The sequence below is a fragment of the Camelus bactrianus genome, chromosome 17 (assembly GCF_048773025.1).
Source record: "Camelus bactrianus isolate YW-2024 breed Bactrian camel chromosome 17, ASM4877302v1, whole genome shotgun sequence".
Taxonomy (NCBI): Eukaryota; Metazoa; Chordata; class Mammalia; order Artiodactyla; family Camelidae; genus Camelus; species Camelus bactrianus.
In genome coordinates this window covers 10,203,046-10,491,403 of record NC_133555.1, presented here as the reverse complement: position 1 = coordinate 10,491,403, position 288,358 = coordinate 10,203,046, and the positions used below count along the sequence as shown (strand labels likewise).

Sequence of the window (288,358 nt, the reverse complement as noted above, 5' to 3'; positions counted from 1 at the left end):
GTTTCTGATCCCAGTTCTGTCATGTAGTTGTATCTCCTTAAGCAAGTGACTTAATTTCTCTGAGCCTCTAAATTTCCTCATGTATAAAATAGCAATATAAGAACGCCCATCTCAGGGATAAATTGGGAACTCGCCACTACAGATACTAACTAGTATATAAAATAGATAAGCGAAAAAGTCCTACTGTATAGCACAGGGAACTATATTCAATATCTTGTAATAGCACACACACACACACACACACACACACACACACACACACACACACACACGTATGACTGAATCACTGTGCTATACACCAGAAATTAACACAACACTGTAAAATGGTCATACTTCAATAAAAAAAAAGAATGCCTATCTCAGAAGGTTGTTATGAGGATTAAATTATACAAAATTAGACAAGGCAATACCTAGCTCATAGCAAGCATTAAATAAATGTTAATCATATTGATATCACTGTAAATTAATATTTATCAAGAACTTATTGTATACTAATCACTGTCGAGCCCAAGAGATACAAAAAAGCCCCTGACCCCCCAAAACTCTCTATCTGAAAAAGAAAGACTAGTCAATAATTCACTGCGATACATATTGTATTACAGCTATGAAAATGAAAGCACAGACATTGAGTGCCTGACAGTGCTTGGGGAGTAGGAAAGAATGAAGGAAAAAAGAAGGTAAAAATTATGAAAACTCTAAAAGAATGAGCATGAATATATAAGCTATAAGCAAGAGAAGTTTCCCTAGACAGAATAAACATTGTTTGAAATGGCATCAATGTGTAAATAATCTGAGAACTGCAAACAGTTTGGTGGTGGATAGAGTTCAGGGTATGGAGGAGAAAACAGCGAGGCACAAAACTGGAAAACTCATAGAGAACCAGATTCGAACTTACTCTTTCAGACAAAGTAACCAGAGGATGAGGACTAAGAATTCTAGAAAGAGGAATCAAAAATTCCAAAGGCAAGGTTGAATGTGTAAATTATACCCAGCTAATGAAGAGCTTTAAATGCTAGTCTGAGTTTGAATTTTAGTCTCCAGGCTGTTGGAAAGACTTCTTAGTTCAAAAATAGGGGAGAAATACTGAAATTCTATTGTAGGTAGATTAGACTGATTTATGTACAAAATAGGAATTAAGAAGAAATTCAGAACAAGATAACTAGCTAGGAGGCTGAGCATACATTCAAGAATAATATAATAATAAGGCCCTGGACCTAGATTTTGAAAGTGGGAATGAAGGAAAACAAATCCAAGGGATACCAAACAGACCTGAATGTAGCAAATAAGTAAGCGGGAGAGTCAACATTGCCTGGAGGAAGTAAAATGTGCGAAGGATGGGTGGTGATAAAACACACGGACGGTAGGCCATTTATTTTAAGAGGAGAAAAAGATAACAGTTGGGAAGACTATCAGACTCTGGTGTTAAGCTCACTTATTCATTCTTTCACGCACTCATTCAAAACTATTTATTAATATTCATTAAGACAGAGCAATATGAATAGGCACTGGAGATAGAAAGATGGTATAAATATAGATAGGGGAGATATGAAACATACCTAGGTAACTATTAAGAGAAGATTCAAATTGACACATTTAATAAAAGAGGGATTTCAGTGTAGTGAAAAATTGCTTCCAATTGAGGAAACCAGAAGAGTCATATGGAGAGGTTAGGATGTGAGCTAGGCTTTGAAGATAAGTTAAGTTCATCAAACACAGGGTGACCATATATCCCAGTTTACCCAACACAGTCCCAGTTATGCCTTTTGTCAAGCATAATTCTTAACTGTGTGCCTCTATTGATTCTCTAAAGTATCTTAGTTTAGATGATACATTATGTGATCATCCTGGTCATGGTGAATGGGTGCCAACCTGTGCTCATAATCAATGTCAGTAAGAAGTTTGAATGGTGAAGCCCAAAGGCTGCTAATAATATAATTTCTGTAGCTAAGGAGGTAATAATAGTGCTCTTCTCAGTCAGAAAATCATCTACTCATTTCTGGGCACCAAATACCACAAGAAGGATAGAGATCTATGTTCAAAGGAGAGGGACTAAGATGTAAGCTGACCCCAAACCATGTTAACACTGATTTCACGACTGAATTCAGCTTTGAGGAATCATCTCATGGAACCAGTGTTCTACAAAACATACTTCAAGAAACACAGGACCATATGACCAATTGGCAGCAATATTAAAAGAGAAAAGATATTGAATGGGGTATTGATCCTAAGTAAGGTATTTCTAAATCTGGAAGTCTAAGATAATTCTATGTCACCTACAGTGTAATTTGAAAGTATTTACATAGGAGCAATTTGTCTAAAACACAAGTCTTAATGATTTCTTGGCTTCTTCAAAGACATAATTATTGAATTTAAAAAGAAATAACTTTGTAGAAGCTACAGTGTATCCATAGGTCCTAGACTCCAAATTTTAAGCTTTACAATGGCTTTTAAAATGCTGACTGTAGAACACCATGAGTAATAGAACAAATGGTGTTCTGCTTTCTTGTTAGAAAGGATTCTTGTGCAAGCCATCTCTATGAATGTAAATGTCAGAAGTCTCCTTAGCTGCAGAAAATCTAGTGCCTTTCAAAGTTTTCTTTTCAAAGCTCTGAAGAATGAGATTGATGATAGAATGCCTAATGTCTGTTTTCTTTGTAACCCACACCACACAAGATTTAAGAGCTAAACCAGAAAACATCAAACGACTTGTTCAGAATTGTTCAAGGAGAAACACTGATGTTTTCTGCCACCAACGAGAAACATTAAAATTTCTATAAAAGGTAAAACAAGATATAACCAGCAGCATGTCTGCTACAAGATGCCATTACACTAGCTATCATAAGCAGATCAATATAAAACAAATTCATATTTCTGACTGCCTGAAAGGAAAAAGACCCTCACAAATTCACAGTGCATGAAAGAAAAATGGTGTTAGCAAATAATGAATATAAAGCTGGGTCCCAGTGACCTCCAAGTCTATAAAAATCAAATACATTTTTATTTAACTTTATTATTTCTTCTCTGGAGCTAGTGGTAAATAACTCTGGTATTCATTGAAAAAGGGATAGCAAGACCTTCTTTTATCATTTTAAGGTCTTCCTTGGTCAATAAAGATACATCTTATTGTAACTGAATTTTCTCTTTAGTCTTTAAAAATGGAAGTTACATTACCATCAGGAAATACAACTACCTGAACTGAGGATTATATTGGTCAAAGAGAATCATCTAGACAACCCACCAATTTAGGATTTCATATGAACATGATGCCTAAATTTGTAAAGATTTTATGTTCTTCTAAGCTGGTTTATTTGCCTTATTACATTTAAGATTCTCAAGGAACTTGTAAATTAGAAAAGGCAGGTGATACAATACAAACCAGAGGACGAAGCCGAGCATCACCAACTGAGCCACCACGCCTGAAAATGTACGGTAAGAGCAGAGTTGGGATTGCAGCCCAAGGACTCTCCCTATCTAAAGGTCTTTCTCCAACAGCATAGTTGACAAGTTTCTCTATATTTTTTCCTTCACACCAAAATTGACATGTCTCTTTCACATTAAGTTTTAAAATAAATGACGACAACTTAAATAGTTATATTTACCTAGTCAAAAAATGGGTGAAATGTGGGGATGAATGGTTTTTCTAGGTCCCTACCAAGGTAGCAGACACCATGTGCTCAGTCTTTATACTGCATTGCTCACAGCAGTTTGTATGTATACACTTAATATCCATATTTAAGTAAGCACAAGTCCTCAGAACGCAAAAGAATCTAGCTCTCTTTAAAGATTACCATGATAACCACCATCTAGAGGAAGGCACATGACCAAAGTGAGGAGAAAGGATGAATCCTTCCACAGGAGGCCACAAGAAAAACCCCAGTGGTGTCTTGGCTGAAGAACAGTCACAAATGGAAATGTCTACAGAGATCAGGCATACAGCAGTGAGAGAACTGGGCTGGGTGGGAACCCGGATGAGCTGGAAGCACACTGTTTGCAGGGAGCTGCACTATTTAGCTCTAGTTGAGTATTACAATGCAAGCGACCATGCTCAGTGCTGCCAAACCATCTCTGTTATTTAAAGATAAACTGAATTGTTATGAGAAATTTTGTTTATAAATTCTAGCAACTAACTGAAAAAATTAACACTGCACGGATCAAACTAAACATGCCTATTGATTAAATTTGACTTGCATGTCAGAATCAGCCTGTAGACTAACAATTTTCAACATCAAATTTCAATTTAAAACTTCCAGTTTAAGGAACAGGAAGTCCTTTATCCTTTCTGTTCAACATGAATTGTATCTAACTGCTCAAAGATGCCAAACACAGGGACACTTCAAAGTAGAGTGTTCATATATCCACTGGGATGAGTGCAGAGGAAGTGGTCAGAATCTAACCTACTATAAGCTTATTATTCCCTTACAATCTCTAGTTTTATCTTTAAATTTATGTAATTTTTGTCTTCACGAAATTTTTGATTCACAATACATCTGTGTTGTTCCTTTTAATATCAAAAAGATGATTTGCACTCCAAATCCTCTAGTGAAATTGACCTTCCAAGAAAACATACCTGTTTTTATACCTACATTCATCCTGTAGCTTCCAAAACCTCTGAATATCCTTTTCAAGAAGCACAGCCCTAGATTAGCCAGAGTTCCCTCAGGAGTGTCACCCTTTCCTACTCCAGCTCTCCTTGCACCTAAAGCTTTAGCTCCAGCTATCCATCAGATTGACAACAGCTAAGGGTCAGGGGCTGGTGTGGCATAGACAAAGAGAGACATACTCTTCCAAGAATTCTCAGGGCTCGCTCAAAATGCAGCCTGCTGGTCTTACTTAATCTGATCAACACCCCAACTGCTGTCAGAAACAATGGCCATGATTTTTCAGGCCTTCTCTGGCCTCTTGCCTTTCAAAACAGTGCCTCTGCCAAAGTGCCTAGAAGAATAATTTATCTTCCCCTCGGGGTTGAGACTACAAAGCTTCCTTTCTCCAAAATTGCTTCATACCACTTTCATCTTTAAAGCTAAAGTTCACAGAGAAGTGAACACCAGAATAGTTCAGTAGGAGAGCCTCAGATGGAAAACGAGGGTCCCATAGTAGTAGTACTCATTGCAGACACTGAGACAGTTCACTTACTTGGGCCGTTCTTAGAGACAACCTCTTCAGAGCAGCAACAGAATTAGGAAATGTCCCAATACTTAGAAGCATGCTTGCTTCTAAGTCATTGATATCTCTAGTAAGGCAGATAAAGGATCAACAAACATACATTTCAAGGGTACAGAAATACACAGACACACACCATTACGTATTAAAATGCAGGAGAGCCTGAAAAATTATTTGTTTCTTTGTTATTTGTTTCTTCCACTTAAGTTTTATTTTTAATTTTCTATTTCACTTCAAAGAGGACTCTTAAATGTATTTCTCTTGTATTCTATCTCCAGATACCAGGAATACCCTTTGTGTGGCAATGACTGATGGCTCTCAAAAGCAAAGGAAGCTGTTTCCTCTGAAATATTTTCTGGGACTCTAAATGTACACTATTTTTTCTGTAATAAATATTTCCATATTTTTATACACAGTATTTTTCCCCCTGGCAATTGCACGAAGAGGATCACATTAGCTAAATTTTGGTATAGGATTTTACTTTGAGGTCTTCAGAATATTTCCATTCACCAAAAATCATTCTGCAGATTTTTCATTCTCCATGGTTTCAAACAAAAACAAACAAACAAAAAAATTTTAAAGACTGAAAATGCCAGAGAACCATAGAGTTGACTTACCTTCATTCACAGGCCTCAGAGGAAGCCACAAAGGAATTTCTGACAATTGCAATTTGTCTTAAATATGCCAATACACTTTTCACATTCAAGACTCATTAAGCAGATTTGTAGCATACAGTTCTGATGTACTAGATCTTCAGAAAATGGATTTTTTTTAACTCATTGGTGACAGAGAAACAGACTGGCCACTGGAGTCTTCAGCAAAAACAAAATCAAGCCTATTCTCCATAAGTCATGAGATGACATAGGAAAAGATCAGAATCTGCCACAATATAATGCTCAATTAATAGTGACTTGAGTAGAATCTACTGTGCTTCCAAATCAGGAACTGGATAAAAATACAGTTGCGGACTTTAAACCACTCCCTTACTTACTATACACTTGTCCACCCCCTCCCCCAGCAACATATTACAAGATGCAGTGGTGGCTGATAATCAGGGCTGTGGATTTAAAGACTAAATTCAATTTTAGTAGCAGTATATCCTTGGGGAAGTTTCTTTACTTCTCTGAGCTTAACTTTCTTTATCTTTAAAATGGAGATAATAACATTATATACTTCATAGCATTGTTGTGAAGATAAAATAAGATGATGTGTAGAAAGCTTCAGATTAGGACTTGACACAGGGTTAAGTGACCTATAAATATTTTTGCTGCTGTTGTTATTTACCGAAGGCCTTCTGAGCTTAGAACACTTTACAGTGACTATAAAACATGAAAATAGAATGAAGATGACTTTTTCCTTGACCTCATTCTGATTCAGGGCTCCTAGGAACAACAGCCTTCCCTCAGAAGTCCAGCATGGAATCTACAGGTTCCACGCTTTCCTGATTTAAGGGAATGGTGTTGTCAGCTGGACAAAGAAGATCTACCGCTCTGGAAGTGAATACACCAGCATGAAATTCCTTTACTGACTCTGCTATATTTGTCGGGTCATATAAACTCTCTGCGCATCTGTCTGCCCAGATGAAAAGTGGAAGAAAGAATTTTACACAATTTCATTGGCAACTTTCTCCTTCTACCGCTTCTGTCTTCTTTTCACAGCTGAGTATCACTAAGGGGCTGCTCATGTTCTCCACTTCCCTCTCATTTCTCAACCAACTTCAGCCTAAAGTTGCATTGTCTCAATAATTAATTAAATGCTGTTATATATGTAAAAAGTGCTGTTATATGTGTTGGCTAACAGTGGCCAACACATATTAGATACTCCAGAAACGTCAGCTATTAATATCATTAATAGGCATTATCTAATAAACTGCTTAATAAAGATCGGTAACAGCACAAAGCATCATCTCTTTTTCCATGGTTGCATGCATATTTTATGTTGCATACTATACGCTATAATTGGAGGAGGTCTCAGGTTGTTTATCTAGAAAGTCAATTATCTGAGTTTCCTCCTCTGTTCTGTTTTCATTTAATAGTAGAGATCTGGTTAATTATTTTCTAGCTATAATTATCATATAATTAATTAGCAGCACATAAACCATGTGACCCCCCTCCTGTCATTTTAGCTCCATACATTCTGATATAAATTTTTTTCAGAAAGAGGCAGAGAATGTGAATTTTACTTAAAATGTGATACTTGCATATAATAATTTCTGGGCTGTGCTCCTTGAAGTCATTAAATCCATACAAACACTTCCACTGGTATCAACTCATCACTCCAAAATTGACTCTGAAAAATCAGGATTTTTGTCAGAAAAAAATCCATAAGCACGGTCAGAAACAGCTTAATACTAGAAGATGTTCATCTGGGAAGCTTCGGTGAACAGGTCAGTGCCACAGAGAAAACTTTAGCTGGAATACAAGCTCCTCTAGGCTAAGCTTACTGTAGCAAATATCCTGGGAACCCTACAGCAGTAATTGTACGGGGAAGCCATGAATTACTTTTATGGCCCATTCCCTACTTAGCCAGCAGTGAGGGTATCCTCTTATCTTAATTTCTGACCATTCATCAACTCTTTTCTTGATGAAGTGTTCATATTTTTCAAAGCTTATCTTTCTATAATGTAAATATGCAGAGACTTAAATTGTGATTTTTCTAAAAGTTCTTACTATTTTCTACATTGGATAGTATTATACATGGAATAATTATGACTATAGTTAATATAGTCATGTACCTTATCTCTTCAACTATATCTTAAGCCCTATAAAGGCAGAGTCCATGTCTTTTCCATCCATGTGCATCCCCACAGCAATAAACATAGTACCTGGTAGGTCCTCAATAAATTAATACAGCTTAACTGATAGGGTGAAGGAAAGAGTGGGGCAGAAGAGAAGGAAGGAAGAGAAGAAGGGAGGGAGAAAGGAAAGATGGATAGATTAATAAGTACTTATAAAAATTTTTAAATTATGTCTGTCTTCAAAAAGTTTCTGATATAGCTGGTTAGACAGAAACACAGATTTTTGTACAGCAAGAAGTCTGTATAAGGTGGTCTATAACCACACAATCTAGTATTTGGTTTCTGAAAGAAATGCTATAGATTCAAGGATGAAGGTCTGTGGGACTCAGAACTCAGAGAAGGCTTTATAAAGAGGTGCTTTTTTGTGCTAGAACTTGAAATGGAGAACTGGATAAGCAAAAACAAAGAGGACAGGCAGGCCTAGAACACTTCTTGATACTCTACCTCACTTCTTATATTTGCCATTAGAAATTAGTGACTTCTGATATGAATAACACAGTGATTGCAGCTTGACTTTCTTAGGCTTGAGAATAGTTTTCATCACAAGAGAAAATAAACCCTAATATTTAATGGGTATAGTTATTATGTACCAGGCCCTGTGCTGGAAGCTGAACACAAATTCTCTAATCTAATTTCTAGAAAAACCATTATGATAATAGCCACTCTACAGATAAGAAAACTGAAATAGAGAGGTGAGGCATTTGCTCAAGATGCCACAGTTAGAAAGCAGCTGATGTTAAGAATCAGCAGCTAATACTTTAAAAACTTGGAAAAGCAGAAACACATCCTTCAATTCCCTTACTCATTTTTCATTTTCGTGATGACACACAGAGTTTATCTGGCAACAGAGTTTGCTTTGGCTAATAAGTTTTTGTCTATACACCCTATGTCTGTGTTTTCAAAATTCTAGACATGAGAAGATGAGATGGCATTCTGGGTATTTCCACGTATCCTTCCAGATCCACTCCCCACTCCTCTCCACCCTGCTCTGTGTCTCAGCTGCTGACCTGTAGGACCTGCAGCAATGCATCTGCTCTGTCTCCCCACGGATGTTATCCAGAGGAAGACAGGAACAGAATCAGAAAAGAGAAAAGTTGAGGTCTATATTCCCCAGAAATCTTATTGCTGGGCCCCCTCAGATTGATTGTGTCCTCTACTAAAGGTAGGTGATTCCTGGTGATCCTCAATCAAGTTCTCTCCGTCACTCTCACTTCCGCTTTCACTCTCTCTCTTACTGTAATAGCTTTCTCCTCTTAACCTTTCAGCTTTAAAGGTGGTGCATGTATGATATTCCTGTTACTGGTCTCTACCAGCCCTTGTTGCCTTTTCTACGATCATGCATTTGTAAAATGTCCCTTTATGAAACTTTCCTCAGTTACCCAACTTAAAGTGTGCCATCTGTTTCCTGCAGAGAGCCTGACTGATACAGGTGATAAGTTTAATGGTGATAATAAAAACGTAAGAAAAGGTCCAATTCTGAGGTATACTCTAAAAGAAGTAACACACCTGGAAGAAAGACTGATGCAGATAATAAAACAGAAAAGTATCAGGAAACATTCTTAGATTTCTGAGCCCAGGTAATCTAGAAAATGATAATACTTATAGAAATGAGGACATTAAAAAGGAAGTTAGGAGCTTTTATGTTACCATGACTATTTGTCTCTTCATTTGAAAGTCTGTTTGAGGGACTACAAGTCTTTTTCTGTTCAAAAGAAATTAAATAATACAGATGAAATTGAAGTACCCTCCATTCCACACTCCAGTTTTGTTCTGCTAGCCCCTTCTCCAAGAGAAATCTCTATCATGAATTTAATATACACACTTAGAAACTATCTTTATACTTTATATACTCATTATTATTTATAATGATACAAAAATAAAATTTTGCATGGTACATTTTACTATTTCTATAATTTAGTAACTTGAGATTTTCATTTAAAATTATATTTTGGAGATCCATCTATGCTGACATAGATAGATCTGTCATTTACCAGTTAAGTAATAATCCGTCATATGAATATGTCACATTTTCTTTAGCTGTTCCTCTATTGACAGACTTTTCACTACAACACATGATGGTTAGGTGAATCTCCTTGTAAAAATCTCCTTAGGCAAATTTATGTAGGATTCTTGTGGCATCGATGGACCAAAAGAAAAATGAGTCTAGATACCTTGACTTTGAGATACTATGCTATCGGGTACCAAAATGGAATTTTTACAACAGTCATAGGGAAAATAAGAAAGAAGAAATGAAGATAAAGATATTTCTGTTTGCAGCAGCAAGATTTCTATTTTTTTCTTCAACTAGGGGATGATAATAGCACTGTTCACCAGGCTCTAAATCAAACATCTTGTAATCATTATCTCCTTTAATCCTCAAACCTACCCTTCAGGTGATAACTGAAATTCACAAATGCCTCATTTTAGGTAATAGTTTCAATCTCTATGACAGCTACATTTTTAAAAAGATTTTTTAAAGAGCAGTTTTAGATTCACAGCAAAATTGAGAGAAGGATAAAAAGATTTCCCTCATACCCTCTCCCACTACACACGCACAACCTCCCACATTATCAACGTCTTCCACCAGAGTGGTACATTTGTTACAAGTGATGAACCTACACTGACACATCATAATCACCCGAAGTCCATCATTTACATTATGGTTCACTGTTGGTGTTGTACATTCTATGGCTTTGGGCAAATATACATATATCTATCAGTATAGTACCATAACACAGTATTTTGATGCCCTCCAACTGCCTTACAACTACATTTCTTATGAGAATAATTTAACAAATAGAAAATTCCAACTGTTTCATGTATCCTTTTTTAAAATCAGTTTTTCAATGCAAACAAAAGGTAAAGTCACTAACAAATAAATAACAAGCACCTTGCAGGAGGTGGGAAAAATAGAAGCTGGATAATCTACAAACTAGTCAACCCCAGGAGAAATCAGGAATTGACTCTACTTGAACTTGTAAAATTAATTTATCCTCCCAATGAGGGTTCCCTGATTGGAGGCAAAAAGATCTATTCTTCAATTAACTGTAGATGTCAAACTTGCCTCAGAAGCCCTTCAGGAGGTGAAATAAATTGGGATTCACCCTAGGTAAACATGGGTCATATCTATTAGAATCTTAAAAATAAAGCTACACCATTAGATAAATAAACTATATTTTTCCATGGTGATTTTAGAACAAAGGCAAAATATGGTAAAGAAAAAATTCTGCATGTCCCACTCGCCCATTCAGAAAGGAAGGACAAAATTACCCAGGGAGCTTTGTGGGTTTCCTTTTGTTTTCTGTTCTATTATCTCTTCAATTTCATCCTTCTGTCAGCTTCAGATCAATACCCCAATGGGGATAAAAGGAGCTTCAGGGACAAGTAGCAGAAGCTAGTACCTCTGGTGTCACTAAAATCTGATTTGAGGTCACCCTCATTCTGTAGACAAGCAATAAGCTGTCCAGGAAGTATGATTTGCCAGATTTTCTGCCCCTCTCTGTATGAGGCCACCCAGTTTCTAGCCAGGTCAGCAATTAAGAATCTGCTGATGCCCCAAACGATTAAATGCAGAATAGAGTTTTCCTTATGAGAGCCATTACAGAGTTAGCCTTAGAAATAGAGGTAGTAATAATAACACAGTAACATTGTGCAGTAGTGAACTATCTTATTTACTCCTCATGACAGCCCACAGAGGTAGCTATCACTGAAGATCAGAGAACTGACAAAACTGTCAAATGACAACACTGAGAGGCCCAGGGCCTCTGACTCTGATCCTTTCCCCACAAGATTATGGTGCCTAGGTCTTAACAGGTGTTTAATGTATATTTGTAAATAAATATCTCTTTATGTTGTATATCCCACCTGTCTCCTAGTCACCTGTCAGAACTGCCTGGCATTCTATGACTAGATATTTATCTCTTTATTCTCTATTAAAGTGCAAATCACTTATCTGTGGGATCTAAAACAATGGTAGAAATTAACTTATTTACAAAACAGAAATACACCCACAGACACAGAAAACAAATTTATGATTACCAAAGGGGAAAGTACGGGGAGGGATAGATTAGGAGTTGGGGATTAAGATACACACTACTATATATAAAAAATAGATACACAAAAAGGACCTACTGTATAGCACAGGGAACTAACTATATTCAGTATCTTGCAATAACCTATAATGGAAAAGAATCTGAAAAAATATATATAATATGTATAATCACTTTGCTGTACACCTGAAACTAATGCAACATTGTAAATCACCTATACTTCAATAAAAATAAATAAATAAATAAATAAATAAATAAATAAATAAATAAATTTTAATTTAATAAATTTAAAAAATAAAGTACAAATATAAAACCATACTTTAAAAAATCTTTTTCCTAGTAATTCCATTTTGGGGAATAATTCAACAAAAGCAAATTATTAAATACATAAGCTATTTGGTACAGTATGTTCTGTGATAACAAAAAGAAAAGGAAAGAAAAAGAGAGGAAGCCAGGAAAGAAGAGGAAAAAACTTCTAGAAAGAATCCAAATGCCCAACAACAGGAGAGTAAATGGTAGTATGTCAATCCATAGGGAGTCATGAAAATATTCTACTTGGTCATGAAATGGGTTAAAAAGAGAAAATAGAATGAAATGTAATAAAATGGAATGGATAATATCAGAGTGCATCACCCCTGGTGACGGTAAGTACTGTCTCATGAAAACTTTATTTCTATGTAAATATGTATGTGTACAGGTATATACGTACATGTACGTACGTTTGCCAAATACAATGTAAAATATATTTCTTAGAGTGGGGCGTGTCAGAAAAATTTGAAATGTACTAGCCTAGGTTATTATTCATTCATTAAAATTTACTTGCAAAAAATCCTAGAAAATATTTACAATAATGTTCAGGGAAAAGTAGGTCACTAAGTGGTATGGATATTATGGTAGCAATTATAGAAACCATGAATGTATACTGGTAAATGACAGAAAGGACATGAGCAAAAAAGAAAACAGTAGCTCTTTGAGGGAAACGTATATCATTAATACTCTCAGTTTATTTTTCCATTCTAATGTAAGACAAAGAGAGCTAGCTGACAATTAACTCTAGTTCATGCTTGCCTTAGACTCTGACAGTAATTCAAGTAAATAAAACAAATCAAAATGCACGCCAAGCAAACAAGGAACCAATCTACTAAGGGATCTTACAAATGGAACTAGAACACCAGGTACATAACATGCGCCTATAACATGCGCCTGGTGAATGGAACAAGTGCCTGATTTCTAGGACTGAGAATGACCGTGCACACACGCAAATGACGGGTGGTATAGCAGATTAAATGATCTGTTGTTCGTTTACACCTTAGCATTAGTGTACCTGGTCCCTTCCAATAAAAAAGTTAGCAAGTGTCAAGAAGAGATGAAACTGCTGATGATTACTAAAAAGGTGAGAAGAAATTGTCAAAGGGGCATTATAAAGTGCTGAGTGATTTTTCTTCAGCACCTTCTAGTATCTCTTTTTATTTTATAATTTTCTTTCTTGATTTTGCTTAAAATTGTACTTTATAGAGAAATACCTTAAGTGACCAAAATAAAGATTAATGAGACCTGTATTAAATTAAGCTGCTTCATAAAGCTTCCTTAATGAGTCTGGAGTTACTTTGGGTCAGAAAAGGCTATAGTCAGGGACTAGATAGGGAAAGGAAAAGGAGAGGGGGACAGGAGGTGGAAGGGCTGTAATCAGCATGAGTAGAAAGAGCTGGAGAAAGCGGAACAGAGAACTCCAGATGTCTTATTACCCACTCCACTCTGACTCATTAAAGTGAAAACAATTTGTGCTTTCACACATTAAAAGCTACAGATGTTCACCAATGCACCCAAGTAATGTTTAAGGCTATTGTGGTGCCTGCTAGCCCACAGAATCTGGATTGATCTTGCCCGTCAATAATCAAATATTAATTGAATGCCAGTATGCATACAAATTTGTAATTTCTAATGCTTCTAGCAGCATGGGATCTTTCACCCCACACCCATTTATTTCCTTTTGGTTCTCATCAATAATTGAAAAGGTGTGTTTGGTAAAGCTAACAAGAGAGGATTTTTAAATTAACAATACTAAAAGAAGTGGTCAATACTAAGAGAATGTTTTGTTTGAAAGATGTACTACTCTTAAAAAAAAAAACAGTCTCTCTTTATGTGGGAAAATTAAGATCCATCACCACTTGCAGATCAGGATCAGGAAGAAGGTCATTATGACCTTGACTTGGAGTAGGAGAGTGAGAACAAACCACTGAAAGTTATCCCGCAGATCCAAATGTCTCCCCTAAAAGGTGAAGTAATGGACAAAGTGTACTTGCCTTCCCTAAATTTCCTTTAGATGTTTGAAATATAGACATTTATAAAATGTCCTCTATAGCACAGTGACAACAGATTGAAAGTTATTCATTCTCTGAAAGCTGCTATCAAAAGATGCTAAATGACTTTCCCCAGATTCAACGTTATCTGTTGATTCTTGGTGGAAACTTTTTAAGTTAATTTGTTAGGTGAGGGCTGGGAAATATTCCACAATTAAACTGAAGGACCAAAAGCCTAAAATAAAAATCAAGCTTCCCCATCATACCACTGAACTTTTTGATCTAGGACAGATACTACTAACGAATAAAGAGAAAATTACTTACATTGGGGAAGGACATTTAGTCTTTCGGGTGACTTAGGTGCCATGCAGAGCTCTCAAGGGATAAACCAAGGTTTTCATGTTCTCTATCACACCCCTGTGTGACCTACAGTACAAACTTCTAGGACAAGAGAAATGAAAAAAGAATCTAGACTCCCATGTAATGAAAGTACCTTTGAATTCTAAGTGTAATTTCTCCAATTAGGAATGATGCTAGAAAAACCCAGTTCTATCAAAGGTAAAGCATATGTGTTCACATGATTTCAGAGTCCTTAATGTGCTGCTCTCATTGACCAAGCCATTGAAGGACATCAGTCAATGTGAACTACTGTTTGCACTGTATAATATCTTACATTTTATACCTAACTTAAGTGGCCAAGATAAAGATTAATGAGACCTATAGTGATTTAACCACTTTATGAAGACACCCCAGCTGGTCTGAAGTTACTTTGAGTAAGAAGAGGCTAACTAGAGTGCTTTACTCTTGTTAAAAGTACAAGACATACTAATAAATGGGAAGGCAGTTAAGTAATAAAATTTTGGTGTAAGACATTAATATAGCTTTCAAGAATTTCAGAAGTTGAAAACGTCATGGAACTATATGTCCATGAGCATGAGACACACACATACACACACACAGAGGACACACATATGGAAAAAGAAACAGAGAGTTCAATTCACACACAAGAACAATTGCCTCTAAAATTCTTTCCACTTATTTTAAATATGTAGCCCTTTTTGTGGGGAGAAATAATCTAGTCCTTAGACTGGAAGAGGAGGGTTTTTTTATTTGTGTCCTTGCTGAGTTTTGTTTTAGCTAATGACATTCTTTTCATATTTGAGTCTAATTTTGAATAAAATAATCTTGTGTTTTAGACTACATGCCTTGGTGCAGATTTTCTAGACATGAAATTACATTTAAAAATACACAACTAAAAAAATCTATCTTGTAAAAGATAAATGCTGGAGAGGGTGTGGAGAAAGGGGAACCCTCCTATACTGTTGGTGGGAATGTAGTTTGGTTCAGGCATTGTGAAAAACAGTATGGATATTCCTCAAAAAACTAAAAATAGACTTATCATATGATCCAGCAGTCCCACTCCTGAGCACATATACAGATGGAACTCTAATTTGGAAAGATACATGTACCCCAATGTTCGTAACAGCACTATATACAATAGCCAAAACATGAAAATAAATATCTATTGATCGATGACAGATAAAGAAGCTGTGGTATATTTGTATGGTGGAATACTACTCAGCCATAAAAAAGAATACAATAATGCCATTTGTAGCAACATGGATAGACCTGGAGATCATCATTCTAAGTCAAGTAAGCCAGAAAGAGAAAGAAAAATACCATATGATATCACTCATATGCAAAATCTTAAAAAAAAGAAGGCACAAATGAAACAGACTCACAGACATAGTAAACAAACTTTTGGTTACCAGGGGTAAAGGGGGTGGGAAGGGATAAATTGGGAGTTCGAGATTTGCAAATACTTACTACTACGTATAAAATAGAGGAACAACAAGTTTATTCTGTATAGCAAGGGAACTACATTCAATATCTGGTAGTAACCGATAATGAAAAAGAATATGAAAATGAATATATGTACAAATATATATGACTGAAACATTATGCTATACACCAGAAATTGACACACTGTAAACTGATTATACTTCAATGGAAAAAAAAAATAATGCCTAACTCTGGGAAGATTAATTATCTGAGCTGATAGTTCTTCTACTGAGGCTCTCTTGAAGGAAACAGTTCTGATGTTTAAAAAATTATATTCTGGGAACAAGAAAACCAGGCACTTGATTGAACACAAATAAATGAAAGTTGTTCTTATTTTTCATGAACCTTTAATCTGCAGAGCTTTGTCCTTTTCAAAGTGTCTCCAAACTCATTGTATCATTATGTCATTTGATTCCCATGATGTCTGTGAGGTGGATCAGACCAGGGTTAAAACCATCCCCAAATCTGTAGATGAACGTACTGAGATACAAAAAGGTCAAGTGACTCATACAAAAACTTAATGCAGAAACAGGGATCAACCCAGATCTCCTGGTTGCTAATTTAATTTAATTTGATATATCACTTCATTTCTGCAACATCAGGGCCCACATCGCCCACATCTCCTAGATGTCTTCAAGAAATGCAGAAACACTCATTATTATTCCCCTGGATTTGGCTTTCTCCTTTGCTCAGAATAAGCAATTTCCAGCCACTAACTCATGTAGCTGGTTTCCTGCAAAGTTTTCCCATGACCTGAAGTTTTCAAAAGAGATAGCAACTGCTACATGGAGGTGTGAAGAACCTTCTGGTTTTATCTTCTCATATCCCAGTTTGATCTATCAAATTTTGAACTCAGTGATTCTCTGAAGGTGTTTAAGATTCAGCGCTCAAATCCCAAATTTCAAGGGTCAACAAGTCAAAATTCATCTACGCTTTGTCCCTGATTTTTTTTTCCCCTTTTGATTCCCTATTCTATATGAAAAGCAATAAAGCAGTGACCCTTGCTTTTCACTCTGAGCCTCTGTAGTCTGTACTGTAATCACTTCTTATCTGGTGTCTTCACTTAAGGCCTCATTCTGAAAACACGTACTACATAACTATTTACTTCTCATGGACAATTCCGGCAATTTCTATCCAGTCAGTTTAGTGTCTAGTGAGACTGACAGTTATACTATCATAAGCCTAAATCTGCCACTACCTGGTAAGCAAATAAGTTCAGGGACACGGAATGGCAAAAGACAAAATTAATATATTTGGAAGTTTGTATACAACAAAGCTTATGAACAGGCAATGAATGCTAAGTGAACAAAACAAAGATTTACTCACAATTATACAATGGAAAATTCTTTAATCATTAAATCAACACATGTAGACATATTTACTGACATGAGATGTACACAACAGTTTATGGAATATATATATATATAATATATATTAGATATGGCTCCACTCTTAAATTTTATCAATGAATAAAGAAAGTCTGGAAATTTTGATTTTTCTCTAAGCAGAGGAATTACAGATTATTTTTAAATTTTTACATTTTTATTTATACTTCCAGCTTTACTACAATGAATTTATCTTTCTTACCTTATAATAAAGGAAAAGTCAAACCCTATTAGTGGAAAGCTAACTAAAGAAAAGGTTAACAGATCTCCAGTCCACTCTTTCCCATCTTACAAACATGGAAATTAAAGAGTAAAATAAGTGTAAAGGAAAAGATTGCATGGGGCCAAATAACAATTCCTGGGGAGAAGTTAAAATTCTGATACCTGCTAACAAATACTCAAGAAATTATATACAGATGAGCAGGAAGTTAAGGGCAGCTCCTTCCTCATCTTTTCTGCAACTTATTTTCTTGGTTCTTTTCTTTATACACATAGGAAACAAACAGGTGGTTTAGTTGATAAAAAGGACTCTGGACTTGGAGTCAGAAGGCCTTGGTTAACCTGTTAGTCTCTCTTAATTGGGTAAGATTCACTACCTCTCTGAGTTTCAGTTTCTTTATCAAGAATGAAACAGTAATACTTAATTCATGATGGTATTGTGAGAACTCCCTGAGAAAATGTGTATGAAAATTTGGAGCATCTGAGTTAGAACTCCAAAAATTTAACTTTAACATGAGTTTCGGCCCTACTTTCACTTTGGTTTTCTGCTCTGCCTGACGTACAAGTAGATATATTAAGTAACAAGTTTCTTGAATCTCACTCCTTTGGGCTACTTGGTTCTGAATGATACTCAAATTAGGATCTGACAATAGTTATGCTTTCTAATCAGTCATCTCACTGGGCCTAAGTAGACATGATTTCCACCAAGTCTGGTGCGGGTCTGAATTTTGTTCAGCATTCAAAACAGAGCCTGCATATGTGTCTTTGTAGCAGAATTCTTGGCTTGAACCTAAGATGTGTCAACTCTTAATATTCAACCATGTCAGGACAAATCTGTTTCCCTGGTAGGATGGGCCCATGAGAATTCTATTTGCATGAGTGAATAAGACTCTCCTCTTCCAACAACACATAGAAATGTCCTACTTTGGATTCTTTGGAATTCTGAGCATCATTACTTCTAGCTTCATCTCTCCTTCCTCAGAAAGATAAAAGAAGATAGCATACACATGAAACAAAAACAGGGCACTATGAAAAAGAAACCATCAGAGAACAAACAGCCTGTATAATAATTTGTCCACATTTAAAATGCAATAGAATATTTTAATGATTTAGTCAAGAAAAATTATAGAAAATAGTTCAAGAGAAAAATTTTAATGGAAATAAAAGAGAAAAGTTAAGAAAATCTTCCTAATAAGCCTTTTAGTATTACTTGAATTTTCTTAATGTGCACATATATTGCCTTGATAAAAACAAAAATTAAATTTAAAATATTATTCACACTTACTGTATCCACTTTGTCATTTCTGATTTATTCCTTAACACTCCATAGTGACTACACTTATTGGTCAACACTGATCTCCTAAATGCCAAATCTAATGGGTTACTTTCAATACTCATACTATTGGAGAACTGCAGCACTTGCCATGACCACTCCCCAGTCTCCTCTTAATTTCTGGGATGGCAATCTCCCCTAGTTCTCCTGCTTTTAGGTCAATATCACCATTGTTGATTTTTCTTCTATAGTACATTAAACTTTGATGTCCCATAGGGTTCCATATTTAGGTTTCTACTCTTAATCAATCCATGCACTCATGCTGGATGACCTTACTCTCAAGTTTCTTTTTTTTCAAGTTTCAATTACCAATCTATAAGCTAATGACTCCCAAATCTCTATCTCATGAGCTATATTTCCAACTATTCTACATCTTCCCTTGATGTCCTTAAAAACACCACAAACTTAGCATGTGCACAATAGACCTCATTATTTTCCCATTTCTACCCCCACCTCCAAAACTTATATCCACTCTGCTGTATTTTCCATCCAGCTTAATGGTCTGACCAAGTTAGAAACCATGGTATCATTCTCAATACCTCCCCAAACCTTCAGATCAGAAAGATTTCTCACATTCAGCCTTTCCTCATCATCCAGACGGCCACCACCTTAACTCAGGCCTACTGTTTCTCTTCAGATGCCATTCTCTTCCCACGCTAAACCATCCATTATACTACTGCCTGTTATCTTCCTAAAAACCAAATCTGACCACATCCTGATCCTGTCTAAAATCTTTCAACGATTCATTATCAGTACAATTTTCTAATTCCTGGCATCAGAGTTTTTCACAGTCTGGCTACAACCCACACTCCAGTCATTCTTACCTTAATACACACACAACCTCTGCCACACACACACACAGTGGACTCCCCACTGGTCCCTGAATGCCTCAGGTCCTTTTATCACTTTCATCAGACTCTGTTCCCACTGCCTGGCATTCCCTCCTCAACTTCATCAACTGGAAAACTCACATAATTTTCAAGACCTTGCTTAAATGTTCCCTTTTCTGTGAAGCCATGCAAACTAGATTCTTCTTCCACACTGTTCCCATAGCCCTGTGTTCTTATCTCCTGCAGCACTGCAGGTCAGCCTCTGGATCTGCAGGAAGACACACACACATACACACACACCACTAAGTTTTCAATGTATTTCACTAATGGCTAAATACAGAACCTAACAGAAGTGGCTGCGCAGAGTGGCACGTACAGCTTATCCTTGAGCAGCTTTTTCCTTGTTCTTTGGTGCCCCACAGGTTGTACAGCTGCCCCTGACACTCTCCTTCTGGTAGGATACAGCCATATTTGAGAAAGAAGCTGAAATCTTGCTACACCACCATCCTTTTATACTTGGGCTTATATAATGATTCCAGAAGAATTTATACTAACAAGCTATGGTCTTTCTTTTTAGGAAATGTTAACAAACAACAGTACCTCCCGGTTATGAAACCAAACTCAGCACCAGCACAACTCTGAGGCACAACCTCACAGAGGGGAGAAAGCTGAGTCAGGACACAGTGTCCCTAAATAATGTCTCTTCCCGCAGGTTTCCAGATACAGAAAGTCTGCCTTCCCACACCACTAAGATAAAAGTTGTGAGCTTGTATTATAATTTATATATTTATGCTTCCACCTCTACCACTGGACTGTGAGCTTTATGAAACCAAAGGTCATGTATTGTCCATATTTTTATACTCAGGGACAAGACCAGCATTGGTCACCTACTAGGACACTCAATAAATTTTGTTGGATGAGCAACCCTAATACACCTTTCAAAAATTAGGCTCCCTGAAAAAAATTTTCAGGTCTCAGAATCTGTTTGTAATTCTAGGCTTCTATAATTTGCCATACAATGTACACTTTAGAAACAGGTATTTCAAAGAAATAATCTAGGGCAGCTAAAATGACAGGGTGTTTGTGGTATCCTTGCACAGATCTGACCCAGAATACTATCTTCTGTTTCCCCTGTGGGGAAAATAATCATGATACTGCCTGGCCACCTGGAGTCACAATTATACCTGTGAGAAATTCAAGGCCAAATGGCAGGCCAAAAGAGGGAGAGGGTTCCTCTCTCACCACAGCTTTCAGATAGAGATACCTGGAAGAGGGAATTTCTAGAATATTTGGGCAAGGCAACTTCTACATAGATCACTTCTCAGTTGGGCTGAGAAGGCTGCTGGTTCTATACTCTACTCCCTTCAGCAAGGCCCCCAACTTGTGGTGTCAGGAAAGTTTCAGCCCAGTGTCAGACACACCACATTGCCAATTTTGATTCTGCCGTTCACTAATTCTGTGACCATGGGTAAACTGCCCCAACTTCACGAACTCCTGTTTCCTCATTGGTAAAATGCAGGATTATTATGAGGACACAAGGTAAAATATCTTGGATGTCAAGCCCAGCTCCCAGCTTGTACTGGGTAATCAACTGCTGGAAGCAAAGAGGAAATAAGTGAACCAGAACTTCCTTTATGGGATGGAAAACACTGAACAAGACTACAGATCAGGGTAATAAACTCGGTAACAACAAGCACCGTGACCCTGGGCTAGTCACATAACCATTCAAAAATACAGCTTCCTGAACTGTATTTTCAGAAACTTGAACTTGATTATTAAGATGTTTTTTCTAGCCATCAGTAGGTTTCTAACTTCCATTTATCTAGTTTTTTCCCCAGGCCCCCAATTTCATGAATAAGATTAATTTTCACAATGAAACAACTGAGGCCAGGATGATTAAATGACCTCTCGAAGATCAAGTGACTAATAAATTACAAAAGATGGGAATTAATATATATTATTCCTTATTATATATTGGTTTCCATCATGATTCTCAGATCTCAGTCTTCTCATAACAAGCATTGCAGCTGTCTGGGGAACAGTGGTGGAGGGTTGGGGTTTTTTGTTTTGTTTTGTTTTTTGGCAAGGGTAACCACCTTTAACAATGATAATAGTTTTTCACTGGTGGAGTTTGAGATGTCAACTTAAGGTAGACCTTTTTCTCTGCCAAAAACCACCTGGGAGGCTCCTTGTAGCCAATAGACATAGTTTAAAAAGTAAATATTAAGTTCCTCAAATTTTAAATATAGAGTTACGATACTACCTGGCAATTCCACCTCTAGGTATGTACCCAGAAGAACTGAAAACAGGGACTCAAATGGATGCCTGTACACGTATGTTCAAAGCAGCATTACTTAAAATAGCCAAAAGGTGAAAACAACTCAAATGTTCACAAACAGATAAATGGATAAACTAATTGTGAAATATCCATACAGTGCAGTAATATTTAACCATTAAAAAAATAAGTACTAATATATGCTAAAATATGAATGAACTTCAAAAACATGTTAGGTTAACAAGCCAGACACAAAGGCCATACATTGTATGATTCCATTTACATGAAATGTCCAGAATAGGCAAATCCATACTAAAAGAAAGCAGATTGGTGGTTGTTAGGGGCTGGGGAATGTAGGGAATGGGAAATAGCTGCTTAATGAATACATGGTTTTATTTTGGGTGATGAAAATGTTTTGGGACTATACAGAGATGGTGGCTATATGATGTGCTGAATGCCACTGATTTGCTGATTTTTAAATGATCAATTTTGTTATGTGAATCTCATCTTATATTTTAAAGAACTACATGCTTACTGGTACGAGGAAAAGGAAAAACTGGACATGAGAATGAAGGAAAACTAGTATTAGGTATACGAAGTCCTTATCAAGACTTGAGTTCACAGTTACTGAAACCTACAGAGAGAGACTAAAATGGTTATGACAGTGATTAACTAGGAGGAAAGGACTCCAGGGGCTGGAAGAGAAAACTGCCTTTAACAGAGGCGAGAATCTCAGGACTGTGACCCTCATTCAACAGCAGGATCTCAGTTGCTATTAGAGGAGACCTAGCCTCAGTGCAGCTGATGCTACTGCTGCACCAACCACCCAAGCATCAGAAGGAAGTGGACATGTGCCCATGCGACAGCAAATTGATTCACTCCATAAATATGTGTTGAGTATCTCCTTAGTACTAGGCATTACTCTGTACTTTGGGTAAGACAGAGGGGATTTTTGTTTCATGGACCTTACATTACATCGAGGAAAATGCACAAAAGATGAGAACAGAAAGAGGGTAAATTCAGACAGCATCATAGCAATGAAGAAAAGAAGGTAAAGTAAAACAGACGTGAGTAGAGGGGATGCGAGGTGCAGCATCAGATAAGGTGGGCAAGGAAGCATCTTTGAAGAAGTGGTATTTCAAATGAGTCATCTTCAGAGTGAAACCTGGGGCTAAAGAGTGATCCCAGAGAATAAGAAACTAGCTTTACCGATACAGATACTTTATCTCATGACCTAACATCTTACAGAGCTGAGGCCCATATTCTGCCTACACTTGACAAATACTGTTGTAACTCAAAATGAGAAGAGGTTAAATGGCAGCCAACCATGTTTTTTGTTGGGGAGGGAGGGGTTGTTTTGTTTTGTTTTGAGTTTTGTCTGTGAGAAGCAAATCAATGGCCTAAAGCATTGTTTATTCTACTCATATGCAACTTAGGACAAAGCTCAGAATGAAATACATGTGTTATACTCGCTATGTTAATTAAATGGTTGAGGAAAAATTAAGACACTTGCCAACTTCTACAGAAGCTGAACTAGAAGAGTAGCACAGTAGAAAGAAAGTAATGCTGAACTGGGAACTATGAGACCCCAACTCTATCTTAACATTCTGTGCAAACGTAGGAAAGTCACTTAACTATTTGCACCTCAGTTTCCTCTGCACAGTGGGAAAATTAGACTATGTAATCTGTGAGGTCTTTTTCTGGCTTATGGTTTGTCTCGGGGCAGAGGACAGTAGGGATCAGAGAGAGGTATAGCCAGGGTACTGCAGACATCGACCAGATGTGGGGACTCAACAAACAGCTAACCCACATGGATAATGATTTCTCCAGGGAGTAAACTGTGTTCCCCATCTTCACCTTCACCCTGATACTTTAAAGATTCAGTGCCTTTTCTAAAATCTCTCCCTCCCTCCCTTTACTTCCCAGAATAGCTGAGACTCCTATGTGGTAAATAAAATGGGAGGATTGAAATATACGAATAACCAATGTTTTAAAACACGTCAGTTTCTTTTAGGGTTTTTTTCCTCTCAGAAAAATAAAAATCCCACTTATGACAAACTAGCTCTACACATCACCTCCCTGCACTTGAGGAGACAGAATAAACAGATTTTTCTCTAAAATGGTGTCAAGATAATCCATCTCTACTCTTAGGAAAATTATATAAGCATGCATATCTCCATTCAATTCGATATTAAAAGGAGTTGTCTTATATCTTGGGCAGCGAAAGAAGATAATGAGTTAAGTTTGGTACAAATAATGTTTGAATTCAGTTTTGTTCTCCTTCCTATAAATACAGACTATAAACCTTATTAATCAAACTTCATTTCCTCCCTTTGTGAATGTAAGATTTTAATTGTTCTAATCCCTTCCCTGTTGATTTCTTGCTACAATTTCACACAGCAGCAGGTCACCTCTTTCTTACATTAGCACAGTGCCATAGTCCTAAATAATATATTTTTTTAATTGAGTGGAGAAAAAAAAAGGCAGTCAATTCTGAAGTTCAGGGACCTAAAAATAGTCTTTCCAAGAGGATACACATTTACTCATTGGAAGCTAACGTTAATTAGCTTTGGCCTTCACAACTGGGAAAAAAAAATCTCAACATTCCATTTTTAGGAATCCTTATCTACAGAGAATCAACGTATTGACTTAAGAATATTATTTATCTTTACCTAATATCAAAAAAAATCAGAAGGAAAACTGTTACTGCTTGGCCACTCAAAGTCAATATCTAATACAAACTTATATACTTATAATGGACTATTTTCTACAATATGGTACATGTGAAAAAGGCGTTGACTGAGATGCAAAGAACCTTATTTTGAGTCCCTGTTCAGCTGATAATTGTGTGATTCTGAATAAATCATTTAAGTCCTTTGGACCTCATTTTTCTCATCTGTAAACACCTGTACAATAGTTGAGAAATCTCTTAGTAAAATCAATTTTCAAATGAATTAGTAAAAAACATACTTTGTATGTGTTTCATTAAAAATCTGGAGATAATGTAAAGCTGTGCTGTACAATATAGTAGCCACTGGCCAAACAGGGTTATTTTAATTTATGATGATTAAATATAAAATAATATAAATTCAATACCTTAGCTGCACTAGGCACATTTCAGATGCTCAGAAAGCTGTATGTAGCCAGTGGTTACTGTACTGGACAGCATAAATATAGAATATTTCCATCATCATAGAAAGTTATATTGGACTGTGCTGGGAAAGTCATCAAATTGTATTACATCTCTGAATGATGGGGTAGGGAGACAGTAATTAAGCATTATTCTTTATGTTGTCCCATAATCCCTAATACCAGCATAAATAAAATCCATCGACTGACCAAGAGAAAAAAAGAAAACACTGGGCTGTATCATCTTTATGCAGTCCTAAAAGAAATGTTTCTTTCATTCTTTCAACTGGTTATTCCAATAGATACCAATCTGTACATCAACACTCAAGAGTATAGTTTCTAACCAGTTATAAATCTGCCTGCTTTTTGCCAATAACCAACTAACTTCCTTCTTATTATTCCTAAGAATGTCATGAGAGATATTTTCAAATGCCTTGCTGAAATCCAAGTGCCCAACAGACATCCATAAGTCTGTTGAAGAAAATAAATAGAGGATAGAAGGTTCTTCTGCCATGGTCACTTATTATTAAACCCATGCCAGTCCCCCGTGCCACCTTTTCTAAGCATGAACAAACCATTGCTAGAATTACATCTTTTACAGTCTCACCTACAATCAGTGCCCTGCCGATCAATCTCCTTTCAATTAAAAGAAATCAGAACTATGGGTGCTTTTCTTCCATTTCTAATGTCTCTCTTGTGTCCAGGATTCCATAAAGATCACTGACAGTAGTACAGTCTTTTCTTTGTACCCATGGACATGATTTGTACATCCTAGATAATTTTAAACTCAGTTAAAATGAAGTGTTCCCTGTGGATTTCAGCCTTCTTCTCCACGAATGTTCTACTTATTCAAATTTGAAAATAATATTCCCTGACAGCTTTTTCTCTTTTCTCTGTTAGTTTAGACTTTTCTATTTTTTTCTGTTACTGTTACATCAGTAGAACACCCTTCCTTACTCTTCTTTTTCTAAACAAACTATAAATAGAACTTTTTCATCTTATCCTTAGAACCTTTTAAAATAGATTTCAGTAAACCGTATCCTCTCACCTATCTGCCAGACTCATTATAGTCATCCTTAGTTAACTAACATGTATTTGTTAGGACCTTTGGTTTCAAGAAGCAAAAGCTCACTTGAGCTACCTCTAGCAGCAGGAGTTTAACAATAGAGGGTTATGACGCCCAAACAGGGGTATGAATACAACCACTTCTCAGGAAGGACTAAAACTGGCAGGTGAAAGGATGTGACATTTCAAAGAGGGCAAAATTAATAGTGGTTGATAAAAATCATAACATAACCAAAGTAGGAAACAACCATAAGTTAAACTGAAAGAATGTGTTTGAACTTATAATCCTAAAAATGTTCAGTCCTGTTACTATCACAAATGATTTAATAAAAGTAGCAGTTGTCTTTCCCACCTCCAATCTCATGTGCACTCAGAATTTGATCTCTAATATTCCTCCCTAGGATGTCACCAACACTTAATGGAGGGTAACTGATTCCAAATCGTGAGAAGAACAAAGTGTAAATGGGTTTAGAAATCTGCTGTTTCCAAAAAGTAAGGATTGCTTCCAAGAATTACAGAGGACAAACAAGACACTTTAGATATCTCTCACTGCCAATATATAATAATAATTCATTGAAACAAGTTCATGTATAACTTATTATATTAAAAGCCATGAATATGTAAAAGGCCATGATGCTCAAAAGAGAAAAATTAATGTAAAGAATAAAAAAGTATAGGGATAAAAATCCAGAATGAATATAATAGATTGTTGAATTTTTATTGATTTTAACAAATAGGAAAGAAATAATACATATGGATATTTATTCTTCTGCTAAGCATATATCTGTCTAAAAAGTATAAGTATGGACCAGTTTCTCTCTGTATCAGCAGGAAAGAGTGAACTAACACACGTGAGCCACAAAGCACCACAAAAAGTAGGATCCACGCAAGAAAAGGAAAAACAAACCCACAGGGTTTATTATTATAACCAGGAAGAGTGAAAGCCCTACAGTTGATTAGCTCTGGCAAAAGTATATCTTCCGAGATGATTAATTAGCCAAATGTCCTAAAGAAGCAAAAACGGACACATAATCACACCTTTAGCGTCCAAGAAACAAAATCCGAATTATAATAAATTGTACTAATTATAAAAATTATAATAAGAAATATATATTTAATATTTAATAATATATCATGCCTATATGATGAGTTATAAACTTCATGCCATACAAAATAAAGAGTAGATAATTTGTCTAAAAAAATGTATTGGATCTCAAAAAATCAAAACCTGTAGGAGAAACAAAGATAAAAGAGTTCTATAATTAATAAGTGGCACTTTTTTGATAAAGGTTTCCCCATCTATACTTCTATTTCTAAGTTGGGTGTAGCTGGTCATGTCAGGCCAACACTCCTGCTCACAACAAGGAATAAAAAGCCAGATAAGTCACAAGAAACTACACGGAAACTTCATGACACTATACAGACAGTAAGGATTAGAGGGACTAAAATTCCAGGTAGAAGAAAACTATTTAGAGGTAAATTTTAAAATGTGGCAGATATTTTTTCCCCTGGAGGTAGTTACTGATTCTGAGCACCAACTGAGTATCTAGGTTTGGTCTAAATAGAGTTGCTATTGGGGTAAAAGAAATAAACTTTTTTTTTTGGAGTTGCACAGGGCTAAAGTGAAAAATTGGAGAATTAAGGGGCTCAAATGCATCTGAATAATATTCATTGAATTTTGGTGTTTATGTGGAAAGCTAAAAAGCAAGAACAAAGTCTTCCAAAAGGCAGAGTGAAATCCTGCAGTGCTTAAGAAATGAAAAACCTCCAGGAGTAGGGAGATTGCAAATCAAAACAGGCAAAAGATGAAATCCCCAGAGAGAGTGGTAAATTGAACTTGACCTCCACAGCCACTCCATATAGAGGCATTTATCAATTCTGGGCTCACGTAGAAGCTGAAAACCCAGGCCTGGTCCATGACTGAAGACCACTGTTGGGAAAAGAGAAATCAGCAGAGAATCTGGTATATCTGTTGAGCTAGAGTGATAAAATTGGACACTTGGGAGTCCTAAAGCTGATGGTCAATCTCTCCCTTAAGACATTTGCAAAATTTTGAAGGTGCATGGGGGCAGGAAGCTAAAGAGTTAAGCTAAAAATTGAATTTTTCACAGTATTTCAGGGTTGAAGGAAAAAAGACCTGAAGGCACTCAGTTGAAGTCCTCCCCAGAAACATTGGAGAACCAGCAGTGGATCTGGTATTACAAAATGGATCTGAGTCTTATAAAGCTGTTGCCTAGGCCAGACTCAGAGGAAACACTGACTGGATTGAGGAGATCAGCCTTCTGCCTTGTGAGCCTAATAGAGGAAAGAAGTATCATCTCTGGTGGACAATAATATCATCTAGAGCCTTTTTGGTTCTATTATGCATAATATTCACAGTATCATCAGTGGTATAGTAAAAAATATATTTTATCTTGCATACTGCCCCATTCTAGCACAGAGCTCCTAAAACCTCTGGAACTTCCTAAGGAATGGAGTGTCTTTTGAGCATGAATTTATACATGATTTCATGCTAATGAAATGACTCTAGGTATACTCCCTAGATAGCTTCAGGTTGAGGGCTAGTCACCAGAGGGACCAACCATATGATTAGAGAGTTGGAAATTTTAGCAGATGCCCTGACATCCAAGGAGGGGACCCAGCAGGAGGTTGAGTTCAGTCCCCAGTGGCCAGTGATTTAATCAATCATGCCTGTATAACAAAACCTCAATAAAATTTTTTTAAAAAAACTTGGAACAAGGAGGTTTGGGAGAGTTTCTAGGTTGGTAAACACATTGATATACTAGAGGATGTTACATTCAAAGAATGGAAGCTCTGCATGCCCCATACCTTGCCCAGTGTACCTTTTCTATTCATTTGTATCTAGTATAAAAAACCATAATCGTAAGTATATTTTCCTGAGTTCTGTGAATCAATGTAACATTGTCAGACTTGGAGTCATGGGAACCCCCAATGTTGGAGTCATCTGGGAAGAAGTATAGGTAGCCTAGGGACCTCATTTGCAACTAGCATCTGAAGTGGAGGCAGTCTTGCAGGAGTGAGCCCTTAACATTGTGGAGTCTGCACTAATTTCAGGTTAGTGTCAAATTTGAATTGAACTGTAGAACACTCAACTGGTTTCAGAGAATTGGAGAAGTGGTATTTGATCACTGGACCATCAAAAATTACTAGATGTGAAAAAGGCAAGATCATAGACGGCTAAGTAAAGAAAACATAGATAATGAAAGAAGACCCATAGGTGAATGAGATACTGAAATTAGCAGACTTTAAAATAACTATACTTGGAGCTGTAACTGGTACAGGGAACTTCTAGGGGTGCTTCTTGCATTGTTCCTTGATGTGGGTGCTGGTTTCCCAAGTGTGTTCAACTGTGAAAAGTGATTAGGCTGTGCACTTATGATTTGTGTAATTTTCTGAATATATCTCACATTTCAATGAAAAAGTTTGAAAGCTAAAATTGCTTGACCTAATGACCAAGGCTTAGTTCTGAATGACATTTGTCTATAAGATTTAATCCATTAAAATTGCAAAACCTGTATCTCAGTTTATCTGAGATATTCTTTAACTTTTGCTCTGGTAGTATAGTAAGATAACAAAAGACAACTGGAGAAAGATATAAAAATTATCTGATTTGAACTTCTGAAACCCTAAAAAACTGTAGTTGTTGAAACCATAAAAAAAAAAGAGATGAGGCCAAAAAATAAGAATCAAAGTTGATTAGAAGGTATTAGTATTTTTTAAACTACCCTTGGTAAAGGCCTATTCACATGATCTGTAATCATAATATGACATATGTTTCATCTGCTATTTAAGGAATTTGAAGTAAAGAAAAGAATCAAATATGTATAACTTTAGTTTAAATTATTTAAAGGACTTTAGTCAAAATTTGTAATCAATATCTAAATATGCCTTCAAGAAAAATAGTTTTTTGTATGAAAAAGATTAATAACTGAGCATTAAACGAACCACAAAGATTAATGAGTGTTTCTTCTCATGCTCAAAACCCCTTTGGACATTTCAAACAGCATATATTTTTCTATCTTGTCTCACTGTCTTTTTGCATGTGTATCTGTTTCATTCCTTCCAACTGGTTTTCTATGCCCCTCAGTAAACAAGGCAGTAAGAAGGTAGCTGCCCAGAACCCCCATGTTCTTGTGTTATAGTTCCAGATACATAGAGAGACATTCATAAATCAATGTCTAGGGAAAAGGATTCTAATAATGGTTGGGTCAGATTTCCTTCCCACCTACAACTTGCTGTTCCCAGGAGGTACAATCACATTGCATGAAGACGGCTGCCAGGAAGCTATGCTCACAGATATGAGAAAAATCTAAAAATATTGTTGTTAGATGGAAAGACACCCTCAAATACATCTACTTTATCCTAATAAGCCTAAACTTAGCTTATTAAGAGAGCACTTTCTGAGTTGGTGCCTTTTCTTTAGATTCTAATGCCTTTTCTTGTTCACACTGGTATAATTAGAAGCTTTTTTTTTTTTTTTTTTTTGAGAATTGTCAACCCTCTTGACCCATCTTTTAGCTCAAAATGCTTTAACTGAGGATTTTTTACATGTGACTTCTTAAATTCTGGGGTTCATATCTGACTCTGACCAAACTTCTCTTCTCTATTGCAAACTCTAAGAAGGATCAATAAAAATTCCCCCACAAGGGCCCTGCTATGTGCTAAAGAAGGTGACTTAGTTTCAATAAGAACACAAAAGACAGCTGCTAACATCTCAATACTTGAACATTCAAAGGCTAGATCATGTGCCTTTATCTAAAAAATTCACATCATCAAATTCATGGTATAATAAAATCTAGCAATAGAAAACAATGATTAAGTATAAGTAAAGACCATAAATGATAAATTCTGACTACACTGATGCCATTTTTTTCCTATTTCCATGGAAATAATAGCATGTATAAACCACCAATACACTTTCAGGCAGAGTTTCATATTCAAATTTACTTCCTCTGTAAATTTCTTAAATTAAACTTCTTAAAGGTAACTGGGATAAAAGAGAGCAGAAAACTTTTTTCTCATTGTTTACTCCTTAATTGCACATATAATGAGGCAAAACCAAAACAGAGTACCTTGAAATGTGTGTTTTAATGAGGCATTTTCCATGGTTATAGTACTAATGCTCTTGTTATTACTGAGTATTGCTTTGTGGTCAATATTTTCACAACCACAGAAAATTTCCTGATCAAAACAAACATGATGTTCACTGATAGCATCTTTTGTAAATTAAACTTGAGTTAAGACAGCCAAGCAACTAAATAATAGATTAGAAAATGTTCATTTTATACAGTAATCATCTCACTAAATTATATAAATGAATATACTGGGTACTTGAAAAATTTTACTCTCAAAGCAAGCTACTTATTTAATATGATATATATTTTGCATTTTCAAAAAAGTATGTGGTAACTCATTTTTATGATGGAAATTAATGGTTTTTATTTAATCCTTTTTTGAAGGCCTTTGTTAGCATTATAACCATGTTAGCACTTAATTCAATTAGCATGTGGGAGACCTCGTTTGCTATAGTTGGAGATAGCATGTTAAAGTAAGTAAAAGGATCAACTTTACAGTAATATACTAGAGCTGGCTTGTATTGGCTGAAGAGTGCCAATCATTACATTATAAAGAACTTTGTAATCTGGTTGCTAAACACAACCATTATTAAAAGTTAAAGTATGGAAAATACTCAACAAAGGAGGCATAGTAGGAAACTTCGTCAACCTGATCAAGGGCATCTATGAAAATTCGATAACTAACATCAAACTTAACGATGACCACTGAAGCTTTTCTCCTAAGATCAAGAACAAGACAAAGATGTTTGCTCTCATCACTTCTATTCAATACTGTACTGAAGGTTCTAGTCAGGGCAATTTGGCAAGAAAAAGAAATAAAAGGATCCAAATTGGAAAAGAAGGAAAATGATCCCCATTTGCAGACGACATAGTATCATATATAAAAAAAATCTTAAAGAACCATACATACACAATTAGAACAAATAAACAAGTTATGACACATTGCCGGATACAAATAACATATAAAAATCAATTGTATTTTTATACACTAAGCAATAAACAATCCTAAATTAAAGAAAATTTTCCATTTATAATAGCATCAAAAAGAATAAAATACTTAGGAATAAATTTAACAAAAGAAGTCTAAGAGTTGTGCAATGAAAGCTATAAAACATGGTAGAAAAATATTAAAGACCTACGTGAATGGATAGATACTTTGTGTTTACGGTTTGGAAGACATAAAATTTTTAAGATGACAGTACTACCCAAACTGATCTACAGTTTCAACATAGTCCCTATCAAAATCTGTACAGTGAAAAATTAACTTTATCCAAAAATAGGTCTGGTTTCTGCTCTCAGCTACTAGAAGATGATCTCTAGGTCTTTGGAATGCCTTGCTGATAGGAGTGCATTTGGTTGTCTGGGGCTTTAACCAGTGAATAATCTAACACTGTGATTTAGGATGGGAACTTTGGGATATGCCATATTGGTTCTAACCTCTGGGGGAAATGGATACTTAAGTTATAGTCTGCATCTCCAAGAGGGAATAGAGACTAAAGGTCAGCCATGTGAGCAGTAAGTGATCAAGCCTCAATAAAAACTCTAGACACCTAAAGCTCAGCCAAGTTAGGAATTTTGAGGGTTTTGAGTGTTGTCACACATCATAGCTGGGAGGAGGTAATGCTATCCAAGACTCCACCAGGGAAAAACCAGAAGCTTCATGTTTGGATGCTCCCAACCTCACCTTATGGATTTCCTTTGGCTCATTCTAATTTGTACCCTTTGCTATAATACAACTGTAATCATAAGAATTACACTTTCCTGAATTCTGTGAGTTGTTCTAGTGAATTATAAAACTTGAGGGTAGATGTAGAATCTGTCAAGTTTGTAGCCAGATGGTCTGATGCTTGTGAAGGTATTTATGTTTATGTTTATTTTATATGTATTCTGGATTTATTATATCATGGTGTAGTAATAAACATCTCCTCCCAAAACCATGTGCCATGATTCACACTGGTACCTTGAAACTGACCATGAGAGTATTTATACCACAGAAATCAGCAAAAGCCATGAATCAGGGCTTAATTTATTATTTTGTTGATAGTGAAACTAACTATTAATAATACAGATTAAACACAGAAGTTTATTGTATCTGTACTGGTCACTAAATTGTGAATAGGACAAAAAGTTGAGAAAATATTCTGCCAGTATTTGAAAATTATTATATATTCAGCAAAGAAATTGCTGACGTTACTGACAAAAATTTCCAGCGTATGTCCTCACTGTTCTACTTTCATATAACTTCTTATTGTAAATTTTAAAAATCAACCAATATTCATGTCAGAACCACATTCATTTATCAACAGTGACCATAACTTGGCTATAGATACAAGAATTTGGAAAAAAGATCAACAACAGCATTTTGTGAGAATCAGTTGGCTGTATGGAATTTACAATAAAAAGTATTGTATAATTTTTATTAATTATAAATTGTGTGCTACACATCTTTTATGTCAGTAAAATATGTAATAAACTTGAGTACATATGACATATGTATATACACACCTTTTTTAGAGATCAAGTTGTTAATTCATTCATCATCACACCACTGATTTTAGTGTCACTATCCTCAAGGAAACAGGTCTAGTCATTTGACAAATAATTGTACAGTAAATCTAATAGCACAGTTGGCTTTAAAAAATTCTAGGCATAGAAGTGAAGTTGACAAGTAAAACATAATCTCTTTCAAACTCCAAGGTCATCATTATTTATTAAAAAATTATATGGGCCAGTTCTGCAGTGACTCCAGCCTACTATTTATAGACTGACTGCAGAGTTTATTTGGGCTATTTAAACATGTGCACTTCTCTTGTGTGTTTCAATCACAAAAACTCTTCTACCTCTTTTAGACACCCAGACACTCCAAAGGACCACATATCCTTTATAGGAATCCAAGATCAGTGAGTCATAAATACCATAGGGCATTTTTGAAATCTCTTGACTCATTTCTCTCAACTCTTTCTCACTATTCCCACCTAACTCAAAACTCTTGGCTCCACCACCCACCAGCAGACCAAAATCAGCCATGGGACCCCTATCCCATGCAGTCAGCTACTCCAGAACCTCTCAGGCCTACCCACCAGCATGTAAGTACAAGGCCTGAATCACAGATCCCCAGAGCCAGCCATCCTGGGACATGGCCCTGCCTATGAGCAAGCTGGCAGCAGCCCCAGGACTTCCTAGATCATGCAGGAAGCCACACAAAGACCTAGCAGTGGCTGGCCACTTCCACAGGAGGCATAATATGGCAGGTAAACAGATCAAAGACCAGCCTTACCTACCAGCATGCCCACAGTTGTGGGCCCCAAAACAACAAAATGGTCCTGAATGGCCACATAGGGGCATCCCTAGATCATATAGCTCTGGTGACAAAAAGAAAGTGTGCTGTTGGGCCCATATGACATCTCCTGAATAATGCCACTTCTCCAAGATGGGAAATGTAACCAACCTACCTCTCACATACAAATAAGCATAAAGAATTAGGCAAAATGAGGCAACAAAGGAATATTTTTCCAAAAAAAAGGAACAAGATAAAATCCTAGAAGAACTAAGCAAAATGGAGATAACCAATCTACCTGGAAAAGAATTCAAGGTAATGATCATAAAGATGTACAACAAGCTAAGGAGGAGAATAGGTGAACATACTAAGAAGTTTAACAAGGAGTTAGAAAATATAAAGAAGAACCAAACAGAGCTGAATAATATAATAATGGAAATAAAAAATACACTAGAAGGCATAAACAGTAGATTAGATGATACAGAGGAATAAATCAGTGAACTACAAGACAGAGTAGTGGAAATCCCCCAGGCAGAACAGAAAAAAGAATGTTTTTAAATGAGGACAGTTTAAGAGACCTTTGGGACAACATTAAGTACGTTAACATTTGCATTAGGGTTCCCAGAGAAGAAGAGACAAAAAAGAGGCAATAATAGCTGAAAACTTCCCTAACCTAGGAAAAGAAACAGACATCCAGGTCCAGGAAGCACAGAGAGTCCAAAACAGGATCAACACAAAGAGATTCACACCAAGATTGTAATTAAAATGGCAAAGCATAATGAGAGAATATTAAAAGCATTAAGAGAAAAGCAACTAGTTATGTAGAGCAGAACTTCCAAAGGACTGTCAGCTGACTTTTCATCAGAAATTTGCAGGCAAGAAGGGAGTGGCACATCATTCAAAGTGATGAAAGGAAAAAACCCACAACCAAGATACTACTTATCAAGGCTATCATTTAGATCTGAAAGAGAAATAATGTGTTACAGACAAGCAAAAGCTAAAAGAGTGCAGCACTACTAACTGGCTTTACACAAAATGGTTAAAGGGACTTCTCTAAGCAGAAAAGAAAAGACTACAATTACAAATATGAAAATTACAAAAGGAAAAATCTCACTGGTTGGCACAAATATACAGTAAAGGTAGTAAATCACTCACTTACAAAGCCAGTTAAAATATAGGAAAGTTAAAATATAAAAGTAGTAAAATCATCCATATCCATAATAAGTTGTTAAGGGATACACAAAACAAAAAGATGTAAAATATGATCAAAAACATTAAATGTTGGCAGAAGACAGAGTAAAATGCAGGGGTGTTAGAATGCATTTGAATTTAAGAGATCATCAACTTAAAGTAATTATATATACATATATACATACATTTAAACATACATACATGCACTCACACCTCATGGTAACCACAAAACAATGGTTATATGGAACATTTGATCCAAAACTAGCAGAATACACATTTTTTTCACATGTACATGGAACATTCTCCAGGTCAGATCACATGCTAGGCCACAAAACAAATCTCAGTAAATTTAAGAAGACAGAAATCATATCAAGCATCATTTCCAATAACAACATTGTGAGACAGAAATCAACCGTAAGAAAAAAATTTTTCAAAGAACACAAACACAGAAAGGCTGAACAATATGCTATTAAAGAACCAATGAATCACTGAAGAAATCAAAGATAAAATTTAAAAATACTTGGAAACAAATGAAAATGGAAATGTAATGATCCCAAATCTATGGGATGCAGTAAGAGCAGTTCCAAGAGGAGAGATTATAGCATTACATGCCTACCTCAGGAAACAAGAAAAATCCCAAATAAATGACCTAAGCTTACATCTAAGTAATTAGAAAATAATTAGAACAACCAAAACCTAGGGCTAGTAGAAGGAAATAAATAATAAAGATAAGATTAGAAAAAAAAAATGAAATAGAGACTTAAAAAATAGAAACGATCGATGAACTAAGAGCTGATTGTTTGAAAGACAAATAAAATTGATAAAACTTTTGCCAGACTCATCAAGAAATAGAAAGGGAGGGCCCAAACTTTTTTTAAAAATCAGAAATGAAAAAAGTTACAGTCAACACCACAGAAATACAAAGGATCATAAGAGATGACAATGAACAATTATAGCCCAACAAATTGGACAACCTATAAGATAAATTCTTAAATACATATAATCTCCCAATACTGAATCAGGGAGGAACAGAAAACCTGAATGAACCAATTACCATGAATAAATTAAATCAGTAATTCAAAAAACTCCCAATAAATAGAAGTCTATGACCAGAGAGCTTCACAGGTGAATTCTACAAACATTTAAAGAAGAGTTAATGCCTATTCTTCTTAAACTATTCCCCCCAAAAGTGGGGGAAAGTTTCCAAACTCATTCTCAAGGCCAGCATCAGCCTGATACAAAAACATCAAGAGAAAATACAGGCCAATATCCCTGATGAACATAGTACATAAATCCTCAATAAAATATTAACAAACCAAATTCAAAAATACATTAAAAAGACCATACATCATGGTAGAGTGGGATTTATCTCAGGGATGCAAGGATGGTTCAATGTTCATCAATTAGTCAATGTGGTACACCACATTAACAAACTGAAGAATAAAAATCATCTGATCATCTCAAAAGATGTTGGAAAAGCTTTTGACAAAATTCAACATTGATTCATGTAAAAACTGTCAACAAAAGTGGATACAGAGGGAACATACCTCAATATAATAAAGCCCATATATGATAAACCTACAACTAACATCACAATGAACAGTGAAAAGTTGAAAGCATTTCCTCTAAGATCAAGAACAAGACAAGGGTGCCCACTCTTGTCACTTTTATTCAACATAGTATTGGAAGTCCCTAGCCACAGGAGACAAGAAAAGAAATACAAGGAATCCAAATGGAAAAGAAGTTAAACCGTCACTGTTTGCAGATGACCCCATACTACATATAGAAAATTCTAAAGATACAACCAAAAAGCAATTAGAACTAATATGTGAATTCACAAAGTTGCAGGAAACAAAAATAAAAATTTACAGAAATCTGTTGCATTTTTATACAATAACAATGAACTATCAAAAAGAGAAATTAAGAAAAATTCCCATTTACAATTGCACCAAAAAGAATAAAATATCCAGGAATAAATCTAACTAAGGAGGTAAAAGACTTGTACTTGGAAAACTGTAAGACGTTTTTGAAATGTCTTGAAATGAAAGAAATTAAAGATAACACAAACAATGGAAAGACATACCATGTTCATGGATTTGAAGAATTAATATTGTTAGAATGACCATACTACTACCTACAGCAATCTATGGATTCACTGCAAACCCTGTCAAAATACCAATGGCATTTTTCAAAGAACTAAAACAAATAATTCTAAAATTTGTATAGAACCATAAAAGACTGCAAATAGCCAAAACAAACTTAAGAATGAAGAACAAAGATGAAGGTATCATGTTTCCTTCAAACTATACTACCAATCTACAGTAATCAAAATAATATGGTACTGGCATAAAAAACAGACACATAGATCAATGGAACAGAATAGAGGGCCCAGAAATGAACCCACACTTATATAGGCAATTAATCTACAACAAAGGTGACAAAAATATACAATGGGGAAAATAAAGCCTCTTCAATAAATGGTATTGGGAAAACTGGATAGCAACACGCAAAAGAATCTAACTGGACTACTCTCTCATACAATATTCAAAAAATAAACTCAAAATGGATTAAAGACTTAAACGTAAGTCCTGAAACCATAAAACTTTCAGAAGAAAACACAGTATGCTCTTTGACATTGGTCTTAGTAATATGTTTTTGGCTCTGTCATTGAGGCAAGGGAAACAAAAGCAAAAATAAACAAACTGGACTACATCAAACTAAAAAGCTTTTGCACAGTGAAGGAAACTATCAAAAAAATGAAAAGGCCACCTACTGAATGGGGGAAGATATTTGCAAATGATATATATGATAAGGGGTTACTATCCTAAATATATAAAGAATTCATACAACTCAAACATCAAAAGCACAAACAACCAGATTAAAAAAATGGGCAGAGGACCTGAACAGACATTTTTCCAAAGAATACATACAAATGGCCAACAGGCACATGAAAAGATGCTCAACATTGCTACAAATCAAAACCACATGAGATATCACCTCACATCTTTCAGACTGGTTATTATCAAAAATACAGCAAATAACAAGTATTGGGGAGGATATGATGAAAAGCAAACTCTCATGCGCTGTTGGTAGGAATGTAAATTGGTGCAATCACTATGGGTAACAGTATGGATGATACTCAAAAATTAAAAATAGAATTACCATACAATCCAGCAATTTCACTTCTCAGTATTTTTCCAAAAAACAAAAACACTAATTCAAAAACATATATTCACCCCTATGTTCATGGCAGCATTATTCACAATAGCCAAACTATAGGAGCAACCTAAGTGTCCATTAGTACGTGAGTGGATAAAGAAGATGTAGTGTGTGTGTGTGTGTGTGTGTGTGTGTGTAAAATAAAACAAATGAACAAAGTAACAAAACAGAAACTGAGTCACAGATACAGTGAACAAACAGGTGGTTGCCAGAGGAGAGAGGGGTGGGGGGAAATGAGTGAAATAGGTGAGGGAGATTAAGAGGTACAAACTTCCAGTAACAAAATAAATGAGTCACAGGGATAAAATGTACAGAGTGGAGAATATAGTCAATAACAATGTAATATCTTTATATGGTGACAGATGGTAACAAGACTTATCCTGGTGATAATTTTGTAATGTATAGAAATAACAAACCACTATATTGTACACCAGGAAATATCATGGTGTTGTAGGTCATTTATAATTCAAAAAAAAATCAAAGAAACAAACACACTCATGGAAAAAGAGATTAGATTTGTAGTTACCAGAGACCAGGGGAGAAGATAGGGGAATTGGAACAAGGTGTTCAAAAGGTACAAACTCCCACTTCTAAAATAAATAAATACTAGGGATATAATGTACAACATGATTAATATAATTTACAATGCTGAATGTTGTACATGAAAGTTGTTAAGAGAGTAAGTCCTAAGAGTTCTCATCACAAGGGAAAAATACTTTTTTTCTTTTTCGTTTTGTTTCTATATGAGATGATGGATGTTCATTAAACTTATTGTGGTAATCATTTCAAAATGTACGTACATCGAATCATTATGGTGTACACGTTAAACTTACACAGTGCTGCGTGTCAATTATATCTCAATAAAACTAAAGAAGAAAATTTAAAATAAATAAATAAAATATAGTTAAAACAAACTCGTGGCTCTACATCCTATCATTAATCCTAATCCTAAGCGTCGGACTGGCATATATCCTAATTTCCATCACAATTGACTTAATTCTTACAGGACACCTGAGCATGAACTTGCCTTCTGGCTTTCCCCTTCTAGAATTAACACCTGTCAGCTTCTTCCAAAATCTAAACCCTAACTTGAATATAGTATAAAACAGAGGTTCTGTTTATACATCTGATGTATTTGTACGCATTCCCAAGGCCTGAGGTTTTTCTCTCTTTTCCTCCAGCCAAAATTTATTTGAACATTATTTTTAAAAGGATTCAGAAAACTGCCTCTTACTCTGTACTTATGTAACCCCCGGCTCACCCAACCTAGAATACCATCATTTGTCTATTTCAGTTTTCAAAGAAGAGCTTAGCTCTTTGTCAAGTATGACAAATCACTGCACTTTGGAATCATCTGTTCTTTGCGTTCTTTCCTACTTAACAGAGGAAACATATTTTGTTCTCCTGTAGTTGATGAACTATTTCTTATTTTTCTATTCCTATATTCCTTATACTATTTCTTGACTTTACCTGACTCTTGCACTCATTTCTACTGAAAAAAACCTGACACTTCTTTAGACAGTACATTTCTCCCATAGATTTCAAATTATTTTATTATTAATACAATAGTTACTTTTCTTGTCCCTTCAGCAAAGAATAGTTCAGGTTGTCCTCAAAGTAGAGGGACACCCTTAGAAAAGGAAAAACTCCAGCTATAAACAAAAAAAAAAAAAAGAATTTGTTTTGTTGAAGATCATAGATCTTTCAAGGAACTGAGATTACTAGTAATCTGTAAAGATTAAGGCCAAAGAAACAATAGAAACAAGAAAGAGGAAAAAAACCAAAGTCTCTAGAAAAAAGAAAAAGCCTGTATTTCTTGGATTTTCACCTGAGAAGCAAATGAGCAACCGTTTTAATACATTCACTTATGGACCTTTAGAAGCATCCATCCTCATGCGTGACATCAGAAGCACATAATGAGATTAGTACTTAGAAATTGACATGTGAGTAGGTCAAGTTAGTCACAAGTATATTTTCATTTTGGTTCTCTATTTTTTACCACAGCATTTTACAAGGCAATGTGGATAGGTCTCAAGAAAAGGCGGCAGTGAGGGTACTGCCTTGACCTTTTATCTCATTTTCCACCTCCTCTGGAGGTAACCATCGATAAACATGGTGCACATTGCAGTTAGGCATACAAGTAAACAGAAATTCTATTGGAATAGTAGAGAGAGAGAAGAAATTGAAATCCATCTCAATTTCTAGAATTTTCAGAAGATCTTTCAAGAGGTTTTCTTAAAAACCTTGCCAGAGTTGCAACATATGTTATAACCACGCCGCTGCCCTGAGGATAACTTGACCAGCAAAGAAAACCAGGCTTTCAGGAAAAGAAGAGCAGGATATGCCTCAAAATCTGGCCTATTCATCAAGGGTCACTTTAATGCCACCTCATTCAGGAAGCTGACCCTGATGATGGCTGCTGATATGATCTCTCCTTCCTTAGAACACGTCTGTAGCACTTTTATGACACTTTAACCACAGGCACCAAAAGCCTAAAGTGTTTGGGTACGTAGAAAGGTCCAAAGTCAAGTGATTCAAATCAGCCAGTCTGGACAAGCCCATAGGGAACTTTTGGAACTGTGCTGCCCCATTATAACATAAAGGCTTGGGACCTTTCCCACTCATCCAAACAATGAAAAGATCCTTAGACCTAGGTAGCCTGTGTGTTTTTAAAAGCTGCTCAAGCAAGACTAGGGGATGAAAATTATTGAAGCAGGGGCTACTATTTTTCATCACAATCAATACTCGACAACTATTTGATATTTATAACTGTTTGCATGAGTTACTTTGATTAAAGAACAAAAACCTCCCCAGGGCTTTCTAATGTATAGCCAAATTTGAAAACTATTCAAATTTGGATATGGTCATTGCCCACAACCCTGGGATACTGCTAACTCTTTCCCAAACTTTCCCAGGGAATAGTTGGTCTGCTTTTATATTCTTTTAATGAGGAACAAATGTTTTTTGTACTGCTGAAGACTAAACAGAATGTCACTTAGGTTTCCCAGTTCATGTAGCCGACTCCATGTACTTTTGACAGTTCTATCATGTGTCCTACAGTTCCTCTGGGAAGTTGGGTGACATAAAACACATTGATGTTTACCACATATGGCTGTAGTGTAACAGGTCTTTATCTACACTGAAATTTTACTAAGAGCAGGATTAATGTCTTTTATCCCTGTATCCCCAGTCTGAAAAGGAGATGCCATGTCATTTTTAATCCTTAATTATTTGATGGGCAAATGAATAATATAAGTTAAGATATAGGAAAGCAGTGATCATTCATTGTATTTCCTTGCATGCTACACAGTACCTAACACAACCAATTTGTTGCTTGTTTAAGGACTATAAGGTACAGATAAAGGCTACTTATTATTTTATATATTTGAAAGGTGACTTAGGAAAGAGGGAGCCCTGCTTAGATCAGAAGTTCTTAAAAAATTTTTGGAATATAGACTGTTTAGGAATCTGATGAAAAAGACATAAGCACCCCAATGTTCACAGCAGCACTATTTACAATATCCACAGCAAAGGAAACCATCAACAAAACATAAAGACAACCTACAGAATGGGAGAAAATATTTGCAAGTGATGTGACCATCAAGGAGTTAATTTGCAAAATATACAAACAACTCATACAACTCAATATTTAAAAAACAAACAACTCAATTAAAAATGGGCATAAGATCTAAACAGACATTTCTCTAAAGAAAACATACATATGGCCAACAGGCACATGAAAAGATGCTCAACATTGCTAATAATTAGAGAATTGCAAATCAAAACCACAATGAGGTATCACCTCACAGCAATCAGAATGACTATAACCAAAAAGCATACAAATAATAAATGCTGGAGAGGGTATGGAGAAAAGGGTACCCTCCTATACTGTTGGTAGGAATGTAAATTGGTGTACCTGCTATGGAAAACAGTATGGAGGTTCCCTAAATAAATAAAAATAGAACTACCAAATAATCCAGCAATCCCACTCCTGGATATAAATCTGGAAAAAATGAAAACTAATTCAAAAAGATACATGCACCCCAATATTCATAGTAGCACTATTTGTAATAGCAAAGACATGGAAACAACCCAAGTGCCCATCAACAGATGACTGGCTTGAGAAAATGTGGTAGATAATATATATAATGGAATGTTACGCAGCCATAAAAAGAATGAAATAATGCCATTTGCAGCTACATGGATGGACCTAGAGAATATAATACTTAGTGAAGTAAATCAGGAAGAGAAAAACAAATACTATATGATATCACTCATATGTGGGAATCTAAAAAATGATACCAGTGAATCCATGTACAAAACAGAAATAGACTCACAGACATCGAAAACAAACCTATGATTATCAAAGGGTAGAGGGAGGGAGGGAGGGACAAATTAGGAGTCTGAGATTAACAGACACAAACTACTATACATAAAATAGATAAGAAACAGGATTTACTATATAGCACAAGGAATTAATTACATTCAATATCTTATAATAACCTATAATGAAATATAATCTGAATAAAAGAACTGAATTGCTATGCTGTACCCCTGAAACTAACACAACATTGTAGATCAACTATAACTGAATTAAAAAAAAAAAAAAGCACTAGATCAGGTCATCTCAAAGAATTTCTACCTCTAAAAAGATCCACAATCCCAAACAAAGGATGGCCATGCTTGCCAATATCAAGACCCAAGAGGAACTCACAGGCTTGACCAATAGAAACGCGAAAGGCAGTCGCTCCCAAGATAAAGACTTCTCTGACAAAGTTTGGGACTCTCTGGAGGTAAGTGTCTCTGCAGAAAGGTTATTTATGTCCCCGAGCCTAGATCAGCTGTTTGTGCAAGGCTGGTAGAGGAGAAGCATGTTTGCCTCAGGAGTTTATTGCAGGCAAATTATCCCTGGAAAATACTGCTGGGGAAAGTGCTGACCAAACAACATCTATATTTACACAGTTAGATATTCATTAAAGCAGAAAATGCCCACTAAATTTAGCGAGATGCTAAGTACCAGATTCAGGGACAGACCAAGGCAGAAAAGTTGGTTCAAATTTGCCCCCAGTTTGTCCCAGGGCTAAGTTGGGTTCCTTAGCAATAATTTTTCCCAGGTGACCCTTACTGCAAGAATGTCAAAGGTACCTCACAAAAAGCAAATTTTGTTTTTTCCTGTGGAACATAATGAGAAGGTCAGATGGTAGGATTCTGATCAACAACAGTAACCATTACGTCTGAACAGTGAGTTCACTCCTGATAATCCAATGCACTCCAAAGACGACAATCGTTTAATAGCTTGCAGTCTGCATTATTTTGGCATAAAATGTGACTAAATGGCATTCACAAGCCCACTTTGTGAAACAGGAAGTAGTTTTCTTTGTATGAAAAATAGTTGAACTTAGATTGGAGGAAACGCAGAGAAAAGGGAGGCTGGTTTATCTCTAGCATTATAAAAGATAAATTAGGCCCAGGGAGGTAGGTAACTTTGCCAAGGTCATAAAATTAAGTGAGAAAGTTCCAAAACCTAATCTATCAAACCCTTGTTACTCATAATGTGATTCGCAGGGCAGCTGCAGCCACAGCATCTGGTTGCTTGTTGGAAATGCAGAATTTCAGGCCCAAGCCAGAGCTGCTGAAGCTTATTCCAAATTCTAACAAGAGCCACCATGATGTGTATTAATCTATATGATGTGTATGCTTGAAAAGCATTGCACCAAACAAGGTGGCCTCCTCCACGCAGTCATGTTCTTATTGTTATGATGACAGCTTGGGAAGCAGGATCAAGGAAAAGAATATTTATTTGAGAGGAGAAGTGATAGAAATGTATGATTTGGAAAGCTCTAGACACTTTTGGAAGGGTACTGAAAGATAGGAGACAAAATGAATTATGGGAACCTTGGGCAATGAAAGCACCACTATTTTTGAAGCAAACAAGAGAAGATTCTGGAGCTGGGAGAGGAAAAGCAAAAATTGAAGGGAGGGACTAACAGTAAATTTCCCCTTCTTTTCAGGTTCCTCTACAGACCTATCATTAGGAATACAAATGCATTTCAATACTAGCATTCAAGAAAAACTTGTAAGAGAGGTAAATGCCTACTTATTCATAATCCCAGTCATCCCAGAGCACAAATGATCAGCTTTTTCCCAGGACTTGTAACTGATATTTGGAATGATGGTCCTATACCTCTTAAAAGAGACTAATTCATCTGCTCTTTGTGTTTAGTGCAATTTCAGTTCTAAATAAGTTTTACTTCATTCCAATTCTTGAAAAACAGATAGTTGATATGCGATGGCTTCATTTGTTTTTAACTAATTAAGATCCTAAAAGCTCAACAAACCCCAGGATTATCCTCAAGGTATGAGGGATCTTAAAGATACAGATGTAATGTCTGAATCCCCCAGATACCTGTTCATTACTGGGTCTGAGAACCAAGAGTGCTTGATACTGGATAGGTACCCTGTAAATATCTGCTGAATGAATGAATAAATCCCTTGCAAGGTATTTTCCTTCCAGCTTCTCCTGAACTGGAAACTCAGAGACCTGTTACTTAGTCAGAAGATATGCTTATTAGATATTCTTTCCTTACACTCTACCAAATCCTACCATCCTGCAATTCATATCCAATCACTTTGGTTCAGAAGGGAACAAATCTGCTTCCTTTTCTACATGACTGCCCTTCGGCTATATGCAATTACAATGCCTTTCCAATCCACACATGTATTACTTTGGAATTATTTTCATCTCTGAACATAATGCATTTGACTCATGATAGATATGAAGTTCATGGTCAATTTTAGCCACAAGTCTTCTATGCCTTCTTCATAACTGCATCAAAAATTGATGGAATTCATATTCAAATCACAATCGAGGAGTTTGGGGGGCTTTGGGTTTCATGATAAACAGTTTCTAGTTGTTCTGTCCACAAGACAATAAGAGCAGAGGGCAAGCATAAATCATCAATGGAAAGTATTCTAAGATACTTATAAAAGGCTGCCCAGCCCATTCACGTCTCCCTTATTCCTCTCCTACTCCTTCAGGCACAGTTATAAAGAACCTCACTGATTCTAATTCCCTGAGTTCAGTTTTCAGAGAGGCATATTATGATTGATTTCACCATGGACTAACAGAAGAGAAAAATCCACTGGGTCTTCCCATTGTGTCAACTTGGTCTCAGTGTGAGGCTTCGTTTATTCTAGCAGACAGGTATTTGACCTTCACAGGTCCTTAAAGCACTTAGCATTCTGCCTAACAACTCCAGCAAAGGCATTTTGCCTGAGGGACCTCAACACTGTGAGAGAAAACAGAATCACAAGTGTGCTCTAGGGGGATTTCAAAACAAGCCTGTGAAAAAGCAGGAGAGGATGAAGGAAGAGAGAGAAAAAGGGCAGGGAGAGTGGGCAGTGGTGAAATCAGGCAGTAATAAAGAGATATGTTGAGAATGAAGGAGGGAGCAAAAGTGGGGAGCTTTTAGAGACTAAGGAAATGGTGAAGGAAAAAGAGGAAAATGGGGAGCTTCAGTCTGAGGACAGATGGAGAGCAATGGTGGCTCCAGCAGAGAGAGGGGAAGGGGGTAGGTGAGTGGAGAAGTCTGTACCATTTCCCAACATGTAATCAATACTGTCAGCATATGAAGAAGTGGAAAAGAAAAACTTTTTAGTCCTAAACAGCATTGACTCTTGGAAGATCAGAAGTCAAGACCCATATAAATCATCTATCTCAGCTTTCATTTGACATGTGAGGAATCAAAGACTTAGAGAATGGAAGTTTCTTATTCAGCTAGCAGCTGGTTGGAACTGGAGCTGAAATAATAAATGCCTCACCCAAAAAGTTCTTTGTTGACAGAATTTATAGTCTTTTACTAGCCTTTTTGAAAATGACAAAAGCTATATGCCAAGCTTTCATAAAAATTCTTTTAGAAAATAAACCATGCCATATGAGTAACTTACTGCTGTTTGGAACCAGATGCTTACCTATAAGTTGTGATAGAGTATGTAGATAAAAAGAACTAGCACCACCATCCCCTTTTCCTATGTCCCTAAGCCTGCAGAATTATCACATCAAATAAGGACTGAAATCAGAGGTGGAAATAGTCCTATAATAAGCAATAATTTCCCCTTCCCTGATCTGAAGTTAGCCAGCTAACCATTAGGCCTTCTAAATATGATGCCTCAGCAGGAATCAGCTAAGGACACTTTTTTTTTTTTCCACCTCAAGATTAGCAGCTCTGCACTATGCTAGGAAATCTCACTCAGTTCTACTCAGTGAAATTGAGGTCGGATGAAATATAAACCTCCTTTCACATATCAAAAAAAAAAAGCATTTTTTAACTAAGTTTAATCACAAGGTTTGATATCAGCATTTCCACACTTAGGTATAGCTCCTGCCCAACTCCTCTGAACAAACACTTCTTTTAATCTAATCTGAAATCTTCAAATGCAGAAATTAAATTCTTCTCTAGCTAGTCAGGCAGAGAAAGGTTGCTGTTGAGACAAGGGGTGAGATAAATATCTTTCTCTTAAGCCATAATCATTTGCAGAATTTCTCACCGAAGAGTTGGGGGTTGGTTTTTATTGACAATGTTGATATAGTGATAAGTAGTGTTTCATGGATTGTTTTTGTAGAAGTTCTTTGCTTCAGTTTAGTGAGTGGAAAGACAAGCACTAATAATCTTCTGGGCCAGAGTGCTGAGACAGGTAAGTAATTTCCCAGAATTGTTAGAACGTTCTAGCCTTACAGGAAGCCATTTTATGTGCAAGGGGATAAATATATGCATGTTTTCTTATGGAAAAAAAGAAAGAAAGAAAGAAAGAAAAGGCTAGAGCAGGCGTGAGCAAACTGTTTCCTGTAACAGGCCACAGGCCGCATAGTAGCTTAGCCTTGAGGTCCCTATACTTGTTATCGCAACTATTTAACTCTGCCATAGTAGCCTGAAAGCAGCCACAATGTATTAACAGATAGGCCTGGCTATGTTCTAATAAAAAATTATTTATAAACACAGACAATGAGCCATCAGTTTGCCTACCCTAGGATGAAGAGTTAGCAACTTCTCAAACTAGATCTCTAGAGACCCACTAGGTAGAAATCATAAAATCTCATGTTTGGAAGGACCTTCACATAAAAATCATATCAACTCTGCATTTACTTACCCAAAGTCAACTTTACATGCTTTAAGTTCAGAAAGAGAGAGAGAGAGAGAGAGAGAGAAAGCAATTTACTACAGACAATTAACCTACCAATCCACTTAGTTTAACCTATGACTAGTGAGGAAGAAAGACCTGAGGTAAGAGGAAAGAAATCACGTTTCCTTAATCATTCACCGTTCCCGATTCTAGCCCCTCTGAAGTTCCTCAGGAATTCCAAAACTCTCCAGAACTTTCATCACATGAGCACCTTGCCCTACAGAGTGATGTTCTAGTTGTAGTGTTTAAAGATACTATTTTACTTTCTTACTACAACTCACAAATTACTTAATCTGGAGCCCAACTAAACAAACAGCAATCATCTCCACAGCTGGAGGGGAAAGGGGAAGCAGTGAACCGGCAGAAGGAGTCTGTGGCTCTCTATAATGGTGTCTTTATGATGGATTTCCAAGGGTTATTGTGACTAATGACCTCAAAATCTATCTCAGCATAAGATAAAATGCCAGTACACCCAGCCCAGCTCTAGTTAATGCTGGAAACCCCTCTGCCACATCCCTACACAGTTCACTGAGCCTATGATGAAATATCTACTACAGTAGGAAGCTAATGACGCCTGGAGGTGACACACTCCTTCTCTGAACCACTCCATTAAGAATTTCTTACTGTATAGCACAGGAAAATATATTTAAGATCTTGTAGTAGCTCACAGTGAAAAAGAACATGAAAATGAATATATGTATATTTATGTATGACTGAAACATTGTGCTGTATGTCAGAAATTGACACAACATTGTAAACTGACTATAACTCAATAAAAAAAAAAAAAAAGAATTTCTTCCTCAGATTGAGCTGAAATATCTATCTCCCCAAAGCTTTGCAGATACTATAGATAATTCCCAAACAGAAAGCAACCGTCCCCACTTGGCACCACTGAGATCTATGGCCAGATACAACCACTTTGAAATTTTACTAGTATTATAATGTGGGGTGAGGAAGACTGGGTGGTCCCCACATATGGGGTTGCTCCCTTACCTGTAGGTTTGCAGTACTACTTGGTGCCAAGGGGTAAAGCAAAATGGTGATAGGCAGAGGCTAAAAGAGTTCTGCTTGCTTCAGCTGATGCTATGTCTGAACCATTTATCTATTTGTGCTGCTTGTGAGAACGCACCAATTCAATAGGCTCATATTTGTAACAGGGGATTTCATTTGGATGTCTTAGACATTTAAAATTTAGCCTCTGGAGATCTGGTGTACCGATTTATACAGTAAAACAAAAACTGCTGTGCATTCCACTACTGAATATATGTAGATAAGGAATTGCTCATAATTACCTCAACTTTATTTTTAATAAGAAAAGGAAGCAACAGTGATACCAGTCCCTATGGTATCTATGAAAAGTCCCCTATGCCCTATGAAAAGATGCACTGAGACCAGAATGTGACAACTCTAAGCATAACTAACCTTCCCATGAAGCAAGGTTCTATCATCTTTCACCCTCAAAATTCTCCTCAACTTGCTAGGTATTTTCTGACATCCTGCTGATGGGAAACAGTATCTTTTGTTCCCTAATTCAATTCAAGGATTAGTATGATTAAAATGCAAGCATTCGTAATCCAAGTTCAAATAAGCATTTAAATAGCTGATATGATTCCTGAGACCAGCCTACGGGCCATTAAGGTGAGTAAAGATTAAGATCATACAGGAGCACTCAAATGCATTAGGATAACACAGACGCACTAAATTGGGGCAGTGCAAAGAACACAGAACTGGAAGCATTTTAATGTTTCAAATAAACTTAGACTCATTTACAAACTTGCCTAGGACAAATCGGTAAGAGATGGAAAAGGAAGAAAGGACTTGATCCAGGAAGGGCATTTGGTCACTTGCTGCATGGTCTGGAAAGGTAGCCCAGTTTCTAAAACAGAAGGGACAGTATATGGATCCATTCCACAACCCATCTCAGAGGTGGGTTTCAACACAGACCACTTTGATACCTGTATCAAACCAAACTGCTTACACCTGGCTGGACCAGTGCTTTCTGTGGCCCACAGCTATCCTGAAGCCAGTAACAACAATCATTGATTCTGCCTGGCCACCACTCCTTCAAACAAAACCTCAGAAACTGAACTCCAAAAGTACTGCTGAGTAATGTCACTGTTGAGTAATGTCATGGTTACTCATGGATTCGTGGATAGACAGAAGAAACATTTCTAGAAATCTCTCTAAATCCCTAATCTCTCTCCCTGTCAATTGGTCCAGTTCTGCAGTTTACCTTTTCCCTAAAGACACTTAAAATCCTGTTAATTTGTAATCCCCATCTAACACAATAAAAGCTAGTATATATGGCATGAGCTAAGCAAGAAAAGATCACCAAATCTTCTGCATACCCCAGACAATCTCTCAGGGCCCTATTAGGTTACATCCATAATCAGAGGTAATCCTCAAAACTCTTGTGGGAGGCAGAGAAGTCCAGATCCATCCTCATCTTACAACCAACGAAATTAGAGCTTAGGTTAAGACACTTGCCCAAGGAATCAGATCTGACTTACAATCTAGACAATCCATTCCTTCATTTATTCAACTTGCAAAGAATCAGGCACTGCAGAGGGTGGTAGTGACACAAGTCTAGTTGAGCACTATGACAAGGGCTATGGCGGAAGAAAACATGGAATGGCATGGTACCCAACCTAGACTGAGGAGTCAAAGGATATTTCTCAGAGGCATTGGTGACTCCTGAGCTGGATGTTGTAGAATGTGTGGAAGTATTCAGGTGAAGAAATGGGAAACGGATATTCTAGAGAGAACTGGCAGCATGTGAGAAGGCATGGTATTAGATTCTGGACCTAAATTTAAGTGTTTCTATTCTCCTTCATAAGCTTCACGTAAGATTATCCTAATCCCTGGGAACCTCACCCCACCAAGAACTAGGAAGCTCTCCATCCATCAGTGGAATTTCTCATGACATCCATTCATTTCTTCATTCATCAACATTTAATGAATTATCACTCTATCATGAATAATAAAATAGATACCATTTATTGAGCACCTACTATATGCCAGTCACTTTATATATATACGTTACCTCATTTGATCCTGGCAACACACCTTCAAGACGAGGATCATTATCTCCATTTTACAATCAATAAATAAGGTTCATTGCCATGAAATGAGTTGTTGAAGGTCACACATCTATGAAGTAGCTGAAAGAGAATTCAATCTCTCAGTCTACCTGCCCCTAAACCCTGGATTCTTTTCAGGAATCTACACTACTTCAGTCATCTATTCAAAAAATACTTATCGATTGCCTACTATCTTACTCGTTATCTTGTTAACTGCTTTGGAAAACAGGTCTACAGACTAGAGTTTAAATACAGGAGTTTTTCTAAGAACTGCACTGTGGAAAGGAAAGACAAGGATGCTCATCAAACAACAGCTGGGCAACCACACATTTCTATTCCAGAACACATCAAAAAGACACTCTCCTTTAAACATGGATACAACTTAAGTAAGATCCCCTCTGATAACTGCCTTGGGGTCAGCAAAGAAGGAAGGTCATTGTGAGCTCAGGAAGGGGAAAGAAAACCTATGACATTCAGCAAAGAAGGGGAGATGGACATTTCAGTTTTATGTCGGCAAACTTCAAAAAGGCAATTTTGAAAAGAATACAGGTGACATTCATTCAAAGGGGTGACAGTGTTTTTCTAGGAAAATATTAGGGACCCATCCTCTTCTTCAGACTTTAACTTTCTTCTGTAACTGCTGATATGAAGCATGCTTTTGTGATGAACTTCTTCCTTACTTCTGACAGCTGCTGCCTATGCTGTGTAAGGCACTGTGCTCAGGCTCACAGACAGAGAAGATCCTGCACTATTAATGACATGGGACAAATGTGGTAGGTGCTCACAGTTTCTTCAAGTTGCCCAGCTTCGGAACCCCTTTATGTGTTTGGAGAAATTCCACTTTACAGAGGGGAGGGAGCAAAAGTTCCTCTTCCATAAGAGTTTTTTTTAAAAAATGCTAGAAACTTGCTTTTCCCTACTCCCTTGTCAAAGGCATGTGACCTTCCGAAGGCAAACACTTGACTTAGGAGCTTTTGACGCAAAAGGGAATAAATTAGGGACCACACTTTCCCTCCTGGCAGCAGTAAGTTATAGAAAAATGAAGTTCACACTGAAGAAATATCAACAGCACAGACTGTGACTTCCAAGATTTAGTGGGTGGTGGCAACAGTTTTCTCCTCAGACCAGTTTGAGGGCAAGATTTGGGAATCAGCTTCAAATGTGGTTCCCAGCCTTCACAACAAATCTGTGTGTTCCCCAACATTAATGTAATAAACTCTTTCATGCCTAACCAGCCAGGGTCAGCCACCATTACTTGCAGTTAGGAACTCAAACTAATACCATGGACATTTGCTGGTGTGGTCTGACCAGCATCCCTTAGCCTTTTCTTCTAGGAATATTGAAACATTTAGTTAGGATAACTGACCCCAAATTAAACACAGGATCAAAATCAGTTTGCTCATCACAGAGATTCTCCCCTTCCTTCCCCTTCACAGGTACCCTTTTATAGTTGAACACAAGCTAATCATGGTATACCGTTCCCCTGAATACAGTAATTAGTCCAGGTATGACACACGATTCAAGTAGCTGGGTCCAACAGTTTGACCCAGATTATTTTTTATCTGCAACTAAGAAAGAAAACTTGTACACTGAATACAAGAGTCATCTGGCTTATGAAACATAGAATGTAAAATGGCAATGTGCCACTGCCTTCTTATCAGCATAAAGTAACTTGGTTCTGTACATCTGACATGAGTTCCTGCAGAAGGTAGACTGTCTCTCTCACTTAACAAATAAAGAACTTTTGGCTCAAAGAGGGGGAGAGATATGCACAAAGCTCCACAGCTTTTAGAAACAAGAAGGCAGATTCCCTCTACCTCCTGCCCACCCTCTCTTTCTACCCTCCATCTTACTTTAATTTCACAGTACTAGTTAGTACCTAATCTAATGTTATATGTATTTACTAGAGAAGGCTCAGTGAGGGTGGGAGTTTTCTATTTTGTTCTCCAATGCATCTACAGTACGAAGAACAGTGTCTAGCACTGAGTAGATGCTCAATAAATAGTTTTAAATAAATTAATAAATTGGTTTTTATTAGTTCCCAGTTAACTAAGTGCAAACTTGAGGGATTAATGCTGCTGATTACAAAATGCATGTGTCTTCACATGCAAATATATGCCATCATCACTGAAACATGTTCCAGGCCTTTTATGTCTTTCAAAATTAATCTAGAAAAAAAAGCCCTAGACCCAGTGTAGCCACATCTGAGTATATGAAGCATCCTCCAGTGTCTGGAGACCAACTTCTTACCATTCATCCTACTTGCTATGAAATTAATCAATAATCCCCTTACCCTCAGGTATGCCCACCCCATTTAAGCTCTTGGCTTTCCATTTTATCATGGGGTGTTCAGAGAACATGAGTAGGTCATTTAGCATCGCAGACGTCCCAACCTAGTATCCTCCCTCCCCTAGTGCACCACTAGGCCAGTTTCTCGGGTGTGGTCGTCATGTTCTTTGAGCTGTAGCCCTTCAGGGGAGGGCCCTCTGTCTCTCCTCGCACTCCACAGAGAATCGGCCCTCGACAGTCAGTTGAGGCTGCTTTCAAACTGGCTATTTATCATCCATGAGCTTATGATGGAGTATTTATCAACACTCTGGTCATTTCATGCCATAAGAAGTGATTTGCTCTTTCCCCAAAGTGTTTTTAAATCAATAGTTCTTTTCATAGCTTTATATCGTGGTATTTTACCCTCAGGGTCTCTTTCTCAGAATCATTTTCATCACTGGCAAAGTATGAATTGGAGAACAAGCACTGACTTCTGGAACATCCTGCTGTAACTGGCTCATGGACCCTCTCTCCCTAGATTTCTACCCTCTAATTACCAGGAGGATTTATATTCTGTTTCCTTTATCACCCTGCTTATCTCTCTATACATCTCTATTTATTCCCTTTTCCAGTATGAGGCAATCAGGATTTTAAGTCCCGGCTACACAAGTGAGACAGAGAGGCATCTATTAGTAGTTGCTTCTATCACAACAGATCTAAGCTCTAGAATTGACCACTTCTACCCTGTCACCAAGCTAAAAACTATTTAGCTTTCTGGGCACTAAACCTATAAGGATGATAGTTCTATACTTAGGTCATGCATCCAATACTGTATTCTGCATTTGCACTTTCTGTGTCTGATAGCCCTGCCCAATACCTGGAGCAGAGAAGTTGAACAGATTACAGGAAAGCACTGATTTTACATAAGCTAGTGTTTATGTAAATTATGCTAATTGTTAGACAGCCCATGGGAATTCAATCCAATTGAGTTCAACTCAAGGAGCATCTGCTCTGTGCCAGGCGTTGCACAAGGCATCCTTCACAATTACCAAGAGGCCAAAAACACAATCTCTGCCTTCAAGTAGCTTATTATGATCTTAGGTGCTTACATAAATAATCATAAAGATACAAGGAAAAATGTGGTAAGTTACAGTGAAGGAATACATAAAGGTTTTGAAAGACAGTGAAGAAAAACTGGAAAATGTGGAATGTTTCACAAAGCTGCAAACTCATCATCTTGGACCCCACTGCTGGCACTCTAAAAAAAAAAGTGAAGTTATTGTTTAGCCCAAGTGGGTGAGCTGAAGGGAAAGAATGCCCAATATGGATCAAAAACTTATAAATGTCTGATATAAAGTCACTGGGTATTGAACTAAACAGCAGCCTGGAAAACTCTGTGTACCTCTATGCCAAGGAAATAAGCCACCACCTTCCTCCCAGTAGATTTGCCAGGATTTCCAGGTCACTGCACATAGCTCACTGAACAGAAGAGGAACAAAAACACTCAAGCAATACATTCTTTTCTTTTTTTTTTTGGATTTGGCTGAGAGCAAGATGTCTATTTTTTAATTGAAGTATAGTCAGTTACAATGTGTCAGTCTCTGATGTAGAGCATAACCTCCCAGTCATACATAGACATACATACATTTGTTTTCATATTCTTTTTCATTAAAGGTTATTACAAGATACTGAATACAGTTCCCTGGCAAGCAACCACTTCTTTCTCCTTGTTTTCATCATACCAGAAAGCAATGTCAGTCTTCTTCCTGTCTTTTTTAGTATTCCTTTTCATGCAAAGTCTCATTATGAGAAAGAAAAAGGGAGGGAGGGAGAGAAGGATGGAGGAGAAAGGAAAGAAAGAAGTTTATAAAGAGTTAAGAAAATGTATCTGGTGACCTATGTATCTCTGGAATATCTATTACATCATCTTCCTTCAAGTTCTTTGGTGACATTTTGGTTTTCCTGTTTTGGCATCCTGGGACACGTTTCTTGGACCCACTTTCTCAGACATTTTTGTAGTCTTTCAGCTGCTTTGTAAGGAAGGAAATTGAGGCCTATGGAACTTATGTATCCTGCTTGAGGTCTAAATTGAAGCAGAGTTGAAACAAGAACCTAGGTTTCCTAACTCCCACCCCATGCTCTTCCAACTCTTCTACTGCACATCATAAATCGGAATCAATATGTATACTTGGGTTTAATCTTATTTCTTAATTTCTAGTATCAGTCTTTCAATAAAAAGCCATCATCCTATATTTTTTCTATGAATTGCCTTCTAAAGAGATGAATGGCCTATATTTTTTCCACGTCTCAGACAATTCTGCCACGAAACACAAACAAGCCAGTACTGAGAATCACCTGTGGGAAGCCAGACAAAAAGTCGGAAAACTGTCAAAATCACTACTTGTTTGATGGATAGCTTGATGGTGGCAGTGACAAGTCAGACAATACACTCTTCCTCATTTCTTCCGCCAGAAGCACAGCAGAAAGGTCAAAGAAGCACGTCGTGGGATTTGGCTTGCACTTTGCTGAGAATTTTGAGGCAGTGAGTCTCTCGGTAAGTACTTTTCAGACACAGGGAAGAGGCCAAGCAGGCATCTGCTCATCACTCGCTTCTCTGAAAGCCCAGCATGAAGTCCAGAACTCCAACAATGGAGAACCATAGTCTCGCCCCGTTCTGCCCACAGCCTTTCACAGAAGTATTTAATGTGCTCACAGAGGTTTAAAACTACCTTGGGCACTTAGCAGTGACCATTACCCAACACACAGAGCCTCTACTTTCAAGAAGCTTACAGTGTAGCAGACTATATCCTTTCCCTCAGAACAAGGTGATTTAAGGGAGAGAGGACAGGGAAGGACAGTTGATTTTAAAATGTGCCTGATTTTGTAAAAGAAGAAGACAGTTGGAGGACTTACACTACCTGATTTCATACTTACTATAAAGCGAGTAATCAAGACAGTGTGGCATTGTCATAATGACAGACTATAGGTCAACGGAACAGAACAGAGAATCCAGCAGTAAGCCATCACACATACAGTCAACTGATTTTTGACAAAAGTGAAAATGTGTTTCAATGAAGAAAGGATTGTCTTTTCAACAAATGGTGCTGGAACTGTAGGATATCCACAAGTTAAAAAATGAACCTGAATCCATTCCTCACACTCATACGCAAACAGAACAGCAGCTTTTTCTTCATGGTTTGTAGAAATGATAAGCCCAGAAGCAGACTAGGTCTGACACTGGTTGCAGGGACAACACCTCAATGTTTTTATAAGAGATAAAATAGAAAAGAAGTTTGACAAATCTGAGAAGTATGTGTTCTAAGCCAGTAGCCCAAACTCTGCATTAGCCTCATGAGGATATTTCCGAAGCTCTAACATGAAGATTACTTAGTCCTAAAATGAAAAAACAGAATCTTTACCTCAAGTTCATACTTTAATAAAAGAATTACCCAAACATCCTTAAGGAGAAAAGACACTCTATTTTTAAGTATTGCTGAATGAACACCTTGCTCCATGTGACCCAGTCCCCACCCCCACCACCACTACCATGCAGAATTTTGCTGACTCCTATGGATTTTGCCACCATCAGCAGCAAGAAGTATTTGCAGAAGCTCTGCAATCTATTCTGGGATTCTCTAATACACAGGGAAATCCCCTCAACATACAGTTAACATAATGTTGATCAGCACACAGGAGCGGATAAGAAACAGGTCCCCAGAACAGGCAATAAAGCTAAAAGTGAAGGGTAAATTGACTTCAAGGTGTTGGTTAGGTGATAGTTAGATGTGAATTTCATAAATGTACCCAAATGTGCCAAAAAATCCAAGAATCATCTGAATAATGCAGGCTACATGATTTTATCTAAATTAGACCAGACAATTGTGTCAAAAATAAATTAGCAAATTGTTTACTTGCCTGGGCTAAGGAGAATCAAAACATAGATGGGAAAATAGATAACCCAGCCACGTGAGAACTCAAAAAGCAGCACCCTGTTCTGCCTGTGCCAAAGGAGGCTTCACACTTGAACTGAGTCTTTAAAAATGACTGGTGTTGCAGGTAGATGGTCTTGTGACAGGGGAAAGAAACAGAGCTGTGCGCTGGGAAGAACATGCTAAACACATGAAACAGCCTGTTGGAAGGTGAGAGAAGACACAAAGTAAGCTCAGGAGTAAGCATGTTCTTTTGTATATGTGAAACATGAGGTGCCAGATGATGTGACGATAAAGGAGACTGTGGTCAGACCATGCTGTCCTTTTATGCCAGGCTGATGAAAGCACACTTTACCCTTGGAAGCACCTTCAACTGGAGGAGTGATGTTATCAAATGTGTTTTTTAGAAAGATCCTGTCAAAAGCAATATAATGTGTTGCACAGCAAGAATGGAGGCAGGGAGATCAGATAGAAATTTACCTTAAGAAACAGACTTTAAATAGGACAGTGGCAATGCAAGAAAGAGGGAAAGAATGGAAAGCACCTAAATTTAAATCTTGACTTGATCTGAAGTATTTGAAAGACTCAATCCACAATGTTTAGTAATTGATTAGACTTAAGGGACAGAGAAAGAAGAGTTGTCTAAGATGATTCCCAAATTTCTGGCTTGGGGAAACTGAGTGAATGGTGGTGTCAGTACCAAGATTAGAAACACAAGAGGGATGAAGATTCCTCAAAAATACTAAAAACTGACTTACCATATGATCCAGCCATCCCACTCCTCGGCATATATCCAGGGGGAACTCAAATTCAAAAAGATATATGCCCCTCAATGTTCATAGCAGCACTATATACAATAGCCAAAACATAGAAACAATCTAAATGTCCATCGACAGACAACTGAATAAAGAAGTTATGGTATATTTATACAATGCAATATGACCCAGTCATAATAAACAATAAAATAATGTCATTTGCAGGAACATGGGTGGACCTGGAGAATGTCTTTCTAAGTGAAGAAAGCCAGAAAGAAAAATAAAAGTACCATATGATATCATTCATATGTGGAATCTAAAACACACACACACACACACACACACACAAATAAACATATTTACAAAATAGAAACAGACTCATAGACGTAGAAAACAAACTTACAGTTACCAGGCAAGTAAGGAGGTGGGAAGGGATAAATTGGGAGTTCAAGATTTGCAGATACCATTACATATAAAATAGATAAATAACAAGTCTCTACTGTATAGCACAGAGAACTATATTCAATATCTTGTAGTAACCTATAATGAAAGAAAATATGAAAAGAAATATATGTATGTATATGTATGACTGAAACATTATGCTGTACACCAGAAATTGACACAACATTGTAAACTGACTATACTTCAATGAAAAAAAAAAAAACGGGAGAAGAGGGTTTTAGAAGAAAGATGATAGGCTTGATTTTGGGCACATGGAATCTGTAAAATCTGTAGTATTTACATGTATGTTTTCTAGGTATACAATCAAAAACAGGACCTAAAAGCCAACCAAGAAGAATGAATAGCAAACTGTACTGAATTGTAGATATTCTTTCAAGCACTTTCCTTATACAATTTATTTAATCCGCCTATAACTCTATAAGATCCGTGCTATTATTATCTGTTTTGCAGATGAGAAAAGTGAGGTGCAGAAAGGGTAAGTGACTTGCCTAAGGTCAGAGCTAAGAGTGGTTTTCACAGATCACTTTCTATCTCAAAAATATCTAGCCAAACTTTTACTCTACAAATGAGAAATTGTTATTTATTCAAACTCACATAACTATCCATTATTAGCCAGGATTAGATCATAGTTGCCCAATCTGGAAATTAAACTTTGGTTCCCTATGTGGTTGGTAAGAATTCTACTACCAGAACATACTTCTCTCTGTGCATTCAAGGAAAAATGAGCTTACTGTTAATTCATTTCTTCATCATCATCATCATCATCATCATCATCATCATCATCATCATCATCAATAAAATTTTGTTCACTTTAAAGGTTAGAGAATAAAGTTAGAAGAATGAAAATACATTTTATGTAACTGCTGTCCATACCAGAAGGTGTCTTGGGAATTTCTCCACAGAGAAAAATGGTGGAAAACACTGGTGCATCTCCTATTGTGCCTCCATGTAGAGGTGGTCCTCTGACTTAGGCTTGGTAAAAGGATCAGTTTTTAACTTGTGTTTTCCTTATTTTATTTCTATTTTTCATTGGAGATTTTGCTCAAAGGAGCCCCAATTTCCCCACTTCCACTCCCTTCTTCCTTCTTGGTTAGTGCAATTCCACTGCCACGAAGGCTCCCAGCATAAGTACTAGTTACCCTGGGGAACATGGTTATTTAAAAGACTGCTTGAACAACATTCTCAAACTGAAGAAGCAAGAGAAAATACACCCACCTGGGGATTCCACTATATATGAAAATGTTGGATAGAGAGGAAAGGGTGAAAGAAGACATGAGCTAGGTGGTCTGAGTTCCACCATTAGTTTCGGTGTGACCCTGGGCTAGTCATATCAACTCTGCATCCCAGTTGCTTTGTTTGCAAAATGAAGGCATTGGATCAAATGATCTCCAAGTTCCTTACCAGTTTGATAACTCCAAGGTTTTCCAAGAATCCTAGAATCTACCTTATACCTAGGCAAGAAGGGCCCCTGTCGTTGGACCCATATTTTAACGAGTTCCTAGGACTAAAGGAATGAGCATACCCTTGGACCCAGTGCCAAGCATCCAGGAAACTAGAATTCTCTGCTCAAATGACCTTGAGCCCATTCCAGAGAGGCTGCTGTCTGCAGAGGGTGTGAGCTGAGCTTGATCATGCAAACTAAAGTATCCACATGCATGGATGGACACAGAGCTGGTGGAAGGCAGCCCAGGCCACTGACTGGCTGCCTCTGCTACCATATTCTGGCATCAAACTTTGAGGAGTCCAGAACCTAGCCTTCCAAGTCATTACAATATTAATTTATTAGTGTAGGAGGAGAGAATATATTTAATAGCTTGTTAGCCTGATTTACAACTTTTAAATATTTAGACACATAGTGACTGGGCTATCATTTGCATTCTTGCCCTGGCCCTGAATGTGTGAAAGGTTCCTCTAGAGATTCATATGTAAGAGTCCAGGTTTTCAGAGTTCTGTAAGTTTCAGCTAAAACAAGATGTACATAATGACGCAAGATGTGGGTGAGCATGGAATAGATGGGATATGTACACAATAATTTGGAGTCTCCTATGAACTGCCATTTTTCTTCTCTCAAAAATAAAAAATTATACCTATTCTTAACTGCTTTAAGCCCATAGATTGTTCTATAGGCATTTACAAGGCACCAAAAAGCAATTATTTATACATCATAAATCTAACTTTCAAGTACTATCCATTACTAAAGTGTAGAAACAAATCTGGTTATATGATTTTCCCTTTTGTTGCCCCTTTAGCCAGAAGGCAAAGAGAAATTGAGTTCAGAGAATGAAATCTGGGACTTCATATGCTTCCATTAAACCATAAGGAAATCTTAAAGATCCCAGGGAGCTAGAGCAAATTTAATGGGCTTTGTTCTGCCGTGTATCCACCCAGACACTCAGGTTCATATCCTCTCTCCCTCTCCCTCTCTCTCTCATGCTTACTCTCATTCTCTCACTCCTATTCTTGGTGTCACTTTCGCTTTTATAATCTTTTCATGCCTCATATATCAACTCCTAAGTAGAGACAGCTTCTCTTTGAAACTTGGCCTCCATGCCCAACCCTCGCTCTCTAAAGACTCTAACTACTCAAGGATGCTTCCTTTAGTAACTCTTGCTCTCCCCACCTTCTTGCCCATCCCTCTACTCCCAGATTTTCTGTTTTGACTTTTCCTGGCCCATCTCCTATTCCCTGTAAATTTAAATATTTTAAAATATTAATTCATGTTAAAATGTTTATGGCTAATAATGCTGACCCATATCACCCTTTCAAAGTATTGATATTTTAACAGAGGTTTCAATGCCTCACTGGGGGCTTCTCAACTTTAGTATGCCTAAGTCATCGAGAAAGCTTGTTAAAATTCAGATTCCTGAGTCCCAGCCCAGCTTCTAATTCTCCCATGTGGCCAGGGGTCAAGTCCAGGAGTCTGAATGTTCTAAATAACACCTGAAGAGGTCTACAAATGACACATTGAGAAATAGTCACTTATTTCAAAGGAATTATTTTGTAGTGCAAATTTTAGTTACAATGACAGGACAGTGGGAAGATTTTGAGGGGGACCTCAGGTATGCTTTCAGAACACTTCAGTTTACACTAGTAGATAGTAATCATAGTCAACGTTAGTGTCATGCTCCATAGTGAGCAAAACAGACCCAAATCCTTAATATGAGACATTCCTCACAACGCTACAGGTTGATTATATTATCTCCATTCTACACGAGGAAACTGAGGCTCAGAGAGGGTAACTTAGCAACTAATACATTCAGCCGTAGTCATGAGTCTTCAAGTATTCCTTCCGTTACTCCTACTCAGCATTCATTATTCCTCAGGCGACTCTAGGCTTATCCTAGACTGAGGGCTGCAGTAGACAATGGTATTTGCTTGAGGGCTTAACTGTGTGACCTAACACCTTTTTACTATTGGCCAACTGGGAGTAAGGGATTTTTTTGGCCTGGAAATTTGCCTAAACTGCTGTGGAGAATTTCTCCATTCCAGGTACTAGAAGGAATTGTGCTTACATTTAAGGAAACAATTAGAAACTGAAAGCTTGATGTCAGATAACAAAGACAGTTAAATTCACTACAACCCCAATGTATGAAAGTAAGAATGCTTAGTAACATTTAGTGGTATTTTGAAATCTGCACATCCAGATTAAAATAAAACAGTATCACAGCTAAAACAAAAGTAAGTTCATTAAAATCTAATCATGTCCTTCTCCTTTATGTATTAAAATGGAAGCTGTGAGTGATGCCTTTAATTATAGTCCTTATGTTTTAGTTGCTGAGCAGTTTGTTTAAAGTGACAGTATCATTTTCTTATTACATAATTACTCCTACTGAATTTGCAATGTAAACAAATAAGAGACTAATAATTCAGAGACAGAAGTAAAATTGATAGCACTCGTAAGATAATAATCTTAATGTACTCATTGCCAGATTGCTGATTCAGACTTCATTTAGTTTCAGAGTTAATTAATTAGAGTAAAAAGTGTCACAGGCTTACTTCTTTGGCAGGATCTGCACCTAAATAACCCATGGTGTTAAACACACACAAAAAAAAAAAAAGACGCAGGGAAAAAAAATCAGTGCCCATGCTGAAAATCAGTATCAGTATGATCTTCCTATTCTCCTGAAGTCTGCCAATATGATTCAGGATGTCCAAGGCCAATGGGAGGAAGTCAAATGGAAATAGGATTCTCATTAATTAAATAATTGGGAGTTGGTCCACAAAGTAAGAGGCTACCTTATAAGCAGCAAATACCCCATAAAAGGGGCATTAAGGAAAAAATGCAAGAAAGAGTTGATTTCAAGATGATTTTGAAGGTCACTTCAACTTTAATGTTCTGTGATCTCAGATTCAGGTCATAATTAATTAAATTCAATCTCACCTCTCTAGGTATTTACCAAAAAAATTTTCCCCGGTTCAAAATATGCTGGACATTTTCCCATATGCTTTTAAAAACACATTAAAAGCGTTCTGTAAACTTCTCTATGATTTAAAATAAGGAATTTTTTTTTTGGTAAAATTTTGTTAGGAACAGACCTATGAAGCAGTCTTATAAAGAAAGAAGTTAAGAGTTTTACATATAATGCTCCTTTTATGTCTATGAATTTCCCTAGAGAAATCATATTGTATGCAGACTTCAGGAGGTAAGGTCCTTGCTTACTGAACAATCCACAGTTGAAGCTTCAAAGAGAACATCTGAGCTTCATATGTACCCCATCTTACTATAAAGACAGATTTTTATATGTTCAAAATGTTCATATGTACACTCAACAACCAATAATGGGTGAATAATGACTTCTAGCTGCAGAAGATGATGGTGGGCTTATTTTATTTTTCATTGTTTCTTTGAATTTAATGACAACTAAAGATGCTGGTGAATTACTTAATGCAAGATACATTATCCTATTCCAGTCCAATAATCACCATGAGAGCTTCCATGTCTTCTGTGCTCAAAAGATAATCTACTGAGAGTCTACAATGTTCCAAGCCTCAGGCCTAGCAGACAGAAATGCCTCTCTTTTACAAACTGGGATAGCACACACAGAAGGTAAATTCCAAAGCCAGTAATAATAAGAATTGGAGCAGTTGAAATTTAACATTTGGAACCAAAACCAACAATAATAATAAGGAATGCCACAAATAATAATGGCAATAAGGATTACAGTGATCATAAATTAATACATCTATCGTAATAAATGCTGCAGTTGTGGAGTTAAAGCATAACTTTATGATAAAATATTAATAAGGAAAGGGAAGGAAAAGTATTTGTACATATACAGATAACCACAAACACGTGCTAAATGCCTTATAATTATGCTGACTTAAATAGGATTTTTCTCGTTCTTATTTATTTAGGAATGTTTTTCCACGAAGAAAGTTGTTCATGGTAGGTGGGACTGAAATGAGGAAGTCTCAAATTCAATTAGGACGGAGCCACACTGGACACACCAGAAGCAGGTATCTTGCCCTAGATGACCAAACTTCCACCTTGACCTCAGATACTTCACTCTTTCTCTTTCCCTTTGGATAGTACCTTTAAGATGACCAAATGTGTCAACATTTGTGATAGGGTAATTTTAAATACACTCAAGATGTTGCAAGTTCTATGTTTGACAAACACTGAGGGAATTTATATCCTTGGCACCAAGACATTAGGACAGTCTGGATCAACCTGGAAGCGCAAGCCTATGGGCATATGTTGTATGTCACAAAATACCGAGATCCCACAAGATGATGATAAGAACCTGAAGATCAACACCTCCAAATGGGGTCAAGGTTGTGTTCAGAGGCTCAGTCCGTACATTGTTTCCTACTCACGTGGGTTGTTACAGTAATGGGGGATAGCTGAACTGGAAGAGAACTATATTATAATAAGCAGGGACACAACCAATATAGTTGATTACATCATATGTTCTTGAAGCCTAGACAAATTCAAATATATGTTGCTCAGCAAAAAATAATTAAAATGATGCGAGCAATTCTATCCACCATTTCATTCAATAAATATATGGCCAAGAGTAAGTGGGAAGTGAAATACATTGATCTACTGTTTCTTAACCAATCTCACTTACTTTGTGCTGAAAAATAAGAATGTCCCTATGATTAAGACCAATTTTATTGAGTATTCAGAAGTATTATTTATTATATCCAAGTTTTGTCTTACACACTGAATACAGAAGGTAATTTCTGTGTAAAATGCAAATTAACTATTTAAATTTAACTAAAATTTTCTCCTTGGAGAAAATGCGAGACATTAATTTGTCTGTTCCCATGATGCCAGGAATTCATGAAGTTAGCAAAGTTTCTGAAAATGTAGTGAGCCAAAATCTTCTCTTTCTTCTCTATATTACATTGGTATAATTTTACCTGATTCCAGTAAAAGTTGAGATCAACTCCGAAATTAGACATCTACTGCAAATCACCTTGAAGGTAACAGATGCAAACTAGTATGTTACTGTTACCTTCCAGCAGGACCTGAAGTGTCTACAATGGGATGGTAGACCATGGATCTTCTGAGTTAAGAGTTAAGATTTTGGGTTGTTTGCTTTTTATTTAAGTATAATCAGTTACAATGTGTCAACTTCTGGTGTACAGCATAATGTTTCAATCATGCATATACATACATACATACATTCATTTTCATATTCCTTTTCATTATAGGTTACTACAAGATATTGAATATAGTTCCTTATGCTATACAGAAGAAATTTGTTTTTATTTATGTTATATATAATAGTTAGTATTTGCACATCTTGAACTCCCAATTTATCCCTTCCCACTCCCTTTCCCCTCTGGTAACCATAAGTTTGTTTTCTATGTCTGTGAGTCTGTTTCTGTTTCATAGATAAGTTCATTAGTGTCTTCTTTTTTTTTTTCTTTTTTAGATTCCACATGAGGGATATCATACGGTATTCTTTTTTCTCTTTCTGGCTTACTTCATTTAGAATGACAATCTCCAGGTCTATCCATGTTGCTGCAAGTTGCATTATTGTATAATTTTTTTCTGGCTGAGTCAAATTCCATTGTATAAAGGTACCACAGCTTCTTTATCCAGTCCTCTGTCGATGGACATTTAGGTTGCCTCCATGTTTTGGCTATTGTATATAGTGCTACTATGAATATTGGAACACGTATATCTTTTTGAATTTGAGTTCCCTCCAGGTACATGCCCAGGAGTGGGATGGCTGGGTCATATGGCAAGTCTATTTTTAGTCTTTTGTGGATTCTCCATATTGTTTTCCGTAATGGCTGCACCAAACTGCATTCCCACCAACAGTGTAAGAGGGTTCCTTTTTCTCCACACCCTCTCCAGCAGTTATCATTTTGTGGATTCTTTAATTATGGCCATTCTGACTGGTGTGAGGTGATACCTCATTATAGTTTTGATTTGCATTTATCTGATAATTAGCGATATTGAGCATTTTTTTAAGTGCCTATTAGCCATTTATATGTCTTAATTGGAAAATTGCTTGTTTAGGTCCAAAAAAGTTAAGTTTTAATGAAACACAGACTATATACCTTTATATCAGGAATCAGCTGAATAAACGTTTGTTAATTCTAAGCCTTATGCTGCAGTGAAACATTGATTTTCCTCTTCAGACCTTTGATTTTTTTTTTCATTCAGAAGACTGTGAGCTTTTTAAGGCCAAGGACTATGTCTTGTTTACTGGTATATAATTTCCAGTGTCTGGTACATTATAGATGCTCAGTGAGTTTTTAATGAATGAATAAATAGAACTGTAGATTTTAAATTAAAGAGGACATAATTTGAAGGAGGTGCTTAATAAATGAAAATCAAAGTTACATTCAACGCAGCAAATGTCAATAATCCCACATCCATACTCACAAACCACCGGTACTATAGCATACGTACATGGAGGAGATAGTGTTTGAGTACGTGTGTCGACAATAATTGAAACTTACTGATTTATTAATAAGAGAGAATGATAGAAATCAATTATTTATTTCTTCTAGTTTTGAATTCAATGTCTACTGGTAGTTTGTCTTAAACTGCCTCTGGACCTCACATTGGCAAAATAATGCTTTAATGTAACAGTATTTTCTGACCACACTTAGACCTTAACATGCACCTCCCTGTGAAATCCCAATGTTGCTATCTTGTACTGACATTGGTCTTGATCCCAAATAATAAAAATTTTTTATGCACATATTTTATCTCTCCAGAAAACCTCACCCAAGGCAGAACTCTGGGCAGTAGGCTTTCAATAAAACATTTGTTTAATCAAAGTACAGTAGGCATACAGTAGGCAGCTGAGATTATGTGTGTAATGGTTAAGAGAGCAGGCTGGGAGACAAACTGCTCAGATCAGATCCTGGACCACCTCTTAGTGTTATTTCGCCATGGGTAATTTGCTTAACCTCTTTGAGCCTCATTTTCTTCATATATAAAACAGGGTTAACAAGGACCAAACCTCAAAAAGTATCTGTGAGGATTAAGTGGGGTCATCCATGTAACGCACTGAGAATAAAACACATGGTATGACCCTATTCTACCAGGAGCTCCTGAAAGTGCTCTGCTTGTGTTAATCTGACGAAACATCACAATTAATATGTTACATATAATTAATGTTATCCATTATTAGTGACTTTTTTTATGTTTGACTGTATGAATTACCATTATTTCACCATTTTAACTTACAAAAACAGCAATTTCAATGATCTGATATTCTATGAGCTTAAGACACATAGGTAATTTGTTCAAGTTAGTTCTATTAAATCAGAAAATGGGAGAATGAGGTAAACCAACTGCACAATCAAATCCAAAACATCAATCCATTAGTAATAGTCTCTGAATTCAATACGCTGAGGTTATATTGTATTTGTATCCCTGGTCTCAGGACAGAGAAAGTCAACTTAAGAGGACTGAAATTGGGAGAGGGAGGAACCCAAGTACCCCCAACTCGCACATTTCTACACTTCTCTGATTATCACCTACAGCCAACTACCCACTAGTCCAGCACAAGGTCAGTTTTGTCCATTTGGGCAGAGTTGATGATATCTATGGGAAGTGATTCCTGGGAAAATTCGAGAAGATAGGTATCTTAGAATAAAATGCATAAATTTCCAAACTAGCCGTCATCATCATCTTGGGGTCAGGAATGATATTCCTGTAGGATTCCTGACAAATATGCAAACATGTTACCTGAACAACTCATGCTATGCTCATTTAGTACCCACTAAATAGGGCCTGGGCTTAGCTAACAGACTGCTGATGGGATAGGTGAGTGGTTGCATATGTTGTGATGAAGCAAGTGATGGAAAAGGTTAAATTATACAAGGTAGTAGAAAGAGAACAGGAAGCCTGCATTAAAAACAGGATGTCTAAAAATTAAAGTTGGGAGAATATTAAAAATAAATTACCCAAACTTACCTGGCCTGACACTATGTTCCCAAGCTCTCCTTAATCCTCTATACCCTTTGGGTCAGTGATAACATCTTCCACACTTTCAGCCCTCCCACTTTGCCCCTATTCTTCGGCTGGTCTAAAAATCACACTTCCCTTATACTGAGATTATCTCAAACTGCCTTTTTCTGCCTCATGTAAAGAGACTGCTTTCATCTGAGCAAAATCAATTTTCTTCACCCCTCACTTTGGAATACCTTTTCAAATATATCTCCAGTGGCTGTTGTGCTTAACAACATCAGTGAATTGCACTCCCGTTTAACTATTCCAAACAATCATTGATATCCATTAAGATTCTTAGTCCCACCCTAAAAAAAAGTCCCTGAACTGATTACTTTTTTTAAATAAAAACCAAATATTCTCTGAGCTTTAAACAGTTTTTAAATGAACTAAGAATCCTTATTGGGAGTTTTTTTTTTTTTAATGAACTGAACACAAGCATTAACACAGGAACAGTTGGACGCTAATCATTTAGCTGGAGAAAACTATATTACATGGCTAATGGAAACACTAGGGAAGCACGGAGGAAATAAGAATTACATGTTGGCAAAAGCAATGTGTCTGCAGGCGGCTCCAAGTTACCAAGTAGGCTTGCAGTACTATAAAGACAACAGAAGCAAAAGGGTTATTATGACATCCTTCCAGCCTCTTAAGGATTTACCATATGAAGCATCTCAGGCCTATGGAGACCAGTAAGGAATAGCTTTGGCATTACTAAGGAAGGCACTGTTAATATAAGCCCCGTTGGCATGTTTAGCAAAAAAGTGACCGATGACAGTAGTAGAAAATCCCCTACATTTATTTGTAGAATACCATACCCATTGACCTCCTTTATTCTTGACAACAACCCTAAGAAATGGGCATTATAAATGAGGTTAAAAGAAGTTAAGGGACTTGCCCATGGTCACATAGATAATAAATGATAAAAGCCAAGTTTTATTCAATATTGCTCAGTGAACTTTTACTGGTTTCTCATCCTATGCAACTCTCTGTGCTAAGCACTGGGGATACCAGAAAATAAGTCAGAGTGCCTGCCTTCAGGGGGTGCACAGCCTGCTACAGACAACAAGGGGTATTCATTCACTCAGCAACTTTTCATTTTTGAGGGTCTTCAATGTGCCCAGTGTGCCTGGGAAATAAGCAAGGTACAAAATGGACATGGTTCCTGCCACCCTGGAACATGCATTCTAGTGAGGTCAGACAACAAGCAATTTAAAGTAAGACAATAAAACAAGGTGATATCATAGAGTTGGGAGGATGGAGGAAACTGTAATGGATCGAGGAAGGCCCCTCTGAACAGATGACATTTTAACCAAGGCTTGACAAGAAACATACCTAAAGATCTTGGCAGCAATATGATGGGAAGGGTGAGACCAGGGAATTAGTTTTTCATCCTAAGGCTACATTTGTATAGCAAGCCAACTCTTCCTTGGAGTGGTTTTGGGGAAAGTTAATAGAGATTATGGGAGAGGGAAAGCAAGCCAAATCCTCCTTCCCACCATACACACACAACAAGCCATACCTTAGTGCAACCTTGAGAAAGAAACAAACCCAGTATGTTTGAGAAACAGAAAGAAATTTACAGAGGCCAGCACCTAGCCAGTGAGAGAGCCTGGTGAAAATGAAGGAGAAATGGACTCTATCACGTAGGTCCTTGCCAGGCAGAATAAGAAGTCTGAATGTTATTTCACTGAAAGTAGAAGCCAGAGGAGGGTTTTAAGCTGGAAGTGGCATGATGTGTTTTACATTGGGAAAGAACTCTGGCCACAGTATGGAGAATGGATTGAAAGACAGCAAGAGTGGAGGCAGTCAGACAAGTTTTGAGGTGAGAGGTGAAAGCTCTGGGACATGTTTAGGCTGCAGGACAAAGGACTTTCTGTTAATTAGATGTGCAAGATGAGGACAAGAGGGAAATCAAGGTGACTTGTAGATTTTTGGATGGAGCAGCTGAGTCACTGATGATGTTATATCAGGATTGGGAAAACAGAGAGAGTAAGTTTAGTGGCAACAAGGGTGAAATCAATAATTCTGTTAAGGTCTGAGATATGGAAAAAGAATTTAAAATACAACGTGATAACTTCCACTGAGATAAAGGCATATGCTAAATAATGTAAAAAAGAAGAGAGAGATTAACTCTGTAAGAGGAGAGAAGGTCAGGGAAGCCTTCACAGAGGAAGTGAGATTTAGCTTGTACATTTAAAACAATTAAGAAATGAAAAAGATTATGAAAACAAATATATATATATGCTCATGTATGACTGACGCATTGTGATGTACACCAGAAATTTACACATTGTAAACTGACTATACATATATATATATATATATATATATATATATATATATATATATACACACACACACACACACAAAATAAATAAAACAATTAAGAAATAACCAGTAAGTGAGAATGGCATTTGAGGCAGAAGGAACATCACATGTGCAAAGGAAGGTACAAAAATAGAGTTGTGCTGAGCTTCACCGATTACACCAGAGCTGTCTCCTGAGGGCAGACTGAGGTTTCTGGGCACAGCAAGGTGGTGATAAAAGTATGAGGTGATAAGTACATGACTAATGTAAAGGAGAAGGCTGAGATTATGAAGACAGAAAGAGTTTTAAATGTAAGATTAAAAGCCCTAAATTCCTGTCCCAGCTCTGCCACTAAATGGCTAGGCAAGCAACTTCACTCCTCTGGGCTTATTTCTTCAAAACAATAAGAGTGTAAAACTAAGTTAATTCTAAGGCAACCTGTAGATATGGAAATCTACAAAACTGTGGTTAAGAAGATTGAAATGAAGTGGAGGATTTATGTATGTGTGTGAGAGTATAAATAAAAACATAAACATTTTATGTATACATGTAAAAATATATATTTTTAACATAGGTGCAAGAGAACTAGTAACCATAGTTTTGTAGATTTCTAGAACAAACGAACAGACATAACAAAACAAATAGATTCGTAGATACACAGAAAAAACTAGCGGTTTCCAGATGAGAGCAGGGTAGAGGGATGGGTGGGTGAAACAGGTGACGGGAATTAAGAGGTTCAATTTCCAATTATAAAACAGGTACGTCACAGGGATGTAACATACAACATAGTGAATATAGTCAATAATACTGTAATAATTTTGTGTGGTGACAGATTGTAGCTAGACTCAAAGCGGTGATCATTTTATACTGTATAAAAATATTGAATCACTATCCTGTACACCTGAAGGTAATATAATGTTGTAAGTTAACTATACTTCAATAAAAAAAGAAAAATATATATACTCTATTGTACAATAGAGAACTTATCTGGTCTTGGTTCCTTGCTCCTGAGAGATAACCTCTAAATTCTTGGAATATCCTGAGTGATAGGAGTGACTTGTTTATTTGCATCATACCTGGTTTACACCAATGAGATAACTCAGGATGGGGGCTAGTCAACAGAAACACCAACCATAAGATTAGGGGGCTGAGACTTTGAGCCAGCCTAACCTCCAGAGAGAAGAGAGGGTGCTAAAGTTTGAGTTCAAGCACATGGCCAATGTTTCAATTAATCATGCCTCTGTAATAAAACCCCAATAAAAACTCTGAACACTAACTCTCAGGTAAGCTTCCTGGTTGGTGAACATATCAGTATGTAGGAAGGGTGATGCATTCTGCTTCCCTCCCAGATCTCATCCTAATTGTCTCTTCATTTGCCTGGTTCTGACTGATAGCCTTGATAATAAAACTATAATCCTAAGTATAGTGCTTTCCTGAATTCTGTGAGTCATTCTAGCAAATTATCAGACCTGAGAGAGTTACAGCAACCCCCAAATTTGTAGCCAGTTGGTCAGAAGTGCAAGTGGTCTGAGGACTTCTGAAATTGTGGCTGGTAGTAGAAGCAAGGGTAGTCTTTTGTGGAATTGTGCCCTTAACTTGTGGAGTACGTGCTAACTCCAGGTAGTTGGCATCAGAATTGCATGGCAGCATTGTAATAACAGAAATTAAATGAGTAAGAGCTACAGTCACGAGGAATAGGGATGCAAAAATAATGTGATAAAAGCAATGGGGTTACTATCCTGAGAAAGAAATCCAAGGCAGCTTTATAAGGATCTCAGAGGCAGCATGGTGTAGTGGTTCAGAACAAAGATTTGAGCCAGATTTGCAGGACTCAAATTCCACCTCCACTCTTTGCCTGCAAGACCATAAGCAAACCACTTAACTATCTGAGCCTCTATTTCCTTATCTGTAAAATGGGGACATCACAAAACCATTATAAGAACTAAGTGAGTTAATTCATAAAAAGTGTTTAAAACAGTATCTGACATATAAGAACACTCAATACGCATCATTAAAATGGACCACATTGCACGCATCTGTCAACACATCAAAGCACAATTCAATGAAAATAGCTTTTTTTTAAAAGATGCTGTCCAGATGTGAAACTCTCTACTAGTTTATCACACACAGCACTCCAATAAAACTTTCTGCGAAGATCATAATGTTCTATATCTGTGCTGTCTAGAATGAAAATCTCTAGGCACATGTGGTTAGTGAGCACTTGAAATATGGGTATTTTGACTGAGGAAATGAATTTTTATTTTATTTAATTTATCTAAATTTAAATAGCCATATGGGACTAGTGGCTACCATATATTGGACAGTGAGGGGTATATTAAACAGCCCACATGCCCTTTAGATGCTCTTTCATCAACAGTATTCCTCACAGCCAAGCTTCTGTCAAGGACAGTGCAAATAAGAATTCAAGTTCACTTAACTCTAAGCCACTTGTTAAAGGCAGAATCATATGTTCAGTGTGCACCCAAGCAAAGAGCAGGTTTAATATTTTGTCAAGAAGCCTACCAGTCAGGCATGAGCCTAGAGAAAAGCCCACTGACTGGGACATAGAGATGGGCCAAGGTAGTATCTGTGGATAAGGATGAGGTTTTCCTCAGAAAACAACCCAGAATTTACTACAATTTATAATGAGAAGAAGCCCCAAAGTTCTACCTATTTTATCAGATTGTAGTGAGAATTAGAAGAGAAAAGACACGTAACTGGTTGGCACATTGCCTTGTACAAAAAAACATTCAATCAATTTTAGCTCTTCTATCATCATTATCAGAATTATTCTTGCTATAAAATATGCCTCTAATAAGTACAGTTGGAGACATTAATAATCTCAATACACTGCCCACGTAATATTGAATTGCATAGTGTGTTATTTACTGATGAACCCTTCAGGATAAGCTAGTGGTAAGTAAATGAGTTGACTTTCTATATAGGGTTTTTAGCTCTTGACCAAGTAAATGCTGGAAGAACTCTGCCAAAACTGATGACTTGGATTTTGAAGTATCTGATTTAAAGTGAAGTAATAAGATTGAAGGGCCATTGTTTGTGGAAGCTACTTTATATCTGAGAAAATAAAACTGTTTCATCAGCATTTAGGCAAACGCTTATCTGTCTGTTCCCTACAGCAGCGAAGCATGAATTTGGCTCATCCATCATCCAGGAGTAATATCAGGTCATTAAGATACACGTTAAGGAGGAGAATCTGAAACATATTGTATTTCGTCTCCCATAAAATTATCTAATCTGTCAAGGAACTTATTCTAATGACCTGGAATCCAGGCAGTTGTGTGACAAGCCTTACATAAGTATCAATAGCTAACAGTCTATATCTAGGGCTTAATCCTTTCCTGTACATAAGCCAAGAGCCAACAGAATGGCAATAAAATCAACATTTTCAAGGTTCCTAAGAACCTTCTGAAATTGGCCTACATCTAGATAGAATCATTCAGGGGTATGAGAAAGCATTTTTGACTAGAATAGTCCTACATATGACTCCGGGTGTTTGTTCACTCCTAGGCAACAGGAGTAACAAGCAGACGAGGATCTAAGCCCATCGTGGAGAGCCGTGCCGAATATTCCAAAGGCAAATGACTTTTACCACTTGCTTTATTTAAACAGAAACTATTACTGGGACTCAGACTCAGGCCTTCAATTTCAAGGCAGTTGATGCTGGGAGTTTTCATCAGCGTTACTTTTTTATGAGCACTAACAAACTAAGAATCCTATGGTTTTCATCTCTGGTGACTTGACTACAAAAAAAGAAACAATGGCAGCTTCAAAGTACAGTTACCACCAGCTCTGAATTGTAATAAGATTAAAAGAAAATAGCACAGTAGCAGAGAGTGGCTGAGAGTGTTCCTTAAGGGTACCACAAACTATACAAAATAATTTCGATCAGTATGAGTTCTATAACAGTAAAAAAAATAAAAAAAAACCTGCATGATCAAATGATGCATAAAATAGAAATATTTTAGGCTACAAGCAGCAGAAGTCATGACTATATTGGCTTAAATAGTAGAAACTTATTTGCCCCCACATAAGGGGAAGTCCAGATGCATACAGTTGTTGGTTTTGGGTTGGTTAACTCCAGAGCCTCTGAATTCCCTTGATATTTCCCTCATGGACCCAGGTTGGCTGCTACATTTTCAACCATTAGGTCACATTCTAGCTTAAAGAAAATAAAAATGAGAAGCAGTGGAATCTATTGAAGGGTCCATTTCTAGACCAAAAGCCTATGACCATAGGCAATTGCAAGGCTTTGCCTGACAGGCCTCATGGTGGAAAGCTGCCCTCCTCACAGCGGACTTGGTTACAGCACAGTTTTCTGGAGAGAGTTATAGTCAAGAACGCAGCCCCCTCCACCCCACCCCACCTGAGCCAGCCGCGCCCATCTGCGTGTCAGTACACACACATCCAGCTGAGGCATCTCCATGCAGAGGCTTGACTGAGGCATTTTCTCCACCTGGAGTCATTACTTCTCTTCTCCTTACCTTTCCCCCTTTCCCTCTGCCAGACCCTCCAGATCAAAAAAAGGCAAGAGCCTTCTGTTCCAGGCTCCTCAGCGATAAAACATTTCCCCGTCTGTACTGAATCCACCTGATCCTTGGCCATTGTTGTTCCATGGGGGAAAGATCGAACACTAAGGAGCCAGTGCCACTTTTTGCCTCTTGCTTGCAGTGTCACAATAAATTAATAAATACTTGACTGTTTAGTTTGGCTCATTGTCCTAAATGACCACCTCAACACCTGGCAGCTTGACACCTGTATCAGAAAAACAAATCTTTCCAGAGACTCTACAGCAGACTTACATCTTACTGGCCTAAACTGAGATACATGTGGGCATTCTAGGTCAACAGTGTCTACAAAGAGAAAAGGGTTGGTCAACCAGCCATCAGTGCCTATCGTAATTTGTAAACAAGTTCTATAGGGAAAATACAGGCTCAAGAGTTCAGAAGAGAGAGAGGTCTGTTCTGGGCTATAAGGAGATGATTTCATAAAGGAGGTTAAACTTTAAACTGTGCTCTAAAAGACAGATAAGGTTTGGAGAGGTGAGGGTATGACAGATGGACAAGACTACAGAAAGTTTTGAGGAAGGAATGAGCTCCTGGGACAGAGAAAGGAACATCCTGCTCTTCTGAAATCAGGAGAAAGAATGTTTTGATTCAGGAAATAGAACAAAGTTGCCCATTAAACGGATGGGGAAGCCGCTTTTACAGGAGAACGTTTACAAAGTCTAGTGCTGGCAAGTAAACCAAAAAATGCCTATAAAACGTACACTATTGTCCAGCCAAACACGTCAGTAAACATTTATGCCAAACAAGTGGCCTTAATACATGCAGAGTACACTCTTCTGAAAAAGCAAGTGAAAAATGTCTTGTGCAACAAAAGGAAGAAAGCACTATCCTGCAACAAGCTCTGCTTTAACTCCCACTGAGATCCACAGGGTATCCATTCATGGAACCAAAGCAGCATATGGCACTGAAAACATAAACCTCTGATTTTATAATGAACAAAGTAATCTTTAAATTAAAACATCAAATCAAAATGCTTCTGAATAACAACCAGTTTAGGCTGATGGTTTCTTTATTTTTGTGGGTTTTGGGTTTTTTTAATGTGGAAAGAGAGGGGCACTAGTCAAAGGGTCAAAGGGAAAATATATTCAATAACCACAGCAGATAAGATCAAAGCAAAATTTCTCTACATCCTCTAAAAGGCATGTTTCTCCTTTTCTTTATTAATGGGTGGTGAACGTCTAAACAAATATTGGAAATAAAACCAGTGAATAGGGCTCCTTCATGTGCCTTGTTATACCGGCTATGGAGTAACAGGCAGGTGGACACCAAAACCCCAAGGACCAAGATCTTCCCTGCTATGTCCACGTGAGCAAAACCAGAAGGAAATCTACAGTGAAAGTTCCCCTTCAAGATAGTTCCCAAAAGTCTCATTCTGAAAGTAGATCCTTTTTCTTACGTGACCTCAATTGGTAATTAGATATTTCTGCTTATTAATCTATCCAAGTGACTGCTTCTGAATATTAAAATGTGGGATTCTTTCATCATGCAATCATGCTGGAGACGGAAGGAAATAACAAACTGTAAACGTACAACTGTAACCTCCTAAAAGTGATGAGAACCACAATGGCCTACTGAAAAAGGAGACATTTTAATTAATATGCCTCCCCATGGCTTTGCATTTCTTCGTGTATGCTCAGCTGGAGTAATTAGAGGAAAACCTGAGGGAAGCCTACCCCAGAAGCCTCCCTCGGCCCTCTCCAGCTGAGTCTCACTCTTTGTTGGCAAATGTCTCCACTGAGGAAGAGACTCAGCATGAGCTATAATGTACATCTGCTCTGGGGAATAACCCCTCTCGAGAGCCACCAGGAAGGAGCTTGTTCAAAAAGCAAAGAAATAAAAAAATTAAAACCTTACTCACTTTAGAAGAAGAAACAAGAAGCAACCATTTAAGAAAGACACCTTCCAAGCTGCTATCATCTGATAAAACTTCCGCTTTAGAGAGTTCTCCTTCTTTAACAGCTTTTTAAAGTGTAATTTATAAAAGCATAAATTTCACCCACTTGGAGAATACAGATCAAATGAGTTTTAGTAAATTTACACGATTGTATAACCACCATCCTACTTAAGCTTTGGAACACTCTCATTGACCCTCAAAATTCCCTTGTGTCCATTTGCCACCAACCCCTGCTCCCACTCCCAGCTCCAGGCAACCTGCTTTCTGTCTCTATAGTTTTGCCTTTTCTAGCAATTTCACATAAAGGCAATCATACAGTATATATTCTTCTGTTTGTGCTGCTTCTTTCACTTATGTTTTAAAAGTTCATCCATGTTGTTACATGTATAAGTAGTTCTCCTTTTTATTGCTACATGGTACTGCACTGCCTAAACATACCACATTTTGTTTCTCTATTCCCCAGTTAATGGACATCTAGATTGTTTCCAAATATTTGGAGATACTGTGACTAACATAAACATCTGGATACAAGTCTTTGTGTGAATATACAATTTCATTTCACTAGGACAGATATCTAGAAAAGAAATTTCTGGGTCATGTGGTAAATATATGTTCAACTTTTTAGGAAACTGCTGGCAATTTTTCAAAGTGGACTATATAATTTTCCACTTCCATCAGCAACATATGAAAGTTTTTGTCTCTTTATAACCTCATTAACACTTAGTATTCTCAATCTTTTTTTCTGATTTTATATATTTTAGAGGTGTGTAGTAGATTCTCAATAGGGTTTTAATTTGCATTTCCTAATGACTAATGATGCTGCACACCTTTTACTGTGCTTATTTGCTATTCATAGATCTTTTTTGGTAAAGTATCTATTCAAATTTGCACCCATTTTTTAATTGTGTTGTATGGCTTCAGGTTTTTTATTGTAAGAGATTTTTTTTTCATGATCTAGACACAAGTTCTTTATCAGATACACAATTTGCAAGTATTTTCTCATTCTTTTTACTTGTCTTTGTCTTTTCATTTTCTTAATGCTATCTTTTGCAAACAAATGTTTTATCTTTTGCTGTTCATGTTTTTTGTGTCCTAAGAAATCCAAAGTCACAAATATTTTCTCCCCTGTTTAATGCTAGATGTATGATACCTTTAGCTCTTCTATTTAGTTCTATGATCCATTTTGAGTAAAATTTTGGGTATGATATAAAGTAAAGGCCCAGCGGTTCTTTTGGTTTGGTTTGGTTTGGTTTGGTTTGGTTTGGTTTGGTTCGGTTTTGCATAGAGACACCAAATTGTTCTAGCACCATTTGTTGAATAGACTGTCTTACCTCACTGAATTACTTGCAAGTCTGTCAAAATCAAGTGACCATGTGTGGGTTTATTTCTGAACTCTTTATTTTGCTCCATTGATCTATAGTCTATGATGCTATTACCACACTGTCTTGATTATTGTTGCTTCACAGTAAGCTTTGAAAATTAGGTTGGACAAGTACTTCGATATTGTCTTTCTTTTCAAAATTGTTTCAATTATTCTAGGTACTTCAAACTCCCATTTAAATTTTAGGATCAACTTGTCAATTTATACTAAAAAGCCTGCTGGGAATTTGATAGGGATTCTGTTGAATCTATAGATTAATTTGAGAAGGGAATTGCCATTTTAACTAAACTGAGTCTTCCAATCCATGAACATAGTATATCTATCCACTTATTTAGCTCTTCATTAGTTTCTTTCAGCAATGTTTTGTAGTTTTCAGCATACAGCTTTTGCTCTTTTTTGTTAAATTTATGCTTGAGTATTTTATTCTTTTTGATTCCATAGTAAACAATATTATTTTCTTAATTTTATTTTTGGATTGTGAATTGCTAATATGTAGAAAAATAATAATTGATTTTTAGATGTTGATCTTGTAACTTGTGACCTTCCTAAACTTGCTTATTACATATAGTAGCTTGTTGACAGATTCTCTATTATAAAACATTGTCTATGAATAAAGATAATTTTATTTCTTACTTTACAATCTGTATGTCTTTAACTTCTTATTCTTGCCTTCTTGCACTGAATAGAACCCCCAGTACAATAGTGAATAAAAGAGGCAAGCACAAACATTCTTATCTCTTTTTAAGTCTTAAGGAGAGAAAGCATTCAAGCTTTTAAGCATGGTGTTAGCCATAGCCATTTACTAGGATGAGTACATTCTCATCTATTCCTAATCTGTTGAGAATTTTTATCATGAATGCATGTTGCATATTTTCAAAATATTTTTTGTCTATTGAGATAATCATATGGTTTTTGTCCTTTTTTCTATTAGCATGATTACAACACAAATTGAAGAAAACATAAGAGACCATCTTCATGACCTTTGGATAAGTGAATATTTCTTAAACAGACTACAGAAAACACCAATCATTAAAAAAAAATTGAAAAGTTCAACTTCACTTAAATTAAGACCTTCAGTTCTCCAAAAGACAGTATTAAGAGAATGAAAAGACAACATATAAACTAGAAGGTATTTGTAATATAGATTGTAAATTCTTTATACTCATATATAAAAAATATGATACATGGAGTCATATCCAGAATATATAACAAATTCCTACAAATCAATAAGAAAAGGATAACCCAATTTTTAAAATGAGCAAAAGGTTCGAAAGACAATTCATAAAAGAAAATACCCAAAAGACCAATAAACATATAAACAGGTACTCAATATTATTAGTCATGAGGAAAATACAAATTAAAACCACAATTAAATACCAGTACACCTTCACCAGAATGGCTAAAATTATCAAGACTGATAACACACCAAGTCTTAGTGGGGATGTGGAGCAACTTAAATTCCCATACGTTGCCATTACCAATTGTTACGTAAGTGATATAACCACTTTGGAAAAACTGTTGTATCTACTAAAGTTAAACATGCACCACCATCTCCAGTCTTGGGTTTATACCCAAGGTAAAAAATGAATACTTATGTCTTCTAAAATACATGTCAAAAATGTTGAGAGCAGCTTTAATCATTATAGCAAAATCGTGAAACGACAAAAATGTTTATCTTCTAGAATACTGATATTAATAAATTGTACATTAATATAAAGAAATATACAGCAACAAAAAAGTATGAACTAATGTTTACATTCAAGAGCATGAACAAATCTCACAGACATAACGTCTAATGAAAAAGCCAGACACAAATGAGCATATACTACGTGATTCCAATTATATGAAGTTCAAGTACTAATCTATGTTATAGGATTCAGTATGATGGTTAATATTGAGTAGGAAGGGGCATGAGAAAATTTTCCAGGAGGCTAGAAGTATTTTTGTTGCTGTTTTTGTTTTGGAAATGTTTTGCAGCATATCTAGGTGGTGATTATATGGGTGTCTATACTCAAAGTTTAACAAGATACAAAATTATCATGTGTGTACTTTACTGTATGTATATTTTACTTCAAAAATATTTAATGATGTTCAACACCACTTATGATAAATGTAAATTAAAACTACCTTGAGATGCCATTTCTCACCTATTAGATGGGGGGAAAAAACTCCAAAAGTTATTTATTATGCTCTCTTGGCAAAGCTATGAGGAAGCACAAACTAACATTGTTATTGGGAGTGCAAAATGCTGCAACCCATAGGAAGAACTGCATCTAGCCTTTGACTATCTCACTTCTAGAATTTCATAGACTTACCTGCACAAATACGAAGAGCCATATGTACAAGGTTAATTTTCATGACATTACTTGAAATGGAAAAAGTGTTAGATGACCTAAGTGTCCAGCAATAGAGGACCAGTTGAAAAAATATTTTATATCCATGCAAAGGAATACTTTGAAACTGTAAAAATAAAGTCTTATGTATCAATATGCTCTGAGTGAGATATTATGCAACTGTAAAAAATATAAATGGTTAAAAGGAGAGAGAGAGGAATGCTGGTGTAGTGGTATGAAAAGATCTCCAGAATACATTATTAAGTGCAAAATACAATGTAAAACAATGAATACAGAATACAGTGTTTTGAGTAAAAAAGTAGTAAAATAAGAATAGGTACTTATATTTTCTTCCAAGTATATAATAAAACACTGGAAGTCAATAAAAACAAGCAGCTAACAAAGCTTGTTGACCACAAGGTTGGGTGGCAAGGAAACAAAGTACATGAGAAAAAACTTCAATATATACATATTTGGAAATAATTCTGAATTTTGAACCATGAACTATTTTTTAAAAATCATGAAAAAACTGAGGTTCATTCACAAGTACTGTTATTAAAATTCAGCAGGGAAAAAATGAAGATTTATACCAGTTGAGAAATTATTTACAGGAGAAATAGAACGTCATATGATTTTCATATGGCCTGATTTGGGGCACCTACTTTCAACTTTACTTTGAAATATTATTTGATCAGAACATTCAGTTGAACATCATGTTGCTTGCTTCATTCAGCATAAAGGTCACTTCTAAGTAAAGAGGGAAAGAAAGAGGGATGGAGTGGGGAGGATTTCATAAGGGCTTGAACTACATCTACATTTTATTTCTTTCAAAAGAAAGCAATACAGGGAAGAATAAACATGTTTGAAGCCAAAATTGCAGAAGACTTTGGCTCATCAAGAAGTAACAATAAAGCCACCTAAGATCACTAAGCTGTGAGTGTTCAGAACAGAGCAAAACCCAGCCTGCATGAGTGCCCTGCTGCTGTGAGTGGGGCCAAGGCCAGGTCATCAAATGTCAGAATTCATGTGAGGGCATCAATTCATAAACAGCCAGAAGCCTATTGTTCTTGTAATTCCTGCAGGCAATGAGCAGTTTCCAAATTGAAAACTAGACCAAGCAACCATGAAGCCTTCAGAGACAACATTTTGTACATATTTCATGATTTCTTTTTAGAGAAATGCACACGGACTAATTACACAAGCTGTTTATTCTCCTCATTAGCCTTTTGGGTTTCAGCATGTGTGGGTTTTCTTAAGCTCTTCTCACTACTAAACTCAGCCAAATTCGTACTCACAGAGGAAGTCAGATTCCAGCTCTACAGCAGATCTCCAAGCTACCAAAATCCATGGAGTAATCAAAAACAGTCTGTTGGCTTCTATATGACTTTTTCTTTACTCCTGCAAATAGCTGTAGCAGGATTAATGTCGACAACACACACTCTCCCTACAAGGCTTAGCCTGTTTAGCTGCAGTTACTCTCCTGAGCAAGACCCTTTTTGTCATTTGGTAAAGGTGAAGGGAACAGAGGGTGGACAGAACAGACTATTAATATAAATAAATAACTTATATTATTCAACAATTTCCAAATTTCAAAGCATTGTCACATACTTGATCCTTATAACTTAATGAGGAGGCAGGGCGTTTTACATTCCCATCTCACAGATGGGGAAAGCTGAGGCTTAGGGAAGTCAAGCGGCTAGCTAAAAAGTTATACAGCTCCTAAACAGGTGGAACCTATGGTCGTATCTTTTGACCTTATTCCAGAGTCCCACTATGCCAGATGCCTGGCTCAAGCTAAAAAATTGGTGGCGTGAATTTTGCAAATTCCTTTCCATCCATAAGATGCAAATTCTCCCATCATCATGGTTGCCAATTTATCTACTTCCTATAAATATCCTGGAGACCAGTATCCCCAAACCTCTCTTTGGCTCTCTTCACCTGCACTAGATCTGAATTTCCACCATTAAAGGACACTCCTCTGGCTATAGAGCTAGACTGTACCAGATAAGCAAATTTTTCTCAGTATTGTTCCTGAGGGTACCTGCATCAAAAATACATGAAAAAATATAAATTCTTGGGCATCATACTAAATCCATGGAATCAGATTTTCTTGGGGGTTTGTTTAGGAATTTGAATTTTTATCAAGCTCCCCCATGTGCTGTTAAGAGCTTTAAAGTTGAGAGCCTCTGCTTTCAGCAATGAAAAGCCTAAGATGTTCTGAGCCAGAGACTAGAATTCTCAAAGGATTATTTTAAGAAGATAACCTCGGAAGCAATGTTTAGCATGTGCTAGAGTGAAAAGAGACTGGAGTCTAGGAGTCTAAGATTACTGCAGTAGACCACTTTGAGGAGCAGGATGGGAGGGAAGGGTAAATATGGGAACAGAAAGAAAAATTGTAAGGAATGTCACAAAAGTCACTATAATTTCCTCTCTTTGTCTTCTACAAAACATCTATTTTGTAGAAGAGCTCCATTGCCCATTACTAAGGGGCCACATTGATTGTGTGAGCATATTCCATTGTGCCACAGTTCAGCTTCTCTCCCTCTGTTTGCTACACTTCATACAAGGGGATTTAGTTACAGTTCATGCAAGATGGCTTTACTGCTCTCCTGTGACTAAAACTGAGCTCCTTTGCTAAATTCATTTAGATTTGAAGAAAAGGCAGTGACCTTCCATTATTGATGCCCAAAGCATTTCAAATTCATTTTTAAAACTACAACCCTCCGCACTTTTCGTGTAGGCTGAAGACTTTCAAGAGCATATCGCTTTACAAATCATTTTGTGTGACTCACAATTTATTTTGTTCCCTAGGAGTTGAAACCACAGAATGCATTACCTAGGAAGACTCTCATTTCCATTTGTTTCTTTTATCCTTTGTCCTCACCTACGCTTTCCTCTCTCTTGCCATCTTTCTATCTCTATATAAAACACATGCAAATGGTGGTCACGACCTATTCTTGGATTTTTTAAGTTTTTGCCTTTCTCATAGCAGATAGAAACCACATGAGCCTGGAACTCAAAACACCTTCTAGTTCCAGTTTTCCCACTGACTTGCTATAGGACCTTGAGTAATTTAACTCACCCTTCTAGAGCTCAGCTTCTTCACCTGTAAAATGAGAAGACTGCACTAGTGGGTGTCCAAGGTCCATTCAATCCAATAGTCTACATTCGAAGTAGATCTCTCTGGATCCCAGCAACATGAAAGTTTAAAATCTTCAGATCCAAATTACTCGTTGGTTCATTTGAGTTCAGAGCGTTTAAACTGTCTCTATAAATGTGTGCTAGAGTCTTCCACTACAGCAGTGGAGCTATAATAAAGTTGGTTTAGATACTTAACTGTCTGCCCACACATATTTCTCACTGCAACTTCTTTAATCGGATCTAGCAAAACCAGATAAGGGAAAGGAATCTTAGTGAAATAAGCAGTCATCTTAGCATCTGATCACACCAGAGTAGAGCTGCATGCCTTTTATTCACCAGAAGTCTCTCCATGGATAATTTTCCATCACCTTCCTCCTCCCACCATCACACTCACCAAGAAACATGTGCTGATGCCAGGGACACACATGGCATGCACCAGCAGCACTAAGATGAACAAGACGTGTTCCTTGCCTTGCTAGAGCCAGCTAGAGAGATGAGGACAGTGAGAGAAGGTGGTGATTTAAGCTGTCATGAATCTTAATGGTCAAAATTCAATTTTTCATCAAGTTAAAAGCAGTAATTAGTTTTGGTTCAGCTTGATTTGAATTTCTTCATTTTGTTGCTTTGGCTTTTTAAAAAAGGCAATGAGGTATTAACCATATATATACAAAGAATCCTAACCTGATGTCCATAGTTCTGAAATCCTAGTCCCATTTCCCAGTGATTAGACAGCATTCTTATTATCTCCCCATTCAAGGTCCACCACAATATGGACCTACCAGTCACTCATTCATTCATTCATTCATTTAATAAATATTTACTAATTGCTTATTATGTGCCAGGCACTGTGCAAAGAGCTAGGAATAATCTGGTGAACGGGAAAGACTCAGTTTCTCCCTTTATGGCGTTTAAAATCTATGGGGGGAGGGTGGGTGAAAAATATTAATCAAATATGTATAGGAATAAAATATAATGTATATTATACATATCTTTTACATATATACACATATTTGGAAAAAAGTCAGTAAGTATATACACATACACACACAAACACACACTCAAATGTTAATGGTAGTAATTGGCGGGGGTAATAATATGTGCTTTTTTTTGCCTTTCTTCCTTATAATGTCTTATATATCCTCTGATTTTTTTTTGCAAGCATTATACTTTCATAATGAGAAAAAAGCTATTTCCATTATAAAAGTTTTATGCATTTAAAGATTTATTGATGTAGAAAAATGTCATATATTGCTAAAAATTAAAGTTGCAAAACAGCATGATAATAAGATTTCATTTTGATTATATAATGCAATAATAACAAACTAGAAAGACATATACCAAAATACTAATAGCAATTACCTCTGGTGAGATAATAGATCATTCTGTCTTTTATGCTCTGTGAAAATTACCCAAGCTTTCTACATTAAGCAAGTAGTAACTTTTATTTACTTTATCCTTGGAATCTCACCTCCTCTGGGAAGTCTTTTCTGACCATCACCACCCTCAGCCCACATTATCTCCATCTGCTGAATGCCTAGAAAACTTGTTGAATCTGTTGCCACTTGAACACCAAGCACAAGCTGCTGTTTATAATTATTTTCCTTGTGAGGGAGGTACCAGGTATTTGATTGCTTTCACTCACACTAGCATGTGATCATGGTCAGTGAATACTGGGAGCGTCACTGATTATCTCAAGCCCTAGCAGGACACATTGCCACCAGTGTTTAGGGTTGGGTTGTGAGTTATGCAGACAGTAGCACTGCCCCGACAGCCCCAGCACCTCCAAGGCGTAGGAACTCATTTCTAAACTGTGAGTTTTTCTGCCTCAACCCATCAAGGTTCACTATGAAAAGGAGAACCAGCAGACAGAACAGAAGGAAAGGCTCATTATTATAGAACATAATTCATTACCCACAGGATTCCTGAGTCACTGCTGCTGAACAAGGAAAGAGAGATTCAGAGAATCTTGACTCTAGAAGGCAAGTGAGAAGACCAAGTTTACGGATGAAGAAATGAGATACAGAAATAACAAGTGACATGCCCGAGGTCCCCCAACTAGTTGGTGGCAGAGTTGCTCCCCTCATTGCAGGAGCCTGAGAGAGAAATTAAAATATGAAATACTCCACACAGAATAAAGGGACACTAATGGTAAAGGAAAAGTTTCACATTTGCCTCTGATCCTGCATTGCTTAAATCTTTTACAAGGAGACGGCACAGTATTTCTAAGTTCATTATTAAGGCACAAATCTAATGAAAATACACCTTTAAAAATAAAAATATCTGACAAACAGAAAGATTTTTATTCAGAGCATCAGCTCTCTGGACAGATTTCTGGGACTGTTGGTTTGGCTTCTTATCAAATTGATGCCGTACCCACTATCAGCAGAGCCTTGTGGTTAAGAGAATGGACTTCAAGATCAAAAGGGTTCAAGTTTGTATATAAACACTGCTTCTTACTAGCTGAGTGATTTGGGTAAGTTAATTAACCTCCTTGTGCCTCTGTTTCCTCAGCAGGAAAATGCAGATAATAATATTACATGAGTAATCTAGTTACTCTAAGAACTAAACAAGATAATGCATGAAAGTGCTCAGAACAGCGCCTGGAGCAGAGCAGCTGCTCACTTTGCCCAGTAGTTTTTCATCATCACATTCCTTGAGGCTACTGCTCTTACTATCACTATTTCCAGGCTGGTTTTGTGACACATGACAGAAGCCACTTCTCATTCGCTGCCTTATTCAGGTGCCTGTTGCTCCCTGGAATGGCCTCCCTTCCTCCATCTACCCATCAAAACTCTGAATTTTCTTCTACACTCAAGATTCACCATTCCAAAACTATACCTAAATCACTGTCACAAAAAAAAAAAAATTCCCCTTTTCAAATTATGATAATTTATTGGGACAGTGGCAATATAGTTAAGTAAGATGAGCAAACACAGTGAGAGAACAGGAGGAAGAGGAAAGATCCTGAGCTTTGATGTCAGAAAGCTCTGACGAAAAACTGCTAATCTGCCAACTACCAGCAGTGTGCCCTGGAACAAACAAATCACCTTAAATTCTCTGAGCCTTCGTTTCTTCAGTCTGTTAAATAAGCATCATAATCCCTCCAGCCATTCCTTCTGTCAGGAACAGCCCAATATGAAGAGCATTCAGGATAAAAGCAAGCAAAAAAAAAAAAAAAAAAAAAAAAAAAACAGGGGGGAAACGGAAAAATCCAAGGGTAGACAAAATGACGGAGAGGGGTGCACCAGGTAGGGCTGATGAAGATGGACAGAACTCAGTTGAAGGGAACAGTGTGGGTACCACATGTCCATCATTAGGAGAAAAGACACTGATAATTCCTAGGGACAGAGGCAGAGGGCTCATATCACAAGATTGGTGAAGATAATAGTTCCTATCAGAAAGCAAAGCAGGTGAACTTGGCATCAGGAAAGACCTGGAAAGGGCAAGAACTTAGCTTTACAAGTATCAACAGATGACCTAGGTGGTGCTTAGATGTAAGTAGGGACTGCTTCATGTTGAATTCAGCTACCTGATGTCTGAGACATATTAAAATACAATAGCTTTGGGCTCCCTAGCACACTTTCCCCCATCCCTTATTTTTATAACAAATCATGCCATGTGCACCACCACCCCACACTTGACTCACAGATGGCCCAGATCTGGTCAAGCAGAGTATCTTGTTTCTAAGGATGTTTCTAATATATGCAAAATACTTCACAACTAGCACAGCAGGGGCACCACTGGTTAGGAAGAGCTACTGCCATGGAGAAGCAGTGCAACCAGTGTCAGCCCAGCCCACTCCTCTGGGCATATGATGAGTCCAGCAGTGGACCCGTGACCAAGTAGGGCCAAATGAATCCTTCTCTTGGAATGACCTCAGGGAAAAGAAGCAAAGTTTTTAACATTGGGATAGCTAAGATGTGAAGCCTGAGATAAGAGAACAGAATGAAAACAGAAACAGGAAGAAATGAGAGATAAGCAGAGAGAAAACCCCAGTGAAGCTGTGTCCTGATTCTTAAGTTCCTGGCTTCTTTCTTTAATTCCGTGGTCTGCAACATCATCCCTCCTGGTTACCCCAGCCAGTCAGCTCTTTATTTTTCTTAAACTTGTTCAAATTGGGTTTGTCACATATAATCAAGGGCTCTGAGTAAAACTCCTCTGCTCATTGTGGCAAACCTTAGCTGTGCACAAGAAATGACCATGTACCAAATTAACTGCATTAGGAAAACAAGGAATCATTAGAAGGAGAAAGGAGGGAAAGACCTTAAATCTAGGGATTTGCTTGGATGTGAAGAAAGTTCCACTGACGGCCATTTCAACCACTGGTGAGAGTCAACCTTAGAAAATATTTGTTGAAAATTATGCCTAGGAGTCCCCAGGGTATCCCTCTGTGTCACAGCAACCCTGTCCTATGCTAACTTCCTCCCCCAACCCGGGTCTCAGGTGTTCAGTCCACTTCAAGTTAACATGAACCATCTTCTGTGCTACAGTACCACTGTCCCCAGGTCGTTTCCACCAAGCAGATTCCACTGTGACAAGCTATTACTTCCTTAGCATTCCTCAGAAATGGAGGCTCTGTCTTTGCATACAGTAAATACTCAAAGAATGTTTAGGTCAAAAAGGGTACCCACAAATCACAACGCAAAGCTCCTCAGTCTCCAACATGACCAGGCAGGACAGCTCCCTCAGACATCGGCATATAGGCCCAGCATACGTAGATGCAAGCAAATAGCACTGGCTAAGTGTGCCAAATCCCTGGGGACCAGAGTTCAGCTGGCCAAAGCCCATGGGCTTGTCAGACTCATGTCTGGGTGACCCTGATCACCAGCAGTGAGTAGGGAAGATCAGCGAGATGAGGAAAGTCTCAGTACATTCTAAGAAAAATTCCTAAAGTGCAAATATTCAAAACTGTGGAGCTCAGATAAAGCCTATACAGAGAATGCCTTCAGTTAACGCCACCTGTCAGAGTTCATTATAACAGTCAGATGACCACGGTCAGACATCACCAGGTTTACAAAAGCTTGTGGTTTATTATAAGGCTGTGTATAAGCCTTATAATAAGTATAAGGTTAGTCATATAAGTAAGCTTTGGGCCCACCCCAAACAGACAAGGTCCATTCACTTTCCATTTATAAGCAGTAATAGTAGGCATTCAATAAATGTTAGTCATGTGCCAGGCACTGTGCTGTGTGCAATGAATGAGTTAACACTAAAAAAAAAAGCTTAACGCTGTGCTTAGACACTTAGTAAGGTCTTAATAAGTGTCTGTTACCATCATCATCATTTTTAGTCTTCATAGCACTTCCATGACTATTTATTATGGTTATTTTATAGATCAGGAATGGGAGAGATTGAGTGAGTTGTACAAATTTAATTAACAGAGATGCCAGGATTCTAAAACAGAAAACCTGGCTCCAGAGCTCTTAACCATTACACACTCAAAAGGAGTTTCAAAAAACCCAGAGAACTTGTTAAAACAGATTTCTGGATCCCATCCCCAGAGTTTCTGATTCAGGAGGTGTGGGGTAGGGCCTGAGAATTTGCATTTCTAGCAACTTCCCTGGTGATGCTGATGCTGCTGGTCTGGGCACCGCACTTTAGCAAGCCCTTGCCCTACTCTAGTGCTCAGCTCACGTCCCTACCAATTGCTGAAATGACCAAGTTCTCCAAGAAGCACTCTATAGATCCTTTAGGTATAAAGAAATGGTTACAATATACCTCCCTCTCTCCTTTTCCTACACTCTGATTTCCTTGACTATTTAATTCATTCCACACGTAATTACCAAGCTCCTACTATATGTCAGACAGAAGCAGTGGGAATACAGTCATGAATGCAGCAGAAAGGACGGCCAACCTGGAGGAGTCTGCAGCAGATATTAACCAAATCAACACACAAAGGACACCAAATTTCAAACTGGACAACTGCTATGAAAAAAAGAACTATATTCTATAAGGAAAAAACATAAGGGAGGGAAATGATAGTGGAGATCTGTTGGCTTTTGTCCATCCAGTATGCATTCTTTCCTGTTCCTTCCTCCCATACTCCTCACTCCACCCCATCCCGTTCACGCACACAGGCATGTTCTCTGTGCTATCTTGGGAGAATGCCTCAAACACAGGGCTCTGTGCCCTCCCCCAACCCAAATGCAGCCAGCCCCAGAAAAGAGGGATGTGAAGTGGTCTCCAGACATGCCTGCCTTCCCCCAGCACATGACAGAGTCAGTCCCCAGATGGGAAGAATGAGTTCAACAGTGAGTCACTGAACTGAGTGGAAGGAGGGACAAAACAGAACCAGAACCTAGGAGGCATTGTTTTTCAGTCCCTAGAACCAGTTATGCCTGAGGCTCTAGATCTACCCCTGGGCTCCCTGGTTCAGAGACCAATGAACCCCTTTTGCTGCCTAATTTTCCTTATTTTATCATAAATCACCATTATAAGTATAGAAAACTAAATTACATTTGACAGCAATGCTTCTTTGAAGAACTAACATTTCAGCTCAGACCTGAAGAATGAGCAAGAGGAGTAGCCGAAGGAAGAGAAGGGGGTTAAGGTTCAAGGCACAGAGAACAAGATACGCGAAGACCCTGAGGTGGGGAAGAGCTTTCTGAAGAAACTAAAAGCAGGAGTGGTGTGAGGGACTAGTGCGGTGGGAGAGGAGGTGGGAGAGGTAGATGGGGTCAGATTATGTAGGCTTTGTGGTAGACTTGGTAAGTCACTTTTACATATTATACGTGACTATAAATCTACACTTAACAGCATGATTTAAACTAAAATCACTTTAGCCAATGTTGATTTTCCTAGACACCTGCTCTAACTTGAAATACAACTAGCCCCACACCAAGCCATTTTACCTTGTCTCCTTGACTCTTTCAATATACACACTTTCTACTGCATTCAGCTGCTTCTGGGTCCAAATTCTTCTCATCCTATACTAGAATGAAGTACACACCCTCTGATAGCAGATGGCAGGGGACAGAATACTCAGGAGAACACAGCTGCTCCAATAACTACGTTTATGAACAGTGGCCCCCAAGGGGCAATGAGAGCCAATATCCAACTCTAACTAATAGTGGTCGCCACATTCTCTGATCTGCCCTCACCTTCACACAGTTCTGCTTCATTGCTTCTCTAGATCCGATGTAACAGGAATTTAAGGATGGCAGAAAATGTGCTTACTGATTTCAAATACCTGCTCCCTTATACGTAAAGGATATTCAGTATTATTTCCTCCAGCTTTCCAAGGTCCCAAATCCTGATTTCAAATACCTGCTTCCATATAAGTAAAGGATATTCAGTATTATTTCCTCCAGTTTTCCAAGGTTCCTAGAACCCTGCCGTACCAGTTCTTTTTAATGGACCACTTTGGTTAACAGCACTAGATGCCGCTCACAGCCATTACTACACGTCAGGCACCAGGAGGAGCCCCTCCATCCTCCTCTTCAGAAGCCTATGAGGCGGATGCTACAATTTTCCCCAACTTATAAATAGGGAAATTGAGGCTCTGAAAGGCAAATTTTTATGACAAAGGATGCCTAGCAGGTAAACATGGGAAATAAGAAACAAACCCAGATGCAAAGAGTATGCCCATAACCTCTGTGTTGTGTGAACTTCATCATAAAGAAACCATGCTGAAGGGTGTACAAAGCAATTTAGATCAACACAACCACTAGCCTCTAGGAATATAAACTCCAAATGAAACAAGTAAAAGACATACAGAACTATAAATAAAATGTTGGACAAATAAACACACACTATGCGGCCAATTTCTCCCCGCCTGGTCTAAACTTAGGGCTTAGGGGAAGCCCTATGCCTTTCTGCATTCTTCCCTAGTTGTCACGTGGATACGCTGCCCACCCAACCAGTCATCCTCCCTAATAATCTAGCATCTGGCTGCATACATTTTATTCCTGCAAAATCCTCTGGTAAGCCTTCAACAATCCATGTTTCTTTTAAATGTCTACAGCCCCAAAAACCAAGAAGAGAAACCACTACAGCTTGTCTTAGACATGCCATTTCTCCTAAGAATTTCAGCTCTACTCCTTTTTAACTCGGTAAAATGAGGCAAATTGTTTAACCTCTCTGAACCTTAGTTCTTTCATCTGTGAAATTACCTTCTGTATGGAGTTTCTGTGAGGATTACATGAAATAATTCATACATGGCATTTGGCATTTAGCAGTGCTTGGCACATAGTAAATACTTCATAAATTCCAGCTATTATTGGCCATATTAGTATGTATGATCTGCTCCAAGAAATATAATGCATAAAGATAAGAATTTTCATACAGGTAAATTACTTAAAGATTATTAACAATATTAAAAAAAATCTTCCTTTTACAAGTACTTTCCATAGGATTTTTTTCTTTTTTTAGATAGAAAACTTCCTTAGAGCATTACAAATGGGATCTTGTCTGTGCTGTTTCTACTCACAACACTTCTGACAACAAATATGTGGGTTTTTTCCTCTCACTAACCAGTTCTCCAGACAGCAACCAGGTGTCCTACAGTTCAATTCCATTCTGACACACTAACCACCTACAGTTAACACAGACTCCACGGGTTTAAGGCCTCAGTCCCTCAAGTCTGCCCCCATTTCAGGTGCAGTTGCAAGTATTGACTGCCTCAGGAACCCATGGCTGCAAAGGTGAGGGTTCATGCAACACCCGCTTTCAGGTTTGGTAATTTGTTAGAACAGCTCACAGAACTCAGGGAAACACTCTACTTATATATATCAGTTTATAATAAAGGATACAACTCAGGAATAGTCAAATGCAAGAGCTACATGGGGGTGGGTGGATGCAGGGCTTCCAAGGGCACCACTCTCCCAGTACCTCAATATGTTCATCACCCCAGAAGCTCTCCAAACCCTGCTGTTTATGGGGTTTTATGGAAGCTTCATTTCATAGGCATGATTGATTAAACCACTGACCATTGGTGACTCACTCAATTTCCAACCCCTCTCCCCTCCCTGGAAGTCAGGGGATGGACTCAAAGTTCCAACCCTCTAATCATACCTTGGTCTTTCTGGTGATTGGCCGCCATCCTTAAGCTATCTGGGGTCCCCAGCCACCAATCATTTTGTTAGGATACAAGACACTCTGATCACTCCACAGATTACAAGGGTTTTAGGAGGTCTGTGCCAGGAACCTGGGACAAAGACCAAATATACACCTCTGAGTCACACTTGGGTACCCAAAAGTTAAATTAGAAAAACCCCCCAAAAATCTGTGGGGTAAGGGGATGTACATTTGAATTATAGGGTTTAAGAACCCTATGTCCACGAAAGATTTCTAGAAGGGATAAGAATATTATCCAAAAGATCTGCCCATTTATATCTCTAGAAATCAAGCCAGCTAACAGATATTCCCAAACAATTCACCTTGCAAGAAAATGACAGATTGCAAAATCTTCTATCCTGGGAGCAACTAGAGAGCTGACCTGTTAATAGCTGGGCACCACCTAGTTTTGAGAGGTGGGAATGAGTTCATTACAAGACACTAAGAAAGAGGAGGATAATGTAACCAACCATACAATATTAGCTAGATCACATAACTTTCAGGGACTTCACTTTCCTTGCTGATGAAATGAGACAGTTGTACACAGATGATTTTTCAGGCCCCTCTTTGCTTTCAAATGCAATAACCCTAGAAAGGCTACCATTGCCTGGGGAAAATAATACAGAGAACTTGTCTCAAATAACACTACTCCTCAAACGGAAACCCTGCTACTTTATTTCAACCTTTCACCCTGTCCCTTACTGTTATCCAAACCAGGTAACAACCTAGTCTGCAAGAAATGAAACCTGAACTGATGATTTTGAGGAACAGGTCACAGGGGTATTTGCCGTCCTGATAGCCCCACTGACAGCCCTTTCCTGCTTTTACATGTATGCAATGATGGATGTCTCTTTCTCTCTTTCTCTCTCTCTCTCTCTCTCTCTCTCTCTCCCTCTCTCCCTCTCTCTCTCTCTCTCTCTCTCTCTCTCTCTCTCTCTCTCTCTCTCTCTCTCTCTCTCTCTCTCTCTCCAGTGTTATTGAAAAATAAACTCTGGGAATGAGATATCCTTTTGAGCAGTCAAGGGCAGTCTAGCCATCACTTAAGAAAACACCATACCTTGATAGCAAATACTTCTTCACCTTGGATAATCACAGCATTTATTGCAGGAGTAAGTCAACAATGCATGCTATTCTCCAGGCAAGGGAGAATCCTGGCAGTAGGAGGTAAACATATGTATGCTTATGGGGATCTGGGATATAAAAATCACCCTACCTTTATGCCACAGTCATAAAGACATTATCAACATTCAGAGTGATCTCATTATAGAGGAATTCATTCCATGTTTTATTAAGCCCACGGAAGATGGGCATTTCTTAATTTGTTGAGTGGCAAGGAGTATAGGTGCTGTTGGAGAGAATTAATTTAATGGGAATGACTGGAACAAGTAACTAAATCTAGCAAGTGCACAATGTAAATTCCTCCCAGTACTTCATTGATAAATGTAAGTGGAACTCATTTTAGGCCAGTGGACGTGGACACATGCATCCGAGTTCTTGATAGTAAGCAATAGAATCGACATGGGCTAACTTAATCAAAACCAAACAAATTATGGGTAGAGAGTGTCACAGAACCAAAAGAAGAAGCCCAGAGGGGCAGGTTTCACACCATGTAGCAGCTAAAGGAATCCCAGGAGCTAGAAGTAGTCAACAAAGCAGTTCTTTGCTGCAGTTGGAGCAGGATGCTACTGCAGCAGCTCCCCGTGATAAATGATGTCCAACTTTATTTTGTTTCCTTAAATCATCCACTCAAGAGAGAGAAAGAATCTGATTGCCAGGGTTAGGTCGCATGTCAGCCTCCTAGGAGCAAAGAGCATAAGGCTCTCTTTCTCAGATTCCACAAAGATAGACAGGCACCTAGAAATTTACCACCCCAGTAACACCACATGAAATGATAGAGGACAGTTCTCTCAATGGAAATCAAGGTATTATTCAGAAGGAAGAATTTATGCTCACTTGTGGCCAAAAGAAAAAAAGAAGAAGAAAAAGAAAGCTACAAACAACAGCTTGTATGTATGATTATCATTTAAGAAAGTTTTCAAGGTCATATGATATCACAGAGACAATCTCAGGGCGTAGAAGATCTGAAAAGCCAAAAAGTACAATTTCAGGCATGTTCTCACTTCCCCAAGCTGTTGGACATTAAGAAAGAAAGTGATTCAAACATGGTTGTTGTACCTGTACTCAAGACAAGAATGTCCAAGCACTTCGTTGCTGGACCAAACCCCACAAGTTCAGTGAGTTATTGTCCTTACTTCCTTCCTCATCTAACGTAGGGTGAAAAATGCAGGAGATTCCACAGATCTCACCAGGAGTCTCTAACTCTCAAATATAGTTACTTCAGTGTACAGCTGCAGCTATCATAAGCCAGTGGATTTAAGTTAGGCAAATATCTGCACCCTCTCCTGAGCCCAGGTTTTTAACAGTGAATCCAAAGCAAATGATCTGGACTTAGGAAGACTCATCCCCAGATCCAGGCACAAATGGGATGTTTGGCAGCAGCATAGCCTCTGTAGATGAATGAGTAAACACTACACCTTCTGTGGGAGCTCAGCCAGCATTTATTCTGAGATCTGCAGATGGCATCATGAGGGATGTCATTATGACCTATCATGTCAGTGTGAGCTGATGTGCTTCAAAAGCCATCTACTTCAAATCTTTCTACTTCACAGAACAATGAGGAGTAAGTTAAAATAATAAAACTCCTTGTAGGGAGTTATTACCTACGGTGGGTAACTTTCTTATTCTTTATAACCAATTTTCATTTTTTTAATATAAAATGATCACAAGCTGGTCTTCCTATTCCCTGAGGAAGTAGTCAGCTTACATGTTTTCAGTCCGTGATTACTAAACTACAAAGAAGTACCAATTTAATTTGGTGTGTTTTTGAACATCCAGAAAAGGCTACACAATTCTACTAACAGAACATACAACCAGTTTGAATTGTTTAATATAAAGCATGCAATTCAGTAAGTCCTTAACATATCACACTGCAGTTTCAAAAAGTTCAAGTCATAAAAAATGATTTGGGCACAGATGAGCAAACATGAAATGCTGTTATAGAAGTTTCTAGAGAGAGTCTCTGAACCTATATGAGTTAGGTAAGGACATGAGTTATAAAACTGAAATCAATACTAAATAAGCCGCAGACAGAAGGGTATGTGGGAAAAGCTGGGTCCTGCTTTTCCTTTCCCCAAAATAAAAACACCAGAGTTTCCAATGATGTACCAGTAAAGAATTCACTGGACCCAAAGGTGTCCCAAAATTTACCAGATTCTCCCAGGAACTAACTAGATCACTCCTGTCTAACTAATCATAAACATTTTGTTGTTCATCATTGTCTTATATGTACTGAAGCGATTACCTCCTAGCCTAAAGGATTATGGCCATTCTATTATAGTGCCTAAATTGGGAAACTGAATTAACTCTGTAGAGGAAGCACAATGCTAGCCATTTTATGGGTATTTAATTCATACATAGCACCTGAGAGTCAAGAGAGCTGGAATCAAATCCTGATTCTGTTTCTAAAACAAGTCACTTCACTTCTCTGATCCTCTGTTCTCCCCTTTTAAAATTAGAGGTCGGACTGCATGTATAATTTTCATAAGTAAGTATTTCTATTTCATGAATTAAGATTCAGGGAAACTAATCAATTTATCAAAGTTCAAGGGGAGTATTATGTATTACATGTCTTTTCACTTCAAGTAGAAGCAGCAATTGAAAACCTTACCTACAGGTATTAAATGTTTTCCTCCATGTTCCTGCTTTTATTCCTTTTCCTCCCACTGACTCTTTTGTAATACCAAAGCCCTATATAGGTACTGGATGGAATCTTTCCATTTCTCATGCTCATCCAAGTATTCACTCAACAAACATGAATATGAATGCTGGTGTATATTCATATGTGTCCAAAACTCACAGCCCAAGAGGATCAAATGTACAAAAAATTACTGCACAGCATGATATGTGCTCTGATGGAAGAAGTAAAAATATTTCCCTGGGAGCACCTAGGGATGCTACCTATTCCAGACTTTAGTGATTAAGAAAGGGCTCAGGGAGAAAGAAGTAATTAAGTCAGGTTGAGATACTAAAGATGAGAAAGAATTAACAATTAAAGAGGTGCAGGAGGAATAACCCAAAGAAATAACATGTGCTACATTCCAGAAGCAAAAGAGAGCATGGCATAGTAAAGAAAAAGAAAGAAATTCTTGTAGCAAGAGATGAGATTAATGAGGTCTGCAGGCACATGTCATTAAACTGTGTGTGTGTGTGTGTGTGTGTGTGTGTGTTCTTATTGTGATGGCTAATTTTATGTGTTGACTGTGCTAAGAGATCCCCAGAGGCCTGGTAAAACATTATTCTGGTGTATGTCTCTGAGGGTGCCTCAAAAAGAGATTAACATTTGAATCAGTAGACTGAGTAAAGCAGATGGCCCTCATCAACTCTGCTGAGGGTTTAGATAGAAGAAAAGGCAAAGGAATAAAGAATTCACTCTCTCTACTTGAAGTGAGACATCCACCTTCCCCTGCCCTCATTCTCCAATACTCCTGGTTCTCAAACTCTTGTATTTAAACTGAGACTTACACCATCAGGTCCCTGAGTCTCAGGCCTTCATGATCAGACTGAATTACACCTCTATTTCCCTGGTTCTTCATCTTGCAGAGAGCATAACCATGTGAGCCAATTCCTAAAATAAATGTCCTCTTGTATATTTACATATATTCTATTAGCCCTGTCTCTCAGTAGAACCATGACTTATATATGTTAGATGGATTAGATAGATAGATAGATAGATAGATAGATAGATAGATAGATAGACAGACAGACAGACAGATATGGTTTAAGCAGGAAAGTAACACTGATTTAATTGGTATTTTAAAACGATCACTCTGGCTGCAGCACAATGAACAAATTTCAAGACAGTAGCACTGAAGGCAGAGAAACCAGATGGCAAGCAGCTGCAATAATCCAGTTGAGAAACAATGGAGGTCTGCGCAAGGATAACAGTGGCAGAGATAGAGAAAAGTGAATGGAACAACAACAACAACAACAAAAATGTAGCATGGAGCATCAACAGGATGTGATGACCAACTGGATGTGAGGGGATTAAGGAAGTGGAGGAGTCGAGGTTGATTCTCAATTTTCTTGCCTAAGCAATTACTTGATGCCATTCATTATAATGTGGAAGATTAACAAGTCCTGGAGAGAAAGGATAAGCATAGTTTTGAATTTCATAAGGCACCTGTTCAGAAGAGTGATAAAAGACTAAAGATACAGATTTGGGAGTCATCAGCAAACTCAAGGTAAGACCAACTAGGGAGAATACACCAACAAAGAAGAAAATAGAGCCCAGAAGAAAGCTCTCAGGGATAATCCAACAGCAAATGGCTAAATAAACTATTACACAACTCTGTAGAAACTAGGAAAGTACTAAAAACTATAATCAAGAAAAATGTCTTATGATATTCTGTTGCATTTAAAAAGTATACCATAAAACTAAACGTATTACCACTATTTAACTTATATGGGGGCATCCCAGGGCCTCCTTTGGGCAATTTTTACAGAACTTCATGCCTCCGTGTTTCTTATGGCAGTGGAACGCTGGAACAAGAAGCATGGGAATTCCTGCTTGTATCTCCTGGTATTCTTCCATGTGTAAGTATCTCAGATCTTTTTGAACTGACATTGCTAAAGGATAATAGTGCCATCTCCCTCCCTTCTTTTCACTCAGTGCTGCCCTGAATTACTGTATCCTTCCCCCACCACCATGCCTACTTATCTCTGAGGTGGTTTTCATGACAACAGTGAGGTACTGATGAGGAAAGACAGACATACCACCATCTCAAAGTGCACAATACATTAAGATACCAAAATTTAGTTTAAAAGATACAAAGAAAACTCATACGAAAACCATAAATCCAGCAAAAATTGTCAGGAGATAATGAATGTGAGCTGAATTCCTCACCTTTCTTAGTACATCAATAGAAACTGTCTAAGCTGAGAACTTGAAGACTAAAGATATAAGCTTCTTACAACTACCAGAAAAACCAAAAAAGAAAAATGAGAAACAGCCAAAGATGGATTTTTTTCCTAATGAGTGAGACTGTACAAAGGGAGAAAGGGGAAAGGAGATTTTTTTTTTAAGAAAGACTATTTTGAGAGTAGTTTTAGTTTCACAGCAAAAATGAGTGGAAAGTTCAAAGAACTACCCTGAACAAGAGTGGTACACTTGCAGCAATCAATGAACCAGCACTGACACACTGTTATCCTCTAAAGTATATTAGGGTTCACTCTTGGGGTTCTATATTCCACATGAATTTGGACAAATGCATATTGACATGTATCCACCACTATAATAACACACAGTGTAGTTTCGCTGCCCTAAAAATCCTCTGTGCTCTGCTTATTCATCCCTCCCTCACCCCATGCCCGGTAAACACTGATCTTTTTACTGCCTCCATAGTATTACCTTTTCCTGAATATCATATATTTGGAATTATATAGTTATGTAGCCTTTTTAGATTGGCTTCTTTTGCTCAGTAACAAGCATTTAAATTTCCTGCACGTTTTTTCATGGCTTAATAGTCATTTATTTTAGTGCTGAATGATATTCCATTGTCTTAATGTACCACAATTAGTTTGTAAATTCACCTACTGAAAGATATCTTGTTTGCCTCCAAATTTGGCAATTATTAATAAAGCTACTATAAATACCCATGGGTAGATTTTTTTAGTGAACATAAGTTTTCAAGTCCTTTGGTAAATACCAAGGAATGCAATTGCTAGATTTTGTAAGAATATTTTAGTTTTGTAAGAAAATGCCAAATTGTCTTCTAACGTGTCTGTACTATTCTGTATTTCCACTAGCAATGAATTAGAGTTGCCATTGCCCCACATCCTTACCAGCATTTGGCATTGTCAATGTTTTCTGCCATCCATGTAGTGGTATTTCATTTTTTTAATTTGTAATTCCCTAAAGACATATCATGTTGAGCGTTTTTTTAGTATGTTTATTTGCCAACTATATATTTTATTTGGTGATATGTCTCTTTAGATCTTTTGCTCATTTTTCAATCAAATTGTTCATTTTTTTACTATTGAGTTTTAAGAATTCTTTGTACATTCTGTATAACAGTTCTTTGTCAGAGATGTCCTTTGGAAACATTTTCTCCCAGTCTGTGGCTTATCTTCTCATTCTCTTGACAAAGTCTTTTGCAGAGCAAAAGTTTATAATTTTAATGCAGTCCAGCTTATCAATTATTTTTTTAATGAGTTGTGCCTTTGGTGTTATATTTTAAAAGTCATTGCCATATAAAAATAGATTAAAAAAACAAATTTCTTCTGAATAGCACAGGTAACTACATTCAATATCTTGTAGTAACCTATAATGAAAAAGAATATGAAAATGAATACATGTATGTATATGTATGACAGAAACATTATGCTGTACACCATAAAATATACACATTGTAACTGAGTATACTTCAATAAAATAAAAATAAAGTCATTGCCAAACCCATGGTCATCTAGGTTTTCTCTTATGTTATCATCCAGAAGGTTTTTAGTTTTGCATTTTACATATAGGTCTATGACTCATTTTGAGTTAATTTTATAAGGTTAAAAAATGTTTTTAATTTTTATCTTGAACCTATTGGTACTATTTTATTTTTGTTTCCAACTGCATGTTTTAGAAGGATGATGAATCTGATGACTCAACTTCTAAGCAATTATCCTAACAAAATAACCAGAGGTTTGGACAAAGATGTACATTCAACATTATTTATGATTGTGAGATATTGGAAATGATCTAACTATCAAAAACTTACAAGGATAGTTAGATAAGGTAGATTATACTCAAATAGTGAAATGCTATAAAGCTATTTAAAATAATATTTTAAAACAATTTTTAATTTTCTGGTAAGAACTATATAAAATGTTATCAATTCAAATACGGAATATAGATTATTTACATTTATTTTTATATGATATATATCATTTTATAATTAGAAAGGATTTAAGATTTTCATAAAAGCCCTCAAAATAAGATCTACAGTAACAAATGACATATTTTTCAGGCCATTGGACCAAAATAAAGATAAGATGCCTTTTCCCATTGTTATCATGAAATAGATCTAAGCATCCAAAACACACATAAAACTCCACAGAAGAAATCAGTACAAAGTAATTAGTAGAGTTTGGTTTATTAGGGAGAGAAGTAGGATAATTAGAAGAGAGATTTGGGGGTTAGGAAGGATAAATGAGAACATTATTGTCAGGAACCAGAAAGGACTCTTCAAATATCTCCGTGTAACATGGTAGAGCAAAGGATCTTTAATTTCTGAAACCCTGTGATATAAACTACATCTAGCCTATCTTGATGTCTGTCATTTACCTTCACTGTGGGGTAAGGGGCTACCAAATAAAATTTCACTGGCTTCTTGTTCTAAAATAATATGTCCACTTACAGAAGAAATAACTTGGTAGGATAGGTCTAGGATTAACATCTGAAGGCCCAAGTTTAAGTCCTAGCTCAACTGCTTACTTAGGGCATGATTTGGATTAGTTATATAACCACTATGGAAGAGTTATCTCATTTGTTAATGATACCAGCTCTGTCTCTATCCTAGAGTAGTCATGAGGACCAAATGAGATCATATAAATGATAGCTAAGAAGTGCTAAACAAACAAAATGTTTCTTTTTTATAATAAAATAACTCTCTCCTTGTCAATAATGGATTATTTTGCCTCCAACAGCAATTCAGAAGATCAAAAATTGAATTCTTGGTTGAAAGGGAAAATGACAGACATCTGGATGTCAAGGCAAGCAACCTCTACCTCCCTGGAAACTCCATTCGCAGCACTACTGAATCTCAATCCAAAAGGCCGATGATCTTGTCAGGTAGATGAGCCACTCTTTGGCTGAAGTTTACCTGTAGCTGTGCTTCCAAGTTGGAACCAAGCAAGTTCTCAAATGTACCACTAGCCATTTTTATGTTGCACAGCTTTATCTATTCACTCATTTATTTATTCAGAGCAGATTATGTGCCAGGCACTGGAAACAAACCCAATAATGAATAAAAATCAGACAAAGCCATGCCCACCTGGAGCTCCCACCAAGAGGGGGAAGCGAATATCAATCACAGAATCACAGACATATGAAATGAAAATTGTGATGACAATAAAAAAAGAATATTTAGTTGGAGGGGATGATCTGGACCAGCGAGTATGGGGAAGTCTTTCCTGAGGCGAAATTTTAGAGGTAACTATGTGGGGGGAAAAGAGTAAAAGGATCAAGTAGAGGATCATCATTAGTAAAGGTCCTGTGTTATAAGACAGTGACATTCAAGACGCTAAAAAGAGGAGCGTATGTCCAGAGCACAGACATACAGAAAATGAAGGAAATTTAAGATGAGAATTAAAAAGGTAGACTATGTTAAGGGTTCATGTCTTTATTCTGTGAGCAATAAGAGCCACTAAACCTAATAAGCAGAGAAGTGACAATACCCATTTGGTATTTTGAAAGATTACTCTGACCATAATGTATCAGGATGCTGGTCACTGTATATTTTACATACAGGTTTTTTAATACACACAGAGTTATACACAGAGCCCTACAGCCAAACACTTTCTATTAAAGTTCTAACTTCTGAAGACCATTGTTATTTCCTTGAACCTATTTCTACAAGACAATACTGAAGACCAAAAACAAAAGACTCTTAATGGAAATTAACCTAATCAGTATTGCCTGGGAGGATTAATAAAATGTAATGAGCTTTTGGTCTCATTTTTCTCATCCTTTTCCAACATGGTATACCAAAAGATTTTGGTTAATGAAAAGGAGAAGATAGATTAAAAGAGGCAAGGGCCAAAGTCTGAAAAAACAAGCACTGTAAGTTTAAGTATCAATGGCTAGAACAGAGTTCTTACCCTCAATATAAGATACACTAATCAGCTGATCAACAGTGAGATGTCAAAAGTATCTGGATTCTAATAAAAGTATGAGTACCCACATGCTAAAATTAGTAGATGATCACCCACTTTGTGGATACTCGTAACAACTCCACTCTCATTTATACCTATTCTGAGATGCTTTCTTGGATGAAAGTAGTGAGACAACAAGCACACACAACCCACAGACTACTTCATCTGTGCTAAAAACTTCACTGTCATCTCATCACTAATACGTCTCCCCTCCATATCCACAAGTTCTGCATCGGCAAGTTCAACCAACCACAGATTGAAGATACATTAAAAAAAAAATTCCAGAAAGTTCCAAAAAGCAAAGCTTAAATTTGCCCCACACTAGCAACTATTTGCATAGCATTTACATTGTATTTACAGCTATTTACATAGCTTTTACATTACATCAGTTATTATAAGTAATCTAGATATGATTTAAAGTACACAGGAGAATGTATGTAGTTTACATATAAACACTATACCATTCTATATAAAGAACTTGGGCATCTCCTGATTTTGGTGTCCATGGTACCCTCGAACAAACCCCCCACGGACACTGAGGGACAACTATATACAACTGGTAACTGAAACGATTTTTTAAATTATTGTATCGTATTATTGTATTGCATTGTATTATTTTTCTTTTCTTTTTTCTCACGCAGGCATAAATATTTAATAATAAATCAAACACAGATTAAGAAAGTATGAACGGTACACATAGACACTTACCTAGTACATGAGTGAAAGTTATGCTAAGAACATCTCTGCTAATAATGGCACAACAATTATAATTTCTAGGTCAAAAACCATGTGACAGTACAAGTGAACTAATGCTAGTCACAAAGATAATATATTTAAAATCTTGAAATTACCAGCCTTATAATCATCACAATAAAATAAAGCATTTTATGTTTATTCTTCAGTGGCACGTACTTGCTTGCTTCATGACCTAGTAGAGCATAACTCCTCTTCTAAAGTGAAGATACAAATCAGATTAGTCATGTTAACTGATTTTCCTATGTAAATTATAATTTTGAGATTATAAAATTGGTAAACTGTATTACTAACATTCAACAAACTATCTTAATGAATGCCATGCTAAATGAATACAAGTTGGTGGTATTATCTGCTTATTTACTTCGGATTCTTATCCAAATCTGGGTGCACTTGTGGAAGGATAATATGCATGGGAATAACACCCATCCTACGCATCATGTCAGGAAAAGTCTGGTGTCCAGGGGCCTTGGCAAAGGAAAGTGAAGTGGGTGGTCCAGATTAGAGAGGCAGCAGATTGGCACAGGTGACAAGGAGCAGGTAGGCATCAAAGGTATCACAGGGTACTGGCTTTTGGCACAGCGTGGGTAGTACAAACACCTAATAAGGGTGCAGGGAACAAGGAGCAAGAACTTCAGTTAGAACACAGAAGCAGTGACCCAGACACTGAGAGTAGTAAGATTCAGAATCCAGGCTCAAAAGAAGCTAATAAAAGGAGCCAGAGACCAAACCTTGAGAATATAGAGTAAAGGACTTCAGGGGGAGCTGAAAGAGACAGGCAGGGATTAAATAAACTGACCGAAGGAACAGCGTGGTGATGATTGTGACTTGAGTCTTGATCCTGAGCCCCTGGGTTGGAGCAGGACAAGGTGTATACTGGTAGCCACAAAGGGGCATACATGTCTTGTCACAAGAGAGCTTAGCCTTCTAAGGAAGTCTGACCTAGAGACTCAAGAAAAGTCAGGGAGAAACTATGAAGAGCAGAGCATCAACTGGGAAACATTCACTGTGTGAGATGCTTCAGATGTGGGGATGAGGAATCGCCCCTGTGTTCAAATACCGGCTCTACTACCAACAGGTCAAAATGGGTCAGTCATTCAGTCTCTGTGAGCTTCACTTGCCTTGTGTAGACAAGAAAAGTACGGTTAAGAAGTTCCATTCTCAAAGCTGTTAAAGAGATTAAATGAGAGAACACATGTGAAAGAACATGAAACCTGGTAAAACAAATTGTCAATTTCTGTACCTTCTGCCTTATATCCACCAACACCTGTTAACTTTTACCATCAGGTTCCTCCTGTCAGTTTCCTCAATCCCTGCCTGTCCCTTCCAGCTCTTGCTGGAGTCCTGCTGATCTGTGTTCCACATGTACATTAAAAAGCCAGAGTGGCCTTTTCTACACGTATTTGTTATTTCCTTCCTTGATTTTACATGGTGCTTCTTTCCTTTCTACACATGTTGTCGTGATTGAACAATATTCTCAGTCTTGAAATGGGTTCCTTTTGCTTGAAATAAGTTGGTCACTTACTGAACAGTGTGTTATCTGGGGGGTCACTGAAAAGATTCGTTGGTCTGTAACTCTCCTTTTTGCCACAGCGCCTTCAATGCTCAAAGTAACTAACCGGCTCTAGGAGGCTTGTCTACCAAAATCACACGTCTTATTTGAATGACAGGCAAGAGAAACAGCTAGATTATACCAACCCCAAATCTCTGCTGCTTCTAAAATAACTTAATTAAACTGCTCCCATTTTTGTATAAATGGCTTCAAATGCAAACAGGCATAACTCCCTGAAAATGTCAGGTGAATGATGGTGTTGTCTAAACTGGCCCTGTTGGGAGCAAAAAGTTTCAGAAAGACATACAGAGGATGAAGGATTAAAAAGAAGGGTTAATTTGGGAGGGGGCAACCCATCTATAGGTTTTGATAGTAAATACCTCCTACCTCCCTTTCTCTACAAATTGTCATTCTGAAACATCACACCCTAAAATCTGCTCTAGAAGCTCCATAACCTCAATTTTGCCTTAAGCCTGGCCATCAACAAGCAGTCACAGCAAATATAAAACCATAAGGCATTACAATAACGTAGTATCTGTATTTTCATTGTAATTATTGATTGATTCAGTCCTTCATGCAGTTTAACAAACAGTTCTTGAGTGCCTACCACATGCACAGTATTGTGGTATTAACAAATTATCATTTTCTCCCATAAATTAAAAGATGAAACATAAAAGCAAAAATGTATTGAGAGTCTAAAGAGAAAAAATGAAAAACACAGCATTCCAAAGAATCAAAATAATTTAAATTACTTTAACTACCCCCAAGTAACAGTGTATCTCTCTTATTCAGTCTATTTCAAATCCCTTGCCCCTATAGGAGTTAATTAATTCTAATAATTTATTTACTAAAATCATGATCCTGTTGTCTCAGCAGAGTTGAACCTATCTTTCTGAAGTCTACTCAAGTTTTTGGTAATTATCAGGATCTCTTGTCTTCTGGCACATAGTGGCAACCAGTTATTGACCTGTATTATTTCTGGTAAATACATCTGCCTTTGTTTCTGTGATAGAGAACTCTGTTTAAACGTTTCCTTCAGACCCCACAACCTTTCGCTACTTTGTCCAATGATGTAATTACATTCTCATATCTTTGGCCACAATTTGTATAAAAGCTGGCCTTGGTATATGACCTTATAATACAGAGATTCACTAGAAACTCCCAGAGTCACTTTTCACTCCTTTTTAGCTGCCAGTGTCATCTGAGTTTTTTGTTTTCCTCTCTGTTTCCTGATATCTTTTAATTTAAGCTATTTTACAAGCCACCAAAGGAAGTGGTTAAGTTGCCAGCTTTAGACAAGTGCTCTCTAACTCCTGACATTTCCATGCTTCCCTGTGACACAAGAATAAGGGTAACTGTAATAACAACCTTAAGAAGTACAGCACTAATTCTGTAGGTCACAGAGCCACAATTTGTATTACATATTTTCTTAACACATAATTCATTTTTGGTTAAGTTCAACTAATTTTTTTCAGGGTTAATGAGTCCCTAACATGCATCACGGGCAATTGATTTCAAGGCATATCTATGAGTTGACTTTGTGTTTTAAGTATTATCATCTATCTTGCTACTTAAATGGATTCTACACAAATAGTAAAATGATATGATAATGTATGGCAATGGAAGCATATAGTCTGCTCTGCCCCACTGCTCAGATGGTGAAACAGTGAGTTAGAAGCATTAGTCGGGGTGAGGGTATAGCTCAGTGGTAGAATGCATCCTTAGCATGCACCAGGTCATGGGTTTGATCCCCAGTACCTCCATTAAATAAAAAATAATAAATAAATAAATAAATAAACAAACAAACAAACAAACAAACAAACAAACCTAATTAACTGCCACCTCCCCAAAAGAAGCATTAGTGGGACCAGAGTCAAGGCCAACTAATTAATTCACTCTGTAACTTACATTGCATAATAGATTCAGTACTTAGGAATATGTGACCTACAGTTTCAACATTTGGCCCAGTCTGTTCAGAGCTAATATGTCCTTGATTGTTCCAAGGACAGCAAAGATCGTTAATTCAAATCTTTACTCTATGCTAGAGTGAAATCAACAGAACCCAAAATACCAATAATGATTTCTATGTAAAATTATTAATTCAATATTACGTTCTAAAATTGTAATTCAGGGTTTTAGAAAGTGGCACTGTTCACTAGTCAACACATTAATCATTCAGGAAATCTGATTATAATCTACAATAGTAAACAGGCAGAGAAGGATTAGATGGGGTGAGAAGCCCAGCTGGAGATCTGGAATGCTAGCTGATCTGACACTAAGTAAGACATGAGCCAGAGCAAGCAGCTAACATCCAGACTAAAATTAAAAGAACAAGCTTCAACATAGACAGAAGGAGTGAGTCAAGAACTGAAGGAAGAGTAGTATCCTACGAGGCTTTGAAAAGCATCAAGCAGAAGAATGTTGTGACCCAGACAAGTCACCACAAGACCTGTTAATGCAGAAATCAAGAATGACAGAATGCAAAGAGTGCCTGGAATCAGAATGTCTCAGTTCCAGTCTAGATTCAAAAACTGACGACATAGATGATCTTGGGGTTGCCCCTTGATCTCTTCATCTTAGTCCCCTTATACAAAAAGGAAATTATAAAAAGCTACTTAGCAAAGTTGTGGAAGGAATTAAGCATGTCAACAGAAAATGGTCTATAAAATGCAAGTTGACACTCAAATGTGAAGTTGTGCTGCTGGCATTAGCATGGCTTTTGATATTGTAAGTACTGATTTGACAAAATAACATTTTGAATGTTGTCTGATATATTTTCATCCTGCATAAGTCCTGTGTGCCCCCATGACCGTCTAGCCACTGAGGCTGAAGTATCTGCTGCTGGAGAGCAGAAAACAAAGGAGTCATTGTTCAACCTTGACTTTTTTAAGTTATGAAAAAGGTAATAGTTATGAAAGCAATAGGTCCCAACAGCAAGAACCACACACTCAGGAAGGGGGGAAAAAGGTTTTCTAAATTCCAGAACCTTCCCTTTATATTAAAAACCAGAGGCTGACTAATTGAAGGTATCAATTTGTTTTGTCAACAGTAGAGTAAGACCGATGTAGGCTATAATGCAAGAACAAGTTTCCACTCCAAAGGAAAGCCCTCAAAATCATTCCCGGGCTGAATTAAGGAGCTGAGGGAAAAAAGAGAAGAGTTAGATGTTAAGTGAGGGCTTCTTTCATGACCTCCCGCACATCCCCATAGACCTGGGGTTCATTCCTAGAATAAGGGAATAGATACTAGGAACACTCCTCCCTCAGCTGCACTTTGAGGATCCAAGAGGAGAAGGGACTTCTTCCCTGCTTCCACCTGGAACCCTAGGGGGACGCAACCTTTCAGAGTATACTCCACCAACACTGGGAGGTTGCAACAGAGAAAGAGGTGGTTATAAACAGAGGTAGAGAAAGTCTAGGCGGAGAAAGGGTCTGTGACAGTAACATGTTCCTAGAGCCTACACGTGATATGGAAGAAAACCAGACATTCCCAAGCTGCCCAGTGGGGTCTGCAGACCTGCTGAGAGGATCAGTAGATTCAAAGAGATCTAACCTACATTCAAAGAGGGCGACACAGCACTAGAGCCACGGCAGCTCATGTGCATGAGCTTTTGTCCCGTTATTCCTTTCTCAAGGAGTGGCATCTGTTCGTGTGCCTGGGGCCACGTAGCCCACATGGCAGAGGGGTTACCCATCCCTAATTCAGGAGTTGTCTTCCTAATGGATTGACACGGAAAATTAGGAGGAAGCAATAAGCTCTGTGTTTTCTAGCAGAGTTGGGTGCCATTTGTCTTTGACAATTAGCAAACCAAATATCAAGGGAATTTTAGTCAACTATGAACTATGCATTCTACTGAGTCCTAAAACCAAATATAATATAGACAGTGGTAGTTTCCATCCTAACTTCCTCATCATCCTTACATCACTGGCCTAATTAAATGAAGAAATGGGTAATTTGGGTTGTTTTACCTAAGAGAAACTAAAACATTTCCAAAAAAGATCCTAATCTCCTACAAAAGACACAACATCTGTGAAATGGAGACAGAATTAAATGTTTGAAGTATATCCTTTCTTTTTCTTTGGGCTACATAAGTGTCATTTCTGGGACAATCAAATTCCCTGAAAAGTCAACAAGAAAGTGGCAAATAATAGTTCTGCAAGAGGTTTTGTATTCCCCTTCAAATGTGCGCGCAAACACACACACACACACACACACACACACACACACCCTGAACTGCTTAAAAAACATTTGTACAACCTCCCACGTTATCTATTATCCCAAAATACAAAAATAAAGTAATCCCTAAATAGAGTCACCCTTTTGAAACTGCTGAACTTTCAAATATTGAAAAATAAAGCCTTGAGTGGTAGGAGTAGAGAACGGAGGCAGCCAAGCTCATTACTAGCCTGCCTTTTTGCCTTTTTTACAGGTACAATGAACTCAAAGGTCTCAGGGAGAGAATGAAAACTAGGAAAATTGAAAGTCACAACCTCAAGCAGTTTCCATCAAACCACTTTCTTCCCAATTTACTACATGCACCCAGCCAACCCCTTCAATAAAGGGGGAAATCTGTTCTTTCACCAAGTACAGTGGGAAATTACAGCAAAGGAAGAAATTCTACCTCCAAAATGAAAAACTGTAAATTACCTGACTTGGTGAATATTCAGGCAGTCAATAGATAATCTGAAATTGCACCTCTGTTCTTGATATTTAAACACAAAAAGACACCCTAAAACAAAAGTGTTCATGGTGCATTCTTATCTAAAATACCAATCACTCCCCTGGCACACTGCCTTTCTGAAACCAGAATTAGGAAACATTTGGTTTACATCATCTAACTTTCAGTGTAATTCAACACCAATTAGACTTAATTATGTGCTTTTCCATAAGGGTTTAATTTTTTTTAATTTTTATGTTTTATTTATTTTGTGTTGGGGTGTGGGGGGTAATTAGGTACCTTTTTTTCTCTTAACGGAGGTACTGGGGATTGAATCCAGAACCTCCTGCATGCTAAGCACGCACTCTACCACTAAGCTATATCCTCCCAATAGGGTTTAATTTTTTTTAATGGAGCTAAATTTTCTATGTCCAGTGAGTTGTAGTATAAAACAAGAAGGAAGAAAGGCACTGTGAAAAAGCTTTTAAGACATAAGCTCAACTTTTGTAACGAATTATTGGTTTACTTTCCAACTCCTGTGTTTCCCTCAAAAAGGTGATGATGAACCTCCCCTATCTCTAACAAAGTTTCTTTCCATTGCTCTTGAACTTCCATGGCTATCAGAATTTTAATTTTAATGAATAGCACCCTATTTGACCTGTAACTTTCAATCTTCCTACTTTTCATTCTCTCCAAATAAGGCAAAAAGATGGCTTCTGTTGAGTCTACAATTGTTTAAGATGATATCATTCAACATAGAATTAAAACCTCAAACGTGAATTATTTACACGTTTCTGCCATTTTATCAAAGCAGTATTTGGATTAGATGTGGGATATGTGCCTTTTTTGGACTATGGTCTTTCTTTTTTTTTTCCTATCAATAAATCTAAGCACCTTGCCTTTTGGTTTATAAATAGCCCTGAATAACCAAGGAAGGGAACTGCAAGTCTCAAAATATCAAGCAATGAATAATTTTCCATTCAACTTTCTTTGCCTGTAGCTCAGTAGCAGAAGCACAAAGCCTAGTGGCAAAAGGATGTCTAAATAACTTTCACTAAATTTTTTCAGATTATAAAAGTATCACCTGTACTTTGGAAAATACATTTTCAAAAAGAAGGCTATTGAAACAACCTATAAATTACTACCTAGAAACAAACAGTTACATTTTTCAAGTGTTTTTTTTTTTTAACAAACAGAAAGAAGCCAATATTGAGAACTTCAATTGACTGTAGCCGTCAAGGGAGGAGGTGCAGTATTGGTGAGTTGGAATGTTTTCTCAAATGCCATAATATATGTATTGTTTTTGAACCGGAAAAAAAAAATGAAACAGATAAAATGCAGTAATCTGCTTGTCTAGCTCATTAATTAATGAATAAAATATAATTAATGACTCAGGCACTTGTAGTACTTCTGGGTCATCAGGGTGAAAAATCAGTTTTATAGTAAAGCTGAAGTCAAGTCATGGAAAGGATAGAACAGAGCTTGAAAATTCAAATGCTCACACAGGGACCAAGCAGATGATATAAATAAGCAGGTCCAAAATTCCAGTCTGTAGAAGATAACCAATAAGCACTACTCAATTCTGGCTAAGGGCTGCCATGCAAAAAAAAAAAAAAAAAAAAAAGCCTAGTGTTATCAAATTCCCCTATTTTGTTGTTGTTTCTTTGAGAGAAGCTGGAAATGTGTTTTTATATAAAGTCTCCCAATTTAAAATGTGTCAATTAAACAGACATTTTTTTAAAACATTGGGCTAATTTACATATAACTACGTGTCTAAATTGACCTATCAATTACTAGTTTGCAGCCCTGGTTATCAGATATTGAGTTGAATCTGGGTTGGACCTCGATCATGGTCTTGATTTGTAGGACAATGGTGGGAAGGCAGTAAGCTTCCACAAAGAGAACTCAATATTGATAGAAACTTGAGGATTCACTAACTGGTAGGCAGACTAATGCCAGACCCTCCCCAAAGATGTCCATGAACCTGTGAATATGTTAGCTTACATGGCAGAAAGGACTTTGCGGATGTGATTAAGGTTAAGGAGCTTGAAATGGGGAGATTATCCTGGATCATCCTGGTGAGCTCAATCAGATCACACGAATCCTTAAAAATAGAAAAGGAAGGCCAAAGAGTAGGTCAGAGAGACAAGACATGAAAACTTTACCTACCATTGTTGGCTCTGAAGATGGAAGAAGGGGGCCACAAGCCAAAGAAGGTATTAGCTTCCAAAGCTGGAAAAGGCAAGGTAATAGATTCTCCTCTAGAGACTCCAGAAGAGAATGAAGCTCTGCTAACACCTTAAGTTTAGCCCACTAAGCCCTGTGTTGGACTTCTGACCCATAGACCTATAAGATAATAAATTTGTATTGTCACTAAGTTTATGATAATTTGTTAGAACAACAGTAACAAAATAATACAGTGGTCCTAGCTTGACATTTCATAGATTCAGAAACGAAGGTCCACAGAGCATAAAGACAAATATAGGAGAAAAATACATTTGGTAATCTTCCCCCTGCACCAGCTTGACTTGATTCCTGTTGTGTTTGCTTTACGTGATTTTCTCATAAGGGTAGAATGAATAACATGTGCGCGCGCGCACACACACACACACACAGAGCAGAGAGAAAGGAAGGGAGGGAGGGAGGGAGGAAGGAAGAAAGATTCTGTTTAACTAGGACTCACTGGAGGAGTAACATTTGGTTTGGGACTTAGAGCTAGATAAAAAGACAAGTAAGTAAAAGGAAGAAAGAGATATATTCAGTTTAAAAATGCAAAGCCATTCCACTATATAATCAGCCTACCTGTTTTGTTACCTAAATGTCTGCTTTTGATCCTTTGCTGTCTAACCAGTTTGGAATCTGCAGAAATTAAAACAGCTTGGGCATGGGCTTCATGTCCTGCTGTCTCCGGGGGGATTTGTAAGGATCTGTTAGCCCATGGATTATGCACATTTTCTGTTGGCTTGGGTGTCAACCATCTGTAGCATAACTGGAGCTGTGATATGCCTGCCGAGCTCATGATTGCAATCACAGCTCGACGGCAAAAGCAATGCCAGAGTCAGCAGCGTGAAGGACATCAGAGCTTAAGCCTGCTTGGAAAATCTGTCCACTTTCACTACTGTTTCCCCCTCCAGTGAGTAGTGGAAGAACAACCTTGGTACCACACAAAGACTTCTTCCAAAGGTGCCACAATTCATGCCTATACTGCTGGCACTTGAGTACTGATGCCTGGAAACAGCTGGCAGGACAGGAGACATTTCTACTTTTTGGTTCCAAAAGTCCACAGCAAGTACCCCACTCCATTTATATAAACAGCCTACAGGCTGTCCTTTCAGGATGTCCTTGATATTCATTTTAGTCAGAATCAGTAGGAAAAATATTCTGGGATAAGAACAAAGGGAGAAAACCAAGTACATTAACATGGTCTGTCTGTCTTCTTATCAAAATGGCCAAAACTGATGGCATCTCCAGTCTTCTCTGTGCACTCAGAACTGCTATAAGCAAAAGTATGTCTATGCCATATCTCATCCCAGGCAGATGGCTGAAAGATGGGGTAACTGCCCCTCCTTTCCTAAAAACAGATCTTAAGGGTACATGGAAGTGCCCTTTCCTTGGGCCAGGTAGGAGGAAGCATACTGTTCACACAACCCACACAGCGTGATAGAGAGAGCTGAGCCTGATAAAAAAAAAAAAATCTTAGCCAGCCTTCAAAGCTTTTATAAATACCATCTCCAACATTATGACTTCCCAGACCACTTAATTCCATTTAATAATCTTCTTCCTATGAGTTCAAAACCCTAACCCTTCAGTATTTCTCCAGATGTTCATCAGTAACAGAAGTACAGTTCAAAGCTGCCAAAGCGAAAAAGAAAATTATTGGCAGACATACTAAAATATATCCATGACTATAATGCCAATTTATGGCATGGATGATTCTCAAGCAATGCTGTCAGAAAGCCTTCTCTTTCTGGCTCTTGGTCCTGTTTTCCTCCAAGCTGGCCTCATTCTTACTCAAGTGCTAGCAAGATGAATACCAGCAGCTTCAGGCTTATATTCTATTTTCTCAGCAACTCTACTGGAAAAGCATGCTTCTTTCCCAAAAGTCCCAAAAAGAAGTCATAGAATTGAGCCTGTGGCTCTGAAAAGCCTAGCTTGACCACATGCCCATCCCTAAACCAATCCTCATAACCAGGAGGATGTTACTGACCATTTGGCCATGTCAGAACCCTTCCAGATGTGGCAAATAGGTCAGTTCCACCCCAACCACGTGGTCCAAGAGCAGTTTGTTGCTCCAGGGAAAATGAGAGTGTTACTCAAGGGGAAAAAAGAATGAATGCCAAGCTGGCAAAAACAACGTTCAACTTTGCTCTACCCAGAGCCAGAGTGATAGCAGTAATTCAATGAGAAGAGGGGACTTGTGGGTATGTTTCCCCTCTGTTTCCAAATTTTCTTTAATATTATTACATTCTCTTTATTTTTGAAATGAAGGTAGAAGACATGGAATAAAGGAAAGGAAAAATAGTGCTAAGCTTTAAATAAATGTAGATATGATAATGTAAAAGTCAAAGGTTTCCTTCAGAATAAAAGAATCTACCATCTGCAATAGATTTTATTCTTCTTAAAGCCTCTACATATACAGTCTCATTTGATCAGTTTAAAAATCATTCCTTCTGGAACCCTACTTCAGGATGACACCTGCACCCCAATGTTCATAGCAGCACTATCTACAATAGCCAAGACATGGAAACAGCCTAAATGTCCATCAACGGATGACTGGATAAAGAAGATGTGGTATATTTATACCATGGAATACTATTCAGCCATAAAAACCGACAACATAACACCATTTGCAGCAACGTGGATGTTCCTGAAGAATGTCATTCTAAGTGAAGTAAGCCAGAAAGAGAAAGAAAAATACCATATGAGATCACTCATATGTGGAATCTAAAAAAACAAAACCAAGCATAAATACAAAACAGAAATAGACTCATAGACATAGAATACAAACTTGTGGTTGCCAAGGGGGCAGAGGGTGGGAAGGGATAGACAGGATTTCAAAATTGTAGGATAGATAAACAAGATTATACTGTATAGTACAGGGAAATATACACAAGATCTTATGGAAGCTCACAGAGAAAAAAAATGTGACTATGAATATATATATGTTCACGTATAACTGAAAAATTATGCTCTACACTGGAATTTGACACAACATTGTAAAATGATTATAAATCAATAAAAAATGTTAAAAAAATAAAATAAAAATAAAAATCATTCCTTCTGAAGATGACTAAATAAGACAAATGACATCATGAACTTGTCTTCCAAATGGTTTCTGCTTTACTAAAATGTATTGTTCTGGAACCAAGAACATGACTCCAAAATAATTTGAGGAAAAAGTGCATGATATTCTTCAAAAAGCAAAAAAAAAAAAAAAAAAATTTCAACCAATTCCAAATACATGGAGAGAGATCTAGTACTGGAAAATTCCTTAGCCTAGCAGATTCAAGAGCCTCCTTGATCCAGCCCCAACCCATCTCTCTAGCTTTGTCTCCTAGTACATCCAACCATGTACCCACACTGTTCAACACTGGTCTGTTTCTATTCCAGCAACCCATCAAGCATTCTCATGACTCCTGTCATATTCCACTCAGTTCACTGACTGCAAAATGCCCTCAGCTTAGACTTTGCCTTAAAAACCATTCTCATCTTTAAATACCCCCACTCAGATACTGTATTTTCTTGGGAGCATTCCTTGATGCCCTTATTAAGTTCTCTGAGCTCACAAAGCACATTATTAATACTCCTCTCGAACCATTATTTCAGTCTGCTTTATGTTATACTTAGTCATGCACTCTTAGTAGGCTAAGCTGTATCATTTTGTACATATTTATAGCTTCTTTCCACCTTGAAATTGCAACTGAATTGCTTATTTTATTTTATTTATCTATTATATCATTGAGTGATAGATGACCCAAAGGGACAAAGATATAGTTGCTCCCAAGAAAGCTATAGGCAAGAGAATATATAGCAAATCTTTAGTATTATGCACATAACATTTTCCAGAGAAGCCTATTATTTTATTTCCTATTCCCAGTGGCAAAAGAGATGAAGAAAACAGTTATGAACCCTACCAAACAGGAAACAAAGGTCTAAGAATGAAACCAAGCTCTCCTCACTATGATCTGACTTCAGCATTCATCTGAAATAGGGAGTAGAGTTAAAAATACAGCTCTCATCCAAAAGGCAGCCAGGATACAACTCAGTTACTTACGCTGAGCCAGCATCTTTCCAGAGCCACTTCCCAGGCAGTTAAATACAGCCATGCACAGTCCTCTGGGCCAGAACCTGAGCTAATTAGGGAAACTCTGGAAAGGAACAGTGAGACTTTTAATAAAAGAGCCACCATCATATTGGTACCATGCCTCTTCAAAATGCCAGAGCCCCTTTCCTGCCATCAAGCACTACCACACTAACAAACAGGGGAAAGGGGAGTTTGGGATAATGAAAATTTCATAAGCCATAAGTGTTTTTATACTTTGCAGCATCAGAACACTTTCATAAAGGAAGGACAATAGGGAAAGGCACATATTTTATTTCTCCATAGATGTGACTTGCAAATGTCTAACTCTGCTGCCCTTTGACTACCTTTTAAGTCCTTTTCCTCTAAGAAAAATAACACTCCATTTAGGTTTTCCATCAAGCTTGATTAATTGGGTGATAAAATGGATACTGTTTAAAAGTATATCTTCAGAAAGTAGGCTCACTGTAAGTGGAAGGGATACTTCACAGGACGAGCACCCTGACTCTCAGACTATAAAAGTGATACTTAACCAGTATCAGACATCATTACAACAGCAATTTCTAACACATCTGACCTCCATGCTCATCAGTTAATAGGACAAAAATGTGTGTTCTGCATCTGGCAGGAGCATGAATAACTCTGATTGTGTTAATTTTCTTTTTCACTTCTAAATTTCTGCTTGTGTTTTCAGAGAATCTCAAGGATGATTATCTTAAAGACAATGTAGCCAAACCTTGAACCCAGAGATACAAACTTGTGGGCGATGTTTTTGTACCTCCAAAACTCCTATAGTTACAACAGTGATTTCAAGTGTGGCTTGTCAGTTTCTTTGGCAATAATGATTATGATTCCTCATATAAATAACACTTCATAGCTTACAAAACACTTTTTCACAAATGATATTATTTAAATTCTCACAATTCTCAGTCTCTGTTAAAAGCCCCAAGCTTACCTAACTGTCCCTAAATATAGTACTTTATTTACATATATATATCTATATATATAAAGAAAAAAATTTTTAATCTTCTCAAATTATTTCTAAGTAGTAAAATATTGGGGATTTTTTTCTTTTAGGAATGGAAGAATGATAAGATCATATTTTAGAACCCTGAGGGCTTAACTAGTTCATTTTTAGCAGCAAACATTTATCAAACCATACAAACAACAAATTAGAATTATAGCCTTCAAATTTTCAAGACTTAAATGCAGAAATATAATTTTAATTTAGTCATGTATCATAATGAAAGGATGTTTAGTAGATACAAGCAAATATAAAGCGATCTTAACAAAAGTGCCATATTTAAGATCGGTTGGTATATGCAGAAGACAGGGCATCACACACAGGAGAGAAGACAGTAGACAATAGCCAGAAGTGAGGGAAAGGAAGAATGAATGCAGTAGTCATCCTGACAATCAAAAATAAAACAGTCATGCCAAAAGGCAAAACAGGAAAATTCCTAACGTGGATTAATTTTGGAAGCCATGAAGAAGCTAACAAAGACACTCCATCAGATTCTTCCATTTGATTGGTTAATGCCTGAAATTCTGCCAGACATGTCTCTCTTCGGTCTGAGGAATTGGCCCTATCAGAGTTCCACCCTTTGAGGGATGGAATGGAAAACAAAGGGCATACAATATAAGCTGCTCTTGGTTAACTACACTCTGTGTAACTGTAAGTCTAAAAGAGGGAAACCTTTGAAGGTGAAGAGCTGACAACGAAGTAATGATATCACATATGATTGAGTGTTGTGTTGTGTGCCAAGCATTTCATAGCTACCATCTCATTTAATCCCCACACCCATGTGTGAGTTAGGTATCCTAAATTACATTATATATGTAAGGAAAACAAGGCTCAGAAAAGTTAGATCATTTACTCAAAGTTCAGGGAAAACAAATGAAGAAACCTGAGGTCAGAGCTGTACTATCAGAAAAGCTAAATTGATGCTAAACCAAACCTGAGTCAAAGGCTTCGGGCTCCTTAAAAAGAAACCTCAGTATGGAAACAAACAGCTGAAGCATGACCAACTCTGTGGGTGATAAAGGGGCCCCAGGTCCATATCTAGAAGAAAACCAGGGAGACCAACCCTTCCTTCTCCCCTTCCCTGAACTTCCCCTACCTCCTCTCTCTCACCCTTCTCTCTCTCAAACGCACACATCATTTCAATTCAAAGTACACTGATAAAGAGATAGAAAACTTAAACCATCTAATAAGCAATGCATTTATAATTACACTTCCTAATTCTTTAGGATTCTGTCATAATAAGGGTACATATTTACAGAGACAAAAGGAATTGAGTATAAGGGGAATTGTAATTCATGGCAAAAAGAAAGTCATCAAAAAATAAAGGGCCTGAACTTTGTCTCAGATTTTAACAAAGGACAGCAGCATGTGGGAAGCTCCCTAAATATAACTAGTATTAAAAATGAATCAGATCTGGTAACAGGGTAGATTCTGGTTTTGCCAAGCAAGGATGTTACATAACTTAATAATGACATTAACAAAGATGATTACTTAATTTTCACTTTGTTAACAACTTCCCTAGAGGGTTTTCTATTCTTGAACAACACCATTTCACCCAGGAGAAGAGTTTTGGACACCATAAAGTGAAACTAAATCATGCAAAATGGTAACTGATCAACAAACTTGTCAAGATAGCAACTAGAAAATATTTTTAAATCTGAAGAATTACACATATCAAAAATATTTATAACAGCAATATTTTAAATGACTGGAAATGCAGAGAAAGAAAACAAATCCTGGAATATGTCAAACTTAAAATCACTGAAAAAGTCAGCCTGATTCTCTAATGCTAGCACCCATCACCAATCACATTCATGAGGATCTCTGTAGTGTTTTTCTTTGTGAATAAATGTTTTTAACTCCCTGAAAAACTAGAAATTGGAACCAAAGTCCTATAAAAGAAGAAAGGGAGTAAGCTACAGTGAAAAATAATTTTGTAACCAAATTTTAGTCCTGGTTCTCCTTGCTTTTGAACCAACCACTTCAAGTCTTTGATGCCATGTTATTTCAGGTCGAACTAGATAAACTCTGGAATCTAGTATCCTTTGATTTTCTAAGTCATTCATGACTTGATTTTAAAAAATAACCCACTTTGTTTAAATTCTTCAATTGAAATATTAATTAATTAAAAATTAAAACCACAGTCTGTGCTCAGAAGTGTCCTTAAAAAGTTCATTGGAATTCTGCTTTTTTCAGAGCATACTAAATGAAGTTTATTCCTATATATCCTACAGATCTCTGGATAATATAGGAAGAACGAACAAAAGAAATTTCTTTCGAGAACATGTGCTGGAAATTTCTGTGATAATTAAATTCTGCTTTATTCTCACCATACCACAGGGCTGCTAGTTTCACTAGCATCCCACTGCCCTCTTTTGGTGGATACTATGATAACAGAGACTGATTTCCATGCAGGGATTGGAACTTGGCTTCACCTTCGCTAAGATTTTCTGATTCTTGCCAGCAGAGGGATCTACTTAATAATAAGACAAGTATAAGTGTAATCTATATTATCTAAGAGGTAGCAATTTGTTGCTTGTTTTCTCCAAGAGCCAACTCAGATGGAGAGTAATGTGCAGAAGTTTCATTAAAGAGTGGTCTAAGGAGCAATTCATCTTCTGGAGGAAGAGAAGAAAGACAGCAGGGGCTAGGGTTGTAAAACAGTTTCAACAAGGGCCTCAGTTGGCTCCACAAAGAACTCTGAAGCTGGATGGTCCCCTCAGAGTCGTCCTGAGTTAGGGCAAGAAGACTTATGCAGAAATGTTCATAATAGCATTATTCAAAATAGATGAAAAAATTGAAACGATTCAATGTCTATCAACTGGTAAATGGATATGATATAACAAAATGTGTTAGAGTCATAGAATGGAATAATATTCAGTAATAAAAAGGAAGTACTGACACATACATGCTACTACATGGATCAACTTCAAAAACATTACACTAAGCAAAAAAGCCAAAACTGACTGCATATTACATGATTCCCTTTATATGAAGTGTCTAGAAAAGCCAAAACTAGAGACCAAAAGTAAATCAAGGATTGCCTGAAGCTGGAGGTGGAAACAGGGAATGCCTTCAAATGGGCACCAGCAATGTGTTGGAAGCAATAGAAATGCTCTAAAATTAGATTGTGGCAATGGCAGCACTCTGTAAATTTACTAAAAATCTTTGAACTGTATATTTGAAAGTACGTATAGTAAGTAAATTATACTCAATAAAGAAGAAGGAAAGAAGGAAGGGAGGGAGGGAGGGAGGGAGTCCTCATTCATCGCGCACCAAGTGATAAGACCTGATAGATGTTTTTTTCTTTGAACGTAGAACCATGGGGTTAAAATAACAGCGTAGTCTGCATCTGTCAGAGTGTGTCAGATCAACAGATCCATGAACCTCAACATTAGTAACTAAATTCATTTTGGGGAAGGCTCAACATAGACCAGGGTTCATACACAGTATGACAGACACCTCCCTAAGGAAGCTAGTAGGAGCCTGGCCTGTCAGTCATATTAAAAACAAACAAATAAAGGAACAAACCACCCTAAGATACATACATTCAATGTACCTCTAAAATATCCATCTTCACCCAGACTGACAAATGGCACTGTTCCTCCACTTACAGAAAGAGACATATATAGAGACATAATTACACTAAGCCCTCTACATGCATGGATGTAGAAACCAGTGGATACAGAGGGCTGACCATACTATGCCATTTTAAATGAGGGACTTGAAGATCCTTGGATTTTGCTATCCAAGAAGAGTCTTGGGTCCAATCCCCTGTGGATACCAAGGGACAACTGTATACACACGCACACACACACACACACACACACACACGTGTAATACTACCACGCTTGGCTTATTTCTCCCTTGAAGATTGCCCTTGGTGTTCATTTTAACTTAATTTCACCAAGATGCCAAAGTCACAGAGAGCAAAGGCAGGAGTGAGAATGGAGAGAGAAAACAAAGGTAAATCTAATCCGCATTGAGAGCACACTATATTCAACACTGTCCTAGGTACTCTCCATATATTATGTCATTTAGTTTAACTACAATTCTGTGAGAGGGATGGTTATTCTAACTTAATGAATGAGAAAGCTGAGGTTCAGAAGATTAAACAATTCATCTTAAGTCATCCAGCACGGTAAAAAAAAAAAACAACTATGGATAAGACTGTATAAAGCAGACAATATATGAATATCAGACTACTTTGCAGTTGTCTTTTTGGAGCTATGCAGCAAGACTCTGCCCCTATGAATAGGAATGGGATTTCCCCTGGAAAAAAACTGAATTCCCCACTATAAAATATCCTGGAGAAAAGTTTTTCCTGCTGCTGTAAATTTAAAAAAACAAAACAGAACAGAACAAAAATTCTCTCTGGTTAATCTACCTGGACATCAAAGTTCAGAGAGACTTGGAATAATTATGGGAAATGAGCTCCTGGCTACATAGAGACAGGAATGCAGTGAATAAGAAGCTGGCCTGGAATCACAGGTTGGATTCTCCAGACTCAGATGCTGAGATGATTTTGGGAGTACAAGAAGTTTATTAGGGAAAACATCACTGAAAGAAAGAACAAGGAGGCAGGACTGTACAAAAGAAATTCAACTGTGATACAGGCCTGATAAAGTCCTGACCAACCTGGTGAGAATCTCTGGAGCAATACTGCACATCACAGTTGTCACATGTCAGATCTCTGTGTGTACCACACCTAGGAAGAGACCCCAGACTTGATCTGTGTTTATGAATAATTGAAAACATTGATCAGGTCTCATCACTTAGTGTGTGATGAATGAGGACTCAGTCCCTCCCTCCCTCCCTTCCTTCCTTCTTTCCTTCTTTTTTATTGAGTATAATTTACTTACTATAAGTACTTTTAAGTATACAGTTCAAAGATTTTTAGTAAATTTACAGAGTGCTGTCATTGCCACGATCTAATTTAGGGCATTTCTATTGCTTCCAACACATTGCTGGTGCCCATTTGCAGGCATTCCCTGGTTCCACCTCCAGCTTCACGCAATCCTTGATTTACTTTTGGTCTCTAGTTTTGCCTTTTCTAGACACTTCATATAAAGGGAATCATGTAATATGCAGTCTCTTTTGGCTTCTTTTGCTTAGAGACTAGTCAAAGGCCATACAACTAGGTTATATCAAAGCTAGGAACAGAACCCACTTCCTTGTTTTTTTCCATTGTAACTCACCATGTAAGCTCTAAGACAATGCTTTACAGCATTTGAATTTAGAGATTGAGAACTCAGATTTTAGAGCCCACAGGCCTGGGCTCAAATCCCAACTCCAACATGGGAAGACTGTGTGACCCTGGAAAGATACTAAATTACTCTGGGCCTTATTTTTATTATCTATAAAGTGGAAACGATAATACTACTTATATCTTTCTGGATTGTGGTGAGAATTAAATGAGATAAACATGTAAACTACTTGCCAAAGAGCCTGGCATACAACACAAATTCAATATGCATGAGCTGTTATTATTATGGCATTTTAATATCGGCCAGGCCAGTGCTGCTCGAAGTGTGATCTGTGAACCAGTGCTGTTGGTTACCAGTCCTTGACAGGAAGACTGAAGAATATGACAGGAAGTGTTTAGAAACCTCTCTAACAATTTGGCAATTGCCACAACATCCAAGCACAGAATCAGTGGACTTGTTTTGGTAAGTAAAGTATGAACAAGTTTGGATGCTGTCAAACTCCAGCAGTGAGCAGCATGGGGCACCAACTGTGTGCTAGTTAAGCACAATAAGACCACTTACAGCAGTGGCATTTCAGGTGAGTTTGTCATCTGTAACCCAAAGGGGAATGAAAACCTGATAAAATACAGGTGTCCGCCTATTTTTAAAACTTGCTCTTTTTACAATTATTATGATTTTTAGACCAAGCTTATTTTTTAAAATTATACTTCAACAACATGAATTAGGAATATAAAATTATTTTATTTTAAATTCTAATTTATATATGACAAGATAAACCTCACTAAACTTTTTTTTTATCAAGAATAGACACTCATTTTTCTGAATGCAGCCATAGTAGTAAATCAGATGATAATAATGGAAGTTATTCCAAATAAATGAGGACCACACAAGTTTGTACTAATTCTGTTAGGAATATGATACCTTGTATATTGACTTTAGTTGTGTAGCCATAATTGAGGGTGAGGTACTAAAATCCAAAGTGTTACTTGTGGAGATAAGCCGACCAATCAATACTTAAGCGGGTCTTATACATAAATCATTTTTAAAAAGTTCAATAGGCCAAAGAATTCTTTGAAAGAAATGGGATTGAATTAAAAAGCTAATACAAGCAGATATTCAATGTCTCACATACAAATATGAATGCTTCTCAGCCTTTTTTTATGTAGCACTTCAGGTTGCTAAGACTTAAAACACACACATAAATGTTTTCTTGGAAATGTACATGAATCTAGGGCAAAGAAAGTAAACCAAAAATTACTTTTCAGTGACACCATAGCCCAACATAGCTAGGCATTGGCTAATGATTTCAAAGCCCAACTCACAGAACAAATACAACCAGTAAAGTATTTTTCATTGTTAATATGACAATTTTTAGTATATATATATATATATTTCCAATTACACTGCTGACAAACAACTAGTTCTGAACTGTATAAAACTCTAAGTTGTCAACATTGTCAGCACATGATTCGGAATTTAAATTTTGTATACAAGTGTATTCAGATGGCACAGCTCCAATGACAGGAAATGTTTTTGGAATAATTATCAGATTAAGGAGTTTAAGCCAAAATGTAAATCATTGCACCAGCTTCATTGAAAAAGTCTTGTTATTATGGAAAAAAAAAAAGTCAGTAGAATTAAACAGTGAGTTTAGTGACATAATAAAAATTGTGAGTCACCATAAAAGCTAATTCACTTAAATCTTTTAGCAATCTCTTTTTTATGTAATAAGAAAAAATTGATAATAAAAAAAACTGTACATGGACTAAATGGCAAAATAGGTCATTCCTGACTTCATGCCCCCTCACAAAAACAATTCACATCTATTCAAGACCAAAACACCACTGAAAGAACCCCAGAACACAGCAGTGAGGCTGAAGTACCCCTCCACCTCAGGGACCAAGACAGACTGCACTAGAAGGGTGAGAGAAGCGGCTCCATGTTGACCACATTGCCCTTCCCCAGGCCAGTGCAAAGCCATGCAGAGAGGTCTCCCCTGAGTTTCTGGTTCCTCCAGTGGGAAAAGAGAATCTAGGGGAGACAACCAACTTTCCACAGCATTGTGGGTCACTTTGTGGGGACCTTTATTCTGATTTCCCATCAGAGGGATCACAGGGGAATCAGTGGGGCTCAATCACTGGAAATCTGATCATGACAGAGAAGTGAGGAGAGAATTGCAACAACCAGCACAAGGATCATGTCAGACCAAGTTCTAACCTTGTAGTTTCCAAGGAGTAATCCCAACAGGTGGCTTTGTTCATCTGCAGAACAAAGTCAGGGGTGGATTCTGACCAGAGAACTGGGGAGGATACAGATCTACTTCATTCAGATCCTCAAATGAGGAGTTTTGCCAGCCCTAGACCTCAGCTTCCCACACTCAGGAAAGGTGCTGAGTCACACCTCCACCTGCTAAAGAGAGTGCCTTCCAGCCACATCTGACCAGAAAGGCTGATGATAATTTCTGGAAGCTATGTGGTCCAGCAGTGCTCAAGCCAAGAGGTCAGCAGGCAGAGCCAAAGCCCCCAGAGCAAAATCCAGTACCAGATGCAGAGGCTTCCCTTGCTATGCTCAAGCAGGGAGATTACTTCATAGCCAAGGCTGAGAGTAGCTCCCTGCCCTTCCCAACTGGAGATCCTGTTGAGGAAATTCAGAAAAGCCTGGAGCAATCCCTCCCACTCCTGTTCAGACAATGGTACTCAGACATAGCCCCATCTTCACTGAAGAGAGTCTTCTGGCCCCACCTAACCAGAGAGCCTGGTGACAACTCCTAGAAACTGTGCAGGCCAGCAGCACTTAAGATGAGAAAAGGGCAGACAGAGCCAGTGGTCTGTAGAGCAAAGCCAAAGGACCTGTTCAGCCAGGGGATGTGGGTTGTGGGATGGTCTAAGTTAAGACAAGAAAGAGCTTTACCAATTTCAGAGCTTCTTCTTTCACTGCACTCAGGCAGGGAATTTAATTCGTAGCCCAGCTCATTACTGAATATGGCCTTCAGCTATCTAACCAGAGCATACCAGGAGCTGCATAGTCCATTCAATAGCCCTACATAGAGTGGCACTTGAACACAGAGCATAGCCTGTGACTTCCTTTGTCTGGAGACTGAAACCAATGGCTACACATGACCAGGCTGTTGCCCCCTCAGGCAAGAGAAAGGAAGTCACAGTCCCATCTACTACTGAGTATAGTACCCAGTCCTGACCATCTAGTAAGCCTGACGCAGAGAATTCAAGCAACCGCAGAGATCAGCCTTAAACCTCATGTGGGTAGGGAACCAAGCCAGCAGTCTTAACTGAATGTTGTCAGCTAGTGGCACATCACCCCCACGATCCCATCCTCAAAGCTCGAACAATTGACTCACCCAAAAACAGACCATCTGCCCAAAGATATTACCAATGGACACACCCAGAAACCCAAACTAAGCTGACTGGTGAAGAACTGTCTCTGCAAAGCAAATCTGCAATGTCTGGAAGAAGAGCCCTATTACTGAAACGTACAGATACCAACATAAGAAACCAAGGACCACGAAAAATCAAGTAAATATAACACAACCAAAGGAAACTAATAACGCTCTAGTAACTGACCCTAAAGAAACAGAATCTATGAACTGTCAAACAAAGAATTCAGAATATATTCTTAAGAAAGTTTAGTGAATTTTAAGAAAACACAGACAACTAAGCAAAATTAGGAAAACAATGCATGAACAAAATGAGAAGTTTGACAAGGAAATACAATTTTCAAAAAACAAACAGAAATCCTAAAGTTGAAAAATACAATAACTGAATGAAGAACTCAAGAGAGAATTTCAAAAGTAGACTTGACCACGTAGGAAGAAGAATCAGTAACCTGGTGGATAGGATGCTGGAAATTACCAAATCAGAGGAGCAAAAAGGAAAAAGAACAAAGATTGAAGAAAGCCTATTGGAATTAGGGGACACAATGAAAAGAAACAGTATTATCATTACAGGAATTCCAGAAGGAGAAGAGAAAAATTAAAGAGAGAATCTTAAAAGCAGCAAGAGAAAGCAAGTGGTTATAAACCAGGAAACTCTCATAGACTATCACCTAACTGTAAGGCTTTAGAATGTGTTAGAAATTAAGAAATCATCAACTTAAAATATACATCTAAATACAAAGATTCTTATATATAAACCTATGGTAACAACAAACCAAAACCTGTAACAGACATACAGAAAAAAAGAGAGAAAGGAATCCAAACACAACACTTTTGTGTTATAACTATCTTTAAATAGTCATCAAATCACAAAGTAAAAAAGCAAGAGAAGAAAAGAACAGAGAAGAACTACAAAAAACATCCAGAAAACAACAAAATGGCAATGAGTACACAACTTTCAATAGTTACTTTAAATCTAAATGCACTAAATGCTTCAATTAAAGAAATAGGGTGGCTGAATGGACTTTAAAAAGACCCATGTATATGCTGCCTATAAGAGACTGACCAGCTCTAAAAACACAAGTCTGTAAAAAAAGGATAGAACATGCTATTCCAGGAAAATGGAAACAGAAATAAATCTGGGGTAGCAATACTTGTACCACACAAAATAGACTTTTAAAACAAATCCTGTATCAAGAGAAAAAGAAAGACATATAAAATGATAAAGGGATAAATCCAATAAGATGATATAATACTTGTAAATATAGATGCACTCAACATTGGAGCACCTAAATACATAAAGCTAGTTTTAAGAGGAAGTAATTGACAGTAATGAAATAATAGTAAGGGACTTTAAACCTCACTTACATCACTGTATAGATGATCCAGAAGGAAAATCAATAAGGAAATATTGGCCTTACATGACACATTACACCAGATATTTAATAGACATATACAGAACATTTCATTCAAAAATATCATAATACATATTTTTTTTCAAGTGCACATGGAACATTCTCCAGGATAGATCGATCACATATTAGGCCACAAAATAAATCTCAATAAATTTAAGAAGACTGTAATTGTATCAAGCATCTTTTCCAACCACAACAGTATGAAAACAGAAATCAACTATAAGAAAAAAAACTGCAAAAAACACAAGTGCATGAAGTCTAAACAATTTACTACTAAACAACCATTGGGTCACTGAAGAAATCAAAGAAAGAAATTTAAAATACCTGGAGACAAATGAAAACAGAAACACAATGTTCCAGAATCTATGGGATGCAGCAAAAGCAGTTCAAGACAAAATTTTGTAGTCATATGGGCCTATATCAGGAATCAAGAAAAATCTCAGACAATCTAAACTTACACCTAAAGAAACTATAAAAAGAAGAACAAACAAAACTCAATTAATAGAAGGAAGGAAATAATAAAGATCAGAGAGGAAATAAGTGAAATAGAGACTGAAAAACAATAGAAAAGTCCAGTGAAACCAAGTGCTGATTCTTCAAAAAATAAACTTGATAAACCTTTAGCCAGACTCATCAAAAAAAAAAAAAAAAAAAAAAAGAAAGAAAAGTGGCTCAAATAGATAAATCAGAAATGAAAGAGAAGTTACAACCAACACCAACAGAAATACACAAGATCCTAAGAAATTACTACAAACAATTATATACAACAAATTGGACAACACAGAAGAAATGGATAAATTCCTAGACACATACAGTCTTCCTAGACTGAATCAGAAATAAATAGAAAATATTAACAGACCACTTACCAGTAATGCAATTGAATCAGTAAGTTTTAAAAACTACCAAAAAACAAAAGTCCCGGACCAGGTGGTTTCATGGGTGAATTCTTTGAAACATTTTTAAAGAGTTAACACCTATTCTTCTCAAAACTACTCAAAAAATTTAGGGTAAGTAACACTTCCAAACACATTCGACAAGGACAGCACACCAAAACCAGACAAAGACACACACAAAAAGTAAATTATATGCTAATAACACTGATGAACATAGATGCAAAAATCCTCAATATTTGTAAACTGAATTCAACAATACATGAAACAGATCACCCACCAAAATTAAGTGAGATTTATCCCAGGATGCAAGGATGTTTATATATTCACAGATCAATCAAAGCTAACACAATGTTAACAAAACAAAGTATAAAAATCACATAATGACTTTAATAGATGCAGAAAAGATTTTGTCAAAATTCAACATTTGTTTATGATAAAAACGCTCAATGAATTGTGTACAGAGGGAAAATACCTCAACATATATGACAAACCCATAGCTAACACCACACTCAACAGTGAAAAGCTGAAAGCATTTCCCACAAGATCAGAAACAATACAAGGATGCTCACTTTCACCATTTTATTCAACATAATGTCAGAAATCCTAGCCACAGCAATCAGACAAGAAAAAAAAGCAAAAGAAATTCAAATTGGAAAGGAAGAAGTTAAACCATCACTGTTTACAGGTGACAAGATCCTATATGTAGAAAACCCTAAAAATGCCACCAAAAAAAAAAAATAGAACTAAGAAATGAACTCAGTAAGTTTCAGGGTACAAAATTAATGTATAAAAATTAATAGTGTTAAATAAATAAATCTAATTACCTCCCCACACAAAAAAAAATTAAATTAAATTTTTAACAGTGAGTTTTCTGAAAAGAAATAAAGGAATTGATCCCATTTACAATAGAATACTAAAATACTCAGAAATAAATTTAACTAAGAAGGTAAAAGATCTCTACACTGAACACTATAGGACACTGATGAAAAAATCAAAGAAGACACAAATAAATGGAAAGATATCTTGTGTTCATAGATTGGACAAATTAATATTGTTAAAATGTTAGTACTATCAAAAGCCATCTATAGATTCAATGCAACTCCTATTAAGATTCTAATAGCATTTTTCTACAGAAATAGAAATACTCCTAAAATTACATGGAACTACAAAAGACCTCAAATAGCCAAGTAAATCCTGAGAAAGCAGGAGGTATCACACTTTCTGATTTCAAGCTATACTATAAAGCTGTAGTCATTAAAATAGTATGGCCTTGGCATAAAAACAGACAAATAAATCAATGGAATAGAATCAAGACTCCAGAAATAAACCCAAGGGTATACAGTTAACTAGTATTTGATAAAGGAGCCAAGTATACTAAATGGAGAAAAGACAACCCCTTAAACACTTGGTTCCAGGATAATTGGATATTCAAATGTGAAAGAATGAAACTGGACCCCTATCTTACACCATTCACAAAAATAAACTTGAAATGGATTGAAGACTTAAACGTAAGACCTGAAACCACATACCTCCTTGAAGAAAAACTCCTAGACATGGGTCTTGGTAATTATTCTTTGGATATGACACCTAAAGCATAAACAACAAAATCAGAAGAAAACAAATGGGACTACATGAAACGAAAAAGTTTCTGCTCAGAAAAAGAAACCATCAACACAGTAAAAAGATAATCTATGGAATGGAATATTTGCAAACCATACATCTGATAAGGGATTAGTATAAAACACATAAATAACTCATACAACTCAAAAGCAAAAACGTAAATAACCCAATTAAAAATGGGCAAAGGGAGGTCCTGGGTTCAATCCCCAGTACCTCCATTAAATAAATAAAAAAAGAATAAACAAACAAACAAACTTAATTACCTCCCCCCCAAAAAATAATAAATTAATTTATTTTTAAATGGGCAATGGACCTGAATAGACATTTCTCCAAAGAAGACATAGTAAAGGCCAACAGATACATAAAGATATGCTCACTATCACTAGTCATTAGGGAAATGCAAATTAAAGCCACAATGAGATATCACCTCATGCCTGTTAGAACGGCTATCATCAAAAGACAAGAGCTAACAAATGCTAGCCCTAGCATGGATATAGAGAAAGGGCAACACTTGTGCACTATCAGCAGGATTGTAAATTGGAACAGCCACTATTAAAAACAATATGGAGATCTTCAAAATATTAAAATATAATTACTATATGATCCAGTTATTCCACTCCTGGCAATATATCGAGAGATAACAAAAACACTAACTCAAAAAGATATTTGCACTTTCACATTTGTAACAACATTATTTACAAAAGCCAAGGCCGGAAACAGTGGAAGTGTCCATTGATGGATGAATGGATAAAGAATTTGTGGTACATATACACAATGAAATATTATTCAATCATTAAAAAATAACAATATCCTACCATTTGCAACCACGTGGATGGACTTTGAAGGCATTATCCTAAGTACAGTAAGTCAGAGAAAGACCAATACTGTATAATCTCACTTATATGTTCAATCTAAAAAACAAACAAATAAACTCATAGAAATTGTGGCTACCGGAGGTGGATGGTGGGATGAGAGGGAATTAGAGGAAGGTGGTCAAAGGATACAATCTTCCATTTATAGGATAACTAAGTACTAGGGATGTAATGTATAAACGATGACTATAGCTAACACTGCTATATGATATATAGGAAAGTTGTTAAGAAAGTAAATTCTAAGAGTTCTCATCACAAGGAAAATTTTTTTTCCTTTATTCTTTTCTTCCCTCTTTTCTTTTTATCGTATCTATATGAGAAGATAGATGTGTTAGCTGAATGTATTGTGGTAATCAGTTCACAGTATATGTAACTGTATGCCTTAAACTTACGCAGCAATGTATGCCAATAATTTCTCAGTAAAACTGGGAAAAACTGTATGTGGAAGTACAGTGATTATTAACAGGAAAAAGTCTATAAAAAATGTTTGAATTCAAAATGAACTTGTGTGCTGCAGGATAAGAAAGGTTGATCCTAATTTTTTAAGCATATAAACTGAACAACCAGACTTTATTTCTCAATATTTTTTATATTTTTAATTTTCTTAATATTTCCACAGAAAAAAGGAGTGCAACATCTTTTTATTGCAGTTAAGATCAAAGGGCAAAAACAAAATTTGAAAGCTTAGAAAAATATATTATATGTTCTATAACTTATCAATAATTATTAATGAAATAGGTGATGACCTTGATATTATACCAAACACCTTCTTAATTTGATAAAATCTCTAAGTTTTAGTTTCCATTGAAAGGAGATCCACTCATAGAAAATTCATGTATTTGGGATCTATGACTTTCATTGAAAGGTCATTTAAATTTAGCTATAACTTTAAAGGATAAATTGTTAGAATTAAATACTGCTAAAAAGTTAAAGATCAATTTTGAGAATACAGAATTACTTGCTTAATTTTTAATAAAAATTTTAAAAATAAATATCTTGGGCTTGCTGAACTTGTTTTAAGAATCTCTTCTTAAGTAATCATCAAATACTTTTTGATACTGATTTCTCCACTAAAATGTTGTTAACACAGACCATATATAAAAAATAAACAGTTTAGATACACATTATCACCTGCAAGTAGCATTATCATCTATCTAACTGAGATTAAATTAATTAGAGAACAAAAAATAAGTCACACTGAATTTCAGTATGACATTTGTCACAAGGAAAATGTTAAATTTTTATATACATGGTATTCTTTCAAATGAATATATAGGCTTTTAATACAAGGAAACACTGCTTCACTTATAACATTGTGTAGTTATGATGGAGAAAAACAAAAATGTATAAATGTAAAAGAAATTCTCTATGTCAGCTGTTCTGAAACTTTTTGGTTCCTTTTGTATCTGAAAAATGATTGAGGATCCTGGACTACACTTTAAGAACCACTGCTCTATATCAATCACCTAGACTTTGAATTTTGTATGCCTTATTAAATTTTATTTTTCTGATAACTTGTTTTTACTGCATTTTACAAATTTTCTGACAATTTGGAAAATTTTTTAAACCTAAATTTTTCATCACAGATAGTTTAAAAAGAATTGCTCTAATTCAACCCTTAGTTCATGACTGAACTAAGTTAGACATTTCTATTTTAACACTGAATGATTCATCAACCACTTCATTTGACAGATTAAGTTTATTAGTATTACAATGAAGTACTGTATGAAAGTCCTGATTACTTAAAATAGCTTATTTAAAAACAGACATGTGAAGAAAATCATCTAAATGCTCTTAATCTTTTATTCTGTTAATTCATGATTTCGATAAAAAAAAGTCTTGTCCCCTTAAGAGGTCAAATATGTTTTTTTAATAGCTAAAAGGATGGAAACCTACCTGTCCATCAACAATTAAGTATATTATAACACATTATATAACAGAATATATAGAGCCATGAGGAAGAATGGGGTAGCTCTATGCGTGCTCATGTACAACTATCGCCAAGATATATTAGAAAGTGCAGGAAAGTGCTGTAATGTCATTTGTATAAGAAAAAACACTGGGAATGTATATATGCAACTCCACACTTACATGAAGAGATTTTTCTGGAAGGATTCACAAGATTTTCTGGGCTGTGGGGGCCTTCTAAATGACTGGGAAGTAAGGCGTTAGACCACGAAGAAGACTTACTTTTACTGTATGCTTCTTTGTTCCATATGCTTAGCATATGCATTTGATTTTTTTAAAAAGCTAATTTTATAAAATGAATTGCCTAACCTTAAAAAAAAAAAAAGGACAAGTTAGAATTTGTGAGAAAATGCTGATAAATGAATGGCCCCTTAATGAGAGCACAAACATCCTCCCGGGACCTTCCATATGTCAGATACTGTTGTCAAGGTTGGATGATAGTACTGTGTAAAAGATGTAACTACTAAAGGCCAAGTATGGTCCTTGAGTTAATCCTGGATCAAAAAAAAATCCTCTTTAAGAACAATGTTAGGAAAACTGGGGAAATACGCATATGGACTGTATATCTGATAAGAATATTGCTCCAATGTTAAATTTCCTGAATGTGATAACTGTACCGTGGTTAGATGGAAGAGTGGTCTTGTTTTTAGGAGATGAAGTGCTTAGCTGACGTATTTAGGGATATAGTGATGATACCTAAATTATCTCAAATGATTCATTTATAGCAGAAAAAAAACATGCATGTATCATACATATATAGATGTATAAATGTGTATATACACATATATGAAAGAGAAAGAGAAATAAAACTAGTAAAGCAAAAAACTGTTAACAAGTATTTAATCTGGGTAAAGGTACATAATTTCCATAAGCTTGAATTTTTCAGAACAAAAACTTGGGAGAAAGAGAGAGCCTTTCTTTCATCCTTCATAATTTGGTATAAAGACCATTAGATATAACTGAATGAGCAATCATATATCTTCCAACCATTAGATGGAACTGACTGAGCAATAACATGTGAGGTGTTCGAGGAAGAAGAAATAGCAGTGATCCAGCATGGGTATGGAGCCAAAAAGGGATCAGAAAGGAATCCTCATGGGTGTGGTAGAGGGCAGCAGCAGCACTAGGGGACTGGTTACATACAGGAAGGATTGATCAAGTAAGTAAATACATGGAAGACAATGAGAGGCAAGTTTCACACTGTTGAAGAAGGGAATTACAAATATGAAAAGACAGAAAACTAATAAAACTTCTTATGGACTGGAATTGGAAGTATCTGTATAAGCCAATGGTTTTTAAGACTGATAGAGACAGACAGACAAATAAATATATTCAAGTATATATTTGCTGTCTCTGTCCACTTAGACGCCCTGGGAGCAGTGGTATCCCGAAAGCAATGATCCCATCTGGAGTTAATATTTTGGCTTCTAAATATCTTTCTCCACTAAAAGGAACCAAGACTCCTCAGAGGAGTGGCTAATTACAGGGCTGTGGAAGGAAAAATACTACATAAACCTGCAATTTCTTTTTTGTGCTATAAAATAAATAAGAGCTCAAAGAGTGATAGGGACATGTCAATAGAATCCAGAAGCCAGTCTGAAGTGGTCTCCTACAGGCCAAATCTGAGATAATCTGAGCATCAATATAAATCATGATGGTAATAATTTAAAAATAAGAACTCATGATATTATACTTATATAAATAGCAATGAATAAATCAGCATTTTAGACAGCTTTTTCCAACTTATGAATCTCGATGAAATGTCATTGAAAAATCCCAATTTTTCAATCAGAAATAATTCAGCCAAAAATATTCATGGTTGCTGAAACCAGTGGATAAAAGTTGATGAATAAACAAAATTTTACAGTCTAAAAGTACCTCCCCACAAATATTTACTGATTACAAGTGAAAAATTAGTAACTTTCCAGTGGAGAAACTTGGCCAATACTATCTTAACCAAGTGACCAAGGTTCATAGCACCAATAATCAAGAAAATGAAAGTCAAGCACCACAAAGTTGATGCAGCAAGAACACAGTATCCCTTTTGTGATATTTCTGAGCAAAATGCATAACCTGACTATAAGAATGAGAAAACATCAGACAAACCCAAATTGAAGGACATTGTACTAAATAATTGATCTTGACCCTTCAAAAGTATCAACATCATGAAAGTCAAGGAAAGACTAATGAACTGCTCCAGATTAAAAGAGACTAAAAACACATGACAACTAAACATAGTGTGGATATTAGATGTGATCTGTTTGCTATAAAGGGCATATTAGAAAAAGTAGGAAAATTTAAATTGAGTTTGTGGGTTGGAGAGTAACATTCACATTTAAATGGTTATATGATAGTTATAAAGAAGAATGTCTTCCTTTGTAGGAAAAACATCCTAAAGAAGTAGAGGGTAATGAGGTTCCCTGTTGGTAATTTACTCTCAAATGACTCAGAGGGAAAAGTCTCTGTATATCCTTGTAAATTTCTGTAACTTTGAAATTATTCGAAAAAGGAATGGGAGAGAAAAACTAGAAATACCAAGTATTGACCATTCTTTCAATAAGTTTTATTGTAAAGAAAGGAGTCAAATAAGGGAACAGAGGACTGGGCATGGTAATTAAGAGAGGAATTTTTAAACAATGCTTCATTTTGAAAACTCTCAAACATACAAAATTAGACTAACAAGACCAAGGCCTTGGAAACCTTTCATTTTATCCTAAAATATTCCCCTTTCACTTTTCATGTTATTATTGTCTAAGATTTTAGTTCCACCATTTAAAATTTTTTTTTGACGTAAGGTAGATTTATTCAGAGAGATACACACTCCATAGACAGAGTGCAGGCTTTCTCAAAAGGCAAGAGAAAGGGCAGGAGAGAAGAAAGTCACATACTTAGTAAGAAGAGTCAGCATTCAAATACAGGTTTGTCTGAACAGAAAGCCAAAAAGCCTGGGGGAAATGTTTATAGTGCAGGGGTGAGAGAAAATAATTAGAAGAAATAACACTTAGAAAGATTCAGAATAGTCTATATATTAAGTGAACTTTGGGGAAAAATAGGAGGTGGGGAGAATAAATACATGCATTTAAATAAAGAAAAGTTGGAAGGACTTAAATAAACTAGTAAAAGTTGTTACCTGGAGAACAGATCATAGGGAACAGAGAAAGAAGAAAAGTAGGAACAGGAGTAGGAATGAGAATTTTTACCACAAACTTTTTACAATGTTTTGATTTTCTTTTACCCATTTGAACATACTTCCTTTTCAAAAAGCAGCATAAAACACTTTATAAAGAAAGAACAATTCAGTAGAACAGCAAAAATGAGCCAGAATGCAGATCTTATAGGCACTTAGAAGCTGGTTAGACTTTTTGGTAAAAACTCACAATTCTAATTTTGTTTACTTAACATGCCTGATTTGTACTATCATTGTGTATGCTGTATTTAATGTTTTTTAGAGCAAAGAGAAAACATCTTTAAAGATTCTACATGTGTTAGAAAGACTGCTATATCCAATAATAATGTAGAAAAATTAGAATCAATAATCTCTATTATCATTTTGTTAAACTGCTAATCTCCATGAAACATAAAATCTATGTACCTAGCTAGCCATAGAAAGAAATCATATTCAAACAAATGGGGAGCTGGGGGAAGCTTTTTCACAGTTTTGCCAGAAGTTAACTCAGCCATTAATAATATACAATGCTAACAATTTTAAATCTTGCTTTTTAAAGAGAGGAAACATACAAGGGGAAATGACGTAGAGTTAATGGACTGCTATTTCTATTTAATTTCTACAGTCATTAATTAGAATCAGAAATCATTTCATACAAATCTTCCACAATTTCTCTACTCCCCAATTTCTGCCTTTTCAAAGTAAACAAACAGAACTACTTGGTCCCAAAAGGGGGGGAAATCTTTATGTCAACATGAATGGCTCCTAGTCACAGTTATTACAATTTCAACCCTTTTATACTAAATGGCACTTTCAGTGAAAATAACTATACCGACACAAGAGAGAACTATTGCTCAGTCAATAGTTTCTTATTTAGAAAAAGATCTTAAAAGGAAAACTTATTTTAAAACTTAAAGGTCAAAAAGCATTTCTCTTAAAATAAGGTATCTGGTTTTTTGTCTCTTAAAATAAGGCATCAATCATGTATCCTTCTTTTCCATGACTGCTTTTGGAAACATAATTATATCTTCAAACATAGTGTCAAACGAGAACTCTAAAAATGTCTTTATTGATTGGATACTCTGCCCAATGAAAAATTACTTTTTATTGGAAATTGCTATCAAAGCTATTCCTAGTGCTCTCCTAAAGGCTCAACTTGTAATGATGTACTACACTTCTCTACTTCAAGAACAAAATGAATTAATGACTGCCTCTCTTTCTCAGATTGCATATTATACCATTCTAGGAGCTCAGACTGTGGGTCTGAAAGGAATTGATGCTCTGCGTGTGCTGCCTTTCCCTTGAGGATCTTTAGACTCTCAGAAATAGAGAAATCACTAAAGAGAGAAGACTTGCAAATCTACTACAACTGTGCTCCTATTAGTTTAAGTCTCCTCAAGAAAATTGTCCCCACATTCAACCTCTGAAGGCAACAATAAAGTCTTATAAAATTTCTTTGTGGAAAAGAAATTTCCACATGCCTATTTGCATCAAAAGACACAAACAGGACTTTTCCCTTCTATTCTTGACACAACAGAAATATATATTCAACTGGAATTGTCTGGTAGTCTATAGGATGAACTGAGGGGTGTATAATGTTAACCCTGTCTCCAAATACCTGCTCCAACCCATCTGAAACGTTAACATTAAGTATTTGTTCTTTCTTGGTTAAAACTTTGCCTTTCTAAAAACTGTCAAAATGCAAACAAGAGTGAAAGATTAATAAACTCTACTGGAGAAAAACAGATTTCAACACAAAACATAAAGAAGCATGGGTCATTTGTTATTTTAGGTTATCTGAGAATGGTGCTTTTATATGAAAAAAAGGTAAGAGAAATATATTTAATGTATTACTTTTCCTGTAAATGGAATAAATGTATTAATAAGAAAATGTTAATTTAAATACAAAGATTTAACAGATAACTGTTATGTAGACACACTTTTGATAGTGGATTCGCTAAGCTTCTACCTCTCATGTAAGTATAACACTGTCTCTAAGAATCACCTGAGAGCCTTTCTCGTCTCTGAAGTAAAATGTGGCTTGTTTCTGTTTCTGAGTATCACATTCTTAGAATTACACGAGTGAGATTCTTCTGCCCCTAAGTCATCAAGTGAGGGAGCTGCATTATCTCTTTCAGATCTCCGGGGCACAACTGTGAAGTTATACCCGTAACTATGGCCAAATAACTACTGTCCATTAAACAACTTGTGTGTAAAACTTGACCTAATAGCATTTCCTCTTCCAGAACCACCAACACCAAAGGCTGTATAAAATATCTGCATTACTCCCAGAACTGTACCCAGAATGAGTAATCTTATAAATCACTTTAAAGCCAAGTACCAAAATACTAATGATGCTAATTTTTACGTGAAATTACAAGTAATTTTTCTTCTTTGTGACTGCCTAGTTTCCAAATTCTTCACAATGAGGATACATATTATAATAAGAAAAAATACTATATACTTTGACAATGAAATTTCTCAAACAAAACTAGTATCTCTCCATGACTGCAAATTATATATTATTAATACTTCTTTCCCAGTATTTAGCATTTTCTTCCATATGTTCTATTTACTTGTAAAGATAAGCCCTAGATTACAAGCTCTCTGAGGACACATTCTGGCTCTTACTACACATTAATATTCTGCCACGGTGACTCACAGTCCCTCATACGTGGAAAAGTGATCAGTAGCTGTTTGAGGAATGAATGATACTTCCAAGAATGCAAAGGTTAGAGCTGATATGTTCATGTGACATGCACCAGAACTATTAAAATGTTGAAATACTTCCATAACTATTGGTAAATACTATACTAGTAATGCAATGAGCAGAAAATTAACTAAAAATAAAAATTTTTAACTTCAGTTCATTAATTCAAGATAATTGTTAGGGCATATCATGAAAATAAATCCTAAATGGGCATTTCATACTAGTGGGAGATAAGAAATATTTGCAGTCTCCATCTGTTTGGCTTACATCACAGAAAGAATATACTGCATATTCTTTACAAGACACCTTAAGAGTATCACCAGTTTATAATAACCCTGAATTACACGATCACTTCTATTTCTAAATTTTTTTTGCTGTCAGTGCATTACAATTCTTATGAAAGGAGTAAGTGTAGTTTTTTGGCAGTTATAAATATAAATACATTTATAAATACAGTATTAAAAATAAGTACTCAGAATAAAAAGATTATAAAGTTACGATGGTTTCTTAATGTTCTTTTTAAATGTTATAAACATGAATTTTATGCATCTAGAGGAAAACAAAGCAGAAACTATATAAATAAAGAAACAAGGCTGGGAAAATTTTCTAATACTGTACAAAGTGATAACAGCCTAGAATGTCTTTTGATGCTGAGCAGGAAACAGTGCAAAGTTAAATAAATTTTATTTCTGGGATGAAAAGTGACTTATTTGAACAAAAAATATGATTGACCTATTTTCTTAACAAAACATTAAATAAAAAAGATGCTCAGCTGTGTTATTGTTTATAATTCATTTTCATCAGAATAGCAATTATGTTAAGTCCATGGTCCCAAAAAGAAAATTCAGTCGAAGAGGAAAATATAAAAGAGGAGTTCATAGCCTGGTAGCCTCTGTTCTCTCTATTTTGATAATCACCATGTGCTGGGCACTGTCCTTAACATATAATTCTTCACTTGAATCTCAAACAATCCTACACGCACAGACTGGGAAAAAACATAGCACATATATCAAAGGGATAGTATCCAAAATATACAAAGAACTACTACAAATTAACAATAAAAATCCTACAACTCAATTTTTTAAATGCACAAAAGCTATGAACAAAATTCACAAAAGAAGAAATACAAATAATCGAGAAGCATATGAAATGGTGTTTCACATTGTTAGCCATCAGGCCAATGCCAATTAAAAATAAAATATAAAAGAATATTACAAATAAGTTTCACATCCTAAACATTTTAAATAATTATAAGTTCAAAAGATATTTTATCAGTGTCAATAAAGCAAATGAAAAATATTAAGAAAAAACCATCATATCATGACAATTAATATACATTTATAACACTATGTGTTGTAGATAAAAATCATCAAGCATCTTTAGACATGAAATAATTAAATGAAACTTCAAAAACATTGCTATGGGTGTATCATTTCAATATAGATTTAGATTTTCACTTGCTATAAAAATATATCCATTGCAAATGTTCTCAAACTGTGTCCTAGGAACCCCTGGGATCTCTGAGACCATTACAGAGGGTCTGCAGGGTTAAAATTATTTTCATATTAATGCCCAGATATCATTTGCCTTTTGTGACTATCATTCTCTCATTTTCATAAAACAGTAACCCCTCCCAGCCTTGTATATTTAAATAAATATGTGTGCATGTCTTATAGAAGCATATCCTTGACAATTATAGAAGGATATATACTAGGTTGCTAATGACTTATATCAGGTCCCTACCCAGTAGGGAAGTGGGGAGGTAGAAGGAGGAAGTAGAGAAAAAAATAGTGGAAACAAAAGATACCTTAAAAAATAGATATATGATTTCATTTGTACATTTAGATAAAATGATGGAGAAAAAAATACAAAGTTTATAAGAAGAAAAAAGACAACCAAAACAGATTTTTAAAAATTATTTGAGCTGTAGGTTGCCAAACTATTCTGACTCATGGTAACCTTAGTTCCTGACTAATTTTTTCATGACATCCCTAAGCCAGAAGACGTACATAAGACTTCTGTTAGATCCAAACAACTTGATAACTATTTATGACCCAACCACATAGTAGCCATTCAGAAGGATAATTCACATAAATTGAACATTTTTTTATTTTACTCTTAATGACAGTTACTTGCTAATAGGATGTTTGTGCCTAGTGGTCACTACGCAACTCCTCAAACCTTAGAATCAGGTTGAAAACTGTCACTCTCATTTCCTATTACACACTGATTGTCACTGGTACTTGCTTTGAATCACAGTAATCACCAAAACCCAACTTCAGAAAGATATGACCTAATCAAAAGGAACGTAGCATGATCTAGGTTGAAACTGAACTATCCCAGATCTAGTCATTTGCACAGATGTTGAATAGCACTGTGTTTCCCTTGAATATTTAAAATACTCTGCAGAACCCCTGTGAGCTCCCTTAGGCACCCTATAGTGCCTCATGCGTTTGGGAATAATAGATTTAAAGCACAGAGTGCTTTTCTTTGTCACTTGGGTTAGCTCTACATTACTCAGTTTGTGGTTAGAAAATTTCATTATTACCAACTAAGCATAGCTTAAAGTAAATTAGCAAGTCATCCAGTACAGGGAAATAGAGTGTTTTTTAAGTCTTTCTGAAAGTTAATGGATTTGGATAATTCATACTGCTCCTCTGACATACATGCTTTCTTTTCTCCTCATCTTCTGAGGTCCATTCCCCAAGTCTATGTGAAAAATTTAAAGATGAGTCCTTGCCAAAGCAAAATAATGACCCCTGAGAGTTCAGGTGCCTGCTATCTTCAGTACAGATCTGTGCCCATTTAGAACTACCTCACCAGAAAACACCTAGGGAAGTTGAGGTTATATACAGTGAGATAACCAAGTTCTTAATTGCTTCATCACTGATGCATAAATGCCAATTTCCTAATCTCAGCAAATATATCTAAGCAGCACACAAACAGTACACTGACAAGTAGAGAAACTATGCATGAACAGAAGTTCCCTCTTGGCATAGCACAAAAATATCATCAGCTTCAGGCAAAGAACTAAGAAGCAGAAATTACTCTACTGTATGTCTTTCCACTTTAAAAAAATATTCTAAAGATTTTGGGAAAGATTCTGAAAGAATTACAGTTGACTCTTGAACACTGCAGGTGTTAGAGGTGCCACCCCACCCAAAACAGTTGAAAATCCACATATGACTGTACAGCGTGCCCTTTGTATCCGTGGTTCCACATGCAAGGAGTCAAACAACTGTGGATGGGATCATGTAGTACTGAAGCACATATTTACTGAAAAAAAAAGTCTGCAGATAAGTGGACCTGTGCAATTCAAACCCATGTTGTTCAAAGGTCAACTGTACTATAAGAGACCTCCATCCCAAAGCAGTTAGCTATTCCTGTATGTTAGCATCTAGTTAGTCCTTCTAATCTAGCTTAGTGTTGCAATACTATCTTACTCAAAATCTAGAAGTTATATGCAGCCTTCTATTTCTAAAAAGACTTAATTTTCACCTACCAAGGAGAATGGTTTGGGAACTTTGCAAATCTTCCTTTACTTTACATCTTTCTTATTTAGTATTTAGCTACGTGACTCAAGAAGGACCTCAGGCCCGTAGAGTGGTTTTGCTCTTCCTACCAATGCTATCCCATTATTCACTGCTGTTCAGCTCTGTAGCAGAAAAAGTACATAGCATAATTTTCCCCTGGTGGGCTGTAATACTATCACATTCAGAGTAAGGGCTATTTTAACATTATCCCAGTGAAGCCAGAACCGAACTAGATTAAAAACAATGACTGGGAATTAAGGTGGAGATGGGGAAAAGAATAACGACATAAAAGAAGCCTGTGAAACTCAGACTGGGGGTGAAAGAGCAGTTGGAGGCCAGGACGCTCCTACCTGGGGACGGGGGGTCAGGGATCCGAAGCTCTTCTTCCCACCTTAGAACTTAAAAAGCAGTTTCCAGTTCCCAAAACATATCACATTTCCTGCCTAATTAAATCATCAGGTCTGACCTATGAAACTGAGGAAAAGATCTGTAAGACCAAGGACCACACGGGGACACTGAGGTGCATGTTGGTCACTCAAAGATTATGTGTTGAGGGCACGTACCACACATTACTGCTCCAACATTTAGAAACTTGAAACAAAGCTGGAAGGAACCTAACATACAGGGCCTAAACCCTTGGCTTCAAGCAAGTATATGTCTTAATTACATCTCATCTGTTTTTGAAGATCTCCAGGGAAGCACTGCCCTCCACAAACACCCGCTCTCCATCACCCATAGCTAGTACTTCCTAAGCTACTGTAGACTGGAATTACCATCTCTCTTAACTTAAACCTATTTTCTTTGATGCTGTCAACTATACAAGGTAAATGTCTAGTTGTAAAGTTTCTAGCTGGAGCACAATGTGCAATAAATGACCATAAAAATAACACCTAATATCGTCCCCTCTCCCCCAGGACCTGAAGCCAGCAACTCCAGGACCCAGCCCTGACCAACAGTGCGCCAGCAGCCACCACACGAGTAAGCCTGGCAGCCAACTGGGCAGGGGGCCAGCCCTGCCTACCAATGCATACACAGTAGTTGGTCCCACAACAACATGGGTCAGCATGTGGGCACTCCTAGAATATACAGCTCTGGTGACTAAAGGAGAGTGTGCTGCTAAGCCTCACAGGAAATCTACATAACGTCACCTCAAGATCAGAGTTAACATTGGTCCATTAGTCGTAATAAACATACCTTACTAATGTAAAGTGTTAGTAACAGGGGAAGCCGTATGTGGGGTTTATGGGAACTCTGCACTATCTTCACATTTTTTTCTGTAAAACTAGTAACTGGTCTAAACACTAACGTTTACTTAAAAAATAAAACAACCAACAACATTATAAACTGACTATACCTCAATTAAATAAGTAAATAAATACATACATACATACAATTAATTAATTAAATAAAACAACCTAACCCAAAACTTAACTAATTAATTTAATAGCATCTGGCACAATGGCCAACACACAACAGGTGTTCAATAAATGTGCTGAATAGGTAAATGAACAAATGTTAAAAATGACTATTTTTTATTATAAATGATTCTAACAGATAAGTTGTGTTATCAATAAAAACAACATGTTTTAAAATTTGTACTATAATTAAGTTGCATTCTTACAACTATTGTAAGATCTAGATATAATGAGATACAGATATAAGCATGATATAAAAATCATACATAGCATGATGACTGGCACACTTAGCTACTCAAACCTGGTGAATAAATTTAAATTATGTTAGATTTTGTTTGTTTGTTTTTATAATAAAAGCGAAACTTAGAAATATCCAATTCTTAGCTGTCAGACAAATAAAACACGTTCCCAACTTTAGTGTCTCGGAATAGTATTTTATTTTATTTGTCATATTCACTCAGTAATCTTAGAATTCCATACCCACTCAAGTTATACTTTGAACATGAATTTCTCTTAGATTGTATATAAATGTTACTCTAAACATATCATGGCATAAGAAAGCATTTCTCTGAAATTCCTCATCACAATTCCTACCAGCATTTGCAAACTCTGTCCTTATTTTCAACAGAGTAAAACTTACTGCCCAGCTTACATAAAATGAGTATTTTATCATTTGTAGTTACATGGAGAAAAGGATGGAGTTATCCCACCACCTTGTGGACTGTTAAGAGTATTGCTGCATTAGAGCCAAAAGCACGTGTTAAGAATGAGAAGGCAGAAAGGGATAGATGGGATCTCAAAATTGTAGAATAGATAAACAAGATTATACTGTATAGCACAGGGGAATATACACAAGACCTTATGGTACCTCACAGAGAAAAAAATGTGACAATGAATATATATATATGCTCATATATAACTGAAAAATTGTGCTCTACACTGGAATTTGATACAACATTGTAAAATAATTATAAATGAATAAAAACTGTTAAAAAAAAGATTATATTGTATAGCACAGGGAAATATATACAAGATCTTATGGTAGCTCACAGAGAAAAAAATGTGACAATGAATATATACAAGTTTATATATAACTGAAAAACTGTGCTCTACACTGGAATTTGACACAACATTGAAAAATGACTATAAATCAATAAAAAATGTTTAAAAAAGGAAAGAATGAGAAGGCAGAAAACACTGAACAGTAGTTACTCATGCTTTCCCATCTTGTCCAGCTCTTCTGCCCCTAAATCTACATCTTCAAATCTTATCTATCCCTCAAAATGCAGTTTAAATGTCCCCATCACACAGCCATCTCTAACTGAAAATTAAAATTATAAGAAATGGCTAAATGAAAATATGTCTCTGTTCTAAGTTTCCATGCCACCTTATCCAGTTCCTCTTATTTTCTAGCTAGCATTGCATAATCTTATACTTACTGTAAGTATTTTGAGGACATGTAGATGATGACCTTCAGTGGTGCACTGAAACCACCTCTTAGCTGCTCTCACCAATAGTTTAATACTCGGAAATTTTGAAAGCCATTTATTTAACTGTTGGTAGCTTGAAACTGGTCATGGTAGGTACATTTATACAACAGAAATCGAAAATACCACAAATCAAGATACTTATAAAGTTTTTTTAATCAGCTTTAATGTCTCCATCTCATTTTCTATAAATATAATATGTAGGGAGGAGAGGTGGAACAGCTTCTACCTAACAAGATTGTTGTAGGATTAAACAAAATAACCCACATGGAAGGCTCTGTCTAGTGTCTGACATGTAGTGTATGCTCACCAAATATTACAGTCATTCCCCATAACCCACCACAGTACCTTGCAAGTAGTAAATCCCTCAATAAATACTCAATTGTCAAATGACAAATAAAATCAAGAATTTCAATGAGATCTCTTAAGACATGTTCGTACTGAGAGTAGTCCCAGGTTAACAGTATGGCAGATCATTACCAGGGACATAAGCTCTTCACTTAGAAATAATCCAGGCTTTTATCCTTTACCTCTTCTTGTTGTAAATCAGTCAGTAGATAGATAGATTTTATCTCTAAAATTTCTAGTTATATTCATTTAGATAAAAATTCTAAATATATTTATCTAGAGAAATACAGATCTAGAGGGATTTAGATACACATCTTTGCTTCCTTGTGCATTTATTTCTCTCCCGTTCTGATTTGGTCTTAAGTGCCTGCCTTTCTCCTTGCTGTTTTAACTTTATTTCATAATGCAAAATATATAATTCATGCTTCACATTGTTCCAGAAAAGGTTTGTTCTGAATAATAGGTAACTTGGTTTCATGTTTAGTGAATAAGCTTTTTATATTTCTCCGAAGGGGAAAAAAAAAAATGAAGTAGCCTTTTACCACCTCTTTCCTTGATCCTGTGTTCCTGTTTGATTGTTCCTTGGCAAAAAAGGGGTTTTATACATTGACCTTTGGGGAAAGATAAAAGTAAGTTTCCAAGTACAAAGCTGAAACCAAATTACCATGAATTCCAGACACTTTCCAAAAAGGAAAGCAAGAAATGTCCTTGTCATTTAACATGCTCATATCTCTTCACCTACCTCACCACAATCCTAATGTGGTTTTACTTTATATAAAAAGCTGTTTCCCGAAACTATGTTTAAGGATTTGCTGTTGCTTCGCTTGCTCGCTGAAAAACAAAACCAAAAACTTGAAACAACTAATTTGTTGCAAAAACAGACTGGAATATGATTTACTCCAGATGGTTTGGAATAAAATTCCAATTGTTCAAATGTAAATTTATTCATCTAAAATAAATTTTTCCTCACTTAGTTATTATTAATTAGCACAGAGAGTTTTTTTAATGGAGAAAAAAAAAAGTACTGTCTTAGTAATATCTCTAAGATGACCATTTGCCCTAGAATTTACACATTCTGCCCATGATCACTTCTGGTTTAAAAATACACAGAGGCTGAAACAAACAGCGTATCCCCAAGGCATCGGTTAATGCAAACACTTTGTTTAGTGAAACAACCACTTCGATGTTAGTCTACACAGTACCCTTATCCAAGGACATGTAAATGACACAGTGTGTGACAGGAGGGGCTTTCTATAAGAAGTAAAAAGAAGGTAGGTGAGTCAGAAATTAAAATTCCAACTAATCTACAGGCATCTATAAGATGAAGCAGTATATCGTATTTGATTCACCACCTGGTTTGTTTCCAAAGGACACTGTCAAACACAATGATTCTTTTTCCCACCAGCTGTCACCACCAAGTTGGCTATACTTTGTATTTTCCCTTTGTGTATGAAAGACAGACCTAGAGCAGATGGCTGGACTCAGTGCCAGGGCAAAGGTAACATTAGTTGTCTCACCTAAAGAGGTACTACTACCAGACTTCACTAAGACAGAAGTCCCAGCAACGAATACCTACAAAAATCTAGGGCCTAGAAAACACAATCTGAACATCCTGTTTAATTTACCAAGTGAAAACAAAAAACTCACGTTTGGAGAAAATGTTAATTAACTGGCTAAGAGGCGATGAGAAGACTCACGTATTTCATCTTCACTGAGAAGCAGTTCCCTCTGTCATCAACTCTGTAATTTCCAGGCTCTGTAAAAAAGCAAATTATATTCAGTATTCTGAGCTGAGCCTCTACAGCTGAAACTTTAGTAAAGCAACTAGGTATAAAAGAATATTTGAGTTAAAGAAACACTGCAAATTAAAATTACAAGGGAACAGCTAAATGAAAGGTGAGACTTTTCAGCTGAAAAGATTAAAACTAGAATCAGGATTAGAGAAGAAAATTAAGAGCTGCAAGATAATGACCAGTCACTCATTATCCACGTAGGGTAATTATATATAACTGAAAGAAGAGTTAAGATTAGAATGACACTGGAAAAACCCTCCTACTATTACAAAGAAGGTTTGGTCTCCCATAAAAAGAACATTTTGGCCTTCTCTTCTGAAGCTGAAAATTTCTGGCATTCAAGGGATCACTTATTTTGCCTTCCCTTAGTGGTACAGAAATAGAGAATTTTGTTCCCTCCATTTACTTATTAAAAACATACATATTCCAGTAACCATGTCACATGTGGCCAGTACAGAACATTTTTATCATCATCACAGAAATCTTTGGACATTGTTAGAGAATGTAGTAAGTGCTCAATAAGGGTTCATTTGGTCTGTGTGGCATTTTTTTCCTCCTCCTCCTCAATTTCTCTAAGTTCTCAGGCTGCGCAAGGTATCTCCTTATCAGGAAGGACAGGCGTATGATAAGACATATAAGTATTTATTACTTTTTTCACTCCCAGGAATATTGGAGTTCTAAAAGAACACTGCAAGGAGAAAGCAATGCTTACCACAAATGGCAGAAATTCTAATGACGGGGGTTTCAGGCCTCACAGCAGACACTGGGGAAGGTCTTTTGGGAATATGAGTGTGAGGAGAGGAAGAGTCTCCACAGTTCCCCCTCAGTTCATACCCAAAGATCCAACTACTCACAGCAACATTGACCTTAACACATTAACATTTACTGAGATGATGGGAAAGAAAAGGGCTTTTTCCTCCGTAGGACTCTTCACACCAAATTTTTCCTGGCTGAAATAACTAAAACTAAGTTTGAATCATCAACATTTCCCCAGAGATACTTTAACCAAGTTAGTCTTGGGCACTTGAGTAGAATTCTTTGCATTATTCTTTTTTTTTTTTAAACATTTTTTATTGATTTATAATCATTTTACAATGTTGTGTCAAATTCTAGTGTTCAGCACAATTTTTCAGTCATACCTGGACATCTACACACTCATTATCACATTTTTTCCTCTGTGATTCCCTGTGCTATACAGTATAATCTTGTTTATCTATTCTACAATTTTGAAATCCCAGTCTATCCCTTCCCACCCTCTGCCCCCCTGGCAACCACAAGTCTGTATTCTATGTCTATGAGTCTATTTCTGTCCTGTATTTACGCTTTTTTGTTTGTTTGTTTGTTTGTGTTTGTTTTTGTCTTTTAGATTCCACATATGAGCGATCTCATATGGTATTTTTCTTTCTCCTTCTGGCTTACTTCACTTAGAATGACATTCTCCAGGTGCATCCATGTTGCTGCAAATGGCGTTATGCTGTCAGTTTTTATGGCTGAGTAGTATTCCATTGTATAAATATACCACCTCTTCTTTATCCAGTCACCTGTTGATGGACATTTAGGCTGTTTCCATGTCTTGGCTATTGTAAATAGTGCTGCTATGAACACTGGGGTGCAGGTGTCATCCTGAAGTAGGGTTCCTTCTGGATACAAGCCCAAGAGTGGGATTCCTGGGTCATACGGTAAGTCTATTCCTAGTCTTTTGAGGAATCTCCAGTTTGCCACAGTGGCTGCACCAAACTGCATTCCCACCAGCAGTGTAGGAGGGTTCCCCTTTCTCCACAGCCTCTCCAGCATTTGTCATTTGTGGATTTTTGAATGACAGCCATTCTGACTGGTGTGAGGTGATACCTCATTGTAGTTTTGATTTGTATTTCTCTGATAATTAGTGATATTGAGCATCTTTGCATTATTCTTTTGTGTTCTTTGGTTTCATTTCCTTTCTCCTTCCAAGTACCAGAATTGGACCCAGGAAGCTGCCGGAGAGAAAATGCTGACAGGGATCCAGAAAGTTGCAAGAATGAGTAATTATAAGTAGCTGGTCTATAAGAATTCTGATCTTAGATAATACTTGGGAGTATCTGGTGAAGTTATCCTGTAGGACCTTGTAGATCTGGGCTTAAATGTTCTGGGTAGATTTCCCCATAATAGAACATTTGTGGTACTAAACGTCAAAAGATATACATCTCTCCATTCAAAAGTACAAGTAGAAGAGGCTGGCCTATGGGCTTCATTATAAATGAGAAGAAGGAAGATATAATGCTTTTTAAAAATCATAATGTTCTGCTTATAAGTGGTATCCTTCTAGGTAATTAGCAAAGCTTATTTCCCAAGTCAAATGAAAATGTGTGAACATAACTCCTTGAAAGGCTATGCCTTCATAGATCAAGTTGAAAACAGAGCAAGTCCGTTCTCATAGCCTTGGTAATAATATTTGAATAAACCTGGTAATGAATTGGATCATAGGTCTTTTATGATTAAAATTGATTCCTTTCTGGTCACATTTTAGGTTAAATACATAATTATCTTCTTTCACCTCTATGCCTATAATCAAACAATTCCCATTTGATTGCATACCCTTATTAGTTATTATCCTATTATCATCAATCCTGGATATTTACTTTACAACTAAAGTACTTACACTAAAAACATTCTGATTATGATTATATGTTGATGATTTTTGTTATCAACAAGGGAAATTATGGATTTCATTAAACAACAATGCAATGATGAAAATATAGGACAAGATGCAAGTTTGTTATCCTGCTGAAAACATGTATTTATTAGTAGTTCAAATTCAAAAATATAAACTATTATCTTTTGAAAAGCATAAATAACACAGGGCCATAATTTTGTAAAATATAACTCTCAAGTTCTTTTAATCAATTGTCATATTTTTTCTTATTGAAAAATGATCCACATGCAGTATACTTGGATATAAAATTCCAGCTACTAAAATGACTTTTTCTGTTCAATTTACTTTCTATTTCACTGTCTTTTTACAATATTGAGAATATAATAGTAATATAACTATTAGCAATTACCACAGTATTATTATCCCTTCCACTAAATAGAAATTTCATGTTTTTGCTACTTTTTTATGTAAATTTCTATTCATATTATTTTTAGGAGATATTCTTCAGTTATGACACATTGGCAAAGTGTTTTAAAAAGAACACAGCTTACCAAATTTTTAAATGGACAAAAATTCATAAACATGAACTTCTACACAGAGCAATAATAGCCAGTTATCTGGCCCATCCTTTCTAAAAAGAATGGTAATATAGGCACACCTCATTTTAGAGCACTTTGCTTTATTGAGCTTCATAGATACTCTGTTCACAAAGTGAAGGTTTGTAACAACTCTGCATCAAGCAAGTCTACAGGCACCATATTTCCAATAGCATTTGCTCACATTGTGTCTCTATGTTACATTTTGGTCATTCTCACAGTATTTCAAACTTTTTCAATATTGTTATATTTCTTATGGTGATCTGTGATCAGTGGTCTTTTCTGTTACTACTATAATTGTTTGGAGGTGCCATGAAATGCACTCAAGTAAGACAGTGAACTTAACTGGTAAATGTGTGTGTTCTGACTGCTCCACCGAATAGCCATTCCTCCACCTTTCTCCCTCTCCTCTGGCCTCCCTATTCCATGAGATAGAACAATATTGAAATTAGGCCAGTTTATAACTTTACATGGACCTCTAAGAGTTCAAATGTCTCATTTTAAATAGAAAGCTAGAAATGATTACACTTAATCAGGAAGGCATGTTGAAAGATGAGATAAGCTAAGCCTTTTGTGCCAAAAAATTAGCTAAATTGTTAATGCAAAGGAAAAGTTCTAGAAGGAAATCAAAAGTGCTACTCCAGTAAACACACAAATGATAAGAAAGCAAAACAGCCTTGGTGCTAATATGGAAAAAGTCTGAGTGGTTTAAATAAAACATCAAGCCAGCCATGACATCCCCTCAAGTCAAAGCCTAATCCAGAGTAAGGCCCTAATTCTCTTCAATTCTGTGAAGGTTGACAGAGGTGAGGAAGCTGCAGAAGAAAAGCATGAAGCTAGCCAAAACCAGTTCATGAGATTTAAAGAAAGAAGCCATGTCCATAACATAAAAGTGCAAGGTGACGCAGCAAGCACTGATGAAGAAGCTGCAGTAAATTATTTGGAAGATCCAGCTAAGATAATCACTGAAAGTGGCTACACTAAACAACAGATTTTTAATGGAGACAAAACAGCCTTATATTGGAAGAAGATGTCATCTAGGACTTTCAAAACTAGAGAGGAAAAGTCCATGCCTAGCTTCAAAGTATCAAAAGACAGGTTGACTCTCTTGTTAGGGGCTAATGTAACTGATGAGTTGAATTTGAAGCCAATAATCATTTACCATTCCCAAAATCCAAGGGCTCTTAAGAAATATGCTAAATATACTCTGTACTCTACAAATGGAATAATAAAGCCTGGGTGACAGCACATGTTTACAACATAGTTTACTGAATATTTTAAGTCCATGGTTGAGACCTACTGCTCAGAAAATAAGATTCCTTTCAAAATATTACTGCTCACTGACAATGCACCTGTTCACCCAAGAGCTCTGATGGAGACGTACAATAAGATTAATGTTGTTTTCATGCTTCCTAACACAATATTCATTTTGCAGCCCACAGATCAAGGAGTAATTTTGACTTTCAAATAGTATTATTTAAGAGACACATTCCATAAAGCATAGCTGCCATAGATAGTGATTTCTCTGATAAATCTGGGCAAAATAAGATGAAAACTTCTATAAAGGATTCACCATTCTGGATGTCATTAAGAATATTCCTGGTTCATGGGAAAAGGTCAAAACATCATCAATAGGAGTTTGGAAGAAGTTGATTCCAAACCTCGTGGATAACTTTGAAGGGTTCAAGACTTCAGTGAAGGAAGACGATGCAGTGGAAATAGCAAGAGAACTAGAATTAGAAGTGGAGCCTGAATGTGTGACTGAATTGCTGCTATCTCATGATAAAATTTTATAAGGATGAGGAGTTTCTTCTTTTGGATGAGCAAAGAAAGTGGTCTCTTGAGATGGAATCTACTCCTGGTAAAGATGCTTACAGACTGTTGAAATGACAACAAATGATTTAGAATATGACAAACTTAGTTGATAAAGCAGTTGGAGAGTTTGAGAGAATTAACTCCTATTTTTTTTTTCATTTTTTTAACTGAAGCATAGTTGATATACAATGTTATATTAGTTTCTGGTGTACAGCATAGTGATTCAGTTATACATATAGAAACACTCTTTTTCATTACAGGTTACTACAAGCCACTGAATATAGTTCTCTATGCTATACAGTAGGACCTTGTTATTTATCCATTCTGTACATAGAAGTTTGTATCTGCCAATCCCAAACTCCCAATTTATCCCTCCCTCCCCTCGTCCCACCATAATCATGTTTGTTTTCTATGTCTGTGAGTCTCTTTCTGCTTTGTAAATCAGTTCGTGTCATTTTTTTAGATTCCGCATATAAGTAATATCATACAGGATTTGTCTTTCTGTCTGACTTACTTCACTTAACACAATAATCTCTAGGTCCATTCCTTTTTATGGCTGAGTAGTATTCCATTGTATATGTATATACCACTTCTTTATTCAGTGGACATTTAGGTTGATTCCATAACTTGGCTATTGTAAGAAGTGCTGCTATGAACATAGGGACGCACGTATCTTTTTGAACTAGAGTTTTTTCCAGATATATGCCCAGGAGTGGGATTGCTGGATCATACAGTAACTCTATTTTTTAGTTTTTTAAGGAACCTCCAGACTGCTGTCCGTACTGGCTGCACCAACTTGCATTCCCATCAACTCTGAGGTGGTTTCCTTTTTCTCCACACTCTCTCCAGCATTCATTACCTGTAGACTTTTTGATGAGTGATATTGAGCATTTTTTCATGTTCCTATTGGCCATTTGTGTGCCTTCACTGGAGAAATGTTTGTTTAGGTCTTCTGTCCATTTTTTTGTAATTGGGTTCTTTGGGGGTTTTGGATATCGAACTGTGTGAGCTACTTGTATATTTTGGAAATCAATCTTGTCAGTCGCATCGTTTGCAAATATTTTCTCCCATTCTATTAGATTGTCTTTTCATTTTGTTTATGGTTTCCTTTGCTATGCAAAAGCTTTTAAGTTCAATTAGGTCTCATTCATTTATTTTTATTTCCATTACTCTAGGAGATGGATACAAAAAAATATTACTGCACTATATGTCAAAGAGTGTTCTGCCTGTTTTCCTCTTGGAGTTTTATAGGATCTGGTCTTACATTTAGGTCTTTAATCCATTTTGAGTTTATTTTTGTATACTGTGTTAGAGAAGTTCTAATTTCATTTCTTTACGTGTAGCTGTCTAACTTTTCCAGCACCACTTATTGAAGTGACTGTCTTTTTTACCTCAATTTTGAAAGAAGTTCTGCTGTGGGTAAAATGTTATCAAACATCATCGCATGCTATGGAGAAATCATTCAAGAAAGAGTCAATTGATGCAGCACACTTTATCACTTTCTTATTTTAAGAAATTGCCATAGCCACCAACCTTCAGCAACCACCACCCTGATCAATCACAGCCGTCAACATCAAGGCAAGACCCTCCACCAGCTAAAAGATTACGAATTGCTGAAGGCTCAAATGATGGTTAACATTTTTTAGCAATTAAGTATTTTTAAAATAAAGCATGTATATCTTTTAGAAATAAAGCTATTGCACACTTAATAGACTACAGTATAGTATAAAAGTAACTTTTATATGCACTAGGAAGCCAAAAAAATTGTATGACTTGCTTTATTGCAATATACACTTTATTGAAGTGGTCTGGATATGAACCCACAATATCTCCTAGGTATGCCTGTAATAATGCTATCACTTTCACTGGTCAAAAATTTTTACTAAGAAGCAGGAAATACACAGACTTGACCTAAACTGAAAGGAATAATTTGTTATAAGAATATAAATATGTTGTGTCAATCAAAAATAAATTGGAACAAGAAATGGATAAGCATCAGGAACTAAAAAATCCTCTCTCCTTGTCACTCATCTCCTTCATTTTCTCTCTTGGAAGATTTACTTTCTCTGCTTCTCTCTCAATATACTGAATGAAGATTTCTCTCAGCTCCCAAATTATAAACACAGTTTTAGCTGTTTTTTGGTCTCAACTGCTCATTAGGAGAATCTGACTGTTCTAGTTTGAATTAGGTGTGTATCCAGAGGTCAAAAACTTGTGGCAAAACTTAGAGGTTGTGTAATATAAATATGACTGCCAGTGAGCCCACCCCATGGGATGAGCTGTATAGGGTCTGACATGTTCTCAGGAAGCAAGTATTCAACAAGTTAGCAGAAATCCCCAAAAGTATCAACTACTATGTTTTATTCTCCTCAAAATGATTTCATTTACACAATTTTATTTGATGAGAGTATCTAGTGTTTACCCTAGGCCTATTTAATGGTTATTATTAGAAAACTAAGATGTTCCAAACTATTTTATTCATGCTGTCATAATCCCAACAAATATATAATTTCTGCTAACTTCAGACCTTTCATTACTGGCTATAAAGTATATCCGAGATTAAGGTCAGATAATGCTAGTGAAATTTTGATAAAAGAATGGCTTCTGAATTCAAAATCATGCATAACTTCATCAAAACACTGGCCAAAAGGCCTAAGAAAACATCTCAATTAAAGGCCAATCTTGTTAAAAAAAAAGGGGGGGGGGAGGTCATATCATCATACCCCATAATTAAAGATAACTGAATGTATAAAATGTTAGAGTTTTACTATAACATTATTTCCTTTTTCTTTAATTTTTTTCTTATTATTAATCAGATTATTTTCTCTTCTACCAGTGAAAAAGTCAAAAGAAATTTGAATAATCAATATAATATTCAGGTCCAAGTCTTATTTATAATAGTAAATTTGGGCAACTCTTTAATGTCCAAGGATACTTTTTTTTTTTTTTTCACCACGTAGCTATAATGGTTTAAAGAACAAACTTTGAAGATTCAGGGTCCTGGTTAGTGAAGTACCAGTGTCTAGAGAAAGTAATATAGGTTTTTAGACATGGAAAAGATGAAAGACTGACCGCTTGGCATTCTGAAGATTGGCTGTATCAGCCTGCAAACATCCTCTCATTATTTTAATCTCACACTATATAAAATACTTTGAGATCCTTTGCCAACAAGATAAAAATAAATTAAACTGAACGGCTGACATGAACTGAATAGCTTATTCTGGAAGCACCATCACTGACAGCTTTAGAAAAAAAATAATAAAATAGAAAGGATCCTTCAAAAAATTTTCCCTAAGGGCAGACAATATTACCAAGAAAGAGTCAAAAAGAAAAACAGCATAATAATCTACAAATACAAGGGTGTAGTTCTCCTCACTACTCCTATTTCTTCTTCATAATATTCTTATAGTCCTTACTAATTTCTGGTGTATAGTCATTTGTTTGCTGGACTGGAAGTTCTCCTTGGACACCATATCTCCTTCATGGGCACATTCCCCAAATTGGTAAACAGCTCTATGCGTATAATCAGTGTTCAAAATGTTTCTTAAAATGAAAGAACAGCATGTTCTTCGGATATCTGCAAAATTCCTTTTTTGTTTTCAGTTCCTGAAAAATGAAATGAACCTGACCTCCATCCAATCTAAAATTACTCTTTTTTATACACACTTCTCTATTCCTTTACTCCTACTGTTCCTTCTGCCTGCAATGCCCTTCCTAATCTCCTAAATCCTATTCATTTTTCAAGGCCTCTGGCAAGTAGCCCTTTCTCTACCAAGCTTTCTCTGATCTTCCCAGCTATAAGTAATCTTTCCTTCTGTCGAAGTTCCACTTTACCTGAACCTTCCTTATATCCCTTAATTATACTATTGCCAGTTGCATCACATAAATAACTATTCCCTAAGTAAGAGCAACTGCACAGCCATGTCTGATAAAATATTTACTAGGTGACCTTCAAGCCTATGGTTCCTATGTGGTATAAGACTAATTAAGGATGACCCCACACACTATTAATGAGGCTCTCCTCTTGGATTTGAGTCATCCTTTGGGAAGACAAAGAAGAACATTCCAAGGCAGCTTTGTAACCTACTGTATGATAACCTACTGTGTGATAACCGCATGCACTATTCCCAAAGAAAAACATCGAAAGCCTCTCTGCTGGCAGGCTCTGACCTTCTTACTGTACCTAATGACAAGTGTGGCTTATGACAGTCCTGCGAGTCCATCCATAACAGGATACGTATCTCCAGTCTACACCGGAGACTGAGGACCCAACACTTTATAACAGTATTTGAAGCCAGGGAGTAGACGCCACTACTGAGGAAGCCCACAGAAGGTGAGGAAACGGCCTGGGGCAGAACGCTGAGCTACACAAGCCCCAGTTTCAGAGTCAAGCCAGAGAAGGACAGGTGGCGAGGAGAGGACGGTCTGCGCAACTCAAAAGCACCCGGGACAGGGGTCCCACAGGCTGCGAGGGGGCAGGGTTTCACGTAGAAGCAGCAGGACAATCGAGTCAGAGAGCTTTGGGAAGGTTGGAAACGTTCCACTGGATTCTACCATCTCGAGATTCTCAGAATCCTTTGCCGGTGCGGGGTGTGGTTTCCTCGGAGACAGAGAAGCCGACAGGGAACCGTGAGGCCAGTCAGAGAGCGCGCGCGCAGCCGGCGCGCGGCCGACACACAGCCTTCCCACGCCCCGTAGGGCTATTCCTCCGCCGCCGCCGCGGAAACCCTACCAAACGCCACCGAACGTCCCCGCAAGTTCCAGATGTTCAGAAACCCCAGTGTGACCCCCCCACCTCGGGTAAGAGCGCGCCCCTCCCCCCACTCCAGCCCCCTACGCCCTCAGAGACCCGGACAAACGCGCTCGCCTCAGAAGCCCTCCCTGGGCTCACAAGAAAAATTCAAGCACTCCGTGGTGTGTTCCCAAAGCTTTGTCCGTACCTTACAAGGTTTTCTATTTTTTGTGGTGCGTGTGGCTCAAAACAAAAAGCGAGCCAGACCGAAAAGTCAAGAAACGCTGAGGGTCGAGGGAGCAGACGCCCTCACAGGCCACTTGTGAGAGAAAAACTAAGACTCCCATGAGGCAGTGGGGCCCCGGGACCCACGACTCCCAGCTTCCTCTGCGAGGCTCAAGATAGTCTAGGCGGTAGGCGCCTCGCGTCGGAGAGAAACGTACACTAAAGCCGTGGAGAGGTGGCCCTGCGGGATGGCAGCGACTGAGGAGGAGCCTGAGCCCCTGACAGAGCAGCTAGATGTCGCGCGCGGCCTGGAGAATCTGCCTGTGAGCGCGTGGCCCCCAGAGGCGGGGCCAGAGCCCTTCCAGGTAGGGGGCGGGGCTCGGCCGGCCCGGAGGCTGCGCGCGGCCCCGGAGGGGGTCGTGGCCGACGCCGTTTTGCACGAGGCGGGGCTGGGCGGTCGCGGTCGCGGTCGCTGCGCGCGCAGCCCCGAGGGCGGGGCTGGTGTCCTTCTGGGAGAGTGTGGGGCTAGGTGGTTGCGAGGTTAGGTTACATGGTCGTAGATCCGCGGTTGATTATCGTGCGTCACGTTGTTCCAGACTTCCCGACCTTTTTTCTTACCTAGTTGCACAGCTGTTTGCGCTCGAGCATAACTCTTAAATTCACAGATTTCGATCTTTATCTTAGCGTTCCGCAGTGACCTTAACAAGAGTATTCTCTTTTCTGCCCTTAACTAGCAGTTATTTCCTTGAAGGCAAAACCAGAGGTTTCGTGAGGTCCCTTGGAAAGAGGCGTGAGAATCTTGTTCTTTGTCCTGGTTCTGTCCCCAGAACTCGCTGAGATCCAGGACAAATCACTTGCCTCTCTGGTCTCAGGTGTCTCGAAAATAAGGCATGGGACCTATTAACGGATCTTAGCCTGGTGACATGATGAAAAACTCAGCCCCTAGAGTCAGACTTAGTTGAGGTTTCCCTCATGTGAGCGTTCTGGCAAATTATCAACTAGCCTCAGCTAAGCCTTAGAGTCCTCCCGTGTGCAGTTAAAATAACAGTACCTCTCTCCAGACTGCTTTGAGAATTACAAGTAAAATACAGTTCCTGGTGCTGAAAGAACTCAATAACTGTTTACTACAGTTATTACCTCAAAGTCCTTTCTCCTCCAACTTTCTCACCCCTCTGAGCTTGGCCTGCCTAAGGAACAAGAAATGACAAAACAAAAAACAAAAAAATCAGGATGTTGGAGCGGAAAGGAGCACTGGACTCGGTGGTAGGAGAGCTATGTTCAGGGCTCAGCCACCTTAGCCACTTCTCACAGCCTGAGATTTTTCATCTTCACAATGAAAATAATTAAAAATTTATAGCCCTTTTCGCATCCATTATCATTATCAAACCCCGTCTGTCCTTCCTAGGCACGTTGTGAGAATCAAGTAAGATAAAAAATTCAGTAGACGTTTTCAAAGGGAAGAGCAAGATTTTAATGTCAGAAATGGTTATTTTTCCTCAAAGTACATCAGGCAGTTTATGGTTAATAATACAGTTGGCTAGCACCATATTAAAACACTGATCCGTAAAAGCGTGTTCAAGACCAAACATTGCTGGATGCCTGGTCAAAAACATACGTTCTCTTTCTTCAACAAATAATTGGGTGCCTAAAATGTGCCTGGTACAGTGTTAGGCTAGGTATAGAAGATAAAACGGTGACAGTATAATTCCTGCCCTTGAGCTTACAAGAGCAGATAGAAAGCACTTGGTTGCTACAAAAGAGGCAGGTGGTGATGGAGGAAGCGTTGTGACTGGTCCTTATACCTACAGTTGATGGAAATCAGGAGGCTAAGACTCAATCCCATAGTATTCTAGCATCCTGGCTGTATTCACAGCTCTGGGTAGAGTTACAGAAAGAAGACAAGATCCCTTCCTTAAAGAGCTTATAGTTTTACCAAGAAGATAAAACATCCTTGAAACATTTAAATTACGAGCCGAAAAGTGCCTTCAACTAGTTTGCTTCCATATATTTGTGGAGCACAAAACCATTCTTACAAAAGGTCAAAATAGCTTGGTTGCCCCAAACCCTGCCTTCACAGACATATGCACACATAAGGAAACTCAAGGTAGGAATTATTTTGTCTAGTTTGCTTTGCAGTACTGTTGGAAAAGGCAAAAAGAACATTCAAATGTTCAGATTGGAATCAACCACATCATAATGCCATCGGTGTTGAAAGCCAAGTAGAAAATAAACTGATTTTCCTGAAATAAGAGTTGGATCTAGGCATTTTCTCAGGTTTCTGATACCAGCTTAAAATATCCTTTTTAAGATCTCAACTTGGCCTTGACAGGAATTATCTGGCTCACAGTCTCCTAATAGCTGCTTGGAGCAAAAACAAACTCATGGGGCTACAGGCCAAGTACAAAGATTCTTGTAGCTGGTGTTGCAAAACAACCAAAAAAGGAGTGAGGACTTTCATAGCACTTCCTTAAAATTCAGAATCAAGGCCTAGGTTTTAAGCCCAGAATATTGTGAGGTGTCATGTTTCAGTTTCTGGGGCTTCGATACAGAATGTGACTCAGAAAAGTCAAGTTTTCCAATCAAAAGTTATTAAGACTGTTCATATTAAGACTAAAAGTCAAATAATATTTCCTGAGCTATGTGCTCTGTGCCTAGTACTATGGATAGGACCCCAGCCCCCACCACCAGTCCACACCCCAAACCTCATGCCCATGCCTTTCCTTGAGACGTACATTTGTTGGAAAGGTAAGACCTACACATTAGTACAGCTAGAGAACCCTACAATCTCTGCCACTTAGACCCCAAAGTTCATACTGTTAGTAAGTGCAGGTCTAGTTTAGAGAAGGGAGAAATTGTGTATGAGGATGTCTCCTGTTTACATTTTGGCTTCTCGGGTGACCGTTGATTAAAAAAAAATTCCAGTTTTCTGTCAAAAAAAGTTGAAATCTCTACCCAGTTCTTCAAGTATCTGGTTTCTAATGCATTTTGCACTGATCAGTTAGTTTTTCATTTATTGCCAACTCTTGTGTGATCGATTTTGCACTACAATACATACCAGGAAAAAGTAAAATGTATGTTATGGCAACAACCACAGAAAGATAAAAAATCCAGTTCTGCATGTCCTCTTTTGTGTTTTTCTGAGTGGTTCTTTCTAAATCCCAGCATGTGCATACAATAGGCAATAAGGCAGTGTTTACTGATGAATGAAAGCAATCTTCTGGGTCAGCTCTTGGTTCCCCCCCCCCCAAGATGGATAAGTAATGGAGGTAGGAATATAATCATATGGTTTCCCAGACGTAATTTTGGTTTGAATATGTTTAAACCTGGAAAGTTTAACTCCGGAACGTGATTTTTCCACCACCCTACTAGACAGCCTGTGTAATTCATTCTGAACACTTATGTGCCAGCCACTGGAGTCAGCTCTTTCCATGGTTTCCTCTCATTTTTTCCTTCACAGCAACCTGTAAGATAGACAGAAAGAGAATATTTAGAAAGCTTAAGTAATGTGCCAGAAATAGATGATGTTTTAAATATGAAGTCTACAAATAATATCTAGAATAATTTAAGGAAGTGACTATTTTAAAAGTATAAAGTGGCTGACACAGTACAGTGTTACGTTAATTAAGTCTCTTAAGAATCTTCCCTGCCTCAGATACAGGTTTTGGCCTTGTTTTACAGTTCTAACCCAAAGATTAGTAACTCACCTGCTGTGAGTCACAGTGCTAACAAGAGCCTGGTCCTGTATGTGTCTCCTCTAGGACATCCCATGCTCTGCATTAAGAAGTTCTCACCTGCTTGCCCAGGGTTCCAGGACACGGTCACAGTTTTTCTGTCTGGCCTCCTGCACACTTTGCTCTATTCTCACCTCCCAGTTGGAGACCTCATTGCTCATTAGCCATTTCTATCTTTGACTAAATTTTCCAGCCATTTCCTGGAACCATTTCTCAGCTTCCACCCTGGGTCTGTCAGTCAAGACTCATTTGTTTGTGGGAAACATAAATGCAACACAATCGGACTCAGGCCAAAAAAAAAAGGAAGTAATTGCCTCACATAACAGCAAAATCCAGGGGTGGTAACTGTAGGTGTGTCTGGATCAAAGAACTCTCAAGGTGTCATCAGATGTTTCTGTCTCCCATCTCCCCACTTCACATCCCCGGTCGCACACTCAGGCCTTACGTGTGCAGTAGAACTTGGGAGGCCTGGTGGATACACTACAGCTTAGCACCCCAGTGGAGAAAGAATGCCTCCTCCCTAGTTGTTTCAGCAGGAGTCCCAGAACTATATCCCACTGATCTAGCTTAGGTCCTATGTCCATCCGTGAACCAAATACTATTGAAAAGAGCAAGTGATATTCTGATTAGCCAGGTTTAGGCCCCTGTCCAACCTGGACCCCCATCCAAAGCATTAAGACAATAGTGAGCGGGGTTCCCCTGGGAAGACTCAAGGTGCTTTTATCAGAAAAAAAAGAATGGATGCTGCATGGATAAAAACATATGTCCTGTATGGCCACATCCCACAAGCTCTGGTCTCTTCTTGGCTTAGGGTAAGCACAAAAACCCTCAGGGTGACACCCTTTTGGATCAGTTTGGTCCTGGGCTGTGTCCCAGGGAGTAGGGTACAGACTATGGAAAGAGTGTTACAAATTGGGAGCATTTAAACTCATGTCAGCTCATTCCCAGTTTGTAACACATTTAACATTATTAGCTTTCTGATACTCAAAATTTCAATTTGCATGGCTTATAAATATTTGAATAAAATGTCAGACCGATGATACCAGTTTATTTCTGAAAAGAATAACTTTTCAATATGTAGTCAGATACCTGAAAAGATGGATAATTACATAATGATATGTTCAACTAGACTACCGTTTTCAAAAGACTTCTTGAGTATAGCCAATTTTTCTAAATCAGGTAAAATATCCTGTAATGGCATTTAACCAACCTTTTATCGAGGAGAAAATGGAAACATATGGAGATAAAATAATTTGTGATGATTATCAGTATCAGGGTCAATGATTACATCCATAAAGGGAAATATATATATATATATATATATTCTATTTAAACAGGAAGTTTATCTAGAAGTCTCTGTTATCCTTCGGAAAGTATTTTCAGCTTATTTGGAGTCAGCTACCATTTGTAATCTAGGCCTTTAAAGGATCTTAGATTGTGCAAAAAGTTTAAATTGCAGAATTTTAAAAAATGTATTGCTAGATTCTCCAAAATCTTATTTTAAATGTATAAGTAAAAATAAGCAAATAATAGTATTTTTTCCAAAAAGTACTTATCCATATGCAAATAAGTTCAACAGGGAATAATATGCTCTCCTGGTTAGAAAACTGCAGTTAAGTCAGACTTGATTTTAAAAGATGTTTTCAGCATTAAAAAAAAAAAAATCACCTTAGAATTTAGTGATTTCTGTAGTACATTAAAAATATATGCACCTTTAAGAACAAATCAATTGAAAAGAATTCTTCATGAAAAGTTTAACAAAGTGATAGTAAAGTCTTCATTTTGCAAGTACTTAAAATGTCTCCGTAACCATTTCAACGTTGCCTCTTAAAATCTGGAAGTAGTTTCCATATAAGACAGCAGTCATGGAATTTGACTGATGGAGCATCATTTACCAAGCCATCCTTTATCCTTTTAGGACATCTCTGCTAAGCTAAAGCTGTAAGAACTGACACAAACAGGAGAAGCTATTTCTGCTGTCCACCCCCAAATCACCTTTTAAGCAGTATTGGTCTTCCCCCGCAGGTACGCCCACTCACCATCCTCATCTTTCACAGGAGGATGTCATTCCTTCCCCCCAGCTCAGCGTTTTTAAAAGTACAGGATTTTGCACCTAACTGCATAGCTCCACCGAGGCCGCCACAGGGAGTACAACTACCCGCTGCTCAGTATTTTTCCTGAAGTTTGGCCTGGAGACACAGTATTAATGGAGATACGCAGCTCAAAGGCTCCTCTAAATGCACTAAAATCTATCTCTGTAGCAAAGCTCTGCGACTGGTCTCTTTCAGAACTGCTCGTACTGACTCGCTGCAGCAGCATGCCAACAGCCTTTACTGAGGGGCAGGATGAACGAAGTGAAAAACAGCCAGTGAAACTCTTTCCTGGAAGAGAACGGTTTAGACAGACTCTTTGGTGAAGTTTCTCTCCCGTCTCCATGTTGGAAAAAGTCAGCGCCTCTAAGCAGTGAGATTGCTCCTTGCAGAGAGTGCAAGCCCTTCATGTAATCATATTAACCGCTTAGATGTGGCTGCTCTCAGGCAGAGCCAGATCCACTTCTGCTACACATTCAGTGTGGCTAAGCTCGCTCAACTAGTTGGATCTTATTTTTCCCTTCACCTTACCTATTTTTCATTTCTCTTACCTCTCTGTAAGCCTCATTAAATCCTTTTTTGGAACAAAGCGAGTATAAATAAATGAATTAGGTTCCATATAAGCAAGAGAGAGAGTTTAATCTTCAGGGTATGAGAATGTGCTTTATTTTTCCAGTGAGGAAATAACCAGAGGTCAGGAAATAACATAGATTTTTTAGACTTAGGACTTACTTTTCATAAGATTTTGTTAATGTGACATTTTGAAAATACAGGTATCTTTAAAAGACAGAGAAACCTTTTGGTATTATCCCTTTCTCATTTAATAAGAACAGGATTTCTTTACATGTATATAGTATATCTACAATAAATTTAAATATCTATTAATATATGTAATAAATACAAGTTTTAGAATTCTGTCTGCAAGGTTTTTTTTTGCCAAATTTCTGCTTTTAACATTGTGAAGACTCAAACAGAACTATCAGGTAGCAGCATTTTTTAAAAACATGAGAGAATAAAAATTTAGATAATCTTCAAATTAAAAAATTCTGTAAAAAAAAATCAACGGAAGACTCTCTCCCAAAGGCCATTTTTCATTGATTTGTCATTTATGACTTTCTTATTCCCAAAAAGGATCTGAGGTAACTCATGATAAAAACACATATGCATTTGTATAATCAGATAAGAGGTCAAAAGCCAAGGAGAAGACACTTAACTTCATTTGAAAATGAAATTCATCACTGATTGTCCTGACATCTAAAGCTAAGAGGGAAACAAAATGGGTTACAAAATTTTCAGTTATCTGACAAGAGGAAAAGTATATAAATTTTTCTTACTGTTACTCCAATACCTAAAAGGAAACCACCAAATTTTAAATCTAAGAATTTATTTTTCAAATTGGAGGGAGATATTTTTAGAAAATATTTTAATGTATCCTGTCATTTTTGTCTTGTTCCATTTGTTAGAATTAAGAAGTGTCTCAGCCAAAAGCTGCTGAAATACAGATGAAGTATATGGCATGCGGTGCTGACTTACAGTATTTCTATTTTTGTAGTATACTCCTGACCATGTAGCCGGACCTGGAGCAGACATTGATCCCACTCAAATAACCTTTCCCGGATGCATTTGCCTCAAAACCCCCTGCCTCCCTGGTACTTGTTCCTGCCTCCGTCGTGAGAAGAACTATGATGATGATTTATGCCTCCGAGATGCAGGATCGGAAGCAAAGTATGCTGAGCCCGTTTTCGAATGCAATGTCCTGTGTCGGTGCAGTGACCGCTGCAGGAACAGAGTGGTCCAGCGGGGTCTGCAGTTCCACCTCCAGGTGTTCAAGACGGATCAGAAAGGCTGGGGACTTCGCACCTTGGACTTTATACCAAAAGGACGGTTTGTCTGTGAATATGCTGGCGAGGTTTTAGGGTTCTCTGAAGTACAGAGAAGAGTTCAGTTACAAACAATACACGATTCGAATTACATCATAGCCATCAGGGAACATGTCTGTAATGGGCAGGTAATGGAAACATTTATTGATCCTACCTCTATAGGAAATATTGGAAGATTCCTTAACCACTCTTGTGAGCCAAATCTGTTGATGATTCCTGTCCGAATTGACTCGATGGTACCAAAGTTGGCACTTTTTGCAGCCAGAGACATTCTGCCAGAAGAAGAACTCTCTTATGACTATTCAGGAAGATTTCTTAATCTAGTGGATTGTGAAGACAAAGAAAGGCTAGAAGACAGGAAATTAAGGAAACCTTGTTATTGCGGTGCCAAATCATGTGCTGCGTTCCTGCCTTATGACAGTTCACTGTATTGTCCCTTAGAAAAGCCAGATGTGAGTGAGGAAGGAAGTGTATAGGAGAAACACGTCTGACCTCTCAGTGGAAGAGAATGAGAAGGGATGGAGCATGTTGGGCTCAGCCCTCTTTGGGTTCCCCTCTTCCAAGCAGCTTACCCTCGAGGTGAGTCTCTGCTCTGTGGTAAGCAGCTTGCCCCTCACTAGAGGGGACGCCAGTGGTGGTCTAGCTTCTACTGCTGCCTGGCTGTGTAAGTTTAACTCAGGAATGTGGCAGAGACGGCAGGTCGTCCAGCAGTTACTCTCACTCCCCTTCTATCAGAGAATTCTCAGGTTTTAGCTGGCTACATGGCAGCCCAGAATACTCACTTTTCCTACTTAGATGTGGCTAAGTGACTGTGTTGTAGCTCGTGGGACATAATGGAAAATGATGTGTCCTTAAATGGAGATATCCTTCCCTTAACCCCTCTTTTTTCCTCTTGGCTGGAATGTACACATGATAACTAGAGCTGGTCCATACTAGACCCCAGAACAACCTTGGAAAAGGAAACCATGCACAGCAAATGCAAAAAATGGAAAGGAGTCTGGGGCTGTATATGTGGACTGCTCTAGCAGCCCTGATCTGACATGTCTGGACTTTTAGGTGAGAAATAGTCCCTTCCTCACTTATGCCACTATTATTTTGAATTTTCTAGTACTAGCACCAAACCTCATCAATGATCCAAGGAAAGCCTTGTGTCTGTATACCTAAGTCTTGCTTTCCAATCAGCTTTATCAGGAATAAAGCTTATATTTTCATTTCTGTCTGACTCCTGCGTTTTATTTCTCACTTGTTTCTAAACACGAATCAAGGAAAAGGGCATGATTAATTATCACCTGGTAAAACCCTAATAATTACCACCAATAGTGAAAAATTTAACCATGAGAATGACTTCCATGTATATAAGCAAAAATCATAAAAAGAAACAAACTATAAAATTTTTGCTATATATTTGGCTGTACTCCAAGGCTTGTGAGGTTATGCTTCAAAACATCAAAGAGCCTCACTTCTTTTATTAACAACATGAAAATAACCCTATGAGCATCACCAAAGGGAGTGGAAGTTTTGTAATTCTATTTAAACTTCTGGAGAGGCAAAGACCTCTAACTTCCCTCCTCAAAGCAAGGATGTTGCAAAAACAAACTTACTGTGGAAGTTTATTAGACTTTTTCAAAGCTAAAGTAATTACTTTAGGCCTTATTATTTCTTAGGCCCTATAATTTCTTTTCTAGTACATTTAAACTCTACCACCAGGAGATTCTGCACTTTAAAAGTACAGGGACCCAAGTGGGGAGGGTACAGCTCAGTGGTTGAATGCATGCCTAGAATGCATGAGGTCCTGGGTTCAATTCCCAGTGCCTACATTACAAAAATAAATAAATATAAACCTAATTACCTCCCCCCATTAAAAAAAAAACTAAAAAAAAAAGTTACAGGGACCCATACTATATAGATAACACTCTACTCCTGTCTGATACCCTAAGTAGGATAGTTGTACCCTGCAAGTGAAAGAAATGTATGGTGTGTGAATTACAGCTCACCAAAGCTGTTAAAATAATAAGTATGTTAGGGTTTGCGTGTTCACATAACATTATCAGGAATGGCTCCATGTGAATAGGTGATACTAGAGTACACAGAAAAGTGCCCCAAGCTACAAATGTGCAACATCTAAAACAGAACAGATTTTCCCCCACACTAATCATTCCTCCCTGCCAACCTTCCTCTCTAACTTTGATTCCTCTGAAGCAGTCCTGCTTTTTTTGATGCAGCTTGTATCCCTCATTTTAAAATGGCCTTTCTCCCATCATTCAAAAGTCCACAAATGACAAATGCTGGAGAGGCTGTGGAGAAAAGGGAACCCTCCTACACTGCCGGTGGGAATGCAGTTTGGTGCAGCCACTATGGAAAACAGTACAGAGATTCCTCAAAAGACTAGGAATAGACTTACCATATGACCCAGGAATCCCAATCCTAGGCATATATCCAGAAGGAACCCTACTTCAAAAAGACACCTGCACCTCAGTGTTCATAGCAGCACTATTTACAATAGCCAAGACATGGAAGCAGCCTAAATGTCCATCAACAGATGACTGGATAAAGAAGATGTGGTATATTTATACAATGGAATACTATTCAGCCATAAAAACTGACCGCCATTTGCAGCAACATGGATGTTCCTGGAGAATGTCATTCTAAATGAAGTAAGCCAGAAAGAGAAAGAAAAATACCATATGACATCGCTCATATGTGGAATCTAAAAAAAAAGAAGAAAAAACATAAATACAAAACAGAAACAGACTCATAGACATAGAATACAAACTTGTGGTTGCTGGTGGGGGGGGGTGGGAAGGGACAGACTGGGAGTTCAAAATTTGTAGATAACTTACAGGCATATATAGACTAGATAAACAAGATTATACTGTATAGCACAGGGAAATATATACAAGATCTTGTGGTAGCTCACAGTGAAAAAAAAATGTGACAATGAATATATGTATGTTCATGTATAACTGAAAAATTGTGCTCTACACTGGAACTTGACACAAATTGTAAAATGACTATAACTCAATAAAAAAAGTTTTAAAAAAATTTTAAAAAAATAATAAAATAAAATGGCCTTTCTCCTCCTCTCAAGCTTTTCTAGTAACTGAGTTCTTTCAGATGCAATAAGGAAATGATCAGAAGGCAAATGAGAGGCTCACTGCTGGATTCTGCAGATACGCCTTCCTTCTTCAGCCCTTTGCCTACTGAGTGTCACCGTCTGTGAATCAGAGACACTCCAGTGAGGACAAGAGCAGCGTCTGTTCCAGAGAGAGAACTCACTGACCCTTAGGATTGTTTGGTACTTATGCACAAGTTCATTCTTAAATCGCATGAAATCCTGGAAATCAGACTCCTAAAGTAAGAGCTGAAGACTCTGTTCCAAGTCTTTTCTAGGCACTGAGTTAACCGCATTTAGTTTCTTGCTGTGTTCCTAAGAAAGCTGACACTTCTACTTTTGAGAGCAAACATTAAAAGATATACTTCTGCTTGACTATTATCCTAATATAAAAAATACATAAAATTTTATAATTATAAATTACTGTAAAATTAGAATTTTAAAAGGTATCATGTGTCTTCATGGAATTAAGACATTCATAGAAAATAGCTCTGAATTCAGTTTCCACTGACTTCACTAAGAATCTGGAAATGTGTACTTCAGAAACTGTTTTGGCCCAAGAATAATAAAGATCATACTTGGAGAACAAAGCTTTTCAAATCTGCTTTTTAAAAAAATTATTTTTTTAAATTTCAAATTAATATTCACAAACTATCAGTGGCTGATAGATTTTATTCTTGGCTAAATGGAAAATTTTGCCTTAATTGAGAGGAATATTCAGAGATTATTTCTTTCTCCCTCTGGTTTCCAATATTAAGCCCCAATACTGGCTAGCTCTAAAGTATAAGGCAGAGAGTGGATTAACTATATCAACAGGAGACTAACTTGCACAGAACAGAGGATTTTATCATAAACTCAGAAAGATCTCATTAAAAAGGGTATCTCCCTAAATTGTTTTCATTCCCTTGAGTGTTCAAATAGTGTTTTCTTTGTGTAATACATTCCTTATTACAGCTCTGCTACTCTCCAGTGTGTTAGTATTCAGCAAGTTACAGAACCTGTCTGACTCTGAATCCCCTTTTCTGGATATAGCATTATTGGGAGGATCAAATGAGCTAACTTTTGTAGAGGGTTTAAACAATGACATGCATTAAGAGAGAAAGAATCAAAAAGACAACTTACCAGTGTTGAGAAGGATGTGGAGAAACTGGAACCTTCATAAACTGCTGGTGAAGCTGTAAAACTGCACATCTACTTTGTAGAGCCATTTGGTTAGTTCCTTAAAACGTTATACACACAGTAGGCCATGTCCCAGTAACTCCATCCCTAGGTATAGACCCAAGAGAAATGAAAACATGTCCCACAAAAACTTGTATGTAAACATCCATAATGGAATTATTCATAACAGCCAAAAGCAGACACAACCCAAGTGTCCGTCGACAGATGGATGAATAAACAAATGTAGTAGCCATATCACACGATGTTATTCAGCCATTAATAAAAAGGAATGAAGTACTGACACCTGCCACAACATGAATGAACCTTGAAAATATTACGTTAAATGAAAGAAGCCAGCACAAACAGGTGCATGTTGTATGATCCCATTTATGTGCAATGTCCAGAGTAGGCAATTCCAGAGAGACATAAAGTAGATTCATGGTTGCCAGGGGCTGGTGGAGAGGGAGGTATAGTGATTGCTAATGGATTCGGAGATTCATTTTAGGGTAAATATACTAAAAACTACTTCCAAGAGGTGAGTTTTATGTTATGTGAATTACATCTCCATAAAGCTGTCATAAGAAGAAGATACAGGTGCCTCTCACTTGGAAACTGGTAACCTGTAACTCTGAACATTCCTCTCAGGAATAAACACTCTCAGGTCCCAGGGAAATGCTTCTCCACTTGCTTTACGTCCTCAAAGCAAAACATGACCGCGCCTAATGCTGTGATTTTTTTTGCAGCCATTATCACGGTCAGAGGTGGACCCTGCCTCGGAGGGCAGTGAGAGGAGGAGTGCTTAGTCTGGTAAGAACATAGCTGAATTAATCTATCAGATCCTTCCTCTCAGCATGAATGCAATTCTTAAATAACAAGGTACAGTTTCCTTGTCGTAGTGAATATCAACTTTCTTGCTTCTCTTTCTGATGGAGTTTGTGTTTCCAGAGGTGCTCCTGAGTTAGCACAGTATTCATTACAATTGCCCATGGAGACAGAAATATGTTGCAATATTAAGCAATTCATATCACTTTTAAATTTGTAGATGTGTGGGTCTAGAAGTTTGATATTGGTTAGTTCACACTGCTTGGTTCTCATTACACTACATTTAAGAGATAGTTAAAATGACAATGTAAGTGAGTAGTTTATGTGATGAAATTAACATTTTCTGCAATAATTCATTGGATATGATCCCATTACAATGTTTGGACATGATAAGTAAATTTCATGATTTATTTTCAACTCTGTCTCAGCACAGTAAAGCTTTCTCAAATTGAAATTAATAAAAAATGTCAGAAAGCTACACTGACTCAAAAAAGATGGTCTCACTTGGGAGCTTTGTGAACAGAACATCAACTATGTGAAAATCTTGTTTACAACAGCACAATTTATGATTTTACTGAAATAAAGATAAGAAAAATTGATTTTTTGTAATAAATATGTAAAAAAGTATGACTCACAAAAGTCATGATTTTATCATTCATCCAAACATTGCCAACTCAGCTGGATGCCCAGGAATGAGCAAGGATAACTGAACTAATCATATTTGATATTTTGCCAACATCAGTCATTTAAAGCCGTAACTTTATACATGTTTTCCATTCTTGTGGTTGTGAAGACATTTTTGTCGGACTTGATTTATAACTTTTAAATATTTCTACATATTGCCTGCGGCTCTCCCACAAGCTGTCCTGGCCTCAACGCTTATAAGGGAGGAAACTAACTTCCCTAGCAAGGCTCTTATGGGACTCACATAAAATAATGGATTTATTAAAGTACTATATAAATTTAGTTATCATTACAGGCATATTTCTCGGTTTGCACTGTGCTACCCAGAACAGAACACACACATGTTGTATTATTACAGAGGTTGTCTTTGGTTACATCAAGATTCATTTAGATTCCATATAATAAGTTTTTCTTGGTGGTAAGTGTCATGGAAGTAATAGAATAAGCTCCCAAAGGAGGTCTGTTAGTCATTTAAATAAAAGGACACCTGTCTTTGATGATTTAATTAGAGCCAGATTATAAGCAGAATCTGAAGAACATCCTCAGAGGTCCCTTCTACTTTATAACATTTGGGATTTCCCTGGGATAACAATCCTTGCTATTTTTACATTTGTTACTCAGTTAACTGCATTACTTTTTGCCTCACTGCCCAAAGCTACGAGTCATCTGTGACTCTTCCTCCTCCTTCCCATAACTAGTCACCAACTGCTATAAATTCCCTGCCCTACACATCTCTCAAATCTTTTTCATTTTGCCCCATTATTGTTTTATACCATGCTTCCATCATTTCTTCCCTGCAGCAGCTTCTCTACATCTAGCCTCACCACCCCCACAGAGCATCCTCTGCCTTTAAACCCTTCAGTCACTGCTCATCACACTCAGGATGGAGCCCAAACTTCTCAATATGACCTGAAGGCCCCCGTCTACCTCTCCACTTCATCTCTCACTCATCTTCTCACTCTGACTCCAGCTTGAAAAGCCACTCTCTCACCCTTACCTTTACAAAGGTGTTTCCTTCTGCAAGAAGCTTAAATAAGCAGGTTGCTTAACTTTGCCTTCAGGGAGCATTAGAAGATGTGTGTGTGTGCAAATAAGCACTCATTTGCATTAAAGTGAATATTACAGAAATTTCCAGTTCAGTGTGTCCAAAATGGTCAGATACTGGCAATTTTATATGGTTCTATTTTATGACCCAAATCATAACTCTTCATCTTGTTTTAAGGAAAGATCTGATGGTCGGTAGAAGTTGTGTAAATTAACATCACTAAAATACTTCTGTAATTCTACAGGACTCCCAATAAAACGCTGTTAAACACCCCCCCCCCCCAGAAAAGATGGGGTGTGTGTGTGTGTGTGTGTGATTTTAAACTGTTCTTACCCTTGCCTTCTTTGCAGAATACTCTGGATTTTCGTTTTGGATGTTAAGGCATTCTTACACTCCATCTCCTACCTGCTTGTTTACATGGCTACTAGGCAGCTAAAATAACAAGAGAGCCAGCAATACACCTTATTTTATTTCCCTGTCTCTTCTTCCTTCCTTCCCTCCTTCTCCTGTTTCTGTTTGCTGCTAGCTGGCTGGCCATCACTTCCATCAGCTTGCTGTCTCCTTGTCATTCATCTCCCTGCAGCCACCTGCCCAGCCCAGCCCTCACTACCAGATCTCCATGGTTGAACTGGGAGAATACAAATTACTCGATATGCTGTAATACCATCCCTGCTGTGTACTGCTTTGCTAACTTAGGTGAGTCGTCTGGTCCAGGCATACTCAGCGCTTCCTGTTTATAAGGGGAGCCAGTTACAAAGTGCTGATGCAACTAACTGCAACCCAACATGTCCCACGGCCTCTGCTCACCATGTCCCCCTCTGACCAGCCCACACTCCACCCGCCCTCCTCCACCCTTGGACCACTTCTGTCTTCTTTTTCTAACCTACCATCACCTCAAAGCACTTGTGCATAGTAGGTGGACACAGTAAAGTGCTTCCAAACAAAGCTAAGACGTATTTCTCCTACCCTGTATTTCAACATAATTGAAGCCCCTTAGTCAGGGCTTCCTTTTACCCTCAAGGCAAAATGGGTTTGCCTTTGTGGTTTATTTTGGAAGTGTTTGCTTGCTTGCCAGTCTGTTTCTCCTGCCTTCCCCATCTCTTGAAAACAACCTCTTCCCCTTTTTCTCTCCAGTAACAAGCCTACCTCTTCCATACCACCCCCAGTTGTACACTCATCAGAATGCATTCTCAACTCTTTCGAGGGTGGAAATCAAGAATGGCTCAAAGACTAATCTGCTAGCTCCCCACTTCCTAATCAGGCCTCAGGGTAAGTTCTGCTCAAGCTGCTTTCCTCCCTCAGGACATCTCCCACCTCCAACACTTCCACCCCTCCCTTCATTGCTTAATGACTTCTTTCCCATCCTTCTTTCAAGTCTCAACACAAGCCCCTCTTCCCCTGGGAGGCATGTGTTTAGGTTCCTTGGGAGGAGATTCAGGAAGGTCGGAGTCAGGGAGATTATGAGAGGGTGCTGTTGGGATTAACACCTGCGGAAAGGAAGGAAAGAAAGCAGACCAGGCAAAGGAGAACTTGGGCTGTAATGAAATCTCAACAAAGACCACAGCCAACCCACGAAGAGCTCTGAAGCCGAGGTGGTCTTGCAGGGTTGCCTCTACTAGTTGTGGTGAGAGGTAGAGCCTTAATAGTTCTGCATCAGCCAGTCACTGGATGCCACCTGCCTCTGGAAAGGGGCATGGTCCCGGGTGAGAGGGCTGACAGCACTCTGAGCAGCTGGAGGAATAACTTCTTCACTCCTTCAGAGGGGTGTGGGCAGAATGCACAGCATTCACTAGTGTTCCCAAATTTCAGCACCAATCAGAATTATCCAGAGGACTTATTAAAACACAGATTGCTTGGCCCAAATCCCAGAGTCTTTGATTTAGTAGATCTAGGATAGGGCTTGAAAATCTGCATTTCTAAGAAGTTTCCAGGTGATGCTGGTGATGCTAAGCTGGGGACCACACTTTGAGGATCACGACACAACACACTGTAACCACATAAAGCCGTGACCCAGATAACTTCTGACCATTCACGCTGCTCTTTCCACTTGCTGCCTTGTGCTATGTGATTTCTGCATGTCATCTTTTTGAGTCTCATCCTTTTGGGAACACCAAGTTCTAAAGACCATATTATTGTTTATGTTTATTATGGACTGAATATGCCCCCACCCAAAAAAAATTCATACATCAAAGCCTTAAGTCCCAATGTGATGGTATTTAGAAGTGGAGCCCTTTGGGAGGTAATTAGGTTTAGACAAGGTCAAAGCGGGGGACACTCAGGATGGAATTAGTGCCCTTATACGTAGAGGAATTTCTCTCTCTCTGTCTCCCTCTCTTCCTCTCTCCCTCTTCCTCCCCCCCTCCCTCTCTATCCACATCTCTCCCTCTCCACTAGCACACACCACAGAAAGGCCATGTGAACACACAGAGGGAAGACGACTGTCCATTAAGCCAGGAAGAGAGCCTCAGCAGGCACTGACCAGCGGGCACCCTGACCTGGGGCTTCCCGGCCTCCGGAACTGTGAGACATCCCTGTTGTTTAAGCCACCCAGTCTATGGTGTTTTGTTAGAGCAGCCTGAGCTGACTAAGATAATATTCTTCCTGAAAGTAAATGGAAAGCCACTGGCAGAGTGTGAGCAGAATTACTTATATTTCAAAAAGAAATGGCTGTAATGAGGAGAAGTGACTTGGGTTGGAGGACGGAGGGGTGTTCTGAGAGAGGATTCAGGTGGACCACTTAGGAGACGGTTTAGAGTTGTCCAGGGGAGATATGCAGTTTGGACTACTGAAGATGGGGGAAAATAGATTAGAGGGATATTTAGGAGGTAGAAATGACAGGAGCTGGAGAGGGTCTAGACGTGAGAGATGAGAGACAGGGAGAGGTCAACAATGACACTGCAGGGGAAGAAGAGGGTGGGAAGGGATAAACTGGGAGTTCAAGATTGCAGATACTAACTAATATATATAAAATAGATAAACAAGTTCATACTGTATAGCACAGGGAACTATATTCAATATCTTGTAGTAACTTATGGTGAAAAATATGAAAATGAGTATGTGTATGTTCATGTATGGCTGAAGCATTATGCTGTACACCAGAAAGTGACACAACATTGTAAACGGACTAGACTTCAATAAAAAATATATATATACAAAAATAAATAATTAAAAAATTTTTTAAATTAAAATTAAAAAAAAAAAAGAATGACAGTGCAGTTTCTGGGATATGCAACTGGATGTACTGAGGCACCATTTCCTAAACACTACAAGAGAAACAGCATGCAGGGCCAAGGCTCTCACACACACAACTTCTACAAATATGGAGGGTTTGTTTATTTCCCAAAATTGCACATGCTTAAAAAAACTCACTAAGATGCTTCTTTTTTTGTCTTCTTCCACATATATATATAAATATATAAAATATATACATAAATATATAAAAATGAGTTTTCCATACAATATTCCCAGTGTAAGGGGACAGATGTGATGCAGCCTTTCTCTTTAGGAATGCTTCTTTGATTATTTGACCATCAAAAACCAATTTAAAGTCTCATAAGAGAACACCTTGTTCTGAAGTGCTGTATTCAAAAGCAGCAACAAAGAACATCGCGTGGGCTGGCGCTGTTACCAGAAAGCACCTCGGCATCCTGCCAAAGATGTTCCCCCACCTCAGACATGTGCTCTGGCCATTCTGATGACAACATATGAGAGAGGCTAACAGGAGGGGTGACATAAAGGAAAATATGATTGAATCATATAGACATTGTGGTTCAATCCAAGCTACCTCCTACCACAACGCAGAGGTGCTTAGAATAATGATTCTTCTGGCACATTAAGGGCATCTTGGTGTTTTAAAAGTTTTTCCCACTTAGCAGGGATGGTATAGCTCAAGTGGTAGAGCACACGCTTAGCCTACATGAGGTCCTGGGTTCAATCCCCAGTATTTCCTCCAAGAATAAATACATAAGTAAACCTAATTACCACCCCCCCCACCAAAAAAACAATAATAAAATTTTTAAAAGTTTTTACCACTTAAATCAGTTTTTATTATTCTTCCCGTTTAAATTAGTTTTTACTACTTTTTTTAGAGTGTATCTTTAAATAATTTTAATACTTAATGTTTAGTATTTTGTGGAGTATATTTTAACATGAGAAGGTTGTAGAAAATGAATGTGCCTCATGTTAACTTTGTGTTCACTTCAAAAACATGGGTAACATCCTGCAGGACCTTTTAGATCTACGCTTTTCTCCCTCTTTCTACCTTTTTTAAAAAATTGAGATATATGTGACATGTAGCATTGATAATTTTAGATGCACAATGTGTTGATTTGACACATCTGTGTACTGCAGTATGACTACCACCATAGCGCCTGCGGACACCTCCGTCACGTCACAGAATTACCAGTTCTTCTCTGTGGTGAGCACATTTAAGATCTAGTCTCCTAGCAACATTGACGTATATAAGACAGTATCGTTGACTGTAATCACAGTGCTGTGCATTAGATCCCCAGAACTTACTCATCTTCCAACCCTAGACTTTATCTTTTAAGATTTAGGAGCCTCTTTCTTGCTCTGCTATGAATGAATATATAGCTTTTGTTTCTTTTTTTTATTATGATGCCAGATAAAAAATAGGGATCTTTTCTTAATTTAGGAGATTTATAAGGCTCAAAGCAAGGGAGACTTTTTGGCACCGATCATTTGAAATGACTTAAGACATAGGTTTCATTAGGCATTTGTTACTGGATAGAGATCAAATGGATCTCTTCACTTTATTTATTTATTTATTTTCCTTTATAAAGATTCTCTTTTTTTTCTTTCTTTTTTTTCCCCCAATACATCTATACTTTTGTGGCTGGTTAGACACCTTGCCCACCTCCCCCAACACTGCCACAAAATATCTAGGGTGATACCAAATGCTATTCACACTTTTTTTTTTAAACTAAGAAGAAATTCAGTTGGAATTCTCCAACAGAAGTTTCAGCTTTTTCATTTATAAATAGTGCCACTCTGAGGACATACAAGGCAGTAAGTAATAATTTATCCCTTCTCACAAAGCCAACTTAATTATAAGAGTCTTACAGACATTATGGGACATAAATGTGCCAAAGCTCCAGGTTTATACTGCCAAACCCACAGGTCCCAACAAAGAAAGCATGTGCCAAGGGTAACCAAAAGCCCACACACCATCGAGAAGACGCTAGCAGGCTGGCTTGACACCCTCAATTCTGGCTAATACCAAAAACTCAGGTCATCTAGCTCTCTTTTCATTCATAAACGTTTACAAAGCATTGGCTACACACCAGCTTTCCTCCTCCTGCTTCGGTACCACGGAAAGCCTTCTGCTGCTGTTCTCTAAAGGCCTGTAAAGCAAAAGCTGCTGCTTAGATTCGTGCAGCTGGCCTCGCCTTTGGGTTTACTTCACCAGGTACCCCAGTCACAGAATTCAAGAGTGTAGGGTCCTTAAAGATTGTAAAAATGAGGGGTCTACCACGGTTCTATGCACACATTTTTTCAGTCTTGCCTTCCAACTGGTTTATGTCATTCCAGAAGGAAGCCACGAAACACAGCCCACAGCAGAAGCAGCATCCGCCAATGTTTCCACAAAGATGGACACGCCAGTGACTCCCTGGAGCAATTCTAACCTAAAGTCTCGGGCAGAATTTTCCTGACAACGTTCCTCTCCTCCTCCCCCTTAAAGGAGAGTATGATATAAATCAAGTCCTCATCTTACAGATAATGCAACTAAATCTCGCAAGGGGTAAGAGGCCCAGAGCTTAGGGGGTGAGAATGGGGACACTGGGAAGTAGCACATCCCAGGCCTCCTTTTAGCCCCATTCACTCAGTCTTCTGGGGGAGGGCTCAGGAAAGTGCATGCGTGACAGCTCCCCCAAGTACTTCTAACACAACAAGCCAGGCGTGGCCCAGGGACCAGCTCTGAGATCAGATGGAGTAGGAAGAGGGGAAGAAGCAGCTGATGAGACTAGAGTACATGCAAGGTTTCTGACCTTCAGACTATGATTTCTTAACTTTCAGGGGCCATGAGGTCTGAAGCCTCCCCGACCAAGCCATACACAGGAAAGGTCAGAACTATTAGCTCAGAAAGGGGATCCAGATCACCAAACCACAGGGAGAAAAATAACATGGTAATTACATGCAGTGAAGGGGTCACTGGGGATTGTGGGCAGGGGTGGGGAGTGGAAACCATTTACTCCTCAAGCCTGATTTCATTAACAGTGAATCACTTTTGCAGACTGGAGTCACTTGCAATCAAAATTGGACCACTTAGCATACCCCAGGGTTGTATTTCAGCCACAGGGAGCAAGGCATGCTCCAGGGCCGAAGGCCAGATGAAGACCTCAGAGTGACTTCATGCATCTCCTACAGAAGAATTTTCCTACATGGAGCTACCTTAGTTGTTCTCAGATTCGTGTTAGGATTAAGGATCTCTCTCTCTCCCTCTCTCTCTCTCTCTGTGTGGAAATATAAATTGGTACAGCCTTTTTGGAGAGCTGTCAATACCGATCACAATTTAAAATAACCATAAGCTCTGATATAGCAGTTAGACTCCCAGGAATTTATCGTACAGAAAAATACCTGCACAAGCTGGCAGAGACACAAGGAGCTACAAATAGGTTTACTGGAACATTTTTTAACAATAAAAACTGAAAATAACCCAAATATTCATCAACAGGAGAATGCTTAAATAAGTGAATTTAATTAATTCAGCTATCTTAAAAAGAGCTAGACCTATATAGTACTTTCATGGGGTGCACAAAATGTATTCAATGACTAGTTTTTATAGTATGATTCCATTTGGTTCCATATAAACCAAATATAAGTTGAACACATTGTGTATGATTTCTGTGTGCATAAATAGATAAATCATCTGTATTCAATAATACCAATAGACAAACGCAGAATATGTTTATAAGAGCCTAGAAAAAAAAGTCTGGAAAGATACACTTACTGTTGATAGGAGTTACCTACTGGCACAGATTTGGAAGAAGACCAGAATTCACAGAATGAAGGGCTTCTAAAGATACTTGGTGTATTTTTTAGAGTTTCTAGTTTTACCCTATATATTTAATTGCTCATATAATTAAAAAATAATAAAGATTTTTCTAAAGGAACTTGAGGGAGAGTTATTAACAAGATAATTATTAATAAAGGCAGAAGAAATTCAGAAAATAATCCAAGTAAAAAGATGAGAGATCATTCCAGAACCCCTCCTCCCTTCTGCAGGTCAGTCTCCATCGCCATCTCCTCTTTAAAAAGCTAGATATTGGAACAGACAAATACTTCAGAAAAATTTTTCCTATGGAATAAAGGTACGCAACCCCTTATTCATCCCCTCCCCCTAGCCATCCCAAATCCACAGTGCCCCTGAATGAAAGGTTTACCAACTCTGGAGACCATTTGTACAAAAACAGCAAAAAACAGAACCAATCTGACCACTAGAGGGAGAACATTACATATAAAACCACTACAAGTTGCCACAGATGGAGGTACATGGGCTGGTTCCAAGAAACTGTCCAAAGCTAACAGCCCACAAGCAGTAATCAATATGATTCACCCTTAGGTTTGCCTAATATTTCCTGGAGCAAAAAATGTCATTAATAAATATAAAATTACAAATGTGAGTGCAGTTCCCATATTAGTGAGGTTTTTCCCACCCCACCAACCTGAGTATTTACAAATACTCAGAGGCAGATGTGGAGTTGGAAGCTCTTTGGAAACCGCATCTTAAGAAACAAAGCCCAGTTTGCAGTCCCGCGGCAGAGTGAGCGGTAGCGAGAAACAGAATTCAGCCAGTTTCATCAAGACCAGGGGATTTACTCTTTTATCAAGAAAGACCCCCCACATGCTTTCTCAGAGCCCTATTCAACAAGCAAGACACTTTTCCTTTCATTCCTCACACATGACCTCAGTTGTCTTACCAGCTGCAATTTTTTCATGAATTTGTGCTGGTACGGATGAACTGATAATGTACCTTTTGATCATTATTTCCAGCAGATGAGTGTTTCCCATATACACAGCCTTCTCCCACCTCATCCCTTAAAAAAAATCACTTCTTTATGGAAACATGACCGTTTTGTAAAAAGAAGTGGCACTTTCTGGGGGGAAAAAAGGATGAAACACACCTTTTGAAAATGCGTCATCCTAATCTTGGATATCTGAGTGCCACACTGAGAACAATTCAGAACAGATATACCCAGATCACCCTATACAAGTGTAACTTTCCTGCCTTGGCTCTACCTTTTCTGAAAGTAATTCCACTTAACTTTCAAAATCTGAATAACAAATTGATTAAGTAGCTTGCCCAAAGTCAAACATCAAAGCAAGTGGTAGGACAAGAATTTAAACCGAGTCGGTCTGACACCAGAATCCCTGTTCACAACCACTAATCCATTCCACCTCCTCGCTCTCTGCCTTTTATTTCCCTTGAGGCTACCTCTTGCCCCAGTACTCTCCTCTCTTCAATCCACCTCTCCCACTCCAAACCCACAATAAAACTGCGGATCTAGTGATGCAGTGGAGAGAACAGAAGTCACAAAAATGGTGTGAGTCCTGGTTCTGCCTCATTCAGCTGTGGCACCTGGACACCTGCAAACATGGAGTCCTGGTTTCCTGAGTGTACACTGGGAACACTAACCAAAAATAACCAGTTCCTTACAAGATTGCCTATAGATTAAATGAGATCATGTACATAAAGCATTCAGCATAGGGTCTGGCTAGGGGGTACCTCAGGCTATTGACTGGAAGACAAACCAGAAAAGAGAAAGAGGGAGCAATGGCAATTTACAGCACAATGAGGACGAATTCCACCAGGAGAAAGTGAGCTTTCTCTTTGACCTTTCTCACTCGCTTTATGATACAACCACCATCTGAGGGGGCAGACGGTGGACACGCAGGGTCACCACCTCAAGCACAGGCTGCAACAGTGCGGGAGCTTACACCATGGTACCTAATAGTACAAAGCCCTTCTGGGGTGTCCTTCTATATCGGAGTGACTCCAAAGACAGGATTGTTGAGGGCAGTCCGTGCGCAGAACTGTTTCTCAGAGGACCCAACTCCACTATCACTACCTCTGTGAGAAACGTGACAACCCACGGCGGGGCCACCTGCCTGTGCTGCTCTCCAGGGCTCCCCAGGGCTCCTCTCTCTGACCCTCCCCGGTGACTGCCTCAACTAAATTAACGGCGGGTCTTCTTGGGGCCAGGGAAGGAAATTCACCGCGGCATTTAATAGGTCTCCCAGAACAAACAGGAAGGAAATGCTTAACAGATCATTTTACTTTCTCCTGCGGTCATCTAAACTCAATTCTTCCTGACTGTCTTCTGAAGAGATGGAGAAGGGCTGCTCATTATTCCCAAGATGGGTTCAGTCACCATCAAACTCCTAAATCAGCAGTCCCCAAACTTTATGCTCTCAGGACCCCTTTACATGCCTACAACTTATTGAAGACCCCAGATAGCTTTTGTAATGTGGGTTATAGCTAACATTTAGCATCTTAAAAAGTAAGACTTGAAAAATGTTAAAATATAAAAATATACAAGCTCAAATTCTGTGTCAGGCTGCATATCCCATAGCCTCTGGAAAAATCCCACCACATGCTCATGAGATAATGAGAATGAAAAAGGCAAATCACATCTTAATATTATTATGAAAATAGTTTTGACTCAACCCCCTGAATGGGGTCTGCAGACCACACTTTGAGAATTGCTTGTCTCAAAAACCATTACACCAGTCCCTCTGAGTGCTGCCAGGTGCTAAATGATTCTTTCTGGATATCATTTTAAGTTTTAAATCCGCTAATTTACAAGTTAGACTCTAGATCCTGGACCAATAAGCTCAGAGAAGAATTAAATAAGAAGTTATTTAAATGATTTAGCAGAATTACCTAAACAACGACTTTCTAAAACTGAAAAACAAATTAGCACTGAAAACACCACAGAAAACATTAACAGGCTGATCCACATATTATGGGCCAGCAGACTGTACTCCCTCTTCTGTTTTCTCTCTTTTTAATTATTGTTATGCCCGCGAATGACATTTTCATTGGTATTAAACCTGCCAGGGGTTCTGTGTGAGGTAGACAGAAGAGGAGAAGCTTCAGAATGATACAATATACGTAGCAATAACCAGGTCTAATTTTCTCCTTTAGAGAGAACTTGGTGGGTACGATGGAACACATAGCATCAGCATATTTTCAAATTCAAGTATTAACAGAGGTTTGGGGATCAATCACACCAGCTATTTTTTTGGTTGTTGTTATTTCTTTTTTTCTGTTTGAGCCAGAGGTCAAGTTCTGCTTTTAAATTCAGCCTCTTTGTTCTTTCTCCCTCTTAGCCCACTCTGCTGTGTGTTCTAAGCCGAACCCCATGACTGAACAGGACTGTCTGGTTGTACGTTCTGCTCATAACAATCATACTCATAACAGAAACAAGCACCTAGTAAGCACTTACCCAAGTAGTTTGTGCTCAACTCTTTATTTTTGCAGTATCTCAAATCTCCCCACAACCCCAAAAGGCAGGTACTATTATTCCCCGCAATTTACCTGAGAGGACGTTACTTGCCTAAAGGGCGCAAGGTAAGTAGGCGGAGAAGCAGGGAAACATCCCAGATCATCTCATTCCAGCTCTCTCTTCACAGGATGCTAAACTTTCTTTTAAAGAAGATAACAGAAGAGGTTAAAGGGGCATCCTTCCATGCCATTGAAAAGTAAATAAATAAAATTTTATTTGGCAAATGTCTGGAGCAGAGAAAAACTGTGGGCTTCCAAAAAAGCTACCACAAAGGGCCCTTCTTCACAGGCATCAAACTAAACGCAGGTGAAGCTTTTATCAGGGCCACCAGATAAGGAAGGGCTTATCTCAGTTCCCTGGACTGACTGCTAGCTGGTTTCACTTTCCCGCTAAGTGTTGATTCAGAGCTTCTAATGTTACCCTGTTGAGGTGCCAAATTGACGTGCTGGAAGAGGGTTGCGCTGATGGGTCTTCCATTTCCTCAGCAAAGAAAACAAGGAGCTTGTCAACTGTGGCCCAGACCCAGGGGTGGGAAAGAATCCTATCCGACCTTCAATTACTGTGAAATGGAATCACCTTCCTGCCTGACAACAGTGACGAATTCCAAAGGCCCAACCAGCCTTCTCATAATGATGACTCTGGCGTCGATTACCATTTGGGGGTAGATTCAAATCTGATCCGAACCTGAAAAATCCCACCCCTTGGTGCTAATCCCTTCAACTTTCTGATCTTAAATAGGGCAAGTTTCAGTAAAGAGCCCTTTCTCACTTTACAACCTACCTGAATATTATCTGTAATGATTTTGCTTAATCAAAAAATTAATTAAATTCCTGCTTTAATGGTCTAAACACAAGAGTTGAAGGAAGGAATGAGCTGTGGCCTGCTGCCAGGGCCCCTCTGAGGCTCTTGGAGTTAATAATTTCCATGGTGTTTTTAAGCATTTGAAACAACAAAGGCCAGCTTTCACTAATGGCATGACCGATTCTGGCAGAACCTATAAACATGAGGCCTAATCTGGGGTGGTTTGTATTACAGAGAATGAAGTCTTAATAAATAAATGAAACCAACCATCAGGAAACTGACATTTATGCAATTCTCTGGTATTAATCTTCAAACTTAGTAATCAGTGCCAAAGTTAGGGGAAATAAACTGCTTACAGCACAGCTGAGACAACCTATGGCTGTGACATGATTTTAGGTGATTTTAGGTGGGAGGAGATGACTCTCCTAAGGCATTTCTGGGTAGGATGATGCCTGTGCGCAAGCCGCTGCCCTTCCTCCCACTTGGACATTTCTGACTGGTACGTTACCTACTCAGTCACTTTTCAGAAAGAAAGACATGAGATTTTGCGCTCCATGAAATGAATCAACTTTTCATAATACTGGGTTGAAAAGTGGCGCCTCATGGGCTGAATCTGGCTACTGAAGCAATTTATTAGGTCTTCATGGTGTTTGCTTTTTTTAATCTGAATGGGTTGCCAATATTAAAAACTCAGAAGACTCAGAAGACTTCACATGAAGATGCTGATAGCCAGCTACCCTCAGAAACCGGGCGACCAAGCAAGTCTGGGCCCGCACTTCCGCGTGGCAGCCATGGGAGAGCAGGGCGGAGGCGGCGCCTGCAGAATGGGCGTCACTCACACTCAGCCTGCCTCTCGCCTGGTACGTGTTCCCACCAGAGCCAGGATCTGCACCGCCTGCCTTCCTCCTAACAGCTGCGGGGAGGGTACAGCTCAGCATGCTCAAGGTCCTGGGTTCAATCTCCAGTACCTACACTAAAAAATAAAATAAAAAATTAATTAAGAATACATAAAGAAACCTAATTACCTCCTAATACCCAGCCTGCATGTTAACTCCCTGATGAGAAATACTGGCAATGGTAAGGTTAGTATGTGCTGGAAGGAAGGAGGAAGAAATGCATGCAAAATATTATTGTATACAGAAAAAATAAATCCCACACTAGCCTTTTGTATGAAATTCCTGACACCTCAGAACAGAAAACACTTTTCCATGGTGTCTTGTTTTGTTTTCAAAATACTCCTTTTACTAAGTCAACTATGGATTTTATCATATACAACAATTTTATGTGTAGCTTGAAAACACGAGATTCTCATGGATGAAAGGTCCATTGTCTTATATTATGTCAATAAGAGAATTCTCAGTGAAGATAATCCATGGAAAACAGAATTTACCAACACGTTAGTTTGGAGCCACTACCCCACCAGACCCTAGCCCAAATCAACAGTCATTAAAATACACAGCATCTTCCATTTCTTTTTTTTCTTGTCCTATAGACAACAGAGATGCTCCATTTAAAAAAAAAAAAAAAAGACAGGGAAACATATACAAGATCTTGTGGTAGCCCACAGCGAAAAAAAATGTGACAATAAATGTATGTATGATCATGTGTAACTGAAAAACTGTGCTCTACACTGGAATTTGACACAACATTGTAAAATGACTATAACTCAATAAAAAATGTTTAAAAAAAAAAGGCGGGGAGGGAGGTGTTAAAAAAGAAAAGTAAATGTCTACATTGATGCAGATCCGCATTTCATTTTAAGCTGTAGGCTGAACATGCAAAGTCTGAGGCCTCTATGTAATCTGACATCTTCCAAGAAGGAAATAACACTCTTGATCATCATTACCATCACTCCCCATTCCCTACCCCCATCTAATCATGTTTACAAGGCTTTAAAAAGATTAAACTTGCTCCCTACTCAGCCTATCATGTACACCCTTGAAAACAAATTAATATCATCGAGGATTCAAGATCAAAGCAGACTGGAGAACAAACCTGAAATTTCCTTCATGCTTCAATGAGACAAAAAATGAATGAGACGCATAGACCCAATATATAAGCTCTTGGAAAAGGGAACCCCTTGACATTGTTGTTGGGAATGTAGTTTGCTACATCCATTATGGAAAACAGTATGGAGATGCCTCAAAAAACTAAAAATAGACTTACCATATGATCCAGCAATCCAACTCCTGGACATATATCCAGAGGGAGCTCTAATTTGAAAAGATGCATGCATCACGATGTTCACAGCAGCCCAATTTCAATAGCCAAGACATGGAAGCAACCTAAATGTCCATCAACAGATGACTGGATAAAGAAGTTTTGGTATATTTATACAATGGAATACTATTCAGCCATAAAAAAGAATAAAATAATGCCATCTGTAGCAACATGGATGGACCTGGAGATCGTCAATCTAAGTAAAGTAAGCCAGAAAAAGAAAAATACCATATGATATCACTTGTATGTGGAAACTAAAAAAAAAAAAACAGACACAAATGAACTTACTTACAAAACAGCAACAGACTCACACACATGGAAAACAAAAACAAACTTATGGTTCCCAGAAGGGAAAGGGGGTAGGAAGGGATAAACCGGGAGTTTGAGATTTGTAGATACTAACCACTATATATAAAATACATACACCAGTTTCTACTGTATAGCACAGGGAAATATATTCAATTCTTGTAGTAACCTATAATGTAAAAGAATATGAAAAGGAATGTATGTATGTATGTATATGTATGACTAAAACATGCTGTACACCAGAAATTGATACAACATTGTAAACTGTCTATATACTTCAATTAAAAATACATATGAGCTCCTGAAAAACAAACAAACCACAACAACAACAAACAGAGTTTCAATACTAGTATTGGCACAGCAACCAAGTAATCTGGTGTGCTATGATGAATACTTCTTTAATGCAGAAATAGCTCATAAGTGATCAATAAACAGAGATTAGAAGAGGGTAGAATGTCAGGTTGGGGTATACGTGATTTAAAATGTGTTTTGATACAGTGAGGAGGAAACTTTCTTGTAATTTAAAAGAAAACTTTAGCAACAGATGAAGACCTCGAAAAAAAAATTTTTTTTTAATCCTATGAAAGTACAAGTAGTCTTTTATTTAGTGGCTTCAAAATTGCTAAAATTTGCCCTGTGTTAATTAAACTCTTTGAAAATCTGACAGTTCAAAGAAAGACACTACAGCAATCCCACTCCTAGACATATATCTATAAAAGATGAGAACTCTAATTTGAAAAGATACATGCACCCCAGTGTTCACAGTGGCACTATTTCAATTGCCAACACATGCAAGCAATCTAAATGTCCACTGAAAGATGAATGGTAAAGATGTGGTATATACACACAATGGACTATTACTCAGCCATAAAAAAGAATGAAAGAATCCCATTTGCAGCAACATGGATGGACCTTGAGACTTTCATACTAAGTTAAGTAAATCAGACAAAGACAAATATCATATATTACTCATATGTGGAATCTAAAAATATAATACAAATGAACTTATTTACAAAACAGAAATAGACTCAGACATGGAAAACAAATTTAGGGTTACCAAAAGGGAAAGAGGGGAGAGGGATAAACTAGCAGTTTGGGATTAACAGATACACACCACAATATATGAAGTAGATAAACAAGGACCTACTGTATAGCACAGGGAACTATATTCGGTATCTTGTAATAACCTACATTAGAAAGGAATCTGAAAAAGAATATATATATATCACTTTGCTGTATACCTGAAATTAAGACAACATTGTAAATCAATTATTCTTCAATAAAAAGAAAGTAAACAATAAGTTGCCCCCCCCAAAAAAACTATAAAAACACTGTTCCCCCACCTTAAAAAAAGACTGATGCAGAAGTCTAAACCCCAATCAGATCTTTACTTTTGATGGAAGTGGTCTCCATTAAAAGCAAATGCCATTAAAAATCTACAGCTTGGAGAAAGAAGAAGGAGGAGCCCCAGGGCTTGATGCTGGTGGCAAATGCCACTGCAGACTTAACTGAGCTATGGGTTTTGCTAGGATAATTATTATTTTTCTTAGTGCTCAGGTTACAAAGTTCCTTAAGATTTGACTGTTCTGCCCCTACCTCTATTTTTCCCTTATGCTCTGTATTTTTTACCTGAGATTTTGTAGGAGGTGAAGTTTTTCAGGAACGCATACATGGCATTAAAGCTGCAAATTATTATACTACAATCTTGTTGGTCTGTCCATAGGTCAACATGCAGTACTAAACACTAGTGGCCACAGTTGTCTGTAGTCTGGTGCACTCTGCAGTTAGTAACCTAGAAATGTGGTTCTTAAATAAAGAGTTTGTCAGGATTTCATTTTAAATGCTTTCTAACATTATGTTGCTGCTAAAAATACAATTCTAAAGACTAAGCCAAAAGCACACCCCCAAATATTTATGCAATATAACATTAATTACCAGGAGAAGAATCCAAAATATACACACCAAAAGGGCAACCACATAAAAAAATATAAGCAGGTGGGAGGTAACAAGTGAAAACAGAAACTGTGCTTGAATAGTGGTGACTCTAAGAGTAAAATACCTTATTTCTTCCATTAGCTTTTTCAATTAAGCAAATGCTTTTTTTGTTTGCTGTGCCTGGAATCAATCATCAATTGGTGAAAGTTTGTAAAGAAATATTTTACATATACAAAGTGACAGGTAAACAAATGTGGCCCCAGCCACACGACTGTTTTTCCAAATCAATGTTTTAACATGAGGAGGCTAGGCACAAAAGTAGCAATGAGGACTCAATCAAACCCTTATGAATATTATCTAAAACAATACTTTTTGAACAACTAACATAAAGACGAGGCAGTACTCTCAAATGACATGTTGGATATGGATCTGGGGTCTTCTGGGACTGGGAAATCAGGCTGGGATCCTGATGACGGGGACCTCTGGCTGGAAGCCATCACTCTAGAACAAGGTGCTCTCTGGCATGTGTGGTACAGGATGGAGGCACAGCCCTTGACTTTGTCTCATCAACTGAGGCCCGAAGCAGCAAGGTCATAATAAGGTTCCTGGCAGAACAGCCTTGCTTTTTGGAATAAAAATTCCCACAAACTGCTCACCTATCAAAGTTACCAAGTAGCTAACGGACATGAAATTTTCTTAGCAAACTAAACACATACCTACCGCAAAGTCATTTCTTTAAAAGAAAACTCAACAGAGGGAAACAGAAAAGGAGCCAATGAGTGAAGGCTGATTTAGCAGATACCAGTTTATTTGACATAGTGCATGATCCAAAGCATCTGATAGCCAACAAGGTTTCCTACGTCCCTATTACAAAATACTGGATACCCTGAATACAGTTAATTCAAGGTTCTCGTTCCTTTTCTCCTACACCTAGAATTAAATGGGTTTCTCCATGTAGCACACATTTCACATTCACTAAAGGCTTTGGGGAGAGGGGGAAATAGGGTATAACTGCCCCCTGAACCAAAGGCACTTAATGTTAAAAGATAAAGCACAGTAGAGTCACCCCACAGACATTCCTGCGCGTTCAGACTGCTGAACTCCAGCACACATCAGTGGCCCAAGTGGGATTCATCATAGTGACGTAAAAGACACTGATTTCCTTGGAAAAACAAAGTGCAGTATGAATATAAAGACTCATCACCGCCACCGCCACCCCCACCCCCGACCCTTTTCTGAAAATAATATATGAGAACAAATATTTTACATGATTAGTATGACCCAAGGTTCACACGTGGAAAAAAAATAGCTAAAAAATAATCTGTCATAAATTCTCACTATGAAGTCACGATAGAATCTTCTATACTCAGAGAATTTGCGAGTTGGGAGAGAGCTTCAGAGATCTTGTTGTGCATCCCCTCACTGGTCAGATGAGGTCACTGAGGCCCAGGAAGGTCGAGTGTGGGACCCCAGGGTCTAGTCCCAGTGGCTGAGCCCAGATAGAACACAGGCCTCCTAAAGCCTCGGTCAGGGCACCCTCCAACCTCCTTCCTCTTTAAAATGCTCTCAAAAGTAAAACACGGCGATGATGTCCAGAAATACACCACACGATAAAGCGCATATGCTGATGCAGGTCAGCGATTTGGTCTCGCAACTCGGTTCCTTTGGCCATCGGGCAGGTAGGTAACCCACCTTGGGTGGGAATTCTTCACAGGAGGTTGTTCAGCGTTCAGAGGGAAGCCACCTTCAGGTGAGACACAACTTCTTCTCAGATTCGGGAAGGCTCTTCTCGGCTCTTAGCCTGTGTTGGGCAGGCGGTCGGCTGCACAGCGGAATCCCAGATTCGAAGCAGAGCTGTCGGGTGTGTTCTGGCTTCGAGCAGCACAGCGATACCTATAGCAGTAGGACTGCGCAGAAAGAACAGGTGAGTGCTCTCAGGCTCTCGGCTGAAGGCTCCAAACTGTCAGATTCACAATGTACCCAAGACTCAGCTATAGAGAAGTCATGTCTACCTGGTAGACAGTGCCTCCCCCACAGACACCTGCCTTCTGCACACTCTGCATGTATGTTTCAAAAAAGGCAGCACTTCCAGAGTTCACCATATTATCCAATGTCCTTTACGTTATAAACATGACATAGATACAGTACAAAGATTACTTAGTTTAAAAAAAAAAAGGTAACAACCACTTGTTACATGAGTTACGGCACATCCAGATGTTAGACTAGCAAACAGCCATCAAAAGGCATGCTTTTATGTAACATTTAATGGCATAGGAATTTCTCCAGATACAGTGTCAAATCCAAAAGACAGAATACAAAACTACATGTGGTATGATCTCAATCTAGACAATCACATATGCCAAAGAAAAAAAGACTGGAAGATGCAAAACGGACTGCAACCCAAACAGAAGTTATCCTCCAGCAGTGGAGTGTTAAATTTCCTACAGTAAATATATTACTTTTATAATCTGAAAAGTTATTTTCACATTTAGAAACCAAGTAATACAGCTAAATGGCAATTGGGAAAATATTAATTAAGAACATTAAGATATTATTTAATATCCAGCAGTTGGCAAAAATTGAACAGCAAGCCCAGGAAGGTCAAGAGTAGGAAAGGCTGTGGAAAGCACCTCTTCTTAACACACTGCTTTTGGACTTTAAATCATAACAACTCATAAAGCTATACAGTTTTGTGTGGGGGATTTGTTTTGCATTAATTTGTAACAGCAGAGTATGGGATACACATACGCACAAACACACACAGACACCAAGCACACCAGGCGTGGGGCCAGATGCTTTCATTAGTTATTTCCTTTGATCACAGCAGCCCAAAGGAATGAAAAGAGTTACCCTAGATGACACTGTTGTTAAAAGAAGTAGAATTTGAACCCAGGTCTAACTGGTGTGCTTGCCTCCCTAGCAAGAGTCTGTACTCCTAGATGGAAAGGTCTCACATCTCCGGCTTCTCTTCCAGCCCCGATATATTCTCCTGCATGTGTACACATCCTTGCACATATGAGAAAGCCTAACATATATCTCTGTCCGCCTACTAGATATTCAGTGACTAACCACAGATTACTTGATTCAAACACTTCAAAAGCTTCTGTATTCCCTTAATAACCATGCATGGAACTCTTACCCTAAGATTATTCTCGGATTCAAAATAACAGAGAATGAAAATAAACTAGGTGTCCTGTTCAAGAGCATCAGCTCTGACTTCGCCCCGTGAAGTCAAAATCCCTGCCTGCTGGTTACAGACACTGCGCAAAGAATCAGGTAGAATAACCTTGGAAGTCATGAAGGAGAGGTAATTCATGGGGGGAGGAAATAGGTCAGCATGAAAGAGGTGGTATTTTTCCTTAATCCTTATTATTCTCCTTTGTTTCACAAAAGTTGAGTGTTTCTAATCTTCATAAAAATTATCTCTAACACTGACAAAGAAATTCGCTGGAGTACTTCCACCATGTGGGAAAAAAAAAAAGACAAAAAAGACACGGTGCCCTGTCTTTTATAGATAGTGAAACAAAAGCAACCCATTTTCTCATTTTCCCTGTGGCCAGGGAGGAATGCAACATAGTACCAATATTCAGGCAGGCAGAGGGGAAACAAATGAAAAATATGCCTGAAATAATGAGAAAAGTGACGGCATCTGCTGCGACCTGTGACTGGCACACAAGGGAGCTCTAACCTGATGAGAGGTGAGCACGCAAGCAGACGCAGCAGAAGCTCTGTTCCAAGGAGGGCCTACCCACTGGGCTGCTGTGAGGCAACAACACGGTGGAACTTCTAGAACCAAGCTCCCGTGGATAACGCAGGGCCCCACACACCCAGTGCATGTAGTGAACTCCACATGGAGCGAGAATCGAGTTCAGGGGGAGGCAGGCTGCCAAGCGGGGCCATTTCTGTTCTGTAACTGTACCACACAAAACAAAAAACAATCGAGCATTTCCTGAGTGCCTCCTGTGTACACTGTCCCGCTGGAGATCACAGGCTGGTGGAGGAAACTGATTATACATCTAACACTACAAATAAAGTAGGGTTAAAAGATACTAAGGTTATTACTGATTCAGGGAAAGAAATGGTTGCTTATGGAATGTCAAAGTTTGAACTTGGCCACAGTGGGATTTACATGATGATGGCAGTGGTCTTCTGACTTGAGTATACAGAAGAACAGCCTGGAGAGCTCGTGTAAATACCTATTCCTAGGCCACAAACCCAGAGATTCTGAGTCAGTGAGTCTGGTGTCGGGTCCAAGAATCTGCATTTCTTTTCTTTTTTTTTTGGTGGGGGAGGTAATTAGGTTTATTTATTTTCTTTTTAGAGGAGGTACTGGGGATTGAACCCAGGACCACATGCATGCTAAGCATGCGCTCAACCACTTGACCTATATACCCTCCCCACCAGAACCTGCATTTCTAACAAGCTAATGCTATGGGCCCAGGGGCCACAGATTGAGTAGCACTGATTTACAGGACTTAGAAGTGGAGGAAAGAAGGTATGTTAAGTGGAGAAATAATGACATCAGAGGCATGAAAATGGAAAAATCCAGGCAAGTTAAGAGGAAAGCAAGGCCGTAGCCTGATAGCGTCAGAGCACAGTTCATTGATTCATTAAATATTTGCGAGTGTACAACCTGCTAGATGCGACGCTAGGCATGAGGGATACAATGTGGAACAAGACAACGCACCTGTTATCAGGAGGCTCGCACTCAACAGCGGGTAGTCAGACAATAAACCAATAAATCTGTGATTGTTTCTGGCAGTGGTCAGCTTGGGAGAACGTTAAACAGGGAGAGAGGACTAGGCAAGACTGGGTGGCTACTTAGATAAGGTGGCCCGGGAAGGCTTCTCTGAGGAGGTGCTGTGTGTGCTGAGCTGCTCAAAGATTTGGAGAATGAGAATTCCAGGCAAAAGCAGTGACGGGTAGAGAGGATCAAAGATAAAAAGCAGGAAACGTGGGTGGATAAAAAGGATAGAGTCACATTAAAGGCAGTCTTCTCAGCAGAAAGAGACATTTGGGCTTGACACAAATGGAAATATGACAAACATTTTGCTAATTTACTCACTGGAAAGGGCAAAAATCCAAGACTCATTAGTTATTTAACCTTACACAAAGCCTTTCTGAATCTGCTTCCAAATCGATAAAATGGGGCTATTAATGGAATAATGTCAAAGTGTTTCATCATATCTTACGCAAAAAGTAAAGCCCTAAACACGTGAAGGTGTTCATTATTTCTTGTTACTTAATAATGAACACAACATTCTTAATTAAAGGGACTGACTTTGCTTTTAACCTTTTTCAGGTAACCTGCTTCCTCACTAAAACAGCAGGGTTTTGAGCCTGCTTCCTTGCAGGTCTTAGAGATCATATGTTGGAAAGACGGTAATACCTTTGCCAGCAAGGGAATGTGGTTATACATTTGCTACAAAAATATGAAAATTATGTGCTATATAAATAGGATAGTTGAGGGGGTATCTCTGGTGACAAGGCACAGGACTGAGGTCTTTGTTGGATGGCATATTTCTATATGCAATTTATCTCTCAAATTATATAATAAACTATTTTAAAATTAGATATTCATATGCCACAAAGTGCAGGCTATAGCAATTCTGATGAACTGTGCTTGCCTGGAGCACTGTGTTCAGAAGGATTCTGAGGCTGTGCTGTAAGATAGTAGAAAAGAAATCCATAATATATAAGAGATTTTTACTATAGCCATATTTGAAGGCCCTGATACATACAACATAATTCCCTTTGGGGAAGAATAACTAAAAGTGCACCAAAAAGTTTGGTAGAATACTATTAATAAGTTTCTTTAGAAAGCAGGGTGAATAAATTTTATTTTTATGCATATTTATTATTTTCTAATTTTTGTGCAATGAAAATCTTTTGTTTGCATAACAAAAAAACTTAAAATCACTGACAACAAAACGAGCTAGTCCTTTACTGGATCACAGCAGTACCTAAAATGTTCCATTAAACTAAATGATGAAGAACTAAACCCTAAGAAGCAAGACTTGCTACAAGTTAGTGTTGAGATGTCAGGACCATCCTATAAGAAAACAGTCAATTCACATTATCATTCCAATTCAAATGTACTCATTCACTTGGCAAACATTTATTAATAAGTAGTTCATTTTAAATTCCAATAATGGGCAACTAATGAAATACGTAATGAAAGAGGAAAATGGCCCGATTTTAAATGTCCTCATTACTCTTTCCTTTTTTCCAACTCTACTTTTAGCAGCAAAAGTTGTTATTAATGATATTAGGTCTTTGAGTGGCTGAAATATGGGTCATTTTATTAATTAAGAACAGAGGTAGTGATGAGGACCTGTTTTAGCCCCATTTCCTCAAAACGGCTAATTACTACGTGAAATTGATTTCGATACCTGCCCTAAGAATGTGATCCTGGATTCAGGAGCAAGCCGTTTAAGATAATGACTTACCAGCCTTGGGGCTCTGAAGTCAAGCAGGACGGCCATATGGTTTTTATGAGAGGAAGACTTTTAGCAATAAAGAAGCGTTTTAAGGTAATTGTAGCTCATTAGGAATAAAATCATCATGGAAAAATCATACAGCAGAACCTAGGTCTCTCGATTTCCCATCCATTGCTCTTGCCACTGACACTTGATCAACCCCTTTTGCTAATAATCTTGATGTAAAGTGGTGAGGTTGGGGGCAGCGGGAGTAAGGATTTCCTCCGTGTTGTCGGTTGGGCTAAAGACCCCACAGGGATTAATCTAACAACATTCAAGAACAACTAATATTTCTTGAGTGCTTACTATGTGAACTCTTCTAAGAACGTCACATGTATTAAGTGATTTAATCCTCCCAATAATCCTGAGGTAGGTATTAGCATCTGTATCACAAGGAAAAAACTGAGGCACAGGTATGCTAACAGTATGCCTAATGTCACACGGCTTATAAATGCAAATCCAGGATCGTAGCCTTTTCGATCCAATTCCAAAATCTGTGCTCTTAACGCAACGCCACGTTGCCTCATAGTTTTTCTTTGTGCCCTCTTCCCCTCATAGAAGCCATACTTTAGATGGACTTTTGAAAAGTTATGAATAATTCATGAGAGTTCACTTCAGTCACGCAAACTGGCCTTGGCCCACGATCAAAAGTCAGTCACCTTCTAATCAGGGTGATTTTCTTCAAAATGAACTACATTATTCTTTCTTTCTTTTTATTGATTTTCTTTCTTTTATTGATGCTCACCTGTGCCATAAGAATCATTTCCAGGATTCTTCCTGTCTACTTAGCAGAGCATTCGTTGGTTCTTTATTTTATAGGGAAGATGGGGGTAGAACAATCTTACTACAATAAAGATGGTGGTTAAGAATGATGGTGTTAGCAGCAACTAACTTTTACAGAGTCTTTACCATGAGCTAGGCACTGTACCAAGTGCTTATATACTCTGGTCCATCTACTCCTCCTAAGAATTTTACAGTCGGTGCAATTATGATATATATTTTATAAATGCAAAAACTGAGGCTTAGAAAGGTTAAGTAATTTGCCCAAGGTCACAGGCAAAGAATAGCGAAGAGCAGTTACAGAACTCCAACTCAGATCTAATTCTAGAGTCCACATCTTAATGTATTTAGTTATAGCTGCCACTCTTAATCTAGTGGAAAAAATAAGTACTCTGAAGTAATCCACAACCAACACTATGCTGTTTTCCTGACCTCACCAAAATAACCAGACTGAGATCAAAGACCTACATCATCTGCAATTAATTTAACCAAGATCCTGGAGCTACCATTTCTCTCTGAAAAATCCCATGGATCCTACTCAGGGTTGTCACTCTATTCTCTCTTTGGAATACTCTCTCCATCACTCTGAGCCTGACTAAATTAAAACTTATCCTTCAGGGTGACTAAGAAAAGTTAAAAGATGTATAAATATAAACTCTAATACATTATAACTAAGTGGATGTAGTCCAGGAAGACAAGGATGGTTTAAAATTTGAAAATTGAAAACAATGATTATAACTCACCATATTAACAGACTGAAAAAGAAAAACCATACAAACATCTCAATAGCTGCAGAAAAAGCATCTGGCAAAATCCACATCCACTTCTGATAAAAACTCAAAAATCTAGGAACAGAAGGAAACTTGCTCAAGCTGATAAAGGGTGTCTCTGAAAACATGGTAGCTAATATCATAGCTAACAGTGAAAAGTTTAATGTTTTTCCCCTAAGATCAAAAATTAGGTAAGAATGTCTGTTCTTACCATTCCTATTTGACAATATGCTGGTGGTTCTAGCAAATGCATTAAGCAAGAAAAAGTAATGAAAGACATCCAGATTTAAAAGGAAGAAGTAAAATTGTCTATATTCATAGGCAGTATAACTATCTATGTAGAAAATACAGTAAAATTTACAAAAATATTACTAATATAGATGAGTTTAACAAGGTTGCATGACACAAGATAAATATACAAAAACCAACTGCACCATGTAAATGTAGACATTAAAAACGTAGGTTCAAAGATATTGTAAAAGAATAAACTGGGAAGCTTACAAAAATTTAAAATAAGCAAGAAAAATGAAATGTTAACGTAGACATTCATACGCATGGCACTAGAATATTTTCATGTTCATGCTTAAAATGTTTTTTCAAGCTTCATTTTTTCCACTTATTCTTGAGGAAAAATCTTCTGGTCTTAATTCTTACAGAGTAAATGGAGTCCCAATTAAGGAAAGTGCCATATGTCAGAGACATAACTGGTGGCAATTAGGGTTTTGAGATAGTGTTGCACAAAAATAGATTCACCTGTTTTTCATGGAACTCTGGTTCCCCAGCAAGAGGATTCAGATAACAGCTTAGATTAGAGAAAAAATGTGGGGCTACAGACAGGTGAGTATATGAACATTTTAAAGTACTGGGATGACCTGGGTCCATGCTTTTAACTTAAAATTAAAATTAGAATTTTAAAGATAAATTTGTTCACATCTAGTTATAAAGGGAGGTGCAAGGCATAAAGTGAGCTCAACTCTATGAACCACCTAAATAACTATATTAAATATTCTAAGAAATACAGAAGACACAAACACCTACAAAGTCACACATACACATAATGTAAAGAGATTCTCTTTAGGTCAGCGGTTCCCAAACTCTGATGTATATTATCATAACCTTGAGAGCTTTAAAATCCTGATGTCCAGGTCACATTACAGAAAAAAAAATCAAATCAGAATAAGATGAGTGAGGAAATAGACATCAGTATTTTTTATAGATCCCAGATGATTCTAGCATGCAATAAAGTTTGGGAACAACTGTTTTAAGACAAAGTTTGACAATGCCTCTATTATCAAATTAATAACTTAATTTGGAGCCATTACAGGTTGTTTTCAGTCTCTAGCTGCCTAGACTGACTGAAGTACCACGGGACGCTTCTTGCAATAACAATCAGCAAAATGCCATCTTTGCACACGGATAGAAAGACAGAAGCTGAAGTGCTGGAGACACTAAAAATACATGATTTAAAGGAAAAAGGGGAGAGAGGTGGTATTCGATTTCTAAACTCCTTAAAAAGGTTACTCATGAAATGCCAAAGAGAAGAATCATTCTCTGAGACTGGTGCTTAGCTCAGAAAGCACACACTATATGCCTAGAACGCTGGGAATGTTTCCATTCCAGTCTAACACAATCTACCCTCCATTTACAACTCTCACCTTAACCTCAATAGAGAAGCCAGAAATTTACAGGAATCTCAGATAAATTAAGAGTGTGCTTCCAGACTTACATGCTGGAAAAGATATATACCCCATCCTGGTTCATGGGACAACAAAGGTCTCTCAGAGGGTAAAGGTACAACAGATGGAATATGGGTGACAGTATGTCATTTACAGCCTCTGCTTCTTGTGCTACTTCTCCCCACGCCTGTGCCCAAGGCTTCAAGGGGGACAGGTGTGTATCAGCAGAAGTAGGGGGTGGGGGGGAGTCTAGGTCAGTGGTAGAACATGTGCTTAGCATGCATGAGGTCCTGGGTTCAATCCCCAGTATCTTCGTTCAAAAAAAAAAAAAAAAAAAGCAGAAATGGATGGGACATTTTGGGGCCAATGGATCCATAAACCTACTGTTAGAACACCAGGACAGAGTTTAGAGACTTGACTTACCTTATGGCACATGTAGGATCCACCTTTCTTCACTCTGTCTTTCCCAGAAGGGGGGCCTTTCTGTGGATAAAGAGAACGCATTAGTCCAGAGAGCACAGCTGCCCCTCCCACAGTCAGAGGGTCTAATTTAGTCCAACCAGCTCTCTCGGGGTTGCCTAAACTCTCCACACATATTTCGGCCCCTGGGTCTTGCACCGGCACCCACACACCCTCCCTAATGCCCACCCCTCCAAATTCTACATCCCCTGAGGTCCAGCTCAAGTTCTCACCCTTTGATGAAATCTCTGTGACCACCTTAAGCGATCCAACCCCTAAGCCCTACAGTGTTTCTCACCCAGATGCCTAATGAGCTGCTTGGCGGCATCTCTCACATCCCCTTCTTGCGCTGACAGGCCAGTTGATCCTGTATTATAACTGGCCTGCTCAACCAGACTGGCAAGCCTCTTTGAATTACATTTTTAAAATCCTACTGTGCAACATCGAATAAACCCTTTGCTGACTGAATAAATGAATGCGCTTTTTATCTTTTTTTTTTAAATTTAGATCAGGTTTACTGAGGTATAATTTATACACAGTAAACCTTTATACTTTTGAAACTTTCAAATGCACACTTCTGATGAGTTCTGACAAATGTATAGTCATGTAACCACGACCACAATTAAGATACAGAACATAGTTTATCTTTGTCAAAAAAATTTACATAGTGCTTATTATGAACCAGGCATGGTTCTAAGTAGTTTGCAAGTATTAATTGATGTAATTTCCGTTAACAACTTCTGAGGCAGGTTAAGCAAGTGGCAGAATGAGGATCACATGCAGGCAACGTGGCTCCAGAGTCCACAGGGCCTCCAGTTTGGAGACCAAGAGGATAGGAAACGGGGCAGTGCCTAAAAGGAGGCAAGACACAACAGTGGCTGCCACTGGAATGTGAACTGGAGCCACAAAGAGCCAGCCAAGAGGTAAGACTATTTCTTCCAGAGAGGGCTTTGGATAAAAGTGTGATGGGAATGAACACCGTAAACTTCAGTTGCCAAGACGAGAGCCTCACTGCCAGGTAAGCTGTGCAAAGAGGACGTGAGAGTTCCCAGTGCACCGCTGCAACCCAGAACCACTTCTGGGAAGCCTGAGGGGCATAAGAGTTTTTGTTTTCCCCTCGTTATGCAAGAAGTCAACTAAGCACACAGCTGCCTGCTCTTTGTTTACTGCAAATAAGAGCAGGTAGAACAACACCTCCTACCCTAGTTTTCCCTTTCCTTGTCAAAGGCCCAGACAGAAGTGGCAGACATTCAAAGAACCATGTTTGCTCCAAGCATGGCCAACACACTGGCCTGCAAATGTCAACTTGTGGGCAGAAGTTCATGTTTCCTTCTAAGTATTTCCAGGTACTTAAAAACTGCCACAGACCAAGCCACTGGCTCTTCCTCATTCCACTGCAAGGCCACAGGATTTCCAGGGCCTTAACTGCTTTATGCTACACTAGTAAACTTTTAACAACCACAAATGGGCACTAAAAATGAGAAGAGCTCCATGTGAAAATAATGACTTACCAGCACAGCATTCTCCCCAGGAGTATCTGGAATCTGACAGACATTTACAACAGAATCTGCTGGGTGAGTTTATTATTCTACAAAAGTAGTATAATCACCAAGAATTCACTGAAGCAGAAATGAAAGCACCTGTAACTGTGCAGCGACCCCATAGAATGTCCCCTCTCCTCCACATTAAACTTCTTGCTTGGGAATTCTTGCATTACATTGCTTCCGGTGGTTCTCTGCATGCTGTGTTACAATGTACCGAACGGCAGTTTAAATTCTGATGAACGTCTCTCATTGGGTCTGCTATCATGCAAGATTCAATTCTTTTGTCAAGTTAGATCCGAGAACAAGAAGGAGCTGATTTGCCAACAGGAAGGAGTGAGAACAGAACAGCTCCTTTTTCTCGCCATCTCCAAAGAACCAAGTCTGCAATCAATAAAAGTGACACTCATCGGAGTGACACAACACGAATGTGAGTCATCCTGGGCTGACAGGACCACAGCAGATACTACAGTCCTCTAGGTGACTGCTCGGCTGATCCTTCTAAATAAAACTATTTTCACCAGAAAATACCATGACGTAGGATTAGTTACATCTGTTTGAAATGCTTACCACTTTGCCAAGAAAAACAGAAAAATTACTAGGACAGGGTTGAACAGTGTCCCTCCCCCTCACCAAAAATTCATGTTCACTCAGAGCCTCAGAATGTGATCTTATTTGGAAATAGGAACTATGCAGATTTGTAATTTTTCTAAATATTTAAGATGAGGCCATACTGGATTATGACGAACCCTAGATCCAATGACTGGTGTCCTTATAACAGGAGGAGAGGACACGGAGAAGGCCACACGAAGATGGAGACAGAGACTGGAATGATGCAGCTACAGGCCAAGGACTGTCAGGGGTGCCGGTGAATGGCCACCAATGGCAGGAGGAAGAGGCAAAGAAGGATTCTCCCCCAAACTCTGAAGGGAGGATGGCCCTGCCAGGACCTTGACCTTACACTTCTAGCCACCCAGTTTGTGGTGATTTGTTATGACGGCCCTAGGAAACTACTATAAAGGCAAAGTGTCTCCACTTCTATTTGTTAAAGAAAGGGTCAATAAATCAAAATCAATGTTGTCTCTCTACTGCAGGTTAAAACAACTTAAGAAGCTACTGACAGCAGTGTCTGAGTATCTCCTCTTTCTGACTATGTACTTGGTGAGAAGGCAGGCTGCAGTGGCCCACCGCCTCCACCACTGCTACTCACAAATCAAAGCGAAGACACAAGCTGAACCCAGGGACTCCGCCCAGAAACAGACCAGTAGATGTGTGAATGTTCTCTCCAAAGGGAGTGCTACTCATCCCTGCTGTACTCTCGGACACCGAAATATGAACAGGTTTCTCATGTTTGGGTGACTGCAAGGAACAACAACAAAAGGAAAAAGAAAAGAAAAAAAAGCAAGTTTCTAAATGTCAGCCCCAGTAATCTCAGGAGGCGAAGGTGCAGCTGAAGTTCTCAGGAGAAGAGATGATGGGGCAATGCCCTGAGGGTCAGTGTAGGGGAATGGATCCTCGTCTAAAACACCAGGGAAGGCGTAAAGTCTTGAGCTACGAAACAGATCCACCTCAGATGCCACAGAACTGCTCATCAGCAAGCCTGGCTTGTTGAATGAGGAGTAAGCCTGCAGGAAGCGGGGTGACCAGCCTGCTATGGGCGGCCAGGTCCTATTTCACAGGGGCATCAACAATGACATTGTATGTAGTCAACAGATAATTTCTTTTGTTCTAGCTTCCAGTTTGCCGATTTTTTCCCCCTCTGTCTCCTCCATTCTGTCCATTCACAAAGCTTTTACTTTGGTTATTCTATCTTTCAGTTTTAAAATTTGTCCTTAGTTCTCATTTATATCTTCTATTTATTTTTGGAAGCTTTCTATTTTTTTTTAATGCTTCAAGTATGTTTATAATTGCTCACTTAAGTATTTTAATCATGGCTGCTTTAAAATCTCTGGCAGATAATTCTAATATCTTTGCCATTTGTGTTAGCATCTATCGATTATCTTTTTTTCATTTAGTTTGGCGTCTTCCTGGTTCTTAGTATGACAAGTCATTATTCAATTGAAACCTAGATAATTTTTATTATGTTACAAGACTCTGGATCTTATTTAAACAGTCTGTTTCAGCTGGCTTTCCCTGATACCACACCAGCAGAAGGGAGGACCTGCCTCGTTACTGCCAGGTGAACCAGAAGTCCAGGTTCCCCACTCAGCCTCCACTGACACCTTATTACCTACTGCTGGAGGAGGTAAGGGTTTTGGCTCCCCACACAGCCTCCACTTAACACCACGGTTCACTGCTGCCAGGCAGTGATGCAAGGCCAGGCTCCCTGCCTGGCCTTCTCTGACACCACCCTAGCAGGGGTGTTACGGCACCTCAGTACAGCCTCATGAGGGTGCAAATCTAGGCTCCTCCCTTGGCATTTGCTGGCATGGGGGAACAGTTTTTTCCATGGTGTTTAGATGGAACAGAGTGGTTTACTGACTAAAAGTTTTCTGTATTGAAAGACTGCCCCTTGGCTGGAGAAAGCAGGCTTTTCTTGGGACTCTTTTGGTCTACATCTCTTGGCATTTGTAGGTTGGTGGCTTCTTCAGCTCCAAGTCCTGGATATATGGGGCAAAAAGGAAATCCACAGAACTCACCACCATGTCACCCCTAGGGTCCCAGGGTCTGCAGCTACCTGCCCTCTTTTCGCCTTTCAGGGAATTCTTATGTTCCTTATAGACGTAGTGTCCAGAGTTTTCAACGTATTTAGTGGGAAGATTAGGAAAATATACGAATATATGTGTATTCTATTTTCCTAGAACCAGAAATCAAACTTCTTTAACATTCATTTTTAAAGGATAATTTTCCTAAATATAGACTTCTTAGTTGATAGTTTTTTCCAGCCCTTTGAATATATCACTCCATCATTTTTTGACTTCCACTGTTTCTCATGAGAAATAAGCCATTAATCACACTGTTGACTAGTGTGATAAGCTGCTTTTCTCTTACTGTTTTCAAGATTTCCTGTCTTTCAGCACTGTGACTAGGACGTATCTATGTGTATTTTTCTTTGTCTTTATCCTAGTTTGCTGAACTTCCTGGATCTGTAGATAATCAAATTTGGTTAAGTATTTAGATCATTTCTTCAGAAATGTTTTGTCCCTTTCTTTCTCCCCTCTCCTTCTGGGACTTCTATTACACGTGTGTCGAAATGCTTGGTTCTGTCACACAGGACTCTGTTGATTTTTCTCCAATTTTTTTTTTCCTCTCTGTTCTTCAGTTTGGAAAATTTCTCTTGATTTACCTTCAAGTTCACTGATCCTTTCTTCTACCATTTCTAATTTGTTATTGAATTCATCTAGGAAATTTTTCATTTCAGTTATTGTATGTTCAATTCTAGAAACTTCACTTGGTTCCTTTTTTTTTTAATCATTTCCATTTGTGTGTTGTGACTCTCTATTTGTTGATTCACATTATATTTTCTACCAATTCTTTGAATATATTTTCCCTTAGTCCTTTAAACATAATAGCTACTTGTAAGTTTTTGTTAAATCCAAAATCTGGGCTTATTCAGTTTCTATTTAACTAATCTTTTCCCATAATATGGGTCACACTCTCCTGTTAGTTTGCATGTTTATTGCTTTTTAGGTGAAAACTAGACATTTCAATGATTTACACACACACACATACATATATATAATAGCAACTTTACGGTCACTCTGGAAGGTCAAGTCTGTCATAAATTCCTTATTACACACATGCTAGTAGTTCTATTTCTGACTGAACCATGATTAAGACAGTTGATAGTTGTTGAAACTGAGTTATGGGTACAGTCACTCTACACTTACTTATTAGTATTTCCATAACAAAATTCTTTAAAAAATATACTTATACACACTAATATAAGCATAGACTCTCTTTATAAAAGGAATCATTAAAGGACTATTAACAATGTTGCCTGAGGAAGAAAGAAAGAAGAGTTTGGGAGACAAAAGTCAGAGATTTGATCTGTGAAATTCACATTCATAAAGTACCCATTTCATTTTTTTTTTAATGAAAAACCAGAACACATTCAGTGCAATAAAAACTAAAATGCTCCATTGTGTATTGTTTCTGCTTCAGTGACACTCAGACATAACACTGTTTATTAAAGCTTAAAGGTATCTCTTATTTTATATTTATTATCTCTTCATTATAATCAATTCTTAGTACTAAATAGCACAATACATTTTTCAAAGAAAGAGATAAGAGCCTCTGAAAAAGGATTTACTACCACATCATAGACTTCCCTTTCCATACTCACCATCCTTTTAGGAATTAAGTAAGTGGGGTACCACTCCCATCATATTCAGATGCAAGCTGACTGTTAGCCTTTCAGCTATTGTCAGAGGGTGGGCAGATTTAGAAGACCATTTGGTTTTAAATTATTGACTATTCCTTTTAACCCTAAAAGGAATCAGAGCTGAACAGAAAAGGTGGGAACAGTAGATTTACTCCAGGATGATCAGATCTGGGTTGTTTGAAATCAGAAGATGCCTTCGAGATCAGCTCGTTCAGAAGCTCCCCATCTGAGCTCTTAAGATCTGATAAAACAGACATGGGTTCTCTTGAACTTGTTCAAGATTTCAAGAAACTTTTAAAGAAATAAATTTATCTATGAAAAAGCTGCTGTGGCTATATTCTATGTCCTTCCTACTTTACCAACATCATTTCTCATAATCACACCCCCAGGACAATGAATTTCTCATGTCCCGCCGAAGAAACGTTTGATTCTCTCCACATGATATGCCCATCCCCACTACCCATTAAACTACTATTTATTTTGCAAGATCCACCTCAAGGGTTATCTCTTAAGGAAAGGCGTGGGCTCCGGAGTCAGACTACCTGCCTGGGTTCCAGTGATGGTTCTGACACTGTGAGACTGATCTAGTTAAGTAACCTCTCGATGTCCCAGGTTCTTCCCCGGTGAAATGGATTTGATAATAGTACGTACTTCATTGGAATGATGTGGGAGTTAAATGAGATAATGCATAGAAAGTATTGAGCAAGTAATAAACAACAAACATGCAGTCACTGTTTACTACTTCACATTATTAGTTCATGACTAACTCAGGTTTCCTGAAGGTGCCCACAAACCAGGTGGCATGTAACTCCCAAAATTCCAAAACCACAGTGATCACTTGACCAGTTTTCTAAAGCCAAACCTCCAAAGGGAGTCTAAGTTCTAATAAAATAGCTGACACGTTACTAACCCTCTAAAACGAAGCCAGGCTTTGTTATATTACAATGAAATTCATATAGCTGGTCACAGCATGCAGAAGCTATTACTGCAGCATCAGACTCGGTAGAACCTTAACATGTTTAATGGTAAAACCCAAACAATAACATTCTGAGGGCCACAGAAGAAGTGGAGTGAATTTCTCCTCAAGAAGCTTTTAAAACTCTGAAAACATTATTTGCCTTTGCACTACTTTCTCTTCCCCTCGCCCGGTACAACCGATACCACAAACACCTGAGGGAAAAACTGAAATTCACTGCTTTCGATTTGACGATGGCAGCTGGCCTTTATTTAATAACATTTTGAGAAGACCCAGCAATCCTGTGAATATCTTGAGGTGTTATAAATATTGTTTTCATCTGCAGATTAGATACTGCTTAAGACCAAACAATGATAACAACAGTAACTCTGAAAAAGCAATGCACACCCAGTAAAGGATCAAACTAGGAAACGTCAGACCTATTTCTCCCTGAGTCTTCCCCCATTTCACTACACCCTATCCATATGCTCAAGCTGGAATCCTAAGGAGTAATTCTCGATTCCTCCCTCTCCCTCACCCCCATATCCAGCTGGTCTGACGAGCCCTAACTCCAAAGCAGATCTCTAATGGATGGCAGCTCTCATCTCCATAGTAACCACTCAGCTCCAAACCACCATGTCTCACCTGGACCACTACAAGAGCCTCCTAGCAGGTCCTGCAGCTTCCAAAATGGTACTGAGCAGGAGCACAGTAGTATGTGTAGAACAAATAAAAGACTATGCTATTGTGAAAGAAGCTAGACAAAATAAAAAAGTACACACTGTATGATTCCATTTATCTGAAACTCTAAAAGATACAAACTAATCTCTGTGACAGAAAGCAGATCAGTCATTGCTTGGGCATGAGAGGCAGAGAGGGCAAGACGGAGAGATGACCGGGGGGCACAAGGAAAGCTGGGGTGATGGGTATGTTCACTATCTAGACTGTGGTGGTTTCACACATGTGTGTGTATATGTATTTATTTTTTTATCAGCATATATATTTATAGACATATATATAATTATGTATATATACATAAGTAAACTGATCAAACTTTATACTTTGGAAATGCACAGTTTATGCCAATTATACCACAATAAAGCTATTTTTAATGAAAATAAACCCCCCAAAAGATGGTATTTTAAATAAAAGGTGTGGGATTGGCTTCAAATAATCCAGGGGAGGAGGAGTGGGGGGATGTGTGGATGAGTTGATCATTATTAAGGCGTGGTACTAAGGACATGAGGGTTTACTACACTATTCTTTCAACATCTGTATGTTTGAAATTTTCTATCATAAAATCAGTTTTTAAGCTAAAGGAGACCAAATCATAAACTAGAATAAGTGAAAAGAAGAAAAACTTTCAGAACCCCAAAATGCTAGGAGTCAAAGGCTTCCTTAGATGTTTAAGTACAGGGGGATGTGGAGTTTCAAAGGGCAGATTTCACTCTCCACTGTCTGACCCGGAGAAGCGTGCGTCTTCCCTTGACGGTTAAAGTCATTCTCACACTGACTGGCAAAAAGCTAGGCTCTCTTGCCCGCTCGACTTCTAGTAAAGCCTTCAAGCCATCATATCACAGGGGCTCCCCAGGCATGGTTCTGGCAGGTGAAGTTTAGGATTAAAGAAAAATGATCTTGCTGCTATGTGAGGCACTTCACGCATGCTAAAGCAGCATCCTGGTTAAATTACCAGGTACTTTAACAACAGGCAGCTCGGAAGCTCACAAACAGGAGCAGCTTTTGTTAATCTTCTTTTTCTTCTAGCCTCTGCTCATGCGTCTCTTAAAAGGAATGTCTTTTCAACCACTTCAACCGCTTTTAAAGAAAGCAACTCAGCCTACATTTGCTTAGAGCATACTAATAACTCTTATCTCATTTGATCCTCACAATAACCTTGGGAAGCAGGAAGAATCATTATCCTCATTTTAGGGATGAGGAACAGTGAAACTCAGAAAGACAAAATAACTGGAGTGCCCAAGGTCACACAGCCAGCAAGTGACGAGGCCAGGAGTCGAGGCCCAACGCAGCTTCTAGGCTAGCAGCGCCTCTGACCAAGGTGCGCACGTGAAAAACAAAGTCAAAATCCCAACAATTCACTTGGTTTACCCGATGTCACACATGAAAAAGGATTTTAAGAGTAGATGGGGGGAGGGGGAGTAGCTCAGTAATTAAAAAAAAAAAAAAAAAAAAGAGTGGGTAGATGAAACCAATACTTCAAATAAAGCTTTTTCAATGACGTGTAATTCTATTCATCCTCCAGCACAAGGACCAACTGAAGGGATTGCAATTAGCTTTAGACACTGCATGAGGAAAGGGAAAGGAGGGTGACACCCAGAGAGCCGGGGAAAGGTCAAAGAAAGGAAACTAGAGATCAGGTTGGAAAGAACAGCACATTAAACACACAGTCCAAATCAACAACCCCCGCAGTGTTTTCTCTGTGAAACCAGCATGTGCTGTATGGTGATTACCCTGTTAGAGAAATGAATGAAAACAGTCATTTCCTCCATGCTACTTGCTTCACCCACGCTAGGCTAAAAAGGAAGAGAATTTTCAAAACTGTATTAACTTGCTCACTGTGTCCGTGGTCCTCCATTTTCCAATAAAATGTGTCACTTTCACAGCCCAAGGTCTGTGGTCACAAGTCTTGCTTCTGCGGGTAATACATAAAACTGAGTATTTAAAACACTGGTTCCAGTTGTAGCAACTAATAATAGCAGCTAATATTTACTGAGCACGTATTATAATCTAGTATTGTTTTAATGTTTTTAATCTTTCAAATGAGATTTTGATGTAGGTTCCACCACTGGTAGGGCAACAATGTAATTCATTGTCCCACTAAGGATACTTTGGGGAGTGAACAGAGGAGCTATTAACAACTCTGCCAGGCATGAGCATACACTAGGCATGTTTGGGCACCCAATCGTTAGCCCCATTTTATAAATGGAGAATTAAAGAACAGGAAAGTTAAACAGCCTGTCCAATGTCACACAGCCAAAAAGTGGAGGAGCCAGGGTTCAAGTCCAGGCCATCTGGTCCAGGCTCATATCCCGCCATTCAGCCATGTGCCCCTTATGAGCTGATGTGGTATTACATTTTTAAAATAAATCATTCCTCTGTTCCTGTTTGAAGAGCACAAACCTTTCTGTATTTCACTAGTTCACTGCAAGACAATGGCTAAAACCTAAAGGAAACTGTGAGTTGAGAGTTCGTATTTTTAACAAATAAAGACATTCTCAGTTTTTGGATAGAATTGAAATATGCCCCTTGTTGGGTGTACTTCTCCTAACGGACTTCCCTTGGCATATGGCATCTGCTTCTATCACTTAGGAATAAATGCACATTTAAAGTAGCAACACTTAGCATTTAAACAGGCATCCATACTTAAGACTGATACGACAGATGCCTTCAGTGGTTTCACTGGCTCAACACCACTCTGCCCCCCGCTGGACTGAGGGGTTTCAACTTCATACCATGGAAGCAACTGCTCCATTTTGTAGACCTACTTTGTAAAGTCTCATCTTCCCCTGTGTATTACTGGAATGGTTTTAGAAAACCTCCAAGGAAAAATCATGTCCCAGAAATAAAGTGATAAAAGTAGGAAATCCAACATCTTCCTTTCATTACAGAATAAACTGCAGGTGCCATGAGACCTCGATGAGCCACAGTGTCACATAGGTAAAAAGTGTCTCTGTACACATACAAGACTGCTTGTAGACATGCTTCTTAAGACAGCACGATGTTGGTTTGTTTCCAATCATCCCTTTTCTTGGTTCCCTCATAACAACACTGTCCTCTGCACTTACAGTTCCTTCTGCATCTTCCCTCTGACCCTGTGAGCTTACTTAACACTCCATTTAGTGTCTCTGTCAAATGACAAGTCACCAGACAGGCTGAAAGATCACACACTCCCTCCACCCACGATTTACCCTCTCTCCTCTTCCTCCGTATTTCCCCTTCTTCCTAGCTGTCGTATCAATCCCCAAATACTTGGTCTTTGTCCCCCGACTATGGCATAGAGCTCCTGAAACCCTTGGAAAAAGAAAGATGAGTGTCGTTCTTTTGTGGCTAATCTTGAATTGAATACTTTGTAATTAACCAGCAATTGTAAGTAAAGCGCTTTCCTGAGTTCTGTGAGTTGTTCTGATGAATGACCAAACTTGAGGAAGAGGTCATGAGAACCCCCAAATCTGTAGTCTGGCTGCTCATTTATATCCTTTACGGTAAACCCGTGACAGTGAGTAAAGTGATCTGTGATCTGTTCTAGCAAATTACCGAACCTGAAAGGGGGAAGTTGTGGGAACTCCCAACTTAGCAGCCAACTTAAGATAGAAAGGTGGGTACCCAGAGCACCCAATATGTGTGACTGGCCTCTGAAGTGGAGGCAGAGTTGTGGGACTGAGTTTTTAAACCTGTGAAGTCTGTGCTAACTCTGGGTGGTTAGTGTCAGACTGAACTGAATCATAAAGACACCCAGTTGGTGTCCAGAGAGTTGGAGAGCTGGTTGTTGGAGAAAACCTAACATCTGGTGTCAGAAGTGCTGAGTAAAAACAGTTCTGCTCCTTTATAATTCATCAATATAAAAGCACAAAATAAAAATTCCTGGGCTTAAGATAGAATGCAAGTACAAAATACCAGCAAAAAACCCTGGAGAGACCCAACAAGATGAGCCAAGGCAGGGAGCACCTCTGGGGAGCCACATACCATGCCCGACCACATGGGAAGGCAGGAGCATCCGGTTCAGGCGTTGTCACTTCACTCTGGGCCTGAGTTTCCTCATCTGTGAGATGCCGGTGCTGCACTTAGGGGGTTTTCCTTCACCACCCATTTGACATGAGCTGCTGGATGCACCTCCAGATCCTTCCGCCTCAAAGCTTCTCCATCCCAACCACTTTACTTCCTCCAGGGATACTTTCCAGGGATCCTTGCCAAGATGGGAGAGAAGCAACTACAGTCTTCTTTCAGGTACCTTATTCAAGGACCTCAACTTTTTTTTTAAATTTTAGTGAAACACACAACATAAAACCTACCACCTCAACCATACAGTTCAGTGGCATGAAGCACATTCAGACTGCTGTGCCATCATCACCACCGTCCATCTCCAACAGTCTGTTTTGCAAAACTGAAACTCAACCCACTAAACACTAACTCCCCATTCTCCCCTCCCCTTAGCCCTAGGCACCACCATTCTACTGTCTCTATGAATTTGACTACTCTAAGTACCTCATGTAAGTCAGTCATACAGTATTTGTTTTTTTGCGACTTGCTTATTTCAGTTACCACGATGTCCTCAAGGTTCATCCACGCTGCAGCATGTCAGAATTTCCTTCATTTTTAAGGCTGTATAATATTCCACAGTATATATACACTACATGTTCATTATCCATTCATCCATTGATGGATACTTGGGTTGCTTCTACCTTGTGGCTGTTGTTAATAATGTTGCTATGAACACAGGTATACCAGTATCTCTTCAATATCCTGCTTTCGATTTTGGGGGGCATATACCCAGGAGTAGAATTGCTCAATCAGAGTTCTATTTTTAATATTTTGAAGAACCTCTATGCTATTTTTCCAAGCAGCTGCACCATTTTGCATTCCTACCAACAGTGCACAAGGATTCCAATTTTCCACTTCCTTACCAACACATGTTATTTTCTATTTTTTTAAATAGTAGCCACCCTCATTGGCATGAGGTGGCCAACGGCGTCAACTTTTACAGTCATACTATCCAACTTGTAGGCAGGAAGGAAAGAGAGAAGAAAAAGGAGCAAGGTCCCAGGAAAATGGTTAATACTCTGCCTTATACAACGGTAGATATATATGATTTGCTTAAGAGACATAGACCATTATAATTGTGAAAATAAGTGGTAGTTTTTCCAACACAAGGCCATAAAACATCTAAATGCTAACAACCAGTCAACTTAAACACCGAAGAAGCTATTTCTATTAAGAGAAAATAAGTAACACACTGGATTTCTGCAACAAAGAACTAACTTTCTCATCATCTGCCTATTAACAGGGTACACTGCTAGATGGAATTTGTTGTCTAATAATGCAGATGGTTCTTTAATTTCAGAAAGCTTAATATGCTAATGTACTTCACAAAAGAACATTCATGGTCTGTTCAATCCTGGAGGAGTTAGTTCTAAAGTTCGAGAAATCAACTTGTTTCATCCTAAACAATGCATGGTATATAGCAGTATCATCCTAAAGGAAGGTGACTTCTGAGTCAACGAAAACCAAGCCACCAACATCACAGGGTACAGACTACATGTGCTGAAAGGTCGGCTCCAGACTCAGTCACTCCATCTCTCAGAGTAACAGTGTGAAACCGTTCAGTCCTGCTTGCAAAGCCAGATAAGGCTCAAAAGCATAGCGTGAAGGGAGCAAAATAAACACAATTTAGTCTTGCTAAGGACTTCGTTTATCATGTTCTCCTAAACTCACAATCTTCCATGTTCTTCAACAACAACTCATTAGCAAGTTATGAGAGAAGATAAGCAATTAGCTTATATGAAGTGGTATTTTTAGTTAAACATTATTTTCAGAGAATACTTGAACACTTCCATGATTTTATGTTGTACGTTGTGAAAGGAGACAAGTGTGAAGTGCCCAGTTCTGTAAGAACTGTGGCTTCATTAGCATCAGCGCTTACTTTCTGTAGTGAGTATGAAGCAGAGACTGTCCGCAGAGAGGTGTTATTTACAGCTGCAGGCTCCCAGATGGCTCATCTCCTTCCTACACCCCTAAAAAGGTCCACAACAAATGTCTTCCATGAATGAGATTTCCGAGTGAGGTGTCATTTCATAGCTTGCTAGCTTACTGTATTTAAATTTTCATTACACTTAAAAACATAATAATCATAATTAAGATTTATGAAGTGCTGACTGCATACTAAACCTTTTCTTCAGGGTATCTCAATGAAACCTCTCAGTTAACTCCATAAGGGGTACTGCTATTTCTTCACTTAAAAATGAGGAAGCTGAATGCGAATTTAAGTGACTTGCCCCAGATCAGTCAGCTCGTAGGTGGCTAAGATAGGAAACCAGGTCCAACTCCAAAACTGCCTGCATTCAACCATGATGCTATAGTTCCTCCTCACATAAAATTAATACGTCATCAGGTTTGTTTGTTTGATTCCTTAACAGGCTCCATGAGGGCAAGAAGATTGTGTCTGTCGGATTCCCAGAACCCAGCACAGGAGTGTGGCATTCAGTAGAACGCCAATAAATTTTGCTGAATGGATAAATTAAATACTTACATAGAAATCACACATGTGGATAGGTATATACCTATATTATAAGTATGTCCACAGATCCACATGAAAAAAAATCCCCAGAACAATCTGATATAAAGATGATTTAACTGTTCTATTTTTCTCTTCTCAATAACATGGTTTTATTTCCGGATCCTTAGGGAAAGAACAAATGAGTCACACTATGGCACAGGGAAAGGCATGAAAGGTGAAGCTATAGAAATGGAAAATGACACAACTATTACTTCACAATTCATTAACAGTTAAGTGTTCAGTACAAAAACTAACTTGCCGAATCAATAATTTTTAAGAGCAATTTAGCAGAAATAAGAGATGAGGAAGGTAAGAAGGACAGGAAACTGATTTAAAATCTCAAGATGTAAAAAACCACAGGCATAATTCACTGCCTCTCCCTTGCTTTTGGAAGAAGCCACCGCATGACACAGCAATTCACATCTCTTCGATTATCTTTCATATTTAGAACACTTCTTGAAATTCCTGACTTAATGTATGCAGTTTGTGGTAAAATACGACAAGGAAGTAAGTAGCCTCTAGAGTTGCGCATTTCAAACAACATCTGGAATCCAGTAAATACTGCAAGAGTCTTGCAATCGGAAGACCTGGGATTTATGTTAGCCACTATATATAATAATGGATTTTTTTAAAAAGTTTCTGCTGTAGAGCACAGGGAACTATGTTCAATATCTTGTAACAACCTTTAATGAAAAAGAATATGAAAACGAATATATGTATGTATATGTATGCTGGGACATTGTGCTGTACACCAGAAATTGACACACTGTAACTGATGGTACTTCAATGGAAAAAAAAAGACGACGATGATGACCTGGGATTTAATCCTGACTCTGCAAATCAAGTCCAAAATCTGGGGCAAAGTCAGAACCTCTCCCCACTCCATGAATTATCGTAAGAAATGAGACTGGGACCATATGCTTTCTTTTGCACAATCAGGAATATTTAGAGGATATGAGAAATGCAGAAAAAAAGAGTCTCTGAGAAACAAGGAAGAGGAGAGAGAGAACTTTGAGCTCTTTGGGGAGAAAAAACTACACATAAAGTAAAGCATAAGCACTGAGACTTGGCTCCTCACAAAAGCACTAGGCAGCCTGGGGTAGAGTCAGGGCCGAGGACAAGGGTCTGAGGCATAGCTTTTCTTTTGTAACCCAAACACATTTTATCCTAATAATCTAGAAACCTGGAGTGGAGAAGGGCTTGGGGGACCATCTTCAAGCTGACAGGGACCACATTTTTTCTTCCCAAACAGTGTGTAATGATTTCACTTGTGGTTTAGGAGCTCTAATCCTTAGAACAACCCAGTGTCCTTAAATTTTATCGTTACCCCACGTTATAGTGAGGAAACAAAAATCTAAACATGTCACTCCCTTCTCCCATGGCCACCAGGCCATCACGTGGCAGAACTAGGATGTGGAACCAGGTCTGAATCATTTAAAACCTGTCCTCTGAACCATGTTCCTGCCAGCTTCTCCATCCATCACTGCCCAATTTCCAAGCCAGCACCAGCCCCCAGGGCTTTGCCCAGAGTTACTGTGCCCTACGAACGGCTTGCTACATCCCCCGCAGAACTGACGGATGAAGCACTAAGCCAGATAAGGGCAACATGACTCACCTGAGGCCCCTTGACATTTTAAAGCTAAATCTCAGATGGAAACCCAGGCTACTGACCTCTGCTCTCATCACATAACCACGGCTCTGTTATTCAGTGCAGTGGGAAGAACCTGACTGAGGACAGCAAATAAGCACATTAGCAAACTCTTTGCTCTTTGCCTTTAACAGTTGTTACAGCCCCAACCCATTATGCTGACCTTCTGTCATCTCAGTCTTAGAGCATATGGCTCTCCCCTCCCAGGAGTGCTATCCACCATGAAAAAGATAGCTCATAAAAGCTCTTTTACTGAGGAAGACAATCCCCAAGTCACTCTCCAAAGCCCCTAGCCAGTTAGCTAACAGAAATTCTTTAAACAGCTCTCCTGCGCCCATAAGGAGGGGAAACATCCACTGCAGCAAAACCAAGAGAAGGAAACACAGACACACGCGCAGCCCTCTCAGCTTTTGCTTTCACTGAGAGTACGGAAAAGGCATGATGCTTCAGAAATGAAGGGCAAACAGAGGGCAGCTGTGGCTTGGGGCACCAATGGCCAGGCTGTACTTCAAGAAAATAAGAGCAGCAGGAAAAGAAAGGATGAAAACCCTTTCTCTGCTCACCACGAACTCCTCAAAAGGCATGTGTGTCTGGATGCCAAGCACCAAGCCCAGCGACCCGCCAACTGCTGCCAGCCTCCCTAAGGGCACCTCCCCGGAGCACAGAGCTCACCGAGGCCCTAAGTCAACCACAGCGCAGCTTGATTTACATGATCGCTACCCAACTTCTCCCACACGACATACTTCCTAACAGCCAGCCTGCCTCATGCATCTCTGTATCCCTGAAAGCCAATACAGCCCCTCAGACAGTAAGTCCTCAGGAAATGTGGGCTGACCTCAGGGTGCAGGGCTCCTCCTGGAGCCTCGTCCCATCCCGTCATCTCAGTGACAAAAACACAGCCAAATGTGTTGACTGTAATAAACTAGAAGGGAAAACAGCTACCATAAACGACAGTGCTGATGGTCATGATGATGTCTGTAAGCTGCCTCTCAAGGGTGAAGCCCATAAAAAACTGGCTTTGATGGAGAGAAGAGGCTCTTCATTAAGTTTCAAAATGCAGCACAAAGCATAAAAAGAGAATTTTTAAAGGCTTAAAAACCATAAAACACAGTTACACAGTAACAATATTTCAGGAGACCTAGCCTAAAATCAATATATATCAGGCAGGGAGGGCAGGGGTACTTGCCTAGAGGCTTACTAGGGGCCAACAGTGAGACGCAGCTCCTCCCGGTGCCGCAGCCACAACTCGTCAGCATCCTAGTCAGAGGGCTCACAGCGTCAGTAGCACCGAACCTGTCGCAATGAAAACAGAAGCTGCCACGTACTATATGTTTGCTACTTGCAAACATTGTGCCAAATGGCCATACTCTCTCAGTTCCTCTCTACAACTCTGTGAAGTACGAATCGACATCCACATTTACGAAAGAAGCACACTGAGTCCCAGAGTGGTTAAGCGACTTGCCCAGGGTCACACAATTGGTAAACCACAGATACAGCAATAAAATTCAAACCCAGCTCTACTGGACTCCGTTGGCTCAACTTTTAAATGCTGACGCGATCAGAGACGTGATGACAGAGGAGGAAAAAAGACAGCCCCACTCTTTTTTTTTAAATGGGGGAGGTAATCAGGTTTGTTTATTTATTTATTTAATGGAGGTACTGGGAATGGAACCCAGGACCTCATGCATGCCAGACAGGCACTCTACCACTGAGCTATACCCTCCCCCTGACAGCCCCACTCTTTCTTGCATCTATCAGGGAATATCTAGAAGTCTATGTGCATCTCTGGATACCCATTTAGAAAAGGGGACTTTTTTCCCCTACTCATATTATTCAGAGGAATGTAACCAGGTTGCCCTGGATTGGAAACCAAGTTATTCAAGGTGCAGCTGAAGGAATGGGGATGTTTATCTAGAAATGGAAAGATGGAGGGGCAAAGGCTGTGACTATCTGCAGGAATCTGAAAAGCTTTCATGCAGGAGACAGAAAGAAGCTGTGTTCTGTGTTCTCACCAGGTGCAGAATGAGGACCAGTGAGCTGAAGCGCAGGGGGTGGAATATTTGGTTGGACATGAGAAAACATCCAACAGTGAGAACATCTGATAACACAACTCGATGCCCCAGGTGTTAGAGAGTTCTTGGCCCCAGGAAGTTTGAAGCTAGAGGCTGCAGGACCATAGCTGTCAGGGGTATCAAAGAAGCAGTAGAGGCTCGAGGTTTTCACTTCCTACCAAGATCCACTCATCTTCCAAACTAAGACAGGAGGTCATGATATATTTGGGTGTCCTGCTCTAATTGCTCACGAAGAGTCAAGAGTTTTAACATGAGACTCAGAAGGTAATATTATTGAGAAACAAACAGCATTTTTACCATCTTTCAAATAGCAACAGGAATCAGCACTCTCTCTTTTCAAGCAAGAAGCATGTGTCTGGATAATGTGTTTGAAAATGTGTTTATAAGATCTAGATATCTGAGCCATATGTATTCAAGCTGATTTCTATTTCTCAACAGGTTTTTGCTGCTGTTGTTGTTGGATGATCAACCTTGCTCCAGAACCACAACAAAACGTGGAAATGGATAAACATTAGCTTTCCCTCCAGAACGATTTCCATCTTCTACTAGGGAGAAGAAGATAAAATCCTTTTCATAAGCACAGCCTCAAGAGATGGATGTTTTGTGGTTGCCCTGCTTTGCCTTTGGTACTTATTAAGTATAATTTACAACCATAGTGATTTATTATCAAGGTTTAAGTTCACTTCCTTAACACTTCCATGCTTTTTTTCATTTTCAACACCAGGTTACTTCTCCACCAAATTGATTTATTCATGCCCTTAAACTGTCCTCATTAAAAATATGTGAATGCTGAAACATTATGCTGTATACCAGAAACTGATACAACCCTGTGAACTGACTATACTTCAATTTAAAAAAAAACACATGAATGAAGACCTCACAGCAGATCAAAGTCTTCAATCAGCTACTTCTCCTAGCACACAGTAGGTATTCAAGGAATGCATGCTGCAGTGATTAAGCTACTCTGGGGCAGACAGTGGGTGTGGCAGTCTGAACTGAAAATGATGTGATATTTACTGTTTCTTGCCAGGCTGAGACAAGGACCGTGTCATGCCATAGGCAGAAGAGGACTGGGAGACAGGCTAAGCGGGAGTCTAACATTTGTGTTGCACAAAATTCACTGATTCATGCAGTGGCGGGAGGTTAGAGGGGGAGTTATTGGGAAGAGGAGCAATCAAGTGTGGAGTTTTAGAGGATGGACAAAAGCAATGCAAGTCTGAGTCCCAAGTCTGGTCACCCAGTGGCAAAAAAGCACCCAAGCAGGACTGCTCGGCTTGGAACCTGCCAGCACGCTGTACATGCTGACCTCAGGTCAGAAGGTTGGCATGTGCCCTGTGCGACGGGCAAGGGCTCAGAGGTGTGTCCTTCAAAACGAGCGGAGTGCAAACTCTGCAACCACGGACCGCACATAAGGAGAGCTCATAACCTCCCTGGTAAATTCCATACCACAACAATGAGGTCACGCAAAACAGAACACATTTGCCAAAATGTCTGGAGCTACGCGGTCTAAGTGAACAAGCAAACTCCAAGCTGACAAAAACCAAACAGAATCTCTGGCTAACAGAATCTGGCAAGCAGCAGGGATTCATTCAGAGGAGGAATACTTTGAGCAAAACTTTATTCCCACTGGACTTTAATGAGCCACGAAGCGAGATTTTCATTGTAAGGAAGACAATGTGACATGCTAACAAAAGGTAAGGATAGGAGGAATATTAGGCATTCATTATTTGTAAATGTCACCGTCTTCCCCACGGCCTCCAAATGCCAACATGCCTCATTAACTCTGCTCGATAGAAGCATACAATGTCCCAATGAGGCAGCCAAACACAATCTAAGCAAAAACAGTAAACAACCACTACAACTGTACTTTTTGGGTATAAAAGTATAAAGTATTTTTACCTACAACATTATCAAATTTAATTTCCCAACAATTTCATGAGATAGGAATAATTATTCCCAATGTGTAGATAAGGAAACAAGATACATTCTAAGTTTAGAGAGTCCTTTAATATTAAGTGGCAGAGGTACAATCCCAGTTACTGTGACTAACTCCAACACTAGAATTCTTTACCTTAGAGAAAAAAAGGTCCCCTTGCCCCAAAATTGTGTACACCTAAGTTAGACTGGGAAAGATGTTACAGATCACACCTTTCACATCATCGTGAACAAGTCAGCATGGTACCTGGAGCATGAGAGGGAGGATGCCGGCGTGGGATGTTATAGAAGCTCTACACAGTCTTGTACTGAAAGCACCATATACTGCCACAGATTATTATGGGTCTTGGGGTTGCTAAAAAGGGGGGGAAAATCACCATTTAAAATTAGCATTTGGTTAAAAAAATAGTAGCATCAATGGCCACACTCTGGATTGTGTCTGTGTGGAAGAGGGTGACGCCACATTCAGCAGCTCCTGAAAACACATGCATGCATGCATGCATGCACACTCCCCATAACTTCCTCTAGGTATAATCAAACTGACCCTCGCTCCATATGGCCTAATACCTCAGCCTCTCCTACGACTGTGTGTACAAAGCACACAAGGTGTTTCTACCACCTGCTTTTTGCCATAAATGACTACCCAATAAAATAAACACTAATGATTAACTTTTGCTCCCTGGAAGTCACTGAACAAGAAAAAGATATTCTCTGAATAGTATTTGCATATAGAACACGGCCTTTTCCCAAACTCTCCAAAGAAGCTTTAAAATGATTTTGCCATTATGAGTTAGTCTTGGAGCTAAAATATATACATGACACTGAAGAGGTCAGTTCCTGTGTTGAAATGTTTGCTAATCACATGGGTATTTTGGTTCATAACTTTCCCTGAAAATGTCTGTTTCTAACTAGCCTTTGCTTTTGAAACACCCAGAGTATGAACAGTGAACAAACTCTCTTAATTCAAGGTATCTGAAATTGGCTTTCTTATAGGACCAACTACTATGTACCTGGTTCTTCGCAAGGTGCTAGAGACACACAGGCTATTAGGGAAGCAAGGCAAGTAAACTAAGACCTCAAAGAGAAATGAGTTTTAACCAGATCAGATGGGAACCATCACAGCTGTGAGTAACTGAAGGGCTCAAATCCTAGATAAAAGGGAAGCCCAGAGAGGTGAGCCTGTTTCCCCAGAGGTCTTTGGATTCCAGTGGCAGCAGCTATAATGGTGAGAAGTAAAAAGGACTCTGAACAGATTCCTGGGCTAAGGAAACAAAAACCTGGAGCTCAGGACCCTCCAAGGAAGAAGAGTCATGGAAAACACCTAGGGTGTTGGCTGGCACCTGAAGAACTATACCCAACTAGCCGTCACAGGGACTGAGGCTCAGCTTCAAATCATCTCAACTTCTGACTGGAATAAGCAAATATGAAATCGAAGTTTCTAGAAGCAAAGGTAAATCCTCTCTAAGATCCCACTACCTTGACCTCAAATAATCTCTACACCCAGTACCTTCACTAATAAATGGATAAATAAATCTAATTATCTCCTACCCCTACCCCCAAAAAAGAAATTAAAAAGAAAAAAAAAGAATTAAGAAACACAGTAAATACAATAAGCTGTCAGTATATGTTAAATCAAAACAGTAGGTACATAGGTATCTGTTATGCCATTTTCTGTACCTTCCTGAATTTTTGTAGCATTTCATCATTAAATGTTTAAAAAAGAAGAAAAAGGTGTGCCAGAGAGAGATCAGCAAGAGTGAAATTATTTTAGCCTTCAGAAGTCATGTTCAAGAGTTTGTACTTTATTCTTTAGACAACAAGAAGCCATTAAAGAATTTTAAACAGAGGAGTGACAGCATTAAATGTGTCCTCTATAAAGATCATTCTAGCTCCATTAGAGCAGAAAGAGTGAAGGCAGGGTGTCCAACTGGGAGGCTGCGCAGTAACACAGATGAGAGGCATCAGTGGTGCTGGAAATGAAGGAAAGTTGTACAGATCTGAATGATAAAAGTCTGAGTTTGCAAGGGAGGTAGAGTTTAGATCTCAAAACTATTGAATTTTACCCCAGTCAAATCAGGAAGCAAATGAGGCCACCTGACAAAGAGAAACCTACAAGGAGCACAATTTATAGAACAAAGACCACATCCAAGACAGAGCCTGGAACTCGTGAAAACAAGAAAAATGTGAATTTTTCTGTAAATCCTTAGAAGAAACACAAGCAACTATAAAACTGAAAGCTAATAAGCACTCAGCTCGACAACAGATGGTCAGATAGATACATTCACAACCTGCCAGAATTCTGAAGCCTTGTGCACCCCCTTCCAAACATGCAGATGCTTTGATCTGGGGGGGGGGGGGATTCTATTTCTGATTCTGACAGCAAACGCCAAGTCACATCTTGCCAGGAGAGAATGGCGTCTCCCAACCACAAACCCACCGAGAATTTCACAACCTTAATCTCCTTTTGGAGAAATATGGGTTGTCTTTGACCACTACTTCCACCAGCCCTGCCAGAAAGTACAAGGAAAGTGAGGGGGAAATGACAGTTTCTGAAGACCTCAGCTTTTTCATCTGCCCCCAAGAAAGTAGATCTCTGTCTCTGGGTTATTCATGAGCAACCCACCTGTTACTCTGCGAAGGAAAATCAAGCACATCAAACAAACGTATCCCCACGTTCCGAAAAATGGCCTGAGGCACAGGCTCTGACAGTTTCTTCAATTACTCTGAGTTGTTTCACTCTCCACCGAGAAGAGATCGAATAATTTTCTTTATCATTACCTTCTGTGCCTTTACAAAAGGTTAAGGTTTAAAATTAAGCATAGCAAGTTCCCAGTCTAGCTAGTTTTGGTACAAATATACATCCTTGGATCTGACTTATGACTGTCTAGTTTGCTAGAGATGAGATTTCAATCTATTCACGGAGCAAGAAATATTCAGACACGTTGTTTTTAAAGGAGGTACCTTCCACCCATATACCCACGCAGTCTCAATTTTTGTATATGATGCTGGGGAAGCTTGGTTTCAGAGGCAGAGTAGTGCACTAGTGGCATTCAACATTCCTCCCATATCAGAATATGTAAAACTTAGACAAACATGGTTGTCTTAGTTCCCAAAGTTTATGATGCACTGAACTGACATACTGTGCAGTTCAGGAAATAATCATGAGATGACTCAACTTCCTGACTCAACATTCATCCAGAAAACATCCTTTCTCATTTTCTCCAAACAAAGCTCCTCAACCAAAATTCAACCAATCAAAACTCAGGCAATTAGCTGCATGAAAAATACCATCTACCAGATCTCGGTAGTTATTAATAAATATTTATGAATTTTGCAGTTATTTATATATCTCATATATCTCACTTTGATCACATTTATGAGACTGAATAAAATTTCTAACGTTATATGCAGATTCCCTCCAACCATTACCACCATCACAATCCAGCAGCATATAAAATGCCCAGAGACATTTCTACACAATACGTTCAGGTTGAAATAAGAGACATGTACTTGATATTTCTTTGGGGAAATTTCAAGATTAATTTCAACGGTACATAAACACCCTTCGGAAGCAGGACATTCTTGCCAAAGGCTGCCCAGGGGATAGATACAACCTTTTCATGATACATACTCTGAGACTGATACTCACTGGGTTAATAGTTTCTTCAACAGAATGGTGAACGGTCCACCAGTCTGAAGTCCACTCCCAGGCGTTCCCTACTATATTGTACAAGCCATAACCATTGGGAGGAAAGGCATCAACCTAAAAATAAAAAAAAAAAAGGTAGGGGGAGAAATGCTGTCAAACTACTCACCTTGTCTACAAAACCTCTTTGGTGCAGAAATGCACAAAGAGCTGTTACTTCAAATTATGAATATTAATTTTCACTCCAAGGGTGAAAATGCAATTTAGCCAATGTGAAAACAAAGAAAGAGATATTTTTCAGCTTTGAGGTCTCAAGCAGAGCTTAGAAACCTAAGAAGAGATGGTATTTCATGGCAGGAGAATCAGTGAAATTATTCCTAAGAGAGAGACTAATACTGATCTTAAGTCCAATCTGTATCTTAATGGGGAGCGAGGGGTAAATGGTCTTCAGACCTTCAAAAGCGTAAGAGAAACATATTAGACCCGGTAGAAGTCTCGGCATCAGCTGAGCTATGCTGGCCCACGGCATCTTTTAGCACTGAGAGACCCCAAGCCAATTCTGTCCTCTCCACCAGCCCCTCCAATCACCATCTTATCTTTAAGCCTCAGTTATTATCATCGAAACACTAAAGGGACTTGTTTTTATAAAGAAAACGAGAATTGACTACCAAGCGGATTTGTAACACACAGAGGGTTTGCAATCTCTGAGACCTGGAAGCATGAGGCAAGCTGCACAGGCTCCTCAGCAAGCAATTATATCACACTTCAAAGGCAGACCAGACAGTTACAGACACGTATGATATTATCACAGACACAGTACCGGGCTGCGAGGCTTGTGTAAGAAGCAGGGAGAGGAGGGGGACTAGACAAACAAACTCTGACTAAACAGTAAATGTGCACAAAACAGTTTTCCTATTTTAGGGACTCAGAATTTTTTCTCAACACTTTTTAATGGAAATTCTCAAACATGAAGAAATTTTTTTAATTTTTTAAATGAAAAAAAAAATTAAGTTACCTTTGGGGATCTTTTTAGAAGATCTTTTTGTAAATTCATGGTTTTTCCCAATTAATAAGGTAGGACTAAAAGGAAGAAAGCTCATTTATAGATGGCTTCAGAAGGTTTTATGTGTATTTATCTACACATAAATATGGAAGCAACTGATACTCGGGAGACACAGAGCACTTTAATCAAAGTTATGAAGCTTCTCTGAAAAACACATAATCCCGATGAGGTGGAAAGCTGAAAATGCTTACCACTCTGCTCCATACTCAGCATTCATGATGGAAACAGTGGTACTTAGTCATTGCTTCATTCAGTAATTCCACGCACGCCGACTGAAGGGTTTGATGACACAAGACGTGAAAGAGCTTTAATGAGGGAGAAAGGAAGACGAAACCAAAAATAAAAAATCCAGCCCGGAACAGCAGAGAGGGAAGAGTAGGGTAAGAAAGCGAAAGAACAGGAGCAGAACTCCCCCCCCCCAGAGGGCTGGGGCTGAAGGTGAACCCTCCTCTGCAAAGAGAGAGGTGTCTTGTTGGAATCGGGGTCAGAGAGACAGCACAGGAGGCGAGAGCAGAGGCATCAACTGTTCCGGAGAAGACTGGAAAGAGCAAGACGGAGTAACAGCTGGAAGGAGAAGGAAGGGAAAGAAGAAATCTACTTCAGGGATAGAAGTGGAGGAGCAAGGGGCACGAGAGCAATTAAAAGATAGAACGAACATTCTGGAAGATGGAGTCACTCCTCAGGCTTACAGAGCGCACACGCGGAGGGGGCTCTCAAGTCCGTCAGCCTGAGGTCCTTTTTATGTGCCAACACTTAGCAATTGTTGGGCAAGCGAGTTCACCTATCTGGTGTTGTTAAACCATAAGATGAGGAAATAACAGCATCTATTCAAAGGTTTGAGGGGCTTTTCCCCTTTAAATAATTCAATGTTTAAGTGACGGAAAATCTGGAGGTCACCACCCCTAAAACTGCCACGTTAGAGTGTAAAAATTTCAACTGCTCGCTGTTAAATTAAGCACACTGATTAACGCTTCCTTCCAGAAAGCTCAAAAGAAAACAAATGGACACGAGAAAAACTTCCAAAGTGCTGATTTTCAGGAGAATAAATTGATGTGCATGAAAAACAAAACACACTAGTAACTGTGTAAAGAGGCCTTGCAACACACAAATCCAATTCTTCAGCTTCTCCGGGGCCAGAAAAATTTGCTGAGTTTAAAACCAGACTGGAAATAACAAAATACATAAAATAGCAGGTGAGGGAACTATTTCACTGTCCCTCCCATTACGAAATTCCTGCTCTCGACTGACCAGGGCCTGGGGACACAATAAGGCAGCTAAAGTGGACTTGAGATAATTCTCTGGGTAAACAGTCCTGACTTAAAGGTACAGATCTTGTGAAGTCTGATTCCAAAGACACGTAGTGGTCTCTCTATAACTTGCTGCTTTTTTTCTCCGCAGGTCCTGCTTCTCCTGTTGGTTATTTGAGGGCTCTCAGTAACTGTCCTAATTTTGTCTTAGGAACCTCCCACGGCAACTTCGTCAGGTAAGTTCTCAGTTGAATACATTCCAAGCAGACATCTGCTGAATGCCCAGCTAAATGTTCCAACTCTAAACATCTGTAAAGCATCCTTATTTCATGGGGAACTTTGCTTTTCCTGAAAAAGGTACACCGACTTGAGAATAAGTGACTATTTTCCCTGGAGGCTCATGTGCTTAAATAGTGATATGAAACTCCATAGCCATAAGCACTGTAAAATATTCATAACTAGCCAGTACAGCTTCTCGTGGCCTTTTATTAAAATTGGCAGGCGCTTACATAATTTGTGTGGTCCATCAGAAGCCCATGCTGCAGGCTTCAAGGCTGACTGCAATGGCCCCAATTCACACGGTCTCACATCTGTGAGGGGGATTCAGGCTGCCAAGGCCCTTCTCAAGCCATGTGATGGTTGCTGTCCCACTGTCCACATCAACCAACATCCTTTTTGGGGTCTCAGGATCATCCCCATCAGGCCTCCTAACTGATATTCTGTTCATCCTGCAGTTCTGCCGACCAAAAGTGGCCCACGAGATACTGGCTGGGCTTCTCACCCATGTAAAGGCTGAGAAAAAGTTGAGATCATTTAGTCCCCAAAGTCTCCAATCACTCATTTTATTGAATAAAACTAGGTGCCCACGAAAGCACAAGCTATCCTGAAGGAAATGTCAGAAGAACCAACTTCTAGATGGTCTGATGAGTCTCTGCCTTTGTTGAATAATACTTCCAGTTCCTATTGGTTTGTGTTGGTTCCTTTATCATATACCTAATTCATATAGAAGCACACACATAAGCACTTATATACATTTCAAGGGTAACATATTCTTGTGCAACTTTTTTTTTTACAAAGATACTGCCAAACGTAAAACTATAATGCTTTAACTACATAGCTCAAAGTATTTTTAAGTTTCTGATAGGTCAAGTATCTCCTCACTCTTCCTCTTTTCCAAAAATGTCTTGGTCTTGCTTGTTTATTGTTTATTTCACTTGAAATTCTGGAATCATTTGGTCATGTTCCAAATAAGGTATCTGTGTTATATTTATAAATAAATTTTGGAAGAATTATTTTTGTGTGACACAAAAATACAAGCATTTAAAAAAATGTCAACTGTTTGAAAGATTGTTAAAAGAAAATTATTCTTTGTAACAACAAACCCAGTAAGGTACTATTTCCCCATCACAAGATGCTTTTCTTCACCGTGTTAAGAGAAAACGAAATGCTTTTAACGTTGCTTCACCAGTGTATGGTTTTGCCAACAAAACAGCGGTGAAAAAGGAACTATCATTCTCTCGTGGAGGGAAACAGGCTACACGCATTTTGGAAAACGCTTTGGCTATATATCTAAAACCCTTACTAAGAATGTTTTTAGTCTTTGATTCATCTCATTAATTTCACTGCTAGGAATCTATCTTTACAGAGATAAAATTTAATGTTTATGTACAAGATGTTCATTGCTATTCTGTTTAGCAAAAAAAGAGATATGATGTAAATCTGCAACAATAAAAGGTAAATAAATTAGGGTTCATACAAATGGCAGGTTATCCAGCTGCTAAAAGATGTGTATCTATGAAAAACTGTTAATGACAGATAAAATGTTTCTGATACTACACAGGGAAAAACAGTAGGATTTTAAATACTGTATTATGACCCGAAAGCAATATGTAAAAAATACATAGGCACATACACACCAGAAACACTTCTGCCAGCATCTCTGGTAGTTAAGAACATGGGCTTTGGAAACAAACCGACCTGATTCAAATCCCAGCTGTGCTGCTTTCCAGCTGTGTGACCTTGGGCAAGTTACTTAACCTCTCTGTGCCTCAGAATGCTCACCTGGAAAACGGGGATAACAGTACCTACCTTACAGAGTTGAAAAGATATTAAATGAGATCATTCATGCAAATGGCTCAGCACCGTGCCTGGCACACTGCAAGTGCTCACTAACTACTAACCATTATTAATTAGCATCATTAACACAGAAAACAAGTGGGAGGAAAATGCACCCAGATGCTAACAGGGGTTATCCATCTCTGGGTGGGAGGGTTCCAGGTCCTTTAAATTTTCTCCTTGTTTTTCCAAAGTGTCTATAATAAGTATTACAGAATCAGAAAGAAAAACATGTTACGAGAAAGTATGGCTGATTAATTATTAAGTTATTTGCTACATGCAGTAGTGGATAAAGGCAGGGAGGGGCCAGCACGTGGGGCAGAGAGTGAGCACTGCCCTTCACTCATTTCTAGCCGTTTCTCGGTGCGCTGTCTCCGCCGCCCTCCTTCACAAGCCTCACTACTCACAGGTGCAGTTCCTCGGAAGCCGTCCTCTCCGGTGTTGGTCACAGGAAACTCGCCCTGCCAAATGTTGGCATAATGCTGGCCTTTGGGCTGCAGCTTGTTGCCCCAGGGGAAGAGCCTGCCAGAAGAGACACAGGCATCAGCCCGTCAAACAGGCACAGGCTTCTGGATTCAAGGCCAGAGGAGGAAGGCAGGGAGAGAGAGAACACTGCTTGCTTGCTCCAAGGGAGCTTTTCTTTTCTTTTTAATTTTAAATATCTAAATACCTAAAGCTTTTAATCAGCATTTTTTTTAACTTCCACATAACCAGTTCCTGTCAAGTTCACAACAACCTCAGTCTCTCTGGAGGACTCAGGAGGCCTGAAATAAATCACATAACTAAAAGAAGGGCTTACAGGAGGCTGGGAAAGCAGACATCATTCTGGACTTATATGGTAGCATGATCAGGCACCACCACACTGCACTTTCGTACAAAGCCTTCACTATTTTAAGGAGCTTTTCCTAGAAGATGGGACCCAAACACAAGTTTTCTGTCTCACGGCTCTGGAAGCAGAGAAATACCGCTGCTTCAGGAGATGCCTAAAATAAGAAAATCCTAAAAGCAAGGCAGCCTGCTAGGAGGCTCTACGGAGGACCTGTGACACTGGCGGGGCTGAGCTGCTGCAGCCACTTAACCAAACACGTGGCTTTGGGGGCTGTGAGGGGTTGTGACCCACACACAGTGTTTCCTTAGTAACGTCCCGGAGATGAAGAAAGCCCAGCAAGAAAGAACAGCTGGGCTGGTTGTGGTTTTAAATCAACTTTCCAGCCAAAGGAAGTCCTGTCGCTTCAGAAAAGGTCAACATACAGTTAGGCAAGATGCGAGCCCCAGGTACCTATTTTGCAGGCCTCCTCGACAGCTGTATTCCCACTCAGCTTCCGTGGGCAACCGCTTCCCTGCCCACGTGCAGTAGGCCACGGCGTCATTCCAGGACACATGGAGAACAGGATGATCTGGCCTGGGGAACAGCGGGAACAGAGTGAGGAGGGCGAGGACCGAAACAGGAAGCAGGCGCCGGCTTCTGCAAAGCCCAGCATCACCTTCCCTTCAGTCTGTGACGCTGAGGTGGCCCTGGGCCCCAAACCAAGCCCAAGCCGCGCTATATCTGTCACCCTCCTCCATTGGTTTCTGACATTCCAGGCTTGTGAATAGGTTGTAATTCCTCATGGAACAAGTTTGGGCAAGTCAAAACATTTCTTCACTTTGAAGGTAGGCCTGGACCACCAGAGAAGCTCACGTGGTACGATGGGTGTGGAGGTGCACCAGCCAGATCCCTCTTTGAGGGAGGAGTGCTCGTCCAGCTGCTAGGAGTGGCATCCGCAGAAGCTTCCAGCTGTCAGCTCCTTCAGGAGAGCTGCGAAGGGCCCCCTCAGAGCCACTGATGACCAGCCACAGCTGGGCCACAAAGGCACAGCCCTGTGAGCTCACTACAGCTCATCGTGGGTCATCTATACCCCGGGGGCCTCCGAGGGATCTCCTGGGACTCCCTGGACCCCCACAGTCGTCTTGGCTTCTCCCTCAGCCCAGTTCTGCTTCTGCCCCACCCCTTCCGTGGGTGTGGATCCCTAAAGAATACTCTACCCACATGGCCATTTTGATGATGTGGATTCTTCCAATCCACAAGCACAAGATCTCTTTCCATTTCTTTGTATGATCTTCAATTTCCTTCATCAATGTTTTACAGCTTTCAGAACACAGGTAACCTCCTTGGTCAAGTTTATTTCTAGGTATTTTGTTATGTTTGATGCCATGGAAATGTTTATGCCAGTTACAAAATTCTGGTTTTTGAAGTGGGAAAAAAAAGTGAATGGAGGGTCGCAAATGGCAAAATATCCATTTTTCTTGTATTCCATTGCATACATATGCTGCATCTTCTTTATTCATTCATCTATTGATGTGCACTTACGATGCTTCTATATCTTGGCAATTAAAAATCATGTTACTGTTAATAGCCCGGTGTATGTATCTTTTTGAAATTAATTCTTATTTTGTGGTTGGCTTTATTACTATGATAACTATGTTAAGTTTAAAAAGCTAAAGCTCTAAAAATTCTTAGAAATAATGAATAGTATATAAATGTAAATTTAAAAATACATGCAGTATATTGTGTATATGTATTTACATGCAATATATTGTCTATCTGCAGTCAAATTGTAACGATTCTACCTAATAAAACTGAAAAATGGAAGAAAAAAAATGGAACACTCTGCCCAAGCTCTATCTCAGCGTCTGTTTCCAGAGAACCCAATCTGGGATATTTGGCTTTGAGCTTTGTGTCTTTCTACTACAGATGAGCCAGCTATATTTGCCTCACTCTAGCAGATTCCAAGTGAGTCTTAATTTTTTTCTAAAGGTATAGAGGGGTACGGAGAGGTAGGGGGAAAGTCTGAGAACAAGGGGATAAACTTGCTCATTCTTCCTCAGGCGGACTCGACATTCCTAGTCCACTTCTTAAACATCTTTGAAATTCTCTACAGTAATTACACCATGACTTTCATTCATTCTTTCAACAAACGTTTACTGAGGACCTATTATGTGCCACTCACTGTTTGCAGCACTGATATTAAGACACGCACTTTTATCAGAGGAAGGACTCAGTCAGTGGATCAAATATTTTCCACTCTGGGTTTTCCTTCCACCTCAGCTTTTTGTTCTACTGTTGTTCAGGAAAGAAGATACTCATTGGTCGTCAACCAGAGGTCCCTAAGAATCTACCACTTTCCACCTTACAGTCTATTTCTACCACGGAGGCTGCCAACTCAGGCTTTGAAAGATTTCTGACATTTGTCAAGGGGCTATATCCCTCAAGCTGAACTTCGTGTACTCCCGGCTCCCTGACAATGAGGGCAATAACCAGGAATATTGCCAAAAAAAGAGGTTTGAAAACCCTATCTGAAAAACTGGGTTAGGAGAACAGTTTTCTTGGGGAGTTGCAATGCTGAGTCCTGACCCAAACCTTTTTCCATCTCCAGGGCTTAAAGTGCTACTCTATTTTCGCTTGAGATAATTATTTCCTTGCCACCCTGGAGACATGCTGACCGACTTGCAGCTCTGAGGTTTTTCAGTCAGATGGCGGCTTCAAAGTATGTCAGCCCAGGACTAGAGACCCCAGGAATCCTACACCCGAGGCCTGAAGTTCAACAGTGGCCTCCTGGCAGGACACCACCACTTATCTGTAAGACAGACAAGTCTTCTTCCTCATAATGACCCACTCATGAGAGAGAGCAAAATGGACTGGCTGTAAAGGTTAAACATGTCATGAGATAAGGTGGGGAAATCTGCAAGAGGGAACTCTTTGACGGGCCAGATGAGGGAGGAGAGAGGCCACTTATTAAGAGCCGGCCGTGAACCAGCTGCCATGTTTCGGTCTGTACAGACATTATTTCCTGCCACCCTGTTTTCCTACCAACCAATCAGAGTCTGTCAGACTCACACTTTTAGAGAAGATGGCCATTGAGTTCCTTTTCAACATCAGAGGAATCTACTTTGGAATGAGACATGTCATCTGGGGAAAAAAAAACAAAACACCAGCCTCACCTGTGTACAACTGTCGAGTCAGGCCCTTCTGGGTGTCTCCAGTTAGCGCCTTTAACAGGTAACCACCAGGGAGCAGCTGCAACCTCAAAGCAACCCAGAAAGAGCTCAGGTTAGCTGTGATGACTCTAGAAAATCACTCACTTAGTACTGACAGGGGAAAAAGAAAATCTCACTTATGGTCTTCAACTTCCATTTGAATTACCAAATAGCCTCACCAGAATATCAAAACTAAAGATTTATATGTAACTAAATCTAACAAAAAAAGTTTTATATCATAAAGCACCACAGTGACCAAATAAATACATACCTAAATGGTGTGTAAATCCAAGAATTTTTAAAAGATGCACTGCTAGCTAATCCTCTAATCTCTAATTAGTGAGGCAAGTAGTATCACTCCTACTTGAAAGATAGGGAAGCAGTGTTAATCTTACCATCAAGTGCCAGGCTGAAGGTCAACCAAGGTGGTCAGAGACCACGCTGAAGCGAGGGGTAAAGAGCTAGAGTGCGTTTTCAAAAGACCCTGGTTAATTAGCTGTGTGGCTCTGGGCAAGGTCACTGCTTGTCTGGCCCCGGGGTCCTCATCTGTGAAACGGAAGCAGGCCCCCTGCTTCACCGACCTCACACGGAGAAGAGGCTGATTAGACAGGATAGGACTGGGAGGTGCTCAGCGAAGGTCCTGTTCCAGGCCCTTCCCTCCCACTCTGCAGTTCTGTTAACACAAATAACAGTATCAAGTGGTCGATTCAGAACTCGGCTTGGGAGTCACTCAAAACAAGATGTGAATCAAGGCTCGGCAACTCCCGATGTAAACCTCAGCAGCCTGCTGAAACTCCCCAAGCCTGTTTTCTCATCTGTCGGTAAAGACAGTAACAATGCCTACCTCACAGGTTATTACGAGAAGGAAACAGAACACACTAAAGGGCTAGTGACTATGCCCAGCACTTGGCAAGCTCTCAGTAAAGGGAACCAGTCTCAACCATGGCCTCGTGACAGGCGGGGAGAGAGTTACCAAAACATCACTACCATCAATGATGCTAATACTAACGAAACAACAGAAGTTTGCAAATGATTCTTCTAATACAAACTAGGGCAGAGGTTACCCCCAAGACAATGTTACTCTCGGTCATCTGCATCCCGACGAGCTGCGCTGAGTGGAAGGGAAGGGGGCCATGTTCTCGCTAACAATTGCAGCAATCACTGAAAACACCAAACCCTGTTCCTGTTCTTGTTCTTGTTCCACATCAGCACAATCAAAACATTCATGGTATTCCAATCGCACTTTGATGGAAAAAACCAAATTCTTTTATGTTCAGCAAAAGAGTAATGTCCTCAAAGGACACCACTGCAAGTGTTCTCTTTTTCAGAGAGCCGGAGAGGTGACAGGCACGGCTTCTTTCTGTTTCTCCTGCGGCACTGCAGCACCCTTCCTTGGGGGTGGTCTCACTGACTATACTGCTCCACATTTAGGTGCTGGTGACAGGTAATTCATTCCAGGTCAAGAGACGACGTGCAGAGAAAGCCCAGGTCCTCCTACTCTTGTGTTGCAGCATCTTCAAACCACTCCCCCAGCTCCACCTGCCCCCAACATTTAAGGCCACCAAAAGGTTCTATTTCTTCAATTTAAAACAAACAAAAAATAAAAAGACAAATATGGCAAAAAGTTAACCTTGGTTAAATCCAGGTGATAGAAACTAGAATGCCTTTTTTTCTTATACCTTCTTGTGTTTTGGAATACTTCACCATTGGCAATTTTCTTTTAAATGTCTTTATTTATCTCTTCTACTACCAGTGAGTATTTGGGGAGTTTCCAGTTTGGGCTATTATGAATGGTGCTACTTCTGTGAACATTCTTAAGAGCTCATGACTTTTGGTAAATATGCACCTGCACCTCTGTTGACTGCACACTCTGGAGTGGGACTCCTGGATCCCAGGGTACACACATGCACAGCTTTAGTAAAGACAGCCAAACTCAAGCCTTAACGGCACAAGTCCCCCAAGGTTCCCCACCTTCTTCAAAGGGGAACTTCCATGGAGTTGGCTCGTGTGGAGTCGACCCAGCACGGCTGCACCAGGGGCCTCTGAGTCCACCCCCTTTTCCTCTCCTCTTCCCCTCATTCCCTGTGGTTGCAAATATATATTGAGCACCCACTACCTGCCAGGCATGGAGCTTAATTCCTAAAGGGATCTTCAAACACCAGAATCCTCAGAGTATGATTTAAGACAGCTGGTATATTGAGAGTTTTAAAATTATTTATTTTACACATTTATCTTAACTGGTTCACTGCACAAAATGGGGGACCAAGTATGAACCCAGTCACTTTCTTTTCTTTCAAAAATATCTTTAAAACTCAAACTAGTGGGTCTGGGTACCAGCTCACACACATCAGTGCTATAGTTCTGACTCAATTTCCTCCCCATCATACACACATACTCTCTCATTCCAGGTACGTGCTTTTCATTTCCTGAGGTGTCAATCTTTTCTGAAATCTTTCACATTTCTCAGCAACCCATCCAAAACAGACCACCTCTGCATAACTGACATATTGGGCCACATACTTTCTGGCTGAACAGGGGCTGTTAAGTGTCCATTATAGGATACTTAACAGCATCCCTGACCTCTCCCTGCTAGAAGCCAGTAGCATCCAACCCCCACCCGACTGTGACAACCAAAAACGTCCCCACGTTCACCAAGCCCCAAACAACACAAAGCTGGGGCCCTGTACGAGGACCCCTGGCTATGAGAAAGACCAAGAGTCCCCATCGCAATGGTGAGATGCAGAGTCAGAAACCATTTCCCCATCTGACGCATGAAGAAGGGAGATAAGTAATCAAAGTCACCCCACAACAGAGGACTTGGGTCAGAGGTTGGACATCATTCATCCGAGTCAGGTCGCCCTGGGAAAGCCATGATGTTTTCTGGCCAGACTTACGGCAAATCCCATCCAATGTCACCAGATGCCTTCCTCTTCCAAATACCACTGTTAACTCCATGTTTTTAAAAACTTGTTCCTGAACTCCTGGTCATGTCTGGAAAACAAATGATATTCTACCACACCGAGGAGCTTACGAAATAAGCAACTTTTGAGAGCCACATGGATCAGCTCACCAAAGTTACACTGCAAATTATAGCACCTCTAATTCCCCTTCACAGGAAGAGTCTTCAGGTGTGTTGTTTCCAGAGTCACAGCAGCAACATAATTGGACTGGTACCTGTGATAAGCTTCAGCCTAAAAAGACATATCCGTGGATGTGGTTGCCCATCTACACATTTTCCGTTCAACTGAGACACTCCCAGTTGAGTTATGGCACTCCCTTACATCCAGAGGGGGAAGGACTTGACCTATTTCTAGTCAATCATCTCCATAGCAACTGTCTGGGGTTTAAGTTGAAACAGCTGTAGCAGACAGTCAGCAACCAATTACAGTGTAAATAGGATCCATGTGAGCGTTGACGTCCCTTGAGAAATGGACTTCGGAGAGCAGAGACATCGTTTCCCACCTCTCCCCAGGGACAGAACCAGACTTGTAGTAACAGCTTAAAAATAAAGAAAAGGGGAAAGACAAAAAAAGGTGCCTTTATTCTTGCCAGAAGTGGTTAAATTATGCTGCTTATGCACTCAGAGCCTAGAATACAGTCGGCACAGAAAAAGATAATGCACTGTGTAATTATGCACATTCAAGTGTAAAGATGTCAAGTTCACAACTTTACAACTGTTCTCTTAAAAACTAAATGCATTTAGACAAGCAAATTAAAAAGATGGACATTTCTTGAAACATAGTATAAATATGACAGTTACCCTTATAAAAACAACCTGGGAGAAATTTTCAACTGGCACCAAATTTCAACGAGAAATTGCATCTGTTCAAATTCATGAAGTATAAATAAAACTGGATGGGAATCAAATGCAACTGAAGGAATCAAATGGAAGAGAAAGCACATAATGAGTAAAAAAAAAAATCTCTTTCTTCAGTATCCAATACAAATGCAGAAAGTACAGAACCAGGCTTGAATAAAGAGTAAAAACAAATTCATCATTAAAATAGATGGGTAGTCAAGTTTGACAGCTTATTTCAAATTAAACCCTAAATCAGGTACCTTGACTACTTAATAGAATTCATAAGAAAGAAAAATGCATGCTTTTTCACACAGAGTACAAATATTTATGAAACTTAAGGCAGCTCTGATATTTTTCAATACTTTTGCTTCAGTTTCTAGTGAAATTCCTCGTGCTAGAATACAATGCACTCTCAAGGCACCAATTGGCATACTCTAAATATTCACTGCATGTCCTTAAGAAAGGAGCACAAACCCTATGCCTGATCACTCATAGACAATGTGTGAAAAATGATGCAAGAGACCTCCGGCCTCAAAGAACCCTTAAAAGTGATCTAGTTGACTCATTCTCAGTTGAGTCTTGCACAAATATGGGGAAAGTAGATTTGGGGCTTTTTAAAAAAATTTTTTTAATTGAAGTATAATTTACAATATTGTATTAGTTTCAGGTGTACAACATAGTGATTCAGTATTTTTATAGATTATACTCCATTTAAAGTTATTACAAAACAATGGCTGCATCTCCCCATGCTGTACAATATATCCTTGTTGCTTATCTCTTTTATACATAGTAGTTTGTATCTCAATCCCACACTCCTATCTTGCCCTTCCTCCCTTCCCTCTCCGCACTGGGAACCACTACTTTGTTCTCTATATCTGAGAGTCTGTTTCTGTTTCGTTACATATATCCATTTATTTTATTTTTTTAGATTTCATGTATAAGTGATAGCATACAGTATTTGTCTCTGTCTGTCTGATGTATTTCCCTAAGCACAATGCTCTTTAGGTCCAGGATTTGGGGTTTTAAAAAACTCTTACAAACAAGAGAAAATAATTTTTGTACTTTTTAAAAGTAATTTTTTATTTCTTTAGGCAAAGAGGTGACCAAGTAAATTGACAGTAGTCTATCTTGAAAGCAATTTGACAGTACTCAGGAAAGGCTAAACCACATGCACACCCATCGAGGAGATGGGCTGAGTCCCTTACTGTATAGCCATACAAATGAATACAACACAGTTATTAAAAATTATATGTAGGAAAACATGTAATTACTTAGATAAATGTTCACCCTTTCCAGAAAATGAAAAAAGCCAGTTACAAGTATGTCTGTGCAAGTGTGCTTAGAAGTGTGTCTAGATACAGACACAGACACACACCCCCCCTCCCCCAAGAAAAGATCAGTGGTATATATACTGAAATGTCTGCAATGATTCTTTCTGGGTGGTGAGATGATGGGTGATATTTAATGTTCTTTTTTGTGTTCTTTTTATTTTCTAAATCATCTACAGTGAACATACTGGTTATTCAAGAGTTTCTAAGTTTGTTCTTCTAATGGAGCACAAATAAGAGAGTCAATTTTACACGGAAAAAGCAAAAGTAAGCAATATGAAATAAATTAAATACTTATTAATTTAACTAAAAATAACTTATCTTCACCATACTCTGCAAAGTTTAATTTTATATTCACCTCCCAGTTTCATCATAAAATAAATAAAAATATATTTTTATATATTTTTCCAAATTATATCTGTATTGATCATTCGTTATTTTATTAAATATCTTCTTATCTTTTATCTGAACTTCACAACAAATATTTTTAGTGGCTGCACAGTATCTAGTTATGTAGATGTACCATAATTTACCAAATAATCTCCTAACACTGAACCACTCAGGTTACATTCAACTTTGTTGCTTCTTTTGCTATTATAGATAACACTACAGTGAACATCTTCATTTATTCATCTTCCACAAGTGGCATCACTGTACCTAAGAGTGTGTCTCTGTAGCTCTTGCTAAAAATCATTTTTTTAAAAAGTCCGCAATGGATTTTTAAAAATCCACCAACATTAACAGATGGTGTGGCTAGTTTCCCTCAGGAAAGAGGGCTGAGTATATGTAAAAATCATGGCATCTCAGAGAAAGTTTTTTAATACAACTTTTTCCAAAAAGGCTCCATTTAGGCTCCTTAAACTGTTACTGGCTTACTAACAGGCCTTTTTCAATGTATAAAACAGGGAAATTACAAAAAGTCTGAATGCCGTTTGACTGGTTCTGTACTTTTTTTCATAGCTTACAAGTTCTGAGTCTTCTGAGGAAAAAAAGATCAAACAGAAGACAGAGGGGAGAGCAGAGCTCAATGGTGCTTAGAATGGCGAGGTCCTGGGTTCAATTCCCCGTATCTCCATTAAAAAAATATTTTTTAATAAATAAATAAAGAAACCTAATTATTCCCCACCCCCCAAAAAAACCCCACCAACAAAACCAAAAAAGAAAAAAAAAGAAGACATGGAAAAGGCATCCTAAGAACAGGAAATTCTCTCATACAGGCCACTTCGGAGGCAAATCACAATATGAACAATCCCACCTATCACTTGTGAAAGAGAGGATAAAACGAAGTGTCATCACCAGAGAGCATCACAAGAAAGGGGACGGGGACTCTAGCTACAAAGGCAGCCCAGGCTCATAGTCAGAGATGACCTGCCTGTGGTTCAGCATGTGCATCTGCAGAGGGTGACGGAGCATGATGGCTCCCCTGCTGCCCCTTTAAACCAGAGGCCAGGACTGACCTAGCCAATCTCAGCCTTGGGCTTCAGGAGCCCGGAGCAAAGTCTGAACACTCCGCAATGCTAACTTCCTCGGGTCACTGGCCCGTACATTTCACCGTGCATCCGGACACACTGTGCCAGGGGCAGGATCGTGCGGTGGGATGGCGACTACTGATTTCCTCGAGGTGACTGCACACTGTACAGAAAAGATTTGCTTATTTTTTCTTTTTTTTCCCCAGTTCTAGTGAACATTCATCATCTCAACAGGTACAAAATTAAAGAAATAGAAAAAAGAATTTGTTCCTGTGATGAGAACTCTCAGGATTTAGCCTCTTAACATCTTAACATATATAACATACAGCAGCGTTAATTATACTGATCAATATTTGCATGCAATACTGCGCATCCTGCAAAGGTCTACAAGAGCTGGTAAAGCAAACACAGGCTTGGCAGGAAAGTGAAAACCTGGCTCTATCACCAGGTATAAGATGCTCTTCCAGCACGGCTGCCTGCTTAACACAGCCATGCTTACAATGCTGCACGATTTTAAAGGTGGGCAGGATCTGGGAGGCCATTTATTTAAATTCTCTCATTTTAAGGATGGAAAAATAAGGCCTGAAATGTGGCGGGTAGCGGCAGAGCCAGGAAAAGAAACCACAGCTGCAGATTTTCAATTTGTAACTCTTGTCTACTAGCCAAGTATTTCCCACTGGCTGTTTCCTAACAGTCTTCCACAAGATGTGAGTAGGTAGAGGAGGAAAAACTGGTTCCACGGTCAAAGCAGTCAAACTAGTTAGGAAAGCACTGGGTTAATCAAGTTAAACTAGTTTTTAATTACAGAACATCTCAATATCTTTGAACTGCTAACATAACATGTGGTTAAATTTTGAGTAAGGGTAGATAGTTTTGAGTCAAGTTTAGAGCCAAGTGGTTAGTGAGTTCTAACCCTAGGTCTTCTACTATTTGCTAGCTATGTGACAGTCGGCAAGCCACTAAACCTCTCTGAGCCTTGGTTTCCTCGGTCGGTAAAATTAGTATACTAAGAGAACTTAACTAACAGGCTTGCTATAGTGCAGAAACAGCATAATAAGCACACAGTAGACAAGTATGTATACTTGTTGGTATGAGAGATCTACAGAACCAATTTACAATGCCATTCATTCATTCATTCATTCAACAAACATTTGATGAGTGCCTGCCCTATGCTAGGCCCTGGGGGTGCAGAAGCAAAGCACACAATCTAGGGGTGAAGACAAACAAATAAGCAGATGATTTCAAGGCTGCACCAAGTACTGTGGCCAAGAGGAGCTCAGTGAGCTATGGGATCTCAGTCAAAGCCAGGGGGTGTTATTCTGCAAATGCTTCCCAAAGGAGGTGTGAAGGAGGAGCACTGAGGCAAGACAGGGATGAGCAGCATGTTCCACATGGGAGGCTGCCTTAATTATGAGTGTGTATCACTTTATCTGCCTGTATTACACGTATGCTTCACTTAATCCAGAAAAGTTGGACACCAATTTTTTTGTGTGTGAAATAAGATATATCAAAGATCTTTGGAATCTTAGACCTGGAAGGATGCCAAGAGGTCACTGGGTTTCAACCTATACCCAAAGGCACCCTCTCTCTACAGTGTCATGAGGATGAACAGGTAAGGCAGGACAAACATCAGTCCCCATTTGACCGGGGCACTCCAGACATACACCTGCTATCCCAGAATAATGAAGATTTGGACCATAAATTATATGGTTAACACAGATGGTCCCCATTTCAGTGTGAACAATTTGGGAGACAGACATCACTTCCTTGCAGGCAATCCCTCTCGTTCAGATAATTTTAACAAACAGCTCTTCATCCATAGCTAATCAGAAATGCCTCCCAGAGATCTCCCATCTGCGGGCACTGATTAGGCTCTCAAGGATCACATGGAAAAAGTCAAATTCCTTTTAGATCACCTTGCAGACATTTGGTGAATAATCATAATTCACTCTCTTCTTAGTCTTCTCTGGGTTCAGTAATTTATTAAACCTTCTCCAAGTTCTACCATCACAAGTTAAGGGAATCACAACCTCCTTAGTTGCTCAGACCAGAACCTGAGGGTCATCCTTGATTCCTCTGTCTCTTTTTCCCCCTTTGCTCTCAGAGGTACTTTCTGACACCAGACCACTTCGAGCATTTCCCCTCCTGCCACCCTGCTCCACGTCCCTATCATGTCACACCTGGACTACGACAAAACACACACAGAAGACAGAGTGGTCTCTTCAAAATGTTACTGAGATCCAATGGCGTCTATCTGCACTTAAGAAGAAACTCAAACTTCTCGGAGGCCTACAAAGCCCTATGTCATCCATCTGCTGCAAACTTCTCCAACCGAAGCCTAACCCCGTCACAGTTCCCCGGTTCACCACTCCCTCATGACTGGTCATGCTGGCTTCTACTTGTCACCGAGGTTTCAGCTCAGGTGTCACTTCCTCAGAGAGGCCATCCCACACTTCACCAATAAAAGAGCCCAAAGAGCCCAACGGCACTATGCTCAGTCGCTCTCTATCTCATGACTCTGTTTTCATTTTAATCACAAGCCAACAGCAGAGTCAGTTAAAAGTTCACTTGTATAAGACTCACAGGCATAGTAAACAAATTTATGGTTACCAGGCGGGAAAGAGGGTGCAAAGGGATAAATTGGGAGTTTGAGATTTGCAGATACTAACTACTATACATAAAATAGATAAACAACAAGTTTCTACTGCATAGCACAGGGAACTACACTCAACATCTTGTTGTAATCTATAATGAAGAAGAATATGAAAAGGAATATATGTATGCATATGTATGACTGAAACAGTACGCTGTACACCAGAAACGGACACAACATTGTAAACTGACTGCATTTTAATTTAAAATAAAGTTCACGTGTTTAGAGTCTGCTCCTTACTAGAGTTACAACGTCCATGAGAATGAGGACTTATCTCTGGTTGCCGGTTGTATCCACAGCACATAGAACACTGCCTGGCCCACAGTACATAAGGGATAAACACTTATTTAACAAATAAATTCACCTGTTCTTGAAGTTTCCGTGGTTTCCAAACCCCACCACCACCACCTTGGGTGCCCTCTTCTGGATAAACACCAACTTAGTATAGCCTTTCAGTGGAATCTACTTCTGCAGAGCGAGAGAATCAGTCCTTGTCTTACAGGTTTTGTGCAGGGATCTGTGGTGGGAAAGGCACCAGGCTGGTCCTCAGGTACTAACAGATGCCCCCCTCAAACATTACCCAGAACTGAGGCAAGCCACTTCCCCTCCTGGGCCGTGGTCACCTCATCTAAAAGAAGAAAGTTTTTTGCCAGATGATTCTGAAAGCCCATCCATTCTACATTTTCAGTTTCATATAAATTTTTCTTAAAGCTGGGCATCCCCTGGGCTTGGCTTCTGACTCAACAGTCTGTCTCTGTCTCACCGTGGAGGTTGACAATGCAAACACCAACCTCTGGGAGGGAGGGGATCACTTTTATTTCTTAATCCAAGCCAGACCTCAAAAGAGTCATGATTTGAAAAGAAGCTTAAGAACACCTTAAAGAGATATTTGAAATCTGAGCCTCTGGGACCCCAGCAAGCCTCACTGCACTAACTCTGATCAGGTGCTTTGTTACGGAGCAGGTCAGAATAAAATACTGTGTGCTGTTATCCTATTATATTGGGTTCTCACCTTCCAAGGTTATCATGCTCTGCTTCCTGAGCCTACAGCACACACTGAGACCTAACACAGGGAGACAACTACTCTTTTCAAAAGGAGACACAAAATATGTTTGTGTAGCCATGTTCCCTTCTTATCTTATCCAATCAGCCAGTCCTGGACTGCCCTTCCCATAAAGCTCGGTCACTGTGAACCCACCTTAACCCTGTTGGTCAGACCAGTGTTCTTTTGCCAAGGAAAAGCTGCTTTTCCAACATGAGACAGGTCATTCCAGGTCTGAGCCCTGTAGCTTTCAAAAACTAAACGCTCCCACAGATGATACCCAAATGGCACTCTTTTGTTTTTTAACAAATATTTATGAAGTGCTTATGAAGTGACAGTCACTATGCTGGGGATATCACAATGAACAGTACAGATGCCTTCCTACCCACCATCGTGGGACTGGAAAATATCTGGTAAAGTAAAAGGCATTCAACAAACACCTACACAAATAATTATGAGTGACATAAATGACATGAAAGGAAGGCACAAGAAGCTGTAAGAACAAATAAATGGAACCATCTAAATCTGGAATGTGGGAAGACAGCAGGGCATTTCAAATGGACTTCCCAGAGTAAGCTTAGCTGAGACCTGACCATGCAAAGCTGAAGGTGGACAGTCAAAGTACAGGACCAGATGCTCTGCCCTGGTTGATGCCAAGACGAGTCCTTCCTTATCTGCAAGGCTTTCCTTAAATGCCTCTTTCTCAGTGATGCCTTCCCTGATCGACCTAACAAAGCCAACCTTCCAGGCATCTCCCCCAACTCCTCACCAGTTCTCTATCACAGGACTGCCGATGCACCCCTGAGGCTTTTCTCAAGCTGTCTCTTCACACTCCGTGAAGGTGGACAGTCAAAGTACAGGAGGGGATGGACTGCATGTACTCTGATTCTTTCTGACAACTTTTAAACAGATGATATATGTGCTTTCATTTTTATTTATCTAACATAGTTGATATTAAAAAGTCATAAATCAGGAAAAAAATCCACCTAATGTTGGTTCAGAGTCTATGTTACTGCATCCCTTAGACTCTGAGAAACTAAAATACAAGGAAGGCATCCTTCATCCCTGTATTGTCAGGAATAGAACTGCACGTAGAAGACAGCAGGACATCTCTGATGGTTTGCTAAACAGACAGACTACATTTTAAGCCAGAAAGCAAATCTTCAAACACAGGGAGCTAGACTCATTTCTAACACTTGAAGAAGTCAAATAACAGACCCCACTGATAGATGGCAGACAATTAAGGAGACATGAGTCCAAACAAAACATATGTCAGTATATATACCCAAAAGAACCAAAAGCAAGGACTCTGGCAGATACTTGTACACCAATGTTCACAAAAGCATTATTTACAGAAGCCAAAAGCTGGAAACAACCCAAATGTCCATTGGCAGATGAATAAACAAAATGTGGTATATGCAAATAGTGGAGTATTATTCAGCCTTGAAAAGGAATAAAATTCTGATACATGAATGAAACTTGAAGACATCACGCTAAATGAAATGTTAATAGAGACACAAAGTAGCATCAAGGTTACGAGGGTCCAGGGTGGGGGAGAATGGGAAATTATTATTTAATGGTACAGAGTTTCTGTTTGGGATGTTGAACAAGTTCTGGAAATGCATAGTGGTGATGAGAGTTGCACAACACTGGAAATGTACTTAATGGAATTTAAAATAGTTTAAGTGGTCAATTTAATTTGATGTATATCAAATACAGAAGGAAAAAAAAAGATATATTACTTGTATGTTCCTGCAGCCAAAGACTCTGAGATAATCCAAGAGGATTTACTCCACAATAGCAAATCCTTTACAACGTCATTATAATTTAGTAGGCTGCTTTATGTGGCATTACCAATTCTTACAAATGGGCAGAAGTAAAATAAAGGAAATTTAACTAAATTTTCATTTAGGCCAGGCAAAGAGAGAGCCCATTTGAAGAAACCAGAATAACAACATTTACTAAAAGGCTCTCTATGAGCTAGATACCATACCACTAGGTAGTTCTATGTATATTATTTCATTTGATCTTCACAATACGTTACTAAGTAGGCATTATTATCCCTAAAAGAAATTGACTAACCAAGTAAAGTGCTAGCTACAGTTAAGAAAAAAATAACTCCAGTGCTGTGAATGAACGAACAGAGCCACAGAATCACCAACCACAGCAGAACAGACAAAACTTCTGATCTACACTGACCCAGGTTACCAGGTTGATTGCCTTAAAAACAACAACAACAAGAACAAATGAACCTTCTCCAGAGACTCAATACTGAAGGGAAAAGAAAATGAACAGGTGCCAACCCCAAGATGACCCAGATGTTGGGTCATCAAAATTATCAGAAACAGCCTAAGTGGCGATTATAACCCTCAGCTTCAGGTAAAGGGGAATGGTCCTGAAGTGAGGAGAAAGACAGGTATTCTCAGCAGAGAAACAGAAGCTGTTTTTAAAAAGGAAACTTTAGAATTGCAAAATACAGTATCTGAAATACAAAATTCACTTGACAGGCTCAAGAGCATAATGAAAACAACAGAGAAAATAAGAAAATTAAAAGACATGTCAATAGAAAGTATACAATCTGAAGAAAAGAGAGAAAAAAACAATTTTAAAACAATAAGCAAAGCCTAAGGAAGCTCTGGCATAAAATCACGCACTGGAATCCCAAAATGAGAGAAGAGGTCGGTGTTGAAAAAAATATTTGGAATAATGGCTGGAAACTCCCCCAGATACGGTTAAAGACATAAATTTACAGACACAGGAATCTCAACAAACCCCAAACAGGATAATCTCTAAGAAAACAATGTCTGAAAGCATTATAATCAAACTGCTAGAGACAAAAGATTTTCTTAAAATTTTGAAGCAAGCCAGGAAAAAAACCAACACATTACATATAAGAGAACAGTGATTCAAATGACTGTTATTAGAAACCACATGACCAGTAAAGAGTGAAACAATACTTTTAAAGTGAAGAAAGAAAAGAACTGTCAACCCAGAACTCTGCACTCAGTGAAAATATCCTTCAAGGATGAAGGTAAAATAAGGACATTTGCAGATGAAGAAAAACTGAGAGAATTCATCACCATGAGACCTGCTCTAAAAGAAATGCTAAAGGAAGTTTTTTTCAGCTGAAGGGAAACACGGAACTTCAGGAATGAAGGAAGAACAACAGAAATAGTTCAGGTAAACTGTCAGATGATTTTCTCCTTTACATTATAAAAACGTACACGAGTGCTGCAAGCACAAATTATAACACTGTCGAGTTTTTTCAGCATATGCAGATGTACTATATATGACAATTATAACATAGGGGGAGGGTAAAGGAATCTATACGGTTACAAGGCTTCTATATTTACTTGGAGTGGTAAAATATTAACTCTATAGTAGACACTGAGAAGTTAGGTATAGGATACTCCAATTCTTAGAGCAACTACTAAAAAATAATATCAAAGATACAGCCAAAAGCTAACAGAAATTAAAATGAATCACATATACTATAGATATATAGCATAAAGTATATACATATGTAAACACTAAATGTATATATGTATATATACTATAAATATTTTATATATTTTATATATATATATATATATATATATATACACATATACACACACACACACACACTCATTCAAAAGTGAGGTTAAGAGACATGGAAAATTGAGTGACAAAGTCTAACCAACATCTTACTGAAGTCCCAGAGGGAAGTAAAGGAGAAGGGGAAAAGGCAATATTCAAAAAGATCATGGTTAAGAGTAATCTAGATTTGTTTAAAAAACCAGTCCTCAGCCAGGAAGCTCAATGAAACTTAAGCAAGAAAAATGAAAGAAATCAACAACTAGACATATCACAATGAAACTGGAGAATAACAAAGACAGAAGATAACTTTAAAAGCAGCCAGAGCCGGATCACCTTCAGAGGAACAGCAACAGACTGACGGCTGACTTCTTAACACAACGAAAGCTGGAAGACGGTAAAGTAAGCCCTTCAGTGCACTGGGAGGAAAAACTGCCAACCTAAAATTTTTACGTCATGAAAATATCTTTCAATAATGAAACAAAATAAAAGTATTTTAAAACGATTCATAACAAAAACATGTACCAAAGGATGTCCTTTAGGCAGAAGAGGCATTCAGTCTGAGATGCAGAAAGGGATGGAGGGCCCAGATATTAGTAATTACAGGGATAAACATATATTGTCTTATTAATAATGTCTAAATATTGGAGGAGGCAAACAAATTAGGATGAAATAGTGGCTATCAGTAATGTATAAGTTGGATGGAGATGATTAGAGTTAGGTCCTAGTATTATTCAGCAAAAAAGTTAATGAACTAAACTTCAAACTTTAAATATGAGTATTAAAGAAGGTAGTTTGAGTACTAAATGAAGAGACATACAGTATATGACTTCAAAGAAGGTAAGCACAGTTGGAATAAGGAAAAAAAATTTTTAAAGCAAGAGACTGAGTGAAAAACAAGAGGAAAAATGGGATAAAGAGAAAGTAAAGAATAAAATGGTAGAAATAAATCCAAATATATCAGTTATCATAATAAATATAAACAACTGAACTTTTGACTGAAAGACCATGACTGTCAGTATGGACTTTTTAAAAATGCACCTTAATACCTATTTATAAGTGATATACCTAAAAATATAAAGACAGAGAAAAATTGAAAATGAAAAGATAAGAAAGTATGCATTAGATAAATGTTAACCAAAAGAAAGCTGGTGTACCTGTGTAAATATCAGACAAAACAGACTTTAACATAAAACCATTAGAGAAGAAAGAGAATTCCTATATAATGATTAAGCATTTAATTTTTTAAAAAGTGTTGAATTCAATAGGAAAATATACTTTTAAACTTAGATACTTATACTTCTAAGCTTAATAGCATAGCTCTGAAATACATAAAGCAAAAATGGGCATAATCACTAAGAGAAATGATCAAATTTACCATCTTTCTCAGCAATTACTGAGATCAGCATAGGAAAAAAAGTCAGTAAGGATGTAGAAAATTTGAACAATAGAGTAACTGCCTTTCTCTAATGGGTATATGTAGAATATTGCACCCAACTGAAAAAAAAAAAAAGACACATTCTTTTCAAATACACGTGACATACTTACGAAAGACCATCCCATTAGGTGATAAAGATACCCGCAACAAATTTCAAGGACCAATATCCCCCAGGCCACATTATCTGACTATGGTGCAACCAAGCTGGAAATCAGTCCCAAAAATGATAATAAAGTAACTGCAGGTTGAAAAATGAAAACTTATGAACAATGTATGAGTTAAAGAAGAAATGCTATTGGACATAAGCAAATATTTAGGGATAAACAATTACAAATATAGTAGAAAATTTATGGAACTAAAAGGATCACTTAGAAATAAATCTGTAGACTAAAGGCTTCCATTAAAAAATAAGACTCAAAAACTTTAAACTAAGTATCAAACTTTAAAGTCAAAAAGGGAGGAGCAAAGAAATTAAATGACTTTTCCCAAAACTAGCTGGTAAACAGCAGTGCTAAGATTCAAAACCAGGTCTCTCTGATTCAAAGGTTGTGATTTTTTCCTTATGGCTTCTCCTAATAAGCAAGCCCTAAAATCAGTCTGGGAAAGAAAAGTCTTGGTAACTGTATAAAAGAACAAATTCTTAACGCTGAACTGAGGTTGTTCAGGGCAATGCTGGTGAGACTACTAGAAAAGAAAAACTTCAAACATCCCAAACGATGCGGAGCAATGTATTTTGAGTTATTTTAATTTTCTTTTCCTATTTACTGGAACTTACTTTTCAGAACACCTTCTGGCTTAGTAAGCACACTGCAGTTAACTTACTAAAGCTTTTCTAAAAATTATATTGCAGTGTGACTTCCAGAATCTTGTTATGCCTCAAGGCATTTCTTATTATACATTTACCTGTGCACATTTAGGTAAGTGAACCACATTCTTACTCGTGGCTCTCTTTCTAGATGAGCATCTTCCCTCAGTGGTCAGGATGCACTGAATGAGAGAAAGTCAGGACGCATTATTCCTTGCCTTTTGTCCTGGCCCAGCAGCATACAACAACAAAGTACCCAGCATTACCTGGGCAGGATATGACTGTCTGAAAGTGCCTTTTTTTACTTGAAAAAAGAAGAAGCCTTGGTAATTCTGGATCCTCAATGAAACTGGCTTTCAGTGGAAAAGAACGTCTCAAAATAGCCTACCTTGGTCCTGTATTATTCAGGAAAAAAGTTCATGAACTAAACTTTAAACTTATTTAGGAATGTGCTTCCTTAAACTGTTAACAATTTTGAAAGTGTCAAACCACAAACAAATAGAGGATCACTTGTTTCTTAGGCTCCCACCAAGAGCAACTGTTTTCTCCCCAACCCATGGCTATTCCTCTGTCAAGGATTTAAGAGACACATTAAGGACACCAGTATAAAAATGAAACATACCTTTTAGAAATTAAATATCTTAAATACCATCATTTTCAACAGTAACTTATCTAGGGTAAAACACCCCAAACAAAGACAACAACAGCAAAAGTCAGCCTTAATCCTTTCAAGGATTTGAAATCTATACCTTTTAAGATCCTTATTTTAAATTCAGAATCCAAATAGTCACAAATAAGTGAATTTCGGCATGCACGTGTACTCTGTGTTAAACCATTAAATTCACACAGCTTATCTTTACAAGCAAACCCAGAGAGTCAGATCACAGTTTTGCCTTAAAATTTTATACATTACAAAAACAAAACAAAACAAAACAAAACAAAACAAGAAGGCAGCAGCAGCAGCATAGTTTTTGAATCTCTCCAAATCTACATGTAAAACCAAACAGAGCAACTAGATAACAACACCAAAACTCCAAGAACAACCCGCACAACCAGTCTATGTAACAAGGTACCTTCATTCACCAAGGCCAGACTACAAGTAGGTGAGGAAAACCTTCCACTAGCCATCCAGCCTGCGCGGTAGGTGTGGCAGGGCGGGAGAAAGCGGGAGAAAGCAACAGGCCATCAGAGCTGTGACCAGCAGCCAACAGCTATCACTGGACAGCAGAGAACCACAGGGTGAGAAACTGTGGAAACCACAGTTTCCACTGCAAACTGGAAGGCGTTCTGCTTGGGTAGTGAGTGCGTGTGAGGGGCCCGAGGGGGGACCGTATGAAGGCCTCCCTCACGAATTCCTGACGCTGACCTGCCAGGGTTCCCTCCCAGAATAGGGCCCCTTACCAAGGAGAAATCTCAGAGAATAAAATCAAACTCCAGAAGACGAGGGACAAGAGTAACAAGGAGAAGAGGTGGAGGGGAAGGGATGCGGGAAATCTGAGGAAGCAGGAGGCCACGTTTTTGAACCCTACGTGAGCACAACTGAAGAAGGAGCCCTGAGAAGTTCCAGAAGCTTCCTGGACCTTCTGTCCCTAGCTATCCTCCTAAAGGTGCAGTCACGCTCAAAAAAAGCCTGCAACACACCGTTTCAAATTGAGGTCAACAACATTAAGAAAATGATTCATGAGAGAACAAAATAAATCAGGATCAGCCCACTCAGATGAAGTAGAGAAGTCAAGAAACAACTAAAAAGAAAAGGTCATTTCAGAAATGAACACAAGATTATTTAAGAGACAAAGAAGATGAAAAGGAAGAAAAAAAATTAATTAAAAAAAAAGAGAGAGAAATGATTTAAAAGTGATAAGACATAGAAAACAAACTTATGGTTACCAAAGGGGAAGGGGGAGGGAGGGATAAATTAGGATCTGGGGACTAGCAGATACAAACTACTATATGTAGAAGAGACACACAACAAGGTCCTACTGTATAGCACAGGGAACTATATTCAATATCTTATATTAAACTATAATGGAAAAGAATCTGAAAAATATTACACACATATATATATATGACTTTGGTGTACACCAGAAACTAACACAACGTTGTAAATCAACTATACTTGAATAAAAAAATTAAACAAAAGAAAGTGATAAACACTGAAAACGAAACTTACAAACAGATATATTACGAGTTCCTGAAGAATAAAACAAAAGGGCACAGAAAAAAGAATAGCAGAAACTATAATCATAAGAAAAATTTCCCGAAATTAGGGAAAAAATAAATCTGTGAAGCTACCAACTGAAGGAACATATCCCATATATGAGAAAACTGACCCATAATGACCAACATCAAGATACATTCTGGAAAAATCACTAGATACTAAAGAAAAAGAAAAAAATGCCTTGGATATCTAGGCAAGAAGTAACCTTCAAGGAAAAGAAAACTTGACTATCATCAGACTTTCAACCGCCACGCCTACACCAAAAGAAAACGAAATAACATATTTAAGATACTCAAGAATGAACCAAAGAGTTCACATCCAGCAAAATTGACTTTAAATAAAGGGCAATGACAAACCATCATCAACATGCAGAAACTTAGAGAATACAGTGCCCATGACCACTTCCTTAAGAATCTAGCAGAGAATAGGCTTCATCAAGCCAAATGATTAGAGACATAGCGAACACAGAAAGCTTTAAACACAGAGTTACTTGTAGAACTGAGTACTCTATGTCATAGACACATGCTCTGATAATACAGAAATAGTACAGTTTTAAAACTGAGAGAGAAACAGGAAAAGCATATGTAAAAGTTTTTTTGACCTGGTCTCAGTAATTACATTGGTGATGGTAGCATTAGTCTTGTTATTTTGAGACAGCTACGTAAGTAAAACGGGATAAAATAAAGGAGTAATTATGAGCTATTTTGATTCTATCATCCCTTGCGTCCTTGAGAACCAGGATTCTCTGTGTGGAAGAAAGGAGATTCATGTAACACAGCAGGCTAAGTTATAAACTCTGAACTAGAAACCTCGGTATGAACCCATCAGGCATTTTATGCCAGCTCTGCCCACCAAAGAGGCCTAGAAACAATGACCAGCCTTAGGCAGTGAGCACACTGAGAACCCAGACAGGGTCCTTGAAATACTATTTTCTACTAAATGGTACTAGGGTTTCTTAAAGAAATGGCTGATTCCAGGCTGTGGAGTGGGGGTAGACCTTGTTACAGAAAGCAGAGAAACACTGAAAAATTACTAGGGTTACTTCAAAAGGACACAGGACAGTTGCCTAAGGCCAGGGGTGGGAATGAGGAGGGACTGCAGATGGGTATGTATTTCCTTTTGGGGCTGATGGATCTGTTCTACAGTGAGATTGTGGTGATGGCTGCACAATTCTATAAATACACCCAAAACAGCTGAATGAATTGTACACTTAAAATGGTGAATTCTATGGGATAGAAATTAAATCTCAATAAAGCTGTTTTAAAAAGAGAGGGAAAAAAAGAGAACTCACAAGAACTTGAAGGGCACTCAATATCCCAAAATAGTAAAAATTTGATATTCAAAAGATACCATGATTCCAAGCAAATAAAACCCATAAGGTATTTTTAAATCCACAGGTTCATGAAGATATCATTTCTTTATCTGGTGATTATACAAATCTGCGTTTGTGATAAAACTATATAGAACTAAATACACAAATGAATATATATATAAAACTGGTGAAACCAGACAAAGATAAGTGGGTTGTATCAACTGTCAATTTCCTGGTTGCAAAACTGTACTATAGTGATACGTTACCACTGCACAAAACTGGGGGAAGGGTATACAGGACCTCTGTATTATTTCTTACAACTGCATGTAAATTTACAATATTCTTTAAATGTTTAATATTTTTAAAAAGAGATCTAATTGGCCACTTTTAGAAAGTAGTAATGTAATGAGGGAACCACCTCATTATTTTAAAAGCTAGTAAGGAATCAAGCATTTATCCCATCTTTCCTGTATGAACTGTACCAACAGTTAAGAAAATAGAAGATGAGGGAACCGTCTCTTTATAAAGGTACCTTAATTAATTAATTTTTAAAAAACCTATTAGATTAGCAACAATTTCCAACTCCCAATGAATTAACTGAGCATTAACAGCAGGTAACACCACAAAAAGAGGAAGAAGCAGACATTAATTAAGTGCCTCCTGGTGAAAGAACACGTCACTATCTGAGGTCTCGCTGTAGGTTCCCAGCATGAGTCTGATCGGGTCCGTGGATCCAGCTACCAATTTGCAGGACGACTCACAGGACAGAGAGAACAGGGGAGCCGCACCATGATAGAGCAAGCAGCAAAATTCAGACTGCGGGAAAGTCTACAGGTTAAACTCCCTGGACTCTTCAACAGACAACCTGCTAGGGGGAAAAATAGGGGGCAGGGGCCAGGGTTAGGGAGGAGCGGGGTAATAGAAGGGAAACCTGTAAATTCAATACTCTTTTGAGTCTTAAAAGACTCAAACTTCCTTTAAATGGATAAGATTAAGCACTAGTAGCATTGGGATGTACACCTAGAGATACTACTATCGAGAAATGCAGGGAAGCATCTACTTTAAAAAGCTGCATACTATTTACTTCAGGGACAGAAGGGCTGGTGATCTGGGTGTGGCACATGGATGGGGATGGTGGGGCAGGTAGCAAAATTCTAAATTCTGGCTTAGGGGGTAGTTACAAGCACATTTCCCTTAGGATAACTCAGTAAGCTACACGTTTACTTTGCCTGATATTCTGTATTTGTTTTCTTTTACAATAAAAAGGCTTTTTCTAAGAAGGAAAAGTTCTATCACTTGTGTAACCTGTTAAAAAAAAATTTATGACATTTAAAGTAATTACATTTAAAATAACTGTATTTATGTAAAATAATTATATGAAGCCTTTCAAATAACTACATGAAAGAAACATTCAAGACAATCACGTGAAAGTAAACATTTTTATAAAATAATTACGTTTCAAATGCACATAAAAGTAAACTCTACTATGACACTCTAGCCAGCCACTGAAGCCTAAAGAAGGTTCCGAGATCTATTTTCTGTGTTAAAAAGGAGACTAACAAGTGCTGCTGAGTGTTACTGACAGGCTAGCACCCAAATGAGACTCTCTGCTGAACCTAATCAGGACCGGAAAGAGACCTGAGACTAAGTGATTCGGGATCCTCTTAGACTGGGCCAGGTACCACCTCAACTCATCTCCTGTTTCACTTAAAACATCATCTCGTGGACCATCTCCTGTCCTACCCTTCTGGAATCACTGGGTTAAAAACAGGTCTGGTGCATAAGAGTATGTCAAGACCTAGGAGGGGGTTGAAAAAACAAAAACAGAGCTCTCTCAGATCACCAAGGGATTCATTTGACTCGTCCCAACCCTTTCTAAACATGCTTAAAAGGTTTGCTTTTCCATTATGAGCACTTAAACGGGTGAGCAGCACTATGACCCGGTGAGAGCTGTTTGCCCTCGTCCCAGTAACCAGCGCGCACACTTCACCATGGACTTAACGGGGCGCCTTCAGAGCCCAGCAATAACCGGCCTCTGCCTTTATGCTAACATGTTCCAAGACTCCCAAGTGACAAGAGGCCTCCTATCTGAAAGTGTAAATTACAAAAATGAGTGAAAAGGCCCCTCCTCATCTGAACTCCCAGGCACAAAACAGGGCACCACAACCTGAACTCATCGACAGACGCCAATCTGACCTCAAAGCCCTTTAAAGGGAAAAAAAGAAAAAAAAAAAAAGGAGGGGGTCTATCAGATGACATAATAGACTTGGAATATAAACTTGCAATGAGCAAAGAAAGCTCTGAAAATCAGATGGAACTCGGTCATGTTTTTAAGACTTTTATCTAAAATACATACATACAAGTGGCCTGCTTCTCCCATAAATGACTTGACAGCAAGTCTGGTTTTATTTCATCTTCTCCCCTCAAGTTTTGCTTCATTAGTTTGAAATGAAAGCAAACTCGAGCCAGGACAGTTTAATTTTTCTGGCGGTGCTGCTGCTCATGAGACAGAAACAGCGGCGCCAACACATGAAGACGAAATTCAGGCAGGAGATGAAAGGGAACTTGTACAAGAACAAGCGAAGACGAGGGCTGAATTTTGGCTTTCATGGTCTGCATCTTAGTCCGTCTCCTGTGAGTCAGCTGAGCCCGCTTCCTCTCCTCTCTCTCCACCTCCTGCTGCTTCTGTGCCCTCGGCCCTCTTTGTTTTGTGAACCCTCACTTCCCAGCTTACCCACATTCCTCCCCTTATAGATCGTCTGCCTGCTCACAAGGCCTGTGAGTAAACAAATACTCAAACACACACAAACCTGCTAAAATGTCTGGAACAGGAATCCCAAGTTCCATCCACCACAGAGGTGCTTAGGGAGGCCCAGCCCACCATTTCCACGACTTCCCTGGGCCCCCGCTATGAGAAACGGCACACCCTGGATGGTAAGGACCAGGGCCTGGGCTCACCTCCTGGGAAAATCCAGAGCAAAGGGGCCTTTTAATCAATACTACTCTGATCACGGGAATTCACGAATGTTTAAATGGAAAGCTCTCTTTTCGTACGAGCATCTGTCGAGACTAAGACTTTAAGAACAGAAGGAGAAAAACATTTACCCCTCCATTCTAGAAATGACTTAGAGTAAAAGAAACCCAGGAGCGTCTAAAGCCCAGCTGAACTCCACTGATACTTGGGTACACGTGACAGAAGCTCAAGTCAGACCCAATACTTCAGATCCCGTCCCGGGTCTGTGCTGTTTTCCTCGAGATAAGGAGCCCTGGTCCACAGGCCTGTTCTACGGGCAAAGCTATAGCAGGAGGATGGTGAGGTGTTAGGGAGAGAGGAGGGCAGCACTTGAAGTTTGGATTTTTCACCCAAGCCCTTTCCAATGAGCAGCAGAGAAATACGAGAGCCTGTTTAAACATTACTTACTGCCTGTTGGATATCAGACTTCACTTGCTCACTCAACATGCCTTCAAAGACAAAGGAGTCACCAAACTTCTCAGCCTAAAGGAAAGGAAGGAAATAAAAAACCAGAAAACGTTGTAGTAACGTGTTCACATGTGCCACTTTCTTTGCATACTATTAAAGTGGTTCTTCTGGTCCAAATGAACTCCACTTTGTTTTATGGCCTCCCAAAGGATTCAGAAATGACTCTAAAAGCGTCTGGCCTCCTATTAAAACAAGTTAATGTCACTTACAGCAACCGTTTTCATTTAAGGCTCATTTAGCTGATAAGAATGCAGACTGGCAGAGATTAGCTTTAGAGAATGTGATTGCTCCTGTTGATGGAAACACATCTCCCCCAAGTATTACAAATGGCTTTGGGAAATAATAGTATTCTTTACATGTCAGATTACATAATCAACCTCTGTCCTTTGTTCTGCTCCTGGAATCGAGCTGAAAGAATCAAATGGCACTGTTTGCTGATATTCTGATACATTCTAGCTCCACTAATGTGTCAACTATGCTTACATATGTCCAGTGGAAAATTCAAGCACTAGATGGAAATCTGTATTTTAATTATTTGTATTTAATATTACTGTCTCATGTCCCCATCTGCCTGGTGTTCTCTGCTGCATGTGATCCCCATCTGCAAACACCCACCCTAGTCCCTGGGTCTCCATGATTCTCCTCTTCTGGTTTTCCTCTGCCTTTTCTGACTCTTCTTACTCACCTCCTGAAATACACAGGCTCTTCTTCTGGCCCCTAAAACACTGCTGCCCCCCAGTGCTCTGCCCTGGCCCTCTGCTCTTCTTACTCTACACCCCTGGCTCTCAGACTTTGTGCAGTCGAGATCAACTGGCCAGCTTGTTAAAACTACACATCACTGCTCCCCAACCCCAGAGGTTCTGATTCTGGAGGTCTGGGGTGAGGCTAAGGAACCTGCACTCATGAACAGCTAAGATGATGATTCGAATATAGGTGATCTGAGACCGCACTTTGAGAAACACAGACCAGCTCTTGAAATCCCACCATTGTAACTACCGCCAGCACTTCAAATGACACTCACAGCTCTGCCTCCAGTCCCCTCTCCTCACGAGATGGTATTAACGCTCTACTGGGTCCCAGAATTTCTGTCTTTGTGAGCACCTCAAACTCCCTTCCCTGATTCAGGCTCATTGTCTTTTCTTCACCCCTGCTCTTCCTCCTGTGTTCCCCTTTGTGAGGACCCAGACCATTCCTTCACTCAACAACATGTATCCAGCACCCACCAGATGCCTGGCTTGGGGCTAAATGACAGAGATACAAGGTCAGTATTACATAGGCGTGGTCTCTGTCCTTAGAGCACTCATATATGAGGGCACAAACAAAAAGATCAAGTCAAAGAAAGAAAGGAAGAAAATAATTACAACTTCACTTGACTTTGTAAGGTAGAGAGTACAGAGAAAAGTCTCCTTTTGATAGAGCAAACCGAGGAAGCCTCCCTGAGAAGGATACTTAAGCTGAGATGACTCGAGAATGAGAAGGAGCCAGCCATGCAAAAGGGGGACAGACAATGGGGACAGGAAATTCCAAGCAGGGGGAAAACATGGGCTGCTCCCCCAAGATGGGAAAGAGATGTCAAGTCTGCAAGGAACAGAAACAAGAACGGCAGGGCTAGGTTAGAACATGGTGAGCGAGGGAAGTGTGACGAAAATGAAGTTGGAGAAACAGGAAAAAACTGCCAAGTGCCATAAAAATATGAGGTATTTTATCCAAAGCAGGGTTTTCAACCCTTTCTATGCCTTGAACCCCTTTGGCAGTATGGTGATGCTTAAGGACTGCCTTCTCAGAATGAAAGGGTTAAGTGTATAAAATAAAATCAGTACTATTACAAAGAAAACCAGTCATATCAAAATATTAACAAAAGAAATTTGTTCTATAGTAATATATATATACATATATATATATGTATATATATATGCTCCTTTCTTCGTGTATTAAATAAGATCTAGTGGCAGATCTCATAATTATGACTTCTAAGGTGGGGACAAAGGCAAACAGTATTTTAAAATCTCTGCAACAGCAATAATGTGACAAAAAACATCTGTGATTTCTATTGGTGACAAAATCATAGGCACGGCTACCACAACTGTGGTGCGTCGTCTGCTTCCTAACTGAAGGAAATGCCCAATTTCAGTTGGAGGGTAACAGAAATTGAGGTGCAGTCTTTCCCCATCCGTGTTCCTAGATGCCCTAAGTTCTGCTTGTTCTACCTAATCCCAAGGGAGAGCCCTAGTCTCAGGGAAGCCTCTTGCCCTGAAAGCCGTCTTCTAACCTCAGCAGGCTACTGAGGAATCTGATCTTTGAGCATCTTTATGGGACAAAAAGAACAGCAACCTCTCTCCACAAAGAGGTACAAAGAGACAACCATTCTGTGTATTTTAGGAAATTCCAAAGAAATGCAGAGCCAAATTTGGATGTTGTTTGCTTTCAGTATTCATCTGATTTTTTTTTCCTAATAAAAAGATGTTCTGGCCTGGGGAAAAAAAAAAAAAAAGGACAGGGACTCTACAAACTGAAGGCAAGGGTAGAGTCCTTTGGTAAGAGAAAAATGTGGAAAACCTACATAAGGATATTTTAGACACTTACAGAAACTTTCATAAACTAGAAAGCCTCTCTCTTTCTATTCCCATTTAGGACAAACATCCACTTTCAGAAGCTTGCTTTGTGATTCAGTGACCACAGGATAAAGCCTGGAATTGCCAAAGGAAAGCCAATGAGTCGTCAGGCACTGGAATAAAACCACAAAAATGAAAAGCTGTACTTCAGCATCCATCATTTATGAATTACGTAATGCTTTTGGAACAACCAAACTGCAAATTTTTGAGAGGGAAAAATGGCCTTACTTTACATGTTATTCTCTCAAAAAGCCTGAGTGGCCACAGGCCCTCTTTGGCAGATTAAAGCACTCACACGCTATAGCATGATGGCTACGAAGACAGGTTCTGGGGTCACCCTGGCCAGGCTTGAATCTCAGCTCCACCGCTAACTAGCAGTGGGCCTCAGGCCAAATCACTTTGCTGATCCCCAGTTTGCGACCTAAAAAATAACCTGCCTCACTAGATTGCCATGATAACACAAATTAGACGAAATATATACAAAGCACTTAGCACAGTGTTGGGCACATAGTTAGAAAAAAAAAAAAGAAGTAGTCAACTGATGAAGTCCTTCCTCCCCATCCCAACCCCATTACCTCTGTCAAATAGCCAGTTGAGTTCACAAACTTCTCAAATTCAGCATTACTGACTTCATAGGCATCCATGTAAAAGGCATCAATAGCAACTCTCCTCGCAGGTGCTTCCCCATCCTGCTTTATCTGAGGATCGTCTGTGCCCATTGTGAACACTCCGGCAGGGATGGGGACCATCTGCAGCGAAAGGGGAAACACGGGAAGTCATGCCATCACAGCCCAAGGGAACCTGCGTGCAGTGCCGGCTGCCGCCAGTCAGCACCCAACAGCTGGTGGACCCCCACCACAAAAATCACCCTGACATGAGTGAAATCCCTCCGTACACCAATGAATGACTCGTCACAAAAAGAAGTGAAAATTCTTTAGGATACTCATTCCTTTAGACAAAACTCTACATAATACACACCTACACATGCCATGGAAATAGACCCGGAGCAACAGTCATCACATTGCTAATGGCAGGAATGAAGAGGCAGGGAGATATTCCACTTCTTTATGCATTTGTGTATATTGTTTCCTTTATGTTCTTTTTTCTTTTTGAATTACTTTGTAAAGCAAATAAAAAAGTACCATATACAGTTTATCTTTAAAAACCTACTGAGTAAATGTGGGTTCCCAATGATAATGGAAACGACTTAAATCACTGAAATGGAAAATCTAAAAAGTTTACTAAAGGACCATGACTTGTCCTTGTTTAATACCCTATTAAAACTCTAACTGCAATCCCTTTTCGATCCTATCTACTGCTTCATGTAAACTCTAAACTCTCAGAGGGCAGCAACAGAGCCTGCTTTGTTCACATCTGTTTTCCCGGCACTGAACCAAGATCTGAGGACCACACCAAAATTTTTCAGTTAATAAATGCAGGACCACACTCAGCATCCAGAGTCACTGGGGAAATGCAAATCAGAACTACCATGAGACTCCATTTCACACCCACTAGCACAGTCATCACCAAAAAGATGAACAGTTAACAAGTGTTGACAAGGATGCAGGGAAACTGGAACCCCTCATACATCACTGGAAGAAATGTAAAGTAATGCAGTTGCTTTAGAAAACAATCTGTCGGTTCTTCAAAAAGCTATATAAAGAATTACCATATGATCCTTCAATTCCACTCCTAGGATTATACACAAGATAAATGAAGACATATGTCCATAAAAAACTTACACAGGAAAGTTCACAGCAGCATTACTCATAATAGCCAAAAAGTGGAAACAACCCAAATGTCCCTCAAGTGATGAACAGATAAACAAGATGTCATATATCTGTAAAACAGAACTCAGCCATAGAAAGGAAGGTCCAATACACGCTACATCATGGAGAACATCACGCTAAATGAAGGAATCCGCTCACAGAAGGCCACATATTACATGATTCCATTTATATGAAATGTTCAGAATAGGTGAACTGGAAGACAGGAAGGAGATTAGTGATTGCCAGAGGCTACAGGGAGGTGGGAATCGGGAATGACTGCTGACAGTTATAAGTTTTCTTTTGGGGGTGATGAAATGTTCTGGAATTATATAGTGATGATGGTTGTGAAACCTTGAGGCTGTACTGAAAAAAAAAACAACAACACTGAACTGTACACTTTAAAGGGGTGAATTTTATGATATGTCATTTATATCTCAATTTTTTAATAGGAACACAATCATTACCATCTATCAGAAATACACTCTGTAGACACAATGTCTTACTTTCTAATCATTTTAATGAAAAAATCAATTCACTGACTTCCAAGCAGCCTAGGAATTGTCAAAACTCTGATCTATAAAAGCAAAAGGTTCAACTTGAGGAAGGGAAAAAAGACATCAAAGAGAAATACTTAGAATAAAAGAGAGAATGTGCTTTAGCAGTAAGAGCAGAAGAGTTAGAAGAACAAGATCAGAAGTAATGGAAAGTAGCCATCAACAATCCTTGATTCGTACTTTCTATTTCCACTATTGTTGCTGGAGGTTGCCTTCAATTCTGTGCATGTATCTCCCAATGAAAATGGAGCTGTTTTCATCAATGTCATCAGTAATAAATGTCTTATTGTTCAATGCATTATTATTATTCTAAGAAGTCATCCTTGACCACTCCCGTCCCTAATCCCAACATTACAGGGATTACCAAGTTTCACTGGGTCTCCTAAACCCTCTAATCTCCCCCACCTTTTCTATTCCTGGGTAAAGGCTGTGGCCTCACTCACAACTGTCTCCTGCCTCCAGTCTCATCCTTTCAGTCCTCCTGCCTCCTCTCTAAGCCATCAACTTCCCACCCAGTCATTCACACAACAAATATTTAAGCCCCTACTGAACTCTCTTAAATAAATCTGTCTTCTGTATCCAACATAATTTATTAAAGCTCTGTTTGCAACAGAAAAAGATTGGAAACAACCTAAATGGTTCTCAATATTGAACTGATTAAGTAAATTGTAGGCAACCCATAAAACAGAAGATTAAGCAGTCATAAGGAAAGAAAAAGAAGGAAAACAAGAGGAAAAAAATAGGACACTTTTAATATATCGATATGGAGGCATCTTGCTAAGATAAAGAGGTAAGTGAAAAAAGCAAGGTGCACCCCAGAAAGCGTGGAATGTTCTCATTTGTGTAAAAAGGACATGTGGGGTGAATATAGATTCACTTTTTATTCTCTCTCTCTCTCTCTCTCTCTTTGCTTACATTTGCAGAACACAGCTCTGGGAGGATGTTCAAGAAACTCATGCAGTGGTTGGCTGAGGGGAAGGTTATTATGTAAGTGGAAAATTTTCCACTATACACTCTTCAATATCATTTTCTTAAAATTTAAAACCAGGTAGCGTACTCTATTAAAAAAAAAAGAACAAACAATAAAATGAAGTATCAGTCTGATTATACCACTTTTCTGATTAAATTCTTCGGGGAATCACCTTTCAGGGTAAAATAAAACCCCTCACCACCTCTCTCACCCTGGACTCCACCTGCACTTGGTCTCTCTGTGAGTAACAGCAGTGTTCAAGGATGGCCTCCTACACAAGGCCTTTCCTGCCTGGGTTTCCCTCCACTGCTGGGTCTCAGGCCCCTCACCTGGGTTCCTCTGATAAACACCTTTCTCTATCCTGACAACTGACACACAGTATGTACTTTAATGATGTGTTTTCACCTTCCCTAGATCCCAGGCTCCTTGCAGACCAGAAGTAAAGTTTTCACTTCTCTATCCCCAGCTCCCAGCCTGGTGCTTAGTTCACGGCAGACACTCAAAAAGAAAAGAAAAAAAAAAAAAAAAAAGAAGGAAGGGAGGGAGGGAGGGAGAGAGGCAGGAAGGAAGGAAGAAAGAAAGAAAGAAGGAAAGAAAGAAAGAAAGGGAGAAAGAAAGAAAAAGAAACAAAGAAAGAAAGAGGAAGAAAGAAATTTTACTGACTGAACAAGTGATAGCACAAATATGCTGAAAAATTTATCATCTGAATTATTCCTAATAATAATTATAAAAGTTCTGTTTCTTTTATAACACAGTCCCAGACATGGACAGCATGTCTGCCGCATAATGAAGCCTGTTTATCAGACTCTGCTCGAGGACTGAACCAGGTTCCCGCATTATTCTCATTATTCTCCAAGTGTCTGGGACACAAGAGTCCTCCGTCCTTGGAAGAGAAGTCAGAATTTTAAGCAGCTCTGCAAAGAAGGAGAAAAACAGAAGCCTTCAGAAGAAAGCTTCGAGTGTAGTCTTAAAATGATTATTAAAATGATCTAATAAAAGGTTTCAGTTTTCATAAAGGATTTAAAGAAAAAAAAGCTTCCCAGCTGCAGACAAGTAAGTCCTTTTCTGAGAACAGCTGATTGTCTCTCACCCTAAACACAAGGCCCACCAGGAAGCTGTGCCCAGTGTACCTCATGAAGTTTTACAATTATCTCATTTTTCCATCCCACTCTCCCTCAAGGTGGTACCAACAACGCCAATACAATCACAACTTCCACTGTGGACTCCTGGCCTGGTTTTGTTTTTTCGTTTTGGGGGGGTTTTTTTTTCCTTCTTCTTTCATTAGCCATCAGAGATAGCCAGCCCTGAATAAACCAAGTTTCCATTCTGGAGGCTACAGGTAAAAATAGCCTGCACGGCTCTGAGTGGGCCGTAACGTCCCAATTTACACTAATAAAGTGACAGAGTCTCTGTCCCTCAAACCTAAGATGTCGTTTGAGTGAAATCCAGAGCATCAGGTCTCTCACTCCACAGGACCCTCAGCCAAATAAAACGAACCATTTTAATCACGCCTTCACTGAAGGTCCAGATTCAAACAATCCATTCCTCCTTGGAAGCAAGCTCGAAGCCCCTCTGCCACGCCACAGCTGCTCCGCGACCACTCAAGCCAAAAGCACAGACGATGTCAAGGTGACTCTACCATCACCAGAACCACACCTGGGCTGCACACCGCAGACGGGGGCAGTGGGCAGCGATAACTTTTGCCCGCCTGGCAGCCATTCCCCCTTGTTCTTGTAAGAGCACCTGACATCCCTTTGAAGACCACTGCTTCAGATCTCTAAGCATATGTGACCCAAGCGGAGCTAAGTGACTCAGCCCCCTTCTCCACCCCGGGACTCAGGTCGGGCCAGGTACGGCACTCCTCTCACTGCAGAGACGTATGAGCGCCCACGACCCAGTCAAAGTTCACCTCAGAACTTCTGCCGGAGCCATGAGGAAAGAGAAATTCTCTTTCTCTTCCAGCTCTTTTATCAGTAAGAGAAGGGACAGTACCTGAAACGGAGCCAACATAAAAGAAAGAAGAACCAAGGGCTAGCCAAAAAGAGATCTGGAGATGGCGTCTGAGGCCTGGAGCCAGCTGTGTCTGAGGCTGTATCTCCTCCTGAACTTTCCAGCTATGAGAGCCATAAATGTCCCCTCCCCCACTTTTGTATCTCCTTAAGCCAGAAGCCTAAAGGCCCAAAAGAAAGCTGGGTGAATAACACGAGAGCAAGCTCCCGGGATCAGTCCACACGCTGCTGCCTTACCCATCTCTGCAGGGCTGACCTCCCTCACCCCTTCTCACTCCACTGCCTATGGGGACCTAAAGACAGAGGTGCAATGGCATTCAAGTTCCTTCATGCCCTGGGATTTATGATTCCATTAAGCCTCGGTTGTCACATCTGTAAAGTGGGGTGTCATGTCTCAAAGGATTCTCAGGAGGATGAGATACAACAAAAAGAATATTTCCCAAAGGTTTCTTTAAAAAGGTATCTGATACCCTTTATTCCCATGGCAGTTTCTCAATACTATACCCAGCAGAAAAAGGTAACAGGCCTTTCCAGAAATTGCTACACAGGCCATTCCAGAAATTGCTACACAGTATCTAAAGGTGTAAAGCACTTGGAGGACACAGAGATTAAAATGAGTCTAAAAAAATGCTTCCCATGTAGAAAGAGGTATCAGACAACACACAAATAACACTGCTTTAAAGAAAATCTACAAGTTTCCATCAGATAATAACAAAAAACTAGGCGAATTTAGAGGACAGGAACACCACTTCTTCTTGGAAGAAACGTGTCATAGAAGAGACGGCATTCAGTCGTGCTTTGACACCTGGGGAAGCATTATCGGATCAAAACATCCTCAGACAGGAAATTGTCTGACTTTATCCATACAGACAGAGACACCAGGTACAATGTTATACCAGGATTCTAAATGCTTTTTCAAATAACTTTTAAAAGGTACACAGAGATTAAAATATTTTTCTACCTTGTTATAAAATAATAAAACATGCAGAACATTGCTAGGATCATTTTCTCATTGAGAAGTACATCTTTTTTAACCAGAGAGAACTTAAGTAAAACTTCAAAATATCTATATTGTTTCCCAGACAATTCTTACCGCCATAACCTTCCAGTGAAACTGTAAATTCCTTGAGGGTAAAGCCCAGTATTTATTTCTTTCTGTCCCTGATCTTGCCAAGGACTTGTTAATAAAAATATTTTTTAAAAAGACCCCTACCTAAAACTTGTTACATAAAAAGTGTGAAAATGTCACCCCCAGGAACCTTAAACTCCTTATACTTTCCAGAACGCACCACATACTTGCACAATGCTTTGTCTGTATCCGTGCTATTCTCCTTCTTGCAACGTCCTTCAATCTGCCTGTCCCCAACTCCTGAAAACGTCTCCTCCAAGGCCAAGCCACATGTGACCTCCCCTCTGAGCACTTTCTGACTTGTCCAGGAAGAATGAATCTTTTCTTCCTCTCTAAGTGCTCTGTACATACTCCTCCTATAGGACAGTCACTACAGAAAAATGATGCTTACATGTAATTATGATTGTGCATGCGTGTGTGCGCGCGCGCATGCCCGCATTAAGAGAGGCACCTACCAATAAGTCAATGCCTTGAGAGCAGGCATAGGATTTTTTTTTTCCTGTATGCCCAGGACACAGGACAGAAAACACAGGGGGGGAAAAAGATGCAATACAACATTAATCAAAGTCCCAGTAAATTATTTTTATCAATATCAACAAAATGATTCTAAAGTTTATATGAAGAGGCAAAAGACCCAGAAGAACTGACACAATATTGAGGAGAAAAACAAAGTTGAAGGAAAGACATTATGCAACTTCAAGACTAACTATAAAACTACACTAATCAAGACACTGTGTATTGGTACAAGCACACAAATAGAGTAATAAAAGAACAAATAACCCAGAAACAGACTTCCATAAATACAATCACATGATCTTTGACAAAGGATCAAATGTAATACAATGGAGCAAAGATAGTCTCTTCAACAAATGCTGTTACAACTGGACGTCCACATGCCAGAGGAAAAAAAAAAGAATCTAGACACAGACCACTCTTCAAAAGACGATGTCAAGAGATTGAGGAGACAAGCCACAGACTAGAAGAAAAGATTTGCTGACGATGTCTGATAAAGGAATGTTATCCAAAATAAACAACTCTTAAATCTCAACAAGAAAACAAACAACAATTAAAGAATGGGCCAGAGACCTTACCAGACACCTCATCAAAGAAGATATACAGGTGGCAAAGATGCTCAGCATGTCAACCACAAAATGGAAATTAAAGTGACAAGATACCATTACACACTTTAGAATGACCAAAATCTGAACCACTGACACCACCAAATGTTGACAAGGGCGTGGAGCAATGGGAACTCTCTTACACGGCTAAGAGGAATGCACAATGGTGCAGCCACTTCAGAAGACAGTTTGGCAGTCTCCTACAAAACGAAGCATACTCTTGCCAAATGATCCAATAATCATGTCCCTTGGTCTGTACCCAAAGGAGTTGAATACTTATGTCCACACACAAAAAAACCTGCACACAGATGTCTATAGCAGATTTATTCATAATTGCCAAAACTCAGAAGCAAGCAAGATGGCATCATCAGTAGGCAAAGGGATAAATAAACTACGGTACATTCAAACAATGGACTGTTATTCAGTACTAAAAAGAAATGAGGTATCAAGCTATGAAAAGACATGGAGGAACCTTAAATGCAAATTACTAAGGGAAAGAAGCCAATCTGAAATGGCTACATACTATAGGATCCCAACTATTCCAAATATATGGCAAAAGGAAAAGGTGAAACTTATGGAGACAGTAAAAAGATTAGTGGTTGCTGATGGGGAGGAGGATGAATACAGGCAGAGCAGAGAAGTTTTAAGGAAATGAAAATATTCTGTATGATATTATAATGTTGGATATATGTCATTATACACTCATCCAAATCCATAAAACATTCAACACCAAGAGTGAATCCTAATGCAAATTACAGCTGACTCTTGAATAACAGGGGTTTGAAATGCAAGGGTCCACTTACAGGCAGATTTTTTTCAATGGATGGATATTACAGTAGTATATGATCTGCAGTTTGTTGAATCCTAAAATGTGGAACTGCAGATATGGAGGGCCAACTGTAAAATTATATGTGGATTTTTGATTGCATGGTGGGCCAGTGCCTCTTTTTTAAAAAAAAAAAAGGAAAATTAAGGGAAAAAAGGGTTATCACTATGACCATGTATTTCTCCCATGTTAGACTTCCTGAATTTAGAATAAATGGCTAAGTGTCAGAATTAGACCACACCCATCTGCACATAAATGAAAATATTTGAAACCAAGGAAAACAGAGAGATAAAGAACTGCCTCCTATGAAGTCTTTTGATAAGAAATCTACTTCAAGTTCAAACAAGAAGTGTAAGAGTCGTTGAAGGCTTGGGAGCTGTGTTCTCAGCAATTGCTAGTTTACTAATAACTTGGGATGCCACCAAATATTACGGAAACTGAATGCAAGCGAAGATGAGCATAAAATAAATGCACTTATACAAAATATAAATGAATGAATGAATGAATGGTGAATGCATACACTGGCCAAAAATGACCCATACAATACCCAGTCTGGACATGAAACGACTCTAAAGGAGTGAAAAAATGTTTATTTTATAAATGTAATTCAAAAGACACTGGCACCTATATCCCATTCTGGAATCAACAGGATGCTGGAGCATTTAAAATGGAGGACTATTTGGTACTGGCCAGAAGATTCTAGGCAAAATTTTGACACAGACCAGTGTACATACAAGTAAGACAGCTACCCTCTTAGTCACAAAGCAGAAAAACAGAGGGCTTTCTCTGCAGGAGGAAGAAGAAATTGATTATCAATTACCATTCAAGTTAGAAATTAAAATCAAGTAAGGCTGACACACATTACAGCTGTAACCAGGGCTCCAAACCACACAAAAGATAAACACTAATAATGCAGGGCATCCTCTGAGGAGCAAAAGGAAAAATTTTAAAGGCCAATCATTATACAGGATGGGGAAACAACGAGAAGCCCAGCCACCAACCTCCTAACACTCTATACCTGAGACACAAACGCACGGTTCTGACTTCCATCACTCTCACAATCTACTTGGGGAGAGACACCAGCATACACGTTATCTTTAGTAAACGTTATGTGACAGTAAACAGGGACCACTGTGGCAGTATTTGGAAATAGTGAAGGGGAAGGAAGGGAAGAGGCCTCTGGGAGGATGTTACCTCTCACATAAGTCCTGAGAATTAGTCAGAATTAACCCACATGAGAAAAAGTGGGATGGAAAAAGTACAAAAGCGAGTGTACTAGTATACAAGAAGGAACACTTCTTTAGGAGTCAGAAAACCTAAGTTGTTTCCACAACCCTAACAGTGCAAAGTACCTGTAAGACAGTAAGAGCTAAGTAATAGTTATCATTACTATTATTATTTATATATGCTAGCACATAACACACCTAGGCACTGTGCAGGGGATAGATAAATAATAGTGGTAAAGTAACTACTAGTTACTTAGTCCTTCCCATGTGCTAAAGTGCTAGGGATAGCAGGGTAAGTACAAGTTCTTGCCCCCAGGAAGCAGAGTCTACTGTAAGAGACTACTGGTAAGTATACAACAATGTTAGAGACGCTAAACTCAGGGCCCTGATTCATTCACAGTTAACGAGAGGAACCCAGGATTTAAACCCACATTTACCTAACTTAAAATTCTAAGAACCTAAACGAGAAAATAGGGTGGAAGGAGGCGTAAGTAGTAGATAAGAGGTAAGAAAAGGACAGACAACTGTCCTCAAACCAAACTCCCTAATCCTCAGAATTACGCAAAGCCCGGAACTCCAACCGTATTGGAGAGCGAGGTGTGAAGAGGAACTCCTCAAGAAACTGAGTCAGCAAGTGCGCGATTTGGTGTGGGATTATAATCTTCACTTGCCTTTCTGCCAACCCTTTGCTTTACCCGCCCCAACCCAGTCCCAGAATCCGACGACCCCCACCGTCCTCAGGGAATCGAGAGAGCACCTTGGTGGGCGGGAACCGCTGCTCTCCCGGGACCGGGCCCGGGGCGTTTGCCTCCCGCGAGTATCGGTGCGCGGCCGCCGAGCTGCCATGGGCCCCGGGCCGCTGGGGAGCGCCGCAACCGCACGAGCCCGCGAGGGACGCGGCGCCCGCCCCGGCCCCGTCCTCTTCGCCCGTCGCCGCCCCGCCCAGCAGCAGGAGCAGCGGCAGCAAGAGGACGAGCCCGAGCCCGAGCCCGATGCAGCGCCCTCGAGCCGGCCCTAGCGCGGGCGCAGCCATGTTGTCCCGCGAGCCATGTGACCCTACGGGTCACGTGGCCCCGCCCTCCTTAAAGGGGCCAAACTCCAGGCTGACTTAAAAAATGGCCTTCAGAGTTGCCCTCTCTCCGCCTCTCTTCAGGTACGTCTCGTTTAGAGCCCTTCTCCTTGGTTCTTCTGACAGAAAAACACAACAAAACCCAAAAAGCCATGGCCTTCTGCAGACCACGCGCCCCGCTATTATTTCTCAGTTGAAAAAATTATAATCAAGTTTATTGAGCATTTGCTACGTGCCAGGCCGTATGCTAGGTAAGCACTTCACTTTTTGAAATTTAATCCTCACAAGGACCCTGAATATTGGACTCACAAAACAACTAAGTGATCTGCCCAAGGTCACATGGCAAAGAAATATCAAAAAGAGAGATTTAAACCCAGCCACGCTGGGTCTCTAACACATCCCTTCAAACCCTGAATTTTACACCATTATGCTGTAATGTAGACAATTCAATAAGCTTACCTTAACAGGAAAATGGAATTTGAACGTGTTGAAGGGTACATCACCAAGGGACACAGAGAAATCCAGACTGTGGGAAATGTGCAGCAGTGTCTCCCAAAGTGTTCTCCCAAACCAGCAGCATCAGCATCTCCTGGGAACTTGTTAGAAATGCAGTACTCAAGCAGAATCTCTCCAGACAAAACATAGAAATCTGTGCTTTTAACAAGTTCTCCAGATGATTCTAAAGCATACTGATGCACACTAACGTTTGAGAACCACTGTTTTATAGGGCCCAATTTCTTCAGGGGAAAAAAAAGCAAAACAACAAAGTAGGGGGGACTTACAGATTAAAAATTGTACAGCCAATTGCAGTGTATATGAACCTTATCTAAATACTGATTCGAACCTACTAATGTCAGATTTTTTAGGGCTAATCAGGGAAAAATGGCCACCAAATCAAATTGTGATATTTGATAAAATTAAGAATTACTGTCAGTTTTGTTTTTAGTTTTTTAGGAAGTGATAATGGTTTTTGTGGTTAGGTCTTTTAAAAGAATCCCATCCTTTGAGATATACGTATTTATAGATAGGTAGATAAATACTTAGATAGATAGGTAGATAGATAGATTAAAAAAAGATAAGATAAACTGTCATAGAGTTGCTTCCCAAAATATGGTGATTAGGGTATTGCTAGAGGTGAAGCACAATTGGCCATGAGTTGGTCATTGTTAAAGCTGGTTTATGGGTTGTTGAATGTTTATTGTACTATTCTCGCTGCTTGAGTTTATGTTTGAATTTTTTTCAATATAAAGGAAAGTCCTGAGGTGATCATTTTGCAATCCATTCAAATATGGAATCATTATGTTGTACACCTGAAACTAACATATGTCAAGTCTATCTCAATTTTCAAAAAAACAGGTGAAATTTTTTTAAGTCTTTTCCTCCATGTTGACTGTTTTACAGTTTGCCAGGCACTTTTACACATTTTCTTATTTGAAATCACAACCACTTGGCAAGAAACCTACTACTACTATACCTGTTCTACAAGTGATGAGGCTAAACTGTCAAAGCTTTAGCCAGGGTTTTATGTATTTACTGTGCACAAATATAGATTCTAGGCTTTAGGTCAAAGATAATCTTTGTCAGTCTCTTTGCCAAAGTTCAGTCTCCACCTAGGCTGTGTCTGCTGCCCTTCTGAGACCTGATCTGCTTTGATTCATGGTCCTGCTACACGATTAGGCAATAAACTCCATGAAGGCAAGGATCCTGCATGTTTGTCCCCAACTGTATCAGCAAAATTAGACCAAGAGCTGGCATTTAATAAACACCTAGTGAATATTTATTTAGTTAGTGGAAAAATTAATGGCAGTAATCATGACCTCTTTCTCTTAAAAGGAAACAAATTGTTGAGAAAATAATACAGATTTTAGACTCAGAAAGAGCTGGCCACTTACAAGAGGTGTAACCTAGGCAAAAACTTTGCCTTTCTGAGCCACTATGTCTTCATATGTGAAATGGGCATAATAATAGCACCTTCCTACAGATTTTATGAGGATTAAGTGAGATAAAGATGTAAAAGGCTTAGCATTTCACAATACTTCAAAAACAAAAGTTTGCTATTATTAACGATCATTATCACAGATGGAAACTTTGCTGATTGTCCGGGGCATATTGACCTTCTCTCTCAATCTATTAAATAATTTCTTACTGGTCACTAATCAGTGAGGAAGTGGGAAAAAATTGATGAAGAAATCCCTAGGTGAGAAGGCCTGTGCTAGGAACTAGAGTTAAAAGCCCGAATCTTCATGAGTTTCTCTCCCACTTCTGCAGTTTTTCTTACAAAGGCCTCCAGGATGTTAGACCCCTAACTTGCTCATCTTATCTGATTAACACAGTGTCATCAATATAGTAGAGCATTATAATACTCTGTGAGGTGTCCAGATAGTTTTGTTCAGCTCTCTTCAAACTGTATTATGATGGAAGGCTGGAGCATTAACATAGCCCTGGGGCAAAACCATTAAGTAGGGGTGGAGGGTGGGTAGCAAACTTGTTCTATGAAGGGCCAGATAACAAATATTTTAGACTTTGTGGGACACATAGGATCTCTGTTGCATATTCTTCTCTGATTTTGTCATTGTTATTTTACAAATCTTTAAAAATGTAAAAACCATTCTTAATTTAAGGGCCATAGGAAAACAGACTGTGGCAGCTGTGAGTGGGATTTGGCTGTTGCTGTAAAGTAATATTTTACCCATTTCATTTTTTTCTTTAAGGGAAGGTAAATTTATTTAGAGGGATACTCCATAGACAGTGTCAAAAGGCAAGAGACTACCCATTCCATTTTAATGTGAAAACTTTCTGATTTTTTTTTCTTGATTGGGATGGGGACAAATTCATTTGCCAAATCCATGGCAACATATTATGTACCTGAAACCTTAGGAATCTGCTCTGGCAACAACGCCACATCTGGCACAGCAGTTGAGGTGGGGGCTGTATTGGCTGAACTTGACAATGCCTGTAGTCACTCCTTTTAATGGGCAGACCACCCTTAGCCTCCTAATTGTCAACGCTAAGCAGCACCTTTGTTGGTTACCCATCTATTTCACCGTCTACACAAGCCTTGTAGCTGCTTGTGAAGGCTCCTTGGCTGCCCCTCCTACCTCACCTGCTCTCACACTAATTGTAGCCCTCGGCTGCCTGTGGTAAGGGCCGGCAGCTGGCTTATGTTGCTCCAGGCCCCTGTCATCTCCATTACTATTAGCAAGCTCCAGCTCTGGGACTGCCCCTTCTAGTCAGCCCTGACCTGCACAGGCGAGCCTCTGTTAAACTGCTGAGTGAGGCTGGCATCCCTCTGCTCAGTGCAGTATGATGACCTTGGCTAATAGCACACCCTGTGGGTCCTCCCAGGGAATATAGCCCTCAGTGGGTGTTCTGTCCTCCCAGAATAAATCCAAACAGCATTGCTACTTCCCTGAACTATTGAGTCCTTTCCTGCACCTGCCTCAGCAACCCATGCATTTCACCTTCATTCAGAGTGATCCTCTGCTCTCTCCTAGCTTTTAAGATCCACTTAGATCTTAGTAGTGTCTGCCCCTTTCCTTGGCGTCCTTGCCAAGTTATGAAATCCCAAGTCCAGCATCAATGCATTATTACCTATCCATTTTTCTATTTCAGGCCCTTAACCAAATATCCACACAGTTCAGGTCCTGGGTTACTCCCCTGGCTCTTGTTAGTATGTGCTAGTTAATTCCTTTAAAAACAGCTTTATTGTGATATAGTTCACACGCCATACAATTTACCCTTTTAGTGTATGTAATCCAGTGGTTTTTTCATATACTTCCATTATTGTACAACCGTCACCACTATCTAATTTTGGAACATTTTTATCCCCCGCCTCCAAAGAAACTCCAAACCTCATTAACAGTCGCTCTTCATTCCCGTACCCGCTCAACACAGCCCTAGATAACACCCTATTTGCCTTGTGTCTCTGTAGACTTAGCCTATTCTGGGCATTTCTTATAAATGAAATCATAAAATATATGACTTTTTATGCCTGCTTCTTTCACTTGGAATAATAGTTCTAAGATTCATCCATGTTGTAACATGAACCCACACACTTCTTTCCTTTTTATGGCCTAAAAACCAAATTTATTTATCCATTCATCAGTTGATGGACATTTGGATTGTTTCCACTTTTCAACTGTTATGAGTAATGCTGCTATGAACAGCGTACGAATATCTGTATACAAGTTTTGTGTGGACATATGTTTCTTTTCTCTTGGGTATATCCTAGGAGTGGGATTGTTTGGTCACATGGTAACTCTGTGTCTAACCTATTGAGAGAGCTGCCAAATTGTTTCCAAACTGACTCTACCAGTTTACACTCCCATCAACAATGCCTAAAGGATCCTAATTTCTCCACCATGCTAGTTAATTTTTGTGTCTCCTTTAGAGTAAAATCTCTCTTCTCCTTTATGAGGCCACCTCTGCTGGCTCTGGGGGCTCTGGGAAAGTCTGCAGAGTCGCATTTCTCAGGGGCCTCCACCTAGATGTCCCTACCACATGTTTTAGGTCCCAGGTTTTTCCAATCTGACCCCTGACTTTAGCATAGAAAGCCCTGCCTGGACTGAGCATCCAAACATCTCTGGAGCTCTGGGTTCTAATACTTACATCATCAGCCTGCCCCTCAGCTGGATCTTGCATGGCGACCGAAGAGGCCCTCTGGCTCTCACACATAGCTTTTAACTGTTTGTTAACTGCCCTACTTTCTCAGTGTTTCTCTGTAGGGGGTCAATGCCACTTGGTAATAACTAGTCAATCCTATGATCCTTGGACATTCCTCTACGTCATTCAAATACCCAAATCGGCACACTGGCTCAGACATTCTTTTCCACGTGGACATGTCCTCAGCTCACTACCAGTAAAATTTTTAGCAGTTGGGCTGCCACTTTGTGCCAGGGACTATCCGTACCCCACACACCACTCAAGATGGGGGTCCTCTCAGAAGAATGGAGCTGGAAGAATTAGGCTCCCTGACTCCAGACTCTACTACAAAGCTTCAGTAATCAAAACAATATGGTACTGGCACAAAAACAGACACATACCTCAAAAAAGCAAACACCCTGATTAAAAAATGGGCAGAAGACCTGAAGAGACATTTTCCCAAAGAAGACATGCAGATAACCAACAGGCACATGAAAAGCTACTCAACATCGTTAATCATTAAAGAAATGCAAATTAAAATTACATTGAGTTATTACTTTACACCTGTCAGAATGGCTACCATCAAAAATTGATAAAGAAGATGTGATCTATATATACACAATTGAATACTACTCAGCCAGAAAAAGAGTGAAATTTTGCCATTTGCAACAACATGGATGGACTTGGAGGAAATTGCACTAAGTGAAATAAGTCAGACAGAGAAAGACAAATACTGTATGATATCACTTATATGTGGAATGTAAAAAACTAAAACAAGCTAGTGAATATAACTAAAAGGAAATAGACTCACAGATACAGAAAACAAACTAACAGTTACCAGTGGTGAGAGGGAATGAGCGGGGCAAACTCGGGTAGGCTATTAAGAGGTACAAACTATTACGTGTAAAATAAATAAGCTACAAGGATATATTGTACAACACAGGGGATATTTTATATTAATATAATATATTTTATACTAACAACACAGCCAATATTTTATAATAACTACAAATGAGTATTATGACCTTTAAAAATTGTGAATCACTATATTGTACACTATAACATATATAAGATGTACATCAACTCTATCTTGATTGAAAAAAAAAAGATGGGGATCCTCATTACCAGCCAGGCAGTGGGTGATCCATCTTATCACCTGCTTTGTCAGACCACCTCCAGTAGCAACTGTGTCAGTGTGGTTCCTCCCAAAAACAGATGTCAAGATGTAACTAGAAATGCAAGACACTTATTGGTAATAACACTTATGAAAACTAAAGGGGTGATGGAATACGAAGGAATAGGCCTTGAAGCCTCCAGTCTGTAGCACTGATCTGACACCTGTGAAAGGAAGGAGGCAGAGAGGTGAATTGAGCAGGAAAGCCTCTCAGTCTAGTGCTTGTGATGGTTAACTTCCTGTGTCAACTTGACTCGGCCACGAAATGCCCAGATATCTAGTTAAACATTATTTCTGGGTTTGTCTGTGAGGGTGTTTCTGGAAAAGACTAGCATTTGAATTGGCAGACAGCCATCTCCATGGTGGGTGGGCATCACTCTGAAAGTTAGGATCTAGAAGAGAACCAGAACTGTGATTTCTAATGTTATTCCTTCCTCTCTCTTCCCAAAGGCACATAAAGCATCTTTTACTTGCTCTGAACTTCATTTGGTGCATTCTAGATTCTCCTCCTCATTTTCTCCAATCACCACTGTCCGGGAACGTTGGGAGGATAAATGGATAGTAAGTTTGGAGAAGGGAAATTACAGGTTGTACTGGAGTTGTCCATCACAGAGCTTTTCTTGCCCCCAGCATTACTAAGAGGACAATGCCCCTCCCAGCACAGGTAGGAAGGAGTACCACTAGCAGCTTAGCTTATGAGAACCGTCATTTACAAACTGTCCCCAGCAGCAAAATCAGCAGCATTTGGGAACTCGTAAGGAGTGTAACTTCTTGGGCCCCAGCCCAAGACCTCCTGAGTCTGGGTATGGGCCCACCAACCTTTGCTTTAACTGTTTTTTTGCCTGAATGCCTGATTACAGCTGGTTGGACCAGGGATGACAGTGTGCTCTACAAGTACAGCGAAACCGTAGGCTCCCTCTGGGCACTGAGGGGTGAGAAGGAGAAGCTGGGACAACCAGGCTTCCTTTCGGTGACAGCTGAACGGGAAACAGTGACACCTCAAGTGGCAGCAGCACAGTGGAAGCTGGATGAGGCTGTGCCCCAGTGTTGAAGCCACGAAGGGTCGTGAGCATGCTGGTGTCCGTGGCCTCAACACTAGTGCCCAACATCATTCAGCTGGAAAGGAGGGAGAGCAGTAACATCAATCTATTTGAACAGGAAAAAGGAAATCAAACAAACAAAATGATAATTTCTCTCTGTATGAATTTTTCTTGTTGGCCACAGCGCAAACTAGCAAAACTAAAAAGCCTCAGTGAACAGGCTTTCCAATCTGGTGATTACATCACACAATGATGGGAACGAATGCCTAACGAAGGTGCCCCATGGCAAAATGTTTCCACCTCTTTGAATCTCTCAGTTTTACTCTCTACTGTACAGAGGAATGTGTCCTATTAAAAAAAAAACACTTTGGAATGCTCATTTTAGATATTACATAAGTTGATATTTATAATAATCATAAAAACTAATCATTCTTGAGCAATTCCCATCTACTAAGCAATGGTCCAAGTATTTCACATGTTTTATGTAATGTCAGTTCCACAAGGGCAAGACTTTTTCAGCTGTTTCCTTCTCTGCTATCTCCCCTCAGTGCCTGGAAATTGTGTTTGGCATCTAGTCGATATGCAGCGAATATTTGTTGAATGAATTAAAGTGGGTCGTACTGGATGGAGGTGCTGTTATATCCGTCTCTCAGACCCTCCTGGCTGTAAAGATGGGAAGTCAAAATGAAGGAGGAGAATGATTCCCAACTTTCTCAAAACAAAGAGCTCAATTGTAAAGGGGAAACATATATATGTATCTACGATATAAACATATATTTATATTTCAGATGCTCATACAATAGAAGTTTTACTTTTAGCATCTGCTTATTTGGAACATGAAATGTTAGGAGGCTGCTGTGAAGGCAGTACGTTAGCAAAGGGAACTGCATGTGCGGTCACATCAGCTCCTGTGTATGTTTGCAAGGTTCAGATGTGTATTATCATTTTGGGCATCAGCCAATGCTTAACACTAGAATGAACTCCTAATCTCTGTAATCACCGATTCCTCAGGGGTCTGTGACCCAAAGCTTGGAGGTCACTAACGGAGTAATGTGTCTCTGGGAAGACATACCTTACATAGTAGAGAGCGTCCTGGCATCAGACTCAAAGCTTGACTTTGGGTCCTGGCATGTATTTAGGAGACTTTAGCTCACTTCAGCAGCACGTGTACTGAAAATAGGAGACTTTTGATTTAGTTATTAAGCTTCTATGAGCCTTGAGTCTCCTACCTTGCCTACTTCCTAAATATATTTTATTGAGAACAAATATGAAGGTGTAAGAAGGGAAATAAACACTAGTTGGTATTATTATACTGTCACTTTAATTCTGAGACATATTTCCATTTCACTCTGTTGTTCCTGAATTCTAGATGTATCCTATGAGCTATGGATACTTATAATGTGGTAAGGCTTCCTTCCTCCCCCACAAAAAAAAACTGTTTTCAAAGCAGGGGTCTAGATTTCAGTAAATGGTCTTAGAATAAAAGAAATGTGGCTTTGCATATTCCTCTAAGTGACGAATTATATGTGAATTCATTTTCTCTTCTTGCTCCTATCTCTTAAAATTTGCAATTGTAGTCTCCAAAAGAGAATGTTGCCCTGTGCTACAAGACTCTGGTAGACAGAATAATAGCTCCAAAGATGCCTACATCCTGATCTCAGTGTCTGAAAACATGTGGCAAAAGGAGTTTTGCAGATGTGATTAAGTTATGGTCCTTAAGATGAGGCGATTATGCTGAATTATCAGGATGGGCCCAATCTAATCACATAGGTCCTAAAAGCTGGAGGACCCCTCCTGGCTGTGGTCCAAGGGCGACGCTGACCAAGGAAGAATGGTCAGAGAGAGACAACATAATTGATTTTTCGTGATGGAGAAAGGAGCCACAAGCCAAGGAATGTGGGCAGTCACTTAAAGATGGAAAAAGCAAGGAAATAGATCCTCATCTAGAACCCACAGAAAGGAAGAAAAGTACCTTGATTTTAGGTCAGTGAGCCCCCTGTTGGTCTTCTGACCTATGGACATATGAAATAATAAATCTGTGCTGTTTAAGCCAGTAAGTTTGTGATCATTTATTACAGGAACCGTAGGAAACTAACACAAATCTGTATTTCAGTTCCAGCATGATCACTGGAGGCAGGCTGGAATTCACAGGCAGAAGGGCAGCAGCTGCACAGGGCATCTGTTCGTGGGTCAGGCCACGTGCTTTGGCTGGGACACAACTAGACCGTGACGGCTTTGAGCTCCAGAGGGGGAATCTGCCCTTCAAGCTTCACACTCACTGCTCTCCCTTGTCACTAGGTAAGTGTGAGAGTGGTTTTGCATTGGGGAGGGGCAGGAATTGGAGGTTGATGATAACCATTTAGGATTCAGGAGTGGACAGTCTGAGCTCAGATGATAGCTATTTAGGGGAATTCAGAGAAAGGCCAACCACCCAGCTCCTGGAGATCTTGGGGGCCTCTGCAACCAGGGGAGTCTCAGACCTCCCTGTGAGAGACGGGCAGCCAAAGGTCCCAGCCAGCTCCTGGCCAGGCAACCCAAACTTTCTGGAGTCATTCCCAGTTCCCTACTTACAGGTGTGACACCTGTGTGCCTATAAAGCATAGCTTGCGGCCGCTGATGCTCTTAGTTCAGCCGCCATCAGAATTACCCCAAGGGCTGGTTAAAACATGGTTTGCTGGGCCCCACTCCCTGAATTTCTAATTCAGCAGATCTGTCTGGGTGCAGAACAAGAATTTGCATCTCCATCAATTTCCCTGGTACTGCTGATGCTGCTGGCCTGAGGACCAGAGTTTGAGAAGCATGGAAATAATGGGTAAGAGATTAGGACTCAGGCAGCCCATGTTGCTTACCAGTTGAATGGTCTTGGGCAACTTAAACTTTGAAATTCCTATATCAAATAGGGTTAATAAAATGCACCCTTTAGGACTGCGGTGAGGATTAAATAGAGTGATCTATATAAAGCAGTTAGCACATAGTAAGACCTCAATACATGGTTTCTATTAAGTTGTGTTTATCTCATCATCATCATCATTATTATTATGACTAATGACAAGTTACTAAGTGTAACATACAAAACCCAGAGGCACATCCATAGATACGCCAATGGCAGACAATAAATGTCATCTCAGGAACTGTCCTCCTACAACTGTCAAAACTTTCTCAGAGTCTCCCACCCACGGAATAGCATTTAACTTTGTAAGTCAAGAGGACTCCCAGAGGAAAGAGTCTGAATAAAATGCTTCACCCACAAAACAGAATAAAGAGGAAGCAGAAAGTTTTTAAATTTTTTGAGAAAATTTATCTAACAATAGAAAGAGGAAGCTCATTTGGGTGTGAGGCAATGGCTATAGAAATGAATAAAAGTAAACCAGGCCAGGAGCAAATTAATTTGAGAATAACTTCAGAGAAAGAAAAGGAACTGTGCCATGCTCACTCCTCTGGGAAATCTGACCAAAAAAGGTAAGGATTTGGAGGGGTTTTTTCCCCACCTCCCACCCCATTTCTAGGATAATCGATACTATTTTCATGTGAAAATAAAAAAAAGTCATGATGGATTGACTGCGTTGTCGTTGCTCTTTAAGGAATGTTTTCTCTGGTTCACAGCAACAGAAAAACAGGTTAGGTCTTTGGGAACCCAGGACATTCTTGTGATTTCACCATGCAAGTATCTCTTCCTGCTGGAACTTGGCCATATTGATGGGCAGGCCAATAGCTCAGTGGACTAAAACCTCACTAAAATAAATAGTGGGTTTAATTTATTATAATGTATATAATAAAATATATATGATTAAAAATTGCTATAATAAAGTAAGTAAGTAGCATTAGGATTTTAATCTTGGCTTCTATTTAAAAAGTGATAATAAAGAGGTGGTAAAGAGACTGGGTAGAAAAGTTTGCTGGATTAATTTAGTAGTTTCAGTCCCAGAGATCTGAGCTCCAGACTGGAATCAGGAAGCATGGTTCCTCCACCCCACGTAGCCTCTGTTTGTCTGGGTGAACTGGAAGGACCATTGAATCTTTAGATGTCTGTTCCTTCACCAGCAAAATGAAGGATTGAGTAGATCACTTGTTTCTAAAATTTCCACCAGCAGGTATCCTTTCATACAATTTGCTTTTCAGCTAAAGGACTTCACAGTGTAAATAGCTTTGTATAACCAGCTATTGAATTAAATGCTTTTGTGTGCAAGGTGTAAAGTTGTGTAAATAATAATAATAATGAAAGACTGTAGTGTTCACTAATAATCTCTCATTTGTTGAGTGCGTACTATGTGCTGAGCACTTAAATGCATTATCTCATTTCATGCCTTCAGTACTGCAGTGAGGGAAGTTCTTTCATGATACCAGTTGGACGGATGAGGAGACTGAGGCTCCAAGAGTTTAGGTAAGTAACTTATCTAAAAAGGGGCCAGTAGAGGGTCTTGCCCAAAGCCATGAGCTGGTGAGGGGAATGCTGGGATTGGAAAGTGGGTCTTGGACCTCTGTGATGTGATTACAACACCTGCCATTTAGCACTTGGTGAACTGCCTCACACGGTGGTGGTGGCATATTGCATGGCTATGAATGGCTTGGGATTAGACTAGGAAATTATCTGGACTTCAGGAAGTTCTAGGTATTGGCCACTCTCAACTTCACTCCTGGCATCTCACCTTCTACTGAGCGTCTCTTCTGTGTTCCCCTCTGTTCTCTCATCACTTTGATTTGCACAGGGCTCATCCACCCACTGTGACCTTGAAAATTTAGTCCTCACAGTCATTAGTCTCCTCTGTTTCTTTATTTAAATCTAAAGAACATCAGTTTTGGTAAAGTTGCAGGATACAAAATTAATACGCAGAAATCTGTTGCATTTCTATACACTAACAACAAACTGTCAGAAAGAAAAATTAAGAAAACAAACACATTTATAATTGTATCAAAAAGAAGAAAATACTGAAGAATGAATCTAACTAAGGAGGTAAAAGGCCTGACTTGGAAAACTGTAAAACATTGATGAAAGAAATTGAAGTCAGCACAAACAGAGAAAGGATATATCATGTTCATGGAATGCAAGGATTATCATTGTTAAAATGACCATGCTCTCCAAGGCAATCGACAGATTCAGTGCAATCCCTACCAAAATACCGATGGCGTTCTTCACAAAACTAGAACAAATAATTCTAAAATTTCTGTGGAACCACAGAAAAACCTGAATGGCCAAAACACTTGAGAAAGAAGAACAAAGCTGGAGGGATCATGCTCCCTGATTTCAAACTATACCATAAAGCTACAGTAATCAAAACCGTCTAGTACAAACACAAAAACAGATACATAGATCAATGGAACAGATTAGAGAGCACACTTATACTGGCAATTAATCTAAGACAAAGGAGGCAAGAATATACAATGGGGAAAAGACAATCTCTTCAATAAATGGTGTTGGGAAAATTGGACAGCTCCATGAAAAAGAAACAAACTGAACTACTCTCTCACCACCATTTACAAGAAAAAAATCAAAATGGATTAAAGGCTTAAATGTAAGACTTGAAACCGTAGAACTTTTAGAAGAAAACATAGGCAGTATACTCTCTGATATAAGTTTAGTAATATATTTTTGGATATCTCTCTTCAGTCAAGGGAAACAAAGCAGAAATAAATGAGACTACATCAAAAAAAGCTTTTTCTCAGTGAAGGAAACAATCAATAAAATGAAAAGTCAGCCTACTAAATGGGAGAAGATATTTGCAATGATATATTTGATGAGGATTTAATATCCAAAATATACAAAGAACTCATGCAACTCAACATCAAAAATACAAACAACTTGATTTTAAAAAGGGAAGAGGTTCTAAATAGACCTTTTTCCAAACAAGACATTCAGACAGACGGCCAACAGACACATGAAAAATCACTAATCATAAGGAAAATGCAGATTAAAAAAACATGAGATATCACCTCACGCCTGTCAGAATGTCTATTAAAATGAGAACAAATAATAAGTGTTAGCAAAGATGTGAAGAAAAGGGAACCCATGTGCACTGTTGGTGGGAATGTAAATAGTGCAGCCAGTATGGAAAACCGTATGAAAGTTCCTCAAAAAATTAAAAATAGAACTATCCTATGATCCAGCAATTCCACCTTGGGTATTTATGTAAAGAAAATGAAAACATAAATTCAAAAAGACATACGCACCCCTATGTTCACTGCAGCATTATTTACAGTAGCCAAGATATGAAAGCAGCCTAAGTGTCCTTCAATAGGTGAATGGATAAAGAAGATATGGAAAACAATGGAATATTACTTAGCCATAAAAAATGAATTCTTGCCATTTGCAACCACATGGGTGGACCTAGAGGGTATTGTGCTAAGTGAAATGTCAGACAGAGAAAGACAAATACTGTATAATTTCACTTATATGTAGGATCTAAAAAATCAAAACAAATGAGCAAACATAATAAAACAGAGGGTCATAGATTGATAGTGCAAGTGGTTGCCAGAGGGGAGGGACTAGAGAGAGGATATAGGGGGAGGAGATTAAGAGGAACAAACTTCCAGTTGCAAAATAAATGAGTCACAGGTATGAAATGTAGACTGTGGGGAGTATAGTCAATAATTATTTAATATCTTTATATGGTGACTGATCATACCTAGACTTACCAGGGTGATCATTTTGAAATGAGTAGAGATATAAAATCACTATGCTATGTACCAGGGACTAACATAGTATTGTAGGCCAATTATACTTCAAAACCAAACAAACTAAGTAACTAACTCATTGAAAGAGAGATCAGATGTGTGGTTACCAGAGCTGGCTGGAGAGGGAATTGGATGAAGGCAGACACAGGGTACAAACTTCCACTTATAAGATAAGTAAGTATTAGGGATGTCATGTACCACATGATAACTATAATTAACTCTCCTGTATGTTACATTTGAAAGTTGCTAAGAGAGTAAACTCTAAGAATTCTCATTACAAGGAAAGAAATGTCTTTCTATTTCTTTAATTTTGTACCAATGTGAGATGATGGCTATTCACAAAATGAATTGTGGTCATCATTTCTTGATGTATGTATAAAGTCAAATCATTATGTTGTGCACTTAAAACTTAGACAGTGCTGTGTGTCGATTATATCTCAATAAAACTGGAAGAAGAAAAAAGAAAATAGAATTAAGCTAAACATACAAGTAAGTAGATGAGAAAGTAAGTAAGTACGTAAAATAAAAGAGCAGCAATTGTGTCAGGTCACCCTTTCCCATGTGGCGGTGCTGCAGTCTGTGGGTCTTGGGCCCCAAGGTGTACCCTGAGCGGCTCATCACAACGAAGTTGTGGGTGGGCCAGTGTCCTACAATAATCAGCAATACTGCCACTTACATGATTGTCGTATCTGACACTTTTCCCCAGGATTATCTCACTTAATCATTATAGCAACAACCCCCTAACTTAGACACTATATTGACCCTTTTTCAGGTAAGTAATTTACCTAAGTTAGTAAGTGGCAGGTCCCAGGATGCAAATCCAGCAATTTTTTCTCATAACAACATTATTGAGAAATAATTCATATAGCATAAAGTTCACTCACTTAAAATGTACAATTCTCCGTTTTTGTTTTTTTTTTTTTGCATAATCCCAGAGATTTACAATCATCATCACCACCAGTTCTGGAACATTTTCGCCATCTCAGCAAGAAATCCCACACCCTTTAGCAATCACCCCATTTCCTCCCAACGCTTCTGTTCCCTACCAGCCCTAGGGGAAAAGTGACCTACTTTCTGTCTCTATAGATTTGTCCATTCTGGACATTTCATATAAATAGAATCATATAATATGTAGCCCTGTGTGATTTAGCATGTTTTCAAGGTTCATTCATGTTATTGCATGTGTCAGTAATTCACTTGTTTGTATGGCTAAATCATATTCCATTGTATGGATAATCACATCTTGTTCTAGCAGTTGATGGACATCTGAGTTGTTTCCATTTTTTGCCAATTTTGAATAATTCTGCTATGAATATTTGTGTACACATTTCTGTATGGACATATGTTTTCATTTCTCTTGGGTAGACTGATAACTAGGAGTGGAAAAATCCAGGTATTTTGACTCGGCTTACAGGTATGGTTGGCTTCTGAAGTCTGGTCTGTCTAGGATACAGATAACTTACTCATGAGTATTGCCTATATCTTAAGTTAATAAAAAAATTTTTATGAATGTACTTTTCTTAATACATGTAGATGAATATTAAATAACCAGGGTCATCTGGTTTATTTATAATACTTTAGGGAACTCCATTGTTACTTTGGTCCTTAGAGACCCAGATGTCCCATGCATATACATGATGCTAACAAGTATATTGACTACATGTGTTTATATAATAAATATATATTAAGTATCCACCATGTGCTAGGAACTGTGGGAGGACTGGGGAACCCATGGAATCAGAGAATAGAACATTGGAAATTATTCTGGAAGCCACCCATGCGTTCTAAATTCTACCCAAATCTGCCAAGTCTCTTTGCTGTCGTGTGCTTCATAGATGCCAACATTTGCCAATGACACATCTCTTGCAGGGTGTTCCATCCTATGAGCAAGAAGTTTCCTATACTCCCTGAACAGGCTTCTTCTCTCTGGGGAAGTGATGGAAATCCCTGACTTCTTTCCCCCCAAAAATAGACTTTTAAGACAAACTCTACTATTTCCTCATTTCCCCAAGATTTTTCTGCTTTGACTACATCCTAAATGAGATAGTGACACAAAATAAGATTATAATTTAATGGCTGCAATTAATCAAAATTTAATAACTTGCTGATTAAGAATTATTCCATGAAACACATGACAGTGTTTCTCCTCTTCCTTTGCTTTGAATGTGGATTAACATGTCACCAAGTGCCACTCTATTGCTTCAAAACATGGTTCCAAAGTAGGTTAGTATTATAAGAATTTTTTTTTGCCCTTTTCTTTTTAATATTGGTGCCTCTTCCCTTGTGATAATGTTCTGAAAATAAGTTAAGTGGAAAAGAAAGAAAGGCTAATTTAATTTGAGAACCTAATTTCTAATACTGATTTGGGGTCAGACTACACTTCCTTTCTTTCTTTTTTTTTTTTTTTAAAGCAAGGGCAACAGACACAATACAAAGATCTTTCTAAATAGCAACTTTTCACCCGACTTCTCAAACTGAGTGAACGTCTCCAAAACCTGATGAACTTAAACATTTTTCTTTTTCTGAAGGTCAGATGATCATTCAACAATGCACAAGTTAAAAATAATTAGTAAATTCTTACTGGCATCATTTTTTGGTAAAGACCAGATCTATTTACTTGTTATTACATGGAATTATTTTAATTGAGCCTTATTGTATGTTTTTTCATTCAGGTAGAAAACAGTATATTCAGAAACTCAGAAAGAAGGGCCTTACTCTTTCTACAAATGGGATTCTTTTGGAAATAATGATCTTCCTCTTTTAAACATCTTTATTTATTTTTGATGATGAGAGTACTATATGCTTGATTAAAATTTTTCGGGAATCAACACTTACCTTTATAGAATCGCCCACTTGCATCAAGGATTGCCAGCTTCACCTGCCTCTCAAGGTATCGCAGGTGTTGTGTGAGACTTCGACTAGCTTTAAAACAGATGTGCTTTCTGCTTCCTTCTACCCTTCAGAGGTAGCACAGCTATAAATGCAGTTAAAAGGGCTTGTTTGAGGGAAAGTTGCGTAGCGAAACCACTCAGAAGAAATTACTTCTCTCTTTCACTTGCTGTATTGTATTCAGTGAAGTGTTTCGATAACAAAGAATCACCTTGATAATGTGTACCTTTAATGCAGAGATATTCCTGTGTGAACGGACAGGGTGCTAGATGGTGGTGAAGTACTTAAAGAAGGGCAGAGGACCTGGACAGCATCTAGGCGAGCTTCTAGGTCGCAGCTGCTAGGTCTACAAAGTACTACTGGAAAGAAGAAACAAAGAAGGAAATGGATTGAAAGACCAGCTGAGGGCTACAACTTATGATTACAAAGCAGCCAGTCTTCCTATCTGTTACCCTCTAAACACTATGTCTGAAAGTCTGAAATTCCTCTGGAAGGAAGGTAATGATAAAGAGAAAAGCAGACAGTGAACCATTTTGCATTCTACTCAGTCTTTTCCACTCTTCCCAGTGCCCAGCAGAGCACCTGGTAGAGTACAGAGGTACCCATTAAATACCAGTTTAATACTGACAGCCAAGGACTTAAGCAACCGGTAAAATCTACACCAGCCCCCACCCCTCCAATTCCACTTCCCTGGGCTGACCCTACCTCACTGACCTGTTTCATGAAGGATTAACCTCAAACTCTCCATCTCATGATACAGATCACCTATATTCTAAAACTACAAGCAGAGGAAAATACTGCTTTAAATCTGGGAACAAAATTAAGTGGAAACAAAAGGAAGCAATTAAGTCACTTGAGTCTGGACACACTGATATAACTTGAGAAGTAAAAAGCTGCAGGTTCGGCTTGATTGGTAACTGAATTACGTAGATTTCAGTGCCTGGTTTAGTTACCAGGTCTACTGATCATTAAATAACTTTCCCAGGAGAAGGGAAAAATGAAGCCTATAAAAATTCTCAAGTTTTCCCCTTCCCTTTTCACACGCATCATTTCCTTTGCTTTTCTGGCTGACTTGAAAAGGCTCTAAAAAGGATATGTTTCAATAAACAGAATTACTCGTAACTTGGACACTGTTGACACAAATTTGCCTAGCTATAACAACTAGCTTGTTTTACATTTTACCTAAAAAGTTAAATGGAGATTTTGAAATAATTTATTGCATTTAACTATCATCTTCAAAGGTATAAAATAATTCTCCAGCATAACTGTGAAATGATCACAAAAATGGTCATAGAAATATCTATAAATATGGCAAGATTTTAGATCACAATACATAAACGTAGTTTTTTTCAGATTAAGCAGATATGCATTTTTTAAGAGTGAGTTTCAGACACCACGTGCTTCCACTTCTAAATACTGTTGGGTACATCTCCTAAGTACAAGAGCACTCTCCTACATAGCTGCAATACAAGTGTCACACCCAAGAAAATTAATAATTCCACAGTATTCTTTATTATACAGTCCAGATTCAAATGTTCCCAGTTGCTGAAAAATTTCTTCCGTAGATTTATTTTATGTATCTTTCAATCCAGTATCCAATCACTGGTTGCATATTGCATTTAGTTGTAATGTTTGTTCTAGTCTTTCTAAATCTAGATAGTCCTCCTGCCGCTTTTTTTTTTTCCCGTGACGGATTTATTTGAAGAGTCTAAACTAGTGGTCTTGTGGAATGCCCCATATTCTGGGTTGGTTTGATTGTATGTTGCAACATTTTTGGCAAGCATGTTTCACATGTGATGTTGTGTACTTCTGACAGAAATATCTCAGGATGTAAGTAGGGTCTGCTTGTCCCAGTATTCTTGATGGTAAATTTGATTACTTGGTTAATGTGGGGTGATTGCCATAGTTCTTCAGTGTAAAGATTCACTTTCCACTTCATAATTAGTGGGTAGTGTGTGGGGAGATTTTGAAGGACCATAGGAATATCTTTTTCCCCATTAACATTTTGCCCAGAAAGTTTGGCATTTATTGATATTTATCTAAACAATTTTTACACTGGAAACTGCAAAGCGGTGATTTTCTAATTTTATTACTCCTTCTACATGTATTAGCTGAATTCTGTAAAGAAGAGCTTTCTGTTTTTCTTTTGACAAATGGTTTTCCTTTAAGTTCAAACACTAGAATAAGATGGTAAGTCCTTTCCCAAGATTTCTTCAAGTCCCCAGATCTAGCTTGATCACCAGCACAACTGAGGATGAGAGTCTTACAGATGGGAGGCAGGAGATGGGGGAAACGTCTGCGTTGATACAAATCCCTGGTCCCACATGTGTCACGGGAAGATAATGAGTAAGAAAGCAATAGTGCTTTTTATTTGCTTACGTGGTTCTTGATGATGCTGGCAGCAATAATCAGAGATAATACAGCTGTCACTTGCGTACAGTATAAAATGCTAGTAATTTTTTTGGAGCTATTATGCTGCCTCCCGGATCATAAATCATTGGCAATTTGCCTGTGTTCCCTCCACATGCCAGGTTACTGATCAGCAGTTTCTTTTAAACTCCAGAGATAGGACCTCAGATATAGGGCTGCTCCCTGTTCGCGCCTTCTCTTACGTTCTGAGGATACCCAGAGCCGGGGCTCAGGACAAACATCTTAACTTTTCCTAGCTCCAAACCAAATTTGTCTCTCTCCTGCTCTTGTGCAAACACCACCTGCACTTTTTCCATCTCAAGTAGGGCTGCCAGATGTCTGTGGGTCATTTCTTCTGGCCATCCTTATGGATCCAATAATGAATTAGCCAGTAAATGCTGGGCACCTATTCTATATCCAAAGCTGAGCTAGAAGGGTACACAAATACAGGAGCTGGTCCCTATCTTCAAAGAGTTTAGAGAGAATATCACAGAAAGCTGGAGCTAAAAGACGATCTTGTCTTTCAGGGGTATCTATGAATGAGTTTTCGGGGATTGTTATAAGAAATTCCAAGAACTGGTGCTAAAATTGTGAGCATCTGTGTTGTGCTGGGGCAAATGTCCATGAGTTCTATAAGATTCTCGAAGAGGGCTGTGACTCCATCTCTCACCACAGAAAGTTAACCAATGACCAAGAGAGACTAGTTGGAAGATTGGGTGTACAGTAGCTATTTATGTTTACCAATAGTTCTCATGTTTGATGGCACATATAGGTAACAAATCAGGGCCAGAAAATAGGTTGAATTCTCTGACTTCAGTGTCAGTCATTCTGCCTTCCCATTTAAGAGTGATTTGGAGAGCTATTAATGAAATTACTCAAGGCTCACTGTGACATTCACAGGCAATTAAAAATCTTTTGCCTGGGAGAAAATTAGGTCTAGTGCTGCCCCAATAATTTGAAGTTTGTTTTGAAGCTGAGTACTACTTCATGACACATCCACATCTTCTCCACGCTTGTTGGTAATGTTCTCTCGGTACAGCTAAGGTGAGCTTGCAAAGCCATTCATGTCCAACGACCCATTTGGTCTGGTGAGGTTGGCAGGGCAAGGATTATTGGCTTCACTCTATCAAAAAGAAGTCAAACCTCTGCACAGTTAAGTGACTGGCCACGGTTACATGGATATTAAGGAGCATCTGGGTGTCAAACCCATTTTTTTCTGATCCTTGCTTTCTCCTGGATTTCTTGCTGTCTTAATCAGGGTAGCAGCTGAGGGTGGGCTTCTAGGAAGATTAATTCAGCTGCAGTTTCTGACCATATACCACTGACAAAAACCTGTTTCTATTTGTAGGGTTTCCCTAAGGGTAGGCTGGTGTGCTAGTTTTGGACGTTCTTCAGACTTCTGCCCAGTCTACAATACTCTCCTGACTCTGCAAAGCCCTCCTGCTTCCCTGCATAGGGCATTTCAAGGGCAAAGTCATAAATGGCAATTTTCAGGGCTGGTCGTCATCTCAAATTGGATCTCGAGAATCAGATTCTTGATGTTCTAGACCAATGCTGTCCAACAGCACATAATATAAGCTATATATGTCATTTTTAATACTATAGTAATACATTCAAAAGTAGCAGATGAAATTAATTTTAATGATCTACTTTAACTCAATATTTCAAAATACTATTTCAATATATGAACAATATAAAAATTATTAATGAGCTAGTTTGATTTTTTTTATCCTAAGTATTTGCAACTCAGTGTATATTTTATATTTCCCTCACATCTCAGTTAGCACTAACTACATCTTAAGTGCCCCAGTGGCTAACGGCTACTGTACTGGAAACCACAGGTCTAGAAAATGCTTCCAGAAAAAAATACAGCAAAGAAAAAGAAGCCCCCTTCCCTCTATAGATAATAAGGTATGAACTGGCAGTGGCCCTTTTATTATCATATACTTCATTATCAATCCTCCATCATCATAGAAAACCTCTTAGCATCGTAGCAAATTTAGCAAAGTACTTTTTAGTGACCTAGTAGCTTCCAGAAACTGAGGTTAGTTGCAAAATGTTGAATAGGACCAGTCATACACACAGGTAGGGAAAAAAGCCTATGCCACAGAAAGGGCACAAGGTTTGTGTGCTCAAAAAATATGTTCATCTACCCTGTCATATGCCTGACACACCTTCTATTAAAACACTTTTTGAAAAAGAACAATTTTTTAAAACACATCTACAAAAATGTGCAGACAGAGGACTGAGGCTGCTGGGTTAGGGAAGGTAGGGAATACAAGCATGAATCAAATATGGTCTTGCCTTCCATGTAACTTGTGGTCAGGGTGGGAAGACGGTGGAGAAAGCAGTTGAAGGTCAAGAGTCCGCTATGTGGTGAGGATGAAAATCACCCAACTTCACCCCTCAAACATGACCAAGTTTTCTTCAGAAAACTACGTTAAAATCCCACTGTGTTTCTAAATTACAAGCTCAGGAAATAATCACCCTTTAGTATTTAGCAGTTATGTGATCATGGATTGATTTGTTGAATTTGTTTGAAAAGTAGAGCCAAAAGCTCTTTAGAAATTGAATAGTTTTCATGAGGGAAAAGGAGGGGACAGATGGGAAAGGTGTGGAATTCTTTGTTGTGACGAGATGGGGGGAGCTTCTTGCTGATAGGAGTGGTAACTTGAGGCATTATGTACAAGGTTGCAGTGCCCAGCCACCAGAGAATAGTTCTGAAAGAGAGGAGGGGACGACAGTGAACACGATCAACACAGACATCGTTTACTGCAGAGCTTTGCCCATTCCTGCATGGTTAAATGCTGGTATGAGCCCACAAATTCAATGCACATGTTTACATTGGGGAAGCTGTGAAGGGTAGTAGTTGAGGTTCAAGATTTGGGACTTGGACAACATACCCCCCTGTGACTTTGGGAAGTTATTTAACCTCTCTGTGCTCTAATTTTTGCATAAGTGAAAAAAAAAAAAAGGTCCATTGATAGGATTTGATGAGATAATGTATATAAAGGGTTTAGAATAATGCCTGGCACATGGGATGTACCCAGTAAATGCCAGTAATTATTATTAGTTTGACATCATTATGTCAAACATAATTATTAGCTATGGTGCTCCCCTAATTTGTTCCTGAAGTTTCACAAGACTGTTGACTCTGTATCAAGCAATCTTGAGAGAAAGTTGGCAAGTTCTAATGCTTTCTTTTCTCCCTCTAAGATGGCAAAAGTGGGGCAAAGAGATAAAAATGACTTGCCCCAGGGCTGGGAGGCTGCTCCTAATATGGGGAGGGAGGCTGTTTAAGGCAGTAGTGATGGATTTCCCCAAAGACAAGGACTTAGTACACTTATAGGCTGGAATTGGAATCCAGGCTGCACTGCTTAATTGACCGTGTCATCTTGGGAAGTTACCTGATTTCTTCGAGCCCTCAGTTGTGCACCTGTCAAACAGATGATAAATATTGCCTAAGGTTGTTAAAACTCAACAGCATGATGCATGAAAAGTGCATGTGGTCCCGGCTCAATGAAATCAGTCTCCCCAATTATTGTTATTACTATTGTCGCTATTATAGCAGATCTTACGCAGCGGTAGGCAGTGCCTGTCCGGAATACTGTGATGTGTTTTGGCTCCACACCATGCCCCAGACCCAGTAGACTCTCAGGAAACGTCTGTGGAATAAACGCACATCATCTGAGGGAGGGAGGGCAGCCGGCTGACCTGGCCTCCGAGCTTAGCCCCAGCCCTTCTTCCAACAGCTAGAGCCT

General features: G+C 38.6%; 2 protein-coding genes and 2 long non-coding RNA genes across 5 annotated transcripts; 2 read left to right on the top strand and 2 right to left on the bottom strand.

Moving 5' to 3' along the window:
• Nucleotides 1–157,033: 157,033 nt before the first annotated feature.
• LOC105074763 (histone-lysine N-methyltransferase SETMAR) lies at nucleotides 157,034–165,960 on the top strand. The gene is made up of 2 exons (XM_010962392.3): nucleotides 157,034–157,409; nucleotides 164,418–165,960. The coding sequence occupies exons 1-2, from the start codon at nucleotides 157,293–157,295 to the stop codon at nucleotides 165,219–165,221; spliced, it is 921 nt and encodes a 306-aa protein (XP_010960694.1). The 5' UTR covers nucleotides 157,034–157,292; the 3' UTR covers nucleotides 165,222–165,960.
• On the bottom strand, nucleotides 164,654–182,113 carry LOC123618916 (uncharacterized). Its single transcript, XR_012499882.1, has 4 exons — nucleotides 168,980–182,113; nucleotides 167,350–167,452; nucleotides 164,900–165,092; nucleotides 164,654–164,787 (listed from the first exon to the last, which is right to left on the bottom strand). It is a non-coding gene; the product is annotated as an uncharacterized LOC123618916 (long non-coding RNA).
• Nucleotides 182,114–188,144: 6,031 nt separating this feature from the next.
• On the bottom strand, nucleotides 188,145–265,774 carry SUMF1 (sulfatase modifying factor 1). 2 transcript variants are annotated; one of them, XM_010962391.3, is made up of 9 exons: nucleotides 265,464–265,774; nucleotides 255,681–255,854; nucleotides 252,434–252,508; nucleotides 229,337–229,419; nucleotides 226,635–226,757; nucleotides 225,763–225,877; nucleotides 220,934–221,047; nucleotides 197,486–197,545; nucleotides 188,145–189,264 (listed from the first exon to the last, which is right to left on the bottom strand). In XM_010962391.3, exons 1-9 carry the CDS (start codon nucleotides 265,737–265,739, stop codon nucleotides 189,154–189,156), a joined length of 1,131 nt encoding a protein of 376 aa, XP_010960693.2. In that variant the 5' UTR covers nucleotides 265,740–265,774; the 3' UTR covers nucleotides 188,145–189,153. The 2 variants fall into 2 exon arrangements, with proteins under 2 accessions (XP_010960693.2, XP_074200546.1); XM_074344445.1 differs by lacking the exon at nucleotides 220,934–221,047.
• A 35-nt stretch (nucleotides 265,775–265,809) lies between these two features.
• Nucleotides 265,810–280,694, top strand: LOC123618918 (uncharacterized). The gene is made up of 4 exons (XR_006727403.2): nucleotides 265,810–265,859; nucleotides 274,744–274,928; nucleotides 276,941–277,011; nucleotides 280,235–280,694. It is a non-coding gene; the product is annotated as an uncharacterized LOC123618918 (long non-coding RNA).
• The last annotated feature ends 7,664 nt before the right edge of the window (nucleotides 280,695–288,358 follow it).

Bases quoted from the DNA above. Each gene is read 5' to 3' on its own strand.
- LOC105074763 (XM_010962392.3), top strand. From the start codon at position 157,293: ATGGCAGCGACTGAGGAGGAGCCTGAGCCCCTGACAGAGCAGCTAGAT. The intron at 157,410-164,417 runs GTAGGGGGCGGG...CTATTTTTGTAG, and splicing joins CGGGGCCAGAGCCCTTCCAG to TATACTCCTGACCATGTAGC.
- SUMF1 (XM_010962391.3), bottom strand. From the start codon at position 265,739: ATGGCTGCGCCCGCGCTAGGGCCGGCTCGAGGGCGCTGCATCGGGCTC. The intron at 229,420-252,433 runs GTAAGTAATGTT...GGTTGCTTTGAG, and splicing joins AGTCTGATATCCAACAGGCA to GTTGCAGCTGCTCCCTGGTG. The intron at 197,546-220,933 runs GTGAGTATCAGT...CTTTATCCACAG, and splicing joins TTGAAGAAACTATTAACCCA to AAAGGCCCCCCTTCTGGGAA.